This window comes from Leptodactylus fuscus, chromosome 1 (genome assembly GCF_031893055.1).
Source record: "Leptodactylus fuscus isolate aLepFus1 chromosome 1, aLepFus1.hap2, whole genome shotgun sequence".
In the NCBI taxonomy this organism is placed as follows: Eukaryota; Metazoa; Chordata; class Amphibia; order Anura; family Leptodactylidae; genus Leptodactylus; species Leptodactylus fuscus.
Window position 1 is genome coordinate 162,854,818 of NC_134265.1, and position 288,358 is coordinate 163,143,175.

Below are 288,358 nucleotides of genomic sequence, written 5' to 3' on the forward strand. Positions count from 1 at the left end.
GTTGGCAGTAGTGCAGAGCTGTGTGTGTGACAGGAGTAGCTGGAGGGATGGTTGGGTGTAGTGCAGAGCTGTGTGTGTAACAGGAGGAGTAGTTGGAGGGATTGTTGGGTGTAGCAGAACTGAGCTCTACTTCATCTCCAGTGTCCGGAGTAGCCGAGCTGAGCGCAAGGCTAGCTCTGCTTCATCTCGCCATAGGAATGCATTGACCAGCGTTGATTGGCCAAATGCCATACAGAGGACAGCATTCGGCCAATCAACACTGGTTCTGCCGGAGGAGTCTAAATTCGGACCAGAATGGAAACTGCTGTGGACGGATCTTAGACTCCGCCTCCTCCTCAATGCATTCCTATGGGAAAAAGTCAGCTCTGGCATATCGCAAGCTGACAGGGATCCCGACATAATACAGTGACTTGGGCATGTTAGATGCCCCCAGACATGCTTCTCCTGCTGTCCCAGTTGCATTCCAGGGTGTTGGCATCATTTCCTGGGGTGTCATAGTGGACTTGGTGACCCTCCTGAGTCGAATGGTGGGATCCCCTGTAGCAAAGCATTTTTCCCCATAGACTATAATGGGGTTCGATATTCGATCGAATAGTCGAATATTGAGCGGCTATTTGAAACGAATATCGAATATTTTACTGTTCGCTCATCTCTAGTCCTCTTTAAAAAGTGGTTAAACATGGAAACCCCCTGGTCCCATAGACTGTAATGGGGTCCACTGGTTTTCCGATGTTTTTATACTGAAAGCGGTGGAGAGAAAAGTCTGTGACGATTTTCAGCAGAATTTGCAGCGGAGTCTCGTATGCTAGTTTGAACCTAGCAATACATGAAAAAAGTATCAGGCCTTCGGGGAATGAGACATCTTATGTTTCTGGTGTAAAAAGTGATTTTTGTGTCACTTTTGATACTGTAAATGTGGCACAATGTATCTCATTTTATAACATGGTTGTTGCTGGGGTATTTACTTCAATAAATGTGCTAGCCTCTTGTATGAAAGTTTCGTTTTGTATGGTTCACTAGAAGAATGCAGTCTACAAAGCACATAACACTCCCATGTCCTAGCACAGAGAACCCGTAAGGATTACCTCATGGCAGGAGAAGAGACATATTTCATTTCTGTGCAGAGCAACACATGAGACTCCAGTCATTGCACTGTGCACCATTGTCTGTGAGGGATTGCATGCAGCTCAATGTCACCTAAACAAAGCGCAGCTAAGAGCCTCACACTGCTACTAGGACGCCACTACTCCCTTCTATTAGGAGATGTACGGTAAAGGGCTGTGTCAGATCAGCTCCTCTTGCCACTGAGGTTTAAAGTTTCTGCAAACTGAATGATAGAGGCAGCGCAGTGCCAGTCTGCCCGGGCACCGTCCACCTGGCTAGAGGCGCGCTCTCTGCCAGTATCACTGCCTCTGGCACTACCACAACCACCTGATTCCTAGGGACGGGAGGAGCGCTGCAGGGCAGGAATATGGGTGTAGGAGGATAATAAGCGCTATTTAATGACATGGCAGCTGTGCACACCCTAATGAAGAAGTTTTGACTTGTCAACCAGGAAGCCATGACTTATTTATTTGGCCTGCTTTAGCTGTTGACTCGAATCACCTTGGCATCTGGCTGGCCCTGTCTTTGCCTTCAAGTGTCCCGGAGAAAGCCTTGCAGCCTCCTCACACCCCAGTCATGGCCGATTCCTCCACACTGGACCTCAGAGATATAGAAATCAAGCTGGGGCGCAAGGTGCCCGAAAGCCTGGCAAGGTCCCTGCGAGAGGAGCACTGTGACTGGAAGAAGGATGTCCCAGAGTCTCAGTGCCCACTCAGCCCTACCCAGCCCAACACACTGGAGAGACTGGAAACCAAGCTCCAGCTGCTTAAACAGGACATGGTGAGTATCACAGTGACAGCCCTGGCACATTCCACAGCCTGGGCACAGTGTGGGCTCCATGTCCATGTGTTCAGCTACAGATGTATTATGATAATAATATTATATTGTATATAGATAGATATACACACGTACAGTATATGCATCTTATTCTAGAAAATAGCATGCCACTTTAGAATATGTACGGTATGTAGCATACACAGATAGTGGCTTGTATTTTATTCATCCACTATAATAATTATAATTATAATAAGCCTAGTTGTATAATAAAAAGTTGTCATTTGCTTATATGTTTAAAGCTGGGTTCACATCTTCGTCAGCGTTTCCATTGGAGACTCCGTCGCAAAGACCGCCGAAAATAGGCAAAGAAAAAAGTCCTGCATGGAGTACTTTTTTCTCTGCCACTTTTATAAAATGGTGGACACCTAGCAGACAACATTGACCATTTGCTTCGTTTGTAACCGCATTATAAGTGGTTCGGCATTTGGTCATTCGGGTCTGTCTAAGAGCTGGAACTAAGTAACATCAGTTTCTAAGATTTCTGTTTGTTGTCAATGGATGGAAACAATCTTGTTTACATATACATAGAGAAACCTTACAGCAGACCTACCCCTGCTGAGAGTATTAGAACAAAGTAAACTAAAGGCCCTTTACCAGAAATTAGGACTATGACCTAAAATATCATTACACTTCAGAAAAGATTTCGCCTCAAAATCCGCCTCCATACAATGGTGGTCTATGGAAACCACTAGCGTTCTTTCATGCCGCTAGCGGGAAAAAAGAAGCGAGCTGCCCTTTCATCAGGTGGATTCCGCGGCAGCAACCTCCAGAGTTGGCCCATTCTTTTGAGCCGACTTCGGAGAGGGAAACCGCAATGGTCGTGGCAGGCGGGTTTTGACCCGAGAGTCACTCTTGGTGCCAAAATCTACCATGGGGCCACTCAAGCTACCCATGCTTGAGTGGCCCCATTCATTGATGCCAGTGAGCACGGTCTGCTCACTGTCCTGAATTTTGCTCATGGCCCCATACACTGGACCGTGAAAATGCACGGTGGTGTCCATGGGGCCATAGAAATGGATGTGTCAGTGAAAAACACTGCTAGCACACTGACTGTGCACATCATTGTGGGCATGAGGCCTAAGAGAAAGATGAATTGCAACCATTCAATAGGCATGACATCAGCGTTGAAGCATTGCTGTGAACAATTATTAAAAGTGTGTATACACTATGTACATATAGATAGATAGATAGATAGATAGATAGATAGATAGATAGATAGATAGATAGATAGATAGATCTTTTGTAAGTATTGTAACAGTACTATGGTGATATCAACTTTATGATGAAACCCATAAGTAGCACATTTCACATCCTGTAGAAACATTTCCACATAAGAGATCCCATATGTAGAATTCTACATAGAGATCCAGTGTTGCTGCGTTTAACTAAAATATGCCTCCAGGTATAGTTTGTATGCATGCAATATGACTGCTAACAGTAGCTAGAGTGATGGGGCTCAATCAGTGAAACTTTCTTCATCTTTCCCAACAAATATGTACTTTCCTGGTACACAAAGTACACTGTGGCACAAGTGGCATACCGGTATTAGCTATTTAGTTTTTTGTTGAATAAACTGTAAGGGGGCATTCACACTACCGTTGATGTCCGCTCAGCAGTGTCCGCGGTTATTGTCTGTACAAGATTTTAGCAATGGACACTAGCTGGTCCATTTGCAATTTCCATTCATTTCAATGGGATTTTATCTTGTGTCCTTTAGGGTCCGTTTACAACCATGTCCATTTTTTCAAGCGGACAAAAAAATCCTACATGCAGGACTTTTCATTCAATTTGAAAAAACGGACAGTAAGTGTTCATTGTTTTTTTTTTTGTTTTTTTTTTTAACATTGAGGTCTATGGGCAATGGACAGTAACTAAGAGCCATCAGTTACTATCCATTTGTGTCCGTTATGATAGGTGTCCGTTTTTTTTTTTTTTTTAATTAAACAGACACCTTCTGAGTGGACACCAACGGTAGTGTGAATCCTACCTAATAAATCAACAAATAGAGAATCAGAGTCATGCTAGCGGATATATAAGGCTCCGTTCCCACGGAGTAACACGCCATGCATTCAGACACGTATACACGTGTCAGAGTGTGAGCGCTCAAAACAGATCCCATCCACTTCAATGTGTGCCAGCCTACGGACGCTACACATTGAAATCAATGGCAGGCTTTTTAACCCATTGATTTCAATGTGTAGCGCCCATAAGCCGGCACACATTGAAGTGGATGGGATCTGTTTTGAGCGCTCATACTCTGACACGTGTATACGTGTCTAAATGCACGGCCCATTACTCTGTGGGAACGGAGCCTTAGACAACTACTGAAAGTTGTCTTCCTTTAATGCTACTCTCTGTGTCTAATGGGGTTGTCTTTTTCCCATTCCTGACAAAGAATAGCTGTAAAGTTATTCCTCATTGTTGCCTATAGAAGATACAGAAACAGCCAGAAGCATTTCCTACACTGTTTCCATATCTCAACAGACTTCAATTACATATTGGCCATTGAGCAACAAGACTCTTATAGTAGACTACTCCTCTAAGTAAACCTGATCTCCCTTTGTGAGTAGCTATTGCACTAAATTAAGCCACAACAAAAAATTGACAAGTCAAATATGACAGCCATATGCTATAAAATATGGTACACAATGTGCTCCATAGCCTCTAGTAAGTGTAGAATTGGTTTTGTCCCCCTCTGGCCCCTGTGATTGGAAAGATCACATTACTCAGTATTTCCATTATTGCATTGTCACAATCTACAACCATAATCCCTCCACCACCTGCAGCTAATGAAAATAAAGACAACATAAAATAGGAATAGATTGGAAATAATAGCACCGGAGAATATGATCTAAGCTAAACTACTAGTGCTATGCGTCACTAAATTAAACAAATATGTTTCTATATAATAATATGTATATGTAAATATATATAGAGATATATCATGAAATTGTTTTTAGTTGAAGTTTAGTTTGGGGTCCACATAGGGACAGTTTCACTGTCGGATGCACAAAATATGTGTTTCATTTACAGAAAAAAAATTCGAGAAACTTCCTGAATGATTTCAGTTGTTTGTGTAACAACAGGCACAACTGCCATCAGGTAACAACACTACGTAACAGTATCTCCCAGTATACAATAGAATGTTTAGTCATATATAGTCCCCATGGTACATGGGCAAGCGCTGTAACCTCTTTGCAGCACACACCATACACTTAGTAGCAAGCCAAATATGATGGGTATAACATTTTTGTACTCAGTGAATGTGATAAAGATGTAATACAAAACACAGGAACTGCAAAAAGTACTATATTGTGCAGTGCAGACCAATGTAAACAATGAAGAAGTAGCAACACTTGCTTGACTGAGAAAAACCAGCTTATCCGCAGGGATGTCGTCCTGCTTTCAGGATAAGTCCCGAATGCAGGGTGATTAAAAAAGAAGGTGCAGAATTGCAGTCTCGGTATTCATAACTGAGAGAATATAACACAATTGTATTCACATAAAAGATACACAATCTATCCAAGTTTTATCTATATACTATGAATGTTCATTGTAATTTCCATTGGTAGCATGGCAGATGTCTAGGCAGTGGTTCAGTTCTGTCTAGATCAGTGGTAGGGAACCTTCGGCACTCCAGCTGTTGCAAAACTACAACTCCCAGCATGCATACTTGCTCTGCTGTTCTTGGAACTCCCATGGAAGTGCAAGGAGTGAAGTGTTGGGAGTTGTAATTTCACAGGAGCTGGAGAGCCAAGATTCCCTAGCCCTGGTCTAGATGCATGTCAGCATGTCCTCAGATATAGGCTTCACTATTTTAGTGATGTGTTGTCTCTGGTTGTTCACATTTTGAGAAAGTCCTTGAAGCTCCACAGATAGAAGTCTCAGGGTGTTTGGTCTGATGATTGTGGAGGACAGCACACCATTTGTGAATCATTGTTTCTGGCACGGCCAATTTGGCATTTCAGTTCTGTTTTATTCAGCAATAGCATATCGGCAAATACCCACATGAAAATGTGGAGTTGCACCATCCTGCTGATAGCCTACCTTTGGCAAATCTTCCTCTATCTGTGGCATAAGCCATTCCTTTATCATATCCAAGTAGCAGTGGCCAGCAAAAAAGAAGGGATTTAGAACTTTACAACTGCTCATTGTAAATAAGTATGAAAATGAAAAATGCCCGGCGCCCCAATGAATGTCCTAGATCAGGATAAATAGCTCAGTGTCAGCTCCTACCCGGACACCCACCCAGAGGGCGGTGAGAGACAATGGGAGTAGAGAAAACAAAAAACCAGGATGGAATGGGAGCCCCACTGGATGGAATCCAAGGAAACCAAAACTTAAATGAATTAATATTCATTTATTGGTTCCAAAAAGACAGGCAGAGGGTGGCTACGCATTTCAACGCCGTCTTCTTCAGGCCAATATAGAACATGCTGTCCAGCTATAGGAACCGACCCTATGATACGCGCATATCACATTGAAAGCAATAGGGAAAAAAAGCCTCCCATTGATTTCAATGGGTAGCGCTCGTATGCTGACACCGATTCAAGTCAATGGGAGCTGGTTTCTACGTGCTCATTCTGAACGACTTTTACGTTCAGAATGAGCGGAGCGGAGCGTAACTCCGTGTGAAGGCTCCCTTACTGTGAAAAGCTCTGAGGGAAAAATGTGATGCATTGCCACTGCGGTTTTTCCCACAGCCCGCTACATAGTGCCTTAGCCTTACTTTGGGTGAGTCCTTCATGTGCTCAGTAAAGGCACATGATTTTCAGAGCCCCAGATTCTAACATTGTGGCTGTTGACCATTCCATTGAAGTGAAAGGTAGCCTCATCGCTGAACAACAACTGGTCAGTGAATTTATCCTCTTCCAAACAGCCCTGAGTTGATATTTGGGTTCAGCTTCCAAAGAAGATGTGTATGACCTACAACGCAGACATTTTCAGAAGATATGCCATACCGTGGTTTGTAGTTCTATACTAGTCTGTCTGGTCATCTTTCTAGGGCTAGGCTCAGGTATGGCTCGAATGCTTTACATTGTCTCTTCCAAAGTATTTTTGAGACCGATTTTTCCGATGACATAAAAAACCAAAGTTTTGAATTGGTTCACCCAACATGAAATGCAGTTTCTATGTGGAGTGCATTTATCAAATTTATTCTGAAAGTTTCACTCTGTTGTCACAACAGACCCTATTCTTGCAAATTCCAACATTAAAAAGCTTTTTCTTGCTTCGATATCACCATCTTATGTCACACTATATAAGCACGTTTCACATGTGGCTCTTGAAAAATCAAAGCTGGGATTGGTTGCTATGGGCAACTAAGCCAGTTTTGCTTTGATTTTCAGTCACTGACCATTTACCACTAATATTACTATAACTACAGGCCTTCTTGTAATCCCATAACCTCTTTATACAGCTTGCTTCTTTGTACTAGGCACTTGTCTTTTTTCTGATTGGTTGAGAGGGATCGTGTGGCACACCCTCAGTGCCTTTCATGTTTGCTTAGCTTTGATAAGTCATCTAATAGATGCTTTCATGTAAGGATACCTATTTCTATGACATATTTAATGCCCTTGTTGGGTGTGGACTAGTAGATGTGGAAGTGCCTCTTGGCTGAAGGGTCTCTTTAACTACTTTGCTTAGCTTTATTTGACTGACAAAATATTTGCCTGTCCTTCTGTTCATCATGCCTGTTTACATAACCTCACACATAGCTGTTTTAGGTTCACAAAATAATGTGGGTATGATGCAATCCACACCTTATGAGTTAACCTGCTGCAACTGAAGATACATAATATAACATCAATGCAGCAAATAGCACCCTTTAGAAATAATGTATGTGTGTATGATATTGATGTACCACATACAGCTATTCTTACCTACAAAGTTTCATGAAAATTGCTTAAGACAGCCCCTTTAGGTAGTAGTAGCATTGCCGGTATGTAATTAAATTGGCTGGTAGGTTCAGAATCTGCAAATATTGTCTATCCTGACATAGGAAGACTGCTATCTCGCAAGTCAAGTTAAGACTCTATTTGACCGTCATAATATTTAGCTTGTAATATATATATATATATATATATATATATATATATATATATATATATATATATATATATATAATCTCACCCAGACTACTAAGGTGGATTTTTAGGAATGGTTGGCAGGTTGGTAGAGGGACCTGTCATTCCACCCCCCTCCAGTCCACAATCTGGGGATGTTCCGGCAGCAACTCAGCTGTTGAGAGTCTGCTCATCAAGGGAGCTTAAGAAGCCAGCTCCAGCAGCAGACTTTGAGCAGAGCTTGGTTGGAGAGGGAAAGAAAGAGGTCATATTTTTGGGCTGTGTCCTGAATGATTCTACTGGCTTTTGGATTTCTGTTATTCTAGGTGAGGTAACCTATTCTATGTTTAGTTAGAGCCTAGATGGGCAGGGATTTATTTTTGTATTGTTTCCTTTTGTTGCTGCACTACCTTTTTGAGTGAAAATAAACTCTACCTTTGTTTTGGACTAAAGAAACTGGACTTGTGTATCTATGCCACCCCACCTAGCATCCCCAGACCCTGGCTATATATATATATATATATATATATATATATATATATATATATATATATATACATACACACACTATATATATATATATATATATATATATATATATATATATATATATATATATATATATGCCAAAAGACTACAGGTTTGTATTTAGGTGTACACATACAGGTTACACTTACAAATAGTTTTCCATAAGAAACAGGTTGAAACGTTGTAAAAATGTAAGTTTTTATATGCGTGATAAAATGTCCTTCAATTTATCTGTGTATATACTGACTCTATAGTCTGACTATGTATAACACCACAAGCCTTTGTGTTTTACAAGTATTTCATAGCGCTAAAAAATATCAGCCCACATCTAGATAGGCTAAAGTCACCTGAATCAAACAGTGTTTTACCCTTGTGAATTGGTGCCTATGTTGCTGAGATTTCGCCATTTTTGTCTTTATGCAAAGTAACTTGGGCCTAAGAGAGCATTGCCATTTACCTCTTTGGAGCAATGTCAACTTCCTCATTGCTCCAAAGAGCTCAATTGCATATTGATAAAAAGCCAATATCTCTGCAACTGAGGCACCAGTTTACTAGGGAGAAATATAGTTTTATTTAGGTGTCCATAACTTACCTGCTTGATATGGTGGATTGTGGTGACAGACTGCCTTTAATGGAGTATGGTGTCTAGTTCTGCAGTCAAATCCAGCCAACATCTGCAAGGAGTTTGTATGCTCTCCCTTTGTTTGCATGGGTTTCCTTCAGGTATTCTGGTTTCCTCCCACATTCCAAAGATATACTGATAGGGAATTTAGATTGTAAGTCCTATATTGGAAAGTGTTGACAATATCCGTACAGCACTGTGGAATATGACAGCACTATAGAAATAAATATAGAATTGCAGCTGTATTGGGCTATTAGACCGAATGACACACAAAATGTTTAGTTAATGGTTCACTACATAGAATACAGCAGGCACTAGTAAAATGTTCGACAGGGTTGAGAAAACGAATTGCAGACATGAAATTATATGCAATCTAAATTTCACCCTAGTTTTCAGCAATTTCATATTAATTAAGAGTGTGTTTATCTTCTAACAATAAGCTTTCTGTGATACGTACTTCCTTCTGTTCTCTGAGAGGCTGTTATAGACATGCTTGTTTGCAGATCCTAATTTCATTATGCTATGACTGTGAATTGCAGTACAATCATGTAGGAATGAGAGGCCTCGGAGAACTGAGCGCTTTCAGTTACAGACCACTTGAAGTGGATTATTTTAGGATGACCCGATAATGACAATTGAGACTCCAGCACTGGGTCCCTGTATTCAACTGTACCGATTTGGCCACTGCATGCATTGTTCTTGTCTGTATATCAAATGTAAGTGGGATATTTATGTGGATAAGATAAATCTGTCATATCCAAACTAGAGTACAGCAAGCAGACGCACTATCTGACAAATATAATTAGGTCTCATGGCAGTAATTCCCCCTCTCCCTTTAAAAAGAAAAAAAAAATGGAACAATTGGTCAGAAAACCAATGATGAGGAGACAGGAAATGTCTTGTAGACAGTACATGCCACATAACAGCATGGCATACACAAATTTGGGAATATGGATGGAAACAAGTTGTATTAGTGTAGTTTTAAACCGAACCTGAAGGTGGTTTCTGCTGCCTTATCTTGAGCAAGATGTGATAAAGAGGGAAAAACTAATCTATGTATACACACACACAAACACATATAGATAGATAGATAGATAGATAGATAGATAGATAGATAGATAGATAGACTGCTCAAAAAAATAAAGGGGACACTGAAATTACATCCTAGATCTGAATGAATTAAATATTCTCATTGAATACTTTGTTCTGTACAAACTTGAATGTGATGACAACAAAATCAATGGAAATCAAAATGGAGGCCTGGATTTGGAGTCACCCCCAAAATTAAAGTGGAAAAAACACACTACAGGCTGATCCAACTTTGATGTAATGTCCTTAAAACATGTCAAAATGAGGCTCAGTAGTGTGTGTGTGTGTGTGTGTGTGTGTGTGTGCAGTGCCGCACCTCCCATGAGGCGACCTGAAGCGAGCGCTTCAGGCGGCGCTATGCCAGGGCCTCAGGGAGGGCGGCATTTTTGCTAACCTAAGCCAGTCCAGGACAAGCTGTCCTGGACTGGCTTAGCACGGAGCAGTGGTTTGGGGAGGCCACTGGAGCAGTGCTGCTCCAGCAGACTCCCCTCACGCTCAGGCAGAGCGCAGGCAGTCTCCGGGCCTGCTCTCTGCCGGCGAATGGCACTAAGCCACGCCCCCTTCGAGTCGCCACGCCCCCTCTGCTAAGCCATGCCCTCGCTCCGCCCCCTCCTCCCGGCAAGGGGGGGGGCGGCTTTCTGTACTTCGCCTCGGGCGGCGAAAGGAGCAGGTTCACCCCTGTGTGTGTGGTCTCCACATGCCTGTATGACCTCCTTACAACTCATGGGCATGCTCCTGATGAGGATGCTGATGGTTTCCTGAAGGATCTCCTCCCAGACCTGGACTAAAACATCTGCCAACTCCTGGACAGTCTGTTGGTGGATGGAGCAAGAAATGATGTCCCAGATGTGCTCAATCGGATTCAGGTCTGGGGAACGGGCGGGCCAGTCCATAGATTCAATGCCTTCATCTTGCACAAACTGCTGAAACATTCCAGCACATAAGATCTAGCATTGTCCTGCATTACAAGGAGCCTAGGGCCAACTGCACCAGCATATGGTCTCACAAGGGGTCTGAGGATCTCATCTTGGTACCTAAGGGCAGTCTACCTCTGGTGAGCACATGGAGGGCTGTGCGACCCTCCAAACACATGTCACTCCACACCATTACTGACTCACTGCCAAATCGGTCATGCTGAAGGATGTTGCAGGCAGCAGATCACTCTCCACGGCGTCTCCAGACTCTGTCACTTCTGTCACATGTGCTCAATGTGAAGCTGCTTTCATCTGTGAAGAGTACAGGGCGCCAGTGGTGAAGTTGATAATCCTGATGTTCTGTGGCAAATGCCAAATGTCCTGCTCAGTGTTGGGCTGTGGATGATGGACATCCCATCTGTGGACGTCGGGCCCTCATACTATCCTCATGGAGTTGGTTTCTAACCGTTTGTGCAGACACATGTTAATTTGTGGCCTGCTGAAGGTCATTTGGCAGTGCTCCTCCTGTAACTCCTTGCACAAAGGCGGAGGTAGTAGTCCTGCTGGGTTGTTGCCCTCCTACAGCCCCCTCCATGTCTTCTAGTGTACTGACCTGTCTCCTGGTAGCGCCTCCAGCCTCTGGACACTACGCTGACAGACACAGCAAACCTTCTTGCCACAGCTCACATTGATGTGCCATCCTGGATGAGCTGCACTACCTGAGCCACTTGTGTGGGTTATAGAGACCATCTCATGCTACCACGAGTGTGAAAGCACAAACTGGACGACGAGTGCAGGGGTGATCCCGCCCTAAGGCATCCCGTTTTTCTCCATAGCATTTTTCATTGCATTTTTGCTGAGTATTCTTTAACTAACATTGTCCAGTTGGTACCAATATGAAGGACTTTTTTTGAGGAGTGGTCTATTTCTTTTCTTTTTTTTACAAATTGATCCCAGATGTGTGCGTATGAACACATCTGGGTTCAATGATTTTCAGTACTCCCATAAAGGTACCTGGAGTCAAAAGGTGTCACACAAGCATATTATTGGTGCATTTTTGCAACAATTTTACGAATTGAAGTCCTAGCCAGACTGTGATTCTAAGGGTCCATATTGAAAGCATCATAGAGCCCTACAATATTGTCAGTTTGGTTAATTAGACTTGCAGTTGGGCCGGGACACTTGGCAGTACGGTTGTTAAAATGCACTCAAAATACCCTCATGTGAAACTGGCATAGTGTATGGAAAAGATTCCCAGATGGCATAGCCCAGGTTACAACTGTGCAGCATTCAATGGTTAACTGCTGATCCTGGAACGTCTTTTGCTTAAGCAAACATTGAACAGTTTGATTAACTTCAGTGTTAGACATACACACATCAGGGTTATTGCAGCGAATGTCACATTCCAGGCACTTGTGCAGACTTTCATTTAACCCTTATTATTCAGGTGAGAGTTAAATCTTCAGCTAAATGAGAAAGTCATAGTGTATAATCTAAATACAACTAAATACCACTTTTTATCTGCAGCATTTGTCCACAATGGTAACAAGAGGACTAACAAGTGTGTATGAGTTCTCCTAACCGAAACATATATTGCCTTTAACTTACAGTGTTAAACAGAGATAGTAAATGAGCCAATGTATAATAAATATATAAGATAAGATATATACAGTAAATAGTATCCAGGTAATGTTTTTACTGTGGCGTACCTCATGCATACCTAGTTTCGAGCCTAAAGCAAACAATTCACTTTAGGTAGATAACTTTAGGTAGTCTATCACAAACTCCCCTCTGCCCACAATGCAAGTTTATATCAGTGAGGACAGAGAAAAAGCAACTGTCCTCAGACTCCACTGGCACTGTGTATATCCTTGGGAAAGAAATGATTAAGGCGTGTATGATCCTTTTTCTTTCTGTTATTCCTTATTGAAGGAATTGCAGGCTGCTACAAACACTCTGAGCACCTTCTGGTAGAAAGTTTCCTGCTGAAACCCCCAGAGGTCAGGTACACAGAAAAACAATGCTCCATTATTTTCTTAGGTACTGTTAGGGAAGTGTAGACAGCAGTTCCCCAGTGCGTAGATGAACCCTGGGGAGAAGGGGACACAAGAGACAGCGAGCCCTAAGCTGAAGCCCCCCACCTTCCTACTGCCTTTCCCTATCCTACGCAATAGGCGGCAACTTGGAGACGATCCCTACCTATATACGTGGCACACAAAACACAGACAAGACAATAACAACAAAGGGAGGTCAGATAGCCAGGGGTCAGTAACAGTCGAGCAATGAAGTGTCAAAATCGGAATCCAAAAGAATAGTCAGTAGGGAAAGCCAGAGGTCAAGAATCAGAATATAAGTAATAACAGCGAGAGAAAAGCAAGTACGCACAAGGCAATAGCAAGCACCAGTGTGAACGTGAGCCAAGCTTAAATAGGGAGGAAGAACCCACCCAGAACCTGATAAGAAGGCAGACTGTCAATCACACGAATTAACCACTTCATGAACAGAGGCAAACAAGGGCAGAAGACAGGTGTGACAGGCAGATATGTTACAGGAACTGTTGGACATTGCAGCACCCTCATAGAACTGAATTTAGTGCTGAACACATGGAGTATACAATTTTCTAATCTCTGGGGGTCCCAGCAGGCTGACCACCAGTAATCTAACACGGTCAATACACACATAGTTTTTGAAAATTCGCATCAGAATCCACTCAATCCACTCCAGACCTTGGCTCAAAAAAACACAGCAACATCTGCAACCAAAAAGGCTGCATTTCTGCAGCATGAGGCCTTAGTTGCTGTTAACGCTGTTTAGAGATACGCTTTACAGCAGTCACATGTAAATAGATACACTTCTCATCATTGAAACTGCAAAACCAAGAAAGAAAATTCTTAGTGTTATAGAAAGCACAGCATCATGAGACATGTTAATGGAAACAAAATAGATATACACACACGTACACCCCTTGGCATGCTATCAAGGAGGTTATTAATTTGGGGAATGCTGTGCAGAGCTGAATGTACATGGGCATGCGAATGATCAAGATTGAATACTGGCAGCTTCTGTTGTAATTGCTGATCGATGATATCCCAGATGTGCTGAATGGGAGACAAATCAAGAAATGCTGCAGGTTATAGTAGTATATGTAGGCCATGCAGGCTGCTCACATGCAAAATATAGCTTGGGATTGTGCTGTTGGGTCTTTAGAGAAATGGCAGTACTACTGGTTCCAGGACCAAATCAATGTAACACTGAGTTGTTAGTGTACCTGAAATGAATATTAGTCTGGCTACCATAAATTATATCACCCAGGAGTAAGACTGATGTGAAGTACCCTTGTAAAGACCTCGTCCACCTGGTCTCCAGACCAATTTTTGCCTATCATCACTGAAGAGGATAGACCTCCATTCCAGCTCTCATTATTATCTTGCTGTGCACCATGTTAGCCTTTGAAAGCAGTGGTGTAAGGTCAATGGAACACCTGTAGCTGAATATCTGGCTGGTATCCCAATGTCATGCATTGGGACTGGATCACTAAACACCATTCCTCCAATCAGATGGCACCTCTGTCTGTCATTTCAGTGCATCGTTGTTCTCCAAGCCACAAGGACTTGCAATAGTGAACAGTGATGGCATCTTGGCGTAGGCATGTAGTGTCTGCCAAAGTGATAAACTAAAGTCTCTCAGTTCAAGGATAATGTCCCCTGCAATGTGTGACAAATGTCAATAACAGACACATCTGTGAACAAAAGGGCATTGAACAATCATGATTTGATCCACTTTTTGAGGTTTAATGTGCCTAAAAACTTTGTTTTCAATCTGGATTTTATGCCCCTCCCACATGCCACAGATTGGATTTAAGTGCTTGTAAATCTGATCATTTGCAGATCAGCTGCTACTTTGACCATTTGCATAACCTGACAGCATGTCCTTCTTGGTGTTGCAGTTTCATTGTTCAGGAGTGTACAGCTGACTGAAGAGTCATGGAAGGTATATAGGAGAATTTTCTAGACATGTTTTGTTACCTGTGCAGTGGTTATTGTCCAGGGAAACTGGGGATACATAAGCTATGACTATCACCTACCCTATGTGGACAAAAGCATTCTGACTCATACACAATACACCTACAGAAGCTTTTATGACATCCCCTTATACATTTGAAGGTACCGATATGAAGTTGGTTCCCTTTGTAATTTTCCATGGTGTGCCACTTTGTGGCTAAATTGCTGTGGCTCCTAAAAACTTACGATTTTCAGAAATACTAATTTCAGTTGACTGTGAAATATCTAGCTGGGAAGAAATTTCTCCAACTTCTCCAATGAATAATATTGGCATCCTGTTACCATACTTGAATTCTGTGAGCTGTTTAGAATAACCTGTTCTTACACAAATGTCTGTAAAGGTAGATTGTACACTGATACACCAGTGGCAATGATAAAGAGGTTTGTGTCAATACTTATGTCCATATAGAGTACATGGATGTATGAATGATTGATATGTTCCTATGATATCTATATACAAGTGGTACCTATCATTGTACTCGTCCCTTTGCTGATAATAAGTGCTAAAATGAGATAGTCAGAAAACAGGAAGTGTCAGCCTACTACTAGTCTTAGTGGCCAGTATGCTAGAGTGTAGGATATTTTTTTTAACATGGATAGTGGCATGGAAAAAAATATTTTAAAAATATCTGTAACATATAAAAACGTGATTTGAACAATAAATGATTTTTAAATGATAGAACCGTTTAAAAAATATTAATAGCAAGACATTCAAACATATTAGAACATCTCTATGTGTAATATCAAGTGATTGACAGCTCTCCATACACATTAAAGGGGCTCTATCATTGGGAAAAGTCATTTTTAAGTAAGCACATACAGTACTTGCATAGCCTTTAAAAAGGCAATTTCACACCTACCTTTTGTATGTAAATCCCCTCAGTAGTTTTTGAATGAGTCCGTTTTTATTCATATGCTAATTAGCTTTCAGCGAGCACTCCTTTCTGCTATGTGTGTGTAAGAGCCGGGAGAGGAGTCATCATCAGCAGCAGCAGCCTGTGCTGTATACATAGCAGAGGGGAGTACTCGCTGGATGCTAATTAGCATATGAATAAAATATGACTCATTCAAAAACTACTTAGGGGATTTACATACAAAAGGTAGGTGTGGAATAGCCTTTCTAAAGGCTATGCAAGTATGTGCTTAGCTAAAAAATGGCTTTTCCTAATGATAGAGCCCCTTTAAGATTTATGACCTCATCATAACCTCAGGCTAAATTATTGATCGATGTATGGCCAACTGTATAATGATGGTTGTTCTACAAACACTACAAACTCTCAGAAACCGAGATAGACAGCGAGATATTGCACCCATACAGACAAATCCTTACTAATATTATCAAAGTTTGTGTGTTCAGATGTTTGGATGTTTGTTCCGCAATCTCGCCAAAACAGCCAAACGGATTACACTCAAATTGCACACATACCTAGAATGGCACCCGGAATGAAACATAGGCACATTATTATCCACGTAGGTTGCCGGGTTTGCCCACCGCGAGCCCCTGAATCATGGTCCTTGTCAGATGAAGAACCTGAGATGATGTCACCATTGTTCGCCAATTGGAGCTAGCGATAGGGGGGCGTAGCTATACAGGCTCAAGCCGGCCGCAGAGCCTTCGCGCTGTTATCCGATTCGATTGGGCTAGAGAGGTGGTGGAGCTATAGAGGCTCAAGCCGGCTGCCAAGCGAAAGGAAGAACATGGCGTCGTATATGCGGAGTACACAGCAGGCAGCCATCGGTCGAGCCTGCTGCCCGGCATGGAGAGATAAGTCCGCTGGGGCCCCGGGGGTGGGAAAAGAAAGGAGGGACTGGGGCACACTTCCCCAAACCGCCGTCTTCCCCTAGCACACCGTGCATGACTGCAGCACAGTCTACAGAACCTGTGCACACCGGGACATTAGGCATACGGGGGAAGAGGAGGCCGAGGTCACGGCTGGAGGGTGGGGAGGGGAATCTGTGGTCGCTGGGGGTTCTGTAAAGTGGGTCGCGGGGGGGAAGGGTATGGGAGGCGGAAAGGGGGCCGGGGTTGCGGGGGGGAAGGGGGTCGTGGTGGAAAAGGGGCCGGGGATGCGGGTGGTGGGCGTGGTTTTAAGGGGACGCTGGACAATGGGGGGGGGGGGCGGGCTGCAGGTGGGTTGCACAAAGCGGGAATGCTGCCACGGACGAAGTCGTGGGTACTGCTAGTATAATATAGTTTCTACAGTTGTTCTTAACATAGCAATAAGTACAGGTAACAGAAATTGACTAAAAATGGGGCAACACGGTGGCTCAGTGGTTAGCCTTGCAGCGCTGGAATCCTTGGTTTGAATCCTGCCAAGGGTAAAAAACCATCTGCAAGGAGTTTGTATGTTCTCCCCGTGTTTGCGTGGATTTCCATCCCATACTCCAAATACATACTGATAGGGAAAAATGTACATTGTGAGCTCACAATCTACATTTAAAAAAAAGAAAATGACTAAAAATGAGAACAGAAATCCTAGCTTTGATGTTCTAACACATATGCCTCATTGTCCTGTTAATGGAAATCATTTAGAGGCATTTTCATGCTGTGTTATAACCAGACCTCATAAAGCATGGTAAACTATGGATTTGTCTGCATCTTTTACATACCTTAAAGAGAATTTCACCAGAACCCAGCATATCAATCCAGCCCTGTAGATAGATAAGTTAGGAACATCTGAATCAAACCGTGTTTGCCCTCCTTGATTCAGGTGACTCCATACTGTCCGTATCTGTCTGCGGGTCTGAGTTGATAAGCTGGGTTCTGGTGACATCGATGTTCCTCCTTCCATCACATTGGATGCTTATGTACACACAACTACAAACACATTCTCCGATGGTTAGATTTTGATTACATTTGGCTTGTTATATTATGTGACTCACTGTCCTAGAGGTATGTCTGTCTTTTTAATATATCCCTTTGTGGAACATAACAGCTTTATTGTGGTTCTGCAGTGAAACAAGATCACTTATATCCACAAGGTTAAGGCCAGATCTTGTTTTGATAGCACACCAATTTTCATGCTTCATTTTGCAATGAAATTCAGTGTTATGCTTTCAGGTTACATTCTTCCCAGGCTATGGTAACATACTCTTGGACTAACGTAATATCTGGATAATTATGGACATGTAGTTTCATATGAAGAGAAGTCCTTTCAACAGCTGAACAATAACCTCTTGGTGTCAGATCTAGTTCTTCCTATTATCTTGTTCATTGGCTCACATATCTCATGTCAGGCTTCATCAACCTCATCAGCAACTTTCCCTGCTTATCAGAGTATTTCCACTCGAAAGCCTTCTATTTCATATATGTATACCATCAGATATAAAACCATTACACGTTCTTTCTTAAATAAGAGGTAAGAAGTAAAAAGATTTTTATCAGGAATATTTTAAAAGTGAGTATGCTAGAGTACATATAGTATTTTCTTATTTAAAGTAAGATTAAGGCTGAGTTCACGCAGAGTTTTTTGATTAGGATTTTGAGGGCGAATTCGCCTCAAAATCCTGACCAAAAAGACGGCTCCCATTGAAATCAATGGGAGCTGGTCAGGTCTTTTTTCCGGGAGCCATTTGTTCCAGCTACTGGAAAAAAGAAGCGACATGCTCATTCTTCAGGTTGATTCGCCTCACGAAGCCGCCTGAAGACACTCCTGACTAGGGCCATTCATTGGGCCTAATCCGGAGCAGAGTGCGTGACTGGATGCCGATGCAATGCACTGGCATCCAGTGGCGGATACCCATTTTTTGGTCCGGAACCTGAGGCGGCCTCCGCCTCAGGTTCCGGACCAAAAGACTCCATGTGCACTCATCCTAAAGAGATTCTCAAGTCAATTAAAGTTTTTTTTTTTTTTTTTAAATGGCTGAAAATACTATTAAACAATATGGTCATTTAATGAAATAGTCTTATAGTGAACAGTACAAAACAGTAGTCTTAAAGGGGTTGTCCGGGATATTCCGATCTTTCTAATCTAAGCTTTCTGACTAATCCCATCCACACATTGCAGATAAAAATCTGCAACAGAAATGCTGAAATTTCAAAAACAATTGCATTTTTGCAAATCGCAGCATGTCAATTATATCTATGGAAACACTGGCGTTTCTCTTATAGAAATAAAAGGGGCAGAAAAGACTTTCTGTGGAAAGAAACACAAAATCACCAAAATATATAAATGCTGTGTGCCAGTAGTTCCATTACATGGCTGAGCTGCTGCATGGAAGCCTTGCATGACCAAGAGCAATGCCAAACTTCAGATGGAGTGGTGTAAAAAATAGCATAAGTGGATAAAAGCTCCCATAGATTTATTTTGTAGGTGACCCAATACTTTTGTCCACATGGCTAACACCCCACGTAGTGAGCCACAGCAAAAAAGCACTGCAGGAAAAACCGCAGCAGCAATGAATCAGGAATCGCCTGTTTTTCTGTAGGTATAATTGACATGCTACAGTTTCTAAAACAGCAACGGTTTTGGAAATTGCAGTGTTTCCTCTGTGCATATTTTTCTGTAATGTGTGTATGGGATTCGCAGGAATCTCATCCACTCTGGAGTGCGTGTAAAATGCCGCAACGTTTTCACCATGGCCACACCACGGTGCTTACGCAACGTTGGGCTGCAATGTGCATTTATTGTTGAGAATCATTGATGAAACCGCGTACTCCTGTTCTTCATTCATGTCAGCAGATAAATCGGATAAATCTTCAGGGCAATAACAGGATGACATTTTCCTTTACTGCTCTTTTCTTATTTTTGGAGCAATTCATAAATGGAGTGATGAATATATATATATATATATATATATATATATATATTTTTTTTTTTATATTGCGGGGGACACAGGATAAAGCAAGGCGAACTACTGTATATGGGAAAAGAACTGCAGAAATAAGTCATAGGCATGACGTAGAGAGTTCCACTGGTCAGAGTTACAGTCCTATGAAAAAGTTTGGGCACCCCTATTAATCTTAATCATTTTTAGTTCTAAATATTTTGGTGTTTGCAACAGCCATTTCAGTTTGATATATCTAATAACTGATGGACACAGTAATATTTCAGGATTGAAATGAGGTTTATTGTACTAACAGAAAATGTGCAATATGCATTAAACCAAAATTTGACCGGTGCAAAAGTATGGGCACCTCAACAAAAAAGTGACATTAATATTTAGTAGATCCTCCTTTTGCAAAGATAACAGCCTCTAGTCGCTTCCTGTAGCTTTTAATCAGTCCCTGGATCCTGGATGAAGGTATTTTGGACCATTCCTCTTTACAAAACAATTCAAGTTCAGTTAAGTTTGATGGTCGCCGAGCATGGACAGCCCGCTCTCAAATGATCTGAAAACAAAGATTGTTCAACATAGTTGTTCAGGGGAAGGATACAAAAAGTTGTCTCAGAGATTTAACCTGTCAGTTTCCACTGTGAGGACCATAGTAAGGAAATGGAAGACCACAGGGACAGTTCTTGTTAAGCCCAGAAGTGGCAGGCCAAGAAAAATATCAGAAAGGCAGAGAAGAAGAATGGTGAGAACAGTCAAGGATAATCCACAGACCACCTCCAAAGAGCTGCAGCATCATCTTGCTGCAGATGGTGTTACTGTGCATCGGTCAACAATACAGTGCACTTTGCATAAGGAAAAGCTGTATGGGACAGTGATGAGAAAGAAGCCGTTTCTGCAAGCACGCCACAAACAGAGTCGCCTGAGGTATGCAAAAGCACATTTGGACAAGCCTGCTTCATTTTGGAAGAAGGTCCTGTGGACTGATGAAACAAAGATTGAGTTGTTTGGTCATACAAAAAGGCATTATGCATGGCGTCCAAAAAAACAGCATTCCAAGAAAAACACTTGCTACCCACTGTAAAATTTGGTGGAGGTTCCATCATGCTTTGTGGCTGTGTGGCCAATGCCGGCACCGGGAATCTTGTTAAAGTTGAGGGTCGCATGGATTCCACTCAGTATCAGCAGATTCTTGAGAATGATGTTCAAGAATCAGTGTCGAAGTTGAAGTTACGCCGGGGATGGATATTTCAGCAAGACAATGATCCAAAACACTGCTCCAAATCGACTCAGGCATTAATGCAGAGGAACAATTACAATGTTCTGGAATGGCCATCCCAGTCCCCAAACCTGATTATCATTGAACATCTGTGGGATGATTTGAAGCGGGTTGTCCATGCTCGGCGACCATCAAACTTAACTGAACTTGAATTGTTTTGTAAAGAGGAATGGTCCAAAATACCTTCATCCAGGATCCAGGAACTGATTAAAAGCTACAGGAAGCGACTAGAGGCTGTTATCTTTGCCAAAGGAGGATCTACTAAATATTAATGTCACTTTTCTGTTGAGGTGCCCATACTTTTGCACCGGTCAAATTTTGGTTTAATGCATATTGCACATTTTCTGTTAGTACAATAAACCTCATTTCAATCCTGAAATATTACTGTGTCCATCAGTTATTAGATATATCAAACTGAAATGGCTGTTGCAAACACCAAAATATTTAGAACTAAAAATGATTAAGATTAATAGGGGTGACCAAACTTTTTCATAGGACTGTACATGGCCTACCAAAAGAAAACAAAATGGTGCAACTGACTAAATGTAGATAGGGTTTTTTTGTGTATTTTCCTGATATACACCTTTACTAAAATCCAAACTAACTGCCTGTATATGAGTTTCAAATACTAACTTATGTAATTTCAACATGTTTAATAATATACTCAAGCAAGGGACAAATCTGCAAACAATTAGGCACTACCACAAACAAATTATGCAAAATTACACAGCATAACTTAGAGCTTTCTCTATTCCTCTTCCAGCTTGAATTGCATCTTTACAGCTTGTTTACGTCACTATATTGTTGAACCTATTGCCTTTAGGCCGGGGCACCACGTGGCGTAAACACTGCAGGAAAACTGCGCCATTTTACAGTCAGGACAAAGTGGATGGGATTCTAGCAGATTCTGTGCTCACTTTACAGTAAAAACCAAGATACGGACACGCCATGACTTCCAAAAGCGGCACGGTTTTGGAAATCGCAGCATGTTAATTATAACCTCGCAATCGCCAGCTGTTTTCCCATAGGTATAATTCAAACAAAGTCTTCTTTTTTTGCTGCACGACACCACGTGGAACCTTAGCCTTAAAGGGAGTTTCTCATTTGAACCCAGTTTATCAACCTAGCCCCGCAGTTAGTCACCTGAATCAAACAGTTTTTTTCCTTTGTGCCTCAGTAGCCCAGATAAGGCTGTTTTTGTCAATATGCAAAAGAGCTTTGTGCTTTGTGCGCTCATTGCACCATATGGCTCATTTGCATATTGCCATAAACTGTGATATCTCAACTGATTTGCTGGTACACACAGAGAAAACGCTGTTTGTTTCAACTTACCCTAACCTATCTGTCACGGAGCAAAGGTATACGTCCTTCCTCCGGAGGATATCTTGAATCAACAGGGATGCAAGAGGTCGGGAGACAACAGCAATTTATTGTAATCCACAAAGTTAGTAGCCGGCGGCGGTCACATCAACCGTAACAACAATAAGTCCACAGAAGTCACAACTCAATGATAGCTTTGGTTCTTTGGTCCTGTAACTAAATCCTGGCTCTCTGTAGAGCTGTGCACAGGCCGGCTAACACATACTAACTGCTAGCTACATACTATATACTAAGACTGTTACATCCTATATTTGTGGGTGGGAAGGGCTGAGTCACAGATCCTTCCCCCCTCACCTATGCCAAACAGAGCAGACTCCCTGTCTCCTGTGGACAATGCACCATCCAACATCTTCTTGGGGACACCGAGCAGATTATCTCCACCCATTGTCCTCACTAGTTAGAGGTATTTGCATACAATGTGCTAACACACTGGACCCTAATCAGCCAACTACACATTGATGTATACAACAGGTTAGAGAATACATTCCACATGAAATATATATTACACATGGCCTATAGTATAGACTCTAAACACCCCGCGACAACCCCTCCCCCTCTCAAAACATGTGCATGACACAATTGGCCTACACAGGTAAATTGGGGAATGCACATCAGTCTCTATAGCTCATATGTCCTCCTGCCGGGATAACCCATCTACGTTCTGGTGTTGGTTCCCTCGGCGGTACTGAATGGTAAAGTTGTAGGGTTGAAGGGCTGGCATCTGGCAGAAAATCCGGTGGATCCATGTTGGCTTCTCCCTGAGCTTGGCTTCGGGTCACGGCTCCCACAAAGTGGCACTGTAGATTTCCAACATCGTTGTCTAACAGAATATCGGCCGGCAGCCCGCTCATCACACCAATTGTGCATCGTTTTGGTCCATAACCATAGTCGAGTTCCACGGTAGCTTTAGGAATACGTCTCCGAGTACCCCCTGCCAACTCGATAGAAAGGCCAGGGCCCTCCTCTAGGGCCTCGGGTTGCACAACTCGGGGGTCCGCTACCGTTAGGAAAGCTCCCGAGTCCCGGAATCCAACAACTGTTCGGCCCTCCTGCAAGTGCTTCCGCTGAGGGTTTGCGGGATGTGTGGCAGAGGGCTGGATCCCATAGACCCCTGGAGGTGGAACAGATGGGTCATTCATGGAGTCATCTGGAAATGGGGCCAAACTTTCTGTCCTAGGGGTGGTTCCCAGGTAGTGAATAGGCCGGGATGCCACTGTGGACCGTGCTCCCAAGTTAGCAGGGCAGCTAGCTTGCAAATGTCCAGGCCGCCCGCACCCAAAACATCTGCGCTCTAGAGTTCTTCCAGCAGGTCGTTGTCTAGGGACAGGGTTGTTCATAGCTGGAGGCCGATGGGCAGGGGCAGGGGTAGAGGGTGAAGTGTAATCCTGAGGCCGGACACGAAAGGTGGGTGGCTGGCTGAAGGGTGTCTGGGGGACGGTGGTAGTTTTCCGCTCCTCTGCAAACAACCTCTTCCACTGCGGCTTGATGGTCAGGCCCTCATCTGCAAGAGAAGCAGCTTGCTCAACTGTGGCTGGGTTCCGTTCCAGCACCCACTCACGAATCTCAGCGGGGCACTGGGAAAAGAACTGTTCCTTAAGTATGACTTGGAGGATCTTATCGACTGTGACAGCCTCCTCTCCTTCTAGCCAGCGCTTGCATGCTTGCTTCAACTTGTGGGCGAACATGTGGAAGGAGCTTCCCCCATTGTAAGACAAAGAGCGGAACTGAACTCGGTAGGTCTCTGGAGTGACTGCATAATACTTCTGCACTGCTCTTTTAATGGCCTCATAGTCCCGCTGATCACTAGGGTCCATGGCTCTGAGAGCTTCCGCAGCCCCATCTCGTAGGTGCCCCACCAGATACCGGACCCAATCCTTCTCTGGGACTTCCATCAGGCGGCACTGGTGTTCGAAGTCCTGAAAATATCCATCAACATCCCCAGCCGCTTCCTCAAAGGTCTTGAAGTGTTTATGGGAGACATATGGTGGTTCTCTCACTGTTGGGCTAGGGGTCGGCGTTTGATTATAATTCCCCTTAGTTATCTCAGCCATTCGCCTTTCATGCGCCATTCTTTCCTTTTCATGCGCCATTCTCTGTTCCTCCTTCTCTGTTTCCTGAGCCCTCTGTAACGCTCTACTCCTTTGCTCTGCAGTTGCTTCTAGCCCCAGCACTGCCAATTCCTCCTCATACAAAACAACCCATCTGCTCTTTTGGGTCTGTACCTGCCACTCCCGTATCTCTACTGTCTCCTGGGGGCAGCCCTCCTCATGGTCGCTTTGCAGGGTCATCTCCTCCAGCGCCTCGATCAGTTGATCTTTCGTTCTTCCCTGATAACTCAGGTTTAGTTCCCGGGCCCTTACTTATAGACTTGCCATAGTCCAGTTCCTGTATTCTGAGGTTGTGGCTCCATTAATCGCTGGGCTGCTGTAGTCCATCTCGCTGTCCGCTGTTGATCCCACCGCTGCCAACCAGTTGTCACGGAGCAAAGGTATACGTCCTTCCTCCGGAGGATATCTTGAATCAACAGGGATGCAAGAGGTCAGGAGACAACAGCAATTTATTGTAATCCACAAAGTTAGTAGCCGGCGGCGGTCACATCAACCGTAACAACAATAAGTCCACAGAAGTCACAACTCAATGATAGCTTTGGTTCTTTGGTCCTGTAACTAAATCCTGGCTCTCTGTAGAGCTGTGCACAGGCCGGCTAACACATACTAACTGCTAGCTACATACTATATACTAAGACTGTTACATCCTATATTTGTGGGTGGGAAGGGCTGAGTCACAGATCCTTCCCCCCTCACCTATGCCAAACAGAGCAGACTCCCTGTCTCCTGTGGACAATGCACCATCCAACATCTTCTTGGGGACACCGAGCAGATTATCTCCACCCATTGTCCTCACTAGTTAGAGGTATTTGCATACAATGTGCTAACACACTGGACCCTAATCAGCCAACTACACATTGATGTATACAACAGGTTAGAGAATACATTCCACATGAAATATATATTACACATGGCCTATAGTATAGACTCTAAACACCCCGCGACACTATCTATCTGTGGGGCTAAGTTGATATGCTGGGTTCTGGTGACAGACTCCCTTTGAATGGGTTTTCTTACCAAAAGGAAGTGATATCAAACCTCTGGCATACACCTTTACTTAATGTTCACGACAGAATGTGGCTTTATAGACATAATTAGTCCAAGTGGGCCGCAACTACTGGTGCTCATGATTTACCTGGCCGACCCTTACATGACCATGTATATCCTCATATATATCTCTATCCGATCTACTCTGCTCTGTTAGTGTACTGCAAAGGTGTTTGTCCACAGTCTAGTTTCTCCGCTCATATATCAGTCATGCCTATTAATCCATGTTTGAACTAGCTTTGTCTGCTCTGTTGATTATATTTCAACTTATGCCACCTGCCCTAAACTCTGCTTGTCCTGACCTCAGCTTGTCCTTTAAGCATGTCCCTATTTGTCTTTTCTGTACCATACACCGTTTTTTGACCCACCAGGTCAAATTCCACTAAACAGAGAATACTATAGATTTTCAGAAAACTCAATGTTATCGTTGTTTACCTATAAAGATAAGCACTGTCCGAACCTTCATTAGCTAAACTAATTTCCTGGATGGAAGAATAATAAATAACTACAGGGAACAGTGAGGGAGTCACATCACCTGACCTAAGATCCAGTATAGGCCAAGAGCCCTGACAATGATGTATAAACAATGGGAGGAATAATTTCACATAGCAGGCAAACAAAACAGAATTGCTTAAGCAGTATATTTAGGAAAACTCTTGAATTTACATAAGCTAGCAGTATTGATAGGATCATTGAGATGGGAATACTGCTTTAATTATGTTAGAAAAAAGTTTTGCAGTCTTTCTTCTTGTCTTCCCTTTGCTGGATTGAAAATTATTATTTTGTAAAAAAAAAAAGTTTGGGGCTGTTAGCCCAATTTTGTAAATGTAAACTTAGTGTGATATACCTCTCAGCTGAAAATAAGTCTTGCAAGGGTTTATAGTGTAAGAAATTAAGTACACTTTTTCTTTAAAGGGATTGTCCATCATCTGTGTGGGTGATTTGATGAAAAGGACTGGGTAACTGCTCAAATCATTCGCTTAGCCACCCTTTGCCATTATCGCTGGTGCAAATAAGAGAAGAGAGCCGGCTTAGCTAATGAACTGTACCTGTCAGCCAGTACCCTTCATGATGTCATCAACACAAAGAGGGGAAGGGCGCTACCTTGCCACTCTGCCATAGCAAATACAGACGTTCTGGAGCTGCCAGAACCGCCAAACTGACACTGAAATCATTACAGCAGTGCAGCATTAATAATAAAACTATACTAGTAAGTTGTATTAAATTATATTTGCAAACCAAGCAATTAACTATTTATATCCTGGGCAACCCCTTGAAGTATGCAGTTGTGTTGCACAAAGCATTTGAATATTTTATTGAACAATATTCACATTAATTTATTAAGTCTGTACATTACAGATTAGTCACATGTTTGGTTCACTGACATGAAAAATCGAATTTAAGTCCAAACAAAGATAAAGGCTTTGATTCTCAAATACAAATAACATTGTCCGTGTTAAGTTACTCGAGGAACAAGTCTAATAACAAGATTAGAGCCAGACATAACTCTAAGCTGTACTAAAAAAGTTCTTTATGAGCAGTGTCTTCACATATTTCTGTGATCACCACAAATCACTCATAACAATGTCAACAACAAGTGCATGTCAGAGAACTGGGATCTTTGTATTCAAGCACGCTTCCTGGTACAGGACAATACTGTCTGATACTCAGATTTGGTTGTTTGTACTGAACATACCAAAGCTTTGCTCTTCAGGCAGCTCTTACTATCATGTTTGTTCCTCTAGGGGTAAAATGTTTTGTGTCTCTTCTATAAGACTATTATTGAAGAATTTTTATATAGGATTATGAAAATCAATCTAATCTGAAAGAGCTATTGTAAAAAGTGATTTTTGCAGTTTGAGACTGTTATGTGTTATGATAGTGTCTCTGTAGAAAATATTAGAAATTTCAGGAACTGGCTGACAACACAGGGCAGTATAACAAGCTGTTTAAATCTCACACAGTGCTGAGAGACAGATCCTACACACCCAAACGTTTTCACTAGCATCAGCAGAAAAGTCAGGTGAAAGTGTGCGGAGTTGGGTTATCTCAACAGAAACTGGTATAAAAATAAATGCTTTACAATCTGAAGACAAATCAGAATCTATGATTAATTTACAAAGCCAGGAGTATAAATCAGAAGAGTGAACATGTCCAAGCTGAAAATCAGTCCAAAACAATCCAACAAGAGAGCCAAAATTTAGCCACAAATAAGTACAATAAAATAGCAGACACCTGTATGAGCAGGAATAGGGTTTAACGATCCAATATCCCTCCTCAGCTGCTAATTGGATCGGCATAGGAGAGGCCTGAAGACTGCAGAAGCTTTACAGGTTAGAAAGGAAATCTTAAAGCAACGTCAGCTAAACTGAGATTCAACTTTATACTATAAAAGTGTCCAAAAACGTATGTGCTTAAAGAGGGTGTCCGGGCAAAATATCATTTTTAAAATAGGCCAGGGGAGGTGCAAAACAAAACCATGCTCACCTGTCCCTGTTGCTCCATTGTCCTCCCAGTACAGTCCGGTCCTGCTGTTCCGGTGTCTTCTGCTCCTCGCCGGCTGAGACATCCCGGATCCCTTCCTTTGAAGCCACTTATGGGCCTCAGTGGTTACATAATTGCTGAGGCCACTCAGCACCATCAGTAAGTGACCCCGGGATGTCCCAGGTAGTGATGTCATGTGTCCTTTGCTGAAGCTGCTGGTTGACTTTATTGGTCACGTGTGGCAGGGATCTCTGCCAAAGGACAACAGTGGACTGGAAGGACCATTCTGGGAGGCACCAGAGCACCCGGAAAAGGTATGTTTGGGTTTTTTTTTTCACCTCCTCTGGCCTATTTAAAATATATAATTTTTTTTTCTGGTCAACTCCTAAAATATAGTAGCTAAAAGCAATTACGGGAGTATCACAGAAGTAAGAATTTTAGTGTCCTTTTAGTTTTCGATTCTGCAAAGCATCATGGTACACATTAAATATACGGTGGTTACTTTGTCAGGATAGCTGCACCCAAAATATGGTTATGGATTGGCTTCATTTTAGAGAGTTGAGATGACCTACTGGTTAATGAAAAAGTTATGTAAGCTCTGCTACAAAAAGTAGACTTGTACAGCTATAAAAAAAAAAAAAAGTGAATGCAATTAAGGGCAAGTTGAAAAGATATTTTTGGAAATAGTTGTTTTTTTTTTGTTGTTGTTTTTTTTTAATCGGCTGTAATTCCATTGTTCATAATAGTGCATATCAAAAAATGTGAAGGGTTTTATTTAGAATTGAGACCTTTGAAAAGAAGCATTGTAATTCCCAGTGGCTGCTGACCTTTCACCAGATCCATAAACTCCAGTTATTTGCATCTTTCAACCATATCATCACCGGGCCATTTTACCTCGTTCATAACCGCACACATTTTCAGTTTAGTTTTTTTTTTATAAATGCAACTTAGATGGTTATAACATTCTTTTTGTTCAAGTTATTCAAATAATTTTTGTGGCTTTTTTTTTAGATGATACATAGGGCTTTATTTTTAACTTTATTTCAGTTTTTTTTAACGTCAGTGAAAATATAAACAGTGTATTTTATGATGTTTTTTTATAGCACAAAGTTCTACTTTTGTGTGTGCTGGCCCACTTGACAGTAGGGAAAAACTGCGCTGTTCACATGGGAACAGTGGGGATAGAGAAAAACATACCAACTGCAGCAGAGTCAGTGGAGCAATGTCTAATAAGGAATGCAAAGAATTGCATCTCTTCAAAAGAGTTGTTTCGATAAGATATATGCACATTTAAGAATATGAGGAAGAGAAAGAGGTGTTTAGAAGAAACCGTCCAGCTAGGAGCCTTCTGGATATAGAAAATGTTGATTTGTAGTATAAATTGTACAATATATTTTCTGGATGGAGTCACTAGGGCATTATATATAAATATCGAGACATGTCTACTCTATCTATTATTCTAGTTTACATCTCAGTTTCCTTTGCTATAAATAGATTTATAATATCAAATAGAGATGGTAGAAGAAAGTTAAAGGGATCTGTCGCTAGAAAATTAGATATCAAACCAGCCACAGCGCATTGTAGGGAGGCATTATACATAGCACCATTATAGTCAAATGGATGTATCATTATCTTGGAAAAGATTTTAGAAATATACTAATATCACATCATGTGGCTCTGTCTTGTAAGGGCCATCCTAGCACTTGACACAGCTGTCAGGACTTTTCTCTCTGCCAATTTTAGGCGGAGTCTGTGGCGGGGTCTCCAACGCAGTTGTGAATCCAACCTTATACATCTTTGTACATATTAGGAAACCCGAACGCAGATGTGAACCTAGCCTTATTAGCTTTTGTATATGGAAAGTTCTGAGTTTCAGAATATGGCAATGTATGGAATTTTTTAAAGTTCTTATTTTTTTACGTATTAAAACATAACAAAAGCTATATAAATTTGGCATTTTTATTGACCCACAGATTAAAGGTATCATGTCATTTTACTGCAGAGAGAATATCATAAAAATAAAACTCATAAGAAAATGATACTATTTATTTTTTTTTTTAATTCCACCCCGGTACAATGTATGGAATTTTGAATGATACCATTCAGATATACAATTTCTTCCGAAAGAAATAAACCCTCATACTATGAATGGAATAATAAAAAAAAGTTATGAGTGAAAATGCAGAAATAAAAAATGACTGCAATGGAAAGGTGTTAAAATGGAAAGACAATATTTTGAGTTCCACTATGGTGTTTGAACTTATAGTCATGACCGTAAGTGTTGGCATCCCTGAAATTTTTCCAGAATATGAAGTATTTCTCCCAGAAAATTATTGCACTTACACATGTTTTGTTATACATATATTTATTTCCTTTGTGTGTAGTGGAACAACACAAAAACTGAGGGGGAAAAAAGGCAAATTGGACATAATTTTACACAAAACTCCAAAAATGGACTGGACAAAATTGTAGGCAACTTTCCAAAATTGTAGGTAAATAACTGGTTCAGGCATGTAATGCTCCTTTAAACTCACCTGTGGCAAGTAACAGGTGTGGGCAATATAAATAAAAATACACCTGAAACCAGATAAAAAGGTTAAACTGAATGATGGAGAGTCTAGCGCATAGGTGAACCTAGCATCATTGTAGGTACAATACAGAAAACTATGGGGCACTATGTAAATAAATAGATGAGTTTTGCTGAAATTTGTACATGCAAACAAATATATTTTAGTAATTTTTTATTTTATTTGTATCAACAGATCTACCTTCGAGCTACTGATGTGAAGTTGATGAGGCAGTTGCTCATCATCAATGAAAACATTGAGTCTATCAAGTACATGATGGAGGAGAAGGACATCGTTACCAGCCAAGGAAGCAGCCTGAGTGGGAGCCTTTGCAGTTTACTAGAGAGTCGGGATAGTTCTTTGCAAGGAAGCTATACCAGTTTACATGGCTATAGTGATGGAATGGATGAAATATCAGTGGGTAGTTACTTGGATACACTAGCTGACATAGTCCCCGGACACTGTACCCCAGATTTTGACCAATACAATGATGTACAACAAAACACAGATGATTATCAACCACTATGCAGCAATTCCAATCATCAGTATGATGAATACTATTGCTTTAGATAGGACTAGCATATCCTATTTGTCCATATTGGATGATCCACACATTTTTCTTAATTATTCTAATAGGTCAAAAATAAATCAGTTAAGATGTACACAAGTTTTACTGGAGCTGTATATGTTTTTCTTACTCTATTTTTCAACACATGTTCAGTTGCTATTTATTATATAACGTGTAATTTTACGTTCTTTATTATGTAATTACCTGAAGACTGTAATAATAATAAATGGCTTGTCCTAGAGTAGATATTGATGGCCTATCCTTAGGATAGGTTATCACTACTAGAGTGGAGGAGATCCAACGTTTCATCTAATCCACTGATATCTACAAAGTGTACAGATTGAGGAAGCAGAGTCGAAGCTGAATGTGAGCTGATCTGCTATAGCATGTCACAGCCGCTATACAGTGCACAGATCCATCTGTTTCCAGCTCCTTCACTGTGCAGATATTAACTGACCAGTAGGGATGCCGGGTTTCAGTCTCCACTGATCTGATAGGACAACAATATCTACTCTTGAACAACCAATGTACCGTATATACTCGAGTATAAGCCAACTTTTTCAACACATTTTTCATGCTGAAAAAGCTCTCCTCGGCTTATACACGAGTCAGGGTCCACAGAGCACAGAAAACTGAAAGGGGGAGGTCCTTTAGTGCTACTGCTCTGTGATTAGCTTTTCATGAGGTCATGTGACTGTGATGTCATCAAAGGTCCTGTAGCCACTGGTATGTAACATCTACAGATAAGATTGAGTCTAAATCCTAGTAGCTCCACCCACACCAGAGTCTGATCACATGGCCATGACGTCATCAGAGGTCCTTTAGCACACTAGGATTTAGCATCTACCCTGCAGATGAGTGGCCGGGATTCATTGTGTCTTATGGAAGATGTCTGTTGTATGGAGGAGAGGAAGCTGCAGTAACGTGACACACACAGGGACCTTCCTTTAGTTACTCTGCCTATTAATGTCAGGCATTTGGGGTTATTAATTTAGTTTCAGTAACTCCATGTGCCTCACATTAATAACCCCATCATGTCCCTCATATTAACCCCTGTGTGCCCCATATAAGGGTTACTAATATGTGAGACACATGAGGGTACTAATGAAGGACCTTAATTATGAAAATATCTAATTATTACCTCTATATGTCCCACATATCAGTAACTCTTATGTGAGGCACACAGGGGGTTAATGTGAGGGACATGATGGGGTTAACTGCTATTACTATGATCCCCCCATGGAGTTACTAAGCTGCAATGCACATGACCAGACTTTTTATCTGCAATGGTGGATTTCCCCCCCCCCTCCCCCCTAGGCTTATACGCGAGTTAATAAGTTTTCCCAGTTTTTTGTGGTAAAATTAGGGGTCTCGGCTTATATTCGGTTCGGCTTATACTCGAGTATATACGGTAATAATTGTGTAACAAATCAGGGATAGGGTTATGCATTACTATAAAACTGCCACACCATCGTATGCTATTTTTAATTGCTTTGTGTTTTCGGTATTCCACAAAAATAAAGCATAGTGTCATGCAGAAATAAGTCTTATGTTCTTTTCTCATATGGTCAGTCACCTAGGTAGAAAGAGCTCATTTATTTATATAGGTACAACATGTATAACAGACACCAAATGTATTTATATCTTTTTTTATATTCTTAATTCCTTCCTGCTGAAATCTTTTTTTCACTGCTATTTTTCCATTCACAGCCATATGAGGGCTTAATGTTTGTGGGGCAAATTTTTCGTTATAATGGTGCCATTTATTATTCTGTACAATGTACTGGGAAGCTGGAAAAAAATCCAGAATGGGGTGGAACTGGAGAAAAAAGTGCATTTGTGTGACTTTCTTACGGGCATTGTTTTTACGGCATTCACTATGCAGCCAAATTGAGATGACGCTTGTATACTTAGTTTCAGAATGATTCCTGGGATACCAAATTTAGGGTCAGTTCACACGTGGGAGACAGGGGTCTGAACAGTAGGCAGCCCCTTGCCAGCTTCACTACTAGATGAGTGGGGGTTTGGGACGCAGCCCCTCTGGGAGGAGCTGCCAAGCCCAGAAGATCAATCCCTGCTTCGGTACAGTAGTGAAGCTGAGGAGGTTACCAGAGGACATTATTGCTTTCCTGGGGGCTACCGGAGACATTAATACTTGCCTGGGGACCAATAGAGAGTCTTACTAGTTGCCTACTTGCCTGGGAGCCACTGGCAGACATTATTACTTGCGTGGGGGCACTAGGGAACATTATTACTTGCCTGGGGCCTACTGGGGAACATTATTACTTGCTTTGGTGCTACTAGGTGACATTATTGTTTACCTGGGGGTTACTGAGGAACATTTTTCCATGCCTGAGGGCTACTGGGGGCCATTGAGGGACAGTATTACTTTCCTGGAGGCCAATAGAGAATGATTCTAGTTGCCTGGGAACCACTGGGGAACATTTTTACTTGCTTGGTAGCTACTGAGGGACATTATTACTTGTGTAGGGGCTACTGTGTAACATTATTACTTGCCTTGTGGCAACTGGGGGTCATTACTACTTGCCTTAGGGCAGCTGAAGAGCAATAATACATGCCTGGGGGCCACTGCGGAACATTAGTATGTGTCTGAGGACTATTGGGGAACATTACAATTTGCTGAGCCACTGAAGAACTATATATTGCGTTTTTGGCCCCAGGAGAGCATGATACTATGTGGGGGCCACTAAAGTAGCCTGTTGGTGAAAAGGTGAATTATTGTATGTGCTGGGTGAAATGTTTTGGATAGTATAGCTTTATGGGTGCATTCATTTAGTGCAGTTATAATTGCATCAAAACTGCATTGGAAATTTTTGGAGTTTTGATGTGGTTTTTGGTGAGGTTGTCTTAATTTTCAAGTGAAATAAATTGATGTTCCAGCTGTCAACTCAAAAACTGCTTAAAAATACATATCAAAACTGCTGTTTTTTTTGTCATTTGGCCTTAAGGATTTTTTTTTTCCAGGGGTGCCCTGAATCTGAATCAGGGCTCGTTCACATCTGCGTTGTAGGGTCCTTATTGCAGGTTTCCGTTTCCTGCATAAAACAGATGCAGGAGACGGAAGCCTGCAGGAGACTTTCTCACCCATTCATTTGAAACCGGGTTTTATAATCCGGACACAGAGTCGGACATGCAGTACTCTGTGTCCGGATAAAAAAATCCGGTTTCGCGGCGGAGAGCCTAAAACGCTCACCGTCGCGCACGGCCGGACCCGGTCTATGGTTTCCGTCTTCTGCCATGCAGAAGACGGAAACCATAGTACGGAGACCCTGAACGCAGGTGTGAACCCAGCGTCAAAGTTTGGGAACCACTATACTAGAAAGATAGGCAGTATAAGTCTGACAGTGGGAGGATACATGAGAAAGGGTGCATGATGTGAACACAACACAAAAAGAAACAAATTACCATTTTCCTATGTAAAATACATCTTAATTAAATATTTGAATATATACTTAAGAAAACGTTTTAAAATTATAGCAATGACATTTGTGGTGGAAGTGTTTTGCTTAAATCCTACCTCTTATTTATAGCGAGTGCTCTAGACTTTTACCCAGACGTGCACAACAAGGCCAACATCCTAGTAATGTCGTGAATGAATAACATGGAAGTAGACATTTTAATAGATCGGGGAAACTGCTAAAAACAACATAATATAAGTACCGTATTTTTCGGACTATAAGACGCACCTAGGTTTTAGAGGAGGAAAATAGGGAAAAAAAATTTTGAAGCAAAAAATGGTAAAATATTTAATATATGGGAGTTGTAGTTTTGCAACAGCTGCAAGGCCACATTGACAGGTGACCCTGCAGCTGTACGGGGATGCATAGAGTGTTTTTTTTTTTGTGGGGCCAGCTGTACTTTTTAGTTATACCATTTTGGGGAATATCTATTGCTTAGATCACCTTGTATTGAAAAAAAACCCGGTGGTTTATGAGATATATATATATATATATATATATATATATATATATTTTTTTTTTTCTAGGGACAGGAGGTGATTTAGAACTTTAATTTATATTTTTAAAGCTTTTTTTTTTTTTTTTTACTATTTTATTACCCCCCGGGGGCTTGAACCTGCGGTCACTTGATTGCAAGTCCCATAGACGGCAATACAACTGTATTGCAGTCTATGGGACATTCTGTCTATTAGTATTACGGCTGGTCATAGAGACCAGCCGCAATACTAATATAGCAGTGACAGGCCCGGGAGCCTCATTAGGCTCCCGGCTGTCACCCGAACAGGTCGGCTCCTGCGATATCGCCGCGCAGGAGCCGGCCTGCAACTCTACAGGTACGGGGCCGGTGGGGACCGGCCCCGGGGGAGAAGGGGCCACCGATACTGACCCGGCATCCGCTGTACTAGAGAGGCGGATGCCGGGGAGGGATAGACGCCGGGGCCTGAGACATCGCTGCCCTGCCCTGCATGAAGCCAGCGGCGGGGGGACGGAGGAGCAGAATAGCATCACTCCTCCTGCTGCTGGCTTCATGCAGGGCAGAGGAGCACAGCGATGTCTCAGGCCCCGGCGTCTATCCCTTTCCGGCTTCCGCCTCTCTAGTACAGCGGGTGCCAGGCGCCACATTCGGACTATAAGACGCACCCTTCTTTTCCCCCCAAATTTGGGGGGAAAAAAGTGCGTCTTATAGTCCGAAAAATACGGTAATAAACTAGCCAGATATAGTTTTATTTCTCATGTGTACATATGGCATCATATCCGGAAAAGTCACCTTAAACCAGAGGTACATTTTAATGTTCCTGGAACACCAGGATGGGCTCTCACTGAAGAAGGGTACAGTCATGGCCAAAAGTTTTGAGAATGATACAAATATTAATTTTTACAAAGTCTACTGCTTCAGTTGTTCTAATGGCAATTTGCATATACTCCAGAATGTTATAAAGAGTGATCAGCTTAACAGCAATTACTTGCAAAGTCAATATTTGCCTAGAAAATGAACTTTATTCCCCAAAACACATTTCAACATCATTGCAGCCCTGCCTTAAAAGGACCAGCTAACATCGTTTCAGTGATTGCTCCAGTAACACAGGTGTGGGTGTTGATGAGGACAGGGCTGGAGATCAATCTGTCATGATTAAGTAAGAATGACTCCACTGGACACTTTAAAAGGAGGCTGGTGCTTGGCATCATTGTTTCTCTTCTGTTAACCATGGTTATCTCTAAAGAAACACGTGCAGTCATCATTGCACTGCACAAAAATGGCCTAACAGGGAAGAGTATCGCAGCTAGAAAGATTGCACCTCAGTCAACAATCTATGGCATCATCAAGAACTTCAAGGAGAGAGGTTCCATTGTTGGCAAAAAGGCTCCAGGGCGCCCAAGAAAGACCAGCAAGCGCCAGGACCATCTCGTAAAAGTGTTTCAGCTGCGGGATCGGGCTATCAGCAGTGCAGAGCTTGCTCAGGAATGGCAGCAGGCAGGTGTGAGTGCATCTGCACGTACTGTGAGGCGGAGACTCTTGGAGCAAGGCCTGGTCTCAAGGAGGGCAGCAAAGAAGCCACTTCTCTCCAGAAAAAACATCAGGGACAGACTGATATTCTGCAAAAGGTACAGGGAGTGGACTGCTGCGGCCTGGGGTAAAGTCATTTTCTCTGATGAATCCCCTTTTCGAATGTTTGGAACATCTGGAAAACAGCTTATTCGGAGAAGACGAGGTGAGCGCTACCACCAGTCTTGTCTCATGCCAACTGTAAAGCATCCTGAACCCATTCATGTGTGGCGTTGCTTCTCAGCCAAGGGAATCGGCTCTCTCACAGTCTTGCCTACAAACACAGCCATGAATAAAGAATGGTACCAGAATGTCCTCCAAGATCAACTTCTCCCAACCGTCCAAGAGCAGTTTGGCGATCAACAATGCCTTTTCCAGCATGATGGAGCACCTTGCCATAAAGCAAAGGTGATAACTAAATGGCTCAGAGAACAAAACATAGAGATTTTGGGTCCATGGCCTGGAAACTCCACAAATCTTAATTCCATTGAGAACTTGTGGTAAATCATCAAGAGACGGGTGGACAAACAAAAACCTACAAATTCTGACAAAATGCAAGCATTGATTGTGCAAGAATGGACTGCTATCAGTCAGGATTTGGTCCAGAAGTTGATTGAGAGCATGCCAGGGAGAATTGCAGAGGTCCTGAAGAAGAAGGGGCAACACTGCAAATATTGACTTGCTGCATTAACTCATTCTAACTGTCAATATAAGCTTTTGTTACTCATAATATGATTGCAATTCTATTTCTGTATGTGATAAAAACATCTGACAAACACATAAAAACCAGAGGGCAGCAGATCATGTGAAAATAGAAGATTTGTGTCATTCTCAAAACTTTTGGCCATGACTGTAAGTGACACGGTGGTTCCTTTATTCTGAGAATGCTGACCCCAACAATAAGAAAGTGGGGGCAGATGGTAGTAACACATCTCAACCTTTAATACTCAGGAAAATATTGTGGCACATATGTAACATATTTTTGCTGTTTTTTTATCTGTTTCTTCAGTAGCTTTCTACGGGATACGTGAATTTCCATTTGTGTACATTTTTCTAACGGTCTCTAACTATTTCAGTAATGCTCTTAGCAGAACGGAACGATAACTAAATAGTGACATATGAGAAGTGTTTACAGCTGTTGACTCTAAATAGTTACTTCCTTTCTCATAGAATTTTTATTATTTCACTTATCTTTTTTTATAGTAACAGTCAACTGAAATGGAAAAATACTCAAATTAAAAAAAAAAACATGTCCATGTGCTGTCAATGGACATTCGTGAACAGAAAAATCTCCTCCTCCATTTTTTTTTATATATATCTCCCCTAAGCACATTATTGCTTAAAGATTCAGTGGTTGGCAAGGATGCTGAGGTGGTGCCACAAATAACGCCATTCTATAAGGGGAGGGATATCAATTAATCACAATAAGCATGTGCTTAGGGCACCAAGGGAAGGGGAGATCCACAAAAAAGTTCCTATTTCCAAACAGTTTTATTATTGGATAATATGGTGCAGAACTGCAAATGGTTGGGGCAACACGGGTAGTACTGCAGCCTTGGAGCACTGGAGTCCTGGGTTCAAAGCCTGCCAAGAACAATATCTGCAAGGAGTTTCTATGTTCTCCCTGTGTTTGCGAGGATTTCCTCCCATACTCCAAAGACATACTGATAGGGAAAAATGTACATTGTAAGCTGTATATGGGGCTCACAATCTACACAAAAACGGCAAACAGTTGAAACTGAACCACACACAGATCGATTTAATATATAGTAGGATTTTGTGATTTAAGAAAGTAAGAGAAAACTTTTCAACTATAAAGAAAGTTGAAATACACAAAACTAAACAGTATTTTCCATCTTACTGTAAGTTTTGTTACATTGTGAAAAATTAAACTTTAATTTCTGGTTTACTATTGTTTATGTTTTGAATTTCCCATACAATGTGGCGGCACCAAAATCTTTTAAATGCTTATGGTCTCTAAGGGTAAGCTCACACATCGGAAAATAAAGAGGAATTTTTCATTTTCCGCTGCCATATTCAGCCGCCGTCTAACCTCGACAGGATGTAGATGCATGACAACAGCATTCCGTTACAGCTTGCTGTTGCTGATTACGCCCAGATGAATGGACCTAATGTCGACCCTTTGTAGATAAAGGTGCAGGAAGGAGGTGAGAGTAGAATCAATCACCTGTGGATATGTCATAAATGTATAAAATGGGAATGTGCCTTTAAATGTGTCTGAAAATGTATTAATCTGAGCTCTGACACTAGCTGCATCTGATTGGAGAACTGAATTACGCCCCCTGCCTGACACTGCCCTTCTGACATTACAGAGATTAAATGACATATCAGGTACCAAAAATAACTATCCATGTTTTTCGCCAACAATGGGAGCTAGAGAGAAAATTCCAACTATTCTGGAATTAGTGGTGCAGCGGCATTTTTTACAGCAATTCTCTGAGTGAGGCCTTAGCCTTAAGGTTGAATTGAATGTTGTGTTGTATTTACACGTCACAGTACTGTATGACTTGAATTGTGTGTTGTATTCATGTGTCACTTTGACTGGTTCAGCTCTTTGCTTTGGAGGTTTCTGGAAGCCAGATTATAAAATTGCTCGATAAGCAAAATTGTGTTGCTCTTCCAATCCACTGATCTCAGGAGTTATCCAGGCTACCCATTGCAAGAAAGGGCACACTATTTAGAGGGCTAGCTTGATAAGGTGTGGAGTTGGAGAGAGCTTGCTTGAGGAGCAGCAGCTTGCTATTTGGAAGTCAGCAGAAAAAGGCTTGGATGGCTTGGGAAGAAGTTAGACCTCTACTAGTTCTTGGAATTAGGGCACCACCAGTCTTTCACTAAGTTGGGACACACTTTTGCAAGAGGCAGACATTGCATTCTCTTCATTAGCAGAAGTGCAGTGTCTGGCCCGGGAGACCAGAGAACTATCTGTTTATTCTACTTGCTTAGTGGACTACTGTACAGCTGTAGTTATCAATCTGTCTGCTGTTGTGAACACTTGAATGCAATATAGAACCCTAGAGTAAAGTTCCCAAAGTCCTACTGTTCCTTTTGTTAGTATAAAACTCCAGTAGATGGCTTGCAGAGGGTGGTGTGAGGACTGCCCGGATAGGTGGGATATTGGTCGTTGAAATTCACATTATTAGCCGTAGTCAGGTCACCGCCCATTGCGCATCATCCCCCACTGTGGGTGGAGGACTGCTGAGTGCATCGGTAGCACAGAGAACAATACATTATGTTCCACTGTAAATGAAGATAATGTCCCTTTAAGTCTTTATGTGCTTCTACTGTAAATAATCTTATCAGTGTAATGCACTGTCATACAATATGTATTATTTGTGGACTGCACAATGGCTTATTCAAGTACAAGCTGCATTTATGTGCTGAGTGACATTCATCTTTCTCCCTTGCAATAATTAACATTTCAATCATATTTCTCCCTGGTTATTTATATGTCAGTAGCTTCATGTCCTGATGACATGTATATAACATCTGGAATGGATTCCATTTCACATAATCCTCCCAAGTTTTCATTTCCCATCTTAGAGAAAACTGCTTTCTGTTACTTATCTCGGGAAAACTGGTTTCTATGTGAAATACTTACATACACTCCCTGCTATATACAGCAGTTAACACCATTTATTTATAGCTACGGGATTTACTTTCAACCTATATCTTGGTTTCTCTAACATGCAGAAATGACAAAAGTTGGATATGTTTAGAAAAAAGGAAGACTTGTTAATTAAAGGAGGGTCCCCTGGAATGCTATATGTCCCACTCAGATGAATAGGAAAAGCACTGATGTTTCTGAAACAAGTCTGCTGATTGTAAACATAGTATTGTATCCTTAAAGGGTTTCCTATGAACCCATGTATGATGAGTATGTGTGTATATATACCGTACACACTCGAGTATAAGCTGAATTTTTCAGCACAGTTTTTGTGCTGAAAAAGCCCCCTTCGGCTTATACTCGAGTCAAGCAAAAAAAAAAAATTATTATTTTTTTTTTTTGGGGGGGGGGTCTATGACCAGCCGCAATAGAAATGTATAGAATCTCCCATAAAATAGTGAAAAAAAAGAAGCTTTAACCCCTTCCCGACATGCGCCGTAATAGTACGGCGCGTGTCGGGTCTGTAACTATGGCGACCGCCCGGGAGCCGGGCGGCCGTCATAGCCGCCGGGTGTCTACTGCTTTAAGCAGTAGACAACCGGCTCTCCCCTCCCCTCCGGCGCTGCTGTCAAAGGCGCCGGAGGCACCATTTTCCCGGCGGCGCATGGCCGCCGCCATTTTGGCAAGGATCGCCGGCTCCTGCAGCATGCTCCAGGGCCGACGTGATGTTGCAGTGACAGCCGGGAGCCTTGTTAAAGGCTCCCAGCCGGTCTGCAAATTCTCTCTTTTGCAGGCTGGTGTATACAGCCTGCAAAAGAGATGATGCTGCATTGCAATGCATTGCAATGCATTAGCATTGTAATGCATTGCATTAGTGATCAGACCCCCTGGGGTTCAACACCCCTAGGGGGTCTAATAAATGCAAAAAAAAAAATAAAAAAAAAGTAAAAAAAAATATAAAAAAGTATTAAAAGTTCAAATCACCCCCCTTTCCCTAGAACAAATATAAAAGTAGTTAAAAACTGTGAAACATATACATGTTAGGTATCCCCGCGTCCGAAATCGCCCGCTCTACAAATCTATAAAAATATTTTTCCTGTTCGGTAAACGCCGTAGCAGGAAAAATAGTCAAAAGTGCCAAACCGCCGTTTTTTCACTGTTTTAATTCTGATAAAAATTTGAATAAAAAGTGATCAAAGCAATAACATTTCCCAAAAATGGTAGAACTAAAAAGTACACCCGGCCCCGCAAAAAAAGACGCCCTATGCATCCCCATACATGGACGTATAAAAAAGTTACGGCCGTCGGAATATGGCGACTTTTAGAAAAAAAATTTTTTAACACCGTTTTGGAATTTTTTTTAGGGGTCAAAATGTAAATAAAACCATATAAATTTGGTATCCCTGGAACCGTACCGAAACACAGAATATAGGGGACATGTCATTTTGGCTGCACAGTGAACGCCGTAAAACCAAAGCCCGTAAGAAAGTCGCAGAAATGCATTTTTTCTTCAAATCCACCCCATTCTGAATTTTTTTCCTGCTTCCCAGTACATTATATAGAATAATTAATGGTGGCATCATGAAGAAAAAATTGTCCCGCAAAAATTAAGACCTCATATGACTCTGGGAGCGGAGAAATAAAAAAGTTATGGGGTTTAGAAGGAGGGGAGTCAAAAATGAAAATCAAAAAATGCCATCGGCGGGAAGGGGTTAAAGAAAAATATAATAATAAAATAAATTAAATAAAAGTTCTAAATCCCTCCTTTCCCTAGAATACATATAAAAGTAGAAAATGACTGTGAAACACAAACACATTACGTATCCCTGTGTCTGAAAGTGACCGGTCTACTGAGTATAGGGGATCTGCAGTGCTCCTGTTCTGTCAGGAAGGGGTTAATAGGAGGTCTGCAGATACCCTATATTCAGCCAGGCTGAGTTCCAAGTGGGGGAAAAAAAAAACAGTCCTCAAGCTCAGGGAAGGGGCAGACAGACAACCAAAACACCCCTCCCCCAGCAACTACTGCACCCAAAAACTCCGACCATTTTAATTTTTGAAATTTTCCAATACCTGCTGCATTCCCCCCCCCCCCCCCCAGCCCATAATCTCACAATGCAATCCATTGTTATAACATATAATCACAGATTAGTAACATTTTGGTCAATATGACCTAATAGTAATAATTTGTGTTTTTTCTTAAATTCTAATTTAATCTTCAGACTTCCAATAAAGGAGAAGCTTCATACAGAATATTTTACATATTTTTGGAGTGATTCCATCTTGTCAGAGAAACTTTGGACAGAGAATACTCAAATCCATCAAAGTTAGGTTATCTGATGCTAAAACCTGGAATCCATTGCTAAGTTGAAGAAAATATTTTACAGTTTCTTTGTGCAGCATGTTGGTTGGAAAATGGTTTATAAATTCTCTGGGTAAATCTTAGAAAAGTATCGGCCTACAGTAAGGCAGATGTCAAAAGAGTCACAGTTAGAAAAATATAGTGTACAGAAAAATATTATATATTTTACAATACTTATTTTCCCACATTTGGATTAATTTACAGATACATTCCTAATAAAGTTAAGGCTTATTTAACATTTAAACAAACTTTGCAGACATCACTAATAGCGTGTGTGTACAAGAGGCTAACACTATTTCTGGCCATTGTATGTCTCGCATTCTGCAATTTTTAGCACCTTTCCCATCTGTAGTTTGCAGTTATCCCTGAGCTAGTAGAAGGGAGTCTGCTCCTAACTGTGTCTATCACTCAGAAACAGCCCCAGGATCAGAAGCATAACACGAAGCTCTTGGGCCCCATTGCAAAATCTGTACTAGGCCCCCAACCATAATGTATTGTTAATAGTACTGGTCTCCTCATATTGGGAAGAGGCCCTGTAAGACTCCTGGGCCCAGTGGGTTTGCAATCCCTGCATTCCCTCAAGTTAATCCCCCCCTCCCCGCCCAGGAGTATGTAGGATTTATATGGAAAAGTAGTCCAGAACCACCCTAACTTTAATTTCTGCTGCCATCTTGATCTCCTTCTGCTCACTCCTCCATCCTCCCCTCCTCCCCTTTCTGGTAACTTTTATAGATATGTGTAAACTGAGTGATGCGACAAGATAGATATGGCAGAATTTTAAGTTTAGTAGCCCCATAAGAGGAGAAAGGAGTATTTGTCTCAGATATATTAAAACAAGTTAGTGACTATTTAAATTAAAGGGGTTGTCCAGAACCCAGCAGAGTTGAATACTGATGACCTATCGACAATTTTTCATAAATGAAAAGTACAGGTCAAAATTATTATACTTTATAATATATCTTATTTAAAAAATATGTTTTCTTCTACACTTTTCAAACCATTACTTTATCCATATAAATCTAGGAAGGGAGATGGGGGATAGAAAAGACACTCAAATAATTGCCGCTGTTGCAATCTGCTATTCCTTGCTTTTTTTCTTTTTTTTTTTTTAACACTGCTAAGATAAGAGACTGTGAGAGCACAAAATGAGGCAATAAATAATTTAACCAGATGGCAGCAGTATCTCACTCCCTCCTCCATAGAGGTCTATGGATAGTCCATAGAGGCTGAATACAGACATGGATATAATATAAACAAAGCAGCCAGACTGAAGATAAGGAGCAGAAGATATGGTGAAGGAAACAGAACTTGTTACTGTGCTTCCCCGAAGGTAGGGCACCCCCATAAGTAAGGCATGTGGGGGGGGGGGGGTTTCTGTTGAATTGCCTAATATAAGGCACCCCCCGAAAATAAGGCATGCCCAAAAATCGTGTGCACAGCAAAGCTGGCTGCTGCCTCTACTGTTGTGTCCACTATCCCTACCGCTGTAGGATGAGCTCTCCCAGCTCATCCCAGAGGCAGCAGCCGGCATACAGAAGAGACAGCAGCCGGCTTTGCTATGCACACAGAGCATGACATCCAGCCAGCTGCTGTGTCAATGAAGTGGGGATTGCTAAGCCCCGCCCACGAAAGCTCCGTTAAGCCCTGCCCACCACTGCCGGGATGAACAGCAGCACCAGCGCTGCTAGGAATATGGGAAAGGTAAGTATGATACCTTCCCCCTCCCCTACACTACCTACAACCGGCAGTTATGCTGACGCTCCGCTAAGGAAGTTACGGCATGACTGCCGATTGTAATAAGACGTCCCCCGAAAATAAGACAGGTCCTATGTTTAGAGCGACAATTTAATATAAGACACTGTCTTATTTTCGGGGAAACACGGTAATAAGATATATGGCAAAGTTTCTTATTTTCATTCCTGAAATGTTGCTTACAACTGGGGGCACACTATGGTGGATGTCAATAATACTCCTTTTCACAAGTTCCTTGTTTTTTAAACAAAGTCAACTTTGAAACATATTTGTTGTTGTTTTTTCCATCTACAGTATGTATGTGTGAAAATAGAAAAGCAACATCAGAAACTCCACTGAGAGAAGGGAACAAATTGATTGCATTAAGCCTTGTTCACACTAAGCACTGGTTCCATTAATGTCTTTGTAATTTTTTTTTTAATGGTAAACATGTATAAAATATAAAACATGTACTTGCTGTCAAAAATGACAGACATGACACCTTTGATTCAATATAGTCCCCAGTATTCTCTTGGATCTGTCAGAACTTTCTCAAAAAGAAAATATGAAGCTAGTGTGAACTGTCTTATATTTATAGGTCATAAACTGCATTTCAGTTTCCTATGTCTAGCTTTTTATCTTAGGTTAAAAATAGAAAAAGACATATCTTAGTTCTATGTATGGCACACAAGTATATTTTAATGGATAATATATTAAATCTTACCAAATGAATGGCAATCAAACTTGTTTTTTCTACTTTGCCAATGCCTTGTGTTCATATAAAGCACATCAACATCTCATTCTGTCATTGTCTTTATGACCCAACCTACAGCAGGTACTGAAAATGTACTATTACATTAAAAATGAAAATAGTTTTGTGACTCCAGTTGAGTTAAAAGAAGGTTTCATATGACATTTATGTTTGCAGGCAAGATACTTGTTTCCACTGGATCCATTTGTGATGAATAATTCAGAACATCTGTGAAATAAACTAGAACTGACATAGCAGCCTAATAAAATGATATAATATAGAATAATTATTCACATTTCTATAGTAGAAGTCAGGATATAAGTGTTGAGACCAAAAGATTTATCACTGTGTAACTCTTTGTGGACAGCCAACAAAAAGGCATGTTGGCGGGGAAGGAGTGGGGGGGGGGGGGAGTGAGTTACGGCAGCTGGGATCACAACAGCTGCCTGACCATACTGCAACAGCTGTCTGAAATATACTGGGTATGTCCATGCTGATGTAGGAGGATAGATAGATAGATAGATAGATAGATAGATAGATAGATAGATAGATAGATAGATAGATAGATAGATAGATAGAGGTCATGTACGATAGATAGATAGATAGATAGATAGATAGATAGATAGATAGATAGATAGATAGATAGATGTCACTTCTTGTACTTTCCACTGAACTGGCACCTGAAAGTCATTCTACTTTACAAAAGCCTAATGACGCTCTTTGCATTCTCTGCCTGGCTGTGTGCCCAGACAGCAGTTTTAATCCATATAAAGGGTATTTCTTTACTGGACAGAAATTGCATATCAAATTGTGGGGTGCGTTCTCTCCTTTAAACCCTTGTGAAAATTAAACGTTTGGGTCCAAACATTTCCTTTACTTTGGAAAAAAAAGTAATTTTTCATTTTCACAACCCATTAAACCCAATAAAATCTGTGAAACAGTTTTGGGATCAAAATTCTCATTATAAACCTTGATCAATCAATTCCTTAAGGGGTGTAGTTTCCATAATGCAGACACTTTTTTGGGGTCTTGCACTGTACTGGTACTTTAGGGGCTCTAGCAATGTGACATTGCACCCAAAAATTATTCCAGCAAAATCTGCCCTCCAAAAACCAAATACAGCTCTTTCCAGTCCAAACCCCACTAAGTACCCATACAGCAGTTTACAACCACATATGGGGTATTGCCATGTTCAGGGGAAATTGTGTAATGAACTGTGAGTTGCCTTTTCTCCTTAACACCTATAAAAATTAATAATTTGTGGATACATTTTTCATTTTCATGTCGTGTTAACCTGTGAAACAGGTGTGGGGTCAAAATGCTCAATATACTCCTTGACAGATTTCTTAAAGGGTGTAGTTTCCAAATAGGGTCACTTGATGGGGGGTTTCATTCTGCTGAAATTTTAGGGGCTCTGCAAATGAGCCATGGCACCCGAAAACTAGTCCACAGAGAAACCTGCTCTTTAAAAGCCCTGTGGCACTTTTTCCCTTTGGGATGCTGCCATGTGCCCAAACAACATTTGGGGGATAACAAATCGTGTGCTGCATTTTCTCCTTTAACGCCTTATGAATTCGTAAATTTTAGGGCTAAATAAATGTATTTTTGAAAAAAAAAAAATTTCACCTTCATATTGTTTTAATTCCTTTGAAACGGTTAAAGGGTTACCAAGGTTTCTAAATGCCGTTTTGAATTATTTGAGGGGTGCAGTTTGTAAATTGTTGTGGTTTATGGGGGATTTTAATATATAGGCTTATAAATTCCCCGTCAGAACTGAAGCGATCCCTAAAAAATGGGTTTGGAATTTTTCTTGTTATTTGTTAAATTGTAAGCCTTCTAACATTAAAAATAAATTAAAGGATGATTAAAAGATGATGCCAATATAATGCTCAGATATGGCAGATAATATTTATTAATGAATTTGGGTGGAATGACAATCTGAAAATTGCGAATTTTTCCAAATTTCCACAAAATTTTCTATTACTTCATAAATAAATGCAAAAAATATTGACCAAAGTTTACCACCAACATGAAGTACCATGTGTCACGAAAACATTCTCAAAATTACTTGGGTTGGTTATAGTGTTTCAAAGTTATTACAACATAGGCCATGTCCTTGAATAGTTAATGTGCAAGTTTTATAATAAGCTAGGGGGATGAAACAGTACTTATATCTACTTCCAGAATACTAGCCTGACTTAGCTTAGTAGATGTAATCTTACAGCCATTTTCTTCTAGTCATCTATAATTAACTGTCTGACATGATTAATTTAGTGGAGCTACTAATATCTGGTTCCCCTTTGAATAGACTATTCACAATGATGTGTAGAAAGGCCAGGATTTGCCTGTTCTATGTATAGACTTTCCGTTAAATATTTAATCCTCCTATTTAAAGCCCAGAAAGTTAATCACAACAATTTCAACTTACACAAGCAAAGTTGTTGCCTATGTCCAGTTCTGAGCATCAGAAAAAAAATGATATTTAAAATACAATATATATTTAAGGCTAAAGTACTGTAGATCAAATTTAATAGAATATTTCAAAAATCACCATACACCAATCCGCTATACCCCTGTGCCATGAAAAGATCTCTGACCCATCAAGGCTTGTCCCATAGTATTTGACACCAAAATGTTAGAAGTTGCTGAAATGGGAATAACTGCTCATAAGTCCTAACCACCAAAGTGAGACTTAAGGAAATACCCACTATGTGTTGAGGACCCACTATGCTACCAAACAGATTTGACTGTGGGCCACTCCTAAGGGTGTTGTCTAACTTCCAGTATCCCCCCTTTAACCCTGAGGACTGGACTTTGCTGCAGGGAGCTTGCCAGATTGCTACTTCTTGAAATGGTCCTGGTATTGGTGACAGCTCACCAGGCAGGTCAAGGACTGTAGTACAGTGGACCATAGTATCAGGTGAATGCATAGTGTGAATACAGTATAAAATCAGAGCTGACAACATATATGCACAGAACAGGAGTTCAGGGCTGATTTCAGAGGTACTAAAACAGAAGAGAGGTACAAACGTAATAAAAGCCAGAAGGCCAAACAGACTCAAACAAGACAACAATTGGCAAAAGGAAGCCTGGAGGCGAGCACACTAATCCTTAAACAGAGGCATTAACCGACGTAACCAGATGAGTAGGACAGCTGGGAAAGTTAGTACACTGGCAGACCCAGAACCCTGAGCAGTGCTGATCTATACTTTGTAGCCCCAGTAGCTATTGCTATTAGTATTAGTACTGGGTGTAGTTGATTGCCATGAGCTTCAGTAATAGTATTGTGCTTAACTAATCACTATCAGTTGAGTAGTAGTATTGGGTTTAGTTGATTGACATTGGTTTGAGTATTAGTATTGCAATTAGTCAATAGCAATTGATTTGTGTATTAGTATTAGGCTTAGTCAATTGTCATTGGTTGAGTATTAGTACTCGGTCTACATAGTAGCTGAGCTTAGCCTATAGATATTGGTGTGTTGTTTGTATACTAGCAAAGCACTTTGATTCTGACGCTAGGTTCACACTAGAGCCCGGAGTCCGTTCTGAGCTTTCCTTCTTCTGCATGCAGAAGATGGAAAGCTGTCAGACCGGGTCCAGCCGTGTGCGCCAGTGAGCGTTTTATGCTCTCTGCCGCAAAACTGTTTTTTTTTTTTAAACTGGACACAGAGCATAAAACGCTCACCGGCGCTCACAGCCGGATATCTTTCAAACCCATTCAAATGAATGGGCATGAAAGAGTTCTGCAGGTTTCAGTCTCCTGCTCTGTTTTGTGCAGGAAACGGAAACCTGCAGAACGGAGACTGGGCGCAGATGTGAACGAGCCTTAAGTCAAACTTATGCAGATAGTAAAACATGTAAAACTATACTATCTGCTGCAAAACTGGGGTGAGGGGCACCACTTATTCACTGGCAAAGGTAACACGGAAATACACAAGAATAAACATATATAATGCTAAGCTATCTTCATGTCGGCTATTATGTAGTCACTTTCCTATGTAATAAAAGCTTAGGATCTAGTTAGAGGTCTGAGTGTCTAATATACTACATGTTATTTGCTTAGTCATTCAGCTGTGCACATATGTTTTCTTTGGACAATCTGGGTTAAAAGGGGTCAAACAGCTGAGTCCATTGATCGGGAACTTTCACAAAGTTGGCCTGGCTGAGATTTGGCTTATGTTTGATATTCTTCCCTTCATGGTCACTGAGCTTGTTACTGGGAGGTCCCCCTATTCCTAAATACTGTCTGCCCTTTAAGGATTTGACACCTGTTTTCTTCATAATAATATTGTTTCATGGTTTTTTTTTCTCTCAGACAGTATTTTTATTGTTCCATGCAAAGATCTTCCCACCTGTTTACCAGCCCTCGGTGCTCTGTTGTGCGGAGGAATACATTTCTCATTTCCATACTGTTTTCCTGGTATATGTCAGGAATTATTATAGCAGCTGAAATGCTTTTCAATTATAAGTCATGCCCATAATGTATGCCCATTATTAAATGCCAAGGTTCTCACAGTGTGGTCCACAGCCATATAGCCATTGTAGCTGCTTTTTATTTTTGCAATTTTGTTTTTTATGCCCTGCTTTCCAAACAACATCATTCACAGAACCAAACAAGGGTTTATTTTTCACAGAAGAAGCAGTACTTTATAATGGCACCATTTAATACTCTGTGTAGGGTACTGTAAAGCTAGAAAAATTAAGATTAGTGTGGAATTAGAAAAAAATTAATTGTGATTTTTTTTTAAGCTTAGTTTGTACAGCACTCATGGTCATAGCGATTCAGAGTTTATACAGCTTTTCTTTTTCTATATTATTTAATGAAATGAAAAGCTTTGTGTCACAGTATTGTTTCAAGCAATAATGGAAAGAAAAAGTATATTTTTTTCTACCGAAAACCGTTAAATAGTGCAATATCTTGGAGAATGCATGAAAACATAAGATATTTCACAAAAGCCTTATCATAATCCTCATACTGTGAAGAGATTTGTGGCCGATTCCCAACACAGATGGGTTTGTGCAGATAAAGGCATAATAAGGAAGGTTTCAACTAGACAAATGAATCAGATTAAGAGAGCATTTGCCAATATATAACAGGAGATGGTGGAGTCATGTTTTGAGCTGGAATCAGATGAGAAGAGATGGTAGGCCCCTTTAGGGTCCCTCAAGTTGCACCATCTCACGCAGCAAAAAGAAGAACCGTACCTTCCATAGCAAAATCATTTTTGTACATGTTAATGCACCGTCTCATGCAGCAATGAATACCTCTGAGTCATTGACTGCTAAGGGCATAAAAGGAAAGAAACTTGTGGTCACCATCCATCCTGACCTCAACCCTATTGAGAACCTTTGGAGTATTCTCAAGCAAAAGATCTATATGGGTGGGAGGCATTCACATACAAAACAGCAGCTCAGAGAGGCTACTCTGACATCCTACAAATAAATTTAAGAAGAAACTACCCAAAAACGCAGAAGTTAAATGGATGCATGGAATTTGATATCAAAAGTGATATCAAAGAAAGAATCCTATGGTAAAATGTAACTTGGCCTGTTAAGGTGTTTTTGATTGAAATAGCCTTTGATATCAGTAAATGTGACCTCTTAATGCTGCAATTTCAACAAATGATCATTTTCAATTTGCATAATAATTTGGAACATGGTGTACTGTATATGCTTAGACTATGATAATTATACATAATAAAAGGCAATATTTTTATTTTATTCGTAGTGTCTGATGAAAGTCAGATTATAGACCGAAACGTCATGTTCTGTACTATTGGATGGCTATGGCTCCACTAATTTCATATTTTAATATCAATCTATAACTGAGGGTTCAGATTATGTTATAAGATTTAAAGAACGTGCCACCAGGATTTTTTTTAAGCATTAATAATTAATAAAAAAACATAATTTAACTCACTCCCTTTCCTTAGATCCCAAATAAAAGTAAATGAGCAAAACAAACACATTAGGCTTCCCTATTTCTGAATATACAAAGATAGGGGCCGTTGAAACTTGGACCTGTCCATCATGAATCCGCCTTAAGATCAGAAAAACAAATTGGGAATGGTTTACAAACAGTCCGTTTAAAAACCCACTCACTTCAATGGGTTTTTAAAATGATCCGCAGGTGTCCATTTGCAGCCTTTCCACCGTGAATCCACTCTTGTAGATGGAGACCAAAGTCGAATATACAGGATTTACGGTGAGGAGACTGCAAACGGACACCTTTATACTTATCTAGAGAGGAGTCCGATGAGTCTCATGCGATTCATGTCTGGTGATCCCAATGCCGATGAAGTTGTTCAGTGATGCCTGCCAGGCGTGTACACCCCAGCATCACTGCGCATTCATCTGAGGTCCAGCACTGAAGCTGAGATGAACTCCTCAGGATTAACTGAGGAACTGCATTGGCACCAGGAGTACAGAAGCTGGGAGTTTTAAGTTTTTTTTTTTTTTTTTTATTGTTAACATTTGGCTATTTAGGGCAATAAATCCAGGTTGACAGGTTGCATCTAACTCTAATTTTACTTTTCTGCCCCCACTATATGTAGTATAATCATTTAGCAGCCTACAATCCTCTCTCTTCACTAGAGCTTCAATTACATCTGGATGTTAGCGATTAATGGCTAATACTTGTTTATTGCTTTTCATTCTCATTGGCTTTTCTTTTGTTATTGACACAGCTGGAATAAGTCCAGTATAATAAAATGATCTCAGCTCATATGCACATCTACCTGCAATGTGGTCCTTCATTTTGTTGGTTCAGCTGCAGTATACAACGAGGGGATTAGCATTGTTTTAATCTATGGTGACAAAATATGATCGAGTTTATATGGAAATGTGCTTATTCAGGTTCATAGTACATACACAGTCATATAACTCATTCTTTAATAAAGGATGTGACAATGTATCTGACATCTCTGCAGAAAAAAACAATGAAGATAAATATTTTTATGTCTAGTAATTACAAGAAGAGGGTGTAGTGATAAAGGAGTATTCCAAATGTAAGAAGTCATGGTATATCCCCCAGATATGCCGTAACTTCATAGTTGGTGGGGGTCAGAGCTTTAGGACCTTTATCAATCCTATAGAAATCTTCAATAGCCGCTGAATGCTCTTTGTGTTCTCAACCTGTGCCATCCATACATACTCATTTCTATCACATGATAGATTTATTATATTATCTGAAGGTTTTTTTTACTGATCCCATTATGGTTAAATAGTAGGGCCTTCAGAGAATTAGGAATCCAGTAGAAGAATGGAGTGAAAATATATTGAAGACTATTGAAAAGAGAAAACCACAAGAGGGGTTAGAAGACTGCATTACTTTGGACCACTACTGATGGCTCTGTTTGGTACTATTGACATGTACAAAGTGTGTCGGTGGCAGAAGAATCTGGTCTGAACTTAGCAAGCCACAACCCTCAACCAAGCTCAATAAAGTAGAATTTAGGAATTGGTGGGAATGCGATCAATGGCAATCCTTTATTATTACTATAACACATTCTTCTAAACTCACTGAGGCAGATTATTGTGATTGGTTGCTATGACAACTAAAACCGGTTTCAATTTAGACTGTTTTAATAAAGTTTCCTCAATATCTCATCTTTAAGAAGATATTTTATTGCCTAAATGTAGCAGAAGGGCTAATTCTACCCAGCATATAGCTATACATTGCTGTAAGTGACCATATTTACCGTATTTTCTGGCGTGTAAGACGACCCCCAGCTTTGGGATATACTCACCGTATAAGACTACCGCTTCTGTGGGGTACCTCTTCTTAATGCACATTTACCTCTTGGCATACTCTTTAATGCTTTTTTTATTTGCTTTCCAGTCCTGAACCATCTTTTCTGTAAAGAAGGGTTCACACTACCCCCACTGTCCGCCCTGGGGTTTCCGTCCTAAACCCCAGAGAAATTGATCAGGCGGCGACTTGCCAGCAGTCTGCTTTACAACCCATTCATTTCAATGGGTTGTAAAGCAAACCGCCGGTGTCCGTATGCGGCCTCTCCGCCTGGATAACCTTTTTTTTTTGCACTGACAATCTGGCGGGGCCAGAGTTACCATAGATATACCATTTTGGGAAATTTCTATTGCTTAGATTACCTTTTTTTTTTTTTTTTTTTTTTTAATCAGAGGCTAAACTGTGGGGAAAAAAAATAGCAGTTTGGCACTTTTGATTTTGATGTTCACCGTACAGGAAAAATATTTTATAAGTAGACCGGGCATTTTCAGACATAGGGGTAACTAATATGTGTATGTATCACAGTAGTTTTCTACTTTTATATGTATTCTAGGGAAAGGATGTGATTTAGAACTTTTTTTATTTTTTACATTTTTTTAACTTTTTTTTTTTTTTAACTATTTTTATTAGCCCCCACCTAGGGGGCTTGAACCTGCAATCATTTGATTGCATGTCCCCATAGACGGCAATACAAGCGTATTGCCGTCTATGGGAGATTTTGTACATTACTATTGCAGCTGGTCATAGACTAGCCGCAATAGTAATATCACTATGACAGGCCTGGGAGCCTTCAGTAGGCTCCCGGCTATCACCGGAACATGTCGGCTCTTGCGAACTCGCCACGCAGGAGCCGACCTGCAACTTTAAAGGTATGGGGCCACTTTGTGGACGGGAGTGGGGTTAAGTTTTAATGCCTGGAATCAGAGTACATTCTGATCGCAGGCATTAGCATCGGGCCTCCACGTATAGTGGAGACCCGGTTGCTATGGCGACCGCTTTGCAGTAGAGCGGTCACCATTAGCTTTACATACCCAGCGGATGCCCTGGAGGCCGGGGCTGCAGCATCGCACCACTCCTGCCGCTGCAGGAAGCCAGGGGCGGCAGGAAGGTTGTGATCCTGCTCCTCCACCCCCTGCCACACCCGTATACCTTGCGTATAAGAGGACCCCCAACTTTTCAGAAAAGTTTTGGGGGTTAAAAAGTCATCTTATACGCTGGAAAATACGGTAGATATATTAGGAAAAACAAGGGGAAATGAACTGGTTTCATAAAAATATAAGCCACAAAATGTACATTAAATGTAAAAATAATCCCACCGCTCATAGGCAAATTGGGTTTATATGACGTTATTCATACTTCATTGCCAAATGGCACACATCCGTATTCTAGCAGAAAGGTGATGAAATGGAATTAAGTCATACTTCTAGGAAATGGAAAGTGAGTCAACTAATGTAAGGAATCAACTTTCTATTGGATTCCAAATTTGGCACATATTTGTTACAGATCCCAAAATGCATAAGAAAGCTTTTCTCATTATGTATGATTTTAGAGTATTTTTGTTACCTAAAAATTGCAGCCCTTTATATAAGAACAAAAAAGATAAACATATATTGGGAATCAATAGTGTTATTTAAAGGGAGTCTGCCAGCAGTAATCTGTTAATAAACCTAATCACAGTAGTTTATGGAATTTTACATGAAAATGGTCTAAAAATAAAATGTAAATAATTTTAAATTTTTTTTTTTATAGAAATATTGAAATTACCCCTCCCCTTTTCCAAGATCACTTAAAAAAAATAGACAAAAATGAACGGATTAATTGGCACAATTAAAAAATGCCTGATCTCATACAAATTATTTTACAAAATGCCCTGGTGTCAAGTTCAGATGACAACCCCTTTAGGGCTTTCACAAGGGGCTGAAAAAGGACCTTTCATGTCTTCATGAACATGCCGTTATATATTCCCATAGAAAGCGAAAAGTGCACTGAATTCAGTACACTGTCGGCTTTCCCGTTATGTGCCTTGGGGCTGGAGTTATTGGTACCGTTAGTTTTGGCACCGATCTCTCCCCACTGTCAGAAGGGCTTTCCTGACAGTCTAGCGTCATCACTGGGCTGTGTGGAAGGTTCCCCCCTCACCCACCCAGCAATACTTGCCCATAGACTTATACTGGAGGGCATTCCTCATAGTTTAGCATTATCGCTGGGCTGTAAGGAACGGCCCCCTCTGACAGTACAGGGCTATGGACACGTATTGTCAGGAGGGGCATTCCTCATAGCCCAGCGATGAAGCTAGACTGTCAGGGACACCCTTCTGACAGTGGAGAGAGATCAGTACCGAAATTAACGGCACCAATATCTCCAGCCCAGGGGCACATAACGGAAAAGCTGACGGTGCGCTGAATTCGGCGCACTGTCAGCTTTCTAGCGGATTATATAAAACCTCATGTGTATGAGGACATGAAAGTTAATAAATAATAATAAATTGTATTTATATAGTGCCAACATATTCCGCAGCGCTGTACAATTTGTAGGGTTCAAATACAGACAGAAAGATACATAACAAAGAAAGTCATTTCACACACTGGGACTGAGGGCCCTGCTCGCAAGAGCTTACAATCTATGAGGTAGAGGGGGTGACACAAGAGGTAGCAGGGGTGGCATTGCTTATACAGTATTCAGACAATGTTGTAATAGAAGTTACTGTCATTATACAAACATAAAACTTTATGAGCAGTCACTAGTCGTGCCCTTTAACATTTGGATGGAGCTTGGACATATAAAGTTAGCCTGAAATGGCGTCATATCATGTGGGAGTGGGGACAGAGGAGGGTTAAATTTTGGGGATTCTAATTAATTATAGTATGGAAGGGTTTACATTAGAAATTGTGATAGGCCTGTCTGAAAAGATGTGTCTTTAGTTTGTGTTTGAAACTGTAGAAATTGGGAGTTAATCTGATTGTCCGGGGTAGAGCATTCCAGAGAAGTGGTGCAACTCAGGAGAAGTCTTGTATACGAGCGTGGGAGGTTCTGATAATAGAGGATGTAAGTGTTAGGTCATTGAGTGAACGGAGAGCACGGGTTGGGCGGTAGACAGAGATGAGGGAGGAAATGTAGGGAGGTGCGGCATTATGGAGAGCCTTGTGGATGAGAGTGATAACTTTATATTTTATTCTATAATGAATAGGCAGCCAGTGTAGTGACTGGCACAGACCAGAGGCATCGCTGTAGCATTTAGACTGATAGATAAGCCTGGCCGCTGCATTGAGGGGAAGACCGATTAGTAAGGAGTTACAGTAGTCAAGGCGAGAATGAATCAGAGAGACAATAAGTGTCTTTAATGTATCTCTGGTAAGGAAAGAGCGTATTCTGGAGATGATTTTGAGGTGGAGGTGACATGAACGTGTGAGTGATTCAATATGAGGGGTGATGATTCAAACATAACCCCGAGGCAGTGGGCCTGCTGCCTAGGAGTTATAGTAAGGCCTGAGACTGCATTGGATATATCAGGGACAGATCTATTAGATGGTGGAAACAGTAGTAGTTCAGTCTTAGAGAGATTTAGTTTCAGACAGAGTGAAGACATATTAGAGACAGCAGAAAGACACTGTCACTGGTGTTCTGTATGAGTGCAGGGGTGATGTCATGGGAAGATGTGTATAATTGGGTGTCATCAGCATAAAGATGGTACCTGAAGCCAAATCTGGTGATGGTTTGTCCAATGGGGGCTGTGTAGAGAGAAAAGAGCATGGGGCCTAGGACCGAGCCCTGAGGAACCCCAACAGCAAGGGAAAGAGGGGAGGAAACAGAGCCCCCAAATGATACACTGAAAGTGCGGTCTGAGAGATAAGAGGAGAACCAGGAGAGCGCAGTGTCGTTGAGGCCGACTGAGTGGAGCATAGTGAGGAGGAGTTGATGGCCAACAGTGTCAAAAGCTGCAGAGAGGTCCAGAAGAATAAGAAGAGAGAAGTCACCATTAGATTTAGCCATTAGGAGATAATTGGAGACTTTTGTGATGGCTGTTTCAGTAGAGTACAGAAAAATCCTATTTAAGCCACAGAAAAGCTTCATCGTTTGTTGATGATTTTTACGTTTGTTTTTTTTTTTGAGACAACTCCAAGATTTCCACTAGCGGAAAACTCCACTAGTGGGGGAAAAAAAAGCTAGCAGAACTCATTCACCATTTTCCTCCATGTCAATGGACCCTAAAGGTTTTTTTTTTTTGGATTATGTTAATGATGACTACCTGCCACCCGGAACCCTTAGTGAACTGCTGTTTGAATAGCTTGTAGCATTTGGTCAAGCTCCACTTCCTCTTCTCAGTTCAGAGCCATCATATCTATTGGTAAGATAGTCATGCTGCAGCTCAACTGCATTCACATTTATGCGGCTGTGCTGCAATATACTATGCTGTGTTTGGTGAGCTGTGAAGAGGCCACAGCAATGCAGCCGCTTCAATCACCTGATCATTGGGGTATTGGATCTCAGACCCCCACCTATCTGATACTGATGACCTATCCTAAGGATAAGTGATCAATATAATAGCCCCAAAAAGTCCTTTTATTGTACAACCAGTAAAGACCTCAGTTCTTGGCTCAGCTCATTCAAATTGATCAGTCCTGTGCATAGCTAAAGTGCAGTATCAGGCATAGCCCCACTACACTCATATGCTTCAGTAAGAACTACAACTTCTTCACTTTGGTCATTGGTGGCACAGGCCATCAAAGTAATATGATGTATAATATCCATTCAATTATTTAAACACTATATATATGAAATACTGGTGGTCAATAACTATATAATCCAGCTCATCAGCTTGACGGTTTTGTGATACAGTTTTGGAACAGATATGATTTAATGTGGAAAACTCACCCATATATTAAAGAATTACTTTTGCTGAATAGCAAATGAGATTCCAGATTGTTGTTTCTACTTCAGCTCCAAGAAAAGTTGATCTCTTTCCAGAAGAATTTCAGAGCTATTATTTGAAGTTTATTTTTTTTTCCACTGGGTTTCAAAAGCGCTGGCAAATACGCCAGAAATTTCTTCTACTCTTAGGAATGAAGTCTGAGTTCATGGACTATACTGCAGCTATTTCTATCATCTTATAGGGAGGATTTATTAATTGATAATTAGAATATCATGTCAATGCAAGAATTTCAATAGTACACAATGATCCCATAATAATTCAGACTGAAGTGACGGTTGCTCCTGTTGAAACTCAATAAAGCAAATCTTTGCTCAAAAGTAACCCTTAGCTGCTTGGATCATTTTTCATCACTGCTCTTGTCATTCATTCGTCATCCAGTTATGCTCCTTCTTAGATTTTACACTGAATTTATTGCAGTGTCTGATGCTTGGCAGTCATGCAAGTAAGAAAAAAAAAATCGTAAGACATTAGTTTTTACAACAAAACCTCAGACTTTTTAATATATTATCTTTGAGAAACTCTGTAACAATTTAGTAATACAGTTTTTATGTTATTGGACCAAAATCCCTGTTCAACCAAGCAGAACCACATGTATGAGTATTATTTATATTTATTTGTAGGTGCCAGAGCCATTATGGATTAACTGAACATTTTACATCAATTACAATTAATGAATGATTGTTTTAAGACATTTCTCTTTTTATATGTCACACAATACCACTCAACTGTATCAGCAATCCTGACTGGATGATAGTTAGTGTAATACCCTTTAGCCAATAGCAGTGTGAGACAGGACGGCATGGATACAAAATAAGGCCCCTTGTAGACTACCATGTGCGGGCCACTGGCTGTAAAAATGGACAGGAATAGGACCAGTCTTGAGTTTTGCAGTCCAGACTGTCTGTCCACACACAGATCCCTGTAATACACGGTCATGCGCCAGAAGAAACAAATGGGTCAGTGAGCTATCTGGAAAAAACCCAGATAGCACACTGAACTAGAACACGGTTGCCTGCAAGGGGCCTAACTACAACGATGTGAGCAACATTACATTCATTGAGCTGACTTTTCATTTTATTTATTTTGGGGGTAATAGGTCAGAGTAATTTTGTCAGAGTCTCTGTTTGGAATTTTAGCTGGACACCAGAGGTTTTAGACGGAGAAGCCCTGCAAGCCTGAATTTTTGCAACACAACCCAGGTGTGCTGTACCATCTGGATAGGATTTTCTTGAATTTATTTGCATTTTTTTTCTGGTCATCTGGTAAAACAGTGTAAATTAAGTAATATGAGCACAACCTCAACTGCAGTTTGTATTTCATTTTTACAAAAAACCATATCATCATTACATACTTTCTGTGGCACATCCTGAGGTTCTTTAAATTCCTTCTCAGAACATCCACCTAATATGTTCAGTGCATGTGGACCGAATTGTACAATACAATAGCTCAGTCCTATTGACGATATGCTTCCTCTTGTATATAAGTGTTAGAGTGATTCATGTGGTTGTGCAAACCAATTATATTCAATGCAACTTAAAGGGATATTCAGGGCAAAAAAACTTTTTTTTTTACATTTTTTTATAAAAAGGTATTAGTGCTATTAATGGGTTAATTATTGCATCAAATTAACTTTAGCAGTATTATGAGTGAGTTCTGGCCCTCTGGGACCTCCTGACATGCTCTACATTTGTTTACATGCTTCCCTAGCTTCCTTCTTTTCCAGCCTACAACTCCCATTATCCTCCTCTCTCACACATACCCCCTCCCTATTTTGCTAGCTAGCCCCTGGACTACTAGCTCTATCTATCTATCTATCTGCATACCTCACTCAGCCCCAATCCCCTCCCCCCACAATCATATTTACTTGTCTTTTGTGTCCTGAAGATCAGTGTTTCGGTCCTGTCGGCATCTTCTTCTGTGGACTTCTTGCGCATGCGTAGTATGTGCTCTTTGCTTCTACTGAGCAGGCAAGTGAAGGTGGGTATGTATGTAAGGGGCAGGGGAGTTTTGGTGATGCTTTGTTTCCAGAAATAGAACATCACTGGATCATCAGAAAATGTGCCTAGGGCACATTCACTTTAATGGAAGCAGTGGACATAGCTGTGTGCTATCTATATGTCAGTTTCAATGTAAAACCATCAGCCATTTAGCAAAACTACACTTTTTTTTTCCTTTAAAGCACTCAACTGGAATTTATTTTTTGGATAAACAAAAACAACGTAGACATCTCCAAATTCACAGAAACAACAGGTCTAAGTATCTTTATTGTTATCTAAATAAAGCAAACAGTGGTCTTAACATACTTATACTGACAGGAGTAAGAAAATATCTGTACAATTATTTTTCATTTCTACAAATGCTTAAAGTGACAACTATAGAATTTGTGATGTTATACAGAATAAAACAAAACAGATATATGTGAACTAAGAAAAATATATTTTTGTAGAGAAAGAAAGTTGCACAGGAATTGTAATGTCAAATGGAAAATTTCCTCTAGGGAGATCTAAAAATTCCCTGCTGGTTTCACCTCTGACTCTATGGAAAAAAATAAAAAAATATATTTCCAGTTGACACTTTCCTCTCCCTGGCTGGCAAAATGTATGAGCTCTTCATAATGTGATAAAGCTGTGTCTTTACAACAGTGTCAACTTACGGCAAACATCAACCAATGGTCATATATTTTTACTAAATAGAGCAGCCTAAAAGTTAATGTGCAACTAAACTTTCAAACAACTTTGGATACTCTTTCTAATGCTGAAATCCACATCTGTCCATTCTTTAGTAGTGTCTGCATTAATCTGTACCCTGCTGTTTACTGGAGTATAGGAGTGTATGTGCTCTTGTATAATGCAGGGAAGCTGAGGTTGAATGAAGGACACTTAAATTATATCTCAGTGCTCCTGGTGTCATATGAAAGATGAAATTCTCCTCTTATATAAGATGAGATTCTCTTTCCTATGGACATCATATGTTCATTATTTCCTGAGGTATCACCATTTGAAAACACAGTTGGAGTTGGCTTATTTGTACGCAGCTGCTTCTCTGCTAACACATCACAAAAACCGAAATAAAAACAAATAAAAAATAATACTCATAAGACCAGATTAAGATGGTTAATACTGGGATGTACAAAACCTCTTAATTATGGTACAGTTCACGCACACAACTGAGTAAGGGCCCTTTCACACGGAGTATACGCTGGCTGATTCTGAACGTTCCGAATCAGCGTCATTTAAAACAGATCCCATTGCTTTCTATAGGAGCCGGCATACGTGCTCTCCCCATAGAAATGAATGGAAAAAAACAGCCCATTCATTTCTATGGGGAGCGCAGTATGCCGGCTCCCATAGAAAGCAATGGGATCTGTTTTAAACGCCGCTGATTCAGAACGTTTACATGTTCAGAATCAGCCAGTGTATACTCGTGAGATACATGTGAAGGGGCTCTAATAGAGTATGGTAGGGCATGAACTGCATGTCAGGTTCACAGTATAGAGTTGTAGGCACTCAATGTACCTTACACCCCTAGTAAAGTAATCCTACTAAGGGAGAATACCTCTTTATTATCAAAGTTTGTTTCGTAATGGGGAGACCGCTTCATTGCGTTATTTTTTTGTTTTTTCTAAAATAATTTAAAAAAGTAAAAACCAAAAATACACTATATTTGCAATTAAAGTCTGAAACGATTGTTCACAAGTGTCAAACTTCCTAGATCTGCTTTATGATATATAAAAAGCTAAATCTGGAGGCTGAAGAAAGGTATTGAGCTAAATTACATTACGTTACCGTACTGTGCTGTAACATTCAGTCCTTCAACAAGCATTTAGCACTATCCAGAGTCTCTAGAAAATTCTAAACACATTCCTTAAGTTAGCTTATATTTAGATAATACTTGACAGGTTTTAAACAATAATAATATAGTAGATATGAAGAAGTATGGGCAAATGAAATAGGTCACTATTGCACTGAGAAAGCACATTAGTGCTGAGAACAGGGAAACAAAGCCACTGGTTCCCTTTCAGTGGTTATAAGAAAATACAATTCTCATGACTATGAGGCCAATAAGTAGAATAAAAGCCATTAGATTAGATTAATATTACTGTTTTCAGTGCTGCTATTTGCCACCCTATACAGTATATATGTAGAGGTTTAAACATTATACCTTAACCCCCTAACAGTTTTGAACATCATCTGCTCAGGATTTGAGCAAACTACCTAACCGTTTATCTCAAGTAGGAGCCGTTCAGTGAAACGGACAGAGCAGTCACTTAAACAGCTCTATATAATCTTCACTTTAAAATAAGACCAACGCTACTCTTGTGTCTGTAGTATATTCTGAGTTTTAACTGGTGAAACAGAGATGAATATACTCACAGTTCTCATTTCAGCCAGTGTGCAGGGGAACAGGTGCAGCCAATATTGTTCAGGGAGAAGAGACTGATTTCTCATCAGAGGAGGGGGGGGGGTGGTACCATAAGCTTTTGTTCAAGATATCACCCCGCCATTATCAATCAGAAAGTATACTTGCCCTTTAACTCCTTAGATGCTGCAGTCAATGCTGATTGCAGCACCCAAATAGTTTGAAAGAAAGAGTAAAAATTTGTAAAATATACCCCCCCCACCACACACAACTTGTATACTAACTCTTTTATTTATTCTACATGATAAATGCCACAAACCTTAAAATTCAGATGCCAGAATTGATGTTTTCTGTTCATCTCACTACTCAAAAACAATACGTAACAACAAAAGAGTCAAAAAGGTCTTGTAAAGCTACATTGAAATAAAATTAAAAAAGTTATGAAAATGGAGCTATTAGCAGCATAAATATAGATATAATACTATGTATGAAGGTTTATACAGCTCTCAAAGACACTGCAGATGTTTCAACTTTTGATGAAAGCTCAAGATTAAATGATAGGATCCCTTTAAAGCAGGAAAAAGATCGGGGATAGTTTAAAATAACAAAATAAGTAGTACTGTATTTACTGGTTAAAACACCTACTGGTCCAGCATCCTCTCTACATGGCTGCAGAATGGCACCACTTCTATATCTTGTGACCAGTGGAGAAGTGATGCTGGAGATGCAGAGAATACAACAGGTAAGTACTCTGTTTATTGTATTATTTTAATTAGCATTATGGTGGTGGAATATCCATAAACAATAGAGAGCCTAATTAGCATACTGAGTGCAAAATCTAACAGCACTTATTGCTTGGTGGGGGCTAGAGAAAAAAATCCAACTCTGCTGGAATCAGTGGAGCAGCACCTATTAACTGATGCAAAGATCTACCGGACTGGTGGAGTAGGTGAAAGGTTCTCTTTAACAGCTTACTGTATAAAATACAATAAATATTACTTGTATGGAGAGGAACTGGAGATTTGTGTCAGAGAAGGGAGTTCTGAACCTTCTGAGAAAAAAAAAAAATCAGAAAATAATGTTGAGCAATTCAACACAGCTTTCTAGTTAAGTGATGTATTTTTAATACTGTCTTATATATAATGTGTGTGTGTGGGGGGGGGGAGGAGTCTTTATTGTTTTTATTTTACCTATATGTTTTAGACATTAACAATAAAAACTATAAAGCCCACAAAAGGCACACCCAGGAGTGTAACTTGTGGAGATGCAGAGAGGACAATTGCACCTAGGCCTAGGAGTCTTAGGGACCATACGCACTAGCATAACCTAAAGGGTTTGTAGTTGTCATATCTGTCACTGGGTCCATAAGCCAAAGAGGTCCATAGGTCACCCTCGCCACACTAAGGCTGAATAACCTTCTTTGATCTCCTTCTGATTCCCCTTGATGGCTAGCAGTTTGTGCATCATAAAGTTACACCTGCCCTCTGGTGCCCTGGAGTGAGAAAATTTCCACTGTTAAAATGGAGAAAATTTATGTTTTCCTGCCAAAAGGAACAACTGATTAGAATATAGTCAAGTACAGATTCTGTGGGGGAGGTTGTAACACAAATGGGCAGAAATTTGCTCTTTGGGGTCACTGAGGATAAGAATGATGGGAAGCTTGTGTGCACAGAACAGTTGTTAACAAGAGGAAAAGGGCAATGTAAATACTGCTAAACTGTACAGATGCCTGACAGTCATAAGGAGAACTTTTGGTGGGAGAGAGGGCCCAAGCTGGGCTTTTGGACCAGGGCTCTTGAGTCTTTAGCTATGCCACTGAACACACCTATAGTGCCTATATATTTTAGGCTTTGTTACACGATAGCATGAGTTATTTTATAATCTTATGGAAACAGAAAACCTGTTGCTCAGGCTGCCCAAAGGCTGAGACATTCAGGGAATGAATTGCTAGTGTTAGGCGTTTCCGATAAGATATGTATAAATCCTTGACATTCCCTTACGTACAGTACAAACAAAGATCGTGATTGTTCCCTAGAGAAATCTGACTCTGTTAACAAATGACAGTGGTGATCTGACATTGCCAAGCAGAACAGCTCTAAGTGTTGTCTGCCACATAACTACATTGTGTGTAGGTGCTGAGATTCTTAAACAGACATTCATTTTTAATACTGAAAAGCGTTTTGTTTAATCTTTCTTTGCTGCTCAGCACTTTGGGAAATCACTTTTATGAATAAAAAGTACATTTAACAGAGTTTAAACTTTGCTTCACATATATGTAGAGGCCATATATCACATCAATACTGTCCTTTGTATGAAATACATGTTTTTTTTTTATGCTTTAATGTGCACAAAATTTTGCAACAAAGTTTTAAGTGACTAAGTGGATTCCATGTAGATCTGTCATACGGACTTGCACCATTAAGCCTTTATGACAGAGCTAACTAGAATTGCATGTATGTTATACCATAGGGCAAAGAGTTGCAATAATTTGATTTCTAAATTTTTATACACATATTTTAACCCATTCTCTATTTTTATGCCATAAAATCCCTGACACAGTGACTCCGGATTGAAAATGTCACACTGTAGGATCACTGCTTGCAAAACGGAACCAGGACTCCCTGGAACCTAGCCAGGGTTTTCTCTTTCTCAGAACACAGAAAAACTAGAGCTAGGGTATTACAGTTAAAAAGGCAAAAAGCTTGCTCAAAGAAGCTTGACAAGGGGGCTAGAAAAGCCATGAAATGTCTGCTGAAATACTTAATGCATACCATACCAATACACCAAGCTTCTTTGAGACTGAAATGGCAGTAGGGGTTTCATAGAAATGAAATTATATTTTAGGGTTCCCCAACAGCAATACGTTTTAGAATGACAACAGTAGGTCATGAACTGCCCAAAACATTATCCATTGAACGTTACTGATTCAGATTCTCATCCCGAGATACCACAATACCCCGTCATTCTGCTTGCCTTATATTACCAACATCTGCACAGCAGACTGATAGTATAGAGGAATATGAGTGATATCAGAGATGAATTTGTGCTGAAACCATTAAATGTAAATGCAAACCATAAATGATTTGGCCAATAGAAATGTGTGCCTACAATTGTTTCCAAGTAAAATACAATTTTATACCATGATAATTAAAATATATGCAACAATTTTCTCCCTAGGACAATGTAAAAATCATGTGTGTTATATCTTAAAATTAAACCATGGTAAAATAAATCTCAATTTGTCCAGTGTACTTATACAAACATACACAAAAACTCAAAACATTTGTTCTTAGGGTATATACTGTAGCAGCAAAGCATTGATATAAAAGACATGTAAGCACTGTAAAAACATAAAAACAATAAAAATAGAAGTAACCTACATTTTTTTCTCTCGAAAAAAGCCATTTTCTTGACCTCTTGTGTTGCCAAGTTCCATGCTCTTCACACACTTGTGCTAAAGCATAGCAGATCTATACAATTACAATACTTGTTTTGTGGCTAAAGAGCTATTAGTACTTTGCCTCCTGGAATTATTCAGGAGAAACTCACACAAGTCAGCTGAATAAGCTGTAACATATTCATTTGTCTCTACAATGTAAATTGGTGTGTGTTAAGTGACAGCAGCTAGGTAAACTTTCTCCTAGACACACAGCTGACCTACAGTATGAGCCCTATTGCTTTATGTACTTTCACAGGGGAAAGTGCTGGTGACACACAAATGGACCCTTAAAGATGACGGTAGAGAAGTTACAAGGTCAGGACAGCACAGTCAGAGTAACTGTTCCTTTTGTTCTTTTCAGAATAGCAACTGCTTCCTCATGAGTCACACCTTCCAAACTCTGTCCATTCACAGCAATGATCTGATCCCCTCTGTTCAGGCGACCATCTTCAGATGCTGCCCCCTGCAACAAGGCATGGTAAAAAAAAAAAAAAAAGCTCAAAAAGTTATACAGAAGCAAAACGGAGACGCATCAAAGCTTATTTAAAAAGACATAAAATAAAAAAATGGATGCAACTATAAATCTGTAACTTGCTGTCACCAAGTACTGGCCACACATGACCCTTTCCCACTTGCACCTTTCATCCCATTTACCTGTCAGATTATTATGTTGGCTATTATATACTATATTGTTTTTGTTCATATACCAGATATTCACAATGGGCAAATGGCGAGACCATAATGGGTGAGGAGTAATTCAGATTTGTTTACCTTACTAAAAACAGTCTTCACATAGATAGGGAGGTCACCATGTGGACTCCCATAACCTCCAACAATACTGAAGCCGAGTCCATCTGGTCCTCTCTCAAGAATGATCGTCTTGTACTGAGGAGGTCTTATGTGAAAATACATAGTCAAATTAGAATGGTTCAACACATCATGTATGCCACATACACAAATCTATAATATTTACATTGCAAAATTCAGTTTCCAACAAATTTACACTAAAGAGGCCAAATGCTTAAAGGAGTTATTCAGCTTAAAAAATGATCTGCAAATTCATCCACAGCAGTGCTAAATATTCACTGTTCCCTTGTGCACCCTTTTCTTAGCTTTATTTTACTTGAAACTCCTTATATTACTGTTATTTACATGCAGTGTATCTACGTTTCCCATCCTCCATCTGCCTGCTCTCCCCTCAAATGAAATCACAAATCACTCTCACATCTGAGGTCACATGATGCTGTGATGTTTTGTTTGGATACTCACTCTCCCCTCCCCCTGTGAACAGCCAGTACAGGGAGTGAGAGCAGGCAGATGAATCATGGGAAATGTAGAGCGATAGGTCTAGATGTACAACTTTATGGACTGGAAATATATCTTCTTGTGAAGATGGAAAAATCATAAATAATATAAGCCACATAGGCAGTAAGGTGTATGTAAGGTGGATTCTTTGAATACAATACAACTACAGGTAGTCCTCGACTTACGACGTTGATCCGTTCTTGCGCGGCGTCGTAAACCGAATTTCGACGTAAGTCGGAAACCTACCATACCGACGCCGCGTAAGAACGGATCAACCCCCCCCCTTTAAAATAAAACCCTGAAACAGAATGTGAAACTTACCGTACGGTGCAGGGTGGGCGGGCGGGCATTCAGGCCTCCTCTTCCTCCGATGTTCCGTCCTCCTCCGGCGCTCGCAAGCTGATAATGGCCTGGGCGCATGCGCAGTAGCCGTAATAGAAGCATCATGATACTGCGCATGTGCCCTGGCCATTATCAGCTTGCGAGCGCCAGAGGAGGACGGAACATCGGAGAAAGAGGAGGCCTGAATGCCCGCCCGCCCACCCTGCACCGTACGGTAAGTTTCACATTCTGTTTCAGGGTTTTATTTTACAAGCTCACTTGTAACAGCAAGCTGCCAGCATTGATTTTCCGCAGGCTAGTCCTTGCTAGCTGGGAGTGCTGGCAGTTTTCTGTTACAAGGGAGCTGTCGTAACCGCGAAACGTCGTATCCCGAGACCGTCGGAACCCGAGGACTACCTGTATAAAAAAACACCAACGTAAATGTCAAGTCAATAAATTTATTTATGTTACAGTGTTAATATTCTTCTTCCTTTGCATAACTAGTAGTTGCTAAAATAACGTGGTACTGCACTAAGATTTGTGTGGTTTGTTAAAGTTTTACAAACTGGCAGGTCCACAAGGGTCCATTGTGTACTGGCCTGACTGTCAGTATGTGTCAATAAGCTATCACAAGCAAAGACTAATTGTAACATGCAAGGTAACTACATACGTAGCTTTTCTTTATTGCTGTGGTTACCTAAAACACTAACAAACAGCAGTTTCTAACGGTTTAATCTGGGTTCTTTGCAGTCTGGATGGGAAAAAAAAACTATAGTTGCTGTTTTAATTATGAAAATGTGCGTCCTGTTTAAAATTCTTACCCCAAATCATCTTGCAATATACTGCTTGAAGCAAGTCCAGAGAAGCTGACTGCAGTGCCTACATGCTCCTGTTGCTGGCCGGTGACCACGCTCACATCTCCCCCAGCCACAACCTGTGATGTGAAATATATATTAATGAGTGAATGAATAATTCTAGGGTTTTTACATGGTTCACATAACTTACTTGTTTATTATTTCAATTAGGACTGGCTGAATGGTAATGAAGAAATATGACAACATTGTGACCTCCAACATTTTTTATGTAGCTATAGTCTGTGGTGCAAATATAAAACCTAACTAACTGAATAGAGCACGGACAAATGCATGATCATGTTTGCCATAATAAGCACTGAATTTAATTTATGCTATGTGTCATAATTTTACTTTCCTTGAAAATGGTAGTCTTCATTCAAGGAATGATAGATCCCATTGAGCTACAATGTGCCATTACGGATCATTTTGAGTTAGAATAAGCATGATTTTTGGCTTGAAGAGGACCTTTCACTACCTGCACCAACTTCACTTCTTAGCATCTATTAACAGGTGCTGCTCCACTGATTCTGGCACAGTTGGAATTTTTCCCATAGCCCCCGCAGTTCCCGAGCAATCAGTGCTGTTAGTTTTTAGGCTCTGTACTGTCAGGTGGGCATAGTCAGACAGTAGCAGGAAAGGGGGCGTGATTCAAAGTTCAAATCAAAGGTTGACTGCGTCAGAAATCAGAATGACACCACCTTTCCTGTTTCTGTATAACACCACCCACCTGACAGTACAGAGCCTATAGGCTCCCCTATAGGGGGAGGGGAGAAAAAAAATGGAATTGTGCCAGAATCAATTATCTAAGCTTATTAAAGGATTTATAAAGCTGGACCTGTTGATCGATCCTGTTAAAAAGGGGTTTTCTCGACACAGGCATTTATGGTGTGTCCAAAGCACAGCAGAGTGCACCTGCTTGTCAGTTTTCGTAACTCTCATAGAGAGTAGATTGCATATATAGCCAGCTCTCCATCATTGTAGCCATAGCAACATAGCTAGACATTTCTCAATATGAAAGAATCACAACTTGACACGATTTGATAACATCTCATGATGTATGAATTTTATTGCTGAAGAAGTTAAAGGGTAAGTTTTAAGGATATTTTGCTGTGGTGTTGGATTTTCTCTACGATTTACCTTGTTATTCATTCCAGACCGATGGAAGTTTGGTCAGGGCATCCATGATCCTTACTCTGTGACACATGCGGATGAATTTTGGCAGTGAAGGTTACGTAAGCGGGCTGTGGCTCCCCATTTCCCTTTTGACAATCTATCAGGAGTAGGGGAAGCATTCCTCACCACTCAGCGTCATCGCTAGGCAGTAAGCAATGCCCCCTCTCACAGTACAGAGCAATAGAAGCTATTGTAAGGAAGGGCGTTCCTGACTGACTGTCAGAAACGCCCTTCTGACACTGAAGAATTATGGTAATGGCACAGATTTTCAGTGGGGACACAGATCGGGAAAGCCGTGCACTGAATTCAGTACACTGTCTGCTTTCTAGTGGTGTATTACACCGCATGTGCCCGGAGGACGTGAAAGGTCCTCTTTAAGGGGTTAAAAGATACAAACATGATCGAAACAAAATAAATACAATACTTGTTTTTGTGTTTGTTTTGTTTGTTTTTTTACAATGCTGATATTCCATCATATATTTCTGAACTATATATGCACAGACAATTTATGAACATTTTATATGTACTAGGAAAAGCATAGGCAGCTATTCTCTGACCTTACTAATAGGAATATTACATAACTACTACCATTTGTGTATTTGCACATTTCCTTTTTCTGATTTATATATGGAGTTATTACTAATTTGTGTATACTATTTTTAGACCCTTTATTGAATGATCCAATGTATTTTTAAATGTTTTTATTCACTTTTTGACAATAAAATTTAAACATTTTAAATTTACCGTATATACTCGAGTATAAGCCGAAATTTTCAGCCCAGTTTTTGTGCTGAAAGAGCCCCCCCTCGGCTTATACTTGAGTCAGCAAAAACAAATTAAAAAAAAAAAAAAAAAAAGGTTTTTTTTTGTAGGGGGGGGGGGGGGGTCGGGGGGGGGCCATGACCAACCACCATGTCAATGTATAGACTCTCCCATAAAATAGTGCAAAAAAATAAAATAAAAATAAAAGTTCTAAATCCCTCCTTTCCCTAGAATACATACAAAAGTAGAAAATTACTGCTAAACACACACATTAGGTATCCCTGTGTCTGAAAGTGCCCGGTCTACTGAATATAGGGGATCTGCAGTGCTCCTGTTCCATCAAGAAGGGGTTAATAGGAGCACTGCAGATACCCTATATTCAGCCAGGCTGAATTCCAAGGGGGGGGGGGGGGGGGAACCCCAGTCCTCAAGCTCAGGGAAGGGGCAGACCGACAACCAAAACACCCCCTCCCCTTTCCCAGCATCTACTGCACCCAAAAACTCCGACCATTTTAATTTTTAAAATTTTCCAGTAGCTGCTGCATTTCCCCCCCCCCCAGGCGTATACTCGAGTCAATAAGTTTTCTCCGTTTTTTGTGGTAAAATTAGGGGCCTCGGCTTATACTTGGGTCGGTTTATACTCGAGTATATATGGGTACATTTATCTTGGCTTGAAAGACTCTATTGCACTGCCTACCAATAAGTATTTGGACACCTGTGGTCCGAACGGCATGAGCGCAATTACAGCCTCGACTTTCCAGGGCATGCTTTCTGCAAGTCCTTGTATGACGGCTAGTGGTATTTTTTCCATTTGGCTTGGAGAAGACAGGTAAGTTCTTTCACCGATTTTAGATGGCTGCTGCATAACTTAGTTCAGCCATCCAACTCATCCCAGAGGTGCTCGATAGGGTTCAAGTCTGGGCTCTGGGCAGGTCAGTCCAGTCGGTTAGTCTGATTGTCTCTGTACCAAACCTTGCTACATGACAGCTGGCATTGTCATCCTGGAAGTAACATTGGTCCGACCCATAGAACCACCATAATGTAGGAAGCACACTGTTATCTAAAATAGTGCAATAGGCGTCAGCGTTGAGTTTACCATGCACTAAGACCAAGGGTCCCAGTCCATACCAGGAGAAACACCCCCAGACCATAGCTCCCCCTCCGCAGAACTTTACTGGGTGTCAAATACTTATTGGTAGACAGAGTATATGTATGCATCTTTTCTTTGCATTACTCCTTCCTTCCCCCTAGACACCACTGTAGGTAAATAAGTCAAATATAAGCCATTTCCAGAAAAAAAACTTGCACTTTTAACCTTAAAACTGTACAGCAAGATTCTGAAACCTGCTTAGTCTTTCTAAATATTTAAAAAGGGAAGGTTTATGTAGTGCCATTGTTAATAAAGAAGGAAGCAGGGCTTATTCTGACAATGGATTAACATGACCTGCATGAATAGCATTAAACAATGCTGAATAGTGTTACCTGCAGCTCGATTGTGCCTGTGGCATTCTTCAACAAGCTGACAGCCTGAGAGTGAGTCATTCCTTCAGTTGAAGTCCCACAAATACTAACAATCCTGTCACCAACCTTTGTGTAGGGAAAGAAATAAAGAAAGAAGGTTACAAAGAATGACAAAGAGTGCCACTTACAGTCCAGGGTCTCCATTGTGACAAAATACACTTTAATATTACTAGAAAATGGTAGACTTCTAAATTCATAGAGTGAGAAAAGTGTATAGATGTAGCAAAGTTTAACATTACAACAAATGTGTTAGCTACATTGTGGCACAGTGTTAACTCAACTATTCCAATGGCTTTTGATGCCTCCTGTGACAAGACATCATGGCACGGCGTGCCATCAGTGTAGTCTTAAACTTTGTTAAATCTATAAGTCACCTCCCTGTCACAATGGTAACTTATTCTTTGGGATTCCTTTAAAAATAATAAGGTATAAAGAAACCAGTAGTGTTATGGCTAAAAGAATTTATTACCTATGCACTGGATAAGTAATAAGCATTAGATTAGTGGGACTATTCATACCCCAACTAAGTGCTAGAAGGCTGGGGGGGTCAAAGTCAGAGAGTTGGGACCATTTTGGGTGGAGCGGCTTTAAAATAAAATGATTAACAGTTTTTAATTGTATTATACAATTGTTAATAGTGTATAATTAATTAGATGCATAGTTTGTCGCATATTTACTTTCATAGGAATTCAATCACTAACTTTTCAATGAATTTGAGAATTTTTAATGCTTCTGTCTGACTTTTGCTGTGAGCTGTCATGACGAAGGAGTTCGATTGTGGAAAAACAAAGGAGTCAGAGTTGGTAGTCTGGCCTACCGACTCTACTGCGCCCTCTCCCAGCTGCAGGAACGCAGGAAAGGAAAGATTGTATAAAGCTTTATACAATAATGCAGCTCAGAATCCTTAGGCAGAAGCTAAGGAAAACCAATGTTTTGGCTGGAGAACCTTTCATATTATTCATTAGGATTTTCCTAATAGGATAAATGGCCCAGTGTAAGGAGATCTTTCTCTGATGCTGCTTCCAGCCACCATGACCCTCCTCACCATTTTGAGTGTAGCAGTGACGTGTCAGTACTGTATATACATTATATACTGTATACCACTGAGATTGCCTGCCAGTGATTGCCTGCATGGTGACATCGTGTGTAGAGATGAGCGAACAGTAAAATATTCGATATTTGTCATTCGTTTCGAATAGCCGCTCAATATTCGACTATTCGAACAAATATCGAACCCCATTATAGTCTATGGGAGAAAATGCTTCGTTTCAGGGGAACCCACAATTCGACTCAGGAGGGTCACAAAGTCCACTATGACACCTCAGGAAATGATGCCAACACCCTGGAATACAACTGGGACAGCAGGGGAAGCATGTCTGGGGGCATCTAACAAGCCCAAGTCACAGTTTTACCCCACCATCACAGCGTACCAACTACACACTTTTCACACTAAAAAAAAACACTATTAAAGTCGGAAAATACCTGGAAACCTTCTTTCTTCCCCAAATGGATGGACACAAACCCAAATTTAAGCTAAAGAAACATTAACAAGCACCCCTTTAAATCACGTTGCCCATGACAACCACAGATGGAATAGGCAATGGGAAATCCAACAGCCCCCACCCTGAACTGTCATTGTGGATGTGTGGGTGTGTGTAAGACCTTCCAAAATTCACTTTTATGGCCCTTAACGTGAGTCCTTCAAAATTAGGGTAGAGGCCCTTAGGCTGAGCTACCAGCAGAGATTGAGGCCCTTTAGGTGACTTCAGCCTCTTACAAGCAGAGTTTTAGGCCCTTTAACTTAGTACAGCTTTGCATCAGCAGAGTTTTTTGCCCTTTGGGTGAGTTGAGCCTTGCACCAGCAGAGTGTTAGCCCCTTTAAAATTGTTAGCCCCTAAAACGGTGGTTCTAGAACCATCACTCTCATTGTGTGGGATTGATGCAGTGGATTGGACTGAGGACCCAGACATTGACCTTGATTTTGATTGGAAAATTGATAAGATTTTGGCATCAATTCCTGGGGGTAACTTTTATTTAGAGGACCTTAAAGGTGGAGAATTGGCTGCAACTACTACTACCGGTAATGGTCCTTTAATATCGGACTCTACATTACCTCTACAGGGTTCTGATTAGGTGTTAATAGTCCAAACAACATGCTCCAAGTAACAAAAAATAGGCATAGGCACTCAGCCTCTCAAGATGTGATGGCGCTATAGTTACTACCTCTGCATGTGGACTTACCCTACTTCTGAGATGTCCAACTTTTTAAAGAAAATCCAATAAAAGCGAAGTTTTACTTATAATCATCGGAGTCCTGGGTGCTGGAATTTCTTCTCTTTTGTCTGCAACATGCTCCAGTATTTTAGGTGTAGATCAGAAACCACTTTCCCTTCTGACACCAGATTTAACCAAGCTTCACCATCATCATCCTGCTGAGATGGAGCCACTAAAGGAAACCTTGCCTTCAAAGGCATGTTCTGGAGCTGCGACTGAGCCAAATCTAAAACACAGAGTCCTTTGGAACTGAACAAAATTCACCAGCAGTGTTTTTGGCCGTTAGAGTGCATTGAGCCTTGCACCAGCATGTGTCCCGTAACATCAGGCGGGCCCTAAGTTTTGTGCTTTGCACAAAGTTCCATTTGACCACTGAAGCGTGGACAAGTGCATGCGGCCAGGGACGCTACATCTCAATCACGGCACACTGGCTGAATGTAGTTGAGGCTGGGACCGGGTCACAAACTGTGGCGGCCTGCCTTGTCTCTCCGCCCAACATTCTTGGCAGGAGTGCTGAAACACCACCCTCCTCCTCCTCCGCCGTTAAATCGACCCCAGCTACGAGCTGGAAACATTGCAACACTGGTCTGGGGAGACATCAGCAGGCCGTGCTGAAGCTCATCAGCTTAGGGGACAGACCGCACACTGCCTCCGAGGTGAGGTATGCCATCCTGGATGATATGGCAATATGGTTTTGCCCGCTGCACCTGGGCCCAGGCATGTTTGCGTATGTGATAATGGCCGCAACCTGGTAGCAGATCTGGAGCTTGCCAGACTCAAACACGGTCCACACATGGCTTGTTGGTGCAAAGGTTCTTTAAAACCTACACCATTGTGCCTGATATACGGGTCAAAGTGCGACCATTTTCATATATAAAAAGTAGCCTCTGCTAAGCTGAAAACATTCAGAGCACACTCCTGTCATCTACGCACCGCTGGCTGGCGGAGGAAGACGAGGGGGATGAAGTGGCATTTCATGTCACTGTCCCACACGAGGCTTGAGGGTGAAATTCAGTGCATCCCATTGCTTCAGCACGGATGGTGTGAAGGGGATTGGAAAATGGAGGAAATGGAGAGTGACCCTTACAGTTGGGGCCAGCAAAGGCATGCCAAGTAACACACTGGCACACATGGCTGACTTCATGTTGGGTTGCTTTTCAAGAGACAAAGGCATAGTTCACATCATGGAGACCAAACAATACTGGATTGACCAAAAATTGGATTGAGCTTATATAGCCTGACTGAATTGCTGTGTATCACACTTAGCTTTTGGGGGGTAGACCCCCAAAAAATGGAATGAGATTATATAGCATGACTGAATTGCTGTGTCTCCCACTTAGCTTCGGGGGGTGGTGGGGGGGGTACAGCATTAAAAACAGGTTTGGCCATACATGGCCTGACTGAATGAATGGCTGTGTCTCCCACTTAGCTTTGTGGGTTAGACCCTTAAAAATTGGATTGACCTGATATAACCTGATTGAATTGCTGTGTATCCCACTTAGCTTTGGGGGGTACAGCATTAAAAACATGTTTGACCATACATGGCCTGACTGAATGGCTGTGTCTCCCACTTAGCTTTGGGGGGTTCAGTGGAGGAAAGCTGGATGTCGCGTATATGGCCTGACTGAATGAACGGCTGTCTCCCACTTAGCTTTGTGGGGTAGACCCTTAAAAATTGGATTCAGCGTACATAGCCTGACTGAATTTCTGTGTCTCCCACATAGGTTTTAGGGGTACACACCGTCGATATCTGGATTGAGTGTACATAGCCTGACTGAATTTCAGTGTCTCCCACCTAGGTTTTGGGGGTACACAACCTGGATATCTGGATTGAGCGTACATAGCCGGACGTAATTGCTCTGTATCCCTGATTTGGGGAGACACCCCGTTGAAATCTCGACTCCTCTCCCTGCAGTATATAGCTCTGAAAAGAGCTGTTGTTGTTCTTCCGTTTTTCCCTGCCTACTAGAAGCTATCTAGCCCTCAGCAGATCTCTCTCTCTCCCTATTTCTCACCGCAAATGACACGAAGATGGCGCTGGCTATTCTTAGAAATTGGAGGTCACATGTTTTCGGCAGCGAATGGGTTTTTTCCAATTTTTTTCACTGCCTCCGTTGTCGTAGCTCCTGTCCCACCTCCCCTGCACAGTTATTGGTGCAATAGAAAGTGCCAGGGAAGGTGGGAGGGGATACAAATTTTTACTGCGTTTGCCGCGTGGTATTCAATTGGGAACTAATACCTCGAACGGCCTGATATTCGATCAAATACCTATTCGATCGAACGGTGTTCGCTCATCTCTAATCGTGTGTATGGGCAACTTACCACTGTGCAACACTGGAAGCAATGGGGAACAAAACTAGAAATTTTTACTTGCTTCTGCTATGTTGAACATTTTTTGCACTGGGCCATTAATTCTACAACTAGAAGAATCCCTTTAATTGTGAACTAGCACAATATGTGTAACTTGGCAAATCTCTAACATAATAATAGGTTGCTGTAGATCTGGAAAGTCTATTTGACTAATACACTATATAACAAACATCTAACCAGAATACTGTCTGGTTCTCCCAGTTTTTGTGTTATAGGTATCATTTCTCACGCTTCAAGTATCAGTTTAACTTTTCCTGAAATATTTCCTTCCTATGTAGATTATTTTTCTGTGAGTTCAAGTTCTTAAAATGTGTCAGAAAATACAAAGAAGAAAACAAGATATCAAGTTTAGTGACTCTTTGGCTAGAAGAGCTTCCCCAAGCTTGTAAAAATCAAAACTTCAAAGAAAACCGGAAACAATTCGTCAGTGTTTTATCTTTTTTAAAGCCACTGTAAAAATGGGATAATGAACAAAGTCAAGAGAGTACCAGTGAAATCTGGGTCTATACTGCCATCTGGTGGTGATGTCACACTTTGCTAAAACATTGTAACCAAAATGCTATTTCTGCTTCATTCCATTCATTTAAATAAAACAGTAAGGTTTTGATCATGTGCTTAGATATCTTTTTGAAGGTAAAATCAGAAAAAAAATAGATAGGTCAACTCTGTGAGATGTCAAACTACTAGGCACCAAATTGAAGTTCACACAACTAACAATGAAAGACAAACGGAGATCACAACTTGGTGACTTCATATCGGAGGATTGGGATAACACCTTAGAGTCACCAGTATATGTATCCCCTGCGATTAACCACCAAATGATTCAATTGTATTTTGCACGTCAATTTTTATCTCTCCCTGTTGAATTTGTAGAAGAAGGGTACTGATGACCGGTGTGCTAGTTCACGTTGATTTCTGGCATTTGGTTTGGGAGTGCCCCAGTGCAAGTTTGGAGAGAGGTCATTGCTACACTATCTGCTATTACCGTGATTCCACTCCCAGGCACTCCGAATGTTTGTTTGCTGGGTCTCTTGGAGGATTTGTGAATCTCTGTTTATTGCTAGGAAGTCCATAGCGCTCAGATGGATGGGCAATAGGATTGTGATCGGGGTGGGTACTGAGCTTCTATTATATAGTAATAGCTCAGGTAACAATGGCTCATAGCTCTGAGGCAGGGGCTTCACACATGCTGTTCATCTAGAAGCATATATAGAGAGGGTCTCTCATGGAATCCCTTTGTTAAGGAGATCAGGGCAATCCAGTAGATATATGTCAGCCTAAGCAGACTATAAATGAGTGTCAGTAGGACCAAAAGATATGGATCACCACGCTTCACCTTATGTTAATAAACGTTCAAGTAAAACACAACGCGTTTCGGGGTATCTGGCCTTTGCCAAGTGTATGGACTTCAGCGTCAAGCTGGATGCTTAAGCATATTATAATGAAATATGGAGAAATTCCATCTATTAAACTGCTACTATACATCACAACAGGTTAGCTTCAACTTTACTATTAGCACGTACAGATGTAGCAAAGTTTAAGCCAACACTTATGTTGGTTTTACATTTGAATCAGTGTTTCTGTTCTACTTGTCTGTCTGCACTGGAAGAATGAAAAAACAAATCTGTTTATGTCGGCACAAATGGAGCCCAAGGGATCCCACTAGCTATAATAATGGGGACTGTTGGGTGCTTGCTGGATGTCTGTCCTTTTTGACTGAAATCAACAGACAAAAAAGTTAGGATTGCAGGAATTTTTCGCCCAGCAATTTCTGACACAACTGTGCCGGAAACTCCAGGGCAAATGTGAATAAAGAAAGCCAGAGATAAAACATTTCTTACCAACTCCCACTCCACCAAAATTGGTCCTGAGTCTACAGCCTTGGATGTAACAGGCTGGTATACTTGACAGCATTTAATCAGATATTACTTATACAATGAACTTTATTAAACTTGGCCACTAAATGCACAAAATACTCAAACTATTACAAATAATCCTTGAGCCACATCCCAAGGTTACCTCCTGAATATGACAATGTATATTAATATATAGAAGAGATTCACTATATGACAAACCAGTAAATTAAAATCTACTTTACCCGAAGTTTCTGTGTTTGGGCCACAACTCCATTTGCATGCATCATAGCTATGAATATTGGTACATCTCCAAGAGGGCTGCCAACCCCACCGGCAATGCTGATACCTAGTGAATCTGAAGGGCCCTAAAAAACAAGGTAGAAAAGCTTGTTATATTTAAGAACTGGTGATTTGAATATTGTCAGTGCTAAAACTAACAGCAAGATGCAAAATGTTTTCATTTTAGGTGACAGTATTACAAATTATACTCTTTAAAGAAATGGTTTCACTCTTCAAAAGGTACAGCCTGAACCCACTGGGCTTCAAAGCAACTACTGTTGTATTCCCATGTGGATGATACCTGTACACCCATAATGTCTACACCCTTATTATTCTAATACCTGTAGAAAGTGCTCAACAGACAACAAGAGCATAGTGGTGAGTCAATACACCACTCTCTGCAGAGAGTCGAGCAAAGTCAATGAGCACTGAAGGGGAAAAGTCCTTCTGTATCTTCGTTTTAGCAATTGGTAGGGGTCTTAGCACCAGGACCTCCACTCAACCTCTGATATGTCCCTGACATGTCAGAAGCTTTCTAAAACAGGAGATAGCGTCAGCAGCACAACAGTAGTTTGTAAATAAACTTATTATCCCACTACCCCCATCTGTACAATTCAATTAAATAGGACTAGGTATACCTAAAATATTACTTCTTAAATATGAAAAATACCTTTATAATTTCAACAGTTCTTAGACCTTGGATGTCAGGTGCTGTGGAGGGAAAAGAAAAAAAATCTGAGTTCATGTGAAGTGAACAATGGATTATATTGCATCTGGAAGAGAGCCAGGCTGCTAAAAGTTGAAAAGACAATGTGACCTCTAAGTAGAAAATATTGTAAGAATAGTGCAACACAGGCATTGCCAGTCACTTATGCTGGAAGAAACTGGCAGCTAATTTTTCAGTTTTTGTTGTTTAAGACAATTTGTACTAAACACATTCTGGCTTGACAAGTTTACAATGCTGTACCAAAGTCTATTTAGCCTAAATAAGTACAATATAAATTATAGCACTAAACAATATCTGAAGGCCAAGAATTAAAGCAGAACATCAGGTCACTGAACAATAAATATCTAAATATTTTACCATAAGTGGTGCTAAGGAACAATTCAAACACGTCATTTTATGAAGGCACATTTCACCTTCAACCAGTCTAAGGCTGAGGCTACACTGTGATTTTGGCTGTTATCGACAAGTTGCCCCTTTGACACCTGAAATAATACAAATGAATGGTGTCATAACAAAACTGAGGTGGATACAACGGTTACTCAAAGTTGCAAAAACATTGAGCACTGAGGGGCAATAACACGAAACAGCACAGTCTACAGAAGGGTGTCTCTGGTTTGACTGGTATAAGCGCATTTGTATTCTTTTCCCATGGAGCCCCAGATAATTCTTAGATTGGTGTTCACTAGAGATGAGCGAGTAGTATTCAATCGAATACCTCGCTCCCATAGGAATGTGTGTAAGCGGCCGAACACCAAAGGGTTAAACGCAGTGAATATTTGATGCGCTTAACCCCTTTGTGTTCGGCCACTTACACACATTCCTACGGGAGCGAGGTATTCGATCGAATACTACTCGCTCATCTCTAGTGTTCACGTTAAAAACTTTAATGGCAAGTCTTACTTTCGTTCTTTTTGGAGGTATTCTCCACTGATTCAGCTGCTAAAGAACCAGATGGTGGAAAATTGAATGATGTGAGACTACTGCTGCCATCGCTGACCTACAGTAAAAAGAAGAAAATCTTTAAACAAGAGCTTCAGTGATAGTTCATGCGTGTGAATCGACAATAAACTAATAGCAGTTACTACTCAAGCATCTCACATGATAGGGAGGATAATATTAGTTACAAACGTAGAGCCAAATGTTTATGAAGGGTCTCATACCTGGAGATATTAAGAAATAAAGCAGTAATCATACAGACATACAAAATAGAAGGCTGTGTATGCTCCATTTTTGATGGGCCTCCTGACTCTCCAGCTATGGTAGATATAAGTCTTAAGATAAGTTGCCATCAGATTATTCTGGCAGTGGCTTCCTCCCATCTCCCATTCAGTACACCACTCCATCTGATGCTTAGCTTTGTACTTGGTGATATAAGGCTTGCACGCACTTGCATTTTTATACGCTGTGTACACTCGGCGAAATGGAACTTTATCTGGTCTACCACTTTGTGACCAAGTTACTGTGGTTCCTAAACACTTCCACTTTCTAAAATATCAATTGCAGTTAATTGTGGAATAACGAGGAAAATAAATTAATTTCACGGCTGGCTTGTTGCAATGGTCGTATGCTATAAAAGTTCCACACTGGAATTCCTTGCGCTCTTTAGAACGACCCTTTCTTAGAGAAAAGTTTGTAAAGGCTGACTGCATGGCTATGCGTTGGATTCCCAGGTAATGAGGCTGAATGAAACACCCAAATTCAATTAATTAAAGGGATGTTCTAATACTTTTCTTCATATTTGTAGCTGTCAGCAAATAATTAGTTGACTTCTGAAGTATATGGATAGGATTGTGCAGACATGTTAATGTTTTTTTTTTTTTTTATTTTGGCCCCACCAACCAGTCAACAGGTTAATAACGTTTATCTGGTCTTCGAAATCCTGTAAATATTTTTTGGTTATACTTAAAATGTTTCTGCACCAGCAATATTGTTATAACAACTCACACTAAGGGGGCATTCACACGGGGCAAAATGGCTCAGATTCTGGAGCGACTCTGCGTGGAATTCACACAGTGTCTGCACAAATTCGGTGCTGGATTGCCGCCAGAATTTGCATGGTTAAAAAGCCTCCCCATAGAACTCTATTGAGAGACTTTTTAACCACATGGATGCTGGCGACATTTCCACACGTAATTCGCGCGGACACAGTGTGAATTCTGCGCAGAGTCGCGCCAGAATCAGAGCCATTTTGCCCCGTGTGAATGCCTCCTTACTATGACCTGCGCCACGTCATACTACAACTTAAGAGGCACCGGGGATTATTTATCATCTGCCCCTTTTTTGGCCATACTTTTCACAGGTGTGCCATTTTTAGACTAGCTTTACTGTGGTGCTTATTTATGATTAAGCGCACCACCTTGTTAAGTGTTGAGCACATGTTACTTAGAAACAATGCACCTTTTTAGGCCATTTTTAAGTCAAAAAGGAGCAATATCCCCTTAATGATATCTAATTAGACGAGTTCTTTTACACTAACAATGCACTGGAGTGCATTTGATATATCCTGTCCATAGACACTATGCTAACCAGTTTGTACACAACAATTTTCAACTAGGTAAAAAGCAACTGTTTGCAGAACCCTACGACCCAAGCTGGCTTCGGCAGAGGCCACAGAACAGATCTGTTAGAACTTGGTGAAATTATGGACAGAGGCCCAGGTAGCAGCCTCTTGTGGAATTAACAGTCAGATGGAGAGGTGACGGCCAATCCTTGAGCAGATACGCCTCCCTGATAGTAGACCGAATCCATCTGGGGATGGAAGCCCTGGACGCAGCCAGGAAGGGCTAAGTGAAACACAAAACAGACCAGGATTGCCCAGACCAAATCAAGGCAATGAAGCGAGTTCTCACGTGGGTGCTTGGGGCCCAGGCACAAAGACGGTAGGAAGATGTCCTGGCAGATGTGGTAGAAGGAAACCTCTTTAGGCAGAAAAGATGTTGGTGGATGAAGGACAACTTTATCCTTGTGGAGAACAAGAAAAAGAGGGACAGGACAACCAATTCAGAGACCTTGTGGATTGAAGTAATGGCCACCAGGAAGGCAACCTTCCAGGCCAGAAGGCGAAGAGAGAGCTCATGCAAAGCCTCGAAAGGGGGGGACCTGAAGCATCTCAAGGACGAGATTAAAGTCCCATGGAAGAACAGTAGCAAGGCGCACAGTGTGTCACTCCCTGCAAGGAAGTCTTCACCTGAGGCTGGAATGCCAGGGTCTTTTGAACAAGAAAGGAAAGGGCAGAAACCTGTCCCTTTAGCAAAGAAAGCCCTTGGTCTATACCGGACTCTAGATAGCCAGGATCCTGGCAAGAGAAAAGAAGAGCACATGGAAAGCATTACTCTCACACTTCTATATGTAGGCCTTCCACATGCGATGATCTTTGCCATCCGGGGATGTCAGGCCCTGAGCATAGTCTGGATAACAGTCTCTGAAAAACCGCAACACCTCAAAACTTTGGCTTCTACACCCACAATGTTAAACACAGCTGAAGTAAGGCGAGTTGGAACAGTGGTCCTTGAGACAGAAGGTCAGCTTTCAGAGGAAGAGGCCAAGGACCCTCTGCAGCAGGAAAATGAGATCCGCGTACCAAGTCAGGAAGGCCAATCTGGAGCCACCAGGATGGCTGGAACCCCCTCGGTCTTCAATTTCTTGAGAACTTGAGGGAGGAGAGCAAGAGGAGAGAACAGGTACAAAAGGCAGAAGTCTGACCAGGGAATCACAAGAGGGTTGGCGGCAATGGCGTAGGGGTCCTGGGACCTGGCCACGTATAGGGGGAGCTTTTGGTTCAGACAGGAGCGAAGAGGTTGATGTTGGAGTACAGCTGGAGAAAGATCTGATAAAGTGACCACTTGCTGGTTCGAGCTTCTCATCACTTAGGTAGTTTGCCACCCAATTGTCTAAGCCTGGAATGTGAACCGCCGACAAATTTGGAACATAATGCTCTGCCCAAAAAAGAATGGGAGGCTTCTTGCATGGCTGTGCAGCTCCTGGTACCCCCATGATGATTTAAGGCGACCGCAGTGGCGTTGTTAGTCTGGACTCTGACCGAATGCCCTGGAAGAAGAGAGGTCCAATGAGACAGGGCTAAGAAGATGGCCCTCAGTTCCAGTAACTTGATCTGGCGAGTGCCCAGAGGAAGGAGAGGAGGACAACGACCTGTAAGAAGACTTCCTTGTCCTACTGCAAAGAAGGCTCCTTGAGCTGGAATGAGAGCAAGTAGGGAATCCAGGAAAGGGCCTAGAAGGCGATGAATGAGCAGTCATCTGGAAAAGTAGCCATTCTAAAATTTCCACCACAGACTGATTACGTCTCGCAAGGTTGCTTATGGCCCAAATAAGAGATGCTGCCCAGTCCAGGGAAGATTCCACAGGGGATAGAGGTCAGGAGGGTCCTAAGCTGGCTTACGCAGAAGGAAGAGAGAACAGATGGGCTCAGGCTAACCCTATGGCGTGCGCATGTATAAAATGTGCTGGCATCGGAAGGGGCCAATTGGTGGGATGGCTAGTTGCAGGAGGATAAGGCAGAAGGGTCCTTAAGGAAGGATAGCCTACCAGACTACCGTACTACTGCAGAAGGTTGCACAGAGAGGTTTCCAGGTACTGAGTCTTGCAAAGAAAGCTGGCCAAGGCGATGAAAAACTGCATGGAACCGAAGAGGTTGTAATAGAAGCAAAAAGCCAGGTGCAGCTCATGAAAAAAAAAAAAAAAAGGAAAAAAATGCTTCCTGAAGAGAATAGAAAGACTTCCCATAAGAATTCCCACATCCACAGGATTGGAAGAGGGACAAGGTATTTGTGGCCTAGTCCTCGGTCTTGCTGGCAAAGTGAAAGGTCGCGGCCAGCGGCAAGGGAACCTTGGCAGGGGTGACCTGGCAGGGGATGAAAAGCATAAGCAGGGAACCTGGAATTGGGCCTCAGAAAAAAATGCGGCCCCAGGAAGAAACAGAGGCCACTGTGCCGGCAAGAAGGGGTTTTTTTTTAGCTAAAATGGTAACCTCTGGATATGGGCTCCTGAGAAGGTACTCCAGTAAAGGTGGTAGGGGATGGGATGGTGTTGTGGCAACTTTAGGTACTTAACTGATCTGCTGTCTTAACCCTTTGGTACACCTTATATGTGGTACTGGGGTCATCAGCGTTCCATCCGCCAATGTGGTAGTGGGGACTGAGTGACTGGTGAGGTGCTCTTCACAGAGCATAGTGCCAGACTACTGTGGTGTACACGCTAAAGACCCCTGCACCTTGAAAGAAAGAAAAAATAAGCTTCAAGAAGTCCACTTCCATTTATGCTGGGATTTGAATGACATCCTTTGTTCTTATCAATTATTTGGCTAAAGATTAGTGTTGCCCTTTTAACAATGACTTATAACAGAAAGCAACAGACTGCATTCGACTACAAATCATATGAAATATACACTTCAGGTTTAGCATCATTTACAATGTCAGGGAAAAATTGCATAAAAGTAAATATAACACCCACCTGACTGCCTTGTGAAGTTCTTCTTTCAGAGTGGAATGGACCAGCCTTAATTCTTCCCACCTCTAGTTTTACAGTACCTAAGGAACACTTAAAAATATATATATGTATATAAATGTCTATAATAAGAAAGCATCTATTTATTTTTCACATATAGTAATTGAGGGAAGCAATATGAACAGATATGAGGCTACATTACTGCAAATACTAGTTTCATGTGAACCTTATGTTCTATGAGTGTCTGGGGCAATCAGATTCAGAGGATCATGATTCAGAGGATGCAAAAGAATGCAATGCATTTAGGCTCCTTTACTCTAAGGTTTGTTGGGAGCACAGACTCCCACTGATCACAAAGTATTGGCATATCCAAAATTTATGCCACCACCTTAAAACATAAGAATACTTTTTTAACCCCTTAAGAATCAACAATATTTTGGAGTTAAGGATCACAGGAATTTTCTTGTTTTGGTCACATTCAGTGATCCTTTTTCATTTTTCCACCAATATAGCTGAATAAGGGCTTGTTTTTTGCAGGAGGGGTTGTATTTTTCATTGGCACCATTTTCAGGTAAATATACTGTAACTTACTAAATTCAGTTGCTGCATGCTTCAGTTTTCTAGAACCATTTTGAGGTACATATACATTGTTAATGAACTCTTACTATATGGGTGTGGGATTGCCATAATTTTTTGTGTATTTCTTTTCTACATGACTATAAAAACATGTTAATTTTAATATACTGGTCATTTGTATTTGCAGTAAAGCAATACAATTTTTTTTTAACATACTTGAAAAATAAAACCACTTACTGTAAACACCAGTTGCTATAGACCATGAGATTTAAGGGGTTAGACAGCTGGAATTAGAGTGATCTCCGATCATGGGAATCACAGCAGGATGTCTGCCGAATACTGCAGTTGGCAGTCCCTGCTGATGGCACAGTGCCATCTACTGAATGTAACTTATGGCAATTTGTGGGAATGATTGTGATGTACAATTACATCCATCTCTGACAATGGATTAAAAACCAAAACTAGTATACAAAATACTCATATGTTCCTTCTCATGTTGGCTACAGTCAGATAACATGTTTTAAACCTATATCTGTGCAGAGAATTTTCAGCTCTGTATCAGGAAAACATCACACCCAAAATATACTTAAAAAAATAAATAAAAAAAATAACCAGAAAAACAACATGGTATTTGCGAGCATACATGGCAAGTACTTAGGGTGCCAAAGGCTGATTGCATTACACAATACAGAAATTCATAACCACAGCAAATGTATTTAAGAGGTCTCTCTATACTGCTATGCACATTAAAAATTATTTTATCCTTACAAGTCCATTGTCACAAAAGGCAAAAAGTGAATTCTAAAAACATCTGGGTAAAAATTGCATTACCAAAAAGTGATTTCCAGGCTACACAAAGAACACGCATCATTTAAGGATTTAGTACATAAACTCCAACTGCTCCTTAATTCTATTTCCCAATGGCCATTTTCACGCAGGGTGTAGTTACTCAAGGTCTATGAAAAATCCAGAAGCTGCATCTCCTGCTGAACATGTACCAGGTGCAGCAAGAACCAATGATTTCATAGTTAGCATGGGCTCTCTGTTATATTTCCTTGCTGCACCCTTTGCAGTGCTAGAAGTATAAATAGGGAACAAGTAAATGCAATATTAGGTGCAGTACATGTTTCAGAAGCTTTGTGCTTTACAGGATCACAAAACAGTCTTTTAGTTAAAGTTAAATTGTAAAATATACTAAGATCAAGTTCTGCTTCAGCCGTGGCTGCAGTCTCCTAAAATAACCACATGGGGAATCAATAGGATTATTAAACAAGGCCTTTCGAGATTATAGTTATTGCTGCTCTTTATTTTATGTTCTGCCATCTGGAGTCATCAGATGTAACTTGCTATTATTATCCAGTTATGGATCTCCTGAGTCATTGAGTATATGATTACAGCCATTCTATTCAAGTCATTTTTGTTTTAATAAGCCTCCTCCCCTAGTTTCATGATTTAACAATAGGGCCTAATGGAGAGAAATTGCAGTTGATGGCACACTTTTGGGGGGTAAAGACAAAAGGTGCCAAAAGAATTAAGTGCAAACGGACCAGTAACTGATAGCCAGCTTTCACGTTGATTATTGTTTACAGGGATTACAAAGCTCTCCGTATACATAAAAAGCTTTTCTCTATTATATGTTAGCTCCAGAGAATAGAGATTTACAGAAACATTCTCAAATTGAATAGCAATCTATTGGCAGTTATCGGGATGAAAACCATATTTGCAAACCTTTTGTACTGATCACTGTAGAACATCTATATGAATAATGTCACATCATAAATAGTGAGAAAGCCATATTACTAGCTGGTGCAGGTAAATGTCTAAAGATCCAAATCATAACTTTTACCAATGGTAAAAGCTTCTTACTCATAGCGGCATCTATATTTATTAAATGACATTCCCTGTTATAAGAGAAATCTCTATACTTTATGCTGCTGCTGTGAGGACACATGGATGTGAATATAGAAAGCTACATTTCAACCACAACAGCCTTCAGTCGTTCCTATATGATAACGCTGCATGGACTATACCCCACAAGTTTATCACATGGGAGCACAAAACTCTATCATAGCTATTATTGCTGATGATGAACAGACAGCTCCTGCCACATAATTATATGTCCACAGGTCAGCCTCGCTGACTATACATTTATGGTGTCTTAGCTTATTTTTGAAGAATATAGAGGCGAGGAAAATCACAGTGGCCTCCCAGCAGACTGAGCCGATACTGGCTCTAGCTGGTAAAATGATGTTCTGCTGAGACATTATTGAATCTATAGCAAAACATAGAGCTAAAAAAGCATTGTAAATCTAAAAATCAAGAAACCTTTTTAGGAGGCTGTAGTGCAAGAAGTATAGTATGCATAAAATAAGCGCAGATATACAATCAGGTTGGGGTGTAGACATGAAAATCTATGTTTCTGCTAGAGGTCTTTAAGAATATACTGTTTATGTCCAGGATAGGCCTATTATGTCATAATATACACTATCAACAGTGGATTATTTTTGACTAATGTAGAACATACAGCTTGACTAAATTTATTGACATAGGTTGTAACAGATTTATGACTGCATTTGCCTCCTTTGATACATCTGTCAGACGATACATCACTTCCATTACCTTTCACACATGCAAAGCAGAGGTGGTGAACCTGTATGCACAGTATGCAAGGAAGCTAACAATCTGTCACAAATAATCTAGTCTATATCCTCCATATATATATTATATATATGATATATATATTATATATACACACACACTAAATAATATATATATATATATATATATATATATATATATATATATATATATATACACACACACAAATAATCTAGTCTATATCCTCTCTCTCTCTCTCTCTATATCTATCTATCTATCTATCTACCGTATTTTTCGGACTATAAGACGCACTTTTTTTCCCCAAAATTTTGGGGGAAAAGAAGGGTGCGTCTTATAGTCTGAAGGTGGCGCCTGGCATCCGCTGTAATAGAGAGGCGGAAGCCGGCAAGTGATGGACGCCATTACAGGTGCCGGGGCCTGAGACATCGCTGCGCTCCTCTGCCATGCATGAAGCCAGCAGCGGCAGGGGCTCCTCCGTGCCCCCGCCGCTGGCTTCATGCAGGGCGGAGGATCGTAGCGATGTCTCAGGCCCCGGCGTCTATCCCGCCCCGGCGTCTATCCCTCCCCGGCATCCGCCTCTCTAGTACAGCGGATGCCGGGTCAGTATCCGTGGCCCCTTCTCCCCCGGGGCCAGTCCCCACCGGCCCCGTACCTGTAAAGTTGCAGACCGGCTCCTGCGCGGCGATATCGCAGGAGCCGACCTGTTCGGGTGACAGCCGGGAGCCTAATGAGGCTCCCGGGCCTGTCACTGCTGTATTAGTATTGCGGCTGGTCTCTATGACCAGCCGTAATACTAATAGACAGAATGTCCCATAGACGGCAATACAGTTGTATTGCCGTCTATGGGACTTGCGATCAAGTGACCGCAGGTTCAAGCCCCCGGGGGGGAATAAAATAGTAAAAAAAAAAAAAAAAGCTTTAAAAATATGAAATAAATAAAAGTTCTAAATCACCTCCTGGTTTTTTTTCAATACAAGGTGATCTAAGCAATAGATATCCCCCAAAATGGTATAACTAAAAATTACAGCTGGCCCCGCAAAAAAAACGCTCTATGCATTCCCGTACAGCTGCAGGGTCACCTGTCAATGTGGCCTTGCAGCTGTTGCAAAACTACAACTCCCATATATTAAATATTTTACCAGTTTTTGCTTCAAAATTTTTTTGCCCTATTTTCCTCCTCTAAAACCTTATAGTCCAGTGCGTCTTATAGTCCGAAAAATACGGTATGTGTGTGTGTTGTATAATAGAGGTTGTCCAAGGAATGTTTATTTTCCCTGTGGTTCTGTTTGTGACAAACCAAATATTACCAGGCTTGATTCGACCCTGGGTCACATGATTGAAACGAAGACTTGGCCCGCAAGTTGCTCCACTATTCCCCTTCTCTCCCATGTTCGGTGCTTATTACATGTAGTATGACGGCTAGCTGAATAAGCAATTTTAATACCCCCATCTTGCAGGTAATTAGCTGTAAAAACGGCAGAGGGAGGAGGAGGCTGAGTAGGTCGGGAGCCACATGCTGGTTCCAATCACCTCATCTGGGGTCGGGACCCACCCACCTCTTCTGTTTGTCACAAACAGAACCGAAGAGGAAGAAAGTATTGAAACACTCCCAGGAGAACACCTTTAAATAAGCAATATTAGAACATCAGAATTTGACCATATATCTAACAGTTACCTTTAAGAGTGCTGCCACACCTTCCTGGGTAGCATTCCTCACATCCTCTCCATTAACTGTTAATATTTGATCCCCCTGCATCAGTCTTCCATCTGTCTCTGCTATGCCTCCTTTCACAATATCTGAGACAAATACTCCAGTATCATTCCTGGGGTGAAGAAAATATGCAGTAGTAAAAACCAGCTTTACATATATACCACAGTACACTCTGTAGTGTCTTACATACAATATACATTCATTATGCAATAGCAAAAATATTTAAACACTCTTCTCACTACATATTTTGTATACATATCTGTCTATATATGACTGACAGTAATGTCCTAGCTGATAGCACTTAAAGGGATTATCCAGCACCAAATCAATTTTTCACATCGATGACCTCCAGGGAACGGGAAGCACATGCAGGCTCTCCTACTAAAATAATGGGAAAAGTCCTCCACATCACTGGAAACACTGCTATGCAGTGGATGGGGTTGCTGTGCTGCTCCTAATACTTTAGTAGGAGACCCTACACACACTTCTCTGTCCCCTGCTATAGCTTCTGGTGCCCAGATGCTGCTGAAATGACTTATCTGTGTGCAGTCCAGGTGCTGTACCCCCACAGATCACATACTGATGACCCATCCTTGAATAGGTCATCAGAATGAAAAATCAATTAAGGGCCGGACAACCCCTTTAATGCTTCCATTTTGTAATGCACATGGACCCAAGAGCGGATCTTGTAGAAGTTTTTACCTAATGGATTTCTTCATTCTCACATGCATCCCATCTCAAAATACCCATAATCATAATTCATAAAATATTTGTATAATGGTGAGAAATGTTAACCGACTATACTGTATACAGTCTACTTTGGTTTCACAAGTCATGTTGGTCTAAAATAAACGTGACCTATAAAAAAAAACATACAAATACAGTTAAAGGGTGTCTATCAGCAGTAAATTGGTTATAAACTAATCCTAGTACCTTGTAGAGCTGTTTCTACAGTTTCCAAACATGCCCCATTTTATTCCTATGAAAATAAGGGGAAAATACATTGCCTGGGAATATAGAGCTGAAACCGAAGCTCAGACAAGCTAAGACACCTCAACCAAAGTCCTTTCCTTTCATTTGCATATGAAAAACTGTGATGAAAATGGGACCCAAACCTGAATAATGTGCTGTATTGTACAGCAGACGCCCAGTGCTAATACATGCGATCAGTGCCCGCACCCACGGGCAGAGCTATTTCGCCGGGGATCGCTGGCACCCGGAGCAAGGTCCGGGGCTGGCTTCCCGTTACTATGACAATCTGTAGCTTTTTGAAGTCTTCCAGGCTTGTCTCTCTTCATCTTCTATCGCAGGCTGCTCTATGCAGCCTGCAATAGAATTACCGTTATTTTGCATAGCATTGTAATAATGATTAGACCCCCTAGAGTGTCTAATACAGAAAATTGAAAAGAAAAGAGTAAAAAAAAAAAAAAAATTATAAAAATTCAAATCACCGCTCTTTCTATAGAACATATATAAAAGTATTTCACTACTGTGAAACACATAAGCATACATATTAGGTATCCCTGCGTCTGAAAACATCAGGTCTAAAAATCTATAAAAATATATTTATCCTGTACGATAATATATAATAAAAATCAAAAGTGCCAAATTGCCATTGTTATGGGTGTCAGAATATAGCGGGAAGGGGTTAAAAGGTAAAATTCTCCCGTTTTGCCAAGTGATCGGCAAAGCAGTCACATTTCTGTGTCATGAGGCAAGCAGGAATTACAAAAATTGGTGGGATAAAACACTGAAACGATACTATTATTTCACACTGTTTTTAATATATTTTTCTTCTTAAAGCATAGCTTAACTTTTGGACAAGTTTAGATTTTCTGGCAGCATTCTTGTCACTAATAAATTTTGTACTATACTTTTAGTAGTGTACGAATTTTGGCACCTTTCTGTGAAATCTTGCATCTCTTTGAGAGCTGTTCCTGCCTCCCACTGACTGTGTATGGAGTACAGGCTTGGCGTACAGGGCTATGTAAAATGTGGAGAAAATGAAGGCAGAGGAGGGTCCATTTATAAAATGTACAAACTTGCTGTTAGTGACATATGAAATAGGAGATTGTTTTGTATTGCTATCCATACTATTTCCAGAGATATCACTGGTTGAAAACACAGTCAGGATTGGGATATTTATATCATATATTATGCACCTGCATATTTTACACTTTACACGGCCCCATACATTTCATGCCCCACAGTTAATATCGAAACAAAGGAAAGAAAAAAAGATGCAGGATTTCACTGAAAGGATACAAAATCTGTTAATAAAGTACAAAATGTATTAATGACACAAATACTGCCAGAAAGTCAGTTGTCCAAAAGTTTGGTTACGCTTTAATTTCTAGTGGGCAGACAACATTTGCCATATGTTTCAAACATACCACTGCCACTTAGTTAAGTAAATGGACAGTCTGATTTAGCTCTAGTGGCAGATGTAGTGTTTAGGAAAATAAAATCAAAATAAATGTGCTGCCAGCATAATATACTTCACCTCTTTCCAACAATGCTTAACCCTAGACCTTTCCCTGGTTTCTTCTGAAGCTCCACAGTTACAATATCATACATATCTTCTTCTTTGTACTGTGCCTCATCCCGATATACAGTCAGACGGACTTTCTGTGGTGTCTGCCTCAGCACATTTATAGCTTCATCATGGGTAGCATTTCTTAGATCAATTCCATTGACCTAAAATTCAACAGCAATGCTTAATTGCCAAAATGAACAATAATAAGTATTTCATACATTTATAATTCATGCTGCTCCTACCTCTAAAATTTGGTCTCCAGCCCACAATCGGCCATCTTTGGAAGCTGCACCTTCTTCATACACTTCATGAATTATAATAGCACCCTGATAAAAAAAATAAAAAAAAATATATCCTTATCTGAACTAAAGAATATAAGCCAGAAGCATTTATTTGCATTCACCAGTCTGGGCGTGGTCTTTACTTATTAGAAGTACTTGTTTTCCTGATCATAAGTGGATTCTACCGCAATCTATGGCATAACCAGTCAGCAAGTGTTCAACTGTTACACATTGCAACTGTATATTTTTCATCTCTTTTAAAAATCAGGCTGTGCTACTGTCGTGAAGACAATAGATTAACCTATCCCCTTGATCATATTATGTGATATAGTGGTATCACATGATATGCATTTAACCTCAAAGTCTGCATTCTTTGGCACTGGCAGCTTTTGCACAGACCCCAACATACAGCTCACCATACCTTAAACAGGAGTAGAAACCGGAACCAAAAGCCCTTTTCTTTGCATAATGAAAGATACTGCAACTTCCTATCAAAAGTGGTGCTTCAGGTTGACCCATTTTTAAAATCTCTCTTACAATAAAGCTTACAGTGTTGTGATCCAGTACTGCTTTCACAGCCAATAATTTGTTACAACAAACAAACAAGGAACACGTACTCATTCCCATTGTTCTCCCGTAGCTTGGGTCTTCACCAGGCATCACAATGGCTTCCTGCTCCATCATTTTATTTAACTACATAGCTACAACTACTTTCCTAAGGATGCCAATGTAATAAAGTGAAGACATGTGCCTATTTGCCCTCCAGTCTTCACGGCACCCCAGGTTGGGAATCACTAATTAAGCCTATGCGCATTAGTAAAAAATCACAGATGTATTTACCAGCAAAGTGTCTGCACCTCCGACAATGCTAAGTCCTAGACCAGTTCTCCCTTTAGAGATTTCAATTGTAGTTTCACATCCAGGAATAATTGGGCAAGTGGTTGGATCAGAAGGAAATGTAGCTGGAGTCGACGACCGGCTAGCACCTGCAAATATCACAAAGCAAGAAAAAAAACAGACTTTTAAGATAACTTGTCTTGTAGTGGTGCTGCTAAACAGAGCAGAGAACTGAGACGAACTTAGTTTTTAAATCAACTGCAGGGTCTAATGGGTGCTTTGTAATACATTGAAGCCTTGTTAAAAGGAAATTAAGAATCAAGTTGCAGAAGATCCCATATACAGGATCAATATGGGAAAAAATAATATGACAGGGACTCACTGACAAATTCAAAGTTACCCCATGTGAAAATAAAGTCGGAAAAAAAACTAGGCTAGAATTCTTTCCAACTTTTGCAGAGCAGTTTGGAATTTACTTTCCATAAATATATATTGTGGTTGTGTTAATAGCACAAATTGCTTAAGCTTGCAGCAGTCCAAATCTCTGAAGAAAAGGTGAAATGAACTTAAACGTTGTCCTGTTTAAAGTGTCAATCCAAAAGGACATAAGCCAGGATGCTTGATATATAGAAAATAATTCAGTATGTTGAAGCTAAAAAAGGAAACAACAGTGGAAGGCCATGACCTCCTTCCCCCTTACTTCACTTTAAATTACCTAATATTCGCTTGGTTTAGTTTGGTTTTAATAACTACATTTTCTGTTGCTGTATTTGTCTATTATTTGAAAAATTCTTATAAAATGAAATTGAAAATAAAACAGAGTGATTCTTACTATGGACAGGTTCCGTCTCTGGCAGGCTGATATGTGGTAGACTCTGCTGGCTGCTTCTTTTCTCAGCAGAGCTGCAGGTAAATGTAGACAGTGGTAATGTATGGTTTTGCTGGAATTCCTTATCATCAGAACTTATTGTTAGCTTCACTGTTGTTTTTGATTTCTTAAGAAGACTTACAACCTATAGAAAAATAATAAATTAAAAACATTAAAACAAACTTTGTAAAATAAGATGCATTTTATGTAAAACAAAAGGACATTAAAAAGAGTCATCGCTCTTACACAAGAGGGAACATGTCTGGTACCTGTAGCACATACACACACACACACACACTATATTATATGCACAGTGATTTGGGATTCAATAGACTGGAAAGGGACCGTGTGATCAAAGAAACAAACATTGGCTAGTGAAAAATCACAATTTATAAAGGCTTTTGTGCTTTGATCGCTATTTATTACATTTTTTTGGGGAGGGGAAATGACGAAAAAAATGTCAGTTTGTAAAAAAAAATAAAAACATGCACTGTTCACCATGTGTAATAAATATCCTTATATTTTTATAGTTCAGACATTTTTGGATGTGGGAATACCTAATTATGTTAATTGTGCTGAGGGGCTAATACCAGAATTATTTTTAATTACCAAAATTCAGAAATCAATGAGACTTATTTATCAAAAACAAAGTTTTTCCACACCGGTTTTAATAAACCCCACACAGTACTGTATGTCATTTTGTTTTTTTTGGCGCACAACCAATGATAAATCAGCCCCATATCTATATGGCACACTATGTTTATTACAATGTTAGACATAATCAGATGTGGAAAGTATATAACTATGCCTACCTTCTCAATAGGGTCACCCACCACTGGTTCATCATCTACCGCTAAGATACGATCACCCACTTTAATTTGACCATCCTATAAAGGTAAGAATATTTGTTAAGACAATTTAGGAACTGCAGAACTATACTATATCATATACAAATCTCACTCTACCCACCTTTGCTGCTGCACCATAATCCGTTAAACTTTTGATAACCACTCCATTTACAGTATCCTCTTCACTGATAGCAAGACCTAAGCCTCCTTGGTCCTATAAGAGATGCATTATATTAAAGGTTATTTCATTTTTTAAAAGTCTTAAATCTGTGTTTATTCATGTCAGTACTTATGCATTTAGCAACAGATTAAAGTTCAGGTTAATAACATTATGCAAATTATACGTTTCACTCCAAACTACTTCATTAACATAAATGGTGGTAAGAAAGAGAGATGCGAAGTAGCTGCTAGACAACTATGGGGGCATGTGTTTGCAAAAATAATCTAATACAGATTGTTCATTAAAACATTAAATAACTCATGAACTAGGACAGCAATTTACAAAGGTTTCGTAAGTGGGCTGTGTCTCCTCCATCCCCTTTTTCCCACTGTGATAGTTAAATAACTCATGGTTACCCAGTTGCCTTGTACTGTATCATTACTGAGATGATCTACCAATATCATTGTCTCGGTCTGGAACTGTTCTGTATGATTATGGCTGGGCAGAACAGGAATCTGCATGAGTTCTTTCTCCAAATTCTGGCCATAGACATGCATACTCAACTAGACTAAGAAATGCAAGTGGGCTGATCTGGGAGAAGGGACAAGGCATCTGCCGTACTCCTTTTGAATCACATATGCAGTGTTTGGTATCGCAGCTCAGCACATTCAATGGTATGGAGCTGCGATCATGCCATGTGATCTATGAATGTGAAGCTACATGGTCTGATAAGCTGATCAATTGATGACTTACCCTAGTGAAAGGTCATCAAGGGAAAAGTCATCGAAAACCCATTTAAAATTGGTGGACTTCCACTGTTTTGACCCCTGTCGATCAGCAATTTTCACAGGACCATGATTACTTGCCTGACACTGCAGTTCTCACCTGCTGCCTTCAAGACAGCCCATTATTAGCAGTACAGCGGCATCCCATGAGCTTGAATGGGACAATGCTGGCAACAGCACTGCAACTCTTGCCATAAAAACAATGCCAGGGGCCACGATCTTGTGAAAACGGCTAATCAGTGGGGGTCCTGACAGTCTGAGCCCCACTGATTTTAAGGGGTTCATCAATTTAAAAATAAAGTAAAAAATAAAATAGTAGTTTAATCAGTGTAGCGTGAAATAATAGTTTTACTATATTCTGAGGCGTGCCCTATAGTTCAATGCAGCCTATAGTTACAAAAAAAACCCCATGGTAAATGGAAAGTGGCATCTGCAGAACAAATAAATGTATACCAGTAAAACACATTGACAAACATGTGATCTCTTCACTTTCAATTAGACCTCGGGAATGTTATTACTATAACTCGCATAATTTTGAACATGTATTTCTGAAGCAGGTAGTTTAGAGGACTCCTGAGTATTATCAATCTAACACAGTGTGTCTCTGTTGCTCATTTTCTGGAGAATAAACATGTTCTAACACTACTTCTACGCATCTTACAGTTGTACACATATGCTCACTCTTATAGGCATTTATGCAACAGCTTTCCAACCGTAAAGCTCTTTACATCCCATAGGAGGAATGTGCTATGTAAGTGTGAGTGTAATTATTCCCAGCACATATTTGTTAGTGTTGTGAAGATAAAAGTACTAATGTCCTACTGCTTTTCATATTTACACATGAAAATGAAATGAAAATTATTGTTATGTTAACCTAAAGTATAAAGGTTATTACCTTTGGCAAACTGACATGGATGACATTTTTAAAGAAGGTGAAATCGACTGGAGGCTCCAGACTTGGAATGTTCTCATCCTCCTGAAGGGAAAACATTCATTAGAAATCGTGGTGTCAAACAATAAATCAAATTGCCATAAAAGAGGGTTTAAAACTGTCCAATGATATTCATTTTCTACCTAAATTTAGAGGTAATACAGTCATAGTAAATTCTAGCACACTGCAGGACTGATGGGACATCCCAATGAATGCATAGTACCATAGTACCACAGTGGCTATGGCTCCTTAGTCTTTGTGATTTGGGGAGACAGTGCAGTAACAGATTAGGAAGTAATACCATATGCTCTCTAATAAACCAGTGTGAACATGAGAACACCAGGCCAAGTGAGGCTTCAGCATAACTCCTTGGACCTGTCGCTCAAAACAGGGTGGAGTGTAACAATTTGGAGCATTGTAGATACCTTCATTGCTCCAATTTGCTCATTTGCATAAAGTGAAATAAATGAATATATCGACAACAGAGGCACACATTTTCATGGGGAAAAAGGCGTTACATTTACGTTTGCATGGCCTATTTATCTGTCTTACTTCAGTCTGGTGACAGCCTTGTTTTAATAAGAAATACTAGACTTTTTTTATATTCATATTACAAGTCACTCTTTTCTTCTTTGGGTAGTGTCTTGTAGTATTAAATGGGTGACATGACATGTGTAGCAACAGCCCAAAGTGACCACCTTTCTTCTTTGTGTCTTAGTTTCAGCCAAGGGTGCATTATTCCTAGGCTAGGTGGCTCCTTTTCCTCATTGCCTTGCACTCTTCTGTTTCCAGTTTGCCACTTCCCGGGGGAAACAGTTCATCCTTTTGCCTATAAAATGATGTAGGCCCACTGCTATCTCATGCCGTCTAATATGGTCATGGAAAAGTTATGCTGTTGCATAGCACGTTGCTTCCAGTGAGAGATAGTCACTAAATATGGTGCAGATTTCCTTATACCATTAGAAAATATGTCTCTATTATTCTGTTCCCAGTTTAATGTTAAAATCACTATTTAGAAATAGGAAGTAACAACCTACTAACATCCTTGCAGGATGTAACTTGATAAGGATCTGTGATCTCTACACTACCTGCAAACTCGTAGTTCGCTGTGAATGTAAACAGTGGCCAATATTCCCAATATGACAGATCTGGCAGTAAAGCTCTGGCCATTCATCACTAAAGCCAAGACTGAACAGCTCAGCATGGGTCCCGGCACAACCCTCCTACACAACACATCGTGCATGTCGCCAGCCAGATTTCCTGGGCTGCATTAAAAGTTCTGTCCACATGTCTCCCTGCTAGAGAAACAGACACTAATATGTAAATGTGTCAGTGTGATGTCTACCTCTTGACTTGGAAAGGCGGAAGAGTTGGAAGGGCACAGCTCAGTCGTTTTCACGGGGCACACCGCCATTTGGCTTACAGCGTCTTTATTCCTTTTAGAAAATACATGAAGTCAGAAATCAGCAATGCTTTTCCTAACCAGCTTGTAAAACGTTGACATATATGTAAATGTTAACATAATTTATATGCTCACATGGGCACCTATCCTAAAATTGGGAAAATAGTTTTCTTGTCTTCATTTCTCTGGAAAGGAACCCAGTAACTCACCGACAGCAGCACAATCCTCTCTAAATCCTGCGGCATTTCTGCCAAGCCATGTGTGTGTCACAGGAATTCTTTAAACAAACATCAGTTAATCAACACGCCTACAAGAATAGTGCCATACCAAATGGCTAAGCAGATGACAAGCATGTCACATAAAATAGCATTTCATCAGAGAAAAACACATCGCTACAAGTCCTACTAGGCTGCCAATCATTTATGGCTTACAACATACACAATTACAATATTAAATGTATAATGAGGATAAAAATAAGTGCGATTTTGCAATGTGACAGTATTTGTTCACTACCGAAACCTCTTTTTAAAAATGCTTAGATCAAAGTTCTTTGTCCCCATATATGTCCGTAACAATTTCTTTGTCACCTGGGAATTGTAGTGGTATCACTTCAATATAGCAACACAAACTGGTTTCCTTATAAGGGAAGGCGTAGAGGGAGACTATCAAAGATCACAAGACCACAGACCATATCAGAATCTTTTACAAACTTGCATAATGCCACACCTTTATAGCCATTCAAGATTAACCAAATGTTGAGGAGTGACCCCACTTATATTTCAAGAAACAACTAGTTAAACTGCAGGATTAGAAGTGAATGACTACATATGCCAAGGAAGAACACATCACTGCAAGCTGACAAATATATGATACAATAAGCAAAATGTACTCAGTGTTTCAGACCCATTACAGCAAAATACCATGTTAGGGGAAATACAATGGGAAAAGTTGACAATGATTGTTCTGCAGCTATATCTATCGACATCAATCTGTGTGTGTAAATGTGAACATATCTGTGTGTGTGTGTACACATATATAGTACAGTACAAAATTTTTAGGCGGTTAAGGGAAAAAAAATCTACACCTGCGCCTGATCTCCGCTCGGGGATTCCGTTCCCCATTCCACTTTAAAAATGTGGCGAGAAAAGTTGTGCAAGCAGGACTTTTCTCTCCGTATTTTTCAGGCAGAAACCCATCAGACCCCATTAGTCTATGGGGTCTGTGGGTGTACTGCTTTCTTTAAGCGGATTAGGTTTCCCCAAGCAGACCCCACGAATGGAAACTTGAACACAGTTGTGAACCTAGTGTAAGACTACATTAAAACATACACGTGTAAATGATTGTTATCATCATCGATCAACAAAATTAAATGCATGAACAATAGATAAATCTAAATAAAAGCAATATTAAGATTTACGTGGTGTCGTTTAGCCTAATAAAGGCTTTTTTATGGTTACATGCTGGAGAAAATATATATTTTGGCAACGCAGTTTTTATACTTGACTAACTAAGTCAGTTTAATTACATTGCGGTACATGCATCGATATGGTTATAGGAACACAAGTGCTATATAATCTCTTGTAAAGGCAAACTCTGTGCCAGTTCTGACCTGTCACACATCAGCTCCACATTTGTACATAATAATATGCCCTTTTGTAAAGGCAATATTTTCAAATTGGGCATATATAAGGTCCCTTGGGCTGTTTTCATAATGTGAATATCGTGTGATGTGTGTAAAAAATGCATGGTAAAGCATTTTTAAAGTGAAACATGGAGATACACACCAATTTCTCAAGATTTTTATCATTGTGATAACAATCAAGCAGTCTATCGATGACACAGAAAATGGTCAACTGGACTGTGTCGCCTGCTAGTTTATTGGAATGTGCTCATTTAAACTGCTTGCTAATGTTTTGTGTGTAGTTCACTCCTTACAATTCTGAAGCAAGTTTTTTTTTTTTTTTTTTTTTTTTCTGGTGCTTTAGGCAAGAGAAGGAAATGAGCTTAAATAAAAAGGGAAAAAAATACAAGAGTCCTTTTTGGATCCTTTTCAAATGTAGGCAAAAAAAACCCCAACTGCATTCCAAGTGTGAACAGGACCTTTGAATGGCACATAAATAATGAAAAACTAATTTCATGGAAACAAAACGCCACATATTTTAATTAGCTTTAGATTGATTCCAAGATATATATATTAGCATAGATGCGTCTGCTCAAAGTCTTTTCATCTAGTCCTCTTTACATTATTAAAATAACATCACCTTGCCCTCACCAGTGATATATATTATAATTGCTATTGAAAATAGGAGCAGCTGATTAGAAAGATAGGTACTCTACCATTTACATCACTGAATTTTTTTTCCAAATGATAAGTATTGTCAAACAATATATTATAATGTAATCAAGCTGTAACTGCAAGATGCCAATTCATTCCTGGCAGACACTATACACTATATTTGCCAAAAGGCAGCTTGTAACCTTAAAAAATTCAATAACACTTGCTAAAACTGAATATTACATGGAAATTGAAATAAAAACAAAAAATATATGCATAAAGAAATTATATATATATATATATATATATATATATATATATATATATATATATATACACACACACACTTATACAGTATACATATATGTACACATATTTATGTCTATATATAAATATGTGTATATATATATATATATATATATATATATATATATATGTTCTATTTGTTTGCTTTCTTTACCTGATAAAAATTATTTTGACTTTAGATGGTGCACATTTGATGATTGATGAGGCGTTCTGATGACTTCTTCCATATAATATCTGTCCATTAATCTAGAAAAAAACGAAAAACTGTCAGGATTTTCCTAATAATGGATGTGAAATGGCTATATAATACCATATTCACACACTCATGAACACAGGCACACAGAACACACTCTAATTTAGTTTTGCTAATTCACAGCTATCTATAGAAGAAAAAGTAGTTTTAGATGTGAATTTCTCCTGCATTTGATTTGACTAAAAACAAAAAACCTTAATGGATATTTTATATATCATACAATCTGCAATCTTTCTAGTTGGTAACATTATGGCTTTCAAAGGAGCAAAACATTTTTTTTTTTTGCTACATCTCTTCACAGGGACTTATCCTGCCATATTAACCAAGCTATTTTCCACTAGCAACAATGAAAGATAAAATGGATATCATACCAGACGCATACAGATATAATGTAAAGCCCCATAATCCCTAATACATTTCTATGCATAACAAAACTGCAATACGACTGTGTGCATGTGGCCTCTATATTTTATTGATTTTTTTTTTTTTTTTTTGTCAGTGGAATTCCACTACTAAAAACATTTGAACAGACATCAATATTTATTTTGTATCTTATGCCGCATTTTTTATTAAAAAAAATAATAAAAAAATTAATTAAAGATAACTTTGCTTCCACTTGGTGAACTATAATAAGTTTTCATTGAAATGGAATCTTTATCTCCATCGGCTGCTAATTCAGAATCTTAATTTACAACTACAATGGATGTATTCACTGGCGGCTAATTGACATATACTTGCTTCTAATAACTCATCGGCAATCTGCAACCGGCCATCTTTGCCAGCTGCTCCATTTGGATCAATCCCCACGATGAAGACGCTCATTCGTGATCGGTCTTTGTTTCCAGCAAGGCTCAGGCCCAATCCAGTCTTTCCTTTCTCCAACTCTATCATATGCAACTCTCCTGGCAGGTTTCCATAGCGCTGTGATATCTTTCCTAAATGGGAGGAAGAAGCACTAATTAACAAGTCCATCATACCAAGAACAGACATGAGTAATTAGCTCTTTGCAGTAAAATTGGGATAAAAATGTGCAGAGGTCCCCTAGCAACAACAACACATTATTACTACCATCTTACCATAGAGAGAGGCTCAAAACTGCTATCTTTAGATAACCCAGTTATATCTGTGATTTGTGAGCTGGTACAGGATTTACTGAGAAAGGTAACTAGAAACCATAACAGTGCAAACCAACCTCTGTTTTTGCCAATAAGTAAAATGTGATTTGTTTTCTTTAAAAAACCATTAGAAAAAGAAAAAAAAGTTTATGAATAACCCATGTTCGCTTACGTATCTGGTAGTTTGATAAAAAGTTGCCAGGCAGCACATAATCATATGGGAGAAATAAAAACAAAACAGTAGCTCACCTTTCTAAACGTCCCTCCCATCCAATGTCCTTCCATTCCCTGACGGATCAGAACTGATGACAACATGCACATCTTTCATGTGACCATTCAGCCAATCACTTGCCTCGGCAGATATGTGAACAAAAGTCCCAAAACTGCCGAGACCTGTGATTGGCTAATCAGTCACATTAATGATGAAAATAATGTAATAATTTCTATTTCAACGGGCACTGAAAAATCTGGGGAGTGGACCCGCAGTGTTGGAGCAGAAGGATGTATAGAATAGAGTGTTAAATACTTTCTTCATATACTCTTATCTACATGTACGTTATTGGTCACATGGCAGAGTATGGAGTGGGCTAAGCATTTGCACCCACTCCATTGGAAGGACCAGCTGTGTTTTAACAGTGCCCGATTAGAGACTATTACACTAATGAGGTTATTTATTCTGCAAGGTGAAAGAAGAAACAAAAGCCAGAAGGAGTTAGATATAAAAAAAAAAAAACACCTCAAAGTTTTATATACCTCAAAATTATATTGCTAAGAACAAGCCTCAGGCTAATGCCCCATGTTGCTGAAAAGTTTTTTTTATTATTTTTTTTATTTTTTTACATTTCTTGCAGATTTTGCTGTATTTTTTGAGTCAAAGCCAGGAGTGGATTGAGCAGAAGATAGAAGTATAAGAACTTCCTAGACATTTCCTATTCCTTCGATAGCCACTACTAGGTTTGGCAGCAAAATCTGCAATAAAATAAGCTGAGTTTTCGCAATGTAACTCCATCAATAGGAAAATAAAAACGTTAAGGCTGAGGCCCATGTTACGCAGTTTCTATTGCATCAGATTTTGCAGCATTTTTGAGCCAATCCTTCGAGTGACTACAAACGGAATGAAAAATATATAAGAAGTTCTTACACCTCTAAATTCTGCTGAATCCACTCCTGAATTTGGCTCAAAACAAAATCTGCAACAAAAAAAAGCTGCACGTCTGCAACGTGGGGCCTGACCTTAGCGTAAAAGACGTCAGAATATATCAACAAACATCTAAAGAATGTTTTTATATAAATCTGGTACATGGTCAAAATGACCCACAGAATACAGTTAAACATATTGTTTGTGCTGCACAGTGAACGGTGTAAAAACAAAACCTAAAAAAACAATGCATAATCCTATTCCATCCAACAAATCATTTTTATACAATTTTTTTACCCTGCAAAGTGGCAAAATATTGGTGATAGAGCTGCTCAATTAATTGCAAATAAAGCTGAAATTAAACCGTAAATCTGCCCAGTTAATCAATGTGAACTTGCTCACATCAAGTATTGCAGTCATTTTGTATGCATGCCATCCTGTCTCACTGCCATTGGTCATAGGTGCACAGCCCAATTTAATGAAATAAAAAAACTATAAGAAATGGAGTGTGGAGAGATTACAACATAATGTACATTTTTTTTTTATCTCTTGAAGGCCAACATTGAATATCAGTAAACAGTTTTTGTTTATTTGGTAACTTACGCCAACTATAGCCAAACTCATCTTCTTTTTCCGGATCCCCACTGAATGCAGCCGTGCCTAGCTGGTCACTGTCAGAACTCATTGAGGTCACTGGTGCAGTAGCAAGATTGGAAAAGGTTGTCTTTTCTGAATCTGAGTCAGAACTACTAGAAGCCTAGACAAAAGAAGATCAATAGTTAGGCTATGTGGCTAAACAATAATATATAGATAAGTATATGTGTAGAGCGAAAATCCTTTAATATGACAACCAATAATTCTGAAAGTCTGGTAATCTGGCAGAACACAGTCTTGTATTTCAGGTGTCGCAAAATTCTGAAAACCGAGTTTGTATTACCGACTAAGTAGTTCAATGGATTACAAAAGCAGATTTCATTTTGGGATTTCTTCCTGAAGAAGCAAGGAATTTTGATAAACTTTTCCCTTATAATTTGAATATTTAGGACAGGTTATCAATATTTGATCAGTAGAGGGGAGACACATAGCCCCTGTACTGATCAGTTGTTTTCAGACTGCTGCTCGGTCTGGTAATAGTGTAGGGAGCCAACAGATGTCTCCATACATGGTACTATATATACATATATAGTGGATGAGCCTCGCTATTATAATTTGACTCCGATTCACTTTAATGAGAGAAGAGCTGCAGTAATGTTGCATGGCCACTAAACAATGTATAGAGCCATCTACTTCTGGTCATGTATAGAGCAAATAAGCTGATTGGTGTGTGAGTCTGCTTATTTTTTTCAACCAGTGAAAAAAAAAAAAAAACAAATCTAAAACCCTTTAAATAAAAATATTGGTGCTTACTGAGTGTATTACCGAAAAAAAAAGGTTAGCTAGTCACAAAAAGGTAATGAACAGAATACGATTTATCACAAGCCTGTTTAAAAGAGAGAGAGAGGGGAAGCCTGACCAAATAGCAAAACCTCTAAAACCAGAGGATCTGTATTAGAATTGTGATGTACAGCCTTCATGGTCTGTCTAGGCTGCCAGATACTTCAGCACACTTTGCAGAGGATAAAGAATGGGATGGTACACATATCTATTCTAGAGCCCCAGATGTGACACTCAAATGGCACTATACCCAGGGAACTCCAAGAGAGAAAACACACACAGTGAACCATATTAACAAAGAGGGTTTCCCATCCTGTCGGTTCTTCCACAACGGACCTCTGGTCCTTTACTCCTCTCCACTTCCTCCCCGGTCTTCCGGTGACAGATTGAACTGCTGCCAATCTCACTCTAATACGCTCTTCAAGTGTTGTGACTATTCACAACCCCACAAGGTGAGAGGCCATCTGGTCTATGTCAACATTTGCTTGTCTTTAAATCCATTTACCACTCCTAATACTGCACTTAGTGCGCTCGGTTTCCTCTCTCTGTTTTCTACCCCCAATAACTGATATCACTGCCCCATGGCCAGATGTTTCTAAGTATAGAAAAAAAACAAAAAATATATATATAGAAATAAAGCAACTATTACACTGAACATTTTTCCTCAAAACTATATAATAAATCTGGTCTGTAACATGCTGCCTGTATATCACACACTTTACTCATGGTTACGGATTCCTTTACAGCAGAACATACGGTATATCTTAAATGTAAGTTGGTACATTTACCATGGACGATTCACAGTACATTCAAGTGCAAAAAGATTTCCATTAAACCTACACACATGCACTATAGTTCACATATAAAACTCAATGTATCAAGATGATCATGTAGAAGTCCATCAACCGTTTAATGACCATGCTTCATGCACAACAATAAAGACAAAAGACACAGTATATAACCATCTTATACTTCCCAGACAGGCTCCACAGACTAAAAAATTATACACAGCATCACATTAGATATGGACCACAAACAAGTACACAACAACAATGGAGAAGTATAGCCAGTGACTGAAACGTCATCACTCAGACAAACCTTAAATGGCATGGGAGCAAATGGGTTAGTTGGGGAACACCGGAAAGCAATTCTAACCGGATTCATTGTGCCCTACAGTGACAAGAGAACAAGATCTTAAATAATAAAAAGTACAACCTTAGAAATTGTATAGAAAACAGAGAAGGTGCAAATCTGTGTATGTTATGGTCACAGTTTAAGTGAAAATAATCTACAAATACAAAGTACATAAAGCAAATAAGGGGGTCGGTGACAAGCATCTTACAACAGCACCTAAGCTTATTATATGCACTTTAAAAGGTATTCCCAACAAGGACATTTCTAGCATATCCACAGGACATGCCCTAAATGTCTGACAGCTCAGTATAATGGGTGGTCCCTGACCTGCTGAGGCAGCCATAGACCACCAAAACCAGGTATAGCATGAGTGAAGAACTGACCATGGCTATTATCTTCTATAGGACTTATGGAAACAGTTGAGAAGCTGGAAATCCCATAGAAATGAATGGAGCTGCACGTTCTCTATTAATTCAATGCCTGAATGTGGTAGCAGGCACACATCTCACAGGTTGGGATGGATGACCTCTATTTTCTACATCAATGTAGCTCCTAGAAGGTGGGGTCTGCATACAAACATTTTCACATATCCAGTGGACATTCCATAGAGATCCATGCTGACAATACCCCATAAAGTCTAGGACTAAATAGCAACTTATTTTGTTGCCAGTTTTATTATTGCTCATCCAGTGTGAGCAATTTGTCTTCACAATACTATCTTACGGTTAATATTACACAGTTGTACTATGTTGCAATGTGACCATGTTAACAACCATCAGATATAGCCATAGACACTGCAGCATTCATGTTGCTCCACCAAAAGCAACTTGTATCTCTAGTCTAATGAATTTCAAGATTTGAAAAAATACTATTGGGGGAACCTCTTTTTTTAAGAAATAAAGTAATTTACAGTACAATATACAGAAGGCTTATAAATTCACTTCTGTATACTTTACAGCATAACAATAGGTCACACCAACTGATGAAATATCACCTTTCTGTGAGGTTACTTGCTTGCCACAGTAGTGACTTGTTATTCACAATGTCATCACTGATGCAGATAAGCAATCACACAGACGACCCAATAAGCCACTAACTGATAAGGATGGATTTTTGGTATAGTTGGAGTATTGATAGGTGTATCTGTATATACCTGTATGACATCATTGCTTAAAACTATGGGTCATATGTATGAGCATTTAGCAATTATGTCAGTCATCCTGGTTATAGTAAATGTGAGTGCCAGAAGCACTTTCACTGTCAATGACAATGAAAATGAATCCATTAGATAACCAAATAAAAATGTGGAATGAGGAGCAACTGTTAATAAACAGTTGGTTTCAGACACAGTAACACAGTAATGATACACTTCTATATTGTATATGTTTCAGTGCGTAACTTAGTTATTAGTACAATATACATACAAGCATTGCACCAATTCACACATACTCTCAAGGTGAATTCACATGCAGCAGATTTGTTGCAGAAGTTTCATTCAGTTCCATTCATTTAAAGGGATCCTATCAGTCAGACACAATTTTTATACCAATTTATATACCAATTTACTATGTAAATTAGTTCTCTCGCAGCTTCCAATACTGTGCAAGCGGCCATTTTCTTGCGGCCTGTGGGCATGCGTAGTCTGCTCTGCCCAAGACCCGAGGCCTAGAAGTTACAAGCCACTGCTGGAAGAAGACATTGAAGATGATGCTGCTGGAGCAGAGGAGACGGCGCTGGAGAGAGTTCTCTTGCAGCATTGGGGACGCCCCCAGTGCTGTTTGAGCGCTGGGGCCCGCCCCCAGTGCTGCGAGAGAGCTAATTTACATACCGAGAAAAACCGGGTTTGTAGGCGAATGGCGATGCGGAGAAGATGACGAAAGGTAGATGACGAATAGCCTTTCTTAAGGCTATTCCGAAGTGGTACCTACAAAAAATTGTGTCTGACTGATAGGATCCCTTTAATTGGAGTTGCTATGTCAGCAAGCATATGGGTTTCAACAAACCCAATTCAGATGAATAGGACAATCACAGATCCCTGCAACAAATCTTCCAAGCTAGAGAAGAAATGCAGTTACGGTTATTTTGTTGCATCAAAGGAGGTAAAACGTCAAACTAGTGAAAAACATCCAACCTTGTTAGTGGAGTACTGGGAAGAATCAGCAAATGGGTTAGTGCATCTGAAGAGAGGTTTAGTACCAAAGGTGCTCTGTAAAGGCAAGCTTTGCTTCTAAAAAGATAAAACACATGGTTACTAATGTCCCAAAAGGAAGTAATAGCTACATCCTAGTATGGGTGACCTTTCTAAAGACATAGATAGTCAGAGGTAGGGCTATCATTGTCAGAGATGTAGGAGATCTTTGTATTCAATGGGTCACCAAGTGTCTGCTTAACCCTTTCAGGACCAAGCGTCATTGATGCCCCAATGCTCAGGCCACATTTAGCACTTTGGTATGCATTGCTTTAAACTGCAATATCTTTTTAATGGCTTTGCATATCTTAATCATTTCTACAATGTTTTTTTCAGAACAAATAAGACTTGAAATAACTAGTCTTTGTTAAATAAGTTGAATTTTTTTTTTCACTAGAGGTAGAAGAATGGTATAAAATGTGACAAAAATTTAAATTTTGCTTCCTTTACCTAAAACAAAATATTTTTTATATATACTATTGCATGGAAACATGTTAAAAATTGCTTTCCCAGTTATTCTGATCACAGGAGCTATACATTTATACGTTTTTCAACAAAAAGTTAGGTTTTATATTCAGAATGACTTATTTTCTGGACCCCTAATCCACGCGTAAATTACCCTGTAGTTTAGTATAGTAGAGAGCTGTAAACTGCTGGTGTCATCTCTAACTAGGCTCCCTGCTAAGACAGAGCAAATATCCAGGAAGAAGGTGATGGGATAGGGTGGCAGGGGAACTAGTACTCCTAGGACCAATGTGAATGGGAAGTCTCTTTCACTTTTCTATCATCACTATGGAGAGTTAAATTTTGTAGATAAAAGTGATGGTAAAGTCCTAAAATCTTCCCTTATCACAGTGTTACACCCGGACAGTAACCTCAGTATGGAGATGCCGGCACTTATCCCTCCTACAGGGGCAGCTGTAAATCAGAGGTGTTTCACTTTAATTAATGTGACTACAGCACCGGGCATCAGATAGAGCAACGTAAAAAGGCAGATAAGCGACATCTAGGGGTAAAAGGGAATTGAACACCACTTTTTAATTAAAACCAGACAGTGAAATATAGGTCATTTTTAGTGGCAGATGCCCTTTAAAAGCTTAGCAAGGACAATAAAAGAAAGCATTAGTACTGCTCCAACTTTCTTTTAGCAATCATGGGGTTTTACCCCCAACAAACAAGAATGGTATATTGGTGGGATCAATGTTTTGAGTGAGACAACTGCTATAACTTGCTTTTCATGAGCTAGGGCATCCTGTAAAAACATAGTCTATATTACCTTCTCTAGTTATGCACTTTTTTTTTACTTTTTAATTTTTCTGTGGCAGTGCTGGACCCATGTTAGTAAAGAGAGAACTGTAACAAAACAGTCTTTGCAATTCTAGAGACTAAAGCAACATGTATCCTACTAATGTTTTCATGCATCCCTCATAAACTTGATTCTATTGCTGCATCCATGCAAAAAGACAAACGCACGACATGTCAAAAAGGACATGTGAATAGCCCCACTGAAATCAATGGGTGGGTGGGTTGTTTATTAAATCTGGCATTTCCTATGTCAATCTTAATCAAGTCCCCAGTTGGCACGAGATAAGCCTTAATTATTCAGAAGATCAGGGGTCTCATACTATATTTACACAAATTTCAGCTAGATTCCGCCAGGTGAATTGGCCAACAGGGCTTATAGGTTTGTAATGTTGCTACGGATTTGGATAAACAAAACCAAAACACTCAGGATACCACTGAAGTAAGTGATTGGACTGTTCAGGCTTGGTGGCAGGTCCTCATTACATAATTATTAACATGTATATACAGTAGGAAATCTATAGAGGGCCTAAAATTTAAGTAGATGGAGTAGACCTAGGATTTAAATCGTTGGGGTAGAAGGGGATGGGGAAAGATTTACCGGGATATAGACAACTTTCAGAAATTAGAATTCTATATTGTAGGTCTTCTGCAATACTCGTGTTACCCTACTTAAAAAAAAAAAAAAAAAAATTCTAAAAGATGCATGAATTCTACTGAACTGAAATGAGCCACAGTTAGGCAAGTGCACTACACTACTATTCACACAGAGGACTCCTGTTTTCACGATTGCTGGGGGTTTTAGTTGCCAGAAAACAAGCAATCTGACATATATCCACTATCCTGTTGGCAGTGGAGAAAATCCTTTTAGTATATTTGGCATGTTAGTTACAATAGATACAATAATTTTGGGACATTTTGCAATAGAATATGTCATACATATCCCTGAATAGGTTTAAGTGTTATTAGTAAAGTAAGCACAGCTAATGACAACCAGGCATTTTAAGCAGAATATTTACCTTGGATGAGTTGTGAGAGAAGGGGTTAGTATGTGGCTGCCCCCTGAAAGTAGAGGCAGATGAAGAGCAATACAGAGATTCAGGCTAAAGAAGAAAATTAAGGAAATATTCCATTAATGTCATTTGCACCAGTAACAATTATATAGGGGTGGGCATCAAGGTAAAGAAATAAAAAAGCAAAAGAGATAACAGCATGTGCTTGTATTAGTTAGTGAGTTACAAGGAATTCATATCCTGTATTCTATTCCTTTCTATACAACAGTATACCAAAATATTATTGGCTGTATCTAAAACATACATCATAGACACCATAATAAACTACATTTACAGGGTTTCTAGCCTGTCATACACAGGGCTCAAATACAGAGAGAGGGAAGAAAAACTGAAAGCTGCAATGAATTCCGTGATACAATTCAGTCTCTATGTAAGCATCTGCAGGGGGAGGGGGCATTGATGATTTATTTATGCAAGTCCATATGCTAGTTTATATGGACCAAGAAGCATTTCTGAAGCCTTAAGCTGCTATATAGAAGTACAAAAGTGCAGAGACATATCCGACCGCCACTCCTGAAAGAAATTAATGCAGAGACATGCAGTACTTTCACTGCTGTAATGTTAACCCCTTTAATGGATAAGTTGGAAAAAAATTACAAATTAATAGTTAACTAATGGTAACTCGAATAGCAAAACCATCTGAGTTAGAAGGCTCCTTAGGTACTTACCCTGGGTCTGTTGATAATACTCTGAACCAGAAAGACAACAGGATTTCCAGCGTTCCTTATGGCTTCAACTGCCTGCTCATGACTAGCATCTCTGAGATCAATGCCATCCACCTAAAACACAATTCATTAAATTGCAGAAAGCTCTTATAGACAACTTTCAGAAATTAGTATTCTATATTGTAGATCTTCTGCAATACTCGTGTTACCCTACTAAAAAAAGAAAAGAAAAAAAAAAAAAAGCAAACCTGGCTGTATGAAGGGAGGGGGGGGGGAAGGAAAAAAGTCTCCACCTAAGGCCACTGCACTGATGCATGTTTGCTTTAGAGAAGTGTTATAAATAGATGTCAGTAATAGGCTTTATTGTGCAAAAAGCCTTGCTACGACAGCTTTATGTTGTAAGTGATTTTCTAAATGGCTTTACTGCTAGGATCACCATCGAAAACAGAGTTCTCTGAAGTTAATCTGAAGCTTATGGCTGACTGTCGACTCATTAAAACAAACAGAAAGAGACAGTTTAAGATTGAGGATAGTAATCTAGTTGAGGGAAAATCCACAGCACTGTGCCAAGTCCCACTCATTCAGTCCAAAAGCCTTATCTCAGTTTATGTTTCCAAGTTTCACTGGGACAATTTCTGGTATTTATCTATTTTGGAAATAAAATAATCTAAGCTAATATCTTAAAATGCCTGCATGAAGAGTCACCAGAGACCATTAAGAGTGTGTTGAATTTTTATACATTTATATATTATGTGCATAATTCTATACAACCAACACTTTACAATCTCATTTTCCAGAGATGAGAAGTGTAATTAAACAAGAAATCATATCACCAGCCATAATGCAATCATATCTAATGTTCTTTCTGTATATTGCCATCTACATATAGGCTATTCCTATTAGAAGTGAGAGGTATCAACTGGAAGAATTTAATATATGCCATTTTTATGTGCTGGTATGGCATATGCAAACACAAGGAAAATTAAGTAATATTTCTACAACCAGTAAAATAATGGTCACAGCTCTAGTCATCAAAGAGCCAACACAACAGACTTAAACAACTGTATTTATGTAACGTTATGTGCCCGTAGTACCTCCACAATCCTATCTCCGGTTTTCAGTGTTCCATTCTTCCCTGCCGGACTGTCCTCTAGAATATGTTTAATGAAGATCCCCCTCATTACTTCCCCATTGCTTAAACGGCTTCCCATGCCTCTGCCACCAACAATGCTGATCCCCAGTGATTTCCCAGGCTCTCTCCAAAGCTCTACCCTGGAGGATAAAGATAAAGTAGTGAAATTAGCTCATGCATATTACAGATGAATACGGCACTGTTGTATATTGCCTTGCAAAGTGGTTTCTGGCATGCATGGAGCTTCTGTAGTACAGCGTAAAGGATATTCATGGGCATACCTTCTTGGGTTATTCCAGTTACTGAATGCAGCATGTTCCAATTCACTTTCCTCCCCTTCCCCTTCTTCACGCTCAGGCAGCTCAGGAGAATCACTGAAAAAAACATATACACTAAAGCTGATTTTTTTTTTTTTGCTGTCTCACAATATTAAGCATGCATAGGTGCACTCTAAGATAGATTTATTAATGATGTCTAATAGACAGGCCAAACTATAGGCAGTCTATATGGTTTTAAAATCTGTCAGTTATCACAGTGGCCGATTTTGGATGATATATACTGCATCTTTAGACTGTCTAGACTTAAGTTTATAGCACCTATTAGTTGTGTAAGATCCCAACAAATAATGCACCAGAATTTTGGTATGCTTTTTTTGGCATCTGGTGTCACCTCCTAGGCCACACCGCTTTTCTATAAAACATCACCCTTTCCTGCTGAGCCCCAACAACCCAAGTCACATAAGTATGGCAATTTTTTTGCCTGCAAATTGCACCAGAAATCTGGAAAATTTTCTTTAGGAAACCTTCCCCTCAGTGTCCAAGTTCAATGGCCTAATATGTTTATTTATGCATATTTTAGGAGCGTGGGAGGACATAGACTATGCAAGGACATAGTAGATGAGGTTGGATGAAGACATCAGTCCATCAAGTCCATATGAGAATAAAATCCATGGAGGCATTTTGCAGTTCAGATTCATACCCACAGACCCAATACTGCAAGGAGCACAGCCAACAGCAACCCTTGTACCAACCAAAAGCAATAGGACAGGGGTAGGGAACCTTCGGCTCTCCAGCTGCTGTGAAACTACAACTCCCAGCATGCTCCATTCACTTCCATGGGAGTTCCCAGAACAGCAGAGCAAGTATGCATGCTGGGAGTTGTAGTTTTGCAATAGCTGGAGAGCCGTACGTTCCCTACCCCTGCAATAGGAGATGCATATTAATGTAATTACTGATGTTCTCTACCATTCAAGGATTTTGTTATCCATTTTGCTTTTAACAACCCTAACCAATTTGCTTCCTATAGCTTCGGCATCTCACTACAAAGCAGGGGTTTGGTTCCAGTTATTTTGGTCTGGATTTTATATATCCTTTATATATGTGTATTTATTTGCCTTGCATATTTATTATCATATAACACAATTTGATATCATCTACGAGTAGAAGTCTTCCTTCTGCCTGGTTATACACAGTGAAATCTCTGCGCTGGCAACCCAACTTTGCTTTCAAAGGAAAAAATATACAGAATGTAGCTTCAAGTGTGTAATGCAGTCAGCAAGCAGGTACATCCGTCCAAATAATGATGAAAGAGACAAAAATCATGTATTTTATGCTTCAGGATATTACACAGAAAAAGGTGTCACATCAGTATATCACATAGAGGCAGACTTAGGCTGACAATACTAAACCTTCCATGGTCCTGTAAATAAATCGCTCCAACCCACAAATAACCATAGAGAACCACAACTCTTTCTTGGTTTCATAGTGATTTGCACATTTCCTAGTTCAAGATGGGCCAATCATTCTTGGTCCTCAACATGGCATCTTTCTAAATCTTGGCTCACAGCACTGATTTCCTCTTGTTACTGTCTGGGTGCATGATTCCCCTCTGATTTCTGGTCCCCAGAACAATATCCCTTTAAATCTTGGTCTCAGCATGTCTCCCCCTCATATTCCTGGCTGGTATTTCTTTAAGTCATGGACTTCAACTTGCTCTCCCTCTCATTCCAAGTCCCCAACATGGTATTCCTTTAAATTGTGGTCCTTTGCATGGTTCTCCTCACATTCCTAGTCCCCGGCACATGATTTCCCTTTAAACCTTTGTCTTCAGCATGATACGGTTAACCTCCTGTACCCCAGTTTGGGCAGATTGCATGGACTATAATGTGGAATCTCTGCTCCAGTGTTATGCTGGTGACTTTTCACCCCCGTGGTCCCTTACACATTTCTTATTTTTGGGTCCAGCAATTTTGCAAAGTACAGACCTGCGTTCTTATCAGTCTCACAGTATTTATAACAATGTGTGTTCTTTTCATAAATGTGCTAAAAAAAAGTGGACTATTGGAAAAGGAGGTGGCCTGCTTATAGAGAAGTAGTTTCCGTAGAGAATAGTGGGAGGGAAAAAAAAGTAGTGGTCTTCTGGAGAGCTTTCAATAATAATATATCTGGGGATTATTTGTACAATTGGATTTGGATATCTAATGCATTCAGGCTATAAATTGATCTGGTGATATGGATTCATATTACGAATTGTATATTTTTTTAGCATTTTTGGATTTAATAAAGAAGATTCTTAGATTTTTATACTTTTTCTCCTGTGTATTGTTTGTTGGAGAAAAAGCAGATTTTCCCTGTATAAATGTATTACAGATCAAAACCATTATTAATTGCCAAGTTTCATCTCTTTAATATACACTAACATGAGTGCATGTGATATGCATATTTTTACTTTATTTATGGCTAATTACTAGTGCTCACCGCTTGTTCTGTGTTGTAAATAGATCTAGTGGTACAGTTCCTTCACTCAGATGTCCAATACTTGCCCGATATTCTTCCAAATTCTCACTTGGAACATATGTAATGCTATAAGAGAAAGGTCCTCCAATGAGTATTAATGCTTCCATGTTATTAGGTGCACCAACAATAGCACTAAACACACACATTCACAAGTGGATTAGAGTTAGCGGGGGAGGGGGGTAGCTAATTTATTGGTTAATGTATGAGCACATGGGCAGAGTGTAGATCTCATTCATACAACAGTATTCTGGTCAGTATTTTGCATTACTCTTGTTCTGTAAGCCAAAAGGTAGGAGTGGAACTTGCACAGAGAAAAAGCATAATGGAAAGATTTTCATCTCTTCCATGTTTTGGGCTCACTCCTAATTTAGTCTTATAAGTACAGATAGAAAATACTGACCAAAATATGAATGTATTCACACAATCATTTTGGTAAGGGTTGCCCAGCCTTTTCTGAAGTTAAATTACAGGAAAATATTAATTGCACAATCACAAAAAAAAAAAAAAAATAATAATCATAAAAAATTAGTGTCAAATCTGCAACACAATCAGCACATGAACAAGAATACCTAAATGAAGTTATCATAAATGTTCACTAGCATTGACACAATTTACTTTACAGCAGGCAAGATAAATACATAACATGTATTGCTAAAATGTCACGTAAAGAGTCTGTCAGCAGAAAAAGTGGCATCAGACTTTCCAAAGATGTCTCTTTTTCTCATTCTGCCACGGAGCATCATTTCCATGAAGAACAGTCTTTTTTTTCTTATGCAGATTAGCTGAAAAGAGCTTAAGGGGGCCCCTAAAGACCTTTGTAAGCTAATTTGTATAAGAATAAAACATTGATCTTAATGAAAATGATGCTGCATGGCAGAATCGCTCCCACTGAAACAAATGGAACAGTGTGCGCGCTGTCTGACCACTGTTCCATTCAGAACAGGCAACAAATGTTCCCTGCTCTGATCACTGGGTGTCTCAGCAGCAAGACCCCCACCGATCTGGAGGTTAAAGATAGGTGATAACTTACTTAAATAATAATACCACTTTGATTTTATACAATATGTTGATTCCTTGATCAAATTTATGTACGTTTCAATCACATAAAGTTTTAATAGACAAAAAGTTGTATATAAAAAAAAAACAAAAAACAAATGAGAAAACATAGTTAAATATATTTAATGTATTTAGGGTAGTTACACATATGAAGAAAATGCAATCAATCAAGCTTTACATATAAAGTACAACATATGGTAAATTATTATTAGACATACAATGCTCCATTTTCCTCTATGGAAGTGTATCACCACTAAAAAACTGGTAAAGCACTAGCAGAAATATGCTGCCCTTGTGTATGTCAGGGCAGCATAAGACAGAATGATTTGAGTGACCCTGATGGGGCGTTCACACTACCGTTACTAATGTCAGTTTCTGTGTTCCGTCATAGGAAGACAGCAACGGACTTTAAACTGTCACAGATTAATTCTTTGTCCGTTCCCTTTCACACTAATGTAAACAACATGTGGGAAGTTATCTTCCATCATGTTATCTTACCTTTGCAATGGAAGATCAAGTCCTGCATGTATGACTATCTTTCTGTATAAGCCTGATGAAGGAACATTATAGCAGTTCCAAAAGCTCACAATATGTCATCATTTTTTGTTAGCCATTAAAAAGGTATCAAACTACTGAAGATTCTCAATCTTTACATTTCATATTGTCCTTTAAAAAAGTAAGTAAACATGACAGAAGCGAGTGTCCATTATGTTGTTTACATTATTGTAAATGTGAATGGACATAGAATCAAATTTGTAACCGTTTTCTGTGACAGTTTACTGTCCATTCCAGTCATCCTAAAGTCACCCTAATATTATATGTGTCACAAGCAACAGCCGACAGCTTCCAATAAAGCTTAGGGCGGGTTCACACCTGCGCCCGGTCTCCGCTTTGCAGGTTTCCGTCTTCTGCCCGAGAAACTGGACAGGAGACGGAAACCGGCAGTCAGTTTTCAAACCCATTCACTTGAATGGGTTTGCAAAGTGACCGCCCGTCAGTGTCTTCTGCCTCTCCATAGGCAGAACCGTTTTTTTCAACCGGACACAAAGTCGGACATGCAGAACTTTGTGTCCGGTTAAAAACGCTCATGGGCGGACACTGACTGACTGGTTTCCGTCTCCTGTCTAGTTTCTCATGCAGAAGGCGGAATCCCATAAAGCGGAGACCGGGCGCAGGTGTGAACCCGCCCTTAAACTAGGTTTGCATCTCCGCTAGGCTCTCTGTCATTCGATTCACTGTTGAAGACTCGACCACAGGAACCGCCAGAGAGAAAAGTCCTGCACGGAGTGGAGGACTTTTCTTTTAGCCACTTTCAGTATGGAAACAGCAGATATCCTGGCAGTCTACATTATAGTCAATAGGGTCCACTGGCATCCTTGGGTAACTGCTGTTTTAGTGGTCTGGATCTCAGTCATTGGTGTCATCCGGTGCAGATGCGAATCTAGCCTTACATGCTTTTTTAGCTGCACCAAAGAACAATGTAAAACTGAATACACCTTAACGTTGGCTTCACACAGCATTCAGTCTGTGAAATACACAATATATTGTCCATCATTCCCGTAGTGAAAGCACCATTACAGTTCAGGACAGTAATCCCGCAGGGAAGCAAGGACTCCTAACACTGTATTTGACATTGATGCTTAAAGGGATTCTACCATTAAAAAACTATTTTTTCTAGGTAACACGTCGGAATAGCCTTTAGAAAGGCTATTGGTCTCCTACCTTTGGAAGTGCTCTCCGCCGCGCCGTTCGTTCGAAATACCGATTTGTACTGGTATGCTAATTAGTTCTCTCGCAGCGATGGGGGCGCCCCCCAGCGCAGGAAATGTGATTGGGGCATCCCCATTGCTGCTCGAAAACCGACTGCAGTGCCGCCTCTATGTTCTTCTGTATCCTCCCCTTCCTTCTTCAGCTTGATGTCTGACACCTGCGCAGTACGCTCTGTTCGGTGAAGACTTGGAGGAACGTACTGCAAAGTTCGCCGAACAGAGCGTACTGCGCAGGCGTCCGACATCAAGCTGAAGAAGGAAGGGGAGGGTACAGAAGAACATAGAGGCGGCACTGCAGTTGGTTTTCGAGCAGCAATGGGGACGCCCCCATCGCATCTCCTGCGCTGGGGGACGCCCCCATCGCTGCGAGAGAACTAATTAGCATACCGGTACAAACCGGTATTTCGAACGAACGGCGCAGCGGAGAGCACTTCCAAAGGTAGGAGACGAATAGCCTTTCTAAAGGCTATTCTGACGTGTTACCTAGAAAAAATAGTTTTTTTAACGGTAGAATCCCTTTAAAGCTTGGGTCCCTGCTCTGTGTTTAGTTTGGGAAATACGGACGATATATGGCACATATTTCACAGACCGAAGTTACCGGCCTAAGGCTACAGTACAAGGTGTTATTATACTAGTTGAGGTTCTTGGTTAAACTACAATACAAAAAAAACAAATGTGCCTTTACCGTGAAATGCAGACGTATTGATGCATTTTATGCAGATGAAACACCATCTAAACTTTAAAAGTTTTCTTTACTAAACTTTACAAGTTGTGGCTGAAAAGAGATGAGTCACCTGAAGCTTAGACAAAGCCAGCCAGTGACTAGTAGAAATTAGATTATTGAAAGTTTGAAACCCATTATTGAAAGGCTTATAATACTATCTGCTGTACGAGGCGCAAATGCAAATGATCCATGTCCTAGAAAACATGTATAGGTTTGCATAATGGGTTATAATTTCTAGATTATACTGTTGTGTACATTTTGATGACTGCAATCATAAAGAATGATTCCATTTCCCAGTAAAAGCTTGTTTTAGGTGATTTACATGGAAAGGAATGAGTTACAAATTGTCAATAACACGTTCACCCTAATAAAGACCTGAAGAGCGTTGCTCTGACAGAAGAATATACGTAATTTTCATCTGATTTCATATTATGTGCTAAATTGAATCAAGGGAGATAAAAATACCATGAAGCCCACCAGCACCTTAATCAAGCATCACAGCTGGTGGCTACCAACACAAGTGCTTTGGGAATTAGCCAATAAACATGACGATATCACAGCTAAAATGAATTTGATCCACTGCCTGGCACCTGGGTTTTTTGACTGACATCCAATGAGTAGGAGTCAGATAAACAACTCATGAATGCATGATCAAGATTTTGCTTTCAATACAAAATGTGTTGTCTATAGGAGGAGGGGAGAATTTCTTTTGCTTCAGAATTTTGCTTAATAATAATAAACTCAGGCTGAATCCATAAAAAAATAATGAACTGTCATTTACTCCTTTTATTTTAATTTTTATATAAATAGTTTTATGGCAAAACATGTGTTTATTAATCACGTTTTTCCTATTAAGTACAATTCGCTGATTGCTTGGCTCATGTATTTGGTCCAGTGGCTATAATTTATATTACTGTGGTCAATCCGTATCTAAGTGTATGCTTAGCCTCCAGTACATACAGTAAAGGTTTTGGATGCCACATCGGTTCATAGGCGGTTTCTCATATTGTAGCTAATGGAGCTGAGCTGTAATACCACAAACCACTTGTGGGTATCTGCGGCAACATTTCCAGGGCTGAGGCCCCATATTGCAAATTCTGCTGCTTTTTCTTTTGAGCCAAAGCCAAGAATGGCTACAAGAGCAATGAGAACTACATAGGAAGTACTTCTACTTCTACCGTCTGCTCATTCCACTCCTGGCTTTGGCTCAAAAAAATAAAGCTGCATTTCTGCAACATGGGGCCTCAGCTTAAAAAAGGAAGCAGCCATGTTTTCTAAGCCTAGACATGAAAACTGATTTAAAAGAAGCCTACTGTAACATTCCAAATGGGATAGTATTGAAAGCTACCTAATGCACGAACAGATAAGACAGAGTCAAAGGAAGTGTGACCTCCATCCAAAGGCAGTTGTGGAGGAAAAGGGGGATATGCCCACAATGTGTGAATAGACCCTTGTCTGGTATCGCAGCTCAGCAATAGCAGATACAAACCAAGGGCAAGAGTAGCATTGCTTCAAGGGGAGAAAATCAGCTAAACTATTTTTTTTTACTGTTATAAACCTGATTTTACAGTTTTAATCAGTATTTTAAGGGTACATCTACATAGGACATGGATTTGCCTGAATTACTTTAAAATTTACAGCGTACTTACTCAGATATGCTACTGCTTTCACTTTATGATCTGCAAAAGGTTAAATCCTTGTTTAAAAAAAAAAAAAAAAACAGCAAAAATTCACATGTTGCAGCTAGAAAACCTGCACCATGTGATTTTGCACTGCAGGGTTTTTGTGCAGCCTGTGGAAGTGATGTCTCTACTGTATAATGCAGCACATTACATGGAAGCGACTTTGCTGTATATACTCCCCAAGCAGGTATGAGATTAAACAAAATCTTATTCACGTGGCTGGTACTGTAAGGCTATGTTCACAAAGAATTTTTTGCAGACTGATTTTTGTGATCCTCAAAAAACGCGGACCCTTCATTTCAGTTTGGAGTCAGTAGCAGTTTTTTGCCTCTAGATGATTTTTTCAGCTAGATTAAAGATAAAGTGCCATTACCCATCTTCAGGTGGATTCTGCCTTGAAAAACCCACAAAAACACAAGTTTTTTTGATGCGGTTTTTGATGCAGTTTCCGCAAAAAAAAAAAAGCAAGCATTTTTTTTTTTTTTTTTAAAGGGAAGTTTCCAGGTCCATGCAGTTTGATGGCACAAACAAGAAAAAACAAAACAAAACAAAACAAAAAAAAAAAACAGCAAAAAAAGCATCTTGTAAAAAAAGTGTCAAAAAATGAAAAAAGTAGATTTTCAACCACAAAAAACTCTGCGTGAACATACCCTAAAATACAGCGTTTTTTTTTTTTCTAGCAGCATTTCTGCAACTAAGAGGCCTTAGCACAAAATAAAAATCTGAAAGATGATATACTTACTGGCACAATTGCAGATTAACTTGAATTTAAGGTTATCTCTGTATTAGCAAGAATAGTTTTCACTATAACATGAGGATGTAATCTTTTGTTAAATCTGTTTCTGTTATTTCACTTGAGAAAAGTGTTAAAAAAATGGAAAGCCAAAGGAATACAGTATTATAACTATGATTAAGCACTGGTCTTAAATATTACATTTTTTTTTAAAAAAGATTTTATAATTAGGCACTACTTTAGGTTCAGATCATACGCAGCAGAAAAAAACCCCACTGCGTTTCAAACACCCAGGAAAGTGAAATCCACATGTGACATAGCAAAATCCAACATATTATAAAATGCTGTTTTTAAAAAAAAAAAAAAAAAAAAAAAAAAGTATGTTAATGTTATCTGTGGAATTTTTTTTTTTCCAAGTGTTTCTTGGGGGGAGAAAAAAAAAAAAAAAGGTATTATACATTTTAACTCAATAAGCAGTTCTCCTGAGTTAGGGTCCATTCACACGGAGGAAAGTGGCGCTTTATTTGGCGTTGAGTTTTCAGCTGCTAGGTTTTTTCCCACTAGCGGATATTTCCACTAACAGAAAAAACATCTAGCAGAACCAATTGAAATCAATGGGAGGCTTTTTTTTTCAGCGCTGAAAATTCAGCAGCATTTTCCTCCGTGTGAATGGACCCTCACAGATCCATGTATTTTATCCAACAATAAGGGCTAGTTCACACATAAATTACGTGTGGCTTATTTTGGTCCCGGAAAAAAACGCTTCCTAATTAGGAAGTGTTTTTTGGACCTTGTTGCGGTTTTTTGTAAAAACTGCTTCCAAAAACGCCAGGCGGCTTTGCCCTCCCATAAAGAGAATGCAAAAAATGCGTGGAAAAAAACGTGCGTTTTTCACTTTCCTTTCACTTCTATTGCTTTCTTCAGGCGGAAAACGCCTGAAGAAAGGTCATGTAGCTTCTTTTTTTGCCTAGCGGAAAAAAACGCTAGAGTAAAAAAAAACAAAAAACGCTAGCCCTCTACATAGATGTATAGAGGCGGATTTTGAGCCGAAATCTGGTGTCAAAATCAGCATCCTTGACCCCGTGTGAACTAGCCATAAAAGAGGAAAACAGAAAAAATTTATCATCGTTTTTGGTAAAAAAAAAAAAAAAAAAAAAAGTCAAACATATAGCACTTTTTTTTCCTTTGTCCCATATATGTGACTGGACATCTATATGAATATACCCTATAAAAAAATTAAATGTCACTATGACCTGGACGTGCGAGATCAAAGGGTGAAAATGGATTTTGTTAATCCTATAGAGACTACAAGACTGCTGTGTCTTCCCTATGTACCTGAACAGGCAGGTTCAAGAACAAGTCATGGTAAATAACTTCTGGTGTAGACCCCACAAACAGCTTCCAGCATCAGCTATGGGGGAGGGGTTCTGTGAAACTTGGGGTCACATTTAGTTTATCAGGTTTTGAAAAAAGTTAGGCTCTTAGTCTATTACAAAATCCAAATTGATACAGCAAGCAAAGAATATACAAATCATTTCAGTTCTATTTCTAGGACATATCTCCAATAAATTCAACAAGTCAAAATGAAAAGGCACAAAAGAACCCAGAAGAGTTGCTTTGTTTGAGAATAAAAGCGCGTAGCAGACAAGATGCTCTGAACTTCTCAATAAAAATAAAAGCTAAAAAAAAAAATTCTCATCCTTGTCCTTTTTGCAATCCACATTTACCTCTTTCCAGCAGGCAACAACTCGACAAGGAATGCAATCACTGCTTTCGTCAAGGAAAACAGTTGACGGTGGGGAGGAAAGGGTTAGCAGAGAGAGAAATTTGACAACCATCCATGCAGAAAGCATGAGAATTCGCTAGACCATGCAAACTGCGCATGCATAGAAGACTCTCAAATGGTTAATGCTGGCACGGCACAAGGAAATTGTGATTTAGAAATGTACTTGCGTAATAAAAGACAAAAAAAAGTGGATAAAAGGGTTAAGACTCCGACACATAAAAGATACAAAGTTATTCACAAAAGATGTAATATGTATGGAAGTTGTCAGTTTCTGGATCACTCTGCGGTAATGAATATTTAGGAGGGTGAGGTGAAGAGACGAGTAGAAGCCATGCCGAGCTTTCGAGTCACCAATACTCACACATAAAATGGGGCCTGATCATCAGCAGGTGCGGGAGAAGATCTAGAATGGGAAGGATATAATGCAGCATCTTTTTACAATAGTGTTAACAAATGCCAAAGCCCCGCGCTGCGTGTGCGAAGCATACATATGTAGTTAAAAGTATGTGCAATTTTATTTGGTCTATTTTTTTTTTTCCTCTATAAATCCCATCTCCCTTTTATCAACACCTCCCCCAGAAAGCATCTGCTCATTCTGTGTGTCTATAGCCGTGATTATCAACAAGGATGAGGAAATGTTAGCGCCACCCGTCTCTCTCCCTTGATCAGGAATTTATTCTTTAGGTGAGGGCAGGTGAATTCCAATTCTAACTGGTAATTATCTGACAGATGTTGGAAGCAGCTGCTGCCGTATGCAAAGCCCTGGCTCTTAGAACAGCGCAGATAGCAGAAGCTTCTGGCAAGGTGGATTGTGAAGTGGGACGACATGCATTCTGCGAGTGGCCGCACAGCTGCTTCTCTGTGCAAAACAACGCAAACCTGCAACCCCAACCAGCTGTTTTAAAGCTTGTCAAACTGAAATCATTCCATCCTTTTAGAGAAAAGAAAGTGTAACAAAAAAAAAAAAAAATTCCAATATGTTCATCTTGGAAATTTCCCCATTCTTACTCTGTTTCACATATAGCGTCGCTGTATCATCTAAAATAGCATAAAACTAGAATTCTGTGATTGTACGTATATCTTCCAAGTAGCTCGTAATGCCTCAGAATCAATATGCGAGGACAATTTGGAATAATAGAATACCAAACCACACACTGAAGTACTGCTGCTGTAAAAATCGAATGTCATTTAACCATTTGGGACTGCAATGTGGGAATAAATTTTTTTTTTCCCCCAGTCTGATGTATAACTACTATAAACAGTGCAGAGGGTCCGGGGATTTAGCTATCAAGGGTGCAGAGGCAGCACTTGTGCCTGAAGCGGGTCGTGAAGGCCCATCTTCCACGTAAGGCAGCTACGGTATTCTAAATGACAAATTTTTAGAGAGGGGTCCCAATTTTGCCAAGTAAATGAAAAAAAAGCACAATTGGGAAATAGTTTTGAAACTGTCCAAAAAGATACCAGCCAATAAATCTGCTACAATTTTTGGAGTATGAAGTATTGACTTACATTTGAAAAACTAAACTCTGTTACATCTATACACCAAAAATAACTATTGGTGCAACTGAAATAAGTATTAATATGCTTTAATATAAGTTGATGCAAAATTACATATACGTGCATACATTTGTAACACTTGTTTGCAGGACATTAAAAAAAAAAAAAAATAAATAAAGATTTGCAGGCTCTTTACCTTAGATCAGGTCCTAGTAGGGAATGTCTTCGCAGCATAGCCCTTGCCTGGGCATTGGTTAGGTTAGCGGTAGACTCATTATTAATAGCCAATATGCAATCTCCAACATGAATTCTACCATCCTCACTTATTGAGCCTCCCTTTATAACACTACGGACAATCATACCGGAGCCATCTTTATTAGCACTTACAGTCATACCTAGCCAACAAAGATATAATGTAAATCAATAAATAGTGATTACTATTACACTATATGCATCTCCTATATTTTACAAAATAGCAAATTTTCTGAATTAAAGTACCAATGTTGTCAATCGACTGAATATGTAAAATTGTTATGACAGTCTTTACAGTGCATCACTACACTAGATACAGTGCTTAAGCTCTAGACTGTTTCAAAGCCCAGATAAGGGGGCATTCCTCAATGTCTAGAAGGAAAAACAGTTCCCTGTCATCAATGGGGATTCTTTACTGAAAGAGCACTGAGGCTATAGAACTTGATGCCTCTTGGTATATGACAGCATTGTGATTCCATAAATGGAGCTTTGCATTTTAGTTATTGGACTCCTAGACCCCTTTTGTATGTTGCAACTTCAGAGGGTTTATAACTTTAGGTCTATTAAGTTTAGCAGACTTGGGGACATACTTATCAAGATTTAAAAGTTTTATATTCAGCCCCTTTTTGATGTAGTATATGGGACTATACTCCAGCAGTCACATGCTCAACCTAATTCGTCAGTCACATGGAGGGAATCAGATTTCCATTTTCATGATCAGTTGGGTTCCTAGTAGACTAAATCCTATGAATAGCGGTAAACGTGAAATAACTAGAATGCCCCTTTGAGAGTCAAAATGTGAAGAGAGACAATTCTAAGCACTATATATTAATACGACTAAAATTGTGCACACAAAGTAACATCTGCTAGTGTCTTTCATCCACCAAGTACACTGTATAATTGGATATTGGTCAACAAAAAAACATGCCACGTAAAAAGGCCATTTTTTATGATGCTCTGTAGCAGGTACTTTCCCTGGGGCCTGCTTAAATTTTTGCTGTGGGTTTATTTCAGAGAACTAGGTTTACAGAAATTCACACTTTCCTACTTTATATGTTAGGATTTATGCATCAAACAACTCATCTTTTTTGTTTTGTCACAATTCCATGAAATGTGTTGGTTTTTTTCCATTATTTTTTCTAATTATTTATTGTTTTATTAATTTTAACATTAATCATTGTATATATTACAATTAATATTGCTTATTTCATTTCCTCATCTTGCTGGAAACCATAATACTACTCATGCTGATCTTACTAGTCTGTAAATAGTATGCCAGAGGTACAGTAAAGACTGACATAAAACAGAAGGATGTAACTCTGCCTAGCAATGAAGATTTATAGAACATTTCTAATTTTAGAGAAAAAGTTCTGTATTAGGTTTTGAAGCAAACCTGTGACTGTGTTCTTTTTATGTCTAATTCCAGATGCATTTTTGTACCAGTAAGGGAGCCTGCCTACTGAATAAAGTTCTGTATTTTGTAATTAGTTTCTTTTCACAAATATTGCGAAGCATGACCAACATATGTTAAAAGGAAGCTCTTACAATGCAAACATGATTAAAGGGGTTGTCCGGGCTAAATGGAAATCCTTACACTAATATAAACTCCCTCCACCCTGCCTACTTTCTAAATAACATAATTAATCAAAAATGTGTATTTACCCATATTCCTGGGGCGGACCCAGGGAAATTTGCTGGTTATCTGGTTATCAGTTTCCCTGCTTTGGGAAACAGAATGTCAATACTACCTTCCACCCCCTTCTCCAACCACCCCATCATACTTACATTCCAGGATTCTTCCTGCAGGACGCTTTTTTTATTCTGACTGCCGGTGACTGTCCCAGCGCTGCTCATCACTCTGCTGCCAATAATCCAACTCTACTGCGCTACAGCTCCCATGAATGTGCAGTAGAGGTGGATCTTCTCTTCAGAGCATAGAGCAGCATTGGGACAAGAGCGCACCCCAACAGTCAGAAAGGAAGGAGGAGCCGTACCACGGGAGGAAGCCAGGAAGGAAGGAAGAGAGCTAAGTATATAATGGGGTCAGGGGTGAGGCTGAGTAGGTTGGGAAGAGCTAGTAGTGGGCAGGATAGCAAGAGAGACAGGGAGGGGATGTATGTGAGGGAGGGAGGCAGAAAGAAGGGGGGGGGATGAGTGATGTGAGCTTGTGTGGAAGTTACATAGCAGGAAGCTGCATCAGGTAAACAAATGCAGAAGATACCAGGAGCTCCAAGAGACACCCAGAAATCACTCAAAACACTGCAAAAGGTACATGGGTGCATTTATTAACTGATTAATCACATTAATAGTCCTTTTCTTTAAAAAACAAAACAAAACATTTTTTGCCCAGAAAACCCCTTTAATATATCAAAAAATACCATATTATTATTATTAAATATTATAAATTATAAATAAACAAGAAAATAATAAAGAGAAAGCAATGGTAAAAAAAACCTAAATAATTAAACCAAAAACACATTTTCAGAAAAACTTACCAAGGCTGCAGTTTCCTCTAGTTACAGTAATTGTTTTTTCAAATGTGCTGTTAAGTAAAGCTTTAGTGTTATAATCTTCACTTGCCTCAATACATTGTCCTCCAGATAAATATTCATTGGCCTATTGTGGAAAGACATTGCATATTATACATAACAGCTGTTTATATTAATTCGAAATAAAGGATATTTTTCAACAGCACTTGTATCCGTCAGGAAAAATAATTTTACGTCACTACAAATTACAACGTGGCACTGCTTCACCTCATACACACAGATGAGTCTTTCTCAAACCAGCTGTTTATATGAGCCGAAATGTTGCTACATGCTGCCAGAGAAAATGTTACTTTGGCTTTATGAAGAAGAGTGTAGATCCACTTGAAAGCTGATGGGACATTGTTCTGAGGCAGTGGTGCTCTTCCAACCTATTCCTTTACAACAATCTGAAAAATTTGTTAAAAATGCATGGTGGTACACACTTATAATAATATGTTGGTGTCCCAGTGGTGGGGCCCCTAGCAATCAAATTCAATGACGATTGTGGGAATACTCCTTTGAATACATTTTTACAATATTTATTTGCCATATCACCTTAAGAGATTACATCGTAAGTATAAATGTATACATTTTAGAAATGCTCTGAAAACAAACAAGTATATACTAACAGTTCTTTATTACACCTTACCCATGTAGTATAAGGAATACTAATTTATTCAGCCTGCAAATGTTTCTCCTGGCTACTCATGTAATTGGTAGACTGAGCAGTCGTCTCATACAACAACAACAGTGAATGAAGCATTGTTGACTTTAATTTAGTATGCCTTGTACTACAAAGCTAAGAAGTAATAAATATTGTCCAAGCAGGGCTTTCAAATAGCTTCAGCTGAAAAGTCATATTAAATGGGTAGTATGCACCAATCTTGTCCAAAGGGTTGGCAGTTCAGTCCCCTGAATAATTTTTTTCTAAAATTATACAACTTTCTTTATCTATATCCTTGTTCCATACTCCTATTAAACACATGCCAAATATCTCTGCATGCAAAGACATTTTTGCATGTTGCTAATCCCAAGAGTTATAATATGCATTATACAGTGTATATAATATAAAGTAAACAGTGGAGGAAAAAAATATTGGCGACTTCAAGAATACTTGGGAAGCATTGTGTTTACTTAAAGAAGAAAAATGTCTAAACCTATTTAAAACAAAGCTCTTTTTTTTACCTTTAGAAGAGATTCAGGAAAGTCAACACTGGTTATGGTTTCATGGGTCTTTAACTGCGTCCATGAACCAGATGATGTGCCTTCAAATTTCCTGTCAAAGCCACCTTCTCCTGAAAGCTCCTTAATCTCATGGGAAGAACCATCACTAGTCATGCCAGTTTCTTTAGCATCTTCTGCTGGGCTAACACTAGGATTAAATAAATCCTTGGCAGGCAATTTATAATCCAGAATTGATGTTGGTGTAGCCCAAAGTTCAGACGTTGGAATGGATTTATGAAAAGTAAACTTTTCGCTTTGGACTTCAGAGGCAGAATAAAAGCTGTCATCTTCCTTAGAGACATCCTATTTAAAGATACATTAATGCATAAGTAATAAACACACAAAGCCGAGTGACATTAGTGTTTGGAAATTTGTCATTTTTTAAGCTTTCAATGACTGTGCACACAATAGATGGGAAATGTATTGCTAGTTATTATCATCCAGATTTCATCCACCATTTAATTGATTTATATGACACGATTGGTGTATGTTGAACTCGGATACTCAACAAGTATTGAATAAGTCGCCAATTTTCTAAGTAAATACCGTATTTTTCGGACTATAAGACGCACTTTTTTCCCCCAAAATTTCGGAGGAAAATGAGGGTGCGTCTTATAGTCTGAATGTGGGTGGAGGAGTGGGTTTGCAGCATGGCCGCGCTACTGCCACCGCTGGTTTTCTTCAGCGGCAGGAGCGTGACAATCTGCAGGCCCCGGCAGCTAAGACAGTCCCCGGCATCCGCCGGTCTATTACAGCAGATGCCGGGGACTGTCTTAGCTGCCGGGGCCTGCAGATTGCCGCGCTACTGCCGCTGAAGAAAACCAGCGGTGGCAGTAGCGCGGCCATGCTGCAAATTCGCTCCTCCTCCACAGGTCCCGGCAGTCAGTTAGCCCCCCCCACCGGCCCCATACCTTTAGTGATGCAGGCCGGCTCCTGCACGGCGAGGCCGCAGGAGCCGACCTGTTCCGATGACAGCTGGGAGCCTAATGAAGGCTCCCAGGCCTGTCATAGATATATATTACTATCGCGGCTGGTCTATGACACTCCGCGATAGTAATGTAGAGAATCTCCCATAGACGGCAATACACTTGTATTGCTGTCTATGGGACTTGCAATCAAATGATTGCAGGTTCAAGCCCCCTAGGCGGGGGATATTAAAATAGTAAAAAAAAAAAAAAACACTTAAAAAAAATATAATAAAAAATAAAATAAATAAAAGTTCACCTCCTTTCCCTAGAATACATATAAAAGTATAACATTACTGTGAAACATATACATTAGGTATCCCTGTGTCTGAAAATGCCCGGTCTACTAATATTTTTATGTACAGTGAACGTCAAAATCAAAAGTGCTAAACTGCCGGGTTTTTCTCTCTGTTTTGCCTCTGAATTAAATAAAAGGTGATCTAAGCAATAAACATTTCCCAAAATGGTATAACTAAAAAGTACACCTGGCCCCACAAAAAAAAACGCCCTATACACCCCCGTACAGCTGCAGGGTCACCTGTCAATGTGGCCTTGCAGCTGTTCCAAAACTACAACTCCCATATATTAAATATTTTACCATTTTTTGCCTGAAATTTTTTTTTCCCTATTTTTCTCCTCTAAAACCTGGGTGCGTCTTATAGTCCGAAAAATACGGTACATTTCTAAAGGTGCTATTAACTTGAAATTCTCACCAGATGTCGGTAACAACCCATCCAATCCACAAAAGCAAAGAAATCAATCCATGTCCATAAATTAAGTTATGTGTAATAAGGAGAAATCACAAGGAAAAAGTATTGAACATGCTTACTAAAATGTATTTAATATTTTGTACAAAAGCTTTTGTTGGTGATGACAGCTTCAAGGTGCCCTCTGTATGAAGAAACTAGTAACATGCAGACCCATTCTTCTACACAAATACTATTCAAATCTTGAAAGTTCCATAGGCTCCTTCTATGAACTCTGATCTTTAGTTCCTTCCATAGATTTTCTATCGTATTCAGGTCAGGGGATTAGCTGGGCCATTCTAGCAGCTTTATTTTCTCTCTCTAACCAATTGAGTTTTTCCTTGGCTGTGTGTTTGGGAACATTGTCTTACCGAAACGTCCATCCTCATTTCATCTTCATCATCCAGATTTTTTATCAAGAATGTCTCGGTATATTTGTCCATTTATCCTTCCTTCAATTATATGAAGTTTGCCAGTGCCATATGCTGAAAAACAGCATCACAACATAAAGTTCCCACCTCCAAACTCATTGTGGTATGGTGTTTTTAGGGGGATATGCAGTGCCTTTTGCCCTCCAAATATGGTGTGTATTATGGCACCCTAAGAGTTCAATCATGGTCTCATCTGACCAGACTATATTCTCCCAGTACTTCACAGGCTTGTCTAAAAGCTGTTGAGAAAACTTTAAATATGCTTGAACATGGTTTTTGTTCAGCAATGGAGTCATGCGTGGTGAGCGTGCATTACTTATTGTTTTCTTTGAAACGATTGTACCTGTTGATTCCAGGTCTTGCTGTATCTCTCCACAGGTCCTTGGCTCTTGGACAACTCATCTGTTAGAAAAGCTTTAGGGAGCACCTGGTCGTAGTTGTGATATGATGAAATTATGTTCTTTCCACTTCCAGATTATGACCCCAACAGTGCTCACTGGAACCTTCAGTAGTTTAGAAATTCTTCTGTAACCAATGCCATCAGTATGTTTTGCAACAATAAGGTTGAGAAGCTCTTGAGACAGCTCACTGGTTTTACCCATCATGAGATGTTTCTTGTGTGGCACCTTGGTAATGAGACACCTTTTTCTAGGTTATTAGTTGAACCAGTGGATATTATTTGTTACTAAGCAGCAGGATTGCATTCTAGTTACTGATATATTTCATACAGTGTCATGACTTTCCATGGCTTTTTGCAACTCTCTTTCTTCACGTATTCAATTTTTTCATTTCTCATTATTAGAAAGAGCTTAATTTATGGACATCTAAGGTTTTATTTTTTTATCTGCATGGATTGGGTGAGTTGTTACATCTGTTGAGAATTTCATGTCAATAGCACCTTTAGAATTATATTTACTAATAATTATTTTACCCACTGTATACGTCTGGAACTTAATATAAAATCCCCTTACCTGCAAAGAACAATCAGTGAAGTCATTAAGGATTTCATCATTACAAGCACTGCCATGCAAGGCCAACAAAGAAGCTTGAAGTGAGCTGTTATCACCAGGAGGAAAGTGAGACTCCATACTACATTCTCCTATCAGGTCAGCATCATTGGTCTCCACCTGCAACAGCATAAACAGCACAAGACCATTAATTTACACAAGACCTACACATGATACGGTTGCCTCCGCAACTATACTGCCAAGCATGCAGTTGAGCCTCCCCAGGCCAGAGTATTGGAGCATAAGTACTGTAGATAAGGAAACTATGGAGTAATAGCAAATGAGATTACAGCAAACCATGTTGTTGTGAAATGGACAAGATGAAGAAGTTTATATAAAGACTGGTTATCACAATACTGTATGATCATAAAGTTTATTTTGAAAGTTTTAAGCGTTCCATACATATTAGTTGACTGCCAGCCAACTCCCAATGATTTTGGTGGAACCAGATGTCCGATGCCCATTTAAAGAGGACCTTCCACCACCTCCACCAATTACAGCTCTTACCATCTGTTAATAGGTGCAGTTGGACTTTTCTCTCTAACTCCCACCATTCTTAAGCAATAAGTGCAGTTAATTGTGGTGCCCGATATGACATTTAAGCTCTGTAATGTCAGAAGGGTGAGGTCAGACAGGGGGGTGTCATTTAGAGTTCCAATCAGAGACAGCCAGTGTCAGAGCTCAGATTCACACCCCTTGTCTGCTCCTGCCTGACACCGCCCTGCTGACAGTACAGAGTCTAATTAGTATATCAGGTCCCAAAACTAACGGTATTGATTTCTCAGGAATGGTGGAAGGCTAGAGAAAAAATTCCAACTGCACCAAAATTAGTGGAGCAGCAGCTATTAAGTAATGTAAAGATATGGACTACTTGCTGGTGGTGAAAGGTCGTCTTTAAAGTGTTTGGGAGCCTCAGGCATTGAGGAGAGTCAAACTGCCAGAGCCTATCCTCTGTCAGAGGGAGCAGGGGGGGGGGGATTTCAACGGTACAAACTTTTTGTTCTTGGGTGACAACAGGATCTCCCTTGTACCATTTAAGGGATATAGAAATTTGGGTATTAGACATAATAGATTTCTGCTGAATGAGAGTTTGGCCAGCAGTATATTGCCTTATTTTCAACTGCATGCCCATCAAGGAGCCCCTTTGCTATATCTTTTCTGTATACTACAGTTATTTAAACTCTACGTACTTCACTCTCGTAAATCAATTCCAATAATCTATGAAAGCTGGTAACGGCAAGTAGTCACAAATATCAAATCATTAAGTAAACTTAAGTTCACACATAACCCAGAACTTAAAGTGATATGTATTAAACTGAAAATGCAACCAATAAAATCCTCTACTAAGGCATAAAAGTAGGGCTGGGCAATTATGACCTAAATCAAAATGATGATTAATCAGGAATTTCACCTTGATTCTAATTAATGATGATAATTTCTTAAACTATAAGCATTTGTTGAGTGAACCTAAATATTCGTCTCCTGAGGTTCACCCGATGATTTTAGGTATGACAGAACTGGAAATGCCATTATATTCTGGGGTTTCTTCAGACCACAGAGTAAATTTATTGGAGGCTCATGGGAGCTGAGCAAACATAATAATAACAGTGTTACTCACTTCCCGTGGGCTCAGACCCTGGTCTGGTCCTCTTCAGGCATCCTTAATGATGTCAGGGACCATCTGAGGCCTGGGATTAGGCCGCAGCAGTCACATGCATAATGCAATGCTTTCATTTTTGTGTCATAATGTCACAACACAGGCCTCAGCAGTTCCTGAAGTCATTCAGGAGGCCACAATAGATCAAAAGAGCACAAAGACCCACGCCAGAGTTCAGGGAAGGTGAGTAACACTGTTTTAGATGTTTGCTCACCTCTCACAGGCTTCTGCTTATTATACTCTGGGGTCTGAAGAGACTGCAGAGTATATTAGTAGTTCTGGTTCAGACATTTTCAGTTTGATTGAATATGCAGATAAGTTTGCGAATACTGTACTTACCAAACCAAAATAATCGACATGCAGAAAATCACACTAAGGGTGGGTTCACACCTGCGCCCAGTCTCCGCTTTGCAGTTTCCGTCTTCTGCCTGAGAAACTGGACAGGAGAAGGAAACCAGCAGTCAGTTTTCAAACCCATTCACTTGAATGGGTTTGCAAAGTGTCCACCCATGAGAGTCTTCTGCCTCTCAGTGGCAAAACTGTTTTTTTTTTTTTTTTTTTGTTTTTTGTTTTTTTTTAACCGGACACAAAGTCGGACATGCAGGACTTTGTGTCTGGTTAAAAAAAAAAAACGGTTTCGCCACGGAGAGGCAGAAGACGCTCACGGGCGGACACTGTCTGCTGGGTTTCCGTAAGTTTCTCAGGCAGTAGATGGAAACCCACAAAGCGGAGACCGGGCGCAGGTGTGAACCCGCCCTGACAGTCAGTTTTTGGTTGTTTTTCGATTAGTTGCCCAGCCCTACATAAAAGCTAAAGTTAAAAATTTCCATGGCACTAACCAGAGCTAGTTCAGCATGAAAAATAGGTGCATCATTGGAACCTTCCTCATCATATGAGTGTGCAGTATAGAAAGCAGAGTCATCCTTAGCAGAGATATAGCCTTCTTCTGGTGACAGCTGCAGAAACAAGAAGGTCGCCATGAAAGGAAAGGACAACAAGTGGAGGGTGCAGCAAGATCCTATAGGAAGTCTATCACCTCCTCCAAGCATATTCAACTTCCATCCCTGCACTACAGAACACATTACAGTGATAAAATGCATTTCTTATTTATATCACTTCTGCACTGCTCTTGCTGCTCACACCTTCTCCTGCCTGTACCACCTTGTGAAGTGGAACATCGCCAATGCTACTAGAAGGGCAAGAACTGTACTCGCAGGGCTGAAGGCCCACCTCCAGTGCATCACTTGCCTCATTTGATATTAACTGCAAAGTTGCTTTTCTCCAAATCTACAAAAGTGACATACAAAACAAGACAATGATATGTTGTTTATCTCTCTAATGTGCTGGGAAGTGCAGTTGGGCAGTTACACATGTTTGAGGAGATGGTAGAATCCCTTTAAAGCAACAATTAAACACAGAGTAGGAAAAGCACAAAACTTCCTTTCTACAGAGCCTTATAGGCCACAAATAGCAACACTGTTCCAAAGTATTAACCCACAACACTGTTCACATCAGGTGCAGAAAATGCAGTTATTAGGTCATACCTCCATGCAAAAGAAGAATTTTTAGTTGAGATGTGTAACACACACACAAAATAAAACCTTAACATAGCTGGGACATATAATAAAGAACATGAGAATATTTTTAGTGGCACTTACTGGCAATGGCTTGGCAACTCCAATATTAACTGTTCCTGTTGGTGCCCCTTTAAGTGCCTGAACAGCTTCCTCTAAGCTGGCATGTTCCAAATTGATATCATTGACAAACATCAAGCGATCACCAGGCAAAAGTCGTCCATCTTGCTCTGCAACTCCTCCAGGCACTAAAGACCGGATTACTATTACTGTGCTTGCTGGATCAATGGGATCCTAAATGGAAAGTTTAATACCAAACATTTACTTACTATATTTTTCTGTATGCTTTACAGCTAACCAGTAAGAAAATAGCATAATTATGTGTAAAAGATAAAATCACAGTGCTTAGAATTCTCTTTATGAACAAAGTATTAGAATGTGCAAACTACAAATTGATACAGAATGAAAATAGAAAAACAGTAATGAAAATTGTTTCTTAGAAGCAGTCTATAGGGAGATGAAAAACTGAAGCTAAAATATTATGATCAATGTGGACAGAGTTGAAAACAAATATGGCATAAACTAGAATTCGGATTTCTCTTAAAATGCCAGGCAAAATTTGCAAAAGAAATTCCCTATGCTAGTAAAGTATTAAATTAAAGGGTTTCTCAAAGACTGAAACTATAATGATCATTAAGATTTGACAAATCATGGCTTCACCTCTGAAACCCAAGACAATCGGCATAATGATTGTTGACATAGGAACAGTTGCAATGACTGGTACTGCATCTACTCCTATTCAATGAAAGGCACAATTGTACCACGGACCCTTAATTGTCAAGACTATCTAGGGTTCCAAAAGTTAGACCTCCACTAACTGATGATCTATCCTAATAAGAGGCAACCAATTATATTGTCTGCAAGAATTTTTTTTTTTTTTTTTTTTATAAACGCTCTTTTCTATAATTTGCTTTATGCTGAATTATATGTGTCATTGAACATTCCTCCTGCTTTGTGTAATACGGAGAGAATAGAGTGGATACCCTACTTGGTACCACTCTATAGTAGTCAGAGAAATAAGCCACTGCCTGGAATAGATCGCACGGTAGAGTACTCAGAGCCCCCCACTGATTCAATGTGCACTGTACTAAGTTTATACAGCAGCTAGATCAGTAATAACTACAGCCAGGCTCCTAGAATTCAGCTAACAGTTCGAGAGGAGTTGAATTTGGAAACCGTGATAGATAATCGCTGCCTTCTACTGACAACAGGTAAATCTTTTAGAATAGTTTTCCATGAACATGCATACTTAAGCGACAGATACTTTGTGACATTTAGAAAGACTGCAGTAGGGAGAGCAGGAACAATGGCTGGTGAAACTAAATCTGCTACAGAATAAAATGAAAACTATGTCTGGTTTACTTTCAGCTTAATTGTTAACTTGATCTGAGATGTAGAGCAACTTCTTGCAGTGACAAAAAAAAAGTTGTGGTTCTATAGAGAATAGTCCCTTATAGAAGGCATACTAAAGAACATACCTGATAATCTAATATACTAAAACCAAGTCCTAGACTTCCTTTCTCTAGTTCAATGTTCTGAATTTGACTCTCCCACATTGCTAGGGGAGATCCTTGAGTATCTTCAACGTTGGGACTTTCATCACCTTCTACCATAATCAAGTCATCAGTTTCAGAGGAGCCAATAGCACCACCAAAGTCAATATGAAGCTTAAGAAAAAAATAAATAAATCACAGATGATCAATTATTGAATAGAAGATTCAAGATCAACTTTGCAAATACAGCATTTCTTAAACCTGAGAGAGTATTGGTTCGTATTGTCAGAGTAATAGAAATAGCATGTAAAATATGTCATCTCCCAAAAAATATGCTTGAAATTGAACAGCTTAGTAACTGTACAGATTATTACACTTTAATGTAACATAGAATATCCTTTCTGTAAATACCAGGGACTGATACTTACTGTTACTAAAGCATAAGGTTTGCACTACAGAACATTAGATGAAATACCTGTAGGTGGCGCTCTTATCAAACCAGTTTACACGCACATTACCTGGGATTCTTTACTACATATTGCACTAGGAATTAATGGTTCATCATCTTGTATTTTCCAGAGTGTGGATGAATTGGTATTGGAAAATTCGTCCTCCTACAATGCACAACACAACAGAGAATAGTGAAACATACAAACACGTTTTGTTACCACATTAACTACTGCCTGCTATATTCACTTACACATGTTCTAAATTATGCTAGTTTTTTTAATCAATATGCAACTGTGGTTTACGTATTCAGGCTTCCTGCACTCAGGATATATATTTTTAACATTTAAAGAGGACCTTTCATCAGATCAGGCACATGCAGTTTTATATACTGCTGGAAAGCTGACAGTGCGCTGGCTTTCCCGATCTGTGCCCGGTGTAAAGCGCTATCGGTCCCGGTACCGTAGCGCTTTACAGTCAGAAGGGTGTTTCTGACAGTTAGCCAGGGATGCCCTTCTGCCCAGCAGCGCCTATCACGCTGTACTGTGTAGCGGGGAGGAACTCCCCCCTCCCTCTCCCGATAATACTCGTCTATGGACGAGCTGTGTGAGCAGAGGGAGGGGGCGTTCCTCCCCGCTACACAGTACAGCGCGATAGGCGCTGCTGGGCAGAAGGGCGTCCCTGGCTAACTGTAAAGAAACGCCCTTCTGACTGTAAAGCGCTACGGTCCCGGGACCGATAGCGCTTTAAACCGGGTACAGATCGGGAAAGGTCAGCTTTTCAGCAGTATATAAAACTGAATGTGCCCGATCTGATGAAAGGTCCTCTTTAAGGTAATTTAGGCCTTATTTGCCAAATCTATATAACAAAAATGTCTTCGTTGCCCACAAATCCAGTCAGAGGAAAATCTTATTATACTGTAGAGAGGCCGTAGGGCCCAGCAGCCATAGCTATCTCTGCACCCATTTAGTTATGCCCCTATGACAATTAAAGGCACATATACCTACAAAATAAACATAGAAGAGTTAAAACTTTTCTCTGGAGAGTTGCTTTAAAAAGAGAGTATATTGAAAACCAAGTACTCCAAAAGTTCCTCCTACTTTATTCTTCTTTAAAGTGAACTTGTCAGTTGATTTCTGCCTTCATGTCGGAAAGAAGGATATGACAAAAGGAAAGAAGCTGAGCTCTGTGAAATATAAAACTTTTATCCAGTTTTAGGCAGGATTTCCACATGAAAAGAAGGGAAAATCCTGACAGGACTCCTAGTAGAGACGGTGAAAGTTCTGCTCATGCCGACAACACAGTAACTTACAACCTTCTGTGTACAGGTGTCAATCCTAGGCATGGTAAGGAGGACTCTCACAGTCTCTCGTAGGAGTCCTCAGATAGGATTTATTCTGTTTTTCATGTAGAAATTCTGTGTGCCACAGATGTCAGCTTTTCCATCTTTAGCATATCCTTCTCTAAAATAGGGCACGTATCATCTGATCAAGTTACCAGATATTCAGCTGTTTTACATATTAGATAGATAACCTTCTCAATGAGGTGGATGTCTTGTTCAGAAATGCATTGTTCTTCTGTATTAAAAGGGCTGGAATCCTGTTGCACTGGGCGGGAGCAGACCATAGTCACGCTGATTGGCAGTTCTTTCAAGATATTTACCACATCTTTATGATTCTGGCCCAGGAGAGTTATTTCATTTACCTACAAAAGGCAAATACGACTGTGATGCCACGTATTGTCAGTTAGCAAACAATTTCACATATTAGTACAAAATACCATCTAAAAACAGGAAGTTACCACACGACATCTCTACAGTGGAGAGATAACAGAACATGACTCCATGTACTATTACTATAGGCTAGATCAGAGGTTCACAAACTTATTTTGTCTTCCGCCCACTTTGAGAATCAATTATTTTTTAGGTCCCCCTAAAATTTTTAACTTTACCACGTCTTAAAAATCACAATCATTACTTTAATTTAATGATAGCTAGATAATATTTTGCAAAAACTTTTATTCAAATTAAAACAAGCATTTCAATTTCAATTTTAAAACTAATCTAATGTGAAGAGTGAATCTGATGATTTTTAACATGTTTCTTAATATCTTCAACACCCCCCAATTTTCTCTGGGCCCTTTACCGCCCCCCTGTAGGCCTCCTGCATCCACAAGGGAGAATTATCACCCACTGGACTAGATCTATGAAAGACTGGGCTAGATCTATGGCTCCCATGAATGCAATAATGGTTAATGTCTCTGACTTTAAAAAGGTTGTCTACCTCCCATCAAGGGAGGTGAAAAAAATTTAAAACAACGACCTCCAAGCGCAGTTTGTCTCCAGTATCTTCTCATGAGTTTCCTCCCGAGTTCCGCTGAAGACAGTTAATGGCCTAAGCATTGACGTGACCACTGAGGTCAATAAGAGGCCTCATCAGGCCTTAGGAAGAGCTCCGTGATGTCATAGGCCGTGACATCACATGCCCTTCGATGAGGCCACTGATTGGCCTCAGCGGTCACGTGGTGGAAGTCCAGAAGACTGGACCACGCTGGGAGGCACTGGAGCACCATGGAAAGTGGAGTATGATTTTTTTTTTCTCCACTATTCCGATTCAATTTAAAAATTAAACAGATTGTCTATATTTGCCTAGGCAATCCCTTTAACATCTGATGAAGCAACAGTGGTAACCCTTATTGCATATAGCCTTGCACAAAGGATTTGAAGAGAGGGAGCAGAGGAGTGAGACACTTTAACAATGCATTCATTCCATTTAATTGTTGTTGTTGTTCAGGAAATAAAAGACTTAAAATAACACTCCAATGAGGTCAATGGACTCCATAACAGTTGTACCTCTTTATAAAGTCAAAATTCCATTATCTTGAAAGCAACCACGTGTATTAACGGTTAACTCTATTAAACCTATGTGACGTTTTGTAAAGTGTTGCAGAATATGTTGGCGCTATATAAATAAAATGTACCATTATTATTAATAAAGCGAGGTGAATATTTCTACAAGCATTTGAATGACTGTTTCTAGTAGTTTTAACCTATCAATATTTTACCCATGTAGAAGACAAAAATATATTAAAAAAAAAATCTAAATATTTTAACCATATCTTACTTCAAGCAATTCATCCCCGCTGTACAGTTTTCCACTGCGACCAACAGCTCCCTCTGGTAAGATAGATCTCAGGAAATGATGACCGCCAGAAGCTTCAAGACTTATACCCAACCCACTGCTTTCACTGAACTTGTTAACTTGGGCAACCTGAAAAATATATAAAGCAAATGTGCAAAACTGTCAGTGTTTATTTTGAACGTCTATCAGTCCAAGCTGTATTAGCTTTATAAATGCAAGTAATTGCTCAGGTTTCCATAGTAACTATATAGATTGTGCTGTATTTTGGGAAAAAAAAATCCTAAACACATTCCAACTGTCATCTCTGGAATGAAAAGATAAAGAAAGAAACACAAACTGGCAGAACGCGGAGCAGCTCGTCTAAAAATGAGAATGAATAACGACAAATTCAAATTATGTTCTTTATTTCTTAAAGGGGTTGTCCAGTGAGCAAAAACTTAGAAAAGGTTTTTTAAAAAAAAAAAAAAAAACAAAAAAAAAAAAACAATCTGATTCTGGAACCCCTGGTCTCTACTTCTTCGTGTCTTGTGACACACAGGAAATACAGCTGAGCCAATGACTGGCGGAGAGGGGTCAAAGCTACAGACAGAGATTGACTGAGCAGTCATTTCCTAGGTGCCAAAAGAGACTAGGAAGTAAATACCAATGGTAGTGATAGGGGATTAGTTAGGTGAATATTGCTCATTCTACTTTCTATTTTTTTTTACCTTTGTGAATGCAGTTTTCTGCCATACAAACACCCCTTAACCCACTAAACAGGTTATTGAGAGATCACACATTGTTTATGCTTCAAGGGGTTGTCCCATCTGGATTACTCTTGTTAATATGCCCTAATAGAGAAATAAAGCTTCATAATGTGGGGTGCACAGAGTCACAATCTAGGAAGCAGAAAGGCACTCAAATACGTATTATACAGTAGCTCATTCATTCAAAGTCAGACCTTGTGTACATTTTCTTAAGGGGCAAGTTTACCCTGAAATATCTTGAGGTGCAAACATCTACTTTGTCTTCTTCTAGTTATTATTGGTAGTCACAAGGCACTGGCCCCCACGGAGGGCATCATCCAACACCAGATAATAGCTGAAGGTAAAATTTTATTTAAATACTAGCAGGAGGACCCGGCTTCGCACGGGTATATTACATTTTTTTTGTTTGTGTAGTGGCCCCATAAGAATTGTCCAATTTTGCACTGGTGTATTTTGTATGTTGTTTGTGTGTATGTCCATAAGCGTCATGTGATTATATGTATCTCATTTTGGATATCGGTGAAAAACCTCTCATCAGTTGTTATGGATACCTGGAGTAAAGCTGTGTGTATGTGACCTTGTGTAACAGTGTCATCCACAGCGCCCTGCCTCTTTAAAGCTGACATATAGCAGTGAAGAAAAATGGCTGGGTTGCTATGGAAACCTGGAGTAAAACTCTTATGTGTGGTACTCCGTGCAGAGCCGTGTATCTAATCCTCTGGCGTGTAGTACTGTGTGCTGAGGCACAAATCTAATCCTGCGGCTTGTGGTACTGTGTACAGAGGCACGTATCTAATCCTCCCTGTGTGGTATTGTGTGAAGAGGTGTGTATCTAATCCTCCGGCATGTGGAACTGTGTGCAGATGCGCGTATCTAATCCTCTCCCATGTAGTACTGTGTGTAGAGGCACGAGTCTAATCCTCCGGCGTGTGGTACTGTGTGCTGAGATGCGTATCAAATTCTGTGGCGTGTGGTACTGTGTGCAGAGGCATGTATCTAATCCTGCCTCATGTGGTACTGTGTGCAGACGCACGTATGTAATCCTCACCCATGTGGTATTGTGTGCACAATTTTAGTGTTACACAAATTAGAGAAGCATCATATGATTTTTCAAACCGTGCCAATACTTTTGTCCACCCCTTTTTATGTTTGCTGTGTAATTATATCCAATTTGGCTTTTTGACAATTCTTTTTGTGGTTTTCCATTGAAGACAAATTAAATGAAGATAATAATATCAAAGAGTTTGTGATTGCAATCATTTTCTGGAAGAAAATGAGTATTATCTGACAGAATGTCAGGGGTGCCAATACTTTTGGCCAACACTATATCTAATCCTCTGGCGTGTAGAACCGTGTGCAGACGCATGTATCTTATTCTTTGGCGTGTAGTACTGTGTACAGAGGCATGTATCTAATCCTCCAAAGTGTGGTACTGTGTGCAGACACACGTATCTAATCCTCACCCATGTGGTATTGTGTGCAGTGGCGTGTATCTAATCCTCTGGTGTGTGGTATTGTGTAAAGACACATGTATCTAATCCTCGGTCGTGTGGTACTGTATGCAGACGGACGTATCCAATCCCCTGGTGTGTCGTACTGTGTGCAGATGTGCGTAACTAATCCTACCCAGTGTTGAACTGTGTGCAGACGTGCGTATCTAATCCTCTTCTTGGTGGTACTATCTGCAGACACGCGTATCTAATCCTTCAGCATGTGGAACTGTGTGCAGACGCGAATATCTAATCCTCGGTCGTGTGGTACTGTGTGCAGACGCACGTATCTAATTCTCCCCTGTGTGGTTTTGTGTGAAGAGGCACATATTTAATCCTATGGCGTGTGGAACTGTAAGTAGACGCGCGTATCTAATCCTACAGCATGTGGTACTGTGTACAGACCCGTGTATCTAATCCTCTGGCGTGTAGAACTGTGTGCAAATGTACGTATCTAATCCTCTGACATTAATAGGCAGTGGCTACAGGACCTTTGATGACATCACAGTCACGTGACCTCATGACAAGCCAATCACAGAGCAGTAGCACTAAAGGACCTCCCCCTTCCAGTTTTCTGTGCTCGGTGGACCTTGACTCGTGTATAAGCAGAGGAGAGCTTTTTCAGCATGAAAAATGTGCTGAAAAAGTCGGCTTATACTTGAGTATATACGGTATATAAGCAGTTATGTAATAGTGATGCGCCTTTTCACAAATCCTGAGGACAGGATTATCACCCTCATGAGTCTTCTGCTCCTAAATTAATCTGTATAAATTTAAAATTAAACATACCACAATCTCATAATTGTCACCGAGAATTCTTTGCCACTTGCTTCTGAGTGCATCTCCATCAGTTATGGTTGGGATACATTCATCTTCTAGAGGGAAAAAAAAAAAAAAAGGCCAAAAATAAATGAAAATATGATCATCATCTTAATGACATGTTTGTTGTAAAAGGAAAGCCTTGCATTACAATGAATGTTACACCTTAAAGGGATTCTATCACTAGAATACACTTTTTAAACTAAATACACATAGGAATAGCTATTTTTCTCTTACCTTTATTATCCTGATCCTGAGAAATATCTTCTTTCTTCCTTATGTAAATGAGTTTTCTTGCAGCACTGGGGACGTTCCCCTTCGCTGCTTGAAAACTCTCCAACGATGGCCTCTGTGTTCTTCTCTGCCTCCTGCCTCTTCTCGCGTGCTCCTCTGCTCTTCTTCAAAAAAGCGCCAACTGCACATGTCTGTTGGCCATTTTTCATGTGGCTGAACGGAACAGGCCAGAGGAAAATGGCCGACGGACACGTGCAGTCAGCGCTTTTTCAAGAAGAGGAGAAGAGGCGAGAGAAGATTATCTATTACAAAAGTGTCTGACCTCTGCATAAGCAATGCCGCCCCTGCTACCTCTTGTGTCACCCCCTCTACCTCATAGATTGTAAGCTCTTGCGAGCAGGACCCTCAGTCCCATTGTGTGAAATGACTTTCTTTGTAATGTATCTTTCTGTCTGTATTTGAACCCTACAAATTGTACAGCGCTGCAGAATATGTTGGCGCTATATAAATAAAATTTATTATTATTATTATAAGAGGCGGGAGGCAGAGAAGACGACAGAGGCCATCGTTGGAGAGTTTTCAAGCAGCACTGGGGATGCCCTCAGTGCTGCGAGACAACTAATTTACATAAGGAAGAAAGATGATATTTCTAAGGAACGGCGGCACGGATCAGAATGATAAAGGTAAGAGAAGAATCACCTTTCTTAAGGCAATTCCTACGTGTATTTAATTTAAAAAAGGTATTCTAGTGATAGAATCCCTTTAGCTCAAAGTATTGGAATATTTTTGAAAAATTGATAGTTAACATCTGCACTGCAAATGAATTTCTACAAAGACTTTTTCCAGAGCATGTGAGTAAGATTTGGTAAAACCTCATCTTGTATCTTCATTCTGGTGCTATAAGATGCAGATGGAAAATCTGCACCTCATCCTTGTTACCCAAGAGAAAGCACCATAAAACTATCAGTGCTATTGTTTGATGTATTAATCTTTAGTCACATTGTAATATGAAATATTGTCTGTGCATGTACCTTCTGATTTGTAAAGTGCTGTGGAATAAATTGGAACTATATAAATAAAATGTTATTGTTACAACTAATCCTAAAGGAAGAAAGTATTTCAGAAAAGAAAGTCAATATTATTATGGCTATATTGCTCATTTCACAGCACATTATTGAATTACCAATAAAGAAGACAGTTTTTATACCAAGTGCCGTACTAATTTATTTTATTAATTTTTTTATTTTATACACACTGCTGAGTTAGCAGACTCTCCGTGCACTTGAGCAATGAAACCAGGGTTACAATTATATATACTAAAGCGTGGAAAACAAATTTGAACTTTTTTCGGACAGGTAAATCAGTGGCGTCGTTAAATTCATTAGATTAGTCTGGTTGCTACAGATGGGGGGAAGAAGGGGGTCATCTTCACTGACAGTGTTCTCTGGACTTAGGCAGGAATGCAGAAGTCAGAGGGGGGCCACCCAGCAATTACGCCACTGCACACTCATCTGAAGTTAAGCATTTTCTCCACATACTGTATTAGTCCCCATGTAAAACCTCAGATAACACCCTTTATAACAACTCTTCAAGTAAGACTGGGTTCACACCAGCGTTGGCTCTTTGTACAGGGATTCCATTCAGCTCTCAGCATGAAAAATGCGGAAAGAAAAGCAATGCAAGCAGCGTTTTTCTATCTGCATTTTTCGCCCTTATCAGGCAGAAACCGAGCGGAAACCACGTGGACCCCATTATATTCTATGGGGTCAATTGGTTTCCACAAGTAACTGCGTTTTTAAGCGGATTAGGTTTCCTTTCAGGAGTCCCCAAGCGAACCCCCCGAACGGTTACCAGAACACAGATGTGAACCTAGCCTAAAAGAGAGTTATCTCTGTGTTTTATCTGTGGCGTTATATAAAACTGCAGATAGCATCAGCTATATTATCTCTACTCAGAGAGTCATCACTGTGTACAATGTAGATAATGTAGAAGAATTTTTCATGGAGATAACACAGTGACAACTCTGAGTACAGATAATGTAGCAGTTACCTGCAGTCGTATGTAACACCTCAGTAATGTTAGAATCACTCTGAAAGTTATCAATGTGTTATCTGAGGGGTAATGGATTTACTTTTGAAATTTTTGTTCAATAACTCGTACAAAAATGCATATATTTTTATAGAAAATGTGTTTTTACATCAGTTTTTGAATAAAAACTTATCTGTGGTGTTACAAAGAACTACAGCTAACATTTATACAAAACAAGGATAAATGGAGGGGGAAAAAAAACCAAAACATTTCATCAGATGTAGTTGTGAAAAAAAACCAAACACAAATCCCCAACTGCTATTGTTTCTCAAGTGGTTTTGATTTTATGGTATTACTGTGCAATAAAATGTTATCTTGAAGGTTATCTGTAGGTCAATAGGATTATGACATTTTATTCCACTTGGGTTCCTCTTAGGTTTTCTGGTTACCTAGGTCCCCAACCACCACTCAGCCACCACCAAGGCTTAGAGGGAACATTGCAGAGCAGGACAGTCACGCATTTCAGGAGCTGTCTCGCTGTTTCCAGCTACAGGTGGCAACTACTTGGGAAGCAAGTAAAGATGAACATAATGGTTAAAAAGGGAACTATCAGCTCTGTGATCCACATTCAGACTGGGACACGGAGGCACAATGAACTCTGAACTGGAGACATCATTACAATCACAACCTGAAAAAATTACATGGGAATGGGAAAATGTGAGCAAAGCTTTACTAGTGTCAAACCTCTATTCAGACCTTGCACGCATTGTTAACTAAATAAAACTAACAGAGGATACATTATTTTGTTCGTAAAGTACTCTATCAGCTCAATCATTAAGCTTCTTCTTTTTCCCAAGAGTTAACCATCTTCTTTCCCGTGAAAGGAAAGACATTGCAACTCTTGTTTAATATCATATTGTTGAGATAGGAAATAACTATGCGTAATAAGCAAATTGACACCAAGATATGCTTCCTTTGCAGTTTATAAACACATAGCAAATTGCTTGCGTCCGCAAAAGTACACAAAGACAAAATGTGAAATAAGGATTTAAATAATGTGTCATTTCTATATAACTCTTGTAAACGTGATGGGCGAACATGATGGGTAAGATAATTGGGTTTCAAAACGGTTTTCATTAAAAACTCAGCTTTTTCTTTATAACAATTATTAATCATTTTCATTCAGTTTTTAATTTTTATCAACTTAAGAGGCCTCTAGTTAGTGAAAATGGTAAAAACATAAATAAAATACTTTTTATAAATTGCTACCTATTTTTGGGAAATTAGAAAGAAAATGATTAAAGTATATTTTAATTACAGTAATTGTTATCTACTACTAATTAATGTTATCTACCATTACCAACAAGATGGAAATAACTGCTTGTAAGTCCCTGGGTGGAACGTCTGGAAACAGGCGAACACTACTGCTGTACAATGTTTCTGTAACTCCAAGAGGGGTGAATGTGAGCCATGAAAACAGTGTAGTACATTTAGCTATGCTATTTCCAAGGCTGAGTAGTTATCAAAACAGTATAGTCCCCTGAGAGCAGCACTGCACTGTTCTTGTAAGTCCCACCCATTTGATTGGGACTAATGAGCAGTGACTGATGATGGGAATAACCCTTTAGAAATCTGGGCTATGGCTATCACCAAAAAGAATGAATAGATGGGGCGGAAGTTCATTTTTTACATTCTATTTATTTTGACTTTGCTATTTCATATTCTTAGCACCCATTCATTTGGGTAGTTAGTATAAAACCTCTGCCATAAACGTACAATGGCATTGGAAATTTACAGCATTTTCAGGATTTCTTAGCCTAGCTTTCTAATGGCCATTTTGAGCAGAAGCCATGCACTAATAAGGATAACATGACAATAAAGTCTATTACTAATTGATGAACTAGCGAAATCTACAGAGGTTGTCAAAGAGAATCAGAAAGTAAATAAGATGCAGAAAATGTTATAAAAGCACAAACAAATATAAACCCCATATAAAATCCCTTAATGGTCTAGTGATCCCAGTTAGTGTTGGTTTATTTTCCTACAGCAGTAACAGATCATACATGCAGGGATGAGACTAGAATGGAGTGGTTTAAATCAAGTGAGTCGTGGATCCAATAAGGTGGCGCTGCCTTGGCACTGGAAGTGATAGCTATGTGGTCTGCCAGGCACCACCTGCCACAGCTAACACACCCAGAGCCTTAGCATTTTCAGGTGTTGAATTGTTGGAATAAAGGCTAACTATGCCTCCCCTATATACAACCCTAATCCGCCTGGTTTAACATGTATATAGCAGGTGGTACCTCCTACTAAGTCACGGGAGGTGGCACCACCTACTGGATTCACGGCATATTAGGTAGCACCTGATTTTACCCATTCCATTCTAGAATCTACCATATATGCAGTAGTCACATAGAAGACAGTACATGTGACCACTGCAGCCAATAACTGACTTCATGTAGCTTATACAACACGCGTATGTACAAAAAGTATCTGCTGCGGGTAAATTAAAAAGGACTGACAGGGAGTCGTGGTTGCCTTCTTATTTTATAAAATTTCCAGGAACATTTCTTATCTGCCTTTTTACGTCGCTCTGTTACTCGGTGCTGCAGTCACGGTAATTAAAGTGAAACACCTGTGATTTACTGCTGATCCTCTACGAGTGATAAGTGTCGGCATCTCCATACTGAAGTTACAGCACAGGAGTTACACTGTGATAAGCAAAGATTTTAGGACTTTTATCATCACTTTGATATACAAAATGTAACCCTTATAGTGATCATTGTAAAGTGAAACTATCTTTGCATTCACACTGTCCCAGCAAAACTCCCTCCCCTGCCACCCCCCACCATCACCTACTTCCCAGATGTTTGCTCAGTCTCAGCAGGGAGTCTAGCTACAGATAACACAAGCAGTTTACATCCCTCTACTATACTAAACTACTGAGTAATTTACACATGGACTAGAGGTCCAGAAAATAAGCCATGCTGAATATAAAACCTAACTTTTGTTGAAAAACTATATAAATGTGTAGTCCATGTGATCAGAAGAACTAGGAAAGCAAATATTAATATGTTTATGTGCATTGCTATATATAAAAAGTATTTTGTTTTAAGTAAAAAGCAAAATATTCATTTTTTTTCATATTTTATACCAATCTTCTACTTGTAGTGAAAAAAAATATTCAACTTATTTAACAAATAAGGCTAGTTATTTCAAGCCTTATGTGTCCTGAAAAAGGCATGGTAAAAATGGTTAGAATATGGAAACAATGAAAAAGATATTGCTGTGTAAAGCAATGCATACCAAAGTGCTAAATTTGACCTGGGTATTGGGGCATCAATGACACTCAGTCCTGAAAGGGTTAAGACCTATTTTCTTTGCCCAAAAAAGACCATATGGTGAAAGCATAGCAGTTTACAATAAATGGAAATTACAGCAATTACAGCCTAAAGTTCATGAGAAAAGAATTTAAGACCCATACTTTACTTAAACATGACATAAAATGTGAAAACACCCATATTGTCATTTTTACTCTACATCACAAAGAAATAATACCAGCATATGCAATTTTTGAAATGACTCCAAAGAGAGATGCGGGTCAATTTAACTTTTTTTTAAATAAATTATTTAAAAAAGCTACAACTGTCAGATGCCACAGTATAGCTAGAAAGAAGATCTAAGGGACAGCTGGCCAACTTTACCACCGACAGATTGCTGCACAATGCTTCCCCCATGCAGTACACTATGGAAACCAGTACCTGTTTGTACGCTTTTTCCTTTTGATGCAGGCTGTTTGACAGTGGTACTGATCAAGGATGGCAGCAGTTGAGTTTTCTTAATACTATCTGTAAAATAAAGTGAACAGCTACATAAAAAGTAATTCACAATATGCACTGGCATATAAACTAGACTACATTTGATAGCCTTCCTTGTGGACCTCTATCCAATGAGAGTAAGAAAGACTAAGGGTAAGTTCACACTGAGATTTTTGGTCAGGATTTTGAGGCCGTATCCGCCTCAAAATCCTGACCAAAAAGATGGCTCACATTGAAATCAATGGGAGCGGGTCAGTTGTTTTTTGCTGGGAGCCGGTTTGTTCCAGCTTCCAGAAAAAGAAGGAAGATGCTCATTCTTCATGTCATTTCGCCTCGCGATTCGGCCTGAAGACACTCCCTCCTCCGGACTAGGCCCATTCATTGGGCCTAATCAGGAGCGGAGTACGCGACTAGATGCCGATGCAGTGCACCGGCATTCAGTCACGGCTACCTACCTCCGCCTCAGGTTCCAGACCAAAAAACCCCATGTGAACTTAATATATATATATATATATATATATATATATATATATATATATATATATATATATATATATATATATATAAGGTTCTGTTCATATCTGAGCTGGAAACTCCGTCACAGTGTCCACCTGAAAATCGGCAGAGGGAAAAGTCCTGCACAGAGAACTTTTTCGTCTACTGGTTTCAGTTTTAAAAGAACGGACTCCAATATAGTTAATAAGGTCTGTCAATAACTGTGTGTTATTGCTATTTTATCAGTCTTTCGGTTGTTCTAGTCACAACCAGAACAACAGAGAGGCAATGCTAGTGTGAACCTAGGATAAAATTGTTCTCATGTACAATTGTATAGCACATGTGAACCTTGTAATGGAAGAAACAGCATTAGAATTACTACTATAGAAAGGCTCTCCAATTTGCTTGTATCTTAGAGAAATATGCCACTGGGATAATGTTAATCTGGCCATAGCTAGATACAAGTTGAATCCCGCAGAAACATGTACACTTAGTTACTTTTTATCATTGAGAAATAAGAAAAATCTGCTACACACCTAGGTGTTAAACTTTATATAAGGAATGATCCCACATGACATAAACCACAGCGTTTTGCAGTCCCACACATTGCAGTAAAATATGCACAGCGGAAATGATGCAATTTCCAAAACCATTGTATATAGAAACACCAGCGATTTCCCTATAAGTATAATTGAATCAGAAAGTCTGTAGAGGGAAAATCTAGACTTTCTGTGAAAAGCACTGTGGGTTACAATGTTGCGGTCTTTCCAACAGCGCTATTCTGCTGCGGCCTGCTATGTGAGGCATCAGCCTAACAGTATATTACTTGTTACATAACATATACCTAAAATAACTACATTCCCCGCAAATACCGGCTGCTCTACTTTGACTTTGGGCTAAAGGAAAAGTGAACATACTCCCAATGAATGATGTTTAAAAGTAGCGGATCATTATTCAAGACAAAAAAAAATTCAGATAGCATAAGCTGTCCAATATGACTTAATGGAAATTTCCATCTAAAATGGAAAAAAAAAACATATATATATAGATAGATAGATAAATAAATAATAAAATTTAGTATATATATATATATATATATATATATATATATATATATATGTGTCATTTTCCTTTTCAAGCCTTTAAAATGGCTTCAGCCATTTTTTCCAAGTGTAGCTAAACTTTTAAACAACTTTTGATTTTCTGGCAGCATTTTTATCAAGGTGTTTTTTTGCCCCAAATGGATTTGGCATACGGATGACCTATCCACAGAATAGGTTATAAGTACTGTATGTGATATGAGGGGATCATCTGGCCCCCCGCAGAATGCAGCTGTTCTGCAAGGCTCTGGGTGTCGGAGCTGCTGTAGTGGACAAGGAGTGTGTGCAGCCTGCGCTTATTCATTCAATTACCGTAATAGGAGCAGTGATGTAATTCCCTGGAACCACAGCTATATAGTGGACAGGGCTGCAAGTCTGGTCCTATTACTTGAATAGGTGCAGGCTGCTCGTGCTCCTTGTCCAATAGCTTCCAGTGCTGGAAGGCTGTGAGGTCCAGGTGTGGAACCCCACAGATCGCATACTGATGATCTATCCTTTGAATAAGTCATTAATATGAAAGATCCATTTGGAACTGTTCAAAACACTTTATTAAAAAAAATATATATTACAAAATTTATAAAAGTATGTCTCCTTTCTGTGAAACTCTGCATTGCTTCACTCTTTACCTGGCGTCTCTATTGAAAGCTGTACCCGGATTCTCATTGTGTGTGGTGTATTAGGCTTTAATGTAATGCAGCGCAAATAGGAGGAGGGGTCACTTAAAACTATATCTCAGACATTATAGCATCTGGGTCTTTGTAGCATAAAAGAAGAGATTCTGTATTATCCCAAAAAATATACAGTACTTGGTTGACACAGTCGGGATTCGGGCATTTATATGCAGCTATTCCCTGCATAAACCCTTTAATCTCAAGGTTTTACCTTGTTCATTCTCTACATTATCTGAAGACACAGTTTGCTGAGTGGATCTGCCACATTCTTCAGTTTGTTGAGTGATGACATCTTGCTTTAGTCTTCTTCTAACCAATGTCAGATGGACAGTCTGACCTGTGTGACGCAAAACTTCCACAGCTTGTTGGTTGGTGTAACCCTGGAGATTGGTTCCATCAACCTAGACATAATGGTAAATTAATTTAACAGCAGTTATTTTAATAAAGGTTGGACACATAGAACAGATTGATGTCCAGATGATTTTTTAATCTGCTGTTAAATAATCTTTGTTCTTTTACAAAACAAACAACACACCCTCTTAAGAATATATCACACCATCTGTCTTACTCTACATGGCACAAAATTAGAGGGAGACACTAATAGATCCTAGAGAAAAATAACAAGCTACCTTCACATAAAAGGACTTTAACAATAATACAAAGAAACATAATTCAGAAATACATTTCATTAGAATACAAAATGATTGCAAATTCAAGGTTAGTTATTTGTCTGATAAAAATGTGATGGGCTATGTTCCTTCAGAGATCACATTGACAAACAAAGCCAATTTTGACGGCAGTGCTTACTGTATAGGAGTGTTCTTTCTTATTCTATGAAAATACAAATGCCAAACTTTTGACAATCTTTAAAAACCAAACAGGGGAGTTCATATAAATGAGTAAAATAATAATAACGCATATCACTTGTGAAGCAATAACATACACATTGTGGGGTTCCCATCAGTGGGATGACAGATCTTCAAGCATGAACCACAACAACCAGACAAAGATAGAAAAATTTAGAAAATGACAGCAGCAACTTGACCAGTAACTCTTGGCAGTTTCAGGTTACCTATATCTTAGGGATTAGTTTCCATTGCTTAAAAGTAAAGACGTAACGTTGTCAGGAATGACTTAATATATGTTGTGTCTATGGTGAAAGGAGTTCAGTGACTCATGACTGAATCACTACTAAAGGGCCATTACGTACAGACAGATGCCAAACAGATTGGGAAAGGTTAATTATGGTGGCCATTATAAATGTCAATATATTTTTGCTTGCAGCTGGACTGAAGAACCTTATTGGAATGCACTGGTATTTTCTTGAGACATTGGTACCAAGTAGAGGTTCAGAGTATATAAGAAGACCAAGAATTGTATTGCAGAATATTTTTGACAGAACATGCATAGGAAACTTAACACTTAAAAGGATGGCGACTAGGTTGAGACTTAAGGAAAAATTACACCTTTTTTTTTTTTTTTTTTTTTTTTTTTTTAGGAAACATACAGCTAAATCACAGGCCACAGCAGTCACCTCTTCACAAATGGCACATCACAACAGTCATGAGCTCTTTACAAAGAGGTTACCAATGAGGTCTGATATTGGCTGCAGTGGTCCCCTTGTAAACAAAATGTCACTGGTGTCATCAGACAGGGAACCTGTATACAGATGAACATAATTGCCACTGCTCGACGCAGGGGGGGCGGAGATAGTGGAGTAATGTTTTGTTACGTGTAAGGCCCACTTGCTGCACTATTACATAATAAAATGCATCAGCCAACACATTTCAGCAGGAAAAACTTAATTACAGTATTTTGTAGCGCTCTTTACACACTTTCCAAATATGCCTTTGCTACTCAGCACTGCAGCTCCATTATTTAGGTGAAATGTGCCTTAGAAACAATTCTCATCTTCCCTGGACTTCGCTCTGTGCTGTATATTAACTTCTATATACCCCAAGAGCACTTTTCACAAAATCTGCATATGAACAAAACTATGATTTTCTTAATAATGGAATGCTGAATAACAAATGCTGATATAACGCAATGCTGAATAACAAAAGTATATTTGGAATGTGTGTAAGGAGCACTACAAGATACTCTCATTACTCTGATTACAATTTTCTTGCTGACAGACTGTTTAAATCAAACAAAAACTTATATTTCAAGGATAGATCATTCATGAAAAGGTGGTCATATGGCCAAACTGAGCATTTTCAGGCATTGTAAACTTATAGCTGCTGGAGAGCCGAAGGCTGCGGATCCTGTCCTAAATACTATACATAATTCATACTTACAGCAATGATCTGATCGCCAACATGAATTCTTCCATCCTGCTCAACAGCACTGCCTTTTGTAATGCTTTTTACAAAAATACCCGAGGGTTCTGTGAATAGAGAAACATCAAAGTAAGGGCTCGTTCACAAGGGACCAGTGGGGCGGAATCTGGACGCGGAATCCGCCTCCATACAATACTGGTCTATGGAGACCGCTAGTGTTCGTTTTTCTGCTAGCTTTTTTTGCCGCTAGCGGAAAAAAGAAGCGGCATGACCTTTCTTGAGGCGGATTCCACCTCAGGAAATCAATACAAGTGAATGGAAGGCGGAAACTACGTTGCTTTTTTTTTTGCCATAAACTGCGACATGTTTTTGGCGCGTTTTTGTAAGGTCCATTCACTGTGCAGGAGGGAAAAACCACCTGGTGTTTTTTGAGGCGGCTTTTACCAAAAACCGCTCAAAAAAACACCTCAGTGTCCAAAAACCACTTCCTAATTCTGGAAGCGTTTTTTTTCCAAAGCAAATTCTGCCACACCCTATTCACGTGTGAACTAAGCCTTAGGATGGCTACATTATTATTATTATTTTTTTTTTTTTTATAAACTTTGTCCCATTAGGATAACCCCACTCTAAATACACTATAAGCGTACAAATGTCATAGAGAAAGGGCCCCATCCACTAGCTAGGGCAGAAATCCAAAGCAAGAAGAAGCCAAACAGAACCTCTAAAAAGTAGTCACAATAATGTGCAGAATGTACTTGCCTGCATTTTTATCACCAACATAACCAGCAATAGTTATTCCTAAACCTTGAGCATTCTTTGATAGTTTGACGTCAAAGGTTTCACCACTTCTATCTCTTTTCATTACACCATTACCCTGAAGAATAAAGAGCATAAGTTGAGCAAATAATAAAATAAGGAGCAATAACTATTACAATCTTAGAATTTTAACAGGATCAGTATGTAGTTCCAGATAATCTACAACATGTTTTGTACACAAACTAGTGGAAACTTACGGTATCCCTTTACGGATACAAGGGAGTCCTATAAATATAGGCTATGGGAAACTCTTGTAATGAACACATAATTAAACATTGTTATGTTACATGAGCCCCAATTCTTCTCATGCAATCATCTAAAGACAATTTAGTGTCCCAGTGGTTTGGCATTGTTGTTGTATATTGTGTGGCTCCTAAATCAACATCCACATCAATTTCTACATCCTAATTCCACTATTCCAATGCAGTAAATATACATAGGTAGGAAATGGAAACTTTAGCCAATGGTATTTTGGATTGATTGTCCAGCCATATTCAGTGTGTACCGTGTAGTGTATAACATACTGTGGTAGTCAGCATTTAGTATTCCTTTACAAAAAGAAGGTATAACAAAAAAAGTTAATATGGTAGGTATTTACTGCTGGTATCGAGGGGGGAACCACACAGCAAAAGATGCAAGTGGATGCAAATGTAGTTTATACAAAGGTTACATTCTCAGTAGCTCCCAGTATTAGATTAGCATGGTCTGAATGAACCTTATTATAATGTGTCCATAAGCTCTAGTTGCCACTGGGGCTTCAACCACCGTTGCTGGTCAAAAGGACAGCATGGTCTAGAAGGTAAATCTGGGTTGTTAAAGAGAACCTTTCACCACCTCTGCCAAGTTCAGTTCTTAGCATAATTTAATGAGCACTGCTACACTGATTAAAGCACAGTGGAAATGTTTTCTCTAGCCCCCCCCCACTGTTCCCAAGCGATAAATGTTGTTAGTTTTGGTGCCTCATGTGCTATATAGGCTCTGTACTGTCAGAAGGGCGGTGTCAGGCAGGAGCAGACAAAGGGTGTGATTCTGAGCTCTAACAATGGCTGCTTATGATTGGAGCTCTGAATCACGCCCCTCTTTTCAGCTCTTGCCTGACATTGCCCACTTGACAGCAGTGAGTCTATGTATCATACCAGGCACCAAAACTAACTACATTGATTGCCTCGGAATTGTTGAAACTAAAGAAAGTGTGCTGAAACCAGTGGAGCAGCAACTATTAACAGATGCTAAGAACTGGAGTTTGTGGAGGTGGTGAAAATTCCTCTATAACTTCAAAATCACACCATCATTTATCATTGCAAGTGTGCAGAGTGCCATCTACATGCAGCAACTGAAGAGTTTGTCTGGCTTCTTACTGTTCTAGTTTGCAAAAGGTGTATAATGACAGAAACATTTGAGATGGACGATCAAACTTAATTTTAAGAAATCATTGCAAAATTATAGGTATAAAGGATTTTATACAGGAAGTCAAGTCTTCTTTAAAAGTAGAACTTAAAATAGCTTTAGACGAGCTTGTATTTATTCTAACCTGCAGTTCAGGTGCAGCAGATATCAGTGGAGGCATCTGAATCCCTGTGGAGACCACTGTGGTTGGATCAACTAATGGTCCTCTGGCAACAACCAACTTTACCCGGTTTCCACACTGCCTTAAAACCTGGGCAACTTGTTCACTGCCCATTCCAGCAAGATCTGTGTCACCTATTTTTAATATGTGGTCTCCACTGCGCAGTCTGCCATGCTGCCGCAAAAATGAAAAACATGTTAGTATCATTTTTACAGAATACTAATCTAAATCTATATATCTACATCTAGTAGAAAAAGGTCCTGGTAAGAACCAAAATGTCGCTCTGCTTGGAATAAACCCACGAGGATCTATAACATTTAAAGGCTGGGACACAATAGGGTCACCAGTAAACCACAGTAAAATTGCAGGACTACCACAAGCTACACTGTATATATTTCCTTTATGAAGAAAATAAAGCTGCTACTGACATGGTAACCATAGAATATACAGACATTTTAAATAATTTGACTGACTTCTAAATGGCCCCACTGACTCCTAGACTTATAATGTTGTGTATTTTACAATGCACCGTCTTCATAAAATTACCGCATTTTATGGACTATAAGGCGCACTGGACTATAAGGCGCATTGCCCATGAGCACCTTATAGTCCGTCTCGGTTCATATATAAGGCGCACCGGACTATAAGGCGCAGTCCGGTGCGCATTATATGTTATTGAAAGTGGCGGCACGCAGACTTTGCCAGCGGCCGCTTAACCCCCCGCGTGCCAGCCGCTTCTATTGGAAGCGCTCGGCAGGCGAGGAAAGGGGCTCCATCAGCAAAATCATGCTGATAGAGCCCAACCGTAAAAGTTACATTAAACTACCCCCCCCCCCCCCCGTTTTAAAATAAAACCCTGAAACAGAATGTGAAACTTACCGAGCGGTGCAGGGTGGGCGGGCATTCAGGCCTCCTCTTCCTCCGATGTTCCGTCCTCCTCCTCCGGCGCTCGCGAACTGATAATGGCCTGGGCGCATGCGCAGTAGCCGTAGTAGAAGCATTATGATATTGCGCATGCGCCCAGGCCATTATCAGTTCGCGAGTGCCGGAGGAAGTGGTCAGGACATCGGAGGAAGAGGAGGCCTGAATGCCCGCCCACCCTGCACCGCTCGGTAATTTTCACATTCTGTTTCAGGGTTTTGCAGGGCTGCCGGGCACTTCCCATTCATTTCTATGGGAGCCGGCATGCGAGCGCTCCCCATAGAAATGAATGGACTGCTTTTTTCCATTCATTTCTATGGGGAGCGCTCGCATGCCGGCTCCCATAGAAATGAATGGGAAGTGTCCGGCAGCCCTGCTGTAACGCCGGCGTGTACGACTATGATACACGCTGGCGTTCCGTAGTGTGAATGCACCCTTACGGTGCCTTTTATGTATGTATGGAAGCGGCACGCAGACTTTGCCGCCGCTTCCATCCATATATAAGGCGCACCGGACTATAAGCCGCACTTACGATTTCTGAGGAAATCGTAGGTTTTTATGTGCGCCTTATAGTCCGGAAAATACGGTATACTAAAACTGCAGGCTTTGTGAACCACCAAACCATCACCATTGGTGAATGCAGATTGCCATTACAATTACAATGCATGTCTTTATCTACCATATTTGACGTAAGGTAAAAGGAGGTAAAAGGGGTTGTCCATGAATTACAGCAAAATTAGGGGAGCAGCTGGTATAAAACAAATTATTTATTGAATAGATGAGTATGACCTTCTTTCTTTTGCACCCACACAGGCTGCCTCGAATTTGCTATAATTCATGGAGAATCCCTTTAAATGCGCCCAGGCCATTTTTTTTTAGCAATGTCAGTTCCAAGTGCCGGAGGAAGACGGGACCCGAGGACATCGCAGAAAGAGGAGGCGTGGATGAAGATGAAGACACACCCTGAATGCCCACCCAGCGTGCACGATGCATAAGTAGATCACATTCTTTTTTAGGGTTTCATTTTGGGGGGTAGTTTAATATAACTTTAGCGGTGCCTGAATAGCCTTTTTAAAGGCTATTCACGCATATGTGGGGCTCTATCAGCATGATTTTTCTGATAGAGCCCCTTTAAGGAAGCTAAGGTGGAAAGAAATTAACAAACAAAACCAAAAGACATAACAGGAACCCACAACTCATTGTTTTTAGCTGATACAATCCAACTATAGCACAAGCAATTCCAATAATAAATTTACATACCTGATCTGCTACTCCCCCTGGTAAAATGGTTTTGACTATAACTCCAGTTGATTTACCTCCAACTATTCCAAAGCCCAACCCTGAGCCATCATTTACTAGCTCAATATTCTCCACATGTTGCCAGTGCATCTGATGACATTGAAATGAAACAGAATAAAGTGTTACTGTCCAAGAGCCAGAAAGTCTACATGTATTTTCTTTGTCTAAGCATAATAAAGGAATTGCCCATTTTCATATGCAAAGTGATAATACTGCAGGCATGATAAAGTATGACTGTAGATAGAATATTACCAAACAGATTGCTAAACTGATAATCTCACAGGTTTACGGCGCTTTACCGTGACATAAAACATATTTCCAAATATGAAATCACTTTTCATAGGACAGAAACTTTGTAGAATATCTTACTGAAGAAATGTATTTCCTTCTCCACTTATTAGGATGATTTCCTTCAGCGTCCCCTCACTCAGACTTTAAAGGGGTTGGCCACTTTCAGACCAATATTGACAAATGTACAATAAAAAGATATACCATTTTCCAATATACTTTCTGTATGAATTCCTCACGGTTTTCTAGATCTCGGCTTGCTGCCATTCATTCTGTTACTTCTAGAGGATTAAACTCTGACCATGGTCATGTGATTTATGGTCCATGGTCATGTGATGAGCACACAGGTGCACAGCTGATTACCAGGCAGATGTCTGATTACTGGGCTGTGATTATAACGAGCGGCACCTGTGTCCTCATCACATGACCATGGACTGTAAATCACATGACCATGGTCAGAGTTTTATCCACTAGAAGTAACAGAATGAATGACAGCGAGCAGAGATCTAGAAAACCGTGAGGAATTGATACAGAAAGTATATTGGGAAATTGTATAGCTTTTTATTGTAAATTTGTTTGTCAATATTGGTCTGAAAGTGGCCAACCCCTTTAATGTCTAAATGCATCCTATCTATATCCAGCCTCACACACACAGAAGACTATGGAGAAGGCTTTCCTTGAGTCTGCTCACTGTGCCAATGTTGGATATAGTGAAGCATCGCCCACCCTTTCCTTGGCAATGAGCTCTGCTTGGGGCACAAGGAGCTCTCATATGGTATTAGCTCCTAATGGAGGGTCACGTGAACAGAGACTATAAGGCAGTGGCACAAAGTCCTAATAACATTACATCAATAAGTTATAGTCACAGCCAACCCTTCACTTGTGTCAAAAAAGATAAAAGTAACCAACCCTTTTAAATGATTTATTGCCGCATTCTATAGGGTGGTAGAACATTATTTTACAGGATACAGCAGAGCTAAACAAGCTCCTCAGAAGTGTAGCTGTGGTAGAGGTCTCAGAGGGGAAGGAAAAAGATGCACTAGTTTTGGGGGTTAACAATTTTGTGTATGTGTACGCCCACTCTCGTGGATGAACTTATACCAAAATGGAATTTTGTATGCAAAATGTATACAGTTAGATTGTAAGGCACCCTCAGAAATATTATTGAAATCAAAGGTCTAATACTGTATCTAGGGAGAACAATATGCCTTGAAATGTTGTAATTCCATCACAAGTGTTAACTGTACCAAAAGACAGACAGAAATGAATGCCTAAAGGATAAAATACTCACAGGGCTTGAAAGTGCAGACACAGTGCTGGCATCAGAGGGTGTGCGAGATACAACAGGACTAGCTAGCTGCGGTAATGGGCCTCTTGCTACCACCAGCTGCACATAATCCTTTGCCTTCTGCAATAAGTTAATAGCCTGATGATGTGTAACTGTCTGATCGAGAGGCTGAGCATTTATGGAGAGAATTTGATCAAATTCCTTCAACCTTCCATCCCTTAAACAAAATAAAGTATAGAAGTCATACACCTCAAGTACCAGTGGTAATTTTATGACAAGCTTTCGTTCAGCCATCACCAGTATTAAATACAGGAGGAATGTAAAGACAAACATTACTTAATATGATCAGTTACAAAATAAATTAAAAAATTTCACCTATGAGCAACACTTCCTTCTTGTATTTCCTGAATAAATATCCCAAGTTCGCCTCGGTTCTCACTTTTCAAGCCAACAACGCTAAAGCCAAGACTACCACTTGCAGGTTTAACCATGTCCAATGTTTCAATCTGACGACCCTGTACAATACATATATTAGAGTAATGTAGATACATTAACTCACTTTCTTATACAGATATATAAACACACAAACACATTATATATATTTAAAACATTTTTAGAAATGGCAAATACAGGCCACAGGAAGCTCTAGGGAGGAACGGTGTGCGATACTTGAAGAGGGACTACAGAAGACTAAATGATAAATATATTGAATTTACAAAATAAAAACAACTTGCTATTATTTATACTACAGATACAGATTGAGATACCGGGACAGTGTTGATAAAAATAAAGACATCAAAGCCTTGCCTGATATAACAGACTCAAGGTTCAAGGGTCAGGACACAATACAATTTTTTTTATATAAAAAACAAACGGTGGTACTTTCTTCAATCCGCACTTCTTTTTTTGGCTTCAAAACCACCGTAAGAGGCACATGACTAAAAGATTTTTAAGAGTCTAATTGTGATGATCATTTTTCATGGTCAAATTATCTGCAGAGCACATGTTTTCATGAGCCCATGAAAATGGACAAAAATAGGACATGTACAATTTTTTGACAGTGCAATGAAACAGATCATTAAAAAAAAAACTGTCATGCGAAAAGCCCCATTGAAATAAATTGATTTTAACAGTCCATGTCTTGGATGTTTCTATGGTTGTGTGAAAAGAGCCTTAAATTTGCAACAAGGGTTTTTAACATACACTGTAGAAAAGGGCTTGCCAGCGGAGCGGTCAATTGAGGCATTTTCATGTGGACTCCTTTTTGTTAAAAAAAAAAAAAAAAAACAACAACACACACGAGTGTTATCTGGTTTCCAAGAATGATGGCCTAACCTTATGATTGTCCGTTAATATTAGATTTGTGGGGGTCTGACACCCAGGACCCCCACAGATCACTGATACAGACTAAGTGCCAGAGCCATGCTGCTCTTCCATATACAAACTGTAGTGGTGAATGTAGGTACTGTAGCGCTGCGCCATCGGCCATCAATACTAAAAAGCAGATAAGACCTTTAAATGGGTTATGCCACAAAGAAAAAAACAGGAGGACCTTTCCAGCACAGCACATTCAAGCCTGACCAAAACCAGACTGAACGCGAGCATGACTGGTGGTGGACGGCCCTCCCATTCACTTCAATAAGAGCAATGGAGACAGCAGTAGGAACAAACTCAGCTATCTTCAGTGCTCACTTTCACGGGGCACCAGTAATGAAATAGCTGGAAGTAGAAGAGAAATTCAGACCTTCATAATTTAAAAGAACAAACAAAACAAAACAAAAAAAAAAACACACAAACATACTTGAGCCATTCGTTTGATGATCTGGTCAAAATCCTCATTAGCTGGTTTGCCATTGATCTGCGGAAACGTAGATGGCACAAAAGATTCCTCAGAGTTAAGTTGACTACCATTCTGCTGGGCCAGTGGGTAGGGCTCAGTCTGTGTTGAAAGAGAGCTTGATCCAAAGGGATAAATTTGTGCAAACTCTTTAACTGATGATCCAGTTGGTGTTGCATTCACCTAAAATTAAAAAAATAAAAACCAAAGTGCACCCTTTGTACAGCCGACTAAATTTCAAATTAACGTCTCCTCTTTTTGGGTTTTACTATTGCTTTTTTTGTTTCGCAACAGTAGAGGTCAACAAAATGACAACCACTGGCCTGAAATTGCAATGATATCCAGAAGAAACGTCGAGCACTCTACAACATGGTCAAATGGTAAATGTTCTGAAGTGGCCTTCCAGTCAGGAATTCAAAAATTGTATGCAAGTTGCATTAGTACGTACAGGAGATGACTGTTATTTATCTTTCTCAAACCTTACTCCTTGGCACTATTTTTTTTAGCTTAGTTTAGTTAGGGGTGATCTGTGATCTGGACTACAGTTTAGCTACAGTTTCTAGAGGGAAAGTCTGAGGTAGATGGAGACACAACCCCTGGGTGATCACGGGCTCAGGTTACAGCAGGTTGGGGAGAAGTTTATCTTGACATGGAAAACCAATACGGTCACATCACAGCAGTCCCATGATTTACCACAAAGTGAGTGCGACTGCAAGTCAACATGTAGCCTGGGCCTTACTGTAGTAGATCTTTAGAACCTTCCCTAGTATTACAGTAGTTTTCCTCATCTCAATAACTGACTACGGTTCTAAGATTGCAAAAAGCTACATTATGCTCATATTGAAAACTGGCAATTCCAGACAGATTACACTAATAAAGTCACAATCATAATTTACCTCGAGCCCCCTTTAATAATTGTATATTTTCATATTTACATTTTTATTTTAGAAGATAATAAAACAGTTACCGTACAATAGTAAAATTGAAGTAAAAGCTGAAACATTTCTTTTGAATCAAAGGAATTTCAGCGATAAGCAAAGCCCAGTATGGTATGAGATAAGTCTGCATATTTTATAAAGGACTCAGGAATTCAGAAGGTTTACAATATACTCATAATTTAGCCTGCCTTCAAATTCCAATGCTAGGGGTACTAGGAGTATACACAAAGATGCCAGTAAAGCAAAGCAAAAACATGTTCTTCTCAGTTAACCTAAGCTTGATTCTTCACATTAATTAGAATATAAAAGTGGTTTTCCAGATATAGGAAAAAACTAAAGGGATTCTATCATTGGAAAAAGTGCTTTTAAGCTAAACATATGTCTGAATAGCCTTTAAAAAGGCTATGCTACTACTACCTTTACTTCTTCTGTTGTCCCTGCCATTTCTTTTTAAACTGCTTTATTTCTTTATGCTAATTAACCCCACAGAGCACCCTGGGTGTTCTCCAAGGCCTCCGAGCACCCCCCAACATCATACCTCTAATACCGCCCCTCCACTGCTTGTGCTCTTTCTGCCCTCCTTCTCCCAAGATACTCCTCCTCAGTTCTCCAGACAACTACACCAAAATGGCCGCTCAGACATACCCAGTACTGTACGAGTGGCCATTTTGGTGTAGTTCTCTGCAGAACTGAGCAGTATTTTGTTTATATTTTACTGGATATAAAAAAAATTAAAACACATGCATAAATAAAAATAACATAAAAATAAAGCCCTATGTGTCACCGAAAAAAGACGCAAACATTAGTTGAATGAGATGTATGAGAAAAATGTTACAGCCCTCAAAGCTGCACATACAGCCTCAACACCTCCTGCCACCTCCAGCTCAAGAACATCTATCGAAGCCGCTCCTTCCTCACCCCTGAAACTACCAAGATGCTCATCCATGCCCTCATAATCTCCTGCTTAGACTACTGCAACACCCTTCTCCATGGACTCCCAGCTAACACCCTCGCCCCCCTCCAGTCCACCTTAAACTGTACTGCTCGTTTAATTCACCTCACCCTCCGTTCTTCATCGGCTGCTCCCCTCTGCCAGTCCCTCCACTGGCTACCTATAGCCCAGCAAATTGAGTTCAAGCTACTAATGTTAACATTCAAAGCCATCCACAACCTGTCCCTTCCATATATCTCTGACCTAATCTCCCGCTACCTGCCCACAAGTAACCTCAGATCCTCCAATGACCTCCTACTCCGCTCTTCTCTCATACGCTCCTCACACAACCGCCTCCAAAATTTCTCCCGTGCATCCCCCATACTCTGGAACTCCTTACCAAGACACATAAGACTGATCCCCACAATCACAGGATTCAAGAAGGCCCTGAAGACTCACCTATTCAGGAAAGCCTACAGCCTCCAATAACACTATCACCGCACTACCATCTGTACAGTCTCCCCCTCTCCTTCCGTCTCTACCCCCTTCCCCCATAGATTGTAAGCCCTTGCGGGCAGGGCCCTCTACACCACCGTGCCAGTCGGTCAGTGTTAGTATTATATCTACCTGTATATTTTGTGTACTGTATGTAAACCCCCAAATGTAAAGCACCATGGAATTAATGGTGCTATATAAATAAACAATAATAATAATAATAATAATAATAATAATACCTGTTCTCTAATATGGTGAATTGAAGACTGTAGGCTCAAAATTTGGTTGAAGAGAGGACTTTGTAGAACAGATTTTAACAAACACAACTTTTCCTCATTTGCTATATCCCCGCGATCTCGAACTTTTGTCTGTAGGCGGTCTACTGCCTGCAAGGCACGATGAGTATCTGCAATAGAAAAATTAAACATGAAAAAAATTAAACAAAGCTACTACCACTTACCAATACCAAAAAAAACCCACACACAACTATAAAAAAAACAAAACACCCATTCTCTAATCACATCACTACATGCATGCTGTATGTTTTACTCCACAGTTCCATTCAAGACACACCAACCCACCTAGGACTGGGTGTCATCTGTGGTCTGTACCATTCTCCATCAATGATCATAGTAGAAATATTCACTGGACTATGTGATTAATATGGGAAAATGATGTCATTTGGTAGACTGATGTAGATGGGAGGACATCATTTTAAGCTGAAGGGGCATGACAGTAGGAAATGACTGAAATAATTGCAAACTATATGTGTTCAGCTGGGTTCACATCTGCGCCTGCATTCCGTTCAGGGTTTTTGACCTCAAACCCACTTAAAAAAATGTGGAGAAAAAAATGTCATGCAAGCTTCTTTCTGCATTTTTCGGATGGATCCAGGTGTACCCCATTATAGTCTATGGGGTCTGTGAGTTTCCGTTCTTCGAACCCGAAAAAACAGAAACCTAGGTGCAGGTGTGAACCTAGCGTTACATAAATCACATGTTTTGTCACTGAATATGTGCAGATACGGTGTTCCTTTATAAAAATACTTGAACTTGCAGTAAATCATTTATAGCATTTCCCCAGGATTACGTCATCAAGCAATTATTGACATAACAGGCTGCATTGCAACAAATGTTATTTTCACCTAGTGCTAAAGGATTTATTATTAAAAAATTGAGACTTATAACAAAATGAAAAGAATTAAAGTTTAACTAAACTTTCAGACAGCTTTTGATTTTTGGCAGTATTTGAGTCATTAATACATTTTGTAAAATATTTTATTAACAAAATGTGTCTCCTTTATGTGAAATCCAGCATTCTTTCACTCTTCCCCTTGTTTCTGTATTGAAAGCTGTTTCTTCCTCTCACTGAATGTTACGGTGTATGGGAGCATGGGGCTGTGTAATATGTACAGAAAATGAGGGGAGGGGGAAGGTCACATTATAAAACGCACTAATTTGCTTTTGGAGTCATATGAAAGAGGAGATTTATATGCAGCTGTATAATATATATGATAATAAAATCCCAATTCTGACTGCGTTTTCAACCAGTAATATCTCTGGAAATAATTTAGATAGCAAATTTGTACGTTTTACAATGTAATAGATATACTTGTTCAAGTGACCCTCCCGATCTCAATTCCTCTACATGTTATACAGCCCCGAATTCCTGTACACAATAACATTCAGAGAGAGACAGAACCAGCTCTCAATACAGAAACAAGGGAAAGCATGAAAAAAAAATGCAGGATTTCACAGAATGGAGCCAAAATTGTTTCAAAACAAACATGATGGAAACTTTTTTCTGTCGTTTTTGTTTACTTTTGTAATGGGAAAAAAAGTCCTACATGAACTACTTTTTCACCCATGAGAAAAGTAAAAACACGATGGAAGAAAACTTCTGTCATGTTTTTTACATAAGGGTGAACTCAAATGGACACCAGATGGATCTGCATCAGACACTTAATGTCCGTTGCTCTCATCCTATAAAAGATGAGAGAAAGCAACATTAATAAAGGTAGTGTAAACCTACCCTAACAGTGTCACATAGCCTTATCCCTTTCCTGAGATCTATCATACTATTACGGAGGATGTCAGACCATTAAACATGGTGTCTGCTCATAAGCTAAGCAGCCGCCATAGCCACTGGATGTCCACTGTATTACACAGACACCTGGCGACGATAAAGCAGGCTCTGATTAAGGGCATTAACCCTCTAGATGCCTCCTGAACCTTATGTACACCATTAACATATTTAAAGGTTTTAACCATGTCCTCATGACTATACCGATTATGTTCTTTAAGTCTTTTGTCACATTTTATGCTTCAGATCCTTCACCATTTTAGTAGCCTGCCCTTATACACGTTACATTATCTATAGATTTTTTTGGTAGATGAGGTCTCCAGAATTTTTGATGTGACCTCACCAGAGCTCTATAACATTGGTTCTCAACCTGGGATCTGTGGGTCACATGGCATCTTGATACTTGCATCTATGTGACATACCGCCAGAGTGACCCACGTGACTGCTGAGGCCTAACATCATGCAGGACGCCAGAAGAGACCTGAACAGGACAGGAACCCTAGCTGAAACCCTGGAGAGATTAATAACACTGTTTGTTATATTTACTCCACTCAGTCTCTCATTATTACACTCTGGCGTCTGAAGGGAGTAAATCCAAGTACAGAAGTGAGTAAATTGGACGCCAGTCAGGAGACCGGAAGAGAAGAGGAAAACCTGTTGGAGCCCAGGAAAGGCTAGTAGCATGGTTTTAAGTCTGATCACCATCCCTGGGCTTCTTCTTATTATACTCTGGAGTGTTATACTCACGAGGTTCATCCAACACATATTAATACTTTAAAAGGGGTGTGACCAAAATAATCTCTATTTATTGTAATCAAGATAAAATGCCTAATTAATCGTGATCCCTAATTCAAAATTTCATTTCTATGAGTAAATAACAAGCTTCTAATCTTGTCTAAAACTTGATTATGTTAGGTGGGCCATGAGTCATATGATTGATGATTTTTTTGTGTATAGGTCTACACTTTCTCTTCTATCTATGTAACTGTGGACCATTAACTTACAGCATTTTTCACCCTTCCCCCACACTAAGGAATGTAGGCATTTAGTTCATTAAACAGTTTCCGCCAGAGAACAGATTCAGAACTGTTCATTTATACATTTTGCATTTGGTGGAATGTGGTAGAACATATTGTAATCATATAAAGAATATATAAAATGCATAATGCTTGGCTGACTTATCAATTGGATAATTCATTGTTCTGTTCTAACAGAAAAAAAAAAAAAAAAACGTTAACAGGGTACGGATCCATTAAATAATAGTGGGATGTGATGGATCAGTTGATGTCTGACTATTACCAGGTAGGTTATGTTTCTGTTATAGTGTCATTTGACTAACTCAAAAAAAAAAAAAAAAAAAACTAGAATGTAGCACTTTTTGTCTAATATTTTAGCTGGAATCTGCAATGGAACCTTTGATTCAGATATGAACATAACCTAAAATTCTGTAGTGAACATTATAAAAGTAGATCTGTTTATTCAGCAACTTTACTACCCCAAAATACTTATCTTTAATAGTTAATAACAAAGAACGCACCAATGGTTTCCAACATGGCTTACAGATGGTGGCTTCCTGAAAGAAAAAGAAAAGTAAATAAGAAAATTGGTTTCAGACAGTGGCTAAACCTTTCATGTCCACCAAGGTAGGGAGTGTATTTATAACATAACAGTGCTGACGGAGCTCTGAATTCAGTGCACTTCAGCTCTGCTGGTATCTTTCCATGTTGCATAGATATCAGTACTGTTCGTTTCGGCTACTGATATCACTGAACTGACAAAGGGGCCAGTCTCACAGCTTAGTGTCATCACAAGGCAGTGAAGAATTTAAAGGGATCCTATCATTGGATACCCTTTTTTTCTGACTAATACGTAAGAATAGCCTTAAGAAAGGCTATTCTTCTCCTACCTTTAGATGTTTTCTCCGTGCCGCCGTTCAGTAGAAATCCGGGTTCTCTTCAGTATGCAAATGAGTTCTCTCGTAGCACTGGGGGCGGTTCCCAGTGCTCAAAAAGCACTGGGGACGTCCCCAATGCTGCGAGAGAACTCTCCATCGATGCCTCTATCTTCTTCTGGAACGCCTTCTCCCTGTGTCTTCTTCCGTCCTGGGTGCCAATCTTCTAGGCCTTGGGCAGGGCAGACTGCACATGCCCACGGCCAAAACAAAATGGCCGCTTACACCAGCTTACTGTGTAAGCGGTCACAAGAAAATTGCTGCTTACACTGTGTAAGCAGCCATGGGCATGCACAGTCGGCTCTGCCCAAGGCCTAGAAGATTGACACCCAGGACGGAAGAAAACATGCAGAGAGGCCATTCCAGAAGACGATGGAGGTGTTGCTGGAGAGTTCTCTCGCAGCATTAGGGATGCCCCCAGTGCTGCGAGAGAGCTCGTTTGCATACCGACGAAAACCAGGATTTCTACCGAACAGCGGCGCAGAGAAGACATCTAAAGGTAGGAGAAGAATAGCCTTTCTTAAGACTATTCCTATGTTTTAGTCAGAAAAAAAGGGTATCCTCTGATAGAATCCCTTAAATGGAGGATGTGATCATTTGGAAATCATTATTTTGTTGCCACAAGGGCTCTGATGCATCACACTGGCTGATCCAAGAGATAAAGTGGGAACATAGACACCATTCTCTCATTTTCTTACCCTCCCCTCCACTTCAAAATCCACTACCCGCATAACCCAAATTTAGAAGATAGTTACTTGTGGAGCTGCCATATGAAACTAAAGTCTGTACACAGCGACTACAGAACGTGTGTTACATCACAACTTTGCTGTTCTGCTTATTATTTGATATGTGCATGGAAATATACTGTATATTGGGACTTTCAAAGATAAAGTTGCAATAAAAGATTTAAGCAATTTTTCAAATCCATCACTAACAAAAAAAAACAACAAAAAAAACATGCATTAAAACGGAAAACATGGATTTGTTGTTTTACCCCTTCTAAGCTGTGTGGACTTCTGTGAAAGAGGAGTAAACTCCCTGAATGCTGTGATCTCCTTCATGTCATCGCAGAGCTATTTGACTTCTAGGTGGAATCCACCTTTGCCTAGCTGTCTAGTAGTTGAGTGCATGTCTATACATTATTCAGTGTGCTCATATGCATTGTTTATAGGCTTTGAATGTGTATTGTCTGCGAGACGCATCATGCAGAGATGCTCTGTAACATTCATAGAAATCTGAGACTTATTGTTGCAACTGGAGAGTAGCAAGTTGTAGATATATGTGTAGCAGTAACACCTGATCAAAACGTATACTGTATGCATGGCTTCACTCTGTCCCTCTTTCACTTCAGCCAATCCCTGTGAGAACTCTTTCTTCATCTCGAGTCTCTTACGCTGGGTTCACACCAGCGTTCGATCTCCGTTCTGAGGTTTCCGTCTTCATGCATGCAGAAGACGGAAACCTGTCAGACCAGGTCTGGCCGTGAGCGCTGGTGAGCGTTTTGTGCTCTCCGCGGCTAAACCGTTTTTTTAAACTGGACACAAAGTCCTGCATGTCTGACTTTGTGTCCGGTTAAAAAAAAAAAAAACGGTTTTGCAGCGGAGAGCACAAAACGCTCCCGGGCGCTCTCTGGCGGACACTTTTCAAACCCATTCAAACTAATGGGTTTGAAAAATGCCTGCAGGTTTCCGTCTCCTGTCCGGTTTCGGGCAGGAAACGGAAACCTGCAGAACAAGCCCTCACTGTGCAGAATACATGCAAATGCACCAAAAGAAAACTTCGGTGCATTTGCATTACATTTCAGAAGGACGTAGGTTCAGGACCTGCGTCCTGTATCCGCGCGGAGATTCCATTCCCCATCCCACTTTAAAAATACAGAGATAATAAAAAAATCTTCAAGATGGACTTTTATCTCCACATCTTTCCGCCCTTTTCAGGCGAAAACCCAGCGTACCCCATTATAGTCTAAGGGCTCTGCAGGGTTCCACTGGTAACTGCTTTTTAAAGCAGATTAGGTTTCTATTTGTGGGGTCCCCAAGCGATTCTATGTTTCAGTACAATTCTGGGGATACCAAATTTATATAGTTTTATTTACATTATAACCCCTTAAGAAAAATCCAAAAGTTATCAATTTTTTTTTTTTTTACTGACACCTGTACTTTTTATATTACCGTGTACAAGGATGCATAGGAATGTTTTTGTTTGCCAGGCCAGGTTATACCATTTTGAGGAATGTCTACTGTGCCTTCACACAGAGTTTACGCTCCATGTATTCTGTCCATTTTACACGTGTAAAAATACACGTGTAAAATGTAGTTAGCCATTGAGTTCAAAGGCTTTTTCATATAACCCACGTCTTTTTGCGTGCGTGTAGACACACACAGAAAGACATGCATTATATGAAAAAGACATTGAACTCAATGGCTAACTACATTTTACACGTGTATTTTTACACGTGTAAGGGTGCACTCACATGGAGTAACGTGCCACGTGACCTGGCACGTACACACCGAGTGAGATTTTGAGCACCGTATACGGCGCTCAAAATCTCACTCGGCGTATACGTGCCAGGTCACGCGGCACGTTACTCCGTGTGAATGCACCCTAAAATGGAAAGAATACACAGAGAATAGACAGAATACATGGAGCGTAAACTCCGTGTGAAGGTACCCTTAATCACTTTTTATTCTAATTTTTACCAGAGGCGAAGTTTGTAGACCAGGCTTTTCGGACACAAGGATGCCTAATGGGTATATGTTCCACAGTATTTTTTTTACTTTTATAAGTATTCTAGGGAAAGAAGGGGGAAGGTGATTTGAACTTTTAATTATTTTTGTTTAATTTTGTGTATACTGTAATTATTAGACCCCCTAGTGGTCTTGAAACCCAGACAGTCTCATCACTAATGCAATGCATTGCAAAATGTTGTCACTTTACTAGTCTGCATAGAGCAGTATATGTCAGACAAGCCGGGGAGTTCAATAGGCTCCCAGCTGTCATGGCAATGGATTACTGTCCCCGAATCTCGTACCGAGCACTGACAATCCTCCCCAAAATGGCAGCACCCATGCCTTGCCGGGAAAATGGCACCTAGGTCAGCTGTGACTGTATCGCTGGAAACCTTAATACCTGCGCTCAGTATGGGCACCGATAGATTCATTGATTCCATTTAAATTAGGAATGCTGGATATCATTTCTATTTTTGCATTTTTTTCATATGCAAAAGTGGAAAAAAAAAAGGAGGAAATTTCTTTTTTTAATAGCACAATTACTATTAAAAATTTAAAACATATTTTTTTCTCTCTATTACAGAAATGTGTTGTCAGCGTTAGGGCTACAACCAGTATTGTGAGCATTTTTTTTTTTTCTTTTTTTAAAAAAGCAACATATTGTGCCCCTCCATGAGGTCATAATAAACATCTCGGGGGTCGCATTTTGGCTGAGTTCCTCAGTTACAGGAGGAATACAGCCTCCTAGTAGTATACAGTATACATCTAGGATCACATAAACACCAGCCTCGGGGGAAATTTGCACCATGGCGACTTTCATTTTATTGTATACACAATGATCAGGAAGGTAATCAACCATCCCTGCCTTCTCTTTGGCATGTCCAGCATCACTAATATCCAACTCCCCACTCTTGCAGTTGCACAATCTCTTGCAGCTGCTATCCCAAATGTAAAGCACCATGGAATTAATGGTGCTATATAAATAAATAATAATAAATAATAAAAATCTCTGTAAGGACATACAGGTAGGTCCTTTCAGATCAGATCTACATAGTCAACAGGCGGTGGGGCAAGGCATTAAAACTATAGCAAATTTTTTGTATCTCCTATCACAATTACCAAGAATGCCTATGACAGGAATTGTACTCGACTTCTCTTCTTACATTCTTGGTAGTTACATAAGATAGAAAATACAGAAAATGTAGGAGCACCCTGCACACAGCACAAAAGAGAAATACAAAACATTACTATAAACTAATACATACAAATTAGAGGTTCTGTTATATATATTTGGTCAAAACAGTAAGAAGCCCATCTGCCACGACAAGGTGACCTCATTCAGATGGGACCCTACACTAAATAAAATGCCTCTCTGACCCAAACCAGGGCAGAAATTTGTAGGTGGGCTTCTTATTGTTTGATCAAAAAAGTATAACAAAGAACCTCTAATTTGTAAATATTAGTTTATAGTAATGTTTTTTATTTTTCTTTTGTGCTGGGTGCTCCTACATTTTCTGTATTTATATATTGCCACGGTAGTTTAGCACCTGTTCACATTAGGATGTGCAGTCTGAATTTTCTTGTGTGTACATAAGATAGTAATGACTAATACCAAAATGCTCTCTTTTTTAATTTAATGAATCAGTACTGTTTCTCATGTAAGGAATGCCAGTGTATATTCAGTGTGCATGCTTATCACCTTCATTAAGCCTCATGTGATAACACCACACTATAACATAACACTTCTAGATATGCGGAATATGTCTTCAGATGCGCTTCAATCACAATGCTAAACATGCTGCAAAATCCTCAGTTCTGTGGTTGCTCAAGAATGATTGGAATTTGACTGCTATAATGGTTGGCCAACCACAATTCTTTTCCAAGTTAGTTTTCATACTTTTTCCTTAAGGGTTTCCTGATTAAATAGAATCCCATTGATTATTAACACATACAGGCATTTTATATACATTTTCTATATGGTAAACTGTAATGTGCAGTACCCTCTACACCTTTGTCTCAGTGAATATTCAAGCAGAAGCAAAAACACAAGTACAGACAAGGTGCTGTACATATCTCTCCGCTGGTGCTTTATTCACCTCATACAGGTCAGTGCTTCTATATGATCCTTCTGTTGCTCCTGAGTAATGATAGGTTCTCACCTGCGCCTGTGTTTCCGTTATTTGGGTCACCAAGCGTGCCCCAAAGAATGGAAACCTAATCAGATTAAAAAGATGGTTCCCTCTGAAACCCGCAGACCCCATAGACTATAATGGGGTCCACTAGGCTTCCATATGAAAAATACAGAGAGAAAAGTACTGGCCTATAAGGTGCCATGACCATAACTTAGCAGCTAGTAGAACGCCAACTCTGCTCGCTTTCTGTACAACTACATTAAAGGGGCTCTATCAGCAAAATTATGCTAATAGAGCCCCACATATGCGTGAATAGCCTTTAAAAAGGCTATTCAGGCGCCATAAATGTTACATTTAATCCCGGTCCCGTTTTTAAATAAAAGTATTAAAACATATATGCAAAACTTACCTGAACGTGCACCATGGGCGGGGATAAAGGATGCGACGTCAGCTTCGGGCACCCCTGCCTCTTCTGTCTTCTTGGAGTAACTCCCTCTGGTTCCTTGTCTTCCGACTTCTTCTCTTTAAATCCCGCGCCGGCGTAGTAGCGCATCTCTCCGAAGCGCTACTGCGCAGGCTCACTCGCGAACTGCCATTAAGTAAAATGGTGAATGAGCCTGCGCAGTAGCGCTTCGGAGAGATGCGCTACTACGCCGGCGCGGGATTTAAAGAGAAGAAGCCGGAAGACACGGAACCAGAGGGCGTCGCTCCAAGAAGACAGAAGAGGCAGGCGTGCCCAAAGCTGACGTCTCATCGTTTATCCCCGCCCATGGTGCACGTTCAGGTAAGTTTTGCATATATGTTTTAATACTTTTATTTAAAAACGGGACCAGGATTAAATGTAACATTTATGGCGCCTGAATAGCCTTTTTAAAGGCTATTCACGCATATGTGGGGCTCTATTAGCATAATTTTGCTGATAGAGCCCCTTTAATACTTAAAGGTGAACTGTTCTTCAGGGGTTAAGTTTGTAGCTACAATGATAGACTCAAACACTGACTAAAAACCAGTGCAATCTTCTAAACATAGAACACTTGATTCGGTAATAGGCTTTAACGCCAGATGTCATTACATTGGATAACACATGGCAAAAGAGATATGAAGAAAGGGTCTAGGAGGTTTGTAGCAATTATTAGGCCATTGATGGGTTAATCGGAGAGGCTTAAGGAAATATTTTTGCTTTGACAAAAGTTAATTACATGTTTCATTTCTTCTATTGTGATTTTAATGTAAAGAAAACACCTTCTTACCACAGTCCTGCAGGAGGGCTGGGTCTGGGCCCAGGGGCGGCAGGGGCTTATGTTTATTTTAGAGTCATGATGGCTCAGTAATTACTGTGGGCCTGTCAATCTCCAGCCTGTGTTTGCCCACATTCTTATCACTAATATACTCTAGATAAACACTTTTTCAACAATCTACAACCTATGTTTACTGAGCAAACAAACCATTAAAAGTCACAACATAGAATGGAACTCATAGTCATTTATGGGTATGGACACATGTTCTAGCAACTGCATGGGGCTGATGTCCCACCCAACCATGGTGGTCAATGCCTTGACAAATCTGAATGTAATATTTCAGTTCTACACAAACATTTCTACAGCAGCTGTTGATGCTATACGTGATGATGTTGAGAGACAAATATAAAGAAACAAGAAATGATGGAATATTTTTAACGTTGTGCTTCTTTGGGTCCAACCTAATGGACACTTCCGGTCATCTGAATGAAGAGGCAGAAGTCTCTTCACATGGCCACAAACTTGTTGGTAATCTGAGGTATTGCCCTCACATGTGTACAGACATTGGATACCATGTGTGGTTGGGAAGCTATGTACAGGTGCCACAAATGGTAACCAAGCCCTAATTTTAAGAGAACCCCATCAATGACCCAACCATAAAAAGTTAATTGTTAGCAATGAGGGTGTGCTTCAATAATGAGGCTTTTACATGTACATTACAGTGACAGCACACTTAGCACCCATAATACAATCCACCTATGGCAGCCCAATGCACAATGTTGTAAATAAATTGTCCACACTGTAAATGTATTGTCCACACTGAATGGCCACTGATTGCCGCTGTGCAGGTGGCCACCAAATGTCACCCACAAAATATATGTATTGAGAAAGGTCCTGTATTTCTGGGACTGAAACGATGCTATGGAATAAATCCTCACTTTTATTTTTTCATTTATTTTTGGAGTGCTGTCTATTTGTTGCAATATATATTAATTTTTTTTTTCTTTTTTTAGCTCAAAACTAGAAGAAGCAGAAAGGCAGTGACAACAGAACTCCAAAAACAGAAACAAACTACACCAAGATAGCCCTATAAGGAATTCATACTTGTTATAGCAAACAAAATAATTCACCTCAGTAAATATATATTTACAACAGCTCAAAAGAAGAAGAAAAATTAAAACCACATCAAAAGAGGCGGAGGTTGTGGCGTCATCCAGATAGCATGCCATGCATGAACTATTTTGAGATATGAATTGATTAATATGCATATACTGTCTTGTATTTAGCATATGTATATAAGGATGCTAGCTTGATGATTTTATGTGGATTTAATTTTTTCCGTTTGTTAAAGTAATAAAATGTGATGTAAATATATATTTACTGTGGTGAATTATTTTGTTTGTTATAACAAGTATGGATTCCAGATAGGGTGATAGATTCTGTTTTAGGGTAATTAGCCATGCTTCTTGTATCAAATATACATGAAGAAAAAGATGTCCGGCAACTCTCCGATAAAATATAACTTTTAATGATAATGTCATAAAATGACAAAAAATGACATAGCACAGAAAAAAGGAAAATAATAAACCCCCTAAAAAACGCAGACGCGTTTCGGAACACAATGTTCCTTCCTCAGATGTTTTTTGGATGCTTTTTGTATACTAGGGGAAGAGATGTTTGTAGGTTATGGGTAGTCTGGGTAAAATAAGTAATTCCCATCATTTTGTAATAGGTTTCAGACATTAATTGTTAAAGTTATGGACTATATATGTTGTAGTATAGCACATATAAAAGACCTGTACTCAGAGCAGTGGAGTCAGTAGACTGACAGTCATGGTCAGACAGAAACACTAAGGGCACTTGGACATGATTGAGACTCATCTGTGCAAAACATGCCTAGGAATTAGAGATGAGCGAGTACTGTTCAGATCAGCCGATCCGAACAGCACGCTCCATAGAAATGAATGGATGCACCTGGTACTTCCACTTTGACGGCGGCCGGCCGCTTAACCCCCCGCGTGCCGGCTACGTCCATTCATTTCTATGCGAGCGTGCTGTTCGGATCGGCTGATCCAAACAGTACTCGCTCATCTCTACTAGGAATCACTGTATTATGGTCATTCATGATTCAGTGAACTCCCAAACAGCCCAACCGCTCCAGTAATCAAGTAATAGTGTTATGTCGGTTTATTACTATAGTGATTCATTACTGACTATGATGCAGTGACTCCTATGCACACAGCCGACTTCATTCCTGGTACTACAGCCCACACATGAACCATTTTCCACAGATGGTATTCATTCAGTTGTGTACAAGAATCTCAATTCATTAAAAAGTCATTGAAGACCAATGAACGTAAACAACACAAGTACACAACTAACAATGCACTAATTAATTGTACAATATTAATAATCATATAATCAAAAATAAGTCATTTTAATATGACATCAGTGACAGTAAGCTTTTTTTTGGCTCCACCCAAAATTGGTTCTAATGTCGCAGCCCTGACTGTACAATGTACAATCAGAACCTCCCATGCTTGTATATAAGACTTCTCCCGAGTTGCACCACTTCTCTGGAATGCTCTATCCCGGACAATCAGATTAACTCCCAATTTCTACAGCTTCATGCGCAAACTAAAGACATTTCCCGTACCGTAATTAGAATCCCTAAAACAACCCCTCCTCTGTCCCCGCTCCCACAATACCCCACAAGATATGATACCGTTTCAGGCGAACATTATATGTCCAGGCACCATCTGCATGTAAAAAGACACGACTGGTGACAGCTCATATAGTTTTATGTTTGTGTAATGACAGTAACCCGTTACAAAATTGTCAGACTACTCTATAAGCAATGCCGCCCCTGCTACCTCGTGTCACCCCCTCTACCTCATAGATTGTAAGTTTTTGCGAGCAGGGACCCTAGTTCTATTGTGTGAACTGACTTATTACTCCGTAATGTATCTTTATATCTGTACTTGAAGCCTACAAATTGTACAGTGCTGCGAAATGTGTTGGTGCTATATAAATATAACTTATTATTATTATTACAATGTCACTACTGTTTTAAATTATTGCAAAAAAAAAAAAAAAAAAAAAAAGACATGACTGACAAGATAACCATTTGGGCTATGGAAAAATGAAACTATTGAAGCTGGTGGTTTGGCCTACTGACTCCACCGTGGGGTACTTATAAAGCTGGTACTATATTCATACACCTGTGCTGTTTTGTCCGGTCTTGTATAAGACAGACACAAACAGAGCTTGAGGGACACCATTGGCTATAATAGCGTCTTGACAGGTGTGTTGGGTTTTTAAAACTGAAATTCCCAGACGAAAAGATGAGCTTGCAGCAATTATATATCTGGTAGTTTATGAAGGATCGGTACCAGATCAGGACATCCAGCGCAGATGTCAACTAGCCTGGATCATATGTGATACTTTATCATAAGGATAGGTCCAAACCTAAGTATCTTGTAGCAAGGAATCGGCTGAAGGATGAGAATGTCAGCGTAACACGTACAGTAGTTAGGGGGCGTTCACACTACCGTCTGTGTCCGACAGGTAGTGTAGGGTTTTTCTGTCTGCTTGAAAAGTCGGACATCTTTACATGCGGACAGTGAAGGACGGGCACAGAGTGCAAAAGAACACACCCAATGTCCATTTAAATAAATGACAGGTGTCACGGACACAGCTAGTATCCGCTCCTAATGTCTGTGCCAGATTTTGAGCGGACACTACCTGTTGGACACAGACCGTGGTGTGAACGCTCCCTTACAGGCAAACACTGCCACAGGGAAGATCACTGATCTCAGCAGACACTGGAGTTTGGACCATGGGTATACCTACACAGCTTGCTGGCAGAAACACATAGAAAAGAATGGCATTAAGGCTGGATGACATGTTCATGAAGCCTTGACGTGTGACTTGCAAGTCACTGGCTTTACGACTTTGTTTGCCAGAACAGAAAACTAACACTGAGCTGCACAAAAACCGAACAGTCATCTCAGGGGATCTATGTCAAGTTAACGGATTCCATCATGAGTGAAGACCACAACACAAACGTGAACAGTGCCTTAGAAGGTCAGGTGATAAGACACTAAGAACCCAACTAAGTGAGCTCTTTGTCAGTCAGCCCCCACACATTCCTAAGTGAACCCCAACTTCTGGAACATTATGGATGCAATAGACACTAGGCCTTGTAGTATTGGAGAAGAGCTCAGATTAGCACATCCCCTCTCCTCAGTCTATACACAGAATGCCATCCAAGCAATCCCAGAGAACAAGCAGCCTGTGCCGCAGCACAAGTCAGGGGCCTCTCCCATAGACTAGTGCATCCTCCGAGCAGATAACTGTACACACAGCCGCCTCCCCTCCCCTCAGGATGGCCACCTGTTGATACGAGCGGTCCGGTAGTGTCCACGTCCTCCCCGCCTGCCGCTGCGGTCACTACATAACACCTCAGACTCTCTGGGGATCTCGGACACTCTTCGATGGCCGGAGGCCGCTTGCGGTCCACGCTCCGTGACGTCACCCCGCTAGCAGCGCTCTGACGTCATGGGCAGTAGGGGCCGGCCAGCTAGAGCGATGAGAGGCTTGGGATGCGGTGGGCTGAGGAGGGGGCAGCAGCAGGGAACAAAGGCTGGAGGCGGAAGAGCTTCTGCTTGGGTACGGGACACACAGGACGATGGAAGGCGTGTTCTGCTGCGGCTTTACCATCCGTGTACTGTTTCACACGAGTGTCTAATATACACAATGGATCTTGGCCTTTTAAAGGGAAACTCCAATGCGAAACCGTTATCGTCCATATAAGTCTGTGTTCACATTGTGGACTGTCATGTATGAGGCTCTCTGTTTTTTCCGCCAAATCAATGCACACTGTGTCTATGGGGCGCAACAGATAAGATTCTAAAGCCACAGTCACACAACAGTGAATAATTGCCGCTTGTTGTCTTTTTTTTTTTTTTTTTTTTTTTTTAATTTGACATGGGGAGGTGAAAGGAAAAAAAAAAATACTCGCCTGTCACCGGTGCTCTGATGTCCTTCAAGTGCAGTCTGGTCCTGATGCTCCGCTCTCTTCTTTTACTAGTAGTCCCAGCGGTACTGTGACGTCCCATGTTCGTTCCGCTGCGGCCGGTTGCATACGACCATGCTGCTAATGGCCTGCTGTGATTTAAATGGATTGTATTATTAATTCTCTTTTTAAATTAAATACATTCCTTAAGAATGCCTATTCTTTTACCTTTATTACCCCGATCCGCAACACCGTTCCTAAGAAATATCTTCTTTATTCCATATTTAAATGAGTCTTCAGGCAGCACAGGGGGCGTCCCCTGTGCTGTTCGAAAACTCTCCAGCCACGCCTCCATCTTTTTCTCCAGACCGCCTCTTCTTCCGTGCCACCTTCGTGTCTTCATCCAAAACCGCTGACTGTGCATGTCTGTAGGCCGTTTTCCTGTGGACGAACAGGCTCCCAGTGCTGTCTGAAAACTCATTTACATACAGGAGAAAGAAGATATTTCTCAGGAGCAGCAGCGCGGATCAGAATAGGTCTAATAGGGTAAGAGAGGAATGGTCTTTCTTAAGGCTATTCCTATGTGTACTTAGTTAAAAAAGGGAATTCTAATGTTAGAATCACTGTAAAAACATGGGCTGCACACAGGGATGTCCTCGGTTGCCTCCTATGAACAGGCCATGCTTTTGCGTCTCCTTTCACTAAAGAGGACCTTCCACCACTTGGGGCACATGCGGTTTTATGTACCACTAGAAGGCCGACAGTGTGCACTGTCGGCTTTCCCGTTCTGTGCCCCCGGTGAAGAGGTGCGGGTACCGTAGCTCTTCACTGTCAGAAAGGCATTTCTGACAGTCAGTCAGGAACGTCCTTCTCCACAGCAGCACCTATAGCGCTGTACTGTGAGAGCGGTGAGGAACGTCTCCCTCCCCGTCTGATAGTGCTCATCCATAGACGAGTACTGGGGGGCGTTCCTCCCCCCTCTCACAGTACAGCGCTACAGGCGCTGCTGTGAGAAAGGGCGTTCCTGACAGACTGTCAGGAACGCCCTTCTGACAGTGAAGAGTTACGGTACCGGCACCAATAGCTCTTCACCTGGGGCACAGATCATGAAATCCGACAGTGCACTGAATTCAGTGCACTGTCGGCTTTCTAGCAGTGTATAAAACCACATGTGCCCCAAGTGATGAAAGGTCCTCTTTAAATTAATAGGAAGCACGGGCCGTGAAATAGGACCTGTCCTATCTAATGCAGCCCCAATTGTCAGCCCTCTCACGGGACCGTGAAAATCACGGTCGTGTGTATGGGCCTATAGACACAGGGATGTCATAGGTTGTGACATCCCGTGTCCTTCGCTGAGGTCACTGATTGGTCACATGCACATGGGACAGAGCTGGGGGGGTTATTTCACCTTGCTCAGTCAAATTAAAAAAAAAAATTAGCTTGAACAACCCCTTTAAATTCAAAGTTGGTGAAAAGGAGATATTTAAATGACCGTTTTACACTTAATGTATGGGGGATCCAGGAACACATTTTTCACATCCATCTTGCACCTCAGTCGTCTGTAGCTTAACTCTGTTCACACTTTCATTACTGTTTCCCCATAGGTGTGACTCCAGCATCTTATGCATACCATTGGGGATGAAGCCATCAGTTGAAGTGTGAAGAAAACCGAAATCATAACTGTGTCAGAGTCTGGGGTTGCTAGGTGGGGTGGCATAGACACAAAAGTCCAGTTTCTTTAGTCCAAAACAAATTTAGAGTTTTATTTTCACTCAACAAAGGTAGTGCAGCAACAACAGGAAACAATACAAAAATAAATCCCTGCCCGGTTAGGCTCTAACTAAACATAGAATAGGTTACCTCACCTAGAATAACAGAAATCCAAAAGCCAGTTGAATCATTCAGGACACAGCTCCAAAAACCAACCTCTCTGTTTGGCACTCCAGCCAAGCTCTGCCAAAGTCTGCTGCTGGAGCTGGCTTCTTAAAGGGGCTCTATCACTGGGAAAAGTCATTTTTATCTAATCACATGCTTGCATAGCCTTTAGAAATGCTACTTCACACTCACCTTTTGTATGTAGATTGCCTCAGTGGTTTCTGAATAAGTCCGTTTTTATTCATATACTAATGAGCTTCCAGCCAGCTCAAGAAGTTCCCAGCAGCCTCCTCTCTCCTATTATCTTCTATGTGTGTAAAGCAAACAGGAAGCTGAGTCAGCAGCAGTCTCCCATAGAAAACAATAGGAGAGGTGTGCACGATCTATCGTGCACCAGTCTAATTAGCATATGAATAAAATCGGACTTATTCAGAAACCACTGAGGCAATCTACATACTATAGGTAGGTGTGAAATAGACTTTCTAAAGGCTATGCTAGGATGTGATTAGTTAAAAATGACTTTTCCTAGTGATAGAGCCCCTTTAAACTCCCTTGATGAGCAGACTCTCTGCAGCTGAGTCACTGCCAGAACATCCTCAAAGTGTGGACTGGAGGGGGGTGGAATGACAGGTCCCACTACCAACCTACCTGCCATTCCTAAAAATCCAGCTCAATACTGAGCATTTACCAAAATGCTCAGCAGACGAAAGTTGTCTGCTGAGAACAAACATTCCTTCTGGAGATTTCTCATCTCACCCATCTGAGTAGTCTGGGTAAGATGTACACCCCCTCCATTACCTGACCAGCCATCAGCTTACAATTGTTAATGTTCCTCTAAAATCCGTCCATCTCCCTACAATCAGTGGCAGAAGCAGTTGCATAACGTGTACTCTGTGCTGCTGCTCCATATAAACTCTAGGGCTGACAATGGTGTTGGACTTGGCGTCAGAAACGTAGTTTGGCCTACCAGCTCTACAGCCCTGTTTAACCTCTTATGGCATGTTGATTTTCCCATTATTGTGTTTTCATTTTTTTTTTTACTCCCCTGCTTCCAAAAGCCACAATTGTTTTATTTTTCCATTCAGAGTGATATAGGAGTTTAATTCTGGCGGGACAGATTGGCGCAATTCAAAATACTATACAAAGTACTAAGAAGCCGGGAAAAAAATCTAAATTAAAACACAGTTGTACCAAATTCCCTATGTAAATATTGAAACTAGCAGGCTGGTTTCAATAGCTATATTGCTATGCCAAGCCTGGGAGCCTTCTAAAAGCTCCAGATTGTAATGGTAATGTGGCTCCTGCGATTGTCCCACAAGAATGCTACCCCGTTACTGATCATTAAATAGAAAGTGAAATAAACACCCAGATGTCATGCTCGCGTTTAACCACAGCATCTGAATAACTAAATGCCTGTGACCAGGTTCATTTTTGATCACGGGCACTGCTGCCTGGTTTATAAAACTGCAGAGATCCTGAAGTTATGACACCCACTTGGATTCTTCTGCCCCAGATTTTTTTTTTTCTCACAATGGGTAGCCTGAAAAAAGCACTTCAAAATTGTTAATACAATTTCCCCAGAATACAGAAATAACCTGTATGTGGTTGTAAACTGCTGTATGTGTACACGACCGGGCTCAGGAGGGAAAGAATACTGTTTGGTTTTTGGAGGGAAGATTTTGTAGTACAGATCCAGCACAATGGGAACCCCCCAAAAAGCGACCCCCATTTTGGAAACTACATCCCTCAAGGAATTTATCAAGGGTATAGAGGGGATTTAATCTCATAGATGTTTCATAGGCTTTATTAAAGGGAGTCTATCATTTGAAAACTAATTTTCGACTAAAAGCACATTGAAATATCCTTTAAAAAGGCTATTCTACTCTTACCTTTACCACTTTGATTCTCACCACCGTTTCTTCAAAATTCGGTTTCTTCTAATGATGACCACGGAGCCCTGGGGGCATTCCCCCAGAGCTCGGAGCACCCCCCTGCGTTATATATTGGAACACCCCTTTCATGCTTGTGCTCTGTCCCCTCCTCCTCTTCTCCGGAACTTGGGTCTTGCACAGGCCTCTGACGCCACACTGTACCTAAAATCTTGAGCATGTACAATCGGCTCTGCCACTCTGGGTTCGGGCAGAACCGACTGTGTATGCCCGAGTAGCTAATTTGTGGTGTTCAGCTACATGAGTATACTGTGCTCGTATGCTCAGTTCTCCAGAGAACTACACGATCCGATCGTACTGCCTGAACCCGCAGTGACAGAGGCGATTGCACATGTGCAAGATTTTAGGTAGGTACAGTGCGGCTTCAGAGGCCTGTGCAAGGTACAAGCTCCAGAGAAGAGGAGGAGCGGACTGCGCAAGCATGAAAGGGGCGGTGGACATGTATGACAACGGAGGATGCTCGGAGTGCTGGGGGAATGCTTCCGGTGCTCCGTAATCCTCATTAGCATTTAGAAGAAACCGAATTTTGAAGAAACAGCGGGGAGAATCAAAGAAGTAAAGGAGATAAGTACCTGTAGAATAGCCTTTCTATAAGCTATTTCAACGTGCCTTTAGTTGAAAATGAGTTTTTTCAAATGATAGACTCCCTTTAACATTGAAATGGAAATGAAAAAAGTTGTATTTTTGGCATTTACCCCAACTTTTTTAATTTTCACAAGAGGTTGAAAAAAAATAACATGCACCCACAATTTTATGCGATTTCTCCCAAGTCCGAAAATACGCCTACATGTGGATGAAAACTGCTTTTTGGGCACATGACATGACACAGAAGAGGAGGGGGACATTAGATTTTTGAAGGGTACACTTTTCAGGTGCCATGACATATTTGCAGAATGCCTAAGTTGCCAGTGCACTGGACAATACCAAGAAGTAACCTCATTTTGTAAAAGGCACTCTGCAGCTTTAAAATTAATTATCAATGGATGTAGTGTCATTTTGACCCCATAGATGCCTTCTAAAGTAATTTTCCAAACATTAATGTGCAAAGTGAGAATTATATTTTTTGAAGAAAAATCCCATATCAGCACCCACTTTGTGTCAACAAAGACATGAAATCCTAAAATGTTTATGTGTGGTATCCAGGGCATAGAAATGCGGTATAGTATACTTGGGCACAGACTGTTGTTTGGGTGTGAAATGAAAAAACATTTTTGAGAGAAGTCCTCAGTAGTTAATACCTTTTTTAATGGCTAACTTAAAAAAAATTTCGATGACATATATCGAGCTTTCGGAACTACTATAAAGGTCCCTTCATCAGGATGTTGTTTGGGTGCACAGTATGATTCAGAAGGGAAGGAGAACTGTTTTTGCAGTGCAGACTTTGAGGGACTGATTACCCATTCAAGGAATTTAAGGGACAGAAGTGATTGTACAACTGAGAAGTTAAAATTTAACTATATAATTTCATCCTGAAATACACCATTTTAATACATTGTGTCAACAGAGAGACAATCCAAAAACTGTTAATTGTGTTATCCGGGGTACAGCAACTTTTGGAGTGTGTGAGCGTGGAGTGCACTCGACACTTGCAATCTTCCAAGTACAATGTATTGCATTATACTTTGTCAGATATGGTTAGGAAGACAGTCTGTCTCGTCAAAACAGAAGCAGAAAGAGGCAGACCCCAGGCTGCGATGGAAACCAACCAGTCCCTCCACCCCAAAGTCCACGGTTATAATTGACCTCATCATCTAAGGAGCCAACACCATCTATCGGAGGATAGCTCTAAGTGTAGGTGTTATGCTAGATCACATGACCAAGTTTAACCTATGAACCTCGGTCCGTGTGTTTGCTGGATTTATCAGCATGACCTTCATAACAGGAGCAGGCCTCTGCATCCCAAAGACATACTGTCCCGTACTATAACATGGTTAAAGGATTGTATCCAGAGAGTTGTTGTGGATGACTGCTTCCCAGATTGTTTCTCTGTTATACGTGATGTAGCCCAGAGTTCAAGGGGTTTTCCCTTCTCATTGTTTCAGCAGTTTGCCTATTGTCTCTTCTCACTTCCTGTATTTATTACCCCTCCCTCTTGCTGAATGGGACACTATGAGGTATCACAGTACTTATGCAGATCAGATAATATGCGCATGTTTATAGAGAACAGTCTGAGTGTTATTTGTGTGCTTACATAGAAATATAGAAGTTTGCTTTATCAGCAAACTGCAATTAGCTGAATTGATTGTCTGGCAGCAGGAGTGACACCACTTGTCCTTTCTCACAGGTCTGTGGTTATGGTAAACAATGGGCAAAACAAGTTCACATATCATGCAAACAAAGCAGCATTTCTAAAGCAATATATTTAGGAAAATAGATAGTTAGGATCCTTGAGATGGGACAATCCCTTTCAGTGCAATCTCCTGTTATTTAAAGCGGTTTCCCCATGAACATAATCATATCTAAATTTGGAGATAATTAAGAGTTAAACATAATTACAACAATCAATAATTAAACATTTTGCAGAGTTTTAAAGATTTTCTGTAACTATCTTAGTGGTGACATCTGTTGTTTTAATTGGTTGCTAGTGGATACAACCATGAATGCAGGACCTTTCTATAGTTATAAAACCAGCCATGATGTCCTTATTGTGGACAGGTTATGAGGCAGGGGCCCTACATGTATAAGAAGACAACCGAACCACCATAAGGACATCATAAAGAGCATGTCATCAGTCACCCAGTCCCCACTCACTGCATCGGCGGCCGGTGACCCCACTAGCATGTGCGAGGTCAGCAGAGGGGGTGATCCTGTGGTGCCTGAAGATGCCAGGTGAGAAGAAGTATGAGAAGATAGGTGAGTATGTGACTCTCTCTAAACCCCTTATCTCCCCCACCTTCCGAGGGCATCTTCCAGGGTCCGCATGCCTCAGCTTCTCTCGTTTTTCCTGAGGCTACCTAGGGTGTTCTGCTATGGGGGGGAGAGTCTCCATTTTAGAGAATGACCCCCTCTTATTATCTCTACCTCTTCTTTACCGCTCACCCTAGCAGCAAACTTTGGTGGATACCCAGTTTTTATAGGGTACCCCTCTTCTTGGTTCTCAACACCTTTTATTACGCTTCCACCGGAGCTCCTGGCTGGCTCCACGCGGGGAATGTGCCTCAGTTGGCTGCATTTTCCAATTTAGTCCCCAGTCTCAGCCAGGGACTAGGCTGCATTTAGGCCATCCTCTTCTTGGTCAGGGGGCAACCCCGAGAAGACTCTGTTTCTCCCTATCCCCTTCTCATGGGAAACTCTAGGGGGAGGATCCTCAGCTCTCCTCAGGAAATTTTCTTTCTTATTTCCCTTTTTTTCCTGCTTCTCCAGTAGCCTGCCAGCTCCTCAGGCATTCTAAACAAGGAATTAAGTAATTACAAGGTTTTACGTGCCAGGTAAGTAATCAAATATGATGGGAATAGAGAAGCAAATCTATTCAATTGGACGTATTAAAAAATAAATCTTTAGTTTCTCATTAAAAGATTCTACAGAAAAACAAAAAGTGCCACACCAGAGTGATAACCTTAATAAACACCTGACTTGAGGCCCCACACGGCCAAACATTAGTGCCGGCTGGGCTGCGGGAGGGTGGAGTTTTAAAACTACGTAATGCTAATATGAAAAACCTAAGTGGTTATACCGCTATTCTACTGTATGCCTCTGATGAAACCACTAGACCGTAGAGTGCTAGCATTTAGAAACGTGTCAGGCTCATGTAGGCAGTCAATTCTATCTATAGTATTAGCCTAGATTTGTACAGGGGTTTCGAGTATAGGGGAAGCTACTGGCAACAGCGTTTTTGGCCACAATTGGTCATTTCTATGCTTAATAAAGTGGCCCCTATTTATGTTATTTTGTAAGGGAGTTACAAATGGCAAAGAAGACATTCTCTTTCTCTTCCTAGACCAGTGTGTCTCCAAATGTTAGAAGCCTCCTGCAGTGGGCCCCGCAATAGCTAGGTTCTCCAAGGTTACTATTCTGTCCAAGACTATTGCTCCAACAAGATTTCTTTTAAGCCCAGATCTGCCTGGCAGTCCCGCACCAAGTCCTCCATGCCTTTCTCTTCAAAGCCTTCCTTTACATGAAGGTCTTCTTGCAGTCTCACATTCTGGTTTGTTGGTGTCGTCGAGGCCTGCGGCCAGGAGGTCGTGTCAACCGTCTACTCCATTGAGTTCTCCCCCTTCCAAACCGAAGATTATTTTTGTCCACTTTGCCTTCTTCCCCGACTCGATCAGTCACTTTTCTTCAGGCCGTCTCTACTCTCCAGGAGCAGGGAGCCATCGCTCCCGCTTCAGATTGTTTTCACTGTTTCACAGTTTCAAACTGTTCACTGTTTCTAAGAAGGACGGCTCTCTTCACTCCATCCTATACCTGAAGGGGCTTACCAAATTTGTCTATGTCTGCAGGTTCCGCATGGAGTTCCTGTGGTCGGTGGTGGAGACCTGCGAATTCCTGTTGTGCATCCGCAACACACTCACATTCCCATCGTGCTGTGCTATCAGCATTTTCTCCATTTCATGGTTAGTTTGTGTCATTTCCAGTTTGTTGCTCTTCTAATTGGACTGGCCTCTGCCCCCTGAGTATTTATCAAGGTCATGGTATCTCTCATTGCCATCTTTCATTCAAGAGGAGTTGCTGTGATTCCATACTTGGACAACTTCCTGGTGAAAGCTCCCTCCAAGATGGACAATCTGACCAGCTTTCAGATCACCTAGGACCTCCTTACATGGTTCGGCTGACTCATCAATGAGAGAAAGTCGTGCCTTGTCAGCGCATGGAATTCCTGGGTATGATCTTCGAGGGCAAGATTCTCCTCCCGGTGTCCAAGATCCTGGCCCTTCGGTCCAGTGGGTCCCACCTTTGGAGGAACTCTTTGTGCTTTCTTCAGTTCTGCATACGGGTCCTGGGCACAATAGTCACACACCATCTATTCTATAGCAGACGTGCACTATTATTACAGGCTGTAATAACATTGCATGGTCACTATAAACCAGGTTTGTATGATGATGTAAATAGTGAAGGGTTGAGGGAAGTTGCAAAAGCAGCACGGTCCCTTCAAAAAGTTAATTAGCAGGGGCCCTGGGTTTTAGACTCCCACTGTTATGACCCTTGAGAGATCAGAAGTTTACCAGGACATGCAGTTCCCGATATTGTTTATCCTTAGTATTGTTGCATGGGCCATGTTAAAGTTAAAGGGATCCTATCTTGTAAACATATTTTTTTTCCCTAACATGTCAGAATAGCCTTAATAAAGGCTATTCGTCTCCTACCTTTCTTCGTCTTCTCCACGCCGCCGTTCGCCTGCAATCCCAGTTTTTCTCAGTATGCAAATGTGCTCTATTGCAGCACTGGGGGTGGGCCCCAGTGTTCAAACAGACTGGGGGCGTCCCCAATGCTGCCAGAGAGCTCTCCAGCGCCGCCTCCATCTTCTTCTGCAACGAGGTCTTCATCACATCTTCTTCCGGTGGTGTCTTCTAACTTCTAGGCCTAGGGCAAGCTGACTGCGCATGCCCAAAGTCACAAGAAAAATGGCTGCTTCCACAGTATTGAAAGCGGCCATTTTGTCATGGCTGGCAAAGAAGAAGATGGAGGTGGCACTGGAGAGATCTCTGGCAGCATTGAGGACACCCCCAGTGCTGTTTGAGCGCTGGGGCCCACCCCCAGTGCTGCGAGAGAGCTCATTTGCATACCAAGAAAAAACGGGATAGCAGGCAAACGGCGGTGTGGAGAAGACAAGTAAAGGTAGGAGACGAATAGCCTTTCTTAAGGCTATTCCGACATGTTAGGGAGAAAAAAATGTGTTTAAAAGATAGGATCCCTTTAACAGTTCCAGGTTCTCAGGCTGCTTGCTTGCCGTACAAAGTGTAGAGGTGGGTTTAGATCGTATGGATGCACAGTATTGTTATTACCTGTAGCTGTGTTGTGTCGGTAAAATTGATCTGCAGGGATCCTGGTGTTGGACCCCTGGAAACAATTCCATTGGTGGGCCCTAAACATCCCACACCGACACTATGGTAGTAGATGGCCAATGCAGAACATCAGTATTCCGTTGCAGATTTTGCACCGCTGATTAGGCTCAAATGAATGGCCTAATCAGTGGGGAGTGTCAAACCATGGCCTCCGTAGCTGAATCAGCTGCAGAATCCATAGCAAATTCGAACAGGATTGAAAACAATGGGAGGCAGAATGAGGGAAGAATCTGCTGTTGATTTGGGGGGGAAAATCTGACCAAAATCATCATCAGGTTCCACAGTGTGAACGGGGCCTGATGCTATTAGCACTGCAATGAATGCTTTCGTCTATATTAATAGAAGTGGCCCATAGCAAACTTTTGAATTGGGGCTCCCCACACAGCATAGCACCCCCTTTCCCGGCCCCCACCTTGTATAACCCCCCCATTTAATAATGTCCCCCAGTAGCTCCTTCACAAAGTATAAAGTCCCATAGCAGCCCTTCTCTACAGTATAATTACCCATAGCTGCCCCTCCACACAGTATAAAGTCCTATAACGGCCCCTTCACACACCACAATGTCCCATAGCGGCCCCTGCACACAGTGTAATGTTCCACAGCGGTCCGTGCACACAGCATAATGTCCCATAGAGGCCACTCCACACAGTATAATGTTCCATAGCGGTCCCTTTAGTGCAGAGACCACAGAGTATAACAGCAGCAGTTTTGGTTCAGTCTCAGACATATATGGATGAATCTCGCAAGATCCACCCAACAAATACTCTTGCAGCGGGCCAGCAGCCTTACTTACTGAACCAGGCTCCTGCCCACCACCACCTCTGCTTTGCCTTCAGATCTCCAGGGAGCCCAGTGTGTCCCATATGATGTGGAGTAACTCCAGCAGGTAACGGTCTATTTAAAGAAAAAAAAAAGCGGAGGCCCACCAGGCCCTGTAAGATGAGGTAGTCAGCTGGGTCTTCAAGCAGGAGCTTGGGGTCTCTGCACCCTTGCCCGGGTTTGCCAGATGCTGACACCGGCCCTGGGTGAGAATATGGTAGCGGAAACGTCTGGGTGTATTTAAAGGGAGCTTTTTAGGTTGCTTTTCCACCCTAAACTGGACCCAGTGTGTGCAGTGTGAAGTAATGACCTTTTCCTATGAAGCCTCACTAAATTTTCTGGGGATCAGAACTCCCAGAATGAAGAATCTGTTGGATACAGTAAGGTGCATTTAGTCCCCGGACAACCCATTAGGTAGTCAAGGGGGTCAGGGAATAGCTTCATCTAGTTATGCAGTCATTGCAATAAATCAAATCGCTAATCACCAATATGTCCCTCAGCATCAGACGTCATCAAACATCACAGGGTGTGATTTAACTGATGGCTAGTGCAAGCTTCTCCTCACCCCTATTACTGATAAAAGGGGTTTATAGAGTAGAGGTATTTATCTCCTATCCACAGAATACAAGGTAAGTGTCACACTGCTTGAGAGCACTTGGTCCACCAGCAACGACGAGAGCGGGGGACTGAAAGTCCTCTATGTGAATTAATTACCAGCACCCTTGTGTAACTTTCGCTCCATTAACTGCTATGGGGCTGCCAAGATGCCCACAGGTTTGAATGGAGCGCCAGTCGCACAAGCACACTGGTGCTTCATTCACATAAAGGAGGTATGGAGGACTCTCACTCCCACACTCTATTCATTGCTGGATGACCTGGTGGTCAGACCCCGCCCAGTGTTCTGACAATTATCCTTCATCCTGTGGAGCGTTTTTTAATGGGGCAGCCCCTTTAAGGTGAATTTACATATGTCTATCTAGAGTTCTAAAAGCTTATTACTTTTCAGCAACAGAAAGATTAGTGAGGTGCACCATAAGAAAGGTCATTACTGGATGCTGCCACATGCTGGGTCAATTTAGGCTGGCAAAACCATCTGAATGGTTTACTTTATAAGCATTGTTTTGATAAGCACTTTTGATGGGACATTTTGCATCAGATCAGACAGATCTAGAATCCTCACTGTACAACGAATCATAATGTTTGGAACAAACTGAAGATAGGTTCACTCCTACGCCCAGGTTTCCGTTTTTCTGGTCCGCTTGGGTACCCAAAAAAAACGGAAACCCACTCTGGTTAAAAAGTGGGTTTCCACCAGTAAAATACGTAGAGAAAGGTCTTGCTTGCATTTTTTAAACGGATTCGGGGATGGAAACCCTGAACGTAGAGTAGGGGCAGGTGTGAACCTAGCCTGAAGCATTAGGGAATAACTAAATATATACCATATATAACCTTATGGTATAACTGTGGTTTACTACAGTTTGCCCAGCTGCGAGGATTTGATCTTTGGGAGTCTTTGGGTATCCAGAGGATGCACCATCTGTTATATGACGGCCAATTAAAATCTTAGAGAGGAGTTTGAGCTGTCTCAGCTATTTTTATCAGTATCTGCATCATGTATATGATGCTCAGTATCTATATACTAATGCCAGAAGCCATACAATAAAGATGGAGGAGTTCTAACTAATAATATTGGAAAAGAATTATGACATGGGGGATAAGTGAGACATGGCTTGACATAGTTTAGACAGGGTTGTTAATTTTTACAGTTTATTTAGAGAAGAGTGGACAAATAGGAAAGAAAAGGGCCTTGCTTGTATGTAAAATCCTGCCTTAGGCCATGCTGCTTGATGACATCTGGGAGGAAAAAGAATATGTTGAATCCCTATGGGTGGGAAGGGATAAAATAAAACAAATTGCTGATAGGGGTTTGTTACAAGTTCCCAAGTAAGGAGTAGAACATTTACTAATTGGATGAGGCAGCAAAATATAATGAAGTCATTATTATGGGGGATTTCAGTAACTCTAATATAAATTTGGAGACAGAATCCTAAAGGTCCAACAAAGGAAACAGGTTTTTGTCACTGATAAAAGAATTACTTTTCACAGCTAGCGCAGGACCCAGCAAGAGAGAAAATATTTTTTTATCTTTTAAGAAGTCATTTGCTACAAACACACAAAATTTTAGGAAGGCCAGGTTTCACCAGCTAAGTGGGCTTTAAAGGGGTTGTCGAGGATATATATAGTTTTTTCGGCAAGGGGGCCAGTGAAGGAGAACACCCCCCCCCCCCCCAAAACACTCACCTGTCCCCAGTGCTCCAGTGTCTCCCATCACAGTCCACTCCTGGGGCCTTGTTCCGGTGGGAGTCCTCGGGGCATGTGACCACTGAGGCCTAGCAGGAAAGGACACTGGATGTCACAGATCACGTATGTGAGTAATGTCCCATTCCTTTCCTTAGTCCGTTGATTGGCCTCACTTGGCAGTCATGTGAGGCAAGGGCTGGCAGGACTCCACCAGAAGAAGCCTTCCAAAATATGCAATTTTTAAAAAAATTCTGTGAGGGCTTATTCTTTGCGTGACGAGTTATACTTTCATTTTGCACCATTTTGGGGCACATATAATGTTTTAATAACTTTTCGGGGAGTCCATGTGAAAATAATTCATAGTTCTGTCATCATTTTTTGCTTTTTATTTTTACGTTGTTCAATCTGCATTTAAAATTACATGGAAACTTTGTCCAGTAGGTCATTGCAATTACGGCAATACCATATTTATATTGGTTTTACCGCTTTTACAAATAAAATGTCATGTTTTGAAAATGAACGATTTGTAACTTTTTCACAGTTTTATTGACGGAGCTGTATAAGAGCTTTTTATTTGCTGGGATCAATGTTTGATATGTATGACTTTTTGATCACTTTTTATTGATATTTTTTTGGGAAAGTGAGGTGACCAAAATATGTTCACTTGTGCTTTGTGGTAGATTTTTTACAGCATTCACTGTACAGGTGAAAGATTCTCTTTTGAAGAATAGCCTTTCACAAAGTATAAAACTGGCAATGGCAGTAAGGGGGTTAACACAGCTGAGTAACAGCAAGTCACAAAAATATGCGCTTATATACAAAACCTGTATGAAAACTGCCTAAAATTTACCTACAAACATATATATATAGAGAGACTTCTATTTAATTCTAACCACCAGAGGTTTAAGTTGAAGCTCCTGGCTCCCAATGGAAATCCTGTGCTAAAACATTGAGCACAAATGCTGATCAATAGTGTACCCACAATTCCATGTGTCCAGCCAATCTACAGCCAGCCAGCCCTGTGATGTCACAGCCCTATATGGATTCAGGCCCTATAGGGATTCAGCCCTATATGGATTCATGCATTTTCCATTGTACTTAGTGCAGGGAGAGAAGTCAGCAGGCGCTAGGGAAGGTGGTAGAAAACACTTGAAAACTGATATTTTGCTCAATTGCAGTTCAGGGAAAGAGCATTAGAAGTGTAGGGAAAGGATAGGGAGGAATTTATACAGTATTGAAGCAGAACAGAGTTCATTCAGGGTGTTTGCAGCCTGGGTAATAGGAACAATCCTTCTACACCTTGCTGCACTGGCTGCCAAGGTGTCCAATAAGTATTTGGACACCTGTGGTAGAATAGAAAAACAACATTTATTCCTATTCAATAGTTGGTAGAACCCAGCAGATGCTTCCTTACGGATGGTATTGATCGTCACAATACTCCCGGATGCCTGTTGAAACTCCTGGTGTATGTGAACCATTGGTTGGGTGCGGTTCCTCTGGCCAGCACCTATTGGTCTCTACCTCCCAGTTTCGGGGGTCTGCCGACTCGGGGCATACTCCGACAATCACCGTTCACTTCCACTTTGTAATCACATAGGCCGCTGTTGATTTGGGGTAATTCAGTTCGCTTGCTATGTCCCTTAAGGATCAACCATTTCTGTGGAACTCCACAATTACCCCTTTCTTGAAATTGGATAAATCTGCACTTCGTGGCATCTTTCATGCGACTAATGCCAATGCTGTTTCCTATTTAACAGCAGAAGGCGTGACGTACATCATGACCACAGATATCTTCATATGCATGAGTATCCAAATACTTATTGGTAGAGAGTGTACTGCTGCTCATTGCTGGTCAACGCTTTATAACAGAGAACTGCAGAGATTAATGGATAACAATTAGAGATGAGCGAACACCGTTCGATCAAATAGGTATTTGATCGAATATCAGGCCGTTTGAGGTATTCGTTCCCAATCGAATACCACGCGGCATACGCAGTAAAAATTTGTATCCCCTCCTACCTTCCCTGGTGTGTTTTTTGCACCAATAACTGTGCAGGGGAGGTGGAACAGGAACTACAACAACGCATTGCAAAAAAAATTTAAAAAACCCATTGACTGCCGAAAACATGTGACCTCCCATTTTATAAGAACGGCCACCGCCATATTCACCAGATTTGTGGTCAGAGATAGGGAGAGAAACATATCTGCTGAGGGCTAGATAGCGATTAGCTTCAGATAGCCAGGGAAAAACCGAAGAACAACAACAGCTCTTCTCAGAGCTATACACTGCAGGGACAGGAGTCCAGCTTTCCACGGACGGTGGAAAACAGGGATACAGAACAGTTACTTGTTGCCACATACGTGACAAACAACTCTTCTCTGGGGTCCCCCCAAAAAAGATAGCAGGAATCCACAGCTGGCAGTTCTTGCTATATACGTCCAAAATCAGCTTTTCTCTGGGGTCCCCCCACACAAAATAGCAGAAATCCACAGCAGGCAGTTCTTGCTATATACGTGCAAACCAGCTTTTGTTAGGGGTGTCTCCCCACAAAATAGCAGGAATCCACAGCAGTTACTTCTTGCTATATACGTGCAAACCAGCTTTTCTCAGGGGTTTCCCCCCCCAAAAAAAAATAGCAGGAATCCACAGTAGTTACTTGCTGCTATATACGTGCAAACCAGCTTTTGTTAGGGGTGTCCCCCCAAAAAATAGCAGGAATCCACAGCAGTTACTTCTTGCTATATAAGTTCCAACCAGCTTTTCTCAGGGGTGTCCCCCCCAAAAAATAGCAGGAATCCACAGCAGTTACTTCTTGCTATATACGTGAAAAACAGCTTTTATTGGGGGTGCCCCCCCCCCAAAAAAAAAAATAGCAGGAATCCACAACAGTTACTTCTTGCTATATACGTGAAAAACAGCTTCTATTAGGCCATCCCCCCCCCCCAAAAAAAATAGCAGGAATCCACAGCAGTTACTTCTTGCTATATACGTGAAAAACAGCTTTTATTAGGGGTGTCCCCCCAAAAAAAAAAAATTAGCAGGAATCCACAACAGTTACTTCTTGCTATATACGTGAAAAACAGCTTTTATTAGGGGTGTTCCCCCCCAAAAAAATTAGCAGGAATCCACAGCAGTTACTTCTTGCTATATACGTGAAAAACAGCTTTTCTCAGGGGTGTCCCCCCAAAAAAATAGCAGGAATCCACAGCAGTTACTTCTTGCTATATATGTGAAAAACAGCTTTTATTAGGGGTGTCCCCCCACAAAATAGCAGGAATACAGAGCAGTTAGAACTGGCTATATACGTGAAAAAAAGCTTTTATTAGGGGTGTCCCCCCAAAAAAAGATAGCAGGAATCCACAGCTGGCAGTTCTTGCTATATACGTCCAAAATCAGCTTTTCTCTGGGGTCCCCCCACACAAAATAGCAGAAATCCACAGCAGGCAGTTCTTGCTATATACGTGCAAACCAGCTTTTGTTAGGGGTGTCCCCCCACAAAATAGCAGGAATCCACAGCAGTTACTTCTTGCTATATACGTGCAAACCAGCTTTTCTCAGAGGTTTCCCCCACCTCCCAAAAAATAGCAGGAATCCACAGTAGTTACTTGCTTCTTTTTTTAGGGGTTTCCCCCCCCCCACACACACACAAAATAGTAGGAATCCACAGCAGTGACTTCTTGCTATATACGTTCCAACCAGCTTTTCTCAGGGGTGTCCCCCCAAAAAAATAGCAGGAATCCACAGCAGTTACTTCTTGCTATATATGTGAAAAACAGCTTTTATTAGGGGTGTCCCCCCCACAAAATAGCAGGAATACAGAGCAGTTAGAACCGGCTATATACTTAAAAAAAAGCTTTTATTAGGGGTGTCCCCCCAAAAAAAGATAGCAGGAATCCACAGCAGTTACTTTTTGCTATATACGTGAAAAACAGCTTTTTATTAGGAGTGTCCCCCCACAAAATAGCAGGAATACAGAGCAGTTAGAACCGGCTATATACGTGCAAACCAGCTTTTCTTAGGGGTGTCCCCACCACAAAATAGCAGGAATACAGAGCAGTTAGTTCTTGATATATATACGTGTAAACCAGCTTTTTAGGCAGTGTGTAACCCCAAAACAGGGATACAGAGCAATTAGGTCCGGCTATGTACACTCAATCCAGATACACTGGGTGTGTACCCCCAAAACCTAGGTGGGAGACACCGAAATTCAGCAAGCTATGTACGCTCAATCCAGATTTCCAGGGTGTGTACCCCCCAAAACCTAGGTGGGAGACACCGAAATTCTGTCAGGCTATGTAAGCTCAATCCAGTTTTTCACAGTGTGTACCCCCAAAACCTAGGTGGGAGAGACAGAAATTCAGTCAGGCTATGTACGCTCAATCCAGATATCCAGGGTGTGTACCCCCAAAACCTAGGTGGGAGACACCGAAATTCAGTCAGGCTATGTACGCTCAATCCAGTTTTTCACAGTGTGTAACCCCAAAACCTACCTGGGAGACACAGAAATTCAGTCAGGCTATGTACGCTGAATCCAATTTTTAAGGGTCTACCCCCCAAAGCTAAGTGGGAGACACAGCAATTCAATCAAGCTATATCCGCTCAATCCAATTTTTAAGGGTCTACCACCCAAAAGCTAAGTGGGAGACAGCCGTTCATTCAGTCAGGCCATGTATGGTAAATCCAATTTTTAAGAGTCTACCCCCCGAAGCTAAGTGGGAGACAGCCGTTCATTCAGTCAGGCTATGTATGGTCGAACCTGTTTTTAATGCTGTACCCCCCGAAACTAAGTGGGAGACACAGCAATTCAGTCACGCTATATCAGCTCAATCCAATTTTTAAGGGTCTACCCCCCAAAAGCTAAGTGTGATACACAGCAATTCAGTCACGCTATATCAGCTCAATCCAATTTTTTGTTCAATCCAGTATTGTTTGCTCTTGTCGATGCGCTTGTCAATGCATCGGTGGTCAAGTAGACCTTGCAGTAAAGCGCGGAACTCTGGGCCCAACTGATGTTATGGGACTTGTGCAGGCGCAGGGCGGGGACAGAATACCAAGAGAAGTAGTAACGGCTAGACCCAGCATAGGCAGGTGCCCCAGCTGCCATCTGGTGATGGAAGGCCTGGGTATCCAGAAGCATAAAGGCCAACATCTCCAGGGCCAGCAGTTTATAGATGAGGCCGTTAAAGGCTTGGGCATGTGGGTGGCTTGCGCTGTACTTCTGCCTTCAATGAAACGCCTGGGAGATGGGAGTGGCTGGGAAGAGGCACATAATGGTGCAGGCCAAAAGGACGGATGAGGGTGAACTCCCCAATGTGTCAGAGACAGATGTGTAGGTGTCCAGTCTGGTGTAAACAGTGGAAGAGGCAGTGTCGGCAACGCCGGGCGACGATTGTCCTGCGTTTGCTCTCTCACTGAGCCCAGGGCTTGCCTTCCAAATGACAGCGCACGCAAAAGGTGGTAAAGTTGCTCTTTTCAGAGCCCCTACTCAGTTTAGACTTGCAAAGTGTGCAAACTGCACTAAATCTGTCATGTAACTAGTGACACTAGACACCTCAGTGGCGGTAGTTTGGCCAGAGGGTGCCGCTAGCCTCCTGTGTGACAATGAAATCATCTGCCACTTCGTCATCCTCCTCTTCCTCCATCAATATACGCTGTGAAGGCAGCGGACAGGAGTGTGCACTGACTATCCTGCTGGAATGGTTCTGCTCCTATGCCCGACTCCTCAGCGTACAATGTGTGATCCCTGATGATGATGAGGGATTCTTGCATCACACCAGGAGCGGGATTGTTAAAATCAGTAATGCATCGTCAAAGCTGACCCTCTTGGTGGACTCTTTAAAGACACGGAGAGATCTCGCATAAGTCTGGTAACATGGGCGAGTTTTGCATGAGTGGCTAGTACATGGAAAATTATTGGCCTTGCTGCTTCTGGACATGCCTTTTTCTCTGGCCACCTTTTTTCCTGCATAGCTCGCCTCCACATCTACACTGCTTTCCCCGCTATACATCACCCCTGTCCATGCCTCTGCCTGTAGCTATCTTTTTTGCTGCTTAGCCTGCCTCCATATTTACATATCAATTGTGCGATTTATTTTTTTTTCCTCTCCTGTACCAGAACAAAGGATGAGATTTTTAACTTATACCGGGGGTCGAGGATTGCAAAAATCCATTATTGTTTGCTCTCCATGATGTGAACTATGCCTTTGTCTCTGGAAAAGCAACCTAACATGAAGTCAGCCATGTGTGCCAGTGTGTTACTTGGCATGATTTATAATGAGCTTCTAACCAGCACAGTTGGGGGAATCAGGGTGGATTGAGCCTCTAACCAGAAGAGTTTGGGGACATTAGTGTGAATTAAACCTAGTAGGAGCAGAATTGTGCAACGCTGATGTCAGGTGGAGGAGTATGAGGAGTAGGAAGAATTGTAGAGGGTGAGCACACACATCAAACTTCATGTTAGGGTGCTTGACACTGCTGGAAATGAAAATGATGGGTCTATGCAGTGGCTGTTCATTTTGATCAGCGTCAGCCGGTCAGCACTGACAGCTGACAGCTGGCTGTGCTTATCCGTGATGATGCCACCGGCTGCGCTGAAGACATTTTCTGATAGAATGCTGGCGTCAAGGCAGGAAAGGACCTCCAATGCGTAGAGCACAAGTTCCAGCCACAAATCCAACTTAGAGAACCACTAAATGTAGGGCGCAGAGGGATCGGAGAGGACAGGGCTGGGGTTGGCCAGGTACTCCCGCAACATGCACCTATACTTGTCCCTCCTGGTGACAGAGACAAATATCGAACAACAAATACACCAAACCAAATAGGGAAATACCTGTGGTATTTTATACCCCCTAATGAGGTTATATTTAACAGGCCCTACCCGCTTATGTGTCCTTACCATAATAGCAAACAATTCAAAACCAACAACAAGGTAAGTATGACACCTTCATATGTAAGTAGCAATAAAGCGACTGTTATAATAACATATCAAAATTTTATTAAATATCAAAAAAATTTTGGACATACATGCAAAACACAAATGCAAATACAGGGAGATAGAATTGGAGAAATAGGGTACCAAGGTGGAATCAGATCCCCATGTATTGCTACATAACACCTAAGAGAGGTATATACAATGATATGCAGTGGCAAAGTACTGACAGTCACAGACCATTTCCCACAACCAATGGGGCGGTCACAATACCTATAAATATTATATGCCAGTGCATGAATAGTAAAGTACCCCTAATACAGCAGGGAAGTATATCCTGGGCCACAGGTAGCCGTAAAGAACAGTTTCTGTAGAACACTAAGAGCAGCACAGAATAAGAAGGACTCAGAACTTACCCATGTGGGTAATGTGGTGTGAGGGGACACACTCCCCTGACGAAGGCTGCGTGCCGAAACGCGTGTTGGGCCATTGGAGAATAGGGACCGGTCCCCTGGTTGCTCACACCACATTACCCACATGGGTAAGTACTGAGTCCTTCTTATTCTGTGCTGCTCTTAGTGTTCTACAGAAACTGTTCTTTACGGCTACCTGTGGCCCAGGATATACTTCCCTGCTGTATTAGGGGTACTTTACTATTCATGCACTGGCATATAATATTTATAGGTATTGTGACCGCCCCATTGGTTGTGGGAAATGGTCTGTGACTGTCATTACTTTGCCACTGCATATCATTGTATATACCTCTCTTAGGTGTTATGTAGCAATACATGGGGATCTGATTCCACCTTGGTACCCTATTTCTCCAATTCTATCTCCCTGTATTTGCATTTGTGTTTTGCATGTATGTCCAAAATTTTTTTGATATTTGATAAAATTTTGATATGTTATTATAACAGTCGCTTTATTGCTACTTACATATGAAGGTGTCATACTTACCTTGTTGTTGGTTTTGAATTCCCTCCTGGTGACAGTGGCGGTAGTTTGGCCAGGGGATGCCATTAATGTGTCCCAGACCTTGGAGAGTGTGCCCCTGGTGGATGTGGCAGTTGTTAGCCTGTTGGAGGAATTAGTCTGTCAACATGGGCGAGTTTTGCATGAGTGGCTAGTACATGGAAAATCTTTGGCCTTGCTGCCTCTGGATATGCCTCTGCCTCTAGCCACCTTTTTTGCTGCTGCGCTTGCATCCACATCTACACTGCTTTCACCCCTAGACATCACCCCAGTCCATGCCTCTGTCTGTAGCGACCTTTTTTCCTTCTTAGCTTGCCTCCACATCTACACTGCTTTCCCCTCTATACATCATCCCTGTCCATTTACGGTCGGTGGCCTCGTCGTCCACCAATTCCTCTTCCAATTGCTCACTCTCCTCTTACTGCAAACCGCACATGACAAAAGCATGCCCTGATGGCAACTGTGTCTCATCATCATCACTGAGGACAAAAAATGCTGGTTGCGGGTCCACAACCACAAAATCGCCAGGTGATGGCAGATACTCCAGTGTTTGGGCATCAGTACACACAAAGTTGTTTGGTAGCTCCTGGGATTCAGGAAGTGGTTCAACAGAGGGAGAAACAGTAAAAGGACCCGAAAAGAGATCCTGGGAGGGGGCAAGGGTGGGATGACTCTGTTGGCAAGATTGGGCATGTTGGGAGGTAGGAGGAGCAGACTCTTGGGTATGAACACGACTGCAGGTAGTAGCTGACCGGCTGCTGGAAAAGCAGCTGAAAGCATTATCCGCTAGCCATTGTAAGACCTGTTCCTGGTGCTTGGGCCTGGTCTGCGTTGTACCCTGCACCCTGCTTAACCCACTGTCATATCAGGAATTGTGATGAGCGCATGCTAATGTTTCTTGTCCAGTGGAAAGGATGGGATAGGATTTCACATAAGTCTGCCACCCATGGAAGCTCATGGTGCAGAAACTGAGGGAGCTGACTTTGATGAACCCTTGGGTTTTGGAGATGGAACTCCATCAAAGGTCTCTGATGCTCACACACCCTGCTCAACATACGGTTATCTAAGGTTTCAGCTTGTGGTGACCTCGCACAACAGCCCGGTGCTTCAGGCAGATGTAAGCGTTGCTGGAGTGTATTGAGGCTAGCACCAGGTACTGTAGACTTGCCAAACTGGAAGCACAAGCGCCACACTTTAACCAGTAGCTTGTGTAAATTGGGGTAAGTTTTTAGAAACCGTTGCACCAACAATTTGAAAACGTAGGCCATGTGTGGACCGTGTTTGAGTCTGGCAAGCTCCAGATCTGCCACCAGGTTCTGGCCATTATCACATACGCTAACCTGCCTGGGCCCAGGTGCAGCGGGGCAAAAAACATTGCCATCTCATCCAGGATGGCATCCCTGACCTCGGAGGCACTATGCTGTCTGTCCCCCAAGTTGATGAGCTTCAGCACGGCCTGCTGACGTCTCCCCATGCCAGTGTTGCAGCGTTTCCAGCTCGTAGCTGGGGTCGATTTAAAGGCGGAGGAGGAGGGTGGTGTTTCAGCACTCCTGCCAGGAATATTGGCCAGGGAGACAAGGCAGGCCGCCACAGTTTGCGACCTGGTCCCAGCCTCAATTACTTTCAGCCAGTGTGCCGCGATTGAGATGCAGCGTCCCTGGCCACATGCACTTGTCCACGCATCAGTGGTCAAGTGGAACTTTGTGCAACTTAGCGCAGAACTTAGGGCCCGCCTGATGTTACGGGACACGTGCTGGTGCAAGGCTAAACTCACCCTAAGGGCCAAAAACACTGCTGGTGAATTTTGTTCAGTTCCAAAGGACTCTGTGTTTAGATTTGGCTCAGTCGCAGCTCCAGAACATGCCTTTGAAGGCAAGGTTTCCTTTAGTGGCTCCATCTCAGCAGGATGATGATGGTGAAGCTTGGTTAAATCTGGTGTCGGAAGGGAAAGTGGTTTCTGATCTACATCTAAAGTACTGGAGCATGTTGTTTGGACTATTAACACCTGATCAGAACCCTGTAGAGTCCTGTAGTAGTAGTTGCAGCCAATTCTCCACCTTTGCGGTTCTCTAAATAAATGTTACCCCCAGGACTTGATGCCAAAATGTTATCAATTTCCCAATCAAAATCAAGGTCAATGTCTGGGTCCTCAGTCCAATCCACTGCATCAATCCAACACAATGAGAGTGATGGTTCTGGAACCACTGTATTAGGGGCAAAGAATTTTAAAGGGAGTAACACTCTGCTGGTGCAAGGCTCAACTCACCCAAAGGGCCTAAAACTCTGCTGGTAAGAGGCTGAAGTCACCTAAAGGGCCTCAATCTCTGCTGGTAGCTCAGCTTAGGGGCCTCTAACTTAATTTGGAAGGGCTCACGTTAAGGGCCAGAAAAGTGAATTTTGGAAGGTCTTACCACATCACAAACACACACACACACACACACACACACACACACACACACACACACACACACTGACAGTTAAGGGTGGGGGCTTTTGGATTTCCCATTACCTATTCCATCTTTGGTTGTCATGGGCAACGTGATTTAAAGGGGTGCTTGTTAATGTTTCTTTAGCTTAAATTGGGGTTTGTGTCCATCCATTTGGGGAAGAAAGAAGGTTTCCAGGTATTTTCCCACTTTGATAGAGGTTTTTTTGAGTGTGGAAAGTGTGTAGTTGATAGGCAGTGATGGTGGGGTAAAACTGTGACTTGGGCTTGTTAGATGCCCCCAGACATGCTTCCCCTGCTGTCCCAGTTGCATTCCAGAGGTGTTGGCATCATTTGCTGAGGTGTCATAGTGGACTTGGTGACCCTCCTGAGTCAAATGGTGGGTTCCCCTGAAACAAAGCATTTTTCCCCATAGACTATAATAGGGTTCGATATTCGATCGAATAGTCGAATATTGAGCGGCTGTTCGAAACGAATAACGAATATCGAATATTTCACTACTCGCTCATCTCTAATAACAATCCTTTTTTTTGCCACTAATGCACGGTAAAAAGGTCTGTAATTTTCTCCCTTCAACACACATCGGCGAATAAGCCACTTATTTTTTTCCCCACTAACAAACACCAAGAAAAGGCTTTACAACATATAACTCTACCACACAAGGACTAATAAGACCCCAATAATTTGAATCGGCTACATCAGGGGTCCTCAAACTTTTTAAACAGTGGGCCGGAGGCAGAGCAGGTCGCACAGACATCGGGAGCGGTGTCCTCCAATAAATAAAGTGAAGTGCGCTCCATGGCCTGGCCCGAGCTCCCCAGGAGCTTCATTATAAATGCACACCTGCCGGTGTTGTCAGCGGGGCCAGACAGAAGTGCTTGGCGGGCCGCATGTGGCCCTCGGGCCGCAGTTTGAGGACCCCTGGGCTACATCATCATCGAGTACTGTCTGGATCTCATTGATATCATGTCACGTCATTTACTTATTTGATCTAACAGTATGTCAGACAGAGAAGCAAATGGCCCTGCACAGTGGAGTGGCACAGGCCTAAATGTTTCTGGTGCAGGCACAGGTTGCAGCAAAGTAAAGGGGCGTGGCGGCAGCATGGGGTCACTTCAAGAAGCCTGAGCTCTCAGTGTCAGGTAGCGGTTGTATCTTTACCAGCAACCCAGCAGTTCTAGAATGGTTGACTCAGTCATCCACTTCATCCCAAGTCACATCAGATAGCCCCAGCTAAGAGTCAGCCCTGTGCCCTCACCTGTCGTCAACTTGTCTTTGTCCTTTTCTGTTCCTTCAGCTAGAGAAGTACGCTATGCTGTGGGCTCAGATCCACTATACATGAGGACGAGCTACTAGAGGACAGTCAGCAACTACTGCCCAGCGAAGAGCTGGAGGAGACATCTGACACTTCCTCCGTTAGGCAGGAAAGTAGTGATGAGGAAAATAGTGTGGGAGCTGGTGCTGCGAGTTGTCAGGCTCCTGAGATCATTGAGGAGGACATCAGTGACGTGCAGACAGTACTTGATGATGATGTAGCCGATCACAATTGGGAGCCAGGTGACGAAGGGGCTTCATCATCATCGGGAGAAGAGGGTGGCAGATTGCTCATGAGGCAGCGGCGGAGCCAGAAAATAGGTAGTGTGGCCAGGAGTCAGCAGGGTGGCAGCAGCGGGAGCCACTTGCTTCGAAGGAGCCTACCTGCCTGGCCCCATTGCGGCTACAATAAAATCGGTTGGTTTATTTTACAAAAATGTAGTTTTGCACATTTGTTTACCAATTAGTTGAGAGTATGAGGATAGTCTGGCTACCTTCTAGGCTTCATGTGGCTTTTTGTGTTATATGTTTACTTATCTTCATCTTGTACATTTTTATCTTGTATGTTTTACACATGTTTTATGTATTTGCACTTGAGAAAGGGCCCAGCTTGGCCCGAAACACATCATGCTGTTTTTGGTTTTATAGCCTAAATAGTTTTCTTTGAGAATTACTGGTTTACCTCCTTTGCCAGCAAGCGCAGGTCTTCTGTTACGGACCTCTGGTCCTTGTTGTACCTCCTTTATTGATTTGGTGGCTAAGCAAGGAGGTGCTGGGGAGTGGAGGGGGCACTATATATATGTCTCATGGAGGCCACCCTGTAGTCTCAACTAGTGCCACTGCTGGCTTGATAGGTGAGAAATAAACACAGTAAACAGTAAACACAGTTTAAAAAAAATCTTGCAGTAGGACAAGCTAAACTTATCTGACAAATATAGTGTATAAAATATTAATATAGTACTATATACATGTCTAATATCTAGGAATGTTATTTTACACACTTCAGACAACTGAAAATTAAAATACTGTTTGCTTAAGTAAACATTTACAAGTTTCAGAGGGAAAGTCTTAATGTCATACCAGTAGGTGTCAGCACTGTCACTTAAAAGCCCTTTCTGTGAATTGAAAAACTTTCTGGAGAATGCAAACCTTATATAATAGATCAGTATCTTAACGTTTTGTAGTTGTTTATAATAATATCACTAGAGATGAGCGAACTACGATTGGAGCAATTTATGATTGGAATCAATTACCACGAGGCAAATGCATTAAAAATTCGTATCCCCTCCCACCTTCCCTGGCGCTTTTTTTGCACCAATAACTGTGCAGGGGAGGTCGGACAGGAACTATGACTACTGAGGCATCGAAAAAAAATTGGAAAAAGTAATTGGCTGGCTAAATCAGGTGACCTCCAATTTATACGAATGGTGGATTTAACATTCGATTAATTTGAGACTGTGAACTATGTGACCGTGAGACAGGGATAGATGTACAGGCATAGTTAGCTAGGGATTACCTTTATTTAGGTGGGAATGTCACTCACCCAGCTCTTTGCAGCTCTATCTGGTCAGGATCTCTGTCAGCTTGCGATATGCGCTAGCAGACTTTTTCACATAGAAATGCATTGGCCAGCGTTGATTGGCCAAATGCCATATAGAGTACAGCATTCAGACAATCAACGCTGGTTCTGCTGGAGGAGGCGGAGTCTAAGATCGGTCCACAGCAGTTTCCATTGTGGTCCGATCTCAGATGTAGCAGCGCTGACACAGCTCTGCTACACGGAGAAGCAGCAGAGCTCAGCACACACAGAGATGCAGCAAAGCTGAGTGTGCAGCAGGGCTCAGCGCACACTCAGCACTGCTACATCTGAGATGCAGCAGAGCTGAGTGTGCAGCAGGGTTCAACACACACTCAGCACTGCTACATCTGAGATGCAGCAGAGCTGAGAGTGCAGCAGGGTTCAACGGCCATGCACTCAGCTCGGCTGCATCTCCGGAGTAGTCGAGCTCAGCGCATGGCCAGCTCTGCTTCATCTCCGATGTAGCAGTGCTGGACATGCGCTCAGCTCGGATGCATCTCCGGAGTAGCTGAGCTCAGCGCACGGCCAGCTCTGCTTCATCTCCGATGTAGCAGTGCTGGCCGTGCACTCAGCTCGACTGCATCTCCGGAGTAGCCGAGCTCAGTGCACGGCCAGCTTTGCTTCATCTCCGATGTAGCAGTGCTGGCCATGCGCTCAGCTTGGATGCATCTCCGGAGTAGCTGAGCTCAGTGCACGGCCAGCTCTGCTTCATCTCCGATGTAGCAGTGCTGGCCGTGCACTCAGCTCGACTGCATCTTTGGAGTACCGAGCTGAGCGCACGGCCAGCTCTGCTACATCTCGACATAGGAATGCATTGACCAGTGTTGATTGGCCGAATGCCATACAGAGTATAGCATTCGACCGATCAACGCTGGTTCTGCCGGTGGAGGCGGAGTCTAAGATCGGTCCACAGCAGTTTCCATTCTGGTCCGATATTAGACTCCGCCTCCTCACAGACGAGCCTCCGGCAGAACCAACGTTGATTGGCTGAATGCTGTACTCTGTATGGCATTTGGCCAATCAACGCTGGTCAATATATTTCTATGGGAAAAAGTCAGCTCCCGCATATCGCAAGCTGACAGGGATCCCTACGTAATACAGTGACTTGGGCATGCTAGATGCCCCCAGACATGCTTCCCCTGCTGTCCCAGTTGATTTCCAGGGTGTTGACATAATTTCCTGGGGTGTCATAGTGGACTTGGTGACCCTCCTGAGTCGAATGGTGGGATCCCCTGAAACGAAGCATTTTTCCCCATAGACTATAATGGGGTTCGATATTCGTTCACATAGTCGAATATTGAGCGGCTATTTGAAACGAATATCGAATATTTTACTGTTCGTTCATCTCTAGATATCACTAGAGATGAGCGAACGGCGTTCGTTCAAATTGATATTCGATCGAATATCAGGCCATTCAACGTATTCAATTCCAATCGAATACCACGAGGCAAACGCAATAAAAATTCATATCCCCTCCCACCTTCCATTTCGCTCTTTTTGCACCAATAACTGTGCAGGGGAGGTGGGACAGGAACTACAACGGAGTCATCGGAAAAAAATCGGAAAAAGTAATTGGCTGGCTAAATCAGGTGACCTCCACTTTATACAAATGGTCGATTTCAGATTCGGGTAATATCAGACTGTGAACTATGTGACTGTGAGACAGGGATAGATGTACAGGCAGGGTTAGCTTGGGATTACCTTTATTTAGGTGGGAATGTCACTCACCCAGCTCTTTGGGGCTCTATCTGGTCGAGATACTCTGTATGGCATTCAGCCAATCAACGATGGTCAATGCATTTCTATGGGAAAAAGTCAGCTCCCGCATATCGCAAACTGACAGGGATCCCAACGAGATAGTGGCGTAATACAGGTACTTGGGCATGATGTAGCAGAGCTGAGTGTGCGCTGAGCTCTGCTACACCAGAGATGTAGCAGAGCTGAGTGTGCACTGAGCTCTGCCGCCCCTGAGATGTGTGTGACAGGAGGTGTAGATGAAGGGATGGTTGGGTGTAGTGCAGAGCTGTATGTGTAAACAGGAGGAGTAAATGGAGAGATGGTTGTGTGTAGTGCAGAGCTGTGTGTGTGACAGGAGGAGTAGATGGAGGGATGGTTGGGTGCAGTGCAGAGCTGTGTGTGTGACAGGAGGAGTAGATGGAGGGATCGTTGGGTGTAGTGCAGAGCTGTGTGTGACAGGAGGAGTAGATAGAGGGATGGTTGGGTGTAGTGCAGAGCTGTGTGTGTGACAGGAGGAGTAGATGGAGGGATTGCTGGGTGTAGTAGAGCTCAGCTCACGGCCAGCTCTGCTACATCTGAGATCGGACCACAGTGGAGACTGCTGTGGACCGATCTTAGACTCGGTCTCCTCACAGGCGAGCTTCCGGCAGAACCAGCGTTGATTGGCCGAATGCTGTACTCTGTATGGCATTCGGCCAATCAACACTGGTCAATGCATTCCTATGGGAAAAAGTCAGCTCCCGCATATCGCAAGCTGACAGAGATCCCGACGTATTACAGTGACTTGAGCATGCTAGATGCCCCCAGGCATGCTTCTCCTGCTGTCCCAGTTGCATTGCAGAGGTGTTGGCATCATTTCCTGGGGTGTCATAGTGGACATGGTGACCCTCCTGAGTCGAAGTGTGGCTTCCCCTGAAATGAAGCATTTTTCCCCATAGACCATAATGAGGTTCGATATTCGTTCGAATAGTCGAATATTGAGGGGCTATTCGAAACGAATATCGAATCTTGAATATTTCACTGTTCGCTCATCTCTAAATATCACCTTTTCATATTAATTGTTGCATATTATTTTGAGAATCTATTCTGAAGAGGTATACAATATTGCAGCATCAATATCATGATGTAAGTACACTACAGTTTTATTGGTAATGATAATTGTAATAATAATTCACTATAAATCAGTGCAGAAGAAAGTGCCTCAGGGCCGGGTTCAAATCTGCTTCTGGTCTCTGCTTTGCGGGTTGATTTCCATCTTCTGCTCGAGAAACTGGACAGGGGACGGAAACCTGGCGGTCAGTTTTCAAACCCATTCACTTGAATGGGTTTGCAAAGTGTCCACCTGTAAGCAGTTTTTTTTAACCGGACACAAAGTTGAACATGCAGGACTTTGTGTCCGGTTAAAAAAAGACCAGTTTCGAGAGAGGCACAAGACGCTCACAGGTGGACACTTTGCAAACCCATTCAAGTGAGTGGGTTTGAAAACTGACTGCCGGGTTTCCGTCTCTTGTCCAGTTTCTCAGGCAGAAGATGGAAACCCGCAAGGCGGAGACCGGGCTCAGGTGTGACCCTGTCCTAAGCCAGGCTAAAAGTCAATACAATTCAGTATGAACATATTCATCATATTTTAACTTTGCATGTAATATGTTAAATGTCAGGTTATAGTTTTTGGTATTGTGCTATGTAACACAATTAGATGTCAGGTTAAAGGAGTTCTCCCAGACCAAATACTGATAGATCATCAATATCAGATTGATGAAGTCGAATTCCTGGCACCCTCAACAGTCAGCTGTTTTCAGCAAAGCCTATGGAGCAGATGACTCCATACTTTGTGTAGTGCCCATGTTGTGCAGCTTAGCTTCCATTTGGTCACTACTAGGTTTGGTTGAAAATGGAGTGATCTCAGAGTAACAGTAGGATAAATGGCCATCAGACAACTTGATCCCACTTTACTTTTTGGGGAAAATGGTTCACAGCGACTGGATATGTGCAAGTAAACTGTTTTCAGTAAAATATAAGGTTATTGGTTGAAATGAAAATCTCTAATATATATATATATCATTCCATGTCAAGTGAACCAATGATTTTTACCTCTATATTTTTAATTCTGTTTAGATTTTGTTATTTGGTAGTAGTTAGAGATGAGCGAACACTGTCGGATCAGCCGTTCCGAACAGCACGCTCCCATAGAAATAAATGGAAGCACCTGGCACGTACACTTTGCCGGCGGCCGGTCGCCGTGCCAGGTGCTTCCATTCATTTGTATGGGAGCGTGCTGTTCGGAACGGCTGGTCTGTTTCAATTGGATTTTCTCTTGTGTCCTTTAGTATCCCTTTGTATCATGGTCTTACACGACCATAGATACCTTGGTTTAGTCCCCATTTTCATGTGTCATTTTCAACCCATATGCCGTAGCTTGTATCGATATGTTATGTATTTGCATGTACTTTGACATTTCAACCATACTAGCATAGGTGAATGTTTATGGTATCCAATGCTGTGTGTCATCTTATCATTCTTGCCCACACTGTACACAGTTGCATCTATTGACATGTCATCCAATATAGTCTACATGCGGTGCCAATTGAATGTCCCTCAGACCACTGGAGTAATTTTTGATATATTTTCTTTTTTTTTTCAGATTGCAATCCTGGCTTCCAAGAATTTGGACATTCCGTGTGTAAAAAACATTCAGGACTCGTGACTGGGTTTATGAAGTTTTTTATTAACAAAAAAACCCAACACAGTAAAATACCTTACTTTGTTAAATAATTGTTATAAACTGTTATAAAATATTATTAAAATATTATTAATATAAAAAATTTTTTTGCAGAGATAAAAACTTTTTAGAACTTTTTTACACGATAAGAACATTTCACAGGGTGAACAGTTCTTGGGTATAGGAGCCAGTTGTCAGCTGGTTGTCTAACATGCCCTTGCCCCTGATGAGAAGGCTGGTACTGTACACCTTGCTGTTGCTGTGGATACTGACCCTGACTGCAATACAACCCACCTTCCTGGGAATACCAGCGCTGTGGTTCAAATGGCCTAAACTGTTGTTGGGGTGGCATGGGACCGGACTGTATAAGACTGGCAAGATGTTTAGGATCCTGCTCACCCTGGAACTGGTTTAGAATGCTTATGATTGTGGACTGGCACAAGAGCTGCTGTTCAGGAAGGATCTTCTCCATGTGCCTTGCCACCATCATGCCGAAATGTTCATTGGCACTCCATTCACTTCGTCTTTGTATGAAAGACAGCACTTGTGCATCCAGCATGGAACGTGAATCCATGCATATCCCTTCAGGTTGTTTTCTTTTCTTGGCACGACCAGTAGTTCTTGTTGGACTTGGGGGCTCTACCAGACTTGGCGATAAAGGGGTTTGCGAGAAACATGAGAACATTCGAGTGCACTTTGGTCCTCAGGCATCTCTACATCACCTTCCAGATTGTCAAGAGTTCTGCACAAACACAAAGAATGTTTTAGTATTTTTTACTGCCAGACTAAACAATTTCACTGTACACTATATATCAAATATATACTCATTCTCCAATGTCCATCACTTCTTTTAAAAACATCAATTGTTGGGTGTACATGTATGGTTTTTTAGTCTGGCGACCGGATCCACTCTTCCCCTTTTGGGTCTCGGCATGTATTCCACCGAGTTTTGATATCATCAGCTGAAATAAATATTTAAAAAATTAATATTTAATCAACTTGTATGAAAATTTAAATAGTTTGTTGATTTTGTAGTGTTTTCCCTTTCATACTTATGTAATTTTTTGCGTTTCACAGTTGACGCAGCATCCCATTCATCAGGGTGAAGTGTTTTGCATATTTCCTCCCAGGCGCGGTCTTTTCCGATTTTGTCGAGATAATTCTTGCACCTTTTATCCCATAGTAATGGGCGTTCCTGTAAAATATTGTAAATATTGTACATATAATGTAATGAAAGATTACAGTATTGTGTTACCTTGTGGCTCCTTCCCTACTAGCCATAACTACCCCCCCCCCTTTCAATAGTCCCTAGTAGCCATAACTAATCCTCCCCCTTGCAATAGTCCCTAGTAGCCATAACTAACTCCCCCCTATTTTCTCCCTTCTTCTGGTGCTGGCTTCAAACTGGGCGTGCGCAGTCGGCTCTTCCGTCGGGCCTCGGGCAGAGCCGACTGTGCATGCATGCAGCAATTTTCCTGCGCCTGCTTACACAGTAAACTGGTGTAAGCAACCATTTTCATGTGGCTGATTACACAGTAAGCTGGGGTAAGCGGCCACAAGAAAATGGCTGCTGGCATGCGCAGTTGACTCTGCCCGACGCCCAATGGCAGAGCCGACTGCGCATGCCCAGAAGTTTGAAACCAGCGTCGGAAGAAGACGCAGAGAGAGGCCGTTCCAGGCGAAGATGGAGGCGGCGCTGGAGAGTTCTCTCGCAGCATTGGGGACACCCCCAGTGCTGTTTGAGTGCTGAGGACCACCCCCAGTGCTGCGAGAGAACTCATTTGCATAAGAAGAAAACCGGGATTTCTACCGAAAGGTGGCGCGAAGAAGACAATTTAAAGGTAGGAGAAGACTAGTTTTTCTCAAGGCTATTCCTAAGTGTTAGGGACAAAAAAAAGTCATTTTAATGATTGAATCCCTTTAACTCAGATGGAGCCGAACACCATGACAGGCTGGACATACTCGTTGACACATTGTTAGTAAGCACTTATGGACAAGATTACATTTCACTCACTAGAAGGGACAAATTGAGATAAAAGGCCAATTAAAAATGTCCTATTAAGTGTTTGGTTAGTTCATATTTTATAGAATGAGAATGTAACTACTGGACTATACATCCTAATAAATTACATATTTAGTGATATAATAAAAAAATTGTTTCATGTAGAAATAGGTGTTAAAAATATCGGTTCTTTTAATCCTGTTAACATATAATTAGGATGAGACTATTTAGACAATTCCACTTGAGGATATGATCACGTTTTTTCTTTTGGTTTGTTCAATGCATTCAGGTTGACAATGCTGAACAAGTTATGTTATGATGATAAGATGTATTTATTCTGGCACTTACGGTATTTGTTTCTTGTGTCTCTTTATTTTTGCATCTAAATGTTGAATTCAGCAAGTTATAATTTGAAAAGAGAAAATGAAAAAATGAAGAAGCCACATAAACATAAAATCAGATAATTCAAGGCTTAAAAAAAAAAAAAAAAATAGATCCCAATTTGGTCCCAAGTTGAAACCAAACCAAGAACACAAGTAACTAGAGATGAGCGAATACTGTTCGGATCAGCTGATCCAAACAGCACGCTCCATAGAAATGAATGGATGCACATGGTACTTCCGCTTTGACGGCGGCCGGCCGCTTAACCCCCCGCGTGCCGGCTACGTCCATTCATTTCTACGCGAGCGTGCTGTTTGGATCGGCTAATCCGAACAGTACTCGCTCATCTCTACAAGTAACCCACATGCATTTTTTCACAATTTTAAAACATACATTTTTTTCACAAATGTGCCTCGAAATTTTGAATTTGATTTCTCCAAAACAAAAGAAACATAGTCATGTGACATATCAAATGAAAGCTGGTACCATTCTGAGAAAAATAATGCCTCTCCCGCCTCTTTATCTTAATTCTAGCCCGAGATATGATAAAAAATGTAAAGCTATACCAGGCCAAAATTTGCACTTTCAAAACTTTAGAATTCTGTAAAAAATTAACAGATGAAGAAAAAAATTCTAAACTTTTAATTTGTAATTAACTTAAGTTGTACTTCATAAAAATAAAAAAAAATCTAAAGATGTCAGGTAAAAAAAAAAAAAAAATCTATATCTATATCTATAAAAAAAAAAAAATATTTTTTTTTTTATTTTTTCAGGATCTGGGGGTGTTGGATGGTTGGCATAGACACCAACTCCAAGGTAACAGTCCAAATGTTGAGCTTTATTTACTCCAACAGTCAGTGGTACATGCAGCAGGAAAGTAAAGTACAAAATAAAAACCGGCCCATCTGGACTCTAACGAAATAAAATTTAGTTGCCTCGCTTATAATAATAAGCAGTTTAAATTGTCAGAAACCTCTCAGCTCCTAGGTAGCTTTCCAGCCAAACTCTGACCCAGTCTGCTAGGAGAGCAGACTTCTTATGCCTCGCTAATGAGGACAACCTGAAGCTGATCTCCTGCAGGAGCGTCCACAAGGTGTGAACTGGAGGGGATGAGAATGACAAGTCCCACTACCAACCTACCTGCCATTCCCTAAAAATCCAGCCCAGTGCACAGCACTAAACAAAGCTTGTGTCAAGACCTTGTTTTGTTTAATAAAATGTTGTGTTTTTCTGTTGGGTTTTGATCCGGTGGTCTGGGATCTTATGGTGGTTTCCTTGCCATTAGGCCATCTGCTTGGGAATTTATGATCAGCCTTTTGAGTATACCTAAGGTTCTATGGATCGAACCTCAGGTGTTAGCCATTTCCATTATCCTATGGGATTATCCTGGGGCCTTTTTTAGGAGGAGGGCTGGCTTCACCAGTTGCCGGTTTTCGTGGTTACCACCTAGATCTCTTGGCTCAGGGAGGAATATTGTTTGATAGGTTTGCAACTGACTAGGAAGCAGTGTGAGTGTTGCCTTGTGTGTGAGTCTGGTTTTCCCCTCCACACTTCTACTCTACCCTGTCATTCAGTTCTGTTTGCCTGGCACTATCTGGTTATTTGTGAGGTTTGGGTTCCAGTTTGTTTTGTCCAGTCTTGTGTTAACCCTTTCCTCACCTCTCCACTGTCCCTCTCCTCATTCTCTTGTTGTGCTACGTGTCTGTTGTCCAGCACATCCCATCCTGTTTGTTTTGTCTGCAGCTGCACCTTGGTTTCTGCAGGGGTGACCACCTTAGTATCCCCAGCCCCTAACTCTCTTGTAGCTCTTGCTCTGTCTGTCGGTTAGGCCTTTGTATTAGAGAGCCAGGAGTTGTCGGGGCCAAGGCTAACTTGGGAACAGCTGACCACTACCCGCAGGCAGGGCCTAGCTAGCCGCCATAGTGTCAGGGAAAGTCTTCTTCCCCTGTTTCCTTTAGCGGTGCAGTCTGCAGTCCAGATTCTGGGTCTGGACATAGACACGAACGTAACAGCTTGGCAAACCAAGCTGTTTGCTGAAAAACAAACTTTTCTGGATTTTCATCACCTCACCCATCTAAGCAATCTGGGTAAGATGTACACCCCCTCCAGTATTATCCCAGCCACTGCTGCTAGCTATAATATGACTGTCTACGTAATATGTCACTTATTCGAATGACAGGAGCAACCACGCAAGCCGCAGGGACAGTTTAATAAAAAGTGTGGCTCTAGGCAAAATTAAAGTGCCTCTAGTGTGCTTACATCTTATGATCTGGGCTGCCTAGGAGTCATTCCTGGAGATTAGGGCACAGAGAAACAGATGGAGCTGTGGTTCCAACTGGGTGGGTCAGAAATGTTACAAAGCTCCCTATTGCTGGCTAGCTGAGTCATGACATCACTAGTCACAGCAGTGACAACCATACTGCTTGGCTGTCTCCATGCCCCTGTGCTTAGTGACTGATCGCTAGACATAGAGATACACAAATACAGTTGGGCGTAATTGATATTGTTGTACAAAGGGACCATGAATCTCCAACCAGGGATGAAGCTAACCTTTCTGCCACAGAAGCAAGCTGCAATAACAAACATAAGTAATTATACCTATATACGGATGCCCCCAACACTGTATAACGCTCCTTAATGATCCAACTCACCATATGATGCTCCTAAGTGACCCCATCCACCGTATAATGCTCCTTAATGCCCCCATCCTCTGTGTAATGCTCTTTAATGCTGCCACCAGGATCGCTTTAACCGGGCACTTGCACTGGGCCCTATGCTGCGGGGGCCCCCTTGGTACAGTCCTACATTTGCTGTCCTGCCATTCCAGGCTGCCCCAGGGGTGGGCTGCTACACCATTCCTTCCCTCTCTCCTCGGTAATGATGTCACTTACATTATGCCTGCAGCTCCCTGAAGACTCCAGACCAGAACAAAAGGGGAGCAAGGAAAGGTGAATATTAGGCCCGATTCACATCTGCCAACTCAAATGGAAACGACTAAGATTTAACCTTTAGGTAAGGTTAAAGGTTAAGTTTAAGTCCTTTCCATTTGAGTTGGTATATTAGAATTTAGGAAGGTCAAACCATAATATACACATTTATTTTGTTTCAATTCACATCTGCATTTGGGATTCCATTTAGGGAGTCCTCTTGGGGACTCCCCGAATGGAAACCTATACCCATAGAAAAGCGGTTACCTGGGAAAACTCGCAGACCCTATAGACTGTAATAGGGTCAGTGTGGTTTCCGATCAGTTTCCGCACTGTTTTTGTACTTATGTACTGCTGCTAAAATTACTAAGTAAAATTATAAGTATTGGCAATACTTCTTGCCATACACTGGAAGAATGCTCCTTCCTACAGGGCCTGCATTGATAGCTCCGATGAAAGATGTGCGCAGTCTGGAATTTTTGACTGCCTCCCACATGGTGGAGGCCATTGATTCTATCTGGTCTCACTGGGACCCCTACAATGCCTTGTGGGGTCTCTCACGCTTATCACCCCCCCCTTCCTTTTCCCATCTCGTATGTTGTCTCCCCCGTGTTACCTGTTAATCCTCTTTTACATTGCCTCCTATCTATACTTGTTTTTCGATGGAACCGGTTATGCTTTTGTATACTATGTTTGGAGATGCTTATATCTTGTAATTTCTCTTTATTTGAAAAATTCAATGAAAAAAAATACAGTTTAAACAAAAGAAAGTGTCCAGGCAGCTATTCATGTATAAAAGTAAATGGAATACAGCAGGACAGATACAGTAGACCTGTCATCAATAGAAAGCAGACACATTAGAAAGAACTGCACCCCCCAAAGGAAAACAGACACCCCCAAAATAATCTGACTGACTTTATGTACAAGATGGCACTAGTGAGATCTAGTGAGCAAATCTGTGTGTGACAGCCCATCTACCACTGGCACTTGCAGACTCTAATTGTTTTGGATCAAAGGGGGTCTGGCGAGTGGATTGTTGTTCATGGATAAAAATAAGACAACCCCTAAAATACGCCCTAACTCATCATTCAGAGTAAAAATATACTATAAGACCCTGTGTTATTATTATTATATGGTGAGTGGAGCATAAAGGAGCATTATACTGTAGGGAGCACTAATAACACAATAGGGCCCCCACACAGTATAATGCCCCATTATTGTGCCTCCTCATGGTATGCTACTTAGTACCCTCCACACACAGGATGAGTAGTGCACAGTAGGAAACATTCACCGCCTATTTGCTGTCCCCAAGCCCTGATACCTTACACTAAGGCTGCATTCACACTGAGTAACGCTGGCGTTTTTTGTGCTTATTTTTGCACATAGCGCCGCGTTAGCGCCGCATATACGCCGCGCTATTTTGCGGTGGCGTTGCCCGGCGTTATGTGCAAAAATAAGCACAAAAAACGCCAGCGTTACTCAGTGTGAATGCAGCCTAAGTGACAGCAGAGGATTGGCAATTGTCCCTGCTGCCTGTGCAAAAGCCCTTACGTGTGAAGGCAGCTGGGATGATTACCGATCCATGCTGCGGCTAGTGCAAGAGGTCAGGGCTTGGGGGACAGCGGATGGGAGATGAAGGCGGCGGTCCGTCAGTTGAGTTTCCCTGCTGTATAAAGTACAAGTTTCTACACAGCTATAATATACAGTATAGTGTATATATACATAAATCTGTTATCTATCTATACACAGTACATATACTATACCTGTATATGAACATGCACTATATACTGTATGCATTACACACAGACAGATCTCACAAATTTACACCTTAGATATACACATTTACACACAATTACACACTTTTTGCAGGCTTGTTGCAGTGAAAGCCATATGTGAGAAATCAGTAGCTGGAGGTTTGGCAGGAGGACTAACCTCCTTACGCTGGGTTCAGACCTGCGCCTCGGTCTCCGTCTTCTGCAGACAGAAGACGGAAACCTGTCAGACCATGTCCAGCTGTGAACACCAGTGAGCGTTTTGTGCTCTCCGCAGGACACAAGGTCCTGCATGCCCGGTTTCGCCGCGGAGAGCACAAAACGCTCACGGGCGGTCACAGCCAGATACTTTTTAAACCCGAATGGGTTTGAAAAATGCCTGCAGGTTTCCGTTTCCTGCACAGTTTTGGGCAGGAAATGAAACCTGCAAAACGGAGACCCTGGGCGCAGAACGAGCCCTAAATATGGCTGTAGATGTTCTCTCAAACTCCGTCCCCATGGAGACAAGGAGGCGGAAGGGGGGGAAGATTTAAGGTTGCAAAAGAACTTTTAGTAGGTTGGCACCAGACAGTGCAGAAGTGCAAGCATCCCAGAGTGTCACTACTTATGTTCTATTTTATGTGCCCCTGGTTGTGTTACACTATGTGATCAAAAGTATCCGGACACCTGGCTGAAAATGACTTACAAGTTCGTGGCGCCCTCCATCGGTAATGCAGGAATTCAATATGGTGTTGGCCCACCCTTAGCCTTGATGACAGCTTCCACTCTCGCAGGCTTACGTTCAATCAGGTGCTGGAAGGTTTCTTGGGGAATGGCAGCCCATTCTTCATGGAGTGCTGCACTGAGGAGAGGTATCGATGTAGGTCGGTGAGGCCTGGCACAAAGTCGGCGTTCCAAAACATCCCAAAGGTGTTCTATAGGATTCAAGTCAGGACTCTGTGCAGGCCAGTCCATTACAGAGATGTTATTGTCGTGTAACCACTCCACCACAGGCCGTGCAGTATGAACAGGTGCTCGATCGTGTTGAAAGATGCAATCGCCATCCCCGAATTGCTCTTCAACAGTGATAAGCAAGAAGGTGTTTAAAACATCAATGTAGGCCTATGCTGTGATAGTGCCACGCAAATCAACAAGGGGTGCAAGCCCCCTCCATTACCAATGGAGGGTGCCACGAACTTGTAAGTCATTTTCAGCCAGGTGTCTGGATACTTTTGATCACATAGTGTATGTGTATGGAAGGCCTGGTTTGCATGGGGACCCTCCCGAACGGAATACCGAAAGCATTGACAAGCAGTGAGCTTATGATAGAACACGGACCCCATAGACTATAATGCGGTCCATGTGTTTTCCGCGTGGTGTCTGCATGAGTCATGCGGAGAGGAAAGTAGTTCATGAAGTTCTTTTCTCTCTGCATGTTCCATGCAAACACCACAAGGAAAACAAATGGACCCCATTATAGTCTATGGGATCTGTGTGCTTTCATAAGCAATGCAATGACGCCACAGCACCCAGTTTTCTATGCAGTCTTTTATGTCAGGGATGGGAATTTACAGCTCCCTGGTTGGTCTGGATGGACACCCTTTTTTTTGGGGAGACGCTCAGTGCATCTGGGAGAGTTGGGATATATAAATGAACTGTAGTGATCACATTTCAGTATATCAATGTTGTAGAACAAGAAGCAAAGACTAGAAGGCACCAATTTAGCATCTGTGCTAATTAAAGGGGCTCTATAAGCAAAATCATGTTGATAGAGCCCCATATATGCGTAAATAGCCTTTAAAAAGGCTATTCAGGCACCGTAAAAGTTATATTAAACTACCCCCCAGTTTTAAAATAATAACCTAAAAAAGAATGTGCTCTACTTACCGAACGTGCACGCTGGGCGGGCATTCAGGGTGTGTCTTCATCTTCATCCCCGCCTCTTCTTCCTCCGATGTCCTCGGGTCCCGTCCTCCTCCGGTGCTCGCGAACGGACATTGATAAAAAAAATAGCCTGGGCGCATGCGCAGTAGCCATAGTAGAAGCCGCATGTTACTGCGCATGTGCCCAGGCTATTTTTTTATATCAGTGTCCTTTAACTAATTACTCAAGCAAAAAAATAGCATTTTTTTAGATGGTAAAAAAAATCATTATGAAAAGTGATCAAAAAGTCACATGTATCCCAAAACAGTACCAATAAAAAGAACAGGTTGTCCTAAAAAAATAAGCCCTCAACCAACTCTGTCAACTGAAAAACAACAAATGCTGACCAGTTTCATCTGCTTCTATACCCGTGGAAGTGAGTGGTTTTCGGGTTTCTGGGTTCTGCTGTGACTTGAGGTGTGCTGCGCGTGTGAGGCCCTCTGGACGGCTGCAGTTCTGGGTCCCAGAATTTACCCAGTCATTTTGTTGATACTCTAGGGGCTCTGCAAATTCAACATGGCAACTGAAAACTATTCCAGCAAAATCTGCCCTCCAAGCCATACAGCATTTTACAGCCACATATGAGGTATTGCTTTGTTTAGGGGAAATTGTGTAACAAACTTGAGGCAGTTTTTCTCGTTTATACTGTTGTGAAAATAAAAAATTTGGGACTAAATTGACGGTTTATTGGAAAAAAAAGTAATTTTTCATTTTCACCTACCAATATAATAAAATCTGTGAAACAGCTGTAGGGACAAACTGCTCATTATACCCCTTGATATGTTCTGGGAGGGGTGCAGTTTCCAAAATGGGGTCATGTTTAGGGGTTTCCAGTGTTTTGGTACTCTAGGGGCTCTACACCTGTAAACTGTTCGGGTCTATTCACACAGAGTTTTTGGCGCTGATTTTAACACTGAATCCACATCAGAATTCACATGGAAAAAAAGCCCATTTCTAGTGGAAAAAGGAACCCATTGAAGTCAATGGGAGGCTGTTTTTCCACGTGGATTATAAAGCGTTTCAGCATCAAAATCAGCGCCAAAAAACTCCATGTGAATGGACCCTTCCAACAAAATCTGTCCTCCAAAAGCCAAATAGCGCTCCTTCCATTCCAAGCCCTGCTATGTACCCATACCGTGGATTTTGACCACATATGAGGTATTACCGTGTTCAGGAAAAATCGTCTAACAAACTTTGGGGTGCTTTTTCTCTTTTAACCCCTTGCGAAAATGAAAACTTTGGGGATAAAGTGACACTTTAGTAATTTTTCAATTTACTCATCCCAATGTTAATAAAATCTGTGAAAGGGATGTGGGGTCAAAATGCTCACTATACCCTTTGATGAATTCTGTGAGGGATGTAGTTTGCAAAATGGGGTCATTTGGAGGGAGGGGGGTTACTTTGTAGCGAAACACTAGGGGATCTGCAAATGAGACATGGCACCTGAAAACTATTTCAGCAACATCTGCTTTTCAATCACCCAGTGTCTCTCCTTCCCTTCTATGCACTGCCATGTGCCCAAAGGTCAGTTTACACCCACTATTGGGGTATTTCTGTGCTTGGGAGAAATTGCATAACAAAATGTGAGGTGCAAATTCTCCTTTAACCCTTTGTGAATGTTAATTTTAGGGCTAAATGAATGTGTTATAAAAACACCCGAAATGTCTAAATTGAAATACTTTAACAAACTTCCCAAATGCTGTTTTGAATTATTTGAGGGGTGCAGTTTTGAAAATGGGGTGATATATGGGGGTTTCTATTATACTAGACTGGGCTGATCACCTGGAGGCGCTGCACAGAAAGGGCCACAGCAGACTCTACCTGCTCAGGAGGCTGAGGGCCTTCGGAGTCCAGGGGACACTTCTTAGGGCCTTCTTCAACTCTGTGGTTGCCTCAGCCATCTTTTTCGGTGTGGCCTGCTGGGGAAGCAGTATATCAACCAGGGACAGAAATAGACTTGACAGGCTGATCAGGAGGGCCAGCTCTGTCCTGGGGAGCCCCTTGGACCCAGTACAGGTGGTGGGTGACAGAAGGATACTGTCTGTGGTGACCTCCATGCGGGGGAACAAATCCCACCCCATGTATGGGACCCTGATGGGACTTGGCAGCACTGTAAGCGACCGTCTGCTTCACCCCAAGTGTGAGAAGGAGCGCTATCGCAGGTCCTTCCTTCCAACCGCGACCAGGCTGTATAATCTACATCAGACCAAACGAAGAGCTCTCCGCACAGAGAACTAATGATTATGAGGATGACCATGAGGTCTTCCTCTTTCTCTTCTGTTTTTTCCTTAGCTGCCATGGACTCCTAGTATATCTTCTCTTCTCAGCTTATCTGTGTCTACGTCTGTAACATATTACTCTGTATTATCCTGTATCTGTATTACTATGCTGCTGTAACACGCTGAAATTTCCCCAAGGTGGGACTATTAAAGGATTATCTTATCTTATATAGGCCTTTATAATCCCCTTCAGAACTGAAGTGGTCCCTAAAAAATTATTTTGGGAAATTTTCTTTAAAATCTGGCAAATCACTGTTACACTTATAAGATTTATAATATCCAAAATAAATTAAATGACAATTAAAAGATGATGGCAGTATAAATCAGAGATATGGTAGATAATATGTATCAATGTATTGGGTTAATAGGACTATCTGTTTGAAAAGCAGAGCATTTCACATTTTGAAAATTGCGATATTTTGGAAATCAGATTTCCTATTTTTCTAAATAAATAAATACAAAAATATTGATTACTGTTTATTACTAACATGAAGTACAATGTGTCAAAAAAAAAAAAATCTAAAATTTATTTGTGTAAGTTAAAGCGTCTCAAAGTTTTTGCAATATAAAGTGACACATGTCAGTTTTGAAAATTGAGGCCTGGTCCTTAAAGCACCTTTGGGCTGTGTCCATAAGGGGTTAAGTATCATCTCTACAGGTAAATGTATTATAAAACCCCTTGCCATCATACACACCATGTGACATTGCTGGGTGCATGACATCATACACACCCTGTGACATCACAATGGGTGTAGAATGTGTAAAGTTCTCAACCACAGCCATCTTGTGTCACTAGAGCTTTGACAGCTTGAAGAGGACAGATGTGCAGGTAAGTAGCTCTTCACTTAGCGCTGACTCCTTCATACATCGTGTTGTTGGGAAGAGGAGGGAGGATCTGAAATTTAGGATTGTTCCATCAACAATGCCAAAATCTCAGCTAGACCTTTGTACAACGTGATTCTTGCTCTGATTGTCAGGACAATTCTTTGCCAGACAGACAATTCGTAGAAATGTTCTTCAGTTTCATTCTATGAACATGTGCACAACCAGGGAATGGGTTTTTACCTCTACAAAATATGAATAACACATATGATAAAAATATTACAGCCCTCAAAACCACACATACAAAAAAACCTAAATTGTGTCTGGTCCTGGACCAGAAATTGGCTAAGTATTGAAGTGGTTAATAGCCCCCTGCATATTACTACTGCCACCCAAGTGCTGGTGTGAGTACTGCAACTCCGATTCACTTGAGAGCAACAATAATAGGTAGAGAAAATGTGCCTTCATTACACCAAAAAAAAGCTGGTACCTGTGGAAACCCACAGACTGCCATAGACTATAATGGGGTCCATCGGGTTTCTGCCTGAAAGGGCAGAAAATGCGGATAGAAAAGCGTTGCTTACAGCATTTTTTTCTCTGCATTATTAAGCAGGTTTGAGGATGGAAACCCCGAACAGAGTTCCATTGCTGGTGTGAACCCAGCCTTAGTTATAAAGCATGGAGAACAGAGCAAATGTTACAATGTAAAATGAATAGACAAATTGGTGTTTCACATTTCACTCCTCATAAAGAGTTAATAGAAGTGAATGGGTTAGTAATATGTATATTATACTGCAATACAGCAATGTCTATAGAAATAGGCCTTAGTGCTAAAACACTGGTTGGTACTTATGGGGTTAAATCCTCAGGCTGCATCAGTCATCATGGTAACTGCAGCCACAGCCAATAGGATTGCAGGACAGGAATTTTTAAAACTCAGTTGTCTGCAGTCAGTTAGTAGATGAGAGAAGCCGGACGTCCACGTGTCCACTCTGGTAAGTGACCGGGATCTAATCCTAATACTGAAGATCTTAAGACATGACCAATCATTGCACTGACTGTATTACAGATAACACTAGGGGGCGACTGTTACTAACTGACCAGTATTAGTCTCTGTTCACATGAGCTTCTCTCTACCATTTATATAACAGATAAGAGACATTTCCATTAATGGTTCAGTCATTATTAATAGGATTTCTTCCCTTGTCCAATAACATCAGTTGTCATCAGTTATCTCCGCTCAGTCAGGTTTGGGATGTTATAGGGCAGGCAGAAGAGCGCAGTCAGCTCTGCTATACTACATAGGTATAACAGTGAGAACCTGACGTCCTGATCTTATGTTTCTACCATTATAACCAATGACATCTGTCCTGCCTTCTATTTCCATCCATTAGGAACACAAGTCATAGTCTGTCTTCATTTAGTACATGTGGTAGGAAGTGCTCTCAGCACATACACCATATATGTCTATGGGGGACAGATAAAGCATGGCTGCCGTATACTTGTAGTCAGTTTATAGACAGTAGGATTATTTCCGCTGTGTAGTAAAGTGCAGCCAGCAGGTACTATGTACGCTGTGCAATATGGGTTTCTACAGTGGTGGCTGATGGGTGATATACCTGTGAGACCCCCAGTTGCAAGGGTTAGAGACAGCCACTAAATGTTTTAATTAGAAGTATTTCCAGACGTGTGTCACACAAATGCCACAAACGCAATGTGAACAGAGCCTTACCACTAGTCGCGTGGTGCACATGTATAGATTTTCTCCCTGTATATGAATTATTACTTCTATCATAGACTTTGTTTGTAGATGACTTACATAAAGAACAAGAATTGCATGAGAAGAATCCAGGTAGTATATATGTAATATCTGTGTAAGTGATGTCCAGTTTTGTATCAGGTATGTATATAAAAATCATGTCGAGGAGTCGTCGTCGATGGATAGGAGGAGTCATCGATGGAGAGGAGGAGAGGGTAAGTCGTCGATAGAGAGGAAGTGAGGGGAGGTCGTCTATGGATAGGAGGAGAGGCCGTTGATGGAGAGGAGGAAAGGAAGAGTCTTTGATGGAGAGGAGGAGTCGTCAATGGAGAGGAGGAGTCGTCAATAGAGAGGAGTCGATGGAGAGGAGAGGAGGAGTCGTCAATAGAGAGGAGTCGATGGAGAGGAGAGGAGGAGTCGTCAATGGAGAGGAAGTGAGGGAGGTCATCGATGGAGAGGAGGAGAGGCCGTCGATGGAAAGGAGGAAAGGAAGAGTCTTTGATGGAGAGGAGGAGTCGTCAATGGAGAGGTCGTCGATGGAGAGGAGGAGAGGTCGTCGATGGAGAGTAGTCGTCAATGGAGAGGAGGAGAGGAGAAGAGTTGTCCATGGAGAGGAGAAAAGGAGGAGCCGTCGATGGAGAGGAAGGGAGAGTAGAGGAGAGGAGAAGTCGTCGATGGAGCGGAGGAGAGGAGGAGTTGTTGATGGAGAGGAGGAGAGGTAGAGTCGTCAATGGAGAGGAGGAGAGAAGAAGAGTTGTCCATGGAGAGGGCAAAAGGAGGAGCCATCGATGGAGAGGAGGGGAGAGTACAGGAGAGGAGAAGTCATCGATGAAGAGGAGGAGAGGAGGAGTCATCGATGGCGGGGAGGAGAGGAGGCGTCGATGGAGCGGAGGAGAGGAGGAGTTGTCAATGGAGAGGAGGGGAGAAGAGGAGAGGAAGATTCGTCAATGGAGAGGAGGAGAGGTCGTCGATGGAGAGGAGAAGGATTCGTCAATGGAGAAGAAGTGAGGGGAGGTTGTCGATGGAGAGGAGGAGAGGCCGTCGATGGAGAGGAGGAAAGGAAGTGTCTTTGATGGGAGAGGAGGAGTCGTCAATGGAGAGGAGGAGTCCTCAATGAAGAGGTCGTCGATGGAGAGGAGGAGAGGTCGTCGATGGAGGAGTAATCAATGGAGAGGAGAAGAGTTGTCCATGGAGAGGAGAACCGGAGGAGCCATCAATGGAGAGGAGGGGAGAGTAGAGGAGAAGTCGTCGATGAAGAGGAGAAGAGGAGAGGAAGAGTCGTCGATGGAGAGGAGGAGTCGTCAATGGAGAGGAGGAGAAGAGTTGTCCATGGAAAGGAGAAAAGGAGGAGCCGTCAATGGAGAGGAGGGGAGAGTAGAGGAGAGGAGAAGTCATCGATGAAGAGGAGGAGTCATCGATGGCGGGGAGGAGAGGAGTCGTCGATGGAGTGGAGGAGAGGAGGAGTTGTCGATGGAGAGGAGGAGAGAAGAGGAAGAGTCGTCAATGGAGAGGAGGAGAGTAGAAGATTTGTCCATGTAGAGGAGAAAAGGTGGAGCCATCGATGGAGAGGAGGGGAGAGTAGAGGAGAGGAGAAGTCATCGATGAAGAGGAGGAGAGGAGGAGTCATCGATGGCAAGGAGGAGAGGAGGAGTTGTCGATGGAGAGGAGGGGAGAAGAGGAGAGGAGGAGTCGTCAATGGAGAGGAGGAGAGGAGAAGAGTTGTCCATGGAGAGGGCAAAAGCAGGAGCCGTCGATGGAGAGGAGGGGAGAGTAGAGGAGAAGCCGTCGATGAAGAGGAGGAGAGGAGAGGAGGAGTCATCGATGGCAGGATGGAGAGGAGTCGTTGATGGAGCGGAGGAGAGGAGGAGTTGTCGATGGCGAGGAGGATAGAAGAGGAGAGGAAGAGTCGTCAATGGAGAGGAGGAGTTGTCCATGGAGAGGAGAAAAGGTGGAGCCATCGATGGAGAGGAGGGGAGAGTAGAGGAGAAGCCGTCGATGAAGAGGAGAGGAGAGGAGGAGTCATCGATAGCGGAAGGAGAGGAGTCGTTGATGGAGCGGAGGAGAGGAGTTGTCGATGGAGAGGAGGAGAGAAGAGGAGAGGAAGAGTCGTCGATGGAGAGGAGGAGTTGTCAATGGAGAGGAGGAGAAGAGTTGTCCATGGAGTGGAGAAAAGGAGGAGCTGTCGATGGAGGGGAGAGGAGAGGAGAGGAGAAGTCGTTGATGGAGGAGAGGAGGAATTATCGATGGCGGGGAGGAGAGGAGTCATCGATGGAGCAGAGGAGAGGAGGAGTTGTCGATGGAGAGGAGGAGAGGAGAGGAGAGGAAGAGTCGTCGATGGAGAGGAGGAGTCGTCAATGGAGCGGAGGAGAGGAGGAGTTGTCGAGAGGAGGAGAGGAGAAAAGGAGAAGCCGTCGATGGAGAGGAGGGGAGAGTAGAGGAGAAGAGAAGTCGTCGATGAAGAGGAGGAGAGGAGAGGAGGAGTCATCGATGGCGGGGAGGAGAGGAGTCATCGATGGAGCGGAGGAGAGGAGGAGTTGTCGATGGAGAGGAGAAGAGGAGAGGAAGAGTCGTCAATGGGGAGGAGTCGTCATCGATGGAGAGGAAGAGTCGTTGATGGAGAGGAAGAGAGGAGGAGTCATTGATGGAGAGGAGAGGTTGTCGATGGAAAGGAGGAGAGGAGTCGTCGTCGTCGATGGAGAGGAAGAGTCATTGATGTATATGCTTGACCCCATCATCGGCTTTTGTGGCCTTATTAAGATGGGTTCCTACATTAACACTTTACATATAGGGCAGTAGATAAACTTCTTAAATACTCACTGATACAATACAGTTTCTAAGAACTTAATTTCAGAGGGTTTTTCTATAGGGGGAGAGTCAGCATTTCTTCAAGTAAAGTCTTAGTGTAGGGACCCATCTGAATGAGGTCGCCGTGACGTGGCAGATGGGCTCGCACAATTGACCAAACTGTGCGCCAAGAACCTCACATTTAAGTTAGCAAATAGAGTTTACAAAATTCACACAAGGAGGGGAAAGATATGCTATGGAGGTTAATTGCAATGCAACTTACAATGTGACCTCTTCTACTTGTGTAACTACGTAAAAGTAGCATCAACAACCCAATACAAGCAATGCCATAGTGTTGGTAAATTCTGAACATTCATAGACTGATAAAAGAACCAGACACCAGTTCCACCTATTTCTAGTGTCAAGATCTGGGGCTGCTAGATGATTGTCAGACACAAACTCTATGATGTCAGCCCAAACTGTAGAGCAGGGGTCGGCAACCCCTGGCACGAGTGCCAAGAGTGGCGTGCGAGGCATATTTTGCTGGCACGGCAGGCAGCCTGCAACCTTCATGCACTAAATTAAGAGAGAGCGTCCCTTCAGAAGCTCTGCTAAAGCCGAGGTGTAGGACACGCCCCCTTCTCTCACTGCCCACCAATCAGAGGTGAGCCTCTCACTGCACAGGATAAGGGCTCCCTGGACCTGCTGCTACACATGAAGAGCTCCTGCCGTCTGCAGCCCTGAGGAGGAGAGGAAGCAGAGCAAAGTGAAAGTAAAAACACCAGGTACGTGTGTGTTACTAACTATTCTTATTAATGTCAGGCATTTGGGATTATTAGTTTAGTGATAGTAACTCCATGTGCCTCACATTAATAGGAATAAACCCCATCATGTCCCTCACATTAACCCCTGTGTGGCTCACATAAGGGTTACTGATAAGGGGTACTAATAAAGGATCTATATAATGAAGATGTTCACTTATTACCTCCATATGCCTCACATATCAGTGTCCCTTATGTAAAGCACACAGGGGGTTAATGTGAGGGACATGATGGGGTTAACTGCTATTAATATGAGGCCCATGGAGTTACTAAGCTGTAATGCACATGACCAGACTTTTTATCCACAACTTTGGATAAGAGTACAGACTTATACATTTCAATTGACCCATATATACAGCCATTTTTTGTTCCTGTGTATCTGGGACAAAATGAAGAGCTAAAAATTATGGAGCAGGTCCTATATCTGTCCTATACGTACCCTATATCTGTCCTATACGTACCCTATATCTGTCCTATACATCCCCTATATCTGTCTGCATTTTCCGCCTTGTCAATTCATTTTTAACATATAGGTCAGTGAAAACCACATCCGTGCCATTTGTGTGCAGGAGGCGTAAGGCTGAGGCCCCACATTGCAGAAACGCAGCGTTTTTGTTGTAGATTTTGATGCAGTTTATTTCAACCAAAGCTAAAAATGGCTACAGAAGGAATGGAAAATATATAGGAAGCTTCTTATACATCTCCCTTCTGCTCAATCCACTCCTGGCTTTCGCTAGGTTCACACTAGCATTCAATCTCCGTTCTCAGCTTTCTGCATGCAGAAGACGGAAAGCTGTCAGACCGGGTCCAGCCGTGAGCGGCGGTGAGCGTTTTATGCTCTCCGCCACAAAACTGGTTTTTAAAATCGGACACAGAGTACTGCATGTCCGACTCTGTGTCCGATTTAAAAAAAAACGGTTTCGCGGCGGAGAGCATAAAACGCTCACGGCCGGACATCTTTCAAACCCATTCAAATGAATGGGTATGAAAGAGTCCTGCAGGTTTCCGTCTCCTGCCTCTGTTTTGTGCAGGAAATGGAAACATACAGAACGGAGACTGGGCGCAGCTGTGAACAAGCCCTTAGGCTCAGAAAAACGCAGAAAAATATTCAACAAAAAAGCTGTGTTCCCACAACGTGGGGGCCTCAGCCTTAGGCTAAAGCCCCACGTTGCAGAAACAGCTTTTTTTTTGTTGCAGATTTTGCTGTGTTTTTTGAGCCGAAGCCAGGAGTGGATTGAGCAGAAGGGAGACATATAAGAAGATTCATATATATTTCCCATTCCTTTTCTAGCCATTCTTGGCTTTGACGGAAAAAAAACCGCAGCTAAATCTGCAACAAAATAAGCTGCATTTTTGTAATGTGGGGCCTCAGCCTTAGTGTGATTCTATTAGGTGGTGTAGAAGAGTGACCGATGGATGTAAAGAAGACTGCGCTACTCTCTTGGGATGAACAACACATGCAATTTATTCCACTTTCTTAAAAAAGTTTTTAAGAAAGCGGAATAAATTGCGTGTGTTGTTCATCCCAAGAGAGTAGCGCAGTCTTCTTTACATCCATCGGTCACTCTTCTACATATGTCATCCCCCAAGGGGTTATTTGGATGAAACCACTGCTGCTGTAAATGTCCCTTGCATTTTGTTACACGATTTATCTGTGGGTGGTGACACTGTAACTAGATGCAATTATAGTCAAATCCAGTTCCTGGTCACTTTGGTGTAAGTGTGACACCCATTAATTCCTAGCTGGGGTTTTGCGGTTACTGCACCACCAGGAACTAAAAGTGACTGAAATTAATCTGTATTTCACTTACAGAAAACTGAAGGGCCAAGGGACTGGATGGAGCATCCAAATACATTGTGTGTCAGCGCTTTACAGGTATGACCTCACTCTGCTCCCAGTCACATACATTACCTCTAATTGTGGGTTACATATGTTACATTGCTTCTAATGGAAAAAAACATGTGTATCCAGGCAAATAGTGTTAAGCGCATGTGGCTTGGAGCGCAGTATGACAGCACCTCTATGTTGTGGTTTGTGCTATATGACTTTAGTGTAGGTGTCATCAGCTTTACAATTATTGACCGGCACTCCGAGGACCTCATCTTTGATTTTTTTATTTAAATCGGCACGCCGAACAAAAAAGGTTGCCTACCCCTGCTGTAGAGGTTTATTCACTCCAACAGTCAATGGTACATGCAGCAGCAAAGTAAAGTACTAAATAAACAACTGCCCCTCTGATCTCTAACTAAATAAATATTGGTTTCCTCACCTATAATAATAATCAGTTCATCAGGAAACTCTCAGGCAGTAACAAGCTCCTAGGTAGCTTTCCAGCCAAGCTTTGATCCAGTCTGCTAGGAGAGCAGACTTCTTATACCTTGCTAATGAGGACAACCTGACACAGCTGGACTCCTGCAGAAGCGTCCACAAGGTGTGGACTGGAGAATGACAAGTCCCACTACCAACCTACCTGCCATTCCCTAAAAATCCAGCCCAGTGCACAGCACTAAACAAAGCTCAGCAAACCGAGCTGTTTGCTGAGAATCAAACATTCCGGATTTCATCATCTCACCCATCTAAGCAATCTGAATGAGATGTACACCCCCTCCAGCACCTTTCCGGCCATCGGTTTACAACACACACACACACATATATATATATATATATATATATATATATATATATATATATATATATATAAATATATATATATACACAAAGTCTTGTAAATATAGGATGTATACTGGAGACAGATAGCTAATGCTTTACAAGTGAGGTAGATATATACACATATATATATATATATATATATATATATATATATATATATATAAATATATATATATACACAAAGTCTTGTAAATATAGGATGTATACTGGAGACAGATAGCTAATGCTTTACAAGTGAGGTAGATATATAGTGTGACAATGTTATAGATAGATAGTAGGTCATAGATATAAGATAAATAGATACATAAGTATTGTCATGGGTATGCGCTTAGACAGATATCATTGATATAAGCATATAGAAAAATAACAACATGGATATAAGATAGATGTGAGATAGATATATCAGTAACATTGTGGATTATCCAGTCTTGCACTCATTCTGTCTTTAGCAGCTGTGTTTCTGTTTATGTTAACCACATGTCCTAAGTCATTATGCAAAATAAACATTGTATTATAATATCTTGTTATAAAGGAATTATAATACAGTAAAATTATTCACATTCACATTTGAATTATGCCATGTTTGGGTGCTGCTTCCATTTAACATCTATTTTTAGATAAATATTATAAGTAAATGTGGTAGAACATTTCATATAGATGTAAAACAGCTGCATTAGTACTTTATTTGTGGATCAGATTTTTACTACTCTGTATAAACATGGTACGGAATTATGGAATTATGTTTTACAACACAAGACAATTTTTAGCATTCTGTTAAAATGTGATAGAGAAAATATTATAACGGTAGAAAACTAACACTAAATTACTAATATCAGCCAGTACAATGCCAAAAACAATAATAAAAAAAAAGTTCATAGTGTGCAATACTGTAATTTATAACTAATACAACAATTTTGTTACATTTTGTAATTGTGTACAGGTAGTCCTCGGGTTACTACGGTCTCGGGTTAAGACGTTTCTTGGGTACGACTAGAGATGAGCGAGTAGGTCCTTGCTAGTCGGGAGTGCTGGCAGCTTGCATTTATGCGGGAGCTGACTTTTTCTCATAGGAATACATTGGACAGCGTTGATTGGCCAGTGTACAGCATTCGGCCAATCAAAGCTGGTTCTGCCGGAGGCTTGTAGGTGAGTAGGCGGAGTCTAAAATCAGACCACAATGGAGACTGCTGTAGTCCGATCTTAGACTCTGCCTCCTCACAGACGAGTCTCTGGCAGAACCAGCGTTGATTGGCCGAATGCTGTACACTGGCCAATCATCGCTGGTCTATTCATTCCTATGAGAAAAAGTAAGCTCCCTCGTAACAGCAAGCTGCCAGTTCTCCTGACTAGCAAGGATGAGCCTGCTGCAGAACCAGTGTTGATTTGCTGCAGGCTCGTTTTTGCTAGGTGGGAGAGCTAGCAGATTGCTGTTATGAGGGAGCTGACTTTTTCTCATAGGAATGAATTGACCAGCATTGATTGGCCAGTGTACAGCATTTGTCCAATCAACGCTGGTCCTGCCGCAGGCTTTGAGGAGGCGGAGTCTAAGATTGGACCACAGCAGTCTCCATTGTGGTCCGATATTAGACTCCGCCTCCTCACAGTCGAGTCTCTGGCAGAACCAGCGTTGATTGGCCGAATGCTGTACACTGGCCAATCAACGCTGGCCAATGCATTCCTATGAGAAAAAGTTAGCTCCCGCATAAGCGCAAGCTGCCAGCTCTCCCTGTACATTACGTGGTTTAGTGTCCAGCGGCTCAGAACCGAGAAAGACTGTACTGTACTGTATATGGTACAGTCTTCCTCGGTTCTGAGCCACTGTACACTAAATCACGTTGATCCGTTCCTATGCGGCGTCGTATGGTACATGTTTCCAACTTATGTCGAAATTCGGTTTACGATGCCGCGTAAGAACGGATCAACGTCATAAGTCGAGGACTACCTGTATATTATACTGTTATATTGTGGAGCAGTTTATTCTTAATAAACCTGAATAAAGCAGGCATACACATTCTAATGAATAGTGATATGCCAAATCATCAATACTTATAAGACAGAGATCTTTAAGGATGTTATTTCCTGGCATAAAATTGACTAAAATGAAATGAATTTAATATTCTCTAATAAATATTGCCATATATGCTAATTTTTGTTGCTCTTTCAATCTTCACTTGTTGAAGAATAAGTGTTTCCTCCAAATCAACTCTTTATACTATAGGTTATAATAAGGATTTGAAACTGCAATTTTATGGTCACTCTCTCATACTTCCTTTTTGGAATAGAACATTGGAAAAAGGCATTACAACATATATGAAACACCCATAGCTTATCTGCAACTCTAAAATTTATCAAAGCTAAGTCACCATTCTATGGACTTATTTCCTTTGAATGAAAAGCACAGCTTTGCATCAAACACCTTATAAGGCCTGGTTCACATCTGCATTCGGTATTCCGTTTGGGAAATTCACTTGGGGACCCACTAAACAGAATACTATAGAAATTAAAACGTGGTGAGCAACGAAACTAAACTGGTCCCATTATAATCTTGAAGTACCACTTTTCTCTCCCCATGATTCGTTGGGAAACTGAGCGGAAATCACATGGACCCCATTATAGTCTATGGGGTCCGTATGGTTTCAGTGCTCACCGCTTTTTAATACGTTCGGTATTCCATTCAGGGGGTCTCCAACTGGACTTCACGAATGGAATACCGAACGCATTAAAAAGCGGTGAGCAATGAAACCACACGGACCCCATAGACTATAATGTGAACTGGGCCTTAGGCTACTTGCACATCTACATTTTTTTAGTGCTTTTTGCCACTTTTTCACTTTATTTCCCTTGAAAAGCAAAGCATTCAGGTGATACATGTTTAACCACAGGAGTTTAAGAAAAGCCATATAAGCACAGCATTGCTTTATTGCGACTTTTTAAATACTTTAATGAATTTCTTTTGCACCCCAATGTATTGTTTTCAAAGTTCTACCATTCTTTGGATGTGTCGTCATTTTTTGTCATTTTCCTGTAGACTTCTATGTATGAAAAAAATGTCACGAAGAAAGTGTATGTCAAATGATGTGTCATGAAAATCTGCAACAAAAAAAACGCTTGTAAAAAAAAAAGCCCCATGAACTTAATGTCATTGTATTACAGGCTTGAAAAAACACCTGGAAAAACCTATGTTTGCTACAAAAATTAGCAGCATAAACTCTGCCTTTTCTAAAACTCTTTCTGTATATACTCGAGTATAAGCCGGCCCGAATATAAGCCGAGGACCCTAATTTTACCACAAAAAACTGGGAAATCTTATTGACTCGAGTACAACCCCAGGGCGGGGGTGGGGCGGTGAGGGGGTGGGGTTGGGGAGTTGAGGGAATCCACCATTGGGTCATTCCATATCAAGTGATCCAAATAGGAATATTTTTTTTACCTGACGTCTTTAGATTTTTTTTATTTTTATTTTTTATGAAGTACAACTTAAGTTAATTACAAATAAAAAGTTTTGAATTTTTTTCTTCATCAGTTAATAATTTATAGACTTCTAAAGTTTTGAAAAAGTGTGAATTTTGGCCTGGTATGGCTTTACATTTTTTAACATATCTTGGGCTAGAATTAAGATAAATAGGTGGGAGAAGCATCATTTTTCTCAGAGCGGTACCGGCTTTCATTTGATATGTCACAAGACGATGTTTCTTTATATTTTGTTTTGGAGAAATCAAATTCAAAATTTTGATGCGCAATTGTGAAAAAAACGTATGTTTTAAAATTGTAAAAAAAAATGCATTTGTGTTACTTGTGTTCTTGGTTATATTTGTACAGGTTTTCAACTTGGGACCAAATTGGGATCAATTTTTATTTATTTATTTTTTTAAGCCTTGAATCATCTGATTTTATGTTTGTGTGAGCTTCTTCCTTTTTTCTTTTCAAATTACAACTTGCTGAATTCAACATTTATATGCAACAATAAAAAAACATAAAAAACAAATACTGTAAGTGCCAGAACAAATACATCTTATCATCAGAACACAGCTTGTTCAGCATTTTCAACCTGAATGCATTGAACAAACCGAAAGAAAAACGCTGCTCATATCCTCAAGTGCGATTTTCTAAATAGTCTCATCCTAATTATATGTTAACAAGAGTACAAGAACCAATATTCATAACACCTATTTCTACATGTAACAATTGTTTTTTTTATTATATCACTAAACATGTAATTTATTAAGAAAAATAGTCCAGTAGATAAATCCTCATTCTATAAAATATGAACTAATCAAACAATTAATAGGACATTTTTAAACTACTGGCCTTTTATCATCAATTTGTCCTTTCTAGTGAGTGACATGTAATCTTGTCCATAAGCGCTTACTAGCAATGGCCATTTCCTTTTGTGTCAAAGAGTATGTACGGCCTGTCATGGTGTTAGGCTCCACCTGAGTTAATATCTCATTTTTGTTGACTTGTAAAATGTCTGGTTTTCTTGGATACACAAAGGATGGTGCTGGACCAGAAGGATGCAAAAAAGTCAATTTTATGTCTTCATTTTCACAATCTTTGGAGAGTACAGTAGCCAGCCACCAGCGCCGATCATATTCACAGGTCACATAACCAGTTATGTCATCCATTGCCAATCTTGTGCCGCCTTCTACCACTTCATGGACTTCACTGTCCACAGGCTGAACAGATCTGAATTCAAGATTTTCGGACTGACACTGTAATAGTTATAGTTTAAAATATTATCCCATCGCGATCCCAACTTGAATTTTGGTACAGATGTGGCTAAGGGCATAGCAGGCCCATGTGCATTTTTTTGAAATTTTTAAATAAAACGTTTTTTTTTCGGAAATGCGTTTTAAAATTTTGTGTTTGCGTTCACATGGGTAAAATATTAACAAAGATACTCTTGTGACATATTTGGTGAAAGCCTGTATAGTTCTGAGTAGAATGGCGTTTATTTTGTTTCTCTATCTTTTTTCTAGCCTAAGTTATGAGGAGAAATGTAAAGGCAGGCAACACAGAAATTTGCACTTTTTCTGAACTTTGAAAATCAATTAAAAATCCAAAAAAATTTCTAGAATTTTTTTTTCTTCACATTTTGCATTCTCTGACACACTATTACCAAATAACAAAATCTCAAAAGAATTAAAAATATAGAGGGAAAAATCATTGGTTCACTTGACACGGAATGACCCCATTGCAGATAAAAAGTCTGGTCATGTGCATTACAGCTTAGTAACTGCATGGGGATCATAGTAATAGCAGTTAACCCCATCATGTCCCTCACATTAACCCCCTGTGTGCCTCACATAAGAGTTACTGATATGTGGGACATATGGAGGTAATAAATAGGTATCTTCATAATTAAGGTCCTTCATTAGTACCCTCATGTGTCTCACATATTAGTAACCCTTATATGGTGCACACAGGGGTTAATATGAGGGACATGATGGGGTTATTAATGTGAGGCACATGGAGTTACTGAAACTAAATGAATAACCCCAAATGCCTGACATTACTAGGCAGAGTAACTAGAGGAAGGTACCTGTATGTGTCACGTTACTGTAGCTTCCTCTCCTCCATACAACAGACATCTTCCATAAGACACAATGAATCCTGCACATAATGGTCACTGCAGATGTTACACTCTAGTGGCTAGAGGACCTTTAATGACATCACAGTCACGTGACATTACATGACAAGCCAATCACAGAGCAGTAGCACTAAAGGACCTCCCCCATCATTTAATTTATACAGGTCCTTCTGTTCTCTGTGCTCAGTGGACCCTGACTCGAGTGTAAGCTAAAGGTTGCGTCTAGAATGGAGTTGCTCCTGGTAGGTCCTCCCTCCAGCAACTCCAATCTAGTCACCTCACTAGTGAACGGTCTAGAATGGAGGTGCTGGAGGGAGGACCTACCAGGAGCAACTCCAATCTAGACAATTCACTAGTGAGGTGACTAGATTGGAGTTGCTGGAGGCAGGAACTACTAGAATCAACTCCAATGTAGACTGTTCAGTACTGAAGTGACTAGAATGGAGTTGCTAATAGGAGCTGCCGCCAGAAACTCCAATCTAGTCACCTCACTACAGGAGCAGCTACGGTAGAGTGGAGTGTCTATAGGAAGGAGCCATAACTGGCCAAGAGAGACATTGTATATGTATATGATTATCAATAAGAATACAGGAAATACACATTCCTGGACATAGATACATCCTGTGAAAGTTTGTGAGTTTGGATGTTTGTGGGTTTGTGTGTTTGGACGTTTGTTACTCAATCACGCAAAACCCGCTCGACCGATTTGGCTGAAAGTTTCCACAAACATAGTTAATACACCCGATTGTGCAAAAGGCTACTTTTCGTCATAATAGGGCACATACGTTTGTGCCAGGACCCCCCACAAAACCCAAACTCTCACCACCATCTCTGCAATCTCACACACTTTGGACCATAGCAAGCCACAAAATTCATATTGCCCTCTACAGCCTCGCCCCTAACCCCACACAATCTCATATACATATACTTTACCACTTTGCCCCTCACCTTAACGATACTCCAGGAGGCTCTCTTTAACGCTCCGGAGCAGCCATGTTTGCCAACCCCCACCGCTCTGACAATCCGCGACACCGCCCACCCATGTCAATACCCCTAGGAGGTCTAATAAATGCAAAAAAAAAAAAGTTTAAAAAAAAGTAAAAAAAATATAAAAACAAATAAAAAGGATTAAAAATTCAAATCACTCCCCTTTCCCTAGAACACATATAAAAGTAGTTAAAAACTGTGAAACACATACATGTTAGGTATCACCGCGTCCGAAATCGCCCGCTCTACAAAGCTATACAAATATTTTTCCTGTTCGGTAAACGCCATAGCGGGAAAAATGGTCAAAAGTGCCAAACCGCCGTTTTTTCACTGTTTTGATTCTGATAAAAATTTGAATAAAAAGTGATCAAAGCAATAACATTTCCCGAAAATGGTAGAAATAAAAAGTACACCCGACCCCGCAAAAAAAGACGCCCTATACATCCCCGTACACAGACGTATAAAAAAGTTACGGCTGTCGGAATATGACGACTTTTCATAAAAAAAAATTTTTAACACAGTTTTGGATTTTTTTTAAAGGGTCAAAAAGTAAATAAAACCATATAAATTTGGTATCCCCAGCATCGTAACGAAACACAGAATACAGGGGACATGTCATTTTGGTTGCACAGTGAACGCTGTAAAACCAAAGCCCGTAAGAAAGTCGCAGAAATGCATTTTTTCGTCAAATCCACCCCATTCAGAATTTTTTCCCTGCTTCCCAGTACATTATATAGAATAAACAATGGTGGCATCATGAAGAAAAATTTGTCCCAGGAAAAATTAAGACCTCATATGACTCTGGGAGCGGAGAAATAAAAAAGTTATGGGGTTTAGAAGGAGGGGAGTCAAAAACAGAAAACGAAAATCAAAAAATGCCATCGGCGGGAAAGGGTTAACTTCAAATACTTCTGTCCCAAAGTCACTATGTAAAGTTTCTCACAACACCGTATAGCAGCTCAAATACAAATTAACTTCAACACAAAAGTCTCACGTATTCTCTGAATTACAGAAAAAACAAGATACAAACTTACATTTCATATCCCATACCTTATACACACTACGAAAACCTTACCCACGCCTGTATATACCCACTTCTACAGTCACCGCAGACGAAGTCGCGGGTACCAGCTAGTATATTATAATTGTGAAATGTTTGTGGGTTTGGATGTTTGGCGGTCAAGCACGCAAAACCCGCTCCACCGATTTGGCTGAAATTTTCCACAAACATAGTCACTACACAGGATTGCACAATAGGCTACTTTTCGTCACAATAGTGCACATACGTTTTTCCCAGGACCCCCACAAAACCCAAACTCACATCACTATCTCTGCAATCTCACACACTTTGGACCATAGCAAGCCGCAAAATTCATATTACCCTCTACAGCAGAGGTCAGCAACCCCTGGCACATGTGCCAAGAGTGGCACTCCTGCCATATTTCACTGGCACACCAGCAGCACAGGACCTGCAAGAGTTAAATGAAGTCGGAGCGTCCCTTCAGTGCTCTGCTAGAGCTGAGGCATAAGGACACTCCCCTTCTCTCACTGCCCTCCAATGAGAGGGGTGCAGGAAACCCAGGGGGTGGAGCTTAATCGCTCAGGTCTCTGCCTGCTATAGTGATAGCTCCTGCCGTCTGCATACTGCAAACGTTCCCGAGGAGGAGAGGAAGCTGCTAGCAAAGTGAAGAAACACACAGGTCCCTTCCTGTAGTTCCTATTCTCATTAATGTCAGGCATTTGGGGTTATTAGTTTAGTGTTAGTAACTCCATGTGCCTCACATTAATAGGAATAAACCCCATCATGTCCCTTATATTAACCCCTGTGTGCCCTATATAAAGGTTACTAATATGTGAGACATATGGAGGTACTAATAAAAGACCTCAATAATGAAGATACTTAATTATTACCTCCAAGTCTCTCACATATCAGTAGCTCTTACACAAGGGTTAATGTGAAGGACATGATGGGTTACTAAACTGTCATGCACAGGGCCAGACTTTATGTTGCTTGCTCAAGAGTATCCTGTGCCCAAAACTTACATGTACTGGCGGAAAATAACAAATCATACAATCTCGTATATCGAAGTATATTAACCTGAAATACCTCTGTCCCAAACACACTGTCAGGATACGGAGTCGCCGCGGTCTCCTTGCTGCGCGGCGTCTCCCTTGGAGACGTGTTAGGAGTTCTATTGGGTGTGCTTAGGTCATTAAGGGTTAATCTTTTCCTTGCCTTCAGTCTCCATGTCATTAGCCATCAGGTGTGTTTTTCTGCTGCTATTTAATCCCCACCCAGGCATGGATCCTTGCCAGCCATTCACTTTGGGTTTCCTGGTCCCCCTGCTCAGTCTGATTCCCTGTCTGTTTGTATTCCATATGTTTCTTGGTTTTTAGACCCGGCTTGTATTGTTGACTATCCCTTGTCTTTTGATTTGGTACCTTTTATTATATCTCCTGGCTTGACCTCTTGCTCGTCTGACCTCGCCTTCTCTTCTGTGTCTTGCTGGGACTTGTTGTCCTCCCTGGTTCCATGCTGTTTAGTCTTTTGTTTTGCATTGCATTTACACTGTGCTTTCTGTTTAGGTGTGACCCCGTGACTCCAGTCCCTAGGACTTTCAGGGCCTCCTCTCCCCTTATCCTAGCCGCCGGATAGAAGGTTAGGAGCCGTGGTAGGCGCACTTCAATTAGGAAGTGCATTGGTCTGCCTCATCTCAGATATTACAGCATAGTTATAGCTGCAGGGCCTGCGACCTCTTTTGTCATTAGTTGCACAGTGTTGCTTTCCCAGCTGTGTCACTTTGCACTGCCTGACCCTGACTCCAATCCTTACACACACTATGTACAGTTTCTCAGAACACTGTATAGCAGCTGAAATACAAATTACATTCAACACAAAAGTCTCACGTATTCTCAGAATGACAGCAAAAACAAGATACAAAGTTACATTTTATATCCCACACCTTATACACACTACTAAAACCTTACCCGCGCCTGTATTTACCCACTTCTACAATCACCGCAGACGAAGTCGCGGGTACCAGCTAGTATGTATATATATACAGTATATATATATATATATATATATATATATATATATATATATGTGTGCATGCCTATATATGTGTGAGTGTGTGCGCATATATATGTGTTTGTGTGTGTAAATATAGATGTGCGCGCATATATATATATGTGTGTGTGCGCACATATATATGCACATATACACTCACCGGCCACTTTATTAGGTACACCATGCTAGTAACGGGTTGGACCCCCTTTTCCCTTCAGAACTGCCTCCATACTTCCGCCCACAGAACTGCCGCTCACTGGATGTTTTTTCTTTTTTGGACCATTCTCTGTAAACCCTAGAGATGGTTGTTCGTGAAAATCCCAGTAGATCAGCAGTTTCTGAAATACTCAGACCAGCCCTTCTGGCACCAACAACCATGCCACGTTCAAAGGCACTCAAATCACCTTTCTTCCCCATACTGATGCTCAGTTTGAACTGCAGGAGATTGTCTTGACCATGTCTACATGCCTAAATGCACTGAGTTGCCGCCATGTGATTGGCTGATTAGAAATTAAGTGTTAACGAGCAGTTGGACAGGTGTACCTAATAAAGTGGCCGGTGAGTGTATGCGAGCGCATATATATGCCAGCGCATATATATGCCAGCGCATATATATGCGAGCGCATATATATGCGACACCCGCGCATATTTATATATATAAATATATGCATATATATAGAGGGTGTCCCAAAAAATGCGCGCGCACATGTGAAACGTGTGAAACTGTAAAAGTGCTTTAAAAAGCGCATATATATATGCACATATATATATGGGACACCCGCATAAGCGCATATATATGCGATGTCAGAGCCAGAATCAGTATGAGAGGTCAGAGCAAGAATCAGTATGAGAGGTCGGAGCCAGAATCAGTCTGAGAGGTCAGAGCCAGAATCAGTCTGAGAGGTCAGAGCCAGAATCAGTCTGAGAGGTCAGAGCCAGAATCAGTATGAGAGGTCAGAGCCAGAATAAGTCTGAAAGGTCAGAGCCAGAACCGGTATGAGAGGTCAGAGCCAGAAGCAGTATGAAAGGTCAGAACTGGAATCAGTATGAGAGGTCAGAACCCGAATCAGTATGAGAGGTCAGATCCAGAATCAGTATGAGAGGTCAGAGCCAGAATCAGTCTGAGAGGTCAGAGCCAGATTCAGTGTGAGAGGTCAGAGCCAGAATAAGTCTGAGAGGTCAGAGCCAGAACCGGTAGGAGAGGTCGGAGCCAGAAGCAGTATGAAAGGTCAGAACTGGAATCAGTATGAGAGGTCAGAGCAAGAATCAGTATGAGAGGTCAGAACCAGAATCAGTATGAAAGGTCAGAGCCGGAATCAGTATGAGAGGACAGAGCAAGAAACAGTATGAGAGATCAGTGCCAGAATCAGTATGAGAGGTCAGAGCCGGAATCAGTATGAGAGGTCAGAGCCAGAATCAGTCTGAGAGGTCAGAGCCAGAATCAGTATGAGAGGTCAGAGCCAGAATCAGACTGAGAGGTCAGAGCCAGAATTAGTATGAGAGGTCAGAACCAGAATCAGTATGAGAGGTCAGAGCCAGAATCAGTCTGGGAGGTCAGAGCCAGAAGTAGTATTAGACGTCAGAGCCAGAATCAGTCTGAAAGGTCAGAGCCAGAAGTAGTATTAGACGTCAGAGCCAGAATAAGTCTGAGAGGTCAGAGCCAGAATCAGGCTGAGAGGTCAGAGCCAGAATCAGTCTGAGAGGTCAGAGCCAGAATCAGTCTGAGAGGTCAGAGCCAGAATCAGTCTGAGAGGTCAAAGCCAGAATCAGTATGAGAGGTCAGAGCCAGAATCAGTATGAGAGGTCAGAGCCAAAATCAGACAGAGAGGTAAGAGCCAGAATCAGTCTGAGAGGTCAGAGCCGGAATGAGTCTGAGAGGTCAGAGCCAGAATCAGTATGAGAGGTCAGAGCCAGAATCAGTCTGAAAGGTCAGAGCCAGAATCGGTCTGAGAGGTCAGAGCCAGAATCGGTATGAGAGGTCAGAGCCAGAAGTAGTATTAGACGTCAGAGCCAGAATCAGTCTGAAAGGTCAGAGCCAGAAGTAGTATTAGACGTCAGAGCCAGAATCAGTCTGAGAGGTCAGAGCCAGAATCAGTCTGAAAGGTCAGAGCCAGAATCAGTATGAGAGGTCAGAGCCAGAATCAGTCTGAGAGGTCAGAGCCAGAATCAGTATGAGAGGTCAGAGCCAGAATCAGACTGACAGGTCAGAGCCAAAATCAGTCTGAGAGGTCAGAGCCAGAATCAGTCTGAGAGGTCAGAGCCAGAATCAGTATGAGAAGTCAGAGCCAGAATCAGTATGAGAGGTCAGAGCCAGAATCAGTCTGAGAGGTCAGAGCCGGAATCAGTCTGAGAGGTCAGAGCCAGAATTAGTATGAGAGGTCAGAGCCAGAATCAGTCTGAGAGGTCAGAGCCAGAATCAGTCTGAGAGGTCAGAGCCAGAATCAGTCTGAGAGGTCAGAGCCCGGAATCAGACTGAGAGGTCAGAGCCGGAATCAGACTGAGAGGTCAGAGCCAGAATCAGACTGAGAGGTCAGAGCCAGAATCAGTCTGAGAGGTCAGAGCCAGAATCAGTATGAGAGGTCAGAGCCAGAATCAGTATGAGAGGTCAGAGCCAGAATCAGTATGAAAGGTCAGAGCCAGAATCAGACTGAGAGTGAGATGTCAGAGCCAGAATCAGTATGAGAGGTCAGAGCCAGAATTAGTCTGAGAGGTCAGAGCCAGAATCAGTATGAGAGGTCAGAGCCAGAATCAGTCTGAGAGGTCAGAGCCAGAATCAGTATGAGAGGTCAGAGCCAGAATCGGTATGAGAGGTCAGAGCCAGAATCAGTATGAAAGGTCAGAGGCAGAATTAGTATGAGGTCAAAGCCAGAATCAGTCTGAGAGGTCAGAGCTAGAATCAGTATGAGAGTAAAGAAACAGAATCAGTATGAGAGGTCAGAGCGAGAATCAGTATGAGAGGTCAGAGCCAGAATCGGTCTGAGAGGTCAGAGCCAGAATCGGTATGAGAGGTCAGAGCCAGAAGCAGTATGAGAGGACAGAAGCAGAAGCAGTATGAAAGGTCAGAGCCGGAATCAGTATGAGAGGACAGAGCAAGAGTCAGTATGAGAGATCAGTGCCAGAATCAGTATGAGAGGTCACAGCCGGAATCAGTATGAGAGGTCAGAGCCAGAATCAGTATGAGAGTTCAGAGCCAAAATCAGTCTGAGAGGTCAGAGCCAGAATCAGTATGAGAGGTCAGAGCCAGAATCAGACTGAGAGGTCAGAGCCAGAATTAGTATGAGAGGTCAGAACCAGAATCAGTATGAGAGGTCAGAGCCAGAATCAGTCTGGGAGGTCAGAGCCAGAAGTAGTATTAGACGTCAGAGCCAGAATCAGTCTGAAAGGTCAGAGCCAGAAGTAGTATTAGACGTCAGAGCCAGAATCAGTCTGAAAGATCAGAGCCAGAATCAGTCTGAGAGGCCAGAGCCAGAATCAGTCTGAGAGGTCAGAGCCAGAATCAGTATGAGAGGTCAGGGCCAGAATCAGTATGAGAGGTCAGAGCCAGAATCAGTATGAGAGGTCAGAGCCAGAATCAGACAGAGAGGTAAGAGCCAGAATCAGTCTGAGAGGTCAGAGCCGGAATCAGTCTGAGAGGTCAGAGCCAGAATTAGTATGAGAGGTCAGAGCCAGAATCAGTCTGAAAGGTCAGAGCCAGAATCAGTCTGAGAGGTCAGAGCCAGAATCGGTATGAGGGGTCAGAGCCAGAAGCAGTATGAGAGGTTAGAGCCGGAATCAGTATGAGAAGTCAGAGCCTCGAATCAGACTGAGAGGTCAGAGCCGGAATCAGACTGAGAGGTCAGAGCCAGAATCAGACTGAGAGGTCAGAGCCGGAATCAGTCTGAGAGGTCCAAGACAGAATCAGTATGAGAGGTCAGAGCCAGAATCAGTCTGAGAGGTCAGAGCCAGAATCAGTATGAGAGGACAGAGCCAGAAGCAGTAGGAAAGGACAGAGCCAGAAGCAGTAGGAAAGGTCAGAGCCGGAATCCGTATGAGAGGACAGAGAAAGAATCAGTATGAGAGATCAGTGCCAGAATCAGTATGAGAGGTCAGAGCCAGAATCAGTATGAGAGGTGAGAGCCAGAATCAGTGTGAGAGATCAGAGCCAAAATCAGTATGAGAGGTCAGAGCCGGAATCAGTATGAGAGGTCTGAGCCAGAAACAGTAAAAAAGGTCAGAGCCAAAATCAGTAAGAGAGGTCAGAGCCAGAATCAGACTGAGAGGTCAGAGCCAGAAGTAGTACGAGAGGTCAGAGCCAGAATAAGTCTGAGAGGTCAGAGCCAAAATCAGTCTGAGAGGTCAGAGCCAGAATCAGTAAGAGAGGTCAGAGCCAGAATCAGACTGAGAGGTCAGAGCCAGAAGTAGTATGAGAGGTCAGAGCCAGAATCAGTCTGAGAGGTCAGAGCCAGAATAAGTCTGGGAGGTCAGATCCAGAATCAGTCTGAGAGGTCAGAGCCAGAATCAGTCTGAGAGGTCAGATCCAAAATCAGTCTGAGAGGTCAGAGCCAGAATCAGTAAGAGAGGTCAGAGCCAGAATCAGACTGAGAGGTCAGAGCCAGAATCAGACTGAGAGGTCAGAGCCAGAATCAGACTGAGAGGTCAGAGCCAGAAGTAGTATGAGAGGTCAGAGCCAGAATCAGTCTGAGAGGTCAGAGCCAGAATAAGTCTGAGAGGTCAGAGCCAGAATAAGTCTGAGAGGTCAGAGCCAGAAGCAGTATGAAAGGTCAGAACTGGAATCAGTACGAGACGTCAGAGCCAGAATCAGTACGAGAGGTCAGAGCCAGAATCAGTATGAGAGATCAGAGCTGGAATCAGTATGAGAGGTCAGAGCCGGAATAAGTCTGAAAGGTCAGAGCCAGAAGCAGTCTGAGAGATCAGAGCCAGAATCAGTCTGAGAGATCAGAGCCCGAATCAGTATGAGAGATCAGAGCCAGAATCAGAATGAGAGGTCAGAGCCAGAATCAGTCTGAGAGGTCAGAGCCAGAATCAGTATGAGAGGACAGAGCCGGAATCAGACTGTGAGGTCGGAGCCAGAATCAGTATGAGAGATCAGAGCCAGAATGATTCTGAGAGGTCAGAGCCAGAATCAGTCTGAGAGGTCAGAGCCGGAATCAGTATGAGAGATCAGAGCCAGAATCAGTCTGAGAGGTCAGAGCCAGAATCAGTATGAGAGTTCAGAGCCAGAATCAGTCTGAGAGGTCAGAGCCAGAATAAGTATGAGAGGTCAGAGCCAGAATCAGACTGAGAGGTCAGAGCCAGAATTAGTATGAGAGGTCAGAACCAGAATCAGTATGAGAGGTCAGAGCCAGAATCAGTCTGGGAGGTCAGAGCCAGAAGTAGTATTAGACGTCAGAGCCAGAATCAGTCTGAAAGGTCAGAGCCAGAAGTAGTATTAGACGTCAGAGCCAGAATAAGTCTGAGAGGTCAGAGCCAGAATCAGGCTGAGAGGTCAGAGCCAGAATCAGTCTGAGAGGTCAGAGCCAGAATCAGTCTGAGAGGTCAGAGCCAGAATCAGTCTGAGAGGTCAAAGCCAGAATCAGTATGAGAGGTCAGAGCCAGAATCAGTATGAGAGGTCAGAGCCAAAATCAGACAGAGAGGTAAGAGCCAGAATCAGTCTGAGAGGTCAGAGCCAGAATCGGTCTGAGAGGTCAGAGCCAGAATCAGTATGAGAGGTCAGAGCCAGAAGTAGTATTAGACGTCAGAGCCAGAATCAGTCTGAAAGGTCAGAGCCAGAAGTAGTATTAGACGTCAGAGCCAGAATCAGTCTGAGAGGTCAGAGCCAGAATCAGTCTGAAAGGTCAGAGCCAGAATCAGTATGAGAGGTCAGAGCCAGAATCAGTCTGAGAGGTCAGAGCCAGAATCAGTATGAGAGGTCAGAGCCAGAATCAGACTGACAAGTCAGAGCCAAAATCAGTCTGAGAGGTCAGAGCCAGAATCAGTATGAGAGGTCAGAGCCAGAATCAGTATGAGAAGTCAGAGCCAGAATCAGTATGAGAGGTCAGAGCCAGAATCAGTCTGAGAGGTCAGAGCCGGAATCAGTCTGAGAGGTCAGAGCCAGAATTAGTATGAGAGGTCAGAGCCAGAATCAGTCTGAGAGGTCAGAGCCAGAATCAGTCTGAGAGGTCAGAGCCAGAATCAGTCTGAGAGGTCAGAGCCCGGAATCAGACTGAGAGGTCAGAGCCGGAATCAGACTGAGAGGTCAGAGCCAGAATCAGACTGAGAGGTCAGAGCCAGAATCAGTCTGAGAGGTCAGAGCCAGAATCAGTATGAGAGGTCAGAGCCAGAATCAGTATGAGAGGTCAGAGCCAGAATCAGTATGAAAGGTCAGAGCCAGAATCAGACTGAGAGTGAGATGTCAGAGCCAGAATCAGTATGAGAGGTCAGAGCCAGAATTAGTCTGAGAGGTCAGAGCCAGAATCAGTATGAGAGGTCAGAGCCAGAAAAAGTCTGAGAGGTCAGAGCCAGAATCAGTATGAGAGGTCAGAGCCAGAATCGGTATGAGAGGTCAGAGCCAGAATCAGTATGAAAGGTCAGAGCCAGAATCAGACTGAGAGTGAGAGGTCGGAGCCAGAATCAGTCTGAGAGGTCAGAGGCAGAATTAGTATGAGGTCAAAGCCAGAATCAGTCTGAGAGGTCAGAGCCAGAATCAGTATGAGAGTTAAGAAACAGAATCAGTATGAGAGGTCAGAGCGAGAATCAGTATGAGAGGTCAGAGCCAGAATCGGTATGAGAGGTCAGAGCCAGAAGCAGTATGAGAGGTCAGAGCCAGAATCAGTATGAGAGGTCAGAGCCCGGAATCAGGCTGAGAGGTCAGAGCCAGAATCAGTATGAGAGGACAGAAGCAGAAGCAGTATGAAAGGTCAGAGCCGGAATCAGTATGAGAGGACAGAGCAAGAGTCAGTATGAGAGATCAGTGCCAGAATCAGTATGAGAGGTCACAGCCGGAATAAGTATGAGAGGTCAGAACCAGAATCAGTATGAGAGTTCAGAGCCAGAATCAGTCTGAGAGGTCAGATCCAGAATCAGTATGAGAGGTCAGAGCCAGAATCAGACTGAGAGGTCAGAGCCAGAATTAGTATGAGAGGTCAGAACCAGAATCAGTATGAGAGGTCAGAGCCAGAATCAGTCTGGGAGGTCAGAGCCAGAAGTAGTATTAGACGTCAGAGCCAGAATCAGTCTGAAAGGTCAGAGCCAGAAGTAGTATTAGACGTCAGAGCCAGAATCAGTCTGAAAGATCAGAGCCAGAATCAGTCTGAGAGGCCAGAGCCAGAATCAGTCTGAGAGGTCAGAGCCAGAATCAGTATGAGAGGTCAGGGCCAGAATCAGTATGAGAGGTCAGAGCCAGAATCAGTATGAGAGGTCAGAGCCAGAATCAGACAGAGAGGTAAGAGCCAGAATCAGTCTGAGAGGTCAGAGCCGGAATCAGTCTGAGAGGTCAGAGCCAGAATTAGTATGAGAGGTCAGAGCCAGAATCAGTCTGAAAGGTCAGAGCCAGAATCAGTCTGAGAGGTCAGAGCCAGAATCGGTATGAGGGGTCAGAGCCAGAAGCAGTATGAGAGGTTAGAGCCGGAATCAGTATGAGAAGTCAGAGCCTCGAATCAGACTGAGAGGTCAGAGCCGGAATCAGACTGAGAGGTCAGAGCCAGAATCAGACTGAGAGGTCAGAGCCGGAATCAGTCTGAGAGGTCCAAGACAGAATCAGTATGAGAGGTCAGAGCCAGAATCAGTCTGAGAGGTCAGAGCCAGAATCAGTATGAGAGGACAGAGCCAGAAGCAGTAGGAAAGGACAGAGCCAGAAGCAGTAGGAAAGGTCAGAGCCGGAATCAGTATGAGAGGACAGAGCAAGAATCAGTATGAGAGATCAGTGCCAGAGTCAGTATGAGAGGTCAGAGCCAGAATCAGTATGAGAGGTGAGAGCCAGAATCAGTGTGAGAGATCAGAGCCAAAATCAGTATGAGAGGTCAGAGCCGGAATCAGTATGAGAGGTCTGAGCCAGAAACAGTAAAAAAGGTCAGAGCCAAAATCAGTAAGAGAGGTCAGAGCCAGAATCAGACTGAGAGGTCAGAGCCAGAAGTAGTATGAGAGGTCAGAGCCAGAATAAGTCTGAGAGGTCAGAGCCAAAATCAGTCTGAGAGGTCAGAGCCAGAATCAGTAAGAGAGGTCAGAGCCAGAATCAGACTGAGAGGTCAGAGCCAGAAGTAGTATGAGAGGTCAGAGCCAGAATCATTCTGAGAGGTCAGAGCCAGAATAAGTCTGGGAGGTCAGATCCAGAATCAGTCTGAGAGGTCAGAGCCAGAATCAGTATGAGAGGTCAGAGCCAAAATCAGTCTGAGAGGTCAGAGCCAGAATCAGTAAGAGAGGTCAGAGCCAGAATCAGACTGAGAGGTCAGAGCCAGAATCAGTAAGAGAGGTCAGAGCCAGAATCAGACTGAGAGGTCAGAGCCAGAATCAGACTGAGAGGTCAGAGCCAGAAGTAGTATGAGAGGTCAGAGCCAGAATCAGTCTGAGAGGTCAGAGCCAGAATAAGTCTGAGAGGTCAGAGCCAGAATAAGTCTGAGAGGTCAGAGCCAGAAGCAGTATGAAAGGTCAGAACTGGAATCAGTACGAGACGTCAGAGCCAGAATCAGTACGAGAGGTCAGAGCCAGAATCAGTATGAGAGATCAGAGCTGGAATCAGTATGAGAGGTCAGAGCCGGAATAAATCTGAAAGGTCAGAGCCAGAAGCAGTCTGAGAGATCAGAGCCAGTATCAGTCTGAGAGATCAGAGCCCGAATCAGTATGAGAGATCAGAGCCAGAATCAGAATGAGAGGTCAGAGCCAGATTCAGTCTGAGAGGTCAGAGCCAGAATCAGTATGAGAGGACAGAGCCGGAATCAGACTGTGAGGTCGGAGCCAGAATCAGTATGAGAGATCAGAGCCAGAATGATTCTGAGAGGTCAGAGCCAGAATCAGTCTGAGAGGTCAGAGCCGGAATCAGTATGAGAGATCAGAGCCAGAATCAGTCTGAAAGGTCAGAGCCAGAATCAGTATGAGAGTTCAGAGCCAGAATCAGTCTGAGAGGTCAGAGCCAGAATCAGTATGAGAGGTCAGAGCCAGAATCAGACTGAGAGGTCAGAGCCAGAATTAGTATGAGAGGTCAGAACCAGAATCAGTATGAGAGGTCAGAGCCAGAATCAGTCTGGGAGGTCAGAGCCAGAAGTAGTATTAGACGTCAGAGCCAGAATCAGTCTGAAAGGTCAGAGCCAGAAGTAGTATTAGACGTCAGAGCCAGAATAAGTCTGAGAGGTCAGAGCCAGAATCAGGCTGAGAGGTCAGAGCCAGAATCAGTCTGAGAGGTCAGAGCCAGAATCAGTCTGAGAGGTCAGAGCCAGAATCAGTCTGAGAGGTCAAAGCCAGAATCAGTATGAGAGGTCAGAGCCAGAATCAGTATGAGAGGTCAGAGCCAAAATCAGACAGAGAGGTAAGAGCCAGAATCAGTCTGAGAGGTCAGAGCCGGAATGAGTCTGAGAGGTCAGAGCCAGAATCAGTATGAGAGGTCAGAGCCAGAATCAGTCTGAAAGGTCAGAGCCAGAATCGGTCTGAGAGGTCAGAGCCAGAATCGGTATGAGAGGTCAGAGCCAGAAGTTGTATTAGACGTCAGAGCCAGAATCAGTTTGAAAGGTCAGAGCCAGAAGTAGTATTAGACGTCAGAGCCAGAATCAGTCTGAGAGGTCAGAGCCAGAATCAGTCTGAGAGGTCAGAGCCAGAATCAGTATGAGAGGTCAGAGCCAGAATCAGTCTGAAAGGTCAGAGCCAGAATCGGTCTGAGAGGTCAGAGCCAGAATCGGTATGAGAGGTCAGAGCCAGAGGTAGTATTAGACGTCAGAGCCAGAATCAGTTTGAAAGGTCAGAGCCAGAAGTAGTATTAGACTTCAGAGCCAGAATCAGTCTGAGAGGTCAGAGCCAGAATCAGTCTGAGAGGTCAGAGCCGGAATCAGTCTGAGAGGTCAGAGCCGGAATCAGACTGAGAGGTCAGAGCCAGAATCAGACTGAGAGGTCAGAGCCAGAATCAGTCTGAGAGGTCAGAGCCAGAATCAGTATGAGAGGTCAGAGCCAGAATCAGTATGAGAGGTCAGAGCCAGAATCAGTATGAAAGGTCAGAGCCAGAATCAGACTGAGAGTGAGATGTCAGAGCCAGAATCAGTATGAGAGGTCAGAGCCAGAATTAGTCTGAGAGGTCAGAGCCAGAATCAGTATGAGAGGTCAGAGCCAGAATCAGTCTGAGAGGTCAGAGCCAGAATCAGTATGAGAGGTCAGAGCCAGAATCAGACTGAGAGTGAGAGGTCGGAGCCAGAATCAGTCTGAGAGGTCAGAGGCAGAATTAGTATGAGGTCAAAGCCAGAAGCAGTCTGAGAGGTCAGAGCCAGAATCAGTATGAGAGTTAAGAAACAGAATCAGTATGAGAGGTCAGAGCGAGAATCAGTATGAGAGGTCAGAGCCAGAATCGGTCTGAGAGGTCAGAGCCAGAATCGGTATGAGAGGTTAGAGCCAGAAGCAGTATGAGAGGTCAGAGCCAGAATCAGTATGAGAGGTCAGAGCCCGGAATCAGACTGAGAGGTCAGAGCCAGAATCAGTATGAGAGGACAGAAGTAGAAGCAGTGTGAAAGGTCAGAGCCGGAATCAGTATGAGAGGACAGAGCAAGAGTCAGTATGAGAGATCAGTGCCAGAATCAGTATGAGAGGTCACAGCCGGAATCAGTATGAGAGGTCAGAGCCAGAATCAGTATGAGAGTTCAGAGCCAGAATCAGTCTGAGAGGTCAGAGCCAGAATCAGTATGAGAGGTCAGAGCCAGAATCAGACTGAGAGATCAGAGCCAGAATTAGTATGAGAGGTCAGAACCAGAATCAGTATGAGAGGTCAGAGCCAGAATCAGTCTGGGAGGTCAGAGCCAGAAGTAGTATTAGACATCAGAGCCAGAATCAGTCTGAAAGGTCAGAGCCAGAAGTAGTATTAGACGTCAGAGCCAGAATCAGTCTGAAAGATCAGAGCCAGAATCAGTCTGAGAGGCCAGAGCCAGAATCAGTCTGAGAGGTCAGAGCCAGAATCAGTATGAGAGGTCAGGGCCAGAATCAGTATGAGAGGTCAGAGCCAGAATCAGTATGAGAGGTCAGAGCCAGAATCAGACAGAGAGGTAAGAGTCAGAATCAGTCTGAGAGGTCAGAGCCGGAATCAGTCTGAGAGGTCAGAGCCAGAATTAGTATGAGAGGTCAGAGCCAGAATCAGTCTGAAAGGTCAGAGCCAGAATCAGTCTGAGAGGTCAGAGCCAGAATCGGTATGAGGGGTCAGAGCCAGAAGCAGTATGAGAGGTTAGAGCCGGAATCAGTATGAGAAGTCAGAGCCTCGAATCAGACTGAGAGGTCAGAGCCGGAATCAGACTGAGAGGTCAGAGCCAGAATCAGTCTGAGAGGTCCAAGACAGAATCAGTATGAGAGGTCAGAGCCAGAATCAGTCTGAGAGGTCAGAGCCAGAATCAGTATGAGAGGACAGAGCCAGAAGCAGTAGGAAAGGACAGAGCCAGAAGCAGTAGGAAAGGTCAGAGCCGGAATCAGTATGAGAGGACAGAGCAAGAATCAGTATGAGAGATCAGTGCCAGAATCAGTATGAGAGGTCAGAGCCAGAATCAGTATGAGAGGTGAGAGCCAGAATCAGTGTGAGAGATCAGAGCCAAAATCAGTATGAGAGGTCAGAGCCGGAATCAGTATGAGAGGTCTGAGCCAGAAACAGTAAAAAAGGTCAGAGCCAAAATCAGTAAGAGAGGTCAGAGCCAGAATCAGACTGAGAGGTCAGAGCCAGAAGTAGTATGAGAGGTCAGAGCCAGAATAAGTCTGAGAGGTCAGAGCCAAAATCAGTCTGAGAGGTCAGAGCCAGAATCAGTAAGAGAGGTCAGAGCCAGAATCAGACTGAGAGGTCAGAGCCAGAAGTAGTATGAGAGGTCAGAGCCAGAATCAGTCTGAGAGGTCAGAGCCAGAATAAGTCTGAGAGGTCAGATCCAGAATCAGTCTGAGAGGTCAGAGCCAGAATCAGTCTGAGAGGTCAGTGCCAAAATCAGTCTGAGAGGTCAGAGCCAGAATCAGTAAGAGAGGTCAGAGCCAGAATCAGTAAGAGAGGTCAGAGCCAGAATCAGACTGAGAGGTCAGAGCCAGAATCAGACTGAGAGGTCAGAGCCAGAAGTAGTATGAGAGGTCAGAGCCAGAAGCAGTCTGAGAGGTCAGAGCCAGAATAAGTCTGAGAGGTCAGAGCCAGAATAAGTCTGAGAGGTCAGAGCCAGAAGCAGTATGAAAGGTCAGAACTGGAATCAGTACGAGACGTCAGAGCCAGAATCAGTACGAGAGGTCAGAGCCAGAATCAGTATGAGAGATCAGAGCCAGAATCAGTATGAAAGGTCAGAGCTGGAATCAGTATGAGAGGTCAGAGCCGGAATAAGTCTGAAAGGTCAGAGCCAGAAGCAGTCTGAGAGATCAGAGCCAGAATCAGTCTGAGAGATCAGAGCCCGAATCAGTATGAGAGATCAGAGCCAGAATCAGAATGAGAGGTCAGAGCCAGAATCAGTCTGAGAGGTCAGAGCCAGAATCAGTATAAGAGGACAGAGCCGGAATCAAACTGTGAGGTCGGAGACAGAATCAGTATGAGAGATCAGAGCCAGAATGATTCTGAGAGGTCAGAGCCAGAATCAGTCTGAGAGGTCAGAGCCGGAATCAGTATGAGAGATCAGAGCCAGAATCAGTCTGAGAGGTCAGAGCCAGAATCAGTATGAGAGGTGAGAGCCGGAATCAGTATGAGAGATCAGAGCCAGAATCAGTCTGAGAGGTCAGAGCCAGAATCAGTATGAGAGGTGAGAGCCAGAATCAGTATGAGAGGTCAGAGCCGGAATCAGTATGAGAGGTCTGAGCCAGAAACAGTAAAAAAGGTCAGAGCCAAAATCAGTGTGAGAGGTCAGAGCCAGAATCAGTCTGAGAGGTCAGAGCCAGAATCAGTATGAGAGGACAGAGCCAGAAGCAGTAGGAAAGGTCAGAGCCGGAATCAGTATGAGAGGACAGAGCAAGAATCAGTATGAGAGATCAGTGCCAGAATCAGTATGAGAGGTCAGAGCCGGAATCAGTATGAGAGATCAGAGCCAGAATCAGTCTGAGAGGTGAGAGCCAGAATCAGTATGAGAGGTGAGAGCCAGAATCAGTGTGAGAGATCAGAGCCAGAATCAGTAAGGGAGGTCAGAGCCGGAATCAGTATGAGAGGTCTGAGCCAGAAACAGTAAAAAAGGTCAGAGCCAAAATCAGTAAGAGAGGTCAGAGCCAGAATCAGACTGAGAGGTCAGAGCCAGAAGTAGTATGAGAGGTCAGAGACAGAATCAGTTTGAGAGGTCAGAGCCAGAATAAGTCTGAGAGGTCAGAGCCAAAATCAGTCTGAGAGGTCAGAGCCAGAATCAGTAAGAGAGGTCAGAGCCAGAATCAGACTGAGAGGTCAGAGCCAGAAGTAGTATGAGAGGTCAGAGCCAGAATCAGTTTGAGAGGTCAGAGCCAGAATAAGTCTGAGAGGTCAGAGCCAAAATCAGTCTGAGAGGTCAGAGCCAGAATCAGTAAGAGAGGTCAGAGCCAGAATCAGACTGAGAGGTCAGAGCCAGAAGTAGTATGAGAGGTCAGAGCCATAATCAGTCTGAGAGGTCAGAGCCAGAATAAGTCTGAGAGGTCAGATCCAGAATCAGTCTGAGAGGTCAGAGCCAGAATCTGTCTGAGAGGTCAGAGCCAAAATCAGTCTGAGAGGTCAGAGCCAGAATCAGTAAGAGAGGTCAGAGCCAGAATCAGTCTGAGAGGTCAGAGCCAGAATCAGACTGAGAGGTCAGAGCCAGAATCAGTCTGAGAGGTCAGAGCCAGAATCAGACTGAGAGGTCAGAGCCAGAATCAGACTGAGAGGTCAGAGCCAGAAGTAGTATGAGAGGTCAGAGCCAGAATCAGTCTGAGAGGTCAGAGCCAGAATAAGTCTGAGAGGTCAGAGCCCGAATCAGTATGAGAGATCAGAGCCCGAATCAGTATGAGAGATCAGAGCCAGAATGATTCTGAGAGGTCAGAGCCAGAATCGGTATGAGAGGTGAGAGCCAGAATCAGTATGAGAGATCAGAGACAGAATCAGTCTGAGAGGTCAGAGCCAGAATCAGTATGAGAGGTGAGAGCCAGAATCAGTGTGAGAGATCAGAGCCAGAATCAGTATGAGAGGTCAGAGCCAGAATCAGTATGAGAAGTCAGAGCCAGAATCAGTATGAGAAGTCAGAGCCAGAATCAGTAAAAAAGGTCAGAGCCAAAATCAGTGTGAGAGGTCAGAGCCAGAAGAATTATGAGAAGTCAGAGCCAGAAACAGTATGAGAGATCAGAGCCAGAATCTGTATGAGAGGTCAGAGCCAGAAACAGTATGAGAGGTCAGAGCCATAATCAGTCTGAGAGATCAGAGCCAGAATAAGTATGAGAGGTCAGAGCCAGAATCAGTATGAGAGGTGAGAGCCAGAATCAGTGTGAGAGATCAGAGCCAGAATCAGTATGAGAGGTCAGAGCCAGAATCAGTATGAGAAGTCAGAGCCAGAATCAGTAAAAAAGGTCAGAGCCAAAATCAGTGTGAGAGGTCAGAGCCAGAAGAATTATGAGAAGTCAGAGCCAGAAACAGTATGAGAGATCAGAGCCAGAATCTGTATGAGAGGTCAGAGCCGGAAACAGTATGAGAGGTCAGAGCCATAATCAGTCTGAGAGATCAGAGCCAGAAACAGTATGAGAAGTGAGAGCCAGAATCAGTCTGAGAGGTAAGAGCCAGAAGTAGTCTGAGAAGTCAGAGCCAAAATCAGTCTGAGAGTTCAGAGCCAGAAGAAGTATGAGATGTCAGAGCCAGTATCAGTCTGAGAGATTAGAGCCAGTATCAGTTTGAGAGGTCAGAGCCAGAATCAGTATGAGAGGTCAGAGCCAGAATCAGTCAGAGAGTCAGAGCCAGAATCAATAATAGAGGTGAGAGCCAGAATCAGTATGAGAAGTGTGAGCCAGAATCAGTCTGAGAGGTAAGAGCCAGAAGTAGTCTGAGATGTCAGAGCCAGAAGCAGTCTGAGAGGTCAGAGCCAGAATCAGTATGAGAAGTCAGAGCAAGAATCAGTCTGAGAGGTCAGAGCCAGAATCAGTCTGAGAGGTCAGAGCCAGAAGTAGTATTAGACGTCAGAGCCAGAAGCAGTCTGAGAGGTCAGAGCCAGAATCAGTATGAGAGATCAGAGCCAGAATCAGTATGAGAGGTCAGAGCCAGAACCAGTATGAGAAGTGAGAGCCAGAATCAGTCTGAGAGGTAAGAGCCAGAAGTAGTCTGAGAAGTCAGAGCCAGAATCAGTATGAGAGGTCAGAGCCAGAATCAGACTGAGAGGTCAGAGCCGGAATCAATCTGAGAGGTCAGAGCCAAAATCAGTCTGAGAGGTCAGAGCCGGAATCAATCTGAGAGGTCAGAGCCAAAATCAGTCTGAGAGGTCAGAGCCGGAATCAGACTAAGAGGTCAGAGCCGGAATCAGACTGAGAGGTCAGAGCCGGAATCAGAATGAGAGGTCAGAGCCGGAATCAGTCTGAGAGGTCAGAGCCGGAATCAATCTGAGAGGTCAGAGCCAAAATCAGTCTGAGAGGTCACAGCCGGAATCAATCTGAGAGGTCAGAGCCAAAATCAGTCTGAGAGGTCAGAGCCGGAATCAGACTGAGAGGTCAGAGCCGGAATCAGAATGAGAGGTCAGAGCCGGAATCAGTCTGAGAGGTCAGAGCCGGAATCAATCTGAGAGGTCAGATCCAAAATCAGTCTGAGAGGTCAGAGCCGGAATCAGACTGAGAGGTCAGAGCCGGAATCAGAATGAGAGGTCAGAGCCGGAATCAGTCTGAGAGGTCAGAGCCGGAAGTAGTATTAGACGTCAGAGCCAAAATCAGTCTGAGAGGTCAGAGCCAGAAGCAGTCTGAGAGGTCAGAGCCAGAAGCAGTCTGAGATGTCAGAGCCAGAAGCAGTATGAGACGTCAGAGCTAGTATCAGTCTGAGAGGTCAGAGCCAGAATTAGTATGAGAGGTTAGAGCCATGATCAGTCTGAGAGGTCAGAGCCAGAATCAGTATGAGAAGTCAGAGCAAGAATCAGTCTGAGAGGTCAGAGCCAGAATCAGTCTGAGAGATCAGAGCCAGAATCAGTCTGAGAGGTCAGAGGCAGAATTAGTATGAGGTCAAAGCCAGAATCAGTCTGAGAGGTCAGAGCCAGAATCAGTCTGAGAGGTCAGAGCCAGAATCAGTATGAGAGGTCAGAGCCAGAATCAATATGAGAGATCAGAGCAAGAATCAGTCTGAGAGATCAGAGCCAGAATTAGTTTGAGAGGTCAGAGCCACAATCATTTTGAGAGGTCAGAGCCAGAATCAGTCTGAGAGGTCAGAGCCAGAATCAGTATGAGAGGTCAGAGCCAGAGTCAATATGAGAGATCAGAGCAAGAATCAGTCTGAGAGGTCAGAGCTAGAATCAGTATTGGAGGTCAGAGCCAGAATCAGTCTGAGAGTTTAAAGCCAGAATCAGTATGAGAGGTCAGAGCCAGAATTAGTATGAGAGGTCAGAGCCAGTATCAGTTTGAGAGGTCAGAGCCAGAATCAGTATGAGAGGTCAGAGCCAGAATCAGTCAGAGAGTCAGAGCCATAATCAGTAATAGAGGTCAGAGCCAGAATCAGTCTGAGAGGTAAGAGCCAGAAGTAGTCTGAGATGTCAGAGCCAGAAGCAGTCTGAGAGGTCAGAGCCAGAATCAATATGAGAAGTCAGAGCAAGAATCAGTCTGAGAGGTCAGAGCCAGAATCAGTCTGAGAGGTCAGAGCCAGAATCAGTATGAGAAGTCAGAGCCAGAATCAGTCTGAGAGGTCAGAGGCAGAATAAGTATGAGATCAGAGCCAGAATCAGTCTGAGAGGTCAGAGCCAGAATCATTATGAGAGGTCAGAGCCAGAATCAGTATGAGAGGTCAGAGCCAGAATCAGTATGAGAGATCAGAGCAAGAATCAGTCTGAGAGGTCAGAACCAGAATCTATATGAGAGATCAGAGCCAGAATCAATATCAGAGATCAGAGCCAGAATCAGTATGAGAGGTCAGAGCCGGAATCAATATGAGACGTCAGAGGCAGAATCAGTCTGAGAGGTCAGAGCTGGAATCATACTGAGAGGTCAGAGCCAGAATCAGTCTGAGAGGTCAGAGCCAGAAGCAGTATGAGACGTCAGAGGCAGAATCAGTCTGAGAGGTCAGAGTCAGAATTAGTATGAGAGGTCAGAGCCAGGATCAGTCTGAGAGGTCAGAGCCAGAATCTGACTGAGAGGTCAGAGCAAGAATCAGTCTGAGAGGTCAGAGCCAGAATCAGTCTGAGAGGTCAGAGCCAGAATCAGTATGAGAGGTCAGAGCCAGAATCAGTCTGAGAGGTCACAACCAGAATCATTCTGAGAGGTCAGAGTCAGAATCAGTATGAGAGGTCAGAGCCAGAATCAGTATGAGAGATCAGAGCAAGAATCAGTCTGAGAGGTCAGAGCTAGAATTAGTATGGGAGGTCAGAGCCAGAATCAGTCTTAGAGGTCAGAGCCAGAATGAGTCTGAGAGGTCAGAGCCAGAATCAGTCTGAGAGGTCAGAGCCAGAAGCAGTCTGAGAGGTGAGAGCCAAAATCAGTCTGAGAGGTCAGAGCCAGAAGCAGTCTGAGAGGTCAGAGCCAGAAGCAGTATGAGACATCAGAGCTAGAATCAGTCTGAGAGGTCAGAGCCAGAATTAGTATGAGAGGTTAGAGCCATGATCAGTCTGAGAGGTCAGAGCCAGAATCAGTATGAGAAGTCAGAGCAAGAATCAGTCTGAGAGGTCAGAGCCAGAATCAGTCTGAGAGGTCAGAGCCAGAATCAGTCTGAGAGGTCAGAGGCAGAATTAGTATGAGGTCAAAGCCAGAATCAGTCTGAGAGGTCAGAGCCAGAATCAGTATGAGAGGTCAGAGCCAGAATCAGTATGAGAGGTTAGAGCCAGAATCAGTATGAGAGATCAGAGCCAGAATCAGTATGAGAGGTCATAGCCGGAATCAATGTGAGAGGTCAGAGCCGGAATCAGACTGAGAGGTGAGAGCCGGAATCAGACTGAGAGGTCAGAGCCAGAATCAGTCTGAGAGGTCAGAGCCAGAAGCAGTATGAGACGTCAGAGGCGGAATCAGTCTGAGAGGTCAGAGTCAGAATTATTATGACAGGTCAGAGTCAGGATCAGTCTGAGAGGTCAGAGCCAGAATCAGTATGAGAGGTTAGAGCAAGAATCAGTATGAGAGGTCAGAGCCAGAATCAGTATGAGAGATCAGAGCAAGAATCAGTCTGAGAGGTCAGAGCTAGAATCAGTATTGGAGGTCAGAGCCAGAATCAGTCTGAGAGTTTAAAGCCAGAATCAGTATGAGAGGTCAGAGCCAGAATCAGTCAGAGAGTCAGAGCCAGAATCAGTCTTTGAGGTCAGAGCCAGAATCAGTATGAGAGGTCAGAGCCAGAATCAGTCTGAGAGGTCAGAGCCAGAAGCAGTCTGAGAGGTCAGAACCAGAATCAGTCAGAGAGTCAGAGCCAGAATCAGTCTTAGAGGTCAGAGCCAGAATCAGTCTGAGAGGTTAGAGCCAGAAGAAGTATGAGATGTCAGAGCCAGAAGCAGTCTGAGAGGTCAGAACCAGAATTAGTATGCGAGGTCAGAGCAAGAATCAGTCTGAGAGGTCAGAGCTAGAATCAGTATGGGAGGTCAGAGCCAGAATCAGTCTTAGAGGTCAGAGCCAGAATGAGTCTGAGAGGTCAGAGCCAGAATCAGTCTGAGAGGTCAGAGCCAGAAGCAGTCTGAGAGGTGAGAGCCAAAATCAGTCTGAGAGGTCAGAGCCAGAAGCAGTCTGAGAGGTCAGAGCCAGAAGCAGTGTGAGACATCAGAGCTAGAATCAGTCTGAGAGGTCAGAGCCAGAATTAGTATGAGAGGTTAGAGCCATGATCAGTCTGAGAGGTCAGAGCCAGAATCAGTATGAGAAGTCAGAGCAAGAATCAGTCTGAGAGGTCAGAGCCAGAATCAGTCTGAGAGGTCAGAGCCAGAATCAGTCTGAGAGGTCAGAGGCAGAATTAGCATGAGGTCAAAGCCAGAATCAGTCTGAGAGGTCAGAGCCAGAATCAGTATGAGAGGTCAGAGCCAGAATCAGTATGAGAGGTTAGAGCCAGAATCAGTATGAGAGATCAGAGCCAGAATCAGTATGAGAGGTCATAGCCGGAATCAATGTGAGAGGTCAGAGCCGGAATCAGACTGAGAGGTGAGAGCCGGAATCAGACTGAGAGGTCAGAGCCAGAATCAGTCTGAGAGGTCAGAGCCAGAAGCAGTATGAGACGTCAGAGGCAGAATCAGTCTGAGAGGTCAGAGTCAGAATTATTATGACAGGTCAGAGTCAGGATCAGTCTGAGAGGTCAGAGCCAGAATCAGTATGAGAGGTTAGAGCAAGAATCAGTCTGAGAGGTCAGAGCCAGAATCAGTATGAGAGATCAGAGCAAGAATCAGTCTGAGAGGTCAGAGCTAGAATCAGTATTGGAGGTCAGAGCCAGAATCAGTCTGAGAGTTTAAAGCCAGAATCAGTATGAGAGGTCAGAGCCAGAATCAGTCAGAGAGTCAGAGCCAGAATCAGTCTTAGAGGTCAGAGCCAGAATCAGTATGAGAGGTCAGAGCCAGAATCAGTCTGAGAGGTCAGAGCCAGAAGCAGTCTGAGAGGTCAGAACCAGAATCAGTCAGAGAGTCAGAGCCAGAATCAGTCTTAGAGGTCAGAGCCAGAATCAGTCTGAGAGGTTAGAGCCAGAAGAAGTATGAGATGTGAGAGACAGAAGCAGTCTGAGAGGTCAGAACCAGAATTAGTATGCGAGGTCAGAGCCAGAATCAGACTGAGAGGTCAGAGCCGGAATCAGTCTGAGAGGTCAGAGCCAGAATCAGTCTGAGAGGTCAGAGCCAAAATCAGTCTGAGAGGTCAGAGTCAGACGTATGAGATGTCAGAGCCAGAAGCAGTCTGAGAGGTCAGAGCCAGAATCAGTATGAGAGGTCAGAGCCGGAATCAGACTGAGAGGTCAGAGCCAGAATCAGTATGAGAGGTCAGAGCCAGAATCAGTATGAGAGATCAGTGCCAGTATCAATATGAGAGGTCAGAGTCAGAATCAGTCTGAGAGGTCAGAGCCAGAATCAGTCTGAGAGGTCAGAGCCAGAATCAGTCTGAGAGGTCAGAGCCAGAAGCAGTATCAGACATCAGAGCCAGAATCAGTCTGAGAGGTCAGAGCCAGAAATAGTATGAGAGGTCAGAGCCAGAATCAGTATGAGAGGTCAGAGCCAGAATCAGTATGAGAGATCAGTGCCAGTATCAGTATGAGAGGTCAGAGTCAGAATCAGTATGAGAGGTCAGAGCCAGAATCAGTCTGAGAGGTCAGAGCAAGAATTAGTATGAGACGTCAGAGCTAGAAGCAGTCTGAGAGGTCAGAGTTAGAAGCAATATTAGAGGTCAGAGCCAGAATCAGTATGAGAGATCAGAGTCAGAATCAGTCTGAGCGGTCAGAGCCAGAATCAGTCTGAGAGGTCAGAGCCAGAATCAGTCTGAGAGGTCAGAGCCAGAAGCAGTATGAAAGGTCAGAAGCGGAATCAGTATGAGAGGTCAGAGCCAGAATCGGTATGAGAGGTCAGAGCCAGAATCGGTATGAGAGGTCAGAGCCAGATTTAGTCTGAGATATATATGCGAGCGCATATACAGGGTGTCCAAAAAAAACGCGCGCGCACATGGGCGCGGGTGTCCCATATATATACGTGCACATATACAGGGTCTCGCATATATATGCGCGCGCATATACAGGGTGTCCCATATATATGTGCGCGCATATACAGGGTGTCCCAAAAAAATGTATACACATTTTAGCAGCTGATAACTCAATTATTTGTTCTTTCTTTACAGACTGAACCCATTACGAGCGCTCCCATTGAAGTTAAAGGGAGGTGTCCGGCAGCCTGCCGTAGCGCTGGCGTGCACGGCTGTGATACACGCTCGGCGTTACTCTGTGTGAATGTTCCCTTACACGTGGCTGTGCACATCAGTTTCACAACCTGAACAGGCGAGAGGCCATCGGGTCTAAATAGATATTATTACTTTTTATACTTTTTTTGTACCAACCATATTTTATAAATTACTACACTATCATCGGTTTTTGCTCGGTGCTGTTTTGTTTTGTGTTCTCTTTGAGGTTTAATATGATGGAAGTTCTTGGTTGTCCTGATCTGGTCCTAGTCTTCGCTGAAGTCCTCGCCTGTCTTGGATTGTGTTCAGTCCTGGTCTTGGGTTGTGTCTGGCCTTGTCCTGGATTGTGTCTGGCCTTGTCCTGGATTGTGTCTATTCCCGTCCTTGGGCTGTATCTAGTCCTGTATTGGGCTGTGTGTAGCCTGGTCTTGAGCTGTGTCTAGACCTATTCTTGGGCTGTGTCTGACCCTGTCCTGGATCGGGTCTAGTCCTGTCTTGGACTGTATCTAGTCCTGGTCTTGGGCTGTGTCTGACCTTGTCCTGGATTGAGTCTAGTCCTGTCCTTGGACTGTATCTAGTCCTGGTCTTGGACTGTGTCTGACCTTGTCCTGTCTTGGGCTGTATCTAGTCCTGTATTGGGCCGTGTCTAGACCTATTCTTGGGCTGTGTCTGACCCTGTCCTAGATTGTGTCTAGTCCTGTCTTGGGGTGCATGCACACTACGTAACGCCGGGCGTGTATCACAGCCGTACACGCCGGCGTTACAGCAGGGCTGCCGAACACTTCCCATTCACTTCAATGGGAGCGCTCGTAAACGCCGCTGTTACGAGCGCTCCCATTGAAGTGAATGGGAAGTGTTCGGCAGTCTGCTGTAATGCCGGCGTGTACGGCTCTCATACACGCCCGGCGTTACTCAGTGTGCATGCACCCTTGGACTGTATCTAGTCCTGTATTGGCCTGGTGTAGCCTGCTTTTGGGCCGTGTCTAGACGTATCCTTGGGCTGTGTCTGGCCTTGTCCTGTATTGTGTCTAGTCCTGTCTTGGGCTGTATCTAGTTCTGACCTAGAGCTCTGTTTAGCCTGGTCTTTGGATGCTTCTTAGTCTTGTCTTGGGCTCCGTATACTCCTGATCTAATATTATCTATAGTCAGAGTGTTTTGAGCATGCATTATCCCTAGCCTCACACAGTGGGGACTCAGTAGTCAGCACTGCTACATCTGTCAGACCCCATAGGAATGTTATTATCCATATTCTGCACCGATTCTATGCTGACGGCTTAAAGTGACAGAGCAGACTTTCATATAACCTTCATGGAGTGCATCTGTCAGGGGCTTGTGTGATGCTGCGGTGCCGCACGTGTCTCATTCAGTCCATTCTTTGTTACACACACACACATTATATATATATATATATATATATATATATATATATATATATATATATACTGTATATATATATATATATATATATATACATACTGTATATATATATATATATATATATATATATATATATATATATATATATACATACTGTACATATCATGGAGGCTTCAGACCCGGGAGGTCAATTATTACCATCTCCCAGTACATGCTCGGCGTTCTACCTCCCAGAGGACACAATTCGCAGCAGAACCATCACCCAATTATATCGACAACAATTATTGTTGGAGCCACAATTATTATTATTTCTTTCTAGTCACGTCCAATGTAAGCATTATAAAAAAAGTATTTGCCCCCTTCCAGAATCATTATTTATGAGTGTAAATGTACTTCAGTACTTTCCTCCTGTATTTGTAGTGCAGAAGTCTCGCCCCTGGCTATTGGGGGTAGCTGGTTCCATAGATCCAAAAAGCCCCAAGATGTCTCCGTAGGACAGAGGCAGGGTCTTCAGTATGGCACCTGTGAACCGAGTAGGGTCCAGTACGTAGACAATGGGGCTGAGCCACAGAACTACCATTGGAGAGGCTAGACAATGTTGCAGACAGAAAAATGGAAAAGAGTCCATGTTGCTAGTTGGGATGGGTACAGCACAGATCCAGTTATGAACCCTCAACAACATTGATGACGTCATCTTATCAAGAGACTGAGTTGGCCTGGAACCTGGAGGACAAACCTGGGTTTGTCCTTGTAACGTAAGAGACCAGCTTGTAGGCCGTGGGTTGAAGACCAGAGGCAAAGACAGCAGAGACACTGCACTTATTTGGAGATCCCTGGGTGGAAGTGGTGATCCTGACACCGCCAAAAACGGCCTATAGAGTCACCTGTAGGGATGGGATGAAGCCGCTTCTCCCCAGTTCTGTTGATCTACTTGTTAAATATTTGGTAGGTTTGCAAAGACAGTGATAAAAGGTTCCACCGATGTGATTCTGAGCCTCCGGTAGAGCAGGAAGCCATAGGCCTCCTGCCCTACCACTCTGATATATAGGTTAAAAGTACCCTGCGGTCTACAAGGTGCGAGGAAAACAGACAAGTTACGTGTCCTGGTGCAGGTGGTGGAATAATCACTGCCTTGTGTCCCCCGTGTCGGGTCACTCATGTCCTCTCAGAACTCCCGGTACCTTGTATGTGGCACACAATTTAGAAGAAGAAGCAGCGTCACCACGGGATGGCGGAGGTGAGTATAATATTCACACATCGGGGGGTTATAATAAGGGGTCATTGTGGGGGATTATATTATTGGGGGAATGAGGTTACATTACAGGAGGGTATAAAAACATGGTGGCAGCAGGTGACATTGATGGTCTTAGAGCACATTGGGGGGATTGGTTATATCATGGGGGGTATCAGGGGATATTGGGGGAATATTAATATAAAGAGACACCATTTATATCAGGCTATAGTCCAGAGGTTCTCAAACTTATTTTGTCTACCGCCCACTTCGAGAATTAATTATTTTCTAGCGCCCCCCAAATTTTTTTACTTTACTACATCTTAAGAATCACAATCGCAGTCATTATGTTAATAATTAAATTATGTGTGTCATGTGAAAATAAGACTTTCTGATGAGGGTAATGTAAAACACCATTTTGTAATATTAGGAAAACTTTTATTCATGTTATTAAAACAAACATTTCAATTTTAATTTTAAAATTAATCTAATCTAATGTGAAGGATGAATTTGATGATTTTTAACAAGTTTGTTAATATCAGGCTCGAATTTACTCAAAAACAGCCGTAAGTCACCGCGTTCGGTAATCTGCAACCGATTTCTCTTTTTAGTTAGCAACGTAGCCCACCACATAGCGTGATCCTATGGGATGACTGAAGGGCCTGTGATGTCATCAAAAGGTCCTGTAGACTTGGATTTACCTTGTACGAAGTTTCCTAAAGGACCTGGCTCCTCTGCCCACTAGCAGCCTGCTCTATATAATAAAGCTTTATCCTAGTGAACAGAGAGACCAGGTCCTTTAGCCCAGTAGAATTTAGACTGCTTTATATAAGAAAGCAGCACTTATTCCACACACCCCCCTCTATCTCACAGCAGGGAGCTAGGTGATGTGTATGTGTGGTGCAGACACAGGCTGGCTCAGTACACTCAGCCCCCCCCCCCCCTCTCCCCCCCACACAGCAGGGAGCTACGTCATGTGGCTCCCTCAGCAATGAGCAGGGGGCCAGGTGCTGGTGTCCATAATGAAGTGAATAAAGTAAGATAGTGGACAAACAAAGCAGTTTTGCTGAAGCAATGTATTTAGGAAAAGTCTTAAATCCACATTAACAAGCAGTATAGATAGAATCATTGTTATGATACCACCCCTTTAAATTAGCCATCGCCCCCCTAAACCGCTTCAACGCCCCCCAATCTTCTCTGTGCCCTTTACTGCCCCCCTATAGGCCTCCAGCGCCCACAAGGGGGCGTTATCGCCCACTTTGAGAAAGACTGCTATAGTCATACTACCTTCTTTCTATCTTGAAACACTATGCTAAAAAAGCGCAATGCCACAAAAAATGTTTAACAAAAATATATCAGACTTTATTTAAATACATGTTAAAATATATAAGAAAAGAGATAATGAGGTGGTACAACCATACAAAAAAATGGAGGCCCAATTGAGATAATACTATATATTAGTAAGTAAATGACACTCTCATTGCATACATATAAGGATATATACAATATCCATAATTTTTAGAGTGCAAATACAACATAGAATTATCATAGTACAAAAATATTAAATATCTATGGGAAGACCTCCATATAGTAAATGCACCCCAGGGACCTCCAAACAAGGACACAGGTCGCAGCATGGGCATGTTATACTGTATGGGGGAGCACTGCTGGGCATATAATACTGTGGGGGGGGACACTGCTGGACATGAAATACTGTGTGTGTGTGTGGGGGGACACTGCTGGGCATGTAATACTGTGGGGGGGCACTGCTGAGCATGAAATACTGTGCACGCCACTGCCCTCCCCCTTAGATGCAGCAGTACCCCCAAAGATCTCCTGCTCCCCCTTAAATGCCAGAAACACCCAAAGAACCCTGTCTCCATGCCAACGACTCCTATACCACCCTAAACATCAATCCAATCCCCCAGACCCTCCAGGATACAGTCCCATATAAAACTTCACTCTCTTTTCAGCCTCATCCAACATGCAGTCCCGTGTAACTACATCACTCCTTCCCTCAGCCTCATCCAACATGCAGCCCCATGTAACTACATAACTCACCCCTCAGCCTTACCCAACGTGCAGCCCCATGTAACTAACTCACTCCCCCCTCAGCCAATGTGCAGTCCCATGTAACTACATCACTCCCCCTCAGCCTCATCCAACGTGCAGTCCCATGTAACTACATCACTCCTTCCCTCAGCCTCATCCAACATGCAGCCCCATGTAACTACATCACTCCCCCCTCAGCCTCATCCAACGTGCAGTCCCATGTAACTACATCACTCTCTTCCCTCAGCCAACGTGCAGTCCCATGTAACTACATCACTTGCTTCCCTCAGCCTCGTCGAACATGCAGTCCTATGTCACTACATCACTCTCTCCCCTCAGCCTAATCTAACGTGCAGTCCCAAGTAACTACATCAATCCTTCCCTCAGCCTAATCTAACGTGCAGTCCCAAGTAATTACATCAATCCTTCCCTCATCCAACATGCAGTCCCATGTAACTACATCACTCCTTACCTCAGCCTCATTGAATGTGCAGTCCCATGTAACTACATCACTCACTCCCCTCAGCCTCATCCAACATGCCGTCTCATGTAAAACAAACCTGTCTCTCCCCTTCCATCCTCCATTACCATGCTACAATCCCCTCTGCTTTCTGTTCTCCAGCTCCATGTGCTCTGCTCCGGCTTCCTCTACAAAGCACAGAGCAGTGATGGCCGAAACTCCGCCCTCCTCTGAGAGGCCACACCCCTTCCTTTGACATCATACCTACCAGGAGCAACTCCACTCTAGTCACAACCGTAAGCCAAAAGGGGGCCTTTTCAGCAAAAAAACTGTACTGGAAAAGTCGGCTTATACTCGAGTATATACGGTACATTTTTGAAACTGCAGCATGTCAATTATTCCTGTGGAAACGCTGGTGTTTTCTGTATAGTTACAATAGAGGCAGAAAGGTTTCAGAGGAAAATTGTGCTAGTTCAGCAGAAGAACCGGGATGCGCCTGGAGGACCCCGAAGCTTTGATAGGTGAGTATGAATTTTTTTTATTTTTTTCAATGCCCTTGGCTGATTAAAATGTTAAAAGGGTTGTCCATTTTTTCCTGGACAACCCCTTACAGTAAGACTTGGTATGAAAGGGATTGGGGGCATGACACCTAGGCATAGTGCCGGGTGACCTTGCTTTCCACCACTTTTCTTTTAGAAAATAGCTGAAGACACTTGGCACAACTCAAGTATTGCCTACTTTCCGCTTAGATGTTTGTATATTTCAGAAAACGTGGTTTAGAGGCTCCAAACATGCCAGAAAATTGTTGTAAATACATTGATAAATGTACCCTATACTGTATGGTGCACCAGTCCCACCTTCCGTACAGTGTGTGCCAGGTGTAGCCACAGAACATAATAAAAATGTCACTGAAGCCTTCACAAACAGCAGTTTTCACGTTGACTTCTGATCAACACATAATAGGCTGCACTGTTGTTTTGGCAGTGCTCTGATTTAAGATAACACTTTTGTTATAAAGCTGTAGGCAGATAGCACAGGATCGCAGTGACCTCTGCTCTTGTCACAGAACACTCTCTCATAAAAGTAAATAGGTAAAAAAAACTCTTTAGTTTAGTAAAAAAATGTTTCCGAATAAAGTCTTCATTGATATAACATGCATTTAAAGGGAGTCTATCACTAGAAAAACACATTTTTAACTAATTGCATGTTTGAATAGCCTTTAAAAAGCCTTTCATTCCTTGCTTCTCCCCGCCATTTCTGCAAAATTCCGATTGTGCATGCCTGAGCGGCCATTTTCCAGTGGTCTGCTGCACGAGGTGAGAAAAAACCACTTCTAATATGCCAGTTGTAATGTCTTGCCAGCACAATAACCACATGTATACATTTAATTATGCCGCTGTTCACGGCTGCCCCCAGCATCCTATAGCAGAAGGGGAAGCGGGGGGTCTATTTACCTAACTCCCCAGGCCTGCTAATGGCTGCCCCCCGCTTACCTTTCTCCTATAGGACAGATGGGGCAGCCGTGAACAGGCCCGGGCCCAGGCCGCAAATCCCAACTACCGCAGGTAGTGGCATAATTAAATGTATACATGTGGCTATTGTGCTGGCAAGTCATTACAACTGGCAAAGTAGAAGTGTTTTTTCTCACCTTGTGTAGCAGACCACCGGAAAATTTTACAGAAATGCCGCCACCTGCAGATGTCTAAATCAGACCAGGACAGGGCCGCTCGGTTTGTTTTCAATCAATTTATCAAAATGACCATCCTGCCTCAGTCTATTTATGCTCCCTTTCCCAAAGTCTGTTATCTGGGCAAAGTGGATATTTCTCATTAGGGGAATTTTTTTTTTTTTTTTTGCTACAGTCTGCTTTGGCATAATTTACAACAAATCAAATGTTGCACAATCCTACTAATATTATAAATGTGAAAGTTTGTATGTTTAGATGTTTGTTACTCAATCACGCAAAAACCGCTGAAGGGATTTGGATGAAATTTGGCCCATACATAGAAGCGAAGCAACATACGCAGAAGTGAAGCAACATACTGGTATTCACTGCTACACAGTTTGTATCACACTTGAGAAAGGGTAGGTGCCCGAAACGCGCCGTGTTTAATAAACTGTTCAAGACCATACTTTGGTGTGCGCGCTTACTCCCTACCCCTCCACTCCTGTCGGGCTTGCCTGAGGAATCATCTATCATTGCATCACGCTGTTCCACAGCGTAAGGGAAAGAGGTGCTGCTATAAAACCTTTTATATGCTCATATGATGTTGTGACTAGAGATGAGCGAACACTAAAATCTCCGAGGTTCGAAATCCGATTCGAACAGCCGCACACTGTTCGAACGGATTTCGAACCCCATTATAGTCTATGGGGGGAAATGCTCGTTTCAGGGGTAGGCAAAATTCGATAAAATTATACTTACCAAGTCAACGAGTGACGGTCGGGCTGGATCCTCCGTGCAGTCTTCTCCTGGCGCAGCGCCCCCGCGGCATCTTCCAGCTGGAATTCACTCTGCCTAGGCATCGGAGCCTAGGCAGAGCCGACTGCGCATGCGCGGTCGGCTCTGCCCGGCCCGACGCCTGAGCAGAGCCGACTGAGCATGCGAGGGCATGCCCGCGCATGCGCAGTCGGCTCTGCCTAGGCCGGATGCCTAGGCAGAGTGAATTCTAGCCGGAAGACGCCACGGGGACGCTGCACGGAGAAGACTTCTAAAGGTAAGAGAAGAACCACCATTGATTGGCAGAATGTATAGCATTCTGCCAATCAACGCTGGTTCTGCATCGAACCTTAAATTTCGAACAGCTAGTAGTGTTCGATCGAGTACGAGTATTTCGAATACCGTAGTTTTCGATCGAACACCTACTCGATCGAACACTACTCGCTCATCTCTAGTTGTGACTATTTCACAACATCAATAGGTAAGAGACCAATCACATATCATCACCAAGAGTGATTGCATTTACTACACTATATTGGTTCTCGGTGTCTCTCCAATTTTATCTTTTTATGTCTGTTCTAAAATGATACTTCACTTTTTACACCATCCCTTTTACAAAGTTGACAGTTGATATATCTGGAGCATAATAAGCTAACCATGCCTACTTTCTCACCCCCTTTTGAAAATTGAAGTGAGTGTTGAAATTAAAAAGTCACAAAATGTTTAAATTCCTGCCTTGTGACTTCTTTATGGCTGAATTCTATAGTGCAGGGTTTGATAAATTCACCCAGTGTTTTTGAGTGCGTAATAGAGGCATGTGTACCAGTCAATAATCTCTAACCAATAGGTACACTAAGCAAAAGTAGCCTGTGAAAGCCTTTTTATAGTGCAGCAGGGGAAACACTTTTATGCCCTCTTGTGGCAAGACCCAGTGTCTAGTCAGACCATACCTGTAATCATTTACAGACCTACCTGAGACATTCTTACATGCTGAATTTTACAGTAATCTGGCACTTCTGTTTGACGCAGGTTTTTTTTTGGCAATTGCTGTATTTTTCCTATTGGGTATAGAATAAATGGGAATGATAAAAATGCATATATGTAAACAGGAACTTATAAGTTTGGCATTATTCTCTTGGGGTAATCTTATGATGGATGACCATTTCATTAGTTGAATATCATTTTCAAAATATGGGAACCGCCCCCAGTGCTGCGACAGAACTCATTTCCATACAGAAGAAAACTGGGATTTCTACCGAACGGCGGCGTGGAGAAGACATCTAAAGGTAGAAGAAGAATAGCTTTTCTTAAGGCTATCCCTACATGTTAGGGAGAAAAAAAGGGATTCTAATGATAGGATCCCTTTAAGAACACCACCTCTGTACCCAGACTACATTTTCTGTGATGAAGTTTTACATACTAGCCTTTTTTTTTTTTTTAAGAAGAACTACTTTTCTTGCAATTTTGGGTGATCATCTCAAAAAGGTTTTGATGTATATGTAGACTTAAACAAAAGAAAAGGTATTAGGTTGTTGGTTTAGAATTAGTAAACCTAAACTGTGCTGAAGAAGCAGACTCAAATTGCTATGGGAAGTAAAGCTTTTCCCTACACAGTTGTTTTTATCAGTTTCTTCAATGCTATTTGCCCAAGGACACACAAAGCTGACACTTCAGCTATTCTCGCTGCTTCCTTGTTTCTTTTCAGCAAATTCCAACTCTATAGAGATAGCAGTTGGGTTTAAGTATATTATGCATCTTTTTTAATCACTTTATAAATGATTGTTATGTTTAGTGTTTTGTATTATACATGTATATACCAAACTTAGTAAATACTATAGTTCTAGTTACTAGAGATGAGCGAACACTAAAATGTTCGAGGTTCGAAATTCGATTCGAACAGCCGCTCAATGTTCGTGTGTTCGAATGGGTTTCGAACCCCATTATAGTCTATGGGGAACAGATACTCGTTAAGGGGGAAACCCAAATCCGTGTCTGGAGGGTCACCAAGTCCACTATGACACCCCAGGAAATGATGCCAACACCTCTGGAATGACACTGGGACAGCAGGGGAAGCATGTCTGGGGGCATCTAACACACCAAAGACCCTCTATTACCCCAACATCACAGCCTAACAACTACACACTTTACACACTCAATACCACCTCTCTGACAGTAGGAAAACACCTTGAAACATGTGTATTTGGCACTTGCAGTGAGGAGAGCTTGTCACCAGCAGTGAATTTGGCCCTTGTAGTAAGTTGAGGTTGGCACCAACATTTGTTTTGAAAATCAGGGTGGATTGAGCCTCTAACCAGCAGAGTTTGGGCAAATTCATGGTGGAGGGAGCCTCTAAACACCCCAGTTTGGGCAAATTCATGGTGGAGGGAGCCTCTAAAAACCCCAGTTTGGACCAATTCATGGTGGAGGGAGCCTCTAACCAGCCCAGTGTGGGCAAATTCATGGTGGAGGGAGCCTCTAAAAAACCCAGTTTGGACCAATTCATGGTGGAGGGAGCCTCTAAAAACCCCAGTTTGGGCAAATTCATGGTGGAGGGAGCCTCTAAAAAACCCAGTTTGGACCAATTCATGGTGGAGGGAGCCTCTAACCAGCCCAGTTTGGGCAAATTCATGGTGGAGGGAGCCTCTAAAAAACCCAGTTTGGACCAATTCATGGTGGAGGGAGCCTCTAACCAGCCCAGTTTGGGCAAATTCATGGTGGAGGGAGCCTCTAAACAGCCCAGTTTGGGCAAATTCATGGTGGAGGGAGCCTCTAAACAGCCCAGTTTGGGCAAAATCATGGTGGAGGGAGCCTCTAACCAGCCCAGTTTGGACCAATTAATGGTGGAGGGAGCCTCTAACCAGCCCAGTTTGGGCAAATTCATGGTGGAGGGAGCCTCTAAACAGCCCAGTTTGGACCAATTCATGGTGGAGGGAGCCTCTAAAAAACCCAGTTTGGACCAATTCATGGTGGAGGGAGCCTCTAAACAGCCCAGTTTGGGCAAATTCATGGTGGAGGGAGCCTCTAACCAGCCCAGTTTGGACCAATTCATGGTGGAGGGAGCCTCTAACCAGCCCAGTTTGGGCAAATTCATGGTGGAGGGAGCCTCTAAACAGCCCAGTTTGGACCAATTCATGGTGGAGGGAGCCTCTAAAAAACCCAGTTTGGACCAATTCATGGTGGAGGGAGCCTCTAAACAGCCCAGTTTGGGCAAATTCATGGTGGAGGGAGCCTCTAACCAGCCCAGTTTGGACCAATTAATGGTGGAGGGAGCCTCTAAACAGCCAAGTTTTGGGAAATTCATGGTGGAGGGAGCCTCTAACCAGCCCAGTTTGGACCAATTCATGGTGGAGGGAGCCTCTAAACAGCCCAGTTTGGGCAAATTCATGGTGGAGGGAGCCTCTAAAAAACCCAGTTTGGACCAATTCATGGTGGAGGGAGCCTCTAACCAGCCCAGTTTGGACCAATTAATGGTGGAGGGAGCCTCTAAACAGCCAAGTTTGGACCAATTCATGGTGGAGGGAGCCTCTAAAAACCCCAGTTTGGACCAATTCATGGTGGAGGGAGCCTCTAACCAGCCCAGTTTGGGCAAATTCATGGTGGAGGGAGCCTCTAAACAGCCCAGTTTGGGCAAATTCATGGTGGAGGGAGCCTCTAACCAGCCCAGTTTGGACCAATTAATGGTGGAGGGAGCAGCTAAACAGCCCAGTTTGGACCAATTCATGGTGGAGGGAGCCTCTAAAAACCCCAGTTTGGACCAATTCATGGTGGAGGGAGCCTCTAAAAAACCCAGTTTGGACCAATTCATGGTGGAGGGAGCCTCTAACCAGCCCAGTTTGGACCAATTAATGGTGGAGGGAGCCTCTAAACAGCCAAGTTTGGACCAATTCATGGTGGAGGGAGCCTCTAAAAACCCCAGTTTGGACCAATTCATGGTGGAGGGAGCCTCTAAAAACCCCAGTTTGGACCAATTCATGGTGGAGGGAGCCTCTAAAAACCCCAGTTTGGACCAATTCATGGTGGAGGGAGCCTCTAACCAGCCCAGTTTGGACCAATTCATGGTGGAGGGAGCCTCTAAAAACCCCAGTTTGGACCAATTCATGGTGGAGGGAGCCTCTAAAAAACCCAGTTTGGACCAATTCATGGTGGAGGGAGCCTCTAAACAGCCCAGTTTGGGCAAATTCATGGTGGAGGGAGCCTCTAAAAACCCCAGTTTGGACCAATTCATGGTGGAGGGAGCCTCTAAAAACCCCAGTTTGGACCAATTCATGGTGGAGGGAGCCTCTAAAAACCCCAGTTTGGACCAATTCATGGTGGAGGGAGCCTCTAAAAAACCCAGTTTGGACCAATTCATGGTGGAGGGAGCCTCTAACCAGCCCAGTTTGGACCAATTCATGGTGGAGGGAGCCTCTAAAAACCCCAGTTTGGACCAATTCATGGTGGAGGGAGCCTCTAAACAGCCCAGTTTGGACCAATTCATGGTGGAGGGAGCCTCTAAAAACCCCAATTTGGACCAATTCATGGTGGAGGGAGCCTCTAACCAGCCCAGTTTGGACCAATTCATGGTGGAGGGAGCCTCTAACCAGCCCAGTTTGGGCAAATTCATGGTGGAGGGAGCCTCTAAAAACCCCAATTTGGACCAATTCATGGTGGAGGGAGCCTCTAAACAGCCCAGTTTTGGCAAATTCATGGTGGAGGGAGCCTCTAAAAACCCCAGTTTGGACCAATTCATGGTGGAGGGAGCCTCTAACCAGCCCAGTTTGGGCAAATTCATGGTGGAGGGAGCCTCTAACCAGCAGAGTTGTGGGAAAGCAGGGTGGAGGGAGCCTCTAACCAGCAGAGTTGGTGGAAATCAGGGTGGAAGGAGCCTCTAACCAGCAGAGTTGGGGGAAATCATGTTGGAGGGAGCCTAGTATTAGCAGAATTGTGCAACGCTTATGGTGGATGAGTATGAGGATGCGGAGGAATTGGAGAGGTTGAGTACAGACATGGAGTTTCATGTTGGGGTGCTTTACACAGGTGGGCACAAAAATGAAGGCTCTATCCAGTGGTGGTTCATTTTTATCAAAGTGAGCCGGTCGGCACTCTCAGCTGACAGACGGGTGCGCTTGTCAGTGATGATGCCACCGGCTGCACTGAACACCCTCTCAGATAGGACGCTGGCGGCAGGACAGGACAGCACCTCCAAGGCATATAGGGCAAGTTCAAGCCACAGGTCCAACTTCGACACCCAATACGTGTAGGGCGCAGAGGGGTCGGAGAGGACAGGGCTGTGGTCGGAAAGGTATTCCCGCAACATGCGCCTATACTTCTCACGCCTGGTGACACTAGGACCCTCCGTGGCGGCACTTTGGCGAGGGGGTGCCATCAAGGTGTCCCAGACCTTAGACAGTGTGCCCCTCGTTTGTGTGGACCGGTGAGAACTTGGTTGCCTACTGGAGGAACTGCCCTCCCTGCCGCCAACGTCACATGCTGGAAACATCTCCATCATATTCTGCACCAATTGCCTGTGGCAAGCATTGATGCAATTGGCCCTCCCCTCTACCGGAATAAAAGACGAGATGTTGTTTTTATACCGGGGGTCAAGGATAGCAAAGATCCAGTACTGGTTGTCCTCCATGATTTTGACAATACGCTTGTCGGTTGTAAAGCACCCCAACATGAACTCAGCCATGTCTGCCACAGTGTTAGTTGGCATGACTCCTCTGGCCCCACCGGAAAGTTCAATCTCCATTTCCTCCTCATCCTCCATGTCTACCCATCCGCGCTGCAACAATGGGACGATTCGAAGTTGCCCGGAAGCCTCCTGTATCACCATCACATCATCGGACAACTCTTCTTCCTCCTCCTCCTCCTCCTCCTCCTCCTCCATTAAACGCAGTGAAGCGGACAGATGTGTGGACCTACTCTCCAGCTGTGACGGATCGGATGCTATCCCTAACTCCTCTGTGTGATCTTAGTTATCCCTGATGTCAATCAGGGATTCTCTCAGAACACACAAGAGCGGGATTGTAAGGCTCACCATCGCATCCTCAGAGCTCACCCTCCTTGTGGACTCCTCAAAGACCCGTAGGATGTCACAAAGGTCTCTCATCCATGGCCACTCATGGATGTGAAACTGAGGCAGCTGACTTTGTGGCACCCTAGGGTTTTGTAGCTGGTATTCCATCAAAGGTCTCTGCTGCTCAACCACTCTATTCAACATCTGAAACGTTGAGTTCCAGCGTGTGGGGACGTCGCACAAAAGCCGGTGTTGTGGCACATGCAGGCGTTGCTGGAGAGATTTTAAGCTAGCAGCGGCTACTGTCGACTTGCGAAAGTGGGCGCACATGCGCCGCACTTTCACCAGTAGCTCTGGAACATTGGGGTAGCTCTTTAGGAAACGTTGCACCACTAGGTTGAAGACGTGGGCCAGGCATGGAACATGTTGGAGTCCGGCAAGCTCCAGAGCTGCTACCAGGTTCCGGCCGTTATCACAAACGACCATGCCTGGGCCCAGGTGCAGCGGCTCAAACCATATTGCCGTCTCATCGAGGAGGGCATCCCTCACCTCGGAGGCAGTGTGCTGTCTGTCCCCCAAGCTGATCAGCTTCAGCACAGCCTGCTGACGTCTACCAACGCCAGTGCTGCAACGTTTCCAACTCGTAGCTGGGGTCAATCTAACAGCGGAGGAGAAGGCGGTGGCGGAGGAGGAGGCGGTGGCGGAGGAGGAGGCGGTAGAGGAGGAGGAGGAGGGGGGTGTTCTTCTCGTGTCCCTGCCAGGAATGTTAGGCGGGGAGACGAGGTACACCGGGCCAGTTTGGGAAGCAGTCCCAGCCTCAACTACATTCACCCAGTGTGCCGTCAGTGAAATGTAGCGTCCCTGTCCGCATGCACTTGTCCACGCGTCGGTGGTCAAGTGGACCTTTGTGCAAAGCGCGGAACTAAGGGCCCGCCTGATGTTGAGTGACACGTGCTGGTGCAAGGCGGGGACGGCACACCGGGAGAAGTAGTGACGGCTAGGGACGGCATAGCGAGGTGCCGCAGTTGCCATCAGGTCCAGGAAGGCGGGAGTTTCAACAAGCCGGAACGCCAACATCTCCTGGGCCAGCAGTTTAGCGATGTTGGCGTTCAAGGCTTGCGCGTGTGGGTGGTTAGCAGTGTATTTCTGCCGCCGCTCCAATGTCTGAGAGATGGTGGGTTGTTGTAAAGAAACGCCTGATGGTGCCTTTGATGGTGCAGGAGAAGGAGATAAGACAGGACCAGGGGAGGATGAGGTAGAAGTCAACAAAGTGGCGGAGGCAGATGAAGTGGTGTCCTGGCTCGTCCTCTGGAGTGCATCGCCAGCACAGTCAGCAGTGGCAGTGGCAGAGGCAGAGGCAGTGGCAGAGGCAGTGGCAGTGGCGTGAACGGCAGGCGGCCTTTGTCCTGCCGTTGCTGCCTGCCACTGATTCCAGTGCTTGGATTCCAAATGACGGCGCATTGAAGTGGTGGACAGGTTGCTCTTCTCAGAGCCCCTAATCAATTTCGAGAGGCAAATTGTGCAGACAACACTATATCTGTCCTCGGCGCATTCCTTGAAAAAACTCCACACCTTCGAGAAACGTGCCCTCGAGGTGGGAGTTTTTCGGGGCTGGGTACGAACTGGAACATCTTGGGAGATTCCGGGTGTGGCCTGGTTTCGCCTAAGCTGCTGACCTCTGCCTCTGTCTCTAGCTACCCTTTTTGGTGCTGCACCTGCCTCAACATCCACACTACTTTCCCCGCTTGACATCCCCCCTGTCCAGGTCGGGTCAGTGTCCTCATCATCCACCACTTCCTCTTCCAACTCCTGTCTCATCTCCTCCTCCCGCACAATGCGCCGGTCAACTGGATGCCCTGACGGCAACTGCGTCACATCATCGTCGATGAGGGTGGGTTGCTGGTCATCCACCACCAAATCGAACGGAGATGGAGGAGACTCTAGTGTTTGAGCATCTGGACACAGATGCTCCTCTGTTAGGTTCGTGGAATCGTGACGTGGAGAGGCAGGTTGAGGGACAATGAAAGGAGCGGAGAACAGCTCTGGGGAGCAGGGACAGTTTGGGTTATTGTTCTGTAAAGCTTCGGAATTTTGGGAGGAAGGAAGACAAGACTGTTGGGTAATAGGAGGAGAGGAGGCAGAGTCTGACTGGCTGCTGGACAATGTGCTGTAAGCGTTCTCTGACAGCCATTGCAAGACCTGTTCCTGGTTCTCGGGCCTACTAAGGTTTGTACCCTGCAGTTTAGTTAATGTGGCAAGCAACCCTGGCACTGTGGAGTGGCGCAATGCTTGCTGCCCCACAGGAGTAGGCACGGGACGCCCTGTGGCATCACTGCTACCTTGCTCCCCAGAACCATTCCCCCGACCTCGCCCACGGCCTCGTCCACGTCCCTTTCCGGGAGCCTTGCGCATTTTGGATTCCTAGTTAGAAATTGGCACTGTATACCAGTAGTAAAAATTGTGGGTGCACGTAACCCCAATATATTCTTTGAATTACCAGTCAGAAACTGGCCCTATATGGCAGTAGCAAGAAATGAGGGTATTTGTATTCCCAATATATTCTTTGAATTCCCAGTCAGACAATGGCACTGTATACCAGTAGTAAAAATTGTGGGTGCACGTAACCCCAATATATTCTTTGAATTACCAGTCAGAAACTGGCACTATATGGCAGTAGCAAGAAATGAGGGTATTTGTATTCCCAATATATTCTTTGAATTCCCAGTCAGACAATGGCACTGTATACCAGTAGTAAAAATTGTGGGTGCACGTAACCCCAATATATTCTTTGAATTCCCAGTCAGACACTGGCACTATATGGCAGTAGCAAGAAATGAGGGTATTTGTATTCCCAATATATTCTTTGAATTCCCAGTCAGACAATGGCACTGTATACCAGTAGTAAAAATTGTGGGTGCACGTAACCCCAATATATTCTTTGAATTCCCAGTCAGACACTGGCACTATATGGCAGTAGCAAGAAATGAGGGTATTTGTATTCCCAATATATTCTTTGAATTCCCAGTCAGACAATGGCACTGTATACCAGTAGTAAAAATTGTGGGTGCACGTAACCCCAATATATTCTTTGAATTCCCAGTCAGACACTGGCACTATATGGCAGTAGCAAGAAATGAGGGTATTTGTATTCCCAATATATTCTTTGAATTCCCAGTCAGACAATGGCACTGTATACCAGTAGTAAAAATTGTGGGTGCACGTAACCACAATATATTCTTTGAATTACCAGTCAGAAACTGGCACTATATGGCAGTAGCAAGAAATGAGGGTATTTATAACCCCAATATATTCTTTGAATTCCCAGTCAGACAATGGCACTGTATACCAGTAGTAAAAATTGTGGGTGCACGTAACCCCAATATATTCTTTGAATTCCCAGTCAGACACTGGCACTATATGGCAGTAGCAAGAAATGAGGGTATTTGTATTCCCAATATATTCTTTGAATTCCCAGTCAGACAATGGCACTGTATACCAGTAGTAAAAATTGTGGGTGCACGTAACCCCAATATATTCTTTGAATTACCAGTCAGAAACTGGCACTATATGGCAGTAGCAAGAAATGAGGGTATTTGTATTCCCAATATATTCTTTGAATTCCCAGTCAGACAATGGCACTGTATACCAGTAGTAAAAATTGTGGGTGCACGTAACCCCAATATATTCTTTGAATTCCCAGTCAGACACTGGCACTATATGGCAGTAGCAAGAAATGAGGGTATTTGTATTCCCAATATATTCTTTGAATTCCCAGTCAGACAATGGCACTGTATACCAGTAGTAAAAATTGTGGGTGCACGTAACCCCAATATATTCTTTGAATTCCCAGTCAGACACTGGCACTATATGGCAGTAGCAAGAAATGAGGGTATTTGTATTCCCAATATATTCTTTGAATTCCCAGTCAGACAATGGCACTGTATACCAGTAGTAAAAATTGTGGGTGCACGTAACCCCAATATATTCTTTGAATTACCAGTCAGAAACTGGCACTATATGGCAGTAGCAAGAAATGAGGGTATTTGTATTCCCAATATATTCTTTGAATTCCCAGTCAGACAATGGCACTGTATACCAGTAGTAAAAATTGTGGGTGCACGTAACCCCAATATATTCTTTGAATTCCCAGTCAGACACTGGCACTATATGGCAGTAGCAAGAAATGAGGGTATTTGTATTCCCAATATATTCTTTGAATTCCCAGTCAGACAATGGCACTGTATACCAGTAGTAAAAATTGTGGGTGCACGTAACCCCAATATATTCTTTGAATTACCAGTCAGAAACTGGCACTATATGGCAGTAGCAAGAAATGAGGGTATTTGTATTCCCAATATATTCTTTGAATTCCCAGTCAGACAATGGCACTGTATACCAGTAGTAAAAATTGTGGGTGCACGTAACCCCAATATATTCTTTGAATTACCAGTCAGAAACTGGCACTATATGGCAGTAGCAAGAAATGAGGGTATTTGTATTCCCAATATATTCTTTGAATTCCCAGTCAGACAATGGCACTGTATACCAGTAGTAAAAATTGTGGGTGCACGTAACCCCAATATATTCTTTGAATTCCCAGTCAGACACTGGCACTATATGGCAGTAGCAAGAAATGAGGGTATTTGTATTCCCAATATATTCTTTGAATTCCCAGTCAGACAATGGCACTGTATACCAGTAGTAAAAATTGTGGGTGCACGTAACCCCAATATATTCTTTGAATTACCAGTCAGAAACTGGCACTATATGGCAGTAGCAAGAAATGAGGGTATTTATAACCCCAATATATTCTTTGAATTCCCAGTCAGACAATGGCACTGTATACCAGTAGTAAAAATTGTGGGTGCACGTAACCCCAATATATTCTTTGAATTACCAGTCAGAAACTGGCACTATATGGCAGTAGTAAGAAATGAGGGTATTTGTATTCCCAATATATTCTTTGAATTCCCAGTCAGACAATGGCACTGTATACCAGTAGTAAAAATTGTGGGTGCACGTAACCCCAATATATTCTTTGAATTACCAGTCAGAAACTGGCACTATATGGCAGTAGCAAGAAATGAGGGTATTTATAACCCCAATATATTCTTTGAATTCCCAGTCAGACAATGGCACTGTATACCAGTAGTAAAAATTGTGGGTGTATATAGCCCCAATTCTATTGCTAGGGGACTTGCAGGGTATTTCTGGGGTGAAGGTGGGGGGGCACACCGTTGGAACGGGTATCGGGGTATATATCGGGTATACGGGAATAAACTGACAGTGTATTCCATTCAGGATCCTGGGAAAGCTGGGTTGCGGCGATTGAGCCCGTCAGTGCCACGTTACACTGACAAGCTTCTCCCTGGAATTTAGCTCTTATAAGAGCTGTTGGTTGTCTTCTCCTTCCTATCCTAGCCTGTCCCTGCCTACCCAGAATCTAACCCCTAGCTAGCTGGACGGAAACCTCCGTCCTCGGTGAATTGCAAGCTCAGAATGACGCGAACCTGGGCGGCGCTGTTCTTTTAAATTAGAGGTCACATGTTTTCGGCAGCCAATGGGTTTTGCCTACTTTTCTCAACGTCACCGGTGTCGTAGTTCCTGTCCCACCTACCCTGCGCTGTTATTGGAGCAAAAAAGGCGCCAGGGAAGGTGGGAGGGGAATCGAGTAATGGCGCACTTTACCACGCGGTGTTCGATTCGATTCGAACATGCCGAACAGCCTAATATCCGATCGAACATGAGTTCGATAGAACACTGTTCGCTCATCTCTACTAGTTACATATGCAAATTTCATACTAGAATCTGGGATTTATAACATAGAAAATATGTGCAGGGTGTTATGAGTGAGATATTACATGTACTGAAGAGGCAGAGTTTGGTAGAAGACATTCTTTCATGTTATTACTGCCACTAAATCCTGTGAATCAAGATCTGTAGTTTTTGTTTGGAAATGTAAATCCTTCTTTTTAATATTTAGCATGCAAATAAGTCTAAATGCCACATCCCCCGGGTGCTTTCAGGAAAGAGAGCAATTTTTTTTCTCCAAACATTTGGCAGAAAAATGGGTTGATAGACTTTTCAAAGAAAAATATGTCTGAGAGCAAATATTTTACATGACACTATTGGATCTTTGTGTTTTATATGCCCCAAAGATGAAATAAGACTGTATAAATAATATATGAATATCATATTTATTCTCCTAATTCTATATCTGCTGTACAATATAGAGTGCAGATTAAGGTAAATTACAAAATTAATTTTTCAGAATATTTTCATAATGTATTCTTTATAGTAAAAATTACTCATCTAACGTTGCACAGTTATAATGCTAGATTCTTGCATTCTATACACCTCTATTTCAAGTAGGTCTCCATTCTGACCTAACTATATGTCATTGAGGGTCTAGGTATGCTTTTATATTTCATACATTCAAATATAGAATACATTTATAATTCATAATACTTTTATTCACTATTTAATTTTTGATGAATGAAATAGAAAAGAAGAAAACCATTCAGTTTTTGATTTATTTGCCCTGTTTACTGTGTAGTGTAAAATTTTTTTTTAGTTTTGAGCATTTATTTTTACACTATATACCCCAAAAGGGCTAATAATTTTTTTTTGTTTAATAAAATAACAATAAAAACCTAAAAATTCAAATCACCACCCTTTCCCTAGATGTGAAATAAAAATGAACATACATAAAGGTATTATACATCCCCGTTTTTGAAAATGCCCAGTCTACAAAATAGAAAAAAATGCTGTTGCGGGAAAACAGCTGTTGCTGTTTATTTGCCATTTTGTCCTCGATAAAAATTTGAATAAAAAGCAAAAGAGTGGGGCAACACGGTGGCTCTGTGGTTAGCACTGCAACCTTGCAGCGCTGGAGTCCTGGGTCCGAATCCGCCAGGAACAACATCTGCAAGGAGTTTGTATGTTCTCCCTGTGTGTGCGTGGATTTCCTCCCATTCTACAAAGACATACTGATAGGAAAAAATAAAAAAAAAAGCAAAAGAGTGTAACTACAAAGTACATCTGGCTCTACAAAAAAGGACTCTGTATGTATCCCCATACACAGAAATATAAAAAAGTTATGAGTATCAGAATATAGCAACTCTTACAATTTTTTTTTTTAAGTTTTGAATTTATTTAAGGGGTTAAAAAAAAATAAAAAAATAAAAATCTAAATTTGGTATTCCTGGAATCATTCTGACCCATAGAATACAGGTGATGTTTGGTTGCACAGTGAATGCTGTAAAAATAAAGCATGTAAGAAAGTCGCACAATAGCAGTTTTCTCCCATTCCACCCCATTGTGAATCTAGATTCCCAGTACATCGTAGGGAATATTAAATGGTACCATTACAAAGTAGAATTTGCTCTGCAAACATTAAGCCTTCATATGGCTCTGCGACGACCATTTAGGAGCTTTAGCGGCCACCATAGCCTCGAGGTTTCAAACAATTTTACCTGCAGTGCATGGATGCTACCATTTTGGCTAGGATTGCCTCTTCCTTCCCTAGAACAGACAAAAATGAACAAAGTAAAACGTATACACATTAGGTATTCCTGCATCTGAAAATGCCATAATTTCAAACTTTTAAAAATATTTTTTCGATATGGTGCACGCTGCAGTTAAAGAGGACCGTTCATGTCTTCGGGCACATGCGGTGTAATACACTGCTAGAAAGTCAACAGTGTGCTGAATTCTCTGCACTACCGGCTTTCCGGTTATGTGCCTGTGCTTAAGAGCTATTGGTGCTGTTACTGTAGCTCTTCAGTGTCAGAAGGGCGTTTCTGACAGTCTGTAAGGAACACCCCTCCTCACAGTAGCGTCTAATTCTCTGTACTGTGAGGGAGTATTCTTTACTGCCCAGCCATGATGCAGAGCGCTGAGCCCCCCCAGTACTAGTCTATGGACGAATACTGACTGGAGAGGGAGGAAATGTTCCTCAGCGCTCAGCATCGTGGCTGGGCAGTAAAGAACGCCCCCTTACAGTACAGAGCTACAGATAGTACTGTGAGGAGGGTGTTCCTGACAGACTGTCAGAAACACCCTTCTGACAGTGAAGAGCTACAGTAACGGTATCAATAGCTCTTCAGCAGGGGCACATAACAGGAAAGCTGATAGTGAGCTGAATTCAGCACACTGTTGGCTTTCTTGCGGTGTATTACACCGCATGTGCCTGAGGACATGAAAGGCATTAATCAAACATCTGCTTGGTAATGAGCACCTGTGGGTTCATCACATGACCATGGACTGATTTTTATCCATTGGAAGTAAGTAGAATGAATGATAGCATGCGGAAATTCTGCACTTCTGATTTGACCTGAGCAACTCACACTGGGGGATAAAGAAAGTGCCATTAAGGCCACCTTTGCAGGTGTATGGAGACTTACAAGCCATTTATGCTTCACTAGGGGATTCTGGGGAATATGCAAATATGTTTTCCAGGATGTAATTAGGAAAACAATGCCACTGCTGGCTGCCTTTAGGACAGCCCCCTTAAACATCAGGTATGGCTTTTTCACACAGCCTAATACCAAGATGTGGGATTATTGCCAAAAGTGATAGATATACTAGTTTGGTAATAATCCCATGTCATGGTATTAAGCTGTCTACACTATGGGAGATGTGAAAAGTGGCTACCCTAATGTGACACACCACCATACCAAATTGAAAACATAAACAAATATACGAGCATCTATAGTCACATATAAACCATCAATAGTATAAAATAAAGTAATTTCTTACACCTACATCAGTTGGCCAAATGGTTTAAATGTAAGAAATGGCTTGATTTTAAACTATTGATGATTTAAATGTTTATATGCGAATAAAGATGCTCAAACAGGTGTTTGGTTATGTTTTTAACCTGGCATGGCATTGTGTTTTAGATTGAATCTTCGTTCCTGGGTTTAGAAGCATGATAGCCCTTTGGAGTACTTCAGGTGGGCTTTCATCAATCCAGCCTTGCTATGGCTAAGCATCCGATAGGATGAGAAATGTGACAGAGGCTTCAAATTACCGTATATACTCGAGAATAAGCCGACTTTTTCAGCACATTTTTCATGCTAAAAAAACTCTCCTCGGCTTATACACGAGTCGCAATAAGTAAAACTGGTCCTTTAGTGCTACTGCTCTGTGATTGGCTTGTCATGAGGTCATGTGACTGTGATGTCTTCAAAGGCCCTGTAGCCACTGGTATGTAACATCTGCAGATAAGGTTGAGTCTAAATCCCAGTAGCTCCGCCCACACCAGAGTCCGATCACATGGTCATGACATCATCAGAGGTCCTTCAGCACACTAGGATTTAGCATCTACCCTGCAGATGAGTGGCCAGGATTCATTGTGTCTTATGGAAGATGTCTGTTGTATGGAGGGGAGGAAGCTGCAGTAAAGTGACACACACAGGGACCTTCCTTTAGTTACTCTGCCTAGTAATGTCAGGCATTTGGGGTTATTAATTTAGTTTTAGTAACTCCAGGTGCCTCACATTAATAACAGTTAACCCCATCATGTCCCTCATATTAACCCCTGTGTGCTCCATATAAGGGTTACTAATATGTGAGACACATGAGGGTACTAATGAAGGAGCTTAATTAGGAAGATACCTAATTATTACCTTCATATATCCCACATATCAGTAACTCTTATGTGAGGCACACAGGGGGTTAATGTGAGGGACATGATGGGGTTAACTGCTATTACTGTGATCCCCATAGAGTTACTGAGCTGTAATGCACATGACCAGACTTTTTATGTGCAATGGTGGATTCCCCCCCCCCTCCCTCAGTTTATACTCGAGTCAGTAAGTTTTCCCAGTTTTTTGTGGTAAAATTAGGGGTCTCAGCTTATATTCGGGTCGGCTTATACTCGAGTATATACGGTAGTATCATTGTGAATGGTACCCACTTTGAATACTGTAAACAATACCTATTTGGTACCCTTTTTTAATCTGCTATATGCTGTTATTTTTTCCACTATATTTTTTAAGACTAGTCAAAGGCTAGGCTTTGATATGTAGCTAAAGCTTGGAAATGATGTATTGTACTTTTATCCTGTAGGAAATGTGTAGAAATGGCAGTGTTAGTGACTTCAGTCCATAATATTTGTTTTAAGTATCTTTACTTAGCAACATTAGGTAATAAATATGTCATATGCATTACTCTATTCTCAAAGCATTGAAACTTTATTGTTTCCGATGCTGTCTGTTCAGGAGCCTGTTTTTAATCTAGACTTTGTCCTGAGGATAAGTTCATGTTCCTTCCTTTGCTGTCCGTTACTCATTTGCTGCAGAGATAAAGTTTGATGTTCTGCATGTGTTGGATAAGTCTCATACAGCTCCTGTTACTCCTATGTAGGGCCTCAAGGATTTTGTTACGGCTCCTTCCAGCTGGTCAGTATTTAACCCTGCTGTTCTGTTCGGGTCAATATGACCCGAAATGATTTTTGAGACCCTGCAGATTTTTTTTTTATGAGGATTTGAAACCAGTGGTTCCTTGACTTTTCCTCATTTGTGGAGCTCTACATTTTTTTTTTGTTTTTGTTTCTTTTTTTTGTTTACTTTTTGCTACACGCTGATTGTTACACGTGTACTGTTCGGGTCAATATGACCCGATAGCATTTTATACTGTTCTACAGGTCTCTGATTATTTCTGACTGCAAAAGTTATGTTTTTTTATGTGTTCTTCATCTCCAAATGGTGGTGGTTTCACTGTTCTTATCAGTAAGCAAGTAATTATCTAGTCTGTTTGTGAGAGAGGAGACTTGTTGTCTATCATTCAAAGGGTAAAAGTTTGTGGAATTGCGAAACCGGTCGCCACATATTTAGAGCTACAATGTGTCTTGAAAGGTTTCATGACATTTCGAGAGTACTGCGGTTTGATTCTAAAACAGATAGAATGGAAAGAAGAGCTAAAGATAAACTAGCCCCTATTAGAAATGTTTGGAATCAATGGGTAGAGATTCTACCAAAATTGTATAACAATGGTGAAAATGTAACTGTTGATGAGCAACTGGTGGCATTCCGAGGTAGGTGCCCATTCAGACAATATATACCAAGTAAGCCAGCAAAATATGGCATCAAGATCTGGTAACTTTGCGACAGCAAAAGTTCATATGCTCTAAATGTTCAAGTGTATACAGGAAAAGCCCCTGATGAAAGACCTGAAAAAAATCAGGGTATGCATGGTGTTCTAGATTTGACTCATGGACTAAAAGGACAAAATGTCACATGTGACAACTTTTTTACATCCTATCAACTAGGCCAGATGTTGAAGAAAAAACAACTTACCATGCTGGGTACTATGAGAAAAAACAAACCTGAACTACCGCAAAGTATCCTTAGCAAGAGAGAGGTATACAGTTCTACTTTTTATTTTTTCTGGAAATACAACTGTTGTTTCTTATGTTCCAAAAAAACCCAAACAGGTAATTCTCATGAGCACAATGCACCATGACAATGCCGTAAGTGATCGAGAAGACAGAAAGCCTGACATTATTTTGGATTATAATGCCACAAAGGGAGCAGTTGATACTTTAGACCAAGTGATATCAGCATATACATGCAAACGCAAAACCAACCGGTGGACAATGATTTTATTTTATAACATACTGGACGTTTCTGCATACAATGCATTTGTCTTATGGAGAGAAATCGACCCCGATTGGAATCGGAATAAGCTGCATAAAAGAAGATTATTTCTTGAGGAATTGGGAAAATCCCTGGTGAGGCCATATATTGAGAGCAGAAAAGTGACCCCCAGAAGTGAGGGAGCAGCAGCTATTGTAAAAAGTGTCCAGCATGCTCAAGAAAGAGACTCCACATCCACGGCCTCCACCAGCACAGCGACCAGCAAAAAAAGGAAGAGATGGAGCTTCTGTCCATCTTCCTGTGACAATAAGACTAATCTGACATGTGCTGGATGTTCAAAATATTTGTGTAGAGGACATGGGTCTTATTATTGTGCTCAGTGTAAAAACGCATGAACATGTTCAGTTTTTTCTTTTTTTCTAAAATGGTTGAAGTTTTTATGATTTTTCATTTGTTGATTTATAAAATTTGTTTTCAAAAAGTTAAATTTCATGTTTTAGTAATAGTAATGTAAAGCTTCTTTATTATTTGTGTGCAGAATGTCAACAATCGAAGATAATTGCAAAAAGCCTGTGTAACTTTTTTATGAAAAAAATTATAATAATTAAGTTTGAATTTAAATTTTTCTTTTGTTTATGATCAAACATGTTCACATACAGTATTTCAATGAAAAAAGTATTCAAATAAAACAATTAGAATAGCTAAAAATCAAGAATTAATAGGTCGGGTCATATTGACCCGGGAACAGTACAAGTGTAAAGCAAATGCGAACAGAACAGCAGGGTTAAAGTGCCTCAGCAATATTAACTTTTTTTATTTTAAGGTTTTATGAGCTGAATTTTTCAGAACTAATGACTTTATATAACATATACTGCAAAAGTAATACTTATTGCAAACAATACTGTATTCTGATTGAAACGTTAAAAAAATTAGGTATGCTGTATGAGCATTATTTTAAGTCCAAAGTCTCCTGTTTAACCATGGAAGTGGAAACCATAGAAGCAGGAGGGGTTCTGAGGAGGTATAACAAAATGTGGCATAAACTATGTAACAGACCTAAGACTATGTTCACGCTACAGTTAATAATGTCCGTTGCTGTCATCCATCATGGGATTGACAGCATCAGACATTAACTATAGCAGAGTCACTCCATTGACTCTAATGTAAGCAACATGATGGACGCTGTCTTCTGCTATGTTTGTTTACTGTTATAATAGAATAAAAAGTCCTGCATGCAGTCAATGAATAGGATTATAATAACTTTATATAGCGCCAACATATTCTGCAGCACTTTACAATTCAGGGAGTGCATGAACAGACAGTATTTGACAAAGAAATTAACAAATCAAACAATAGGATTGAGGGCCCTGCTCGAAAGAGATTACAATCTATAAGGAAATAGGGGCACAAAAGGTAAGAGCAGTGGCGTAACTAGGAATGGTGGGGCCCTGTGTTGAACTTTTGACATGGCCCCCCCCCCCGACGATCTTGACCGAGCCCATCCTACGCATTCCTGCTCGCTCTATTATGCCCAATAGTGGCCCCTGCACACAGTATTATGTCCCTTAGTGGCCCCTGGACACAGTATTATGTCCCATAGTGGCCCCTGCACACAGTATTATGACCCTCAGTGTCCCCTGCACACACTATTATGTCCCTCAGTGGCCCCTGAACACAGTATTATGTCCCATAGTGGCCCCTGAACACAGTATTATCCCCCATAGTGGCCCCTGCACACACTATTATGTCCCTTAGAGGCCCCTGCACACAGTATTATGTTCCTCAGTGGCCCCTCCACACAGTATTATCCCCCATAGTGGCCCCTGAACACAGTATTATCCCCCATAGTGGCCCTTGCACACATTATTATGTCCCATAGTGGCCCCTGCACACAGTATTATGTCCCATAGTGGCCCCTGTACACAGTATTATGCCCTATAGTGGCCCTTGCACACAGTATTATGTCCCTCAGTAGCCCCTACAGGGCCAAATACTGTCACGTCACCCGCTGACCACTATACCAGGACAATTGTGGATAAAAAGTCTGGTCATGTGCATTACAATTTAGTAACTCCATGTGCCTCATATTAAGAGCAGTTAACCCCATCATGTCCCTCAAATTATCCCTTGTGTACTTCACATAAGAGTTACTGATATGTAAGATACATGGAGGTAATAATAAAGTATCTTCATTATTATATGTCTCACATTTTAGTAACTCTTATGGTGAGGCACACAGGTGTTAATGTGAGGGACATGATGGGGTTAATTGCTATTAATATGAGGCACATGGAGTTACTAAAACAAAATTAATCACCCCAAATGCCTGATATTAATAAGCACAGTAACCCCAGTATGTCCTGTGTTTTTTTTTTTTTGTTTCACTTTCTGGGAACTTCTTCTCCTCCTTCTCTTGTGTGCAGGACGGCAGGAGCTTGACAGGGGTCCATTTTCTGTATAGGGATAAGCCCCGCCTCTAGAGCATTGTAATGACTACTGTACTTGCCTCTACGACCTGCTCCTGCTCCTTTATTCTTGTTTTAACCTCCC

At 41.8% G+C, this 288,358-nt stretch overlaps 2 protein-coding genes across 4 annotated transcripts; one reads left to right on the plus strand and one right to left on the minus strand.

Annotated features, from left to right (window-relative positions):
- The first annotated feature begins 1,340 nt into the window (after window positions 1-1,340).
- LURAP1L (leucine rich adaptor protein 1 like) lies at window positions 1,341-32,945 on the plus strand. Its single transcript, XM_075263668.1, has 2 exons — window positions 1,341-1,884; window positions 31,054-32,945. Exons 1-2 carry the CDS (start codon window positions 1,681-1,683, stop codon window positions 31,429-31,431), a joined length of 582 nt encoding a protein of 193 aa, XP_075119769.1. The 5' UTR covers window positions 1,341-1,680; the 3' UTR covers window positions 31,432-32,945.
- Window positions 32,946-60,341: 27,396 nt separating this feature from the next.
- On the minus strand, window positions 60,342-178,788 carry MPDZ (multiple PDZ domain crumbs cell polarity complex component). Of its 3 annotated transcripts, XR_012716981.1 has the most exons (52): window positions 178,520-178,788; window positions 167,612-167,647; window positions 164,232-164,398; window positions 161,593-161,811; window positions 160,167-160,306; window positions 159,795-160,008; window positions 158,177-158,305; window positions 155,960-156,169; window positions 154,372-154,486; window positions 153,631-153,719; window positions 151,545-151,734; window positions 149,011-149,097; window positions 142,958-143,043; window positions 139,915-140,061; window positions 138,326-138,496; window positions 136,864-136,959; window positions 136,331-136,519; window positions 134,877-135,086; window positions 134,058-134,174; window positions 131,526-131,681; window positions 128,374-128,715; window positions 127,156-127,276; window positions 124,605-124,803; window positions 123,273-123,314; window positions 115,123-115,227; window positions 112,648-112,740; window positions 112,329-112,506; window positions 111,238-111,348; window positions 110,516-110,599; window positions 108,138-108,233; window positions 105,971-106,042; window positions 104,042-104,195; window positions 101,924-102,120; window positions 101,087-101,178; window positions 98,295-98,385; window positions 96,914-96,994; window positions 95,195-95,287; window positions 95,038-95,112; window positions 94,190-94,370; window positions 93,361-93,506; window positions 92,482-92,565; window positions 92,207-92,400; window positions 89,668-89,815; window positions 84,804-84,890; window positions 80,236-80,332; window positions 79,279-79,319; window positions 78,572-78,694; window positions 71,791-71,895; window positions 68,341-68,453; window positions 66,665-66,788; window positions 63,364-66,356; window positions 60,342-63,319 (listed from the first exon to the last, which is right to left on the minus strand). XR_012716981.1 is itself a non-coding variant. In XM_075279273.1 (51 exons), the coding sequence occupies exons 2-51, from the start codon at window positions 167,625-167,627 to the stop codon at window positions 66,210-66,212; spliced, it is 6,564 nt and encodes a 2,187-aa protein (XP_075135374.1). In that variant the 5' UTR covers window positions 167,628-167,647; window positions 178,520-178,788; the 3' UTR covers window positions 60,342-66,209. The 3 variants fall into 3 exon arrangements, 2 of the variants coding, with proteins under 2 accessions (XP_075135374.1, XP_075135386.1); XM_075279273.1 differs by having other exon boundaries at window positions 60,342-66,356; XM_075279285.1 differs by lacking the exon at window positions 123,273-123,314 and having other exon boundaries at window positions 60,342-66,356.
- Between the last annotated feature and the right edge of the window lie 109,570 nt (window positions 178,789-288,358).

Bases quoted from the DNA above. Each gene is read 5' to 3' on its own strand.
- LURAP1L (XM_075263668.1), top strand. From the start codon at position 1,681: ATGGCCGATTCCTCCACACTGGACCTCAGAGATATAGAAATCAAGCTG. The intron at 1,885-31,053 runs GTGAGTATCACA...TTGTATCAACAG, and splicing joins AGCTGCTTAAACAGGACATG to ATCTACCTTCGAGCTACTGA.
- MPDZ (XM_075279273.1), bottom strand. The intron at 154,487-155,959 runs GTTAGAATAAAT...TTTATTCTTCAG, and splicing joins CTGCTGCACCTGAACTGCAG to GGTAATGGTGTAATGAAAAG. The intron at 78,695-79,278 runs GTATTTTTCATA...CTTGTTTTTTAG, and splicing joins GAACTGTTGAAATTATAAAG to GGCCCTTCAGATTCACTAGG.